This window comes from Sardina pilchardus, chromosome 6 (assembly GCF_963854185.1).
Source record: "Sardina pilchardus chromosome 6, fSarPil1.1, whole genome shotgun sequence".
Classification (NCBI taxonomy): Eukaryota; Metazoa; Chordata; class Actinopteri; order Clupeiformes; family Clupeidae; genus Sardina; species Sardina pilchardus.
Window position 1 is genome coordinate 34,317,265 of NC_084999.1, and position 288,358 is coordinate 34,605,622.

Consider the following 288,358-nt stretch of genomic DNA (forward strand, 5'->3'; position numbering starts at 1 on the left):
TAAAGCAACACAGTGGAAAAAATAATGTTATTGTCTCGCAGAAATGTTCTCAAACACTGTCTACTTAATCAACAGTATGCTAATGAAGAAATAGATTAGATTGACAGATATGGAAGGTTTGCAAAAATAAAATTTTTAGTACTTTCAAAATACAAAAATACAGTTTATCATTTTGATCAATTTGGCTCATTTTGTAGTTTATTTTGTATGCACATAAGTAGGTTATTTGATATTTGATTTTAACATACATTTTGATGTATTTTTGCCCATTCTTACCAGCAGCTATAGCGCACCCTAGAGGCCATGCAGAGATTGAGTGCAACTAAGTTACCCAGCTGATTACCATTTGGTCGAGGCCAAGGTGAACTTTATTATCCTGCAAGGGGATATTCACGTGATCATTGCACGTCTTTTCTCAATGTCATCTTTAAAGAATGCACCACAGACAAAACAGTAAACACATAAACATAACATAGGGAAAAGAAAGAAAATGATCTTACAGAATCTGCATTGACAGAGTCTAACATTATTAATAAGCTAGATAAAAAAATAAAGTAAAAAAAACAAGATTATTAAGGAATTAAAACCAGCTGTGCAGTAAAGAGCCAGTGTTTGGGTAAGGCTAAAGTCCCTGAATATATAATTTTGATTGTTGTACAGTCTGAATGCTGTGGACACAAACTATAGGCTACCTTGTTCTCCTAATTTTTCCATTGTAATATTCTCATGAATTTATAGTGGAGAAGGTGCAGTTAATTTAGGATTTGGTCTGTCTTTTTAAAAAATAAGCTTGTTGATAGATGAGCTGCCGAGACCTGGCCAACTCCAATGATCTTACTGGCCTGCATGTCTGTTCTTTGCATATCTCTTGAAATGTTCAGTTGACAAACTTCACATCAGCAGGTATTAGTAAGGACAAAAGTGTGTGCAGTGTCAAGTGAAATGCAAAAGTTATTGTTAAAAAGAAACATATCTGTCCTCAGCAATGTTGCGACCACCTCTGGACAGGATGTGCCTCTCTGCAGGTCTTGCCCTTCAACATGCTACTCTATCCTATCTGTGAGGGAGATTAGGAAGACCACCTTTAGCACCACATCTGGGCACTATGTGTGTTGATTGTGTATGGGTTGACCAATGTCCCTTCAGTCTTACAATCATTGTTTTTGACCAGGTGTTTCTGGACATGTTAGGTCATCAAGTGACAACATGGCAATCATTACACCACCACAGCAGTCAGCCCTAATCTTGATGAAGTATCCACTTTCACCTTAGTGCTTTTCACCTGTAGTGCCTTGAGACCATTTCAATTGTTATTGTTGCTATAAAGAATACAATTGAATGTGGAATGAAAATGAACATGTATTAAAGTAATTGGCCTATAGCCATGTTTCCATCCATTTTAAGTAATTAACTCAACATACATGCAATCTAATACAAATAATGAATGAATGAATGAATAAATAGATAAATAAACAGAGCCCACACTGCGATCAGAATAGTAAGGTGATAGAATAGCCTTGAAGAGATCAGAATTAGACAAAGCATTATGGGATGTGAAAGATGAATCTATTTAAAGATTGCAAGCTTTCGATGCAAATAGAAATGAGGAAGTGGCGGGAAAGGCAAGGTCAGTTTAAAGGTCCCTAAAGTTAAGATTGTGAGAGTTCTCTGTCACATTATAGAAGAGAGAAGAGAAGTAGAATTTAGAATTAGCATACAGATTAAGACAACACAACATAATTATGCAGAAAATGATTAGATGTCAATGCACTTTAATAGGCTATTGGACTTTTACCTCATAAATGGGAAGTAGCTTATATCCTCCAATCAAAGTTGTGTCTTCATGGGAAGCAGTGTCAAAACAAAACTATTTCAACACACTTTCAGTTAGACCCTGACACGCTCTAGTTATAGACTAAACATACGCTGGACTTCTGAAGATAAGCTTATAATTCACAGCACATTGTTTGTATGACAAGCAAATATGACAAACATACTGCATAAATGTGTTAATTGTCCATTTATGTATCCATTCCTGCTCTGTGCAACTGTGGCAGTGACAGCTGGATATAAGCCAGTCATACTTGTTCATGGACTTTTTGATGGGCCTGGGCAGTTCAGCAGTTTGATTAAGTTCATCTCAAAGGTAAGACAAGTAGGCTCTAACATTTGTCTTTCACATGACAACAGAAAATGTCATTTCAAGCCTTTGTGACTGAAATCCTTTCTCATTGTCACAATTCAGTCTATATCACTTTAAAATTGCAATAACAATCCAATTGGCATCGATAATCTTCATAGCATTTTTCTGTGTCTTTTTTGTAATGTAGGGGGAGAAAATGTGTGTGTGGTTTTTTTTTGCTTTTGTCAGTCTTAATGGACTTAAATGAACTGCATCTGAACTGAATGTTTTGTAAAATAGGCAAATCATTGCAATCACAGCATTGTCAACACCCTACATGCAGCATTGTGTTTCTGAAATTTGAAATAGCTTACTAATGTGATTCCATCAGTTCACTAATTTGTAATTCTTCTCTAACTTGGAGATCAGAAACACATCAGTGGCTAAAGCTTATACATTTAGGGATGTGTCCAGTCCACATTCTTCATGGTTTTGTTATCAAACGTCAGGCGCATTATTAAAAAAGGTTGTTCTGTTTCTTCATCGGTCATTGATGTGTTTTGGGTGTAACATCAGCGGTGCATTTGACTTTACTGAAACCTGTTTGACTGAGTATGCATTCTGCACTTGCCTGTTATTTGAACTCAAGGCAAAGTGAAACTATCATCACCATGCTCATAGGCAAAACAGTTCTACACAGTTATTTACTGTACTTTCACTAGCCTATTGATTGACAAGGGGTTACAATCGAAAACCTCTGGAAAAAGCAACTCTTACCCCAATAATATTCGAATGACTGAATAAAAATCCTACGGATATTTATCCTGCAGAAAGGTTGTTTGGGATTGTTTGCTAAGGGCTGATTACATTTCGCGTCTTCAGCTGTGCTTTACATGCTCCTTAGACCCAGTGGGATAATAATTTTTAGAGGGTGCAAGATAGCGATTTTTGGATCATGCGCCAGACCACACCTTCTGCCACACCCCTGGGCACAAGGTTTAATAGAAGTGAAGCGTATGGCGCACCCACTGACTGGGTATAATATAAGAATAAGCTTTGCAGCGCTCATTGAGTCACGCTTTGCACCATATGCGCCATGTTTCTGATTGGCAAAATAGAGCCCTTTAAGTTCATTTAAAGCATGAATGGACACAACACTATAGGGACTAATAGGGACTTCATGACTCCATTCTATTCCTGATCAGACAAGTGGAACTACAAGCACGACAAGGTTGTGGCCCAGAATCACGGACAGAAAATACTCCCGATTTAGAATTATGGTCTGCAATTGAATTTGCCTAAATGAGTATTCATTCATACCATTTATTCTTCTTACATGTTTCAGTCCCACCCAGGTACAACAGCCATAGCCATTGACCTATACAATGAAGAGGACAGTATTCAGCCTCTATGGAAACAGGTGGAGGGCTTCAAGAAAGCAATCCATCCCATCATGCAAAATTCTTCAGATGGGGTCCATCTCATCTGCTACTCTCAAGGTTATTTCTTCTCTCCAGTCAATGATATTGTTTAAGTGATCTGATCAGATAATCTGAGATTTTTTTCTCTCTCACCATAGGTGGTATGATATGTAGAGGGCTTCTCGCAACACTTAATGACCACAATATACACTCAGCAATTTTTCTGTCTGCTCCTTTGGCAGGGCAGTATGGAGGTCAGTGTGGCCTCGGAATGTTCCTGAGATATTTGTACACTAATCAGATGTGCATTACCATCTACAGTATTTTACCTCTGTCCTGCCTAGGTCTTGATTCCAAATATTGGTGGTCCGCCATGCCAAAGAAAATGCTTTATCTATTCTGCTACACTGCGATAGGACAGATGGTATCCATATGTAATTACTGGAATGGTAAGTTCGATTTCTAACCAATGAAGCAAACTAAGACTGCATTGTTTATAATTTGATATGAAATGTAATAATCAGGAACATTTGATGAAAACTAGTTGTCATCTTTGTACAACTTCCTGGTATTTCATGAATTCCATGATGCAATGTACCATGCACCACTTTATATATGACAGTGGCCATCTTTTCACCTTCCCTCATTTTTATGCTAATCCCATCTTGAGTGTTTGTTGGGTCATTCCATGCCAGATCATCCTGGGGTTCACACCCTCCCAGAAATTTCTGGCAGAAAATGTACCTTATACCAAACCTAGAAAGAAATTTCCAGAATATGTCTCAAATAGTTTTGACAGTTTCTCATTCAAACAGTACTAGATGAGGACCTCATGCCGTAACCATTATTATTATACCTGCAAAGATTATCTTTATTTGCCAAAATAACTACAACATGTTTTTGAATATGCACCATTCAGATAAGTCACAGTTGACCTACATTAAGGAGAATAGAGTCTCTGACATTGCCAATGCATGCCTAGTATTGCACTATAACGTGGTCACAGGAGCATGGCCATTTTTGTTGGTTTTAGATTAATTGGTTATCCCTCATCCCCTTTGCGTTAAATAGGTACCCAGTACATTGAAAATGTACAAGAATAGGCATTTGGGTATAAAGCCATCCACTGACTCAGCTAAATGTGCTGTTCACTTATTTGAATTGTGTATTCTCTTCTTCATGTTGAAAATTCACAAAAGGCATTTGGCCTCCGCATTAGCTTTTTATACCTCAGTGATGAAGTTGAAGTTATGGATGCTTGAAAGTTCCTAAAAACTTTGAAACTGAATTAAAACATTTTCAACCCAAAAAAAAAAAAAATCTGATTGTGATTTCATATGATGAGATGCATTTTTTAACGCCAGTGAAATAAAATAAATAAATAAATAAATAAATAAAGAATTAAGATAGCCTGACATAGAATTAATTTCCTGAGATTTTGTAGGTGAGGCTGGTTGGCTAATTGCTTGGGTTTAGCAATAAGCTATACACCACAATATGAATCTATTATAAACCTTTGTTATTTAACTTCACCAGGATTGTGAATAATTGTGGATGGCAATGTAATTCATTATTTTAGAATGTCATGTCCATCATTTTTATCTTCAGACCCATACCATCAGAGGCTGTTCCTGAGTGGAAATACATATTTGGCCTTACTGAATGGAGACAGAACACATACCAATATCACAGGTAGCCTACCAATTTTCTTCAGTTCTTAGACTTGAGTTTTTTGTTTCAATCATAATGTATGTGTGTTCAGTGTAAGTTGTTGTCAATACCTGCTTACATTAGATCGGATCAGCTAGCTCCATAATTAGTTATAGTCCGATAGACAGTGTAGCTTACTTTCAGATAGGTGAAGGTCTACACAATCTCAATAGCACTGGTGGTCATTAGATTAGATTAGATTCAACTGTATTGTCATTGTGCAGAGTACAAGGGGGCTGGGGGCTTGGGGGCTGAGTTGGTTGGTTGTCACCGGGATGCAGGGGCTGGTGATGACCTCCTTGTTGTCCCTATCAAAGCGGCCATAGAAGTGCAGTCAGTTTCTGCCCTTGCCCTTTCACTAATCTTTGCTGGACGGTATTATATTTCACCTTCTTTGATCCACATAAAACTTGCTGTGGTTGTGGCCCCTGAATTGGGGCTGGTTCAAAGTACTCTTTTGGCAATGGCTCAAAAGCACTTTTCCAAAATAAGGACATTTATGGAAACTTGACCTGTATGAAGTCATTACTGAAGAGCTCATCATAATTCATGTATGTATAGTAGTACCATCCGATAATACTGACAACAATGATCTAGTAGCTTACTGCATGGTGTAAAATGTAATAAATTACTGGTGGGGCTACTGAATTGTAGATTAGAATCTTTATTGTCCACTCATGGGAAAATTCATCATCAGCCCCACAGACACCTGACACACACAATTTTTCACAACAAATATCAATAACCACACAGCCGCTTCATATGCTGATATGGCAAATGACACATTGGACATATTTCCAGATTTACATTTCAAAATGTTTTTTAAATGTTGATTGATCAACTCTATCTGGGTTGCTGAAAATATATGTGTCACCAGTGTTGTTTTGTGCCTATGTTTGTCTCTGTTTCCAATAGCTTGGAAGAACAACTTCCTCAAAATAAAAAAGTTTGTTATGATTGGCGGTCGCGATGATGGACTAATCTCTCCTTGGCAATCCAGGTCTCACGAATGTTGTCTTTGTTGTAATGCAGACTATATATCTCAAAATGTTAAAGTTTAAAAGTTTAAAACTGATGTTCTGAGAATGTGTACATTTACTGGAGGTCTATGTTCTCTTTTTATATTCCAGTCTTTTCAGCTTTTATGATGACAAAGGAGAGGTTGTCGACATGAGGAATACAAATGTGAGTTGTGTTTTGAATCACTGGGATTTTATGTAAATTACAGTCATCAAAGATATTGAAGCAGACACCAGCAAAACTATTAGCTTGGTTGACACCAGACCACTTCTCAAATTTTGGTTGAGATTGAGAATGGGCCTGGAAAGTCCTCACTGACTTACTTCCAGGCACGTACTGTAGACAGCAGTGAAAGGTTTTTAAATGCAATTGCTTACTCAATTCCAAAGAAAATACATCTGTTTAACCCTGTCGCCAGTGCAGCTATTGGTTATGCTGAACACACTATCTGTCATATAAAGCCCCACCCCACGCCGAATAAGGAATTGTGATTGGTGTCTGGGTTTTAGAAACACTGGAATGGTTGTCAATGGCCTTCTTGACTGAGCTGCAGAGTAAATTCAACTAGCATCGAAATTTCTTGTCATCTTTCTTGTAAACAAAAATTTAAATGGTTTATTCAATTCCGAAGAAACTACAGTACACGTCCATACCCTGTCACCCTGGTTGTGCTGAATGCACTGCTCTATCTGTCATCTTTTTTTTAATGCACACCCCCTTTGGGGCTCAAAAGGTTTCACCCAGACTAGCAAATCTATGACATTTTTATGAGACCACATACAATGTTAAAGTGTAGAAGTGGGTGCGCACATCTGAATATTTTAAAAGTAGGTGCTGGACTCAAAAGAGCAACAGTAAAAAGGACAAAAAAAGTCCGCACACTAAGGCTCCAATATTATTTCTTTTATTCACCACATGTGACGTTTCGGGCCACACTGCCCTTCCACATACAATGTTGACAGCAGACAGAAACATGTATTCATCATAAATAACATACTTTATTTCTCCACCTAAAATGGGAAATGATTTTCTGATGCTAGTTGTTGCTGTAGTTGCTCAATAACTACAACCATAATTGTACTGTTCATATTTTTTTCAGTGGTATCTGAAAGATGTGTTTGGATTGAGGACCCTTGACCTGCGGAAAGATCTGGTGCAGTGTGAATTTGATGGTATTGAGCATGTGAAATGGCCTCATGTTCAAGAAGTGTACACTGGTTGCATCGAGGAATGGCTACGGACTTAAACTCTGCATTATTGCAAAAGTGCATTATTTTTCTAATAACGAACGCCACGTCGTCCATTATCCCTTACTTACATAGCTTCGTCATGATGATCTCTAAGAGGAAGTAAGGTGGAGGTTGAGGTAACAGAATCAACTGTACCTATAATTTACTTTGCCATAAACTCTTTGTTTTGCCTTTCGTTTTAGAGAGATGTATGCCTGCAGCTCTCTGTCTTTGTGACTTCTAACAAAGTCTAGTTTATCCACAGTTTATTTTCATCAGCATATTATGTACAGTACATTAAAGGATGTTCTCAACAATTGATGACTAACGTCATGTCATAAGTCTGCATGCACTTTATGCCACAACATACTTAAGGGTTCCATGTATAAGTCGACAACTTGTTTCCCATCTACATCTACTGCTGCTGTGCTGTCAAACTGGGCTATCCAGATTAAATATACATACATTTATTGTGCTCTTCATAGTATCCTTTTTTGGACAGACCAGTTAAATTGAATTTAAGCACTTTTGAAATAGTTTAAAGCAGATTTTAACCGTGGTTCTGTATTATGATCAAGAGGTCAATACGTAGGATCATGCAACACTTTGGCTCTGTGCAGGTCTTCATCTGTGTGCAGAAATTGCTGGTTGCAAGCATTCTTTTATTTATGCTACACTGCTTTCCATGCAATAGGCTAGGTCTTTGTCCCAGTGCAGCACTAAAATGTCCAATTGCATGACTCATGGCTGCATCTTGAACATTTGTGATGCGCAAAAAAATTAGCTGTAGGCTGAGAGTCCAACCTGTACCAGGTTGTGAAGATTTGGTGAGTTTTATTTCTACTGACGCTACTGAATAACTGTAGGTTTTGGTCTTTTCTTGTTGGTTTTGCCGCTGGGATCCAGTCATCGCTGAGATGTGTGTCAGTGTGCCTGCTCTTCTAGCTTCTGACATTTTCTGGACTTGATACAAGTGAACTGGCAGGGTAAAGTCTGGACCAGATCATTCTGACAAATGCGTTCTCACATAGCCTAAGCTACAGCCCATCCAGGTAAATAGAAAGCAGTCATTTCAGGGCCATACACTAGCATAGTCCATGGGGTTTAGCCTCCTTGCAAGCACCTACTTCCTGGTCTCCCTTGTTCAGTCACAAGTTAGAGGGCAGAAGATGTTGTCTGGACATGAGTGTAAAACTGCTAAAACATGAGTAAAGAAATGTCTAATCTGCAAATAAATGTGGTAGGCCTAGGCTATTGTTCAGAAAAGGCTGTTTTAATATAGACCATTCATGCCAGTTTTTCACAATTTTCAGCCAAACCAGGAAAAGCTCATGGCGTGTGTGATTTTGAATAAAATCCAATATCCTATCCAATACAAAATCTAAAAGACCAGACTAGCCTATATTCTGGGAATGGGAGTCAGGCTAGGCTACAAGTGATTTCCAAGTCTAATCTATCTGGCCTTTTTAAATCCCAAAACTGCTTGAACCTTTCATTTTCTATAATATTAACTATATTTGGCCTGCAGTCACAATAAAACAATAAAATTGACCGTTTTGAAATAATGTTTTTGAACGAATAGTCAGCATGCGCCCTCCAGATCAGCTGGTGGGCATCAACAACTCAGACAGGTATTACTATGACGTAAACAAGGTAGGGTGCAAGGTTCTCTCCAGGTTTCAACGACGGAATTCAAGTCCTGCTCGACAGTGTAGGTGTTCTTATCTCAAAATGTTGTCGACGATAGTCATTGTATAAATGTGTATCCTATCTTTTGTTGAAGCTGTTTTATGAGTCTAAGTATGAATAATATAGCTATATTTATTTATCTATAGACTACTTCTAGACAGCCAGCATTACATGCATGATATACCACGTAGGCTAGTGTGATTTCCTTGTTCGAAGGATAGCCTACCTCACGATACTTTACCGACTTCAAAGCGTCTCACAGTATCAATGCAAGATTTCAGAATAAATAGGGTGCAGGTAAGTTGAAAATACCCTTCTTCTTCATGTTAGACATTCATTTTCACGTGGCATAGCCGACTCAAATATTCTTTTGATTTCCTAGGCTATTTCTTGACAGCCCAAATGCCTCACCGAGATTGGTTCATTAGTCGAACTGCAGGTCAGCCCTCGTGTGTCACTAAGCGTCATTGCCGCCACAAATAGCCACCAATGGGGTAGTTTACAACAAGTTTTTGCCCTGTTTCGTGTACGAAAGTTGCCTAAACTTCGCCGATAAATGAAGGTTATCATGCTCTAAACATAGCCTATTGACGTAGCCTAGGTGTGTCACGCCCGCGCTACGACACATCAAAACGAGTTCGGCGGGTAGGCTACCTACTGTAGGGAATAATCTGGTGCTGTTGCAAAAGTCTCTCCTGCTCTGATTTCGGCAACTGTAATAAGAAACGTTTGGACTTGTGTCTTGTCGCATACACTGCAACGTTTCTGAATATGTCCAAAAATACTTTATTGAGCCTAAATGCTTGAAAAATGGCTGTATGGTTAGTGCCAGTTTGTTCAAGACCTAAATTGAAGCTAAAAGTCTGCACTCTAGCACTCTCACAATTGCTTCTATTCAGATCAGATGGTGTAGGCCAGTGTAGGCTAGAGGCATAATTACAAAAATGGTCACCGTCCAGCTGAAGTCAAAGTAGGACTAGTGCATGTCACATCTCAGTAGGCTCAAAGACTGTATAGAGCATTTTGGAGAAACATAGGCCTACATCCTCTGGAATAATTTAGAATGGGGTACAAGTTTTTTCAGCAAAGGAAGCTAGTTTTCCACCTTGTTGGTTAAATTCTCAATGATTCAGGCCAGGCTTCAGTTGTTTCTGCTATGCCTTACTGTAGGTTTTGCAGTTGCATTTGGGGTTTTGTGTTCTCAAGGGCCTGGGAAAAAAAGCTTGTTGCCCTATAACCCCAGTTAGCCTACTCCAAAATCACTGTGACAGGATGTTTTGTCAAATGTCTATTCCAGTGTGACTGACTTGTGATGAGCAGCAAATCCAAAAAACACGGCTGTCGTATATGCAGTGGAGATTTGCAGGGCAACCAGAGGCGATGGCTCTATGCCAGTCAAAAGCAGAGGGGAGGTCCTCACACGCCGACCGATCGGTCCACCAAGGGAAGTTGGTCAGGGTCTGCGCTTAGCAGTCCATGGGGTAAGAAGATTGATTTTCACAACAATAAATGAATGTCATGAATTTGTATCAATTAAGGCACTATACCTACAGCATAATTCCAGATTACATGGTTGTACCAATTGTTACCTCTGTTTGGGTATTAATTTGTCTATTAATTATCTTGAGACTATCTGTTAACACAGCTCTATAGCTCTAGTGATATGTTAAGTGATCATAGGTCATTTATCTTTATGTGACAGTATACATAACTCCCAAATTAAATTGTTTATTTCAGTTTCTAAAAACACCCTTTATTCAGTTAGGCAAAACATATAGCAGCTGTGAAGAAGGTGCTGCTACTATGCAGGTGGGTTCAAGCCAGGGGCTGACCACGCAGTTAACATAATACAGTATAAGTTACAAGGGGATTTTTGATAGGGTGCCTCAATTAGAACTGCTAATGGACCATATGCATGGAAGCATTTTTTTATATATATATATTATATATATATATGTTTTCTGTCACTGCATTCCCTCTATATTATATTGGAGTTATGTTCATACTTTATCGCAAAAGACGCATAGGTAGTTACTTTATTATTGCTCTTCTCAACCTTAGGGGGACCCCAAGAGCAAATCTTGTTAAAGGGGCACTTCACCGATTAGCATTAAGCTTTGTATCTTTAGAAAACCAGTCATGTTTTTGAATGGTCGTGCATCATTCCCTTAGTTTGCCTTGAGATGGGAGAAATACAGATTTCAATGTTGGACTTCCTGCTTTCAATGATGTAAAAATCATCATTTTACATCATTGAAAGCAGGAAGTCCTATTCATGGGTGTCATTGAAATCCGTATTTCTCCCATCTCAAGACAAACTGAGGGAATGATGCATGACCATTCAAAAACATGACTGGTTTTCTAAAGATACAAAGCTTAATGCTAATCGGTGAAGTGTCCCTTTAAGGGTACCTTTAAAAGTAGACTAATTAGCCTATAGGTTTGAAATGGAGTAGATGTAACCAGTATTTTGTTGACTGTGGCCCCTTCTCAACCTCTTTCCTCTCTCCTCAATCCTCCGGCTCGTTCCCACTGATCTATAAAGAACACTGGATAGACTATCCCATAGTTGCTGCCCCATCCTTCTTTGTCTAGATCAGAATGAGGACCTAGGAAGGAAGGGAGGATAGATAAAAAGACGAATGAGAAGAGCCCTATGCGGTTCAGCCCTATGCGGTTCAGCCCTTGGCTGAAACCTGCAAACTTGCAGCACCTTACAGCAGGTCCGGACACAGGTGTGCCAGCAAGTCTTCTAAACCTTGGGTGCCAGCATTTACATACTACTATCTCTACATATTACGTCTCTCAAGGTGTCTGGAGGAAGATTTACTCTGTGCATAGCTATTGGTGGCCTCTAGCTGGCTACTGTTAAACAGAGTGGAGAGCCACTTCACAAATGTCTTGCTTCCTGAGCTGAAGTAGCGATCATACAGTTTTCAGTATTTGTTTCATGCCATTTGTTTTATATTCTTCTCTGGTCTCCCTTATACAGGCAGTACTTTGTCTCTGGGCTCCTATTCTTCTCCTCATACATTACCATCCCCCTCAAAGGGAGCGGATCATCTCTCCATCCTAACTCATATACTAGGGCAGCCTGTACCAAGGGGCGGTGGGCAAAGGGAGTTTCTGTGTGGAAAGTGTGCGTCCCTTCTTGAACGAGTCTTTAAGTTTGACACAGTAATCAGCAGAGTCAAACTACTGTCCTCTGAAAGGTTGCAGAAGCTTAAACAAGAGAGGGATAAGATCAGGCAGTGGGTACGTAACACTTACCTACAGGACCAGCCCTCTGAATTTCAATCGAAGGAAAACTTAAGTGAAGTAGAAGATGAAAAGGAGGGATACAGGTCAATGATGAGAGATAATCTGGCCTTGTCAGAGTATGAGTGCTGGTCAGAGAGGTCAAGCTGTTGTCCCTATTTCCAGAGAACAGGTAAATGGTGCCAAAAGGGGAAAAACTGTCAAGGCTGTAACTCTCTGAGAGTATCTGACTCTGACTATGAGTCTGTCTGTGGGATTCCCCGCAATCTCCCCTTTCAGCCCTTTTCCCCACTGGCCCTTTCTCGTGACAAGTCTCAGAGCATGCCTCTCAATTGGTCTAGAGTACCATCTGTCAGTTTTAGTCCCACATCCTTAGCAGGTTCATGCAGATCCTTGCGGTATCAATCTCAAGCTAACTCCTTACAGTCACTGGATTCTATTGATGCATGTGATCCGTTTGATCAGCCAGAAACATCCAACTTGGAGGGGATTCTTAAGGAGGTCAAATGTATACCTTGGAAACCACTGATTTCTCCAGTAGGGAGTCGCATTCCTGTATTAGAAAGAGGCAGTGGGGGCAAAAAAAGAGAGTTGAGACATCATGGCATGGTTCTGGCAAGGGAGCTGGATTTTAGAGAGCAGAATGAGGAGGAAATGGAAGTGGACGGCGAAAGCATGGATATGCTGCTTGAAATTCAGGATGAGTTTCTACCTCTACGCAAGGAGGTAAGATCATTCACAAATGTTTGCTAATGAAATGCATAATAAGCACATCTTTATTGAAATGTCAACCATAAGTTACATGTGGTAATATAGAGGTTTTCACCACTGTATATTAAGTTTGTACTTTGTGATATTTTATTGTTTACATTTTTCATGTAAATCAATATAACTTGTGTGTGAGAAGTGTGGAAAATACAGTCCCAGAATTCACAATTATGGATAAGGAAGGATGAAGCCTTTGGAGAGAACGGTGCTTTCAATCGAGTTGCTGTCTGGCCACGGTTATACAGAAGACAGGCAGCTATGAACTATAGTTTTGAACCATGTTCAGTGTTCTGAAAGAACGGACATTCAGAACCTTACAGAAACATTCTGTCTGTATGTTTAAAGAAACACATCCAAACCAATTGTAACCAAAGAGGAAAACCTCTTAAGAATGTGTAACCTTGGTAAACTTGGGTTCATCTATTTCCATACTTCTCACCTATGAATGTTGAACATTTCATCTCTTGTCTCTTATTCTTACTCAAGTGTTATGAGTATAAGACAATGTGGTCTCATCGTCCCTATTTTGCAGGGAACTGTTGAAGTTGAAAAAGTAAAATTCTTTTTCTTTTAGGGTGTATTCACACCAGGAAGGTCCGTCAGTTCACTTGTTTTGGTCCGGACCAATTTTTTTTCTTCTTTTTTTTTGTTGGTGCGGTTCGCTTTCACACTGTGATTAATTGCAACCGGACCAGAATTTATAAACAAAAGCACATGTGCTAAGGTCGTTCAACCATTGGCTGGTAAACGTGTAGGCGGGGTGAAGAATATAAGCCAAAATCAAAGTTGGCCCACGTAAATACTATGGAGACTTTGCGTACTGTACCCGTTATTATCCTAGCAATATAGTTTATACAGTTTCAGTTTTGCATAAGTGCTTGAGCGTCAAGACCGTTTGATGCAACATGAGTTTAACAATAACGTAATTTTGCAACGACGAAGACGTGCAGCAAAAACAGCTGAGAAGAGCTCTCGTGTGTGTCCAACATGCTAACAGCAGGCCTACGGAAGACGGAACAGGTAGGAGATGCAAAATCAAATTATTGTTGCCAAAAAAGCGTTAGCTCACTGCTGCTTACAGCTGTTGTGCGTCACGGAGCTATCCTACATTTCCCATAATGCGCAAAAACTACGGGAGCTCGTCAAATCCAAAAAAGGTAGATTTCTGCAATTGGGTCGGATCGAGGTCGGGCTGCTTTCACACCATAAATGAACCGCACCAGGGTTCGATAGGAACCGCTCCGAGACCACCTCCTCAGCTGGGTCTCGGTCCGCTTGTTTGGTCCGCTCCAGAGTTCGAGTGATTGTATTCACACCAGTCAAAAAGGTCCGAACCAAGCAAGAAACGAACTTGAGTTCGTTTTAATCAAACTAAACAAGGCAGGTGTGAATACGCCTTTACACTTTGTCACATGCATGGTTGTTATCCATTTTGTTTTAGATCAGAACAGGACAAATGCATACTGTTGTCAAGCAGTTGCAAGAACAGCTGGATCAGGCTCAGACCCACATCAAGACCATAGATGGACAGCTCCATAATGAGAAAAAAGAGTCAAAGAAAAGTAGAGCTGTGTCAAATATTCCTACAGTGGTAAGTTATGAACATACCGATGATTGTATCATGATTTCCCAACTGTTAGCCATGGCGTATATTGATTTTGCAAAATGTCTTCAGCTATGAGGTTTATTTATACTTGTAAAGCCATGTGACATCTTGGGTTCTTGAATTTGAACCTGTTGAAGGTCTAATTTAGCCTGATTACCATCGACTTTCAAAGGCTCTGCGAGACTTTAGTCTGACCAACAGCCTGTGCTAACACGGTTTCTTGCCAGCGCTGGTTGACCCGCCTCCTTTAAGTGCCTCGATTTGCTACTGGTAGATGTCAGAAAGCGGATTGCCGAGTTTAAACCAATAACAACACTCTTTCCGCTGCCTTGAACACGCCTCTACCCAGAGACGTTGGAGCTGCTCAAAGTTGATTGGTTCTCGACCAAAGGGGGCAGTTCCGCAGATTTCGGGAACTCAGAAATCCTTCTCAATGAGCAGTTGACCAGACCAGCAGCAAAAGCCTGAAGGCGTTGCGTCACTGGGAGGGCGTGCCAGGCTAGGTCTAATTAGCTATTCTAATCCCATACACTTTCTGTCAAATTCAATAAATTACTGGTCATGGTCCTATAACGTCTATTCAGTTAGTGCACTTCCAGTGCCTCCAGTGTTTGCACAAGCCAACAAGTGGCTCAGACCAAGCCATACAAACTGTGACACTGTGCCTCAGGAGCACAGAACTGAGGTGTGTAATTTTATTGACACATGTCCAAATATTAACAACTAGTGCTACGTAAACACTGCCTTGTGGTGCTGAAGGAAAAGTCCACAATCAGGTATTTGTTGTTAATAATAGTTGGATTTGCTGAAATTGTAGGCGATTTAAAGTGCATGTCATGGAATTATTTGTTTTGTAAACCTAACTGACTATTTTGATAAATAACAGAATAAATAATAATATCCTTATTAGTGGGCAGCTGACAGCAAAATTATTCAGTTGGCGATACACACATGACATTTTGCTCTTGCATGCAACTAATATCCACACCCACTCACAGTTCGCACACAGCACTACAAGGGAACTGCATTCAGAAATGGGAAATAGCCTATAGCTGTCCCTTTGATAGTGATTGTATAGCTTAAAGGCATACACAGAACAATGGACAATTACTTGAGAAGGATGCCTGATCTGGTCTTGCTGAACATAAAATGAATGTGGTAAGCAACAGACAATGCATTGATTGGTATTTGAGTTAAATATCATGCATACAGTATAAACATGCCTGCCAACATGCAAGTGGAGGAACAGGAACAATATTGTTGTTTTAGTATTTCTGTATTATGTATGTTTGTCATGGTGGTGTGCTGTGAGATGTTGATACATATGTATTTGCCATGTAGCCTGCTTATTAACTTACATGTTTAATGTTTGCTTGTTGATGCTTTAAACTTTGCTGGGCTGTCTGAGGGTTTAGATTGTAAAATAATTTACTTGGCTTGCTCCACAGACTTACGTTGACTCCACAGTTGAGAATGCCCCTGTGCAGAATTTGAGCCATTCATTGCATGACACTGTGAAACTAATTCAGGTGAGTGATTCTCTGCCTCAGGTGAAAAAACTCAGTGCTTTGCAGGTTGAAGCTGCAATTGAAGCTGCAATTATTTTCATAAACCATTTTCTCAATTAGTCGATTAGCTGGTCTATAAAAAGTCAGAAATAATGTTGATTCATTCTCAAATGTCTTGCTTTGTCTACTTTCCAAATATATTCACTTCACTGTCATAGAGCAGTACTGTAGGTAAATCAGAAAATATTTAAGTTTAAGACGGAATTAGACATTTGTTTGTATTAGTTCCACTTAAAAATGACTAACCATTTAAAGGGATATTCCGCCATTTTTGGAAATACGCTCATTTTCCACCTCCCCTCGAGCAAAACAATCGATATTTACCTTGTTCCCGTTCATCCAGCCATTCTGTGAGTCTGGCGATACAACTTTTAGCTTCAGCCTAGCATAGATCATTGAATCGGATTAGACCATTAGCTTCTCGCCTGCTAGCTTCATGTTTAAAAGTGACTAAGATTTCTGGTAATTTTCCCATTTAAAACGTGTCTCCTCTCAAGTTAGAAAGTGCAATAAGACCAACTGAAAATGAAACCTGGCGTTTTTCTAGGCTGATTTGACATGGAACTACACTCTCATCTGGCGTAATAATCAAGGCAACTTGCAAACGTACCATAGGCGCAGTGATATCGTACGTAGCATCTGAAAATAGTCCCCATAGACAACAAGCAGTAGTAGTGCCAGTAGTTTGCAAGTTGCCTTGATTATTACGCCAGATGAGAGTGTAGTTCCATGTCAAATCAGTCTAGAAAAACGGCAGGTTTCATTTTCAGTTGGTCTTATTGCACTTTCTAACTTGAGAGGAGACAAGTTTTAAATGGGAAAATTACCAGAAATCTTAGTCACTTTTAAACATGAAGCTAGCAGGCGAGAAGCTAATGGTCTAATCCGATTCAATGATCTATGCTAGGCTGAAGCTAAAAGTTGTATCGCCAGACCCACAGAATGGCTGGATGAACGGGAACAAGGTAAATATTGATTGTTTTGCTCGAGGGGAGGTGGAAAATGAGCGTGTTTCCAAAAATGGCGGAATATCCCTTTAACTGATTACCAAAATAGTAGCTGATTAATTTAATAGCTGACAACTGTTCAATTATTCAGTTAATTACTGCAGCCCTACTGACTGTTCCTTGTTCTTCAGGAATGTATTGCTTCAATGACAAAATTATGTGTGGAGATGGGACATAAATTTGAAAATGCAGATTTACTGTCAAACAAAATGAATATAGCAATGAAGAACATTGAGGTCAGTGGATTGAACTCTCATATTGTGTGACAGTCTTTGAAAATATTATTAAACCTTGTTATTTCTCATTATTCACTCATATGATTCATAAATTGACTGATATGGTTTGATGTGAATCATCCAACTTCAGAGAGTCTGAACAATAAATTCATCATAAAACAAAAACATAAAAGTAGTTGAAGTAGATTTGATTTAGACAATTTGCACCATTTGCACAAAAGATAAACAAACACAAACAGTGGCAGCAATAGCAATGATTTGGGCAGCAATAGTTGTGCAGTTGTTATTTATTTATTTATTTAAATGGCCTGATTCTCCAACTACCAGTGTTACTGTTGCTGCCATAGCATAGTGTGTCCACGAGATGGCGAGCTATACTTTTTGGAATGCGTCTTATGGCATATACACTAGGGGCCGGTTGCATCAACTGGTCTTTGCTACACCTGGTCCTAACTACTAAGTAGTTAAGACCAGTCTTTAAAATTCAACTGAACTTACGCTTAGGCATAACCTACGCCCAGTCTTAGCGATGTGCTTTCATGTGTGAAAACTATACTAACTATAACTATAACTATAGTTACAGTTAAATATACTGTATATGAGATCATTCATTATTTACATTTCTTTAATTCAGATCTCGCAGGGTGATAATTCTGGAAGGCATTGTTTTTGTACTCTAACTGAAATGATCCTTCTTTCAGGACATGATTGCGTATCTCTCTGAATTAAGAGAGAAGGAGCAGGATATGGAGAAAGAAATTTCCATTCTTAGGCAGGCAGAGAGAGAGAGGGAAGCAGACCTTGCCACACTCTCTGCTATACTGCAGAGCAACCGGGACATCATGAATGTGAGATTGTAATACTTAAGGACTTCATGACAAGCTCAATTAGCCCTTTTCACGGTGATGTCAGACGAAGCGTTGCTGGGTGTCCTCCGGCATGTCCAGCCGCCCAATACTACAGAAGAAGAAGAAGTATTCATGGGTTTCATCAGGTCCCTTTCCACAGGTGTATACAATCAAGCACCATGCAGTCTGCATTGATAATCAAGGTGCTTGATTGTATACACCTGTGGAAAGGGACCTGATGAAACCCATGAATACTTCTTCTTCTTCTTCTGTAGTATTGGGCGGCTGGACATGCCGGAGGACACCCAGCAACGCTTCGTCTGACATCACGTGAAAAGGGCTAATTGCAAGCTCAATTGTCAGCTCAATTGTCATGGCTTTCTCCCTTCAATTCTCTCCTAGGATATGCATGTGGAGCTGGGATTGGAGAGGGATGTGCAGCAGGAGCTCCACATGGAGCAGGCCATGAGGAGACTGCGGGACCAGATTCTTTGGGCTGCTCTCCAGCAGAAGGAGGCACTGACACTGTGCCAAAGGGAGACATTCAGAAGCTCCCAGGAGGATGTACAGGTGAGAGACATGGGTTCCTATATCTTTTTATCCCTATCATACATCGAAAACTGTTCTTCCCTATCTCCATCACTTCCATCTAACAACTGCTAATTTTATATTAAACCACAAAAATCACAGAGCTCATTTCAGTTATACACAGAAAAAATACTTTTGCTGTAGGTAGGGTATTTCCCACAGTGGCCAATCAACAACCCAGCCTATTTATCATTACACAACATGTCACCGTTTTTCATCTGCAAGCCCTTGATGCGGGCATCAAAACATACCAAAACAAATTCTTGAGTCAATCTCCTTTGTTGCTGTGGCCGTTTATGATCCGATCAGCAACATAACCAGACAAACGCTTGATGCGGGCACCCACAAATACCAAAAAATACCCTAAAGTCTTCAATCAATCCTCTTCGTTGCTGTGGATGTTTATGATGCGATCAGCAATATAGCCAAAAAATGCAAGCCCTTCATATGGGAACCCACAAGTTCTTCAGTCAGTCCTCTCCATTGCTTTGGCCATTCATGATCCATTCAGCAACATAACCAGACAACGCGCAATACCAAACAGAACCATACTAAACTAAAGAGAATTCGTGGAGACTCCATTTCCAAGTTTATCATTCCATCCAGCCAGCTAAAAGGTTGACATAGATATATTGACAGGTTTATACCAGAACCAATTGAAATAACTTTGGAAACTGAGCGGGTAATGCGAATCTGGCAGGACGGTCATTGTTTAGTATGGACAGCTCTAATCTCATGCTGCTCAACATATATCTCATAAACCATGTTTACACGGACAGTTTTTTTCGTCATTCTGATTAGATTTGTGCCGTCTGTTTATATGGGGTGCATTCTATTTCGATCAGGTACTCTCAAGCGCTTTAGAATGTTTGATCGGAATAGCTGTTATTGTCCACTTTTCCTCGAGAAGATACAGCCGTCAATCCGAATGACCACATACATGGGTGTTCACTCTGAGCAGGAGTGGACTAAACCACCTCTTTCATTCCGATCAAAATTCTGATCGGATCAGGAATTTTCATTCCGATTGAGGTGTTTATATGACAATTTTTATTCCAATTTAGCTGCTATTCTGTTTCTAATTGGAATAGAAGTGTCCATGTAAATGTAGCTCTAGTTAATTTGGTATAGTCTAGGCTGCTGAAGCTGTAGGTCAGGGGTTGCCAACTTATGGCTCTTAAGCCGCATGCATCTCTTTCTCCTGTCATTGCTGGCTGTTTAAAGCCATTGTTATGTTATCAGCTTGTGAACATTTTTAATGCATGCATACAGCAAATAATTCTTTTTTCACTTTGTCACTGAAATATCTAAATATGTTCAACACTTTCTCAACTACAAAATCAAAAAAGGTCACACTTCAAGAACTTTTGTTTTTCTTTTTAATATTTCCTTTTGTAGCGACAGGGGTAACAAACTTGTATTGCAATTGGAGATCATACCAGTGTTTTGTGTCAACACGTTCTCAACTAAAATGAGTGTCAAACTGCTGTATTTAAGAAACATTACAGCTTGACACATTTTAACCAAATTCTCCCCACTAAAGAGCAGTCACCAAAGTAAACAGATCAATCTATTAGTTTGGACAAATGTGTTTGCTTTCTCTGAATCCCTAAAAAAACCTCTGACAACCAATAAGACTGTGCTGCACTTGCGCTGGGCAGCAGTTGTAGCTTTCTATTCTACTGCATTTAGACCTTGTTTGTCAAGTGTTTGTGATTCACAATGTGATGGGCCTTTCAGTGTAGCCTCTCCAGCTATATTAATTGCTTTTTCATTGAATGTACAGAATATTTGCTATGTTGTGATGTTTATTGTTATTGGGATATCAGAGGATGTATATCAGGATATTATAGTTTTTCTCAAATGCTAAAACACATTTCACAAACGTTTCCTCCATGTTCCCCAATGTCTAAACACAATACCCTTTTCTAAAGCTACATAAGCACAACCACACCTTCTCACTTCAAAACTCAAACTTTCACACCAAAAGGGCAGCTCGAAGCTTTCAAAAATGTAAACACTATAAACATCATTACACACTAAAGCAAACCAATTGAAAACACAATGCTCAATTTGTGAGAAGGTTCTTTGTTTCACAACTGCCAATGTATATTTTTAAAAACTTTAGAGTAACGGATCTTCTTAGATCTCTGCAGAGGATTAGGCATTTGAAGAGTTCTTTTCCAAAACGCTATATCCATTAGCTATAGCCACCATTTTACTAATGAATTTTCATAAATAATTTTTTTAAATTTAGTTTTTCAAGTAATCTCAGTGAAACTGTATTGGGTTATGTTTAGTTACAGTAATTTATCTTTACTCAATAAAAACAAAACAACTGCATTTTTATTACTTGAAACACACAATTACTGTAAATACAGTAACATGATTTGTTACAGTACAGTAATGTCTATAAAATGGATTTATAGCGTTTTGGAGAAGAGCTCTTCATTTAGAGTTGTGAGCTTCATATGAAGAGTACAGAAAATTCTCCAAGTAGCCTACACTACTGTAACACAACTCAATGCAAAAAACAGAATCTATTGCACACAACAGTACACAACAGAAAACGTGATCAGGGTGTGAAGTTCTTTTATTTTCTTCATTCACACCACACACACACACACACACACACCACAGTCACTGTGCGCATTAGCAACAAGTGTCTTCATTTTTGAATCGTTGTGTGTAATGAATGACGCCAGGTGTGTTCATTGTGTTCAGTTATTGCTGACTGTGGCAAGCATTTTGCATCACATGAGCTTTCATTTGAGAATATGTTTTGCAACATGTGTTTTAGCAAGGAAAACTGTGCTTAGATTTATGAGAACAGTGGAATGTGTCACCATGTAAAATGTGTTTATGGTATTGAAAAATTGAGGCTAAATTTAGTAAATGTGTTTAGACAACTGGTCATTTGGTTTAGAGGATTGGCTTTTGTGTTTTAGCATTTGAGAAAAAAAATATATTTTGGGAAATTATATTTGTTATAAAAAGATGATCTAGATTACATAAAAAATGGCAGTTGTTATTTCTCCCTTAAAGGATCAGAGTACACGGACAAAACGTCCAAATGAAGGTGAAAAGGGGGATGAGGAGACAGGATGTGAAATGTGACCAGATGAGAAGTGAAATAAAAGCATGCCAGCTCTGAGAGGTCTGAAGAGGAGCTAAGCCTACAAAGGTGTGTGTGCGCTGCAGCTCACTTCACACACGCCATCTGTCAAAGGACTTTCAAAGGCTTTGCTTTTCACCTTTTTGAAAGCACATTTTCTTTGAATTTGTTGAAGGCCAAGTGTTGCACTGTATTGGTGTTGATGAGCTTATTATGAGTATTAGATTCACAATCCACCAAGACTAAAACTGCAACTACATTAATAGAAATTCTGTGACAGCATGCCGTTTGGAGAAAGATATTCTGCTTTGAATATGCCAAATCATGGCCTTCACAACTTAAAAGCTGCTTGTCTACTCTGTGTACAGTATATGGGGCAAGTTATATACCAGCAAGTTACATGCTGCCAAAGATGTATAATGTGCATGAGGCGGACTGGTCTCTTTCATGGGTTTTATTTCATTCATTTTGTTTAATATCGGGAAACAATTCTCTAATTATTTTGATGGTAGTGGTGCATCATGGTAACTCAGGCCATCACAGTACTGTAGATTGTTTGCTATTGCATTTCTTTAACTGTAACAATGTAGTTACAGGACTGGTATGAGGGAAAGAAGAGCACATGGTGATATGAAGAGTGAATAACACTTGTTTTCACCAACTGTTGGCAGGCACTTGTATATGACCAACTAGTGATATCTTGAGATTGAAATTATCTCAAAAGTATTACAATTGCTTAAAAGCTCAAACTTTCCAGATCTTAGAATTGGTCCAGTTAGTTGGACCAGTGCTCTTCTAAATTCAACACCTACATCTTTTTAAATCTATGATTATTCTTTGATTGTCCTCAAATACAAAAGCTATACTATATTTGGTCTATTTTTCTGAAGGCCTTTGTTGTATTTGGTGTTTTAATAAAACGATACTCTGGTTCACAATGTTCCTCCACACTTTTTCATTATTCCTGGTGATGTGTGCATGTCTTATGTGCGATACATCGTGTGTGTGTGTGTGTGTGTGTGTGTGTGTGTGTGTGTGTGTGTGTGTGTGTGTGTGTGTGTGTGTGTGTGTGTGTGTGTGTGTGTGTGTGTGTGTGTGTGTGTGTGTGTGTGTGTGTGTGTGTGTGTGTGTGTGTGTGTGTGTGTGTGTGATCGTGCCAAAATCAGGCTGAAATCGTGTAGTCTGCACAGGCAATAAGCGAATAGCCAAATACTCTTCTGTATCAGCGGTCATAGGCAGTCATGTTTGTTTGTAGAAGGCGATGCCATCCTCTTCCCTTAACGTACATATTTATTTAACTCTTCATTCATGTGGTTGTGACTAGCACAGTGTTTGTATTGCGCTGTAGCTGCCTGGCTGTTTTTCTGCTGGCTAGCACATTTAATGGAGGGGTTGTCAGATAGATATGCAAAGGCAAATTTAAATGCACTCTGTTGGCCATTACAACCCAAAATAACAAGTCCTCTGCCCTCAACATAGTGTCTTTATTTTATACACAATTGTATAAGCTGCTGTGTATAAATGGTTTCATACAAGCCAAACTCAGCAGGTTGGGGGCAGTGTATCTAAGTTAATCATAGTGTCTATGAACTTTAAATGTTCATGCATGACCTACTGTTTCACTGATGTTAAAATAATAAACACTCACAGAAAGACCAAAAAGATGAAGTCTGTGATTTCAGTGGTTTATTTTAGCATAGGCCAGGCCTACAGCCTCACAAAGTCATAGTATACAAGTTAGGTATAACCATAATAAATCCAGTGGCAGATTAGCTATATTAGCAGAATCAGTAGTGTCATTTCTTGGATTGCAAACTTAACTTCAAACAACCCTCAGAGGTGCTTAACAAAGTCAGTAGGATCATTTACATAAGGGAAGTTTACATATAAAATGCCTACATTTTAGGGTTGCTGTGCAGTGCTTAACTGGCCTTGAATTGACAGACTTAAGTCAAGTCAAGGGCAGAATGTGCATAGTCAGAAGTGTGTAACTGCACAGATTTGAAGAATATGGCCAGTAGAAAACATTAAACCACAATTATAAACAGAACTATGAATAATCATGATCTTCACAATGAATCTCAATTGATTTAGGACATTCCAAACGTTTGACTGATAAATGGCATGACTATACTGGAAAAAGTCCTCACCCCCCCACCAAGACCCTCTCCACCTTCCAGCAGAAGGTGCATCGTGCAAGACCCAGGTTCTGAAACATACTGTAGATGTAATGTTACATGATTCTTTTATGTTATCTCAGACAACTGTATAACTGTACAAATGGGAGTACTACATTACATTTATTTTCTGTCTGAACACCCCTACAAATCAACACCGAGTTCCAAGAAATACAAGTAGACCATACAGCATTATCATATTTGTAACAGTGACTTGACCTTGAGGTGAACAGGGATCACTGTAGGAGCATGAGAAGAGAGAGCACTGTGCCTGCCCAGAGGGGCCCTCTGCTGGTGGCTGGGGCTGCATTACACAGGTGAGTATCACAGCATTCATTTGTGAAGGTGAAGTTCAGACCCATAGCATATTTCTCTCCCGTAAGACCACATAATGCTGAGAGGATGCAGCTCTTCTCATACAGTACAACCTTGATGTCTCCTGTTTTGCAAAGAAAAAGTGCAATACAAACAAACATGTTTCTTGCGGATCTTCAATACACACAGCACATTTCACAGTAAATACTGCATATTGCCTAATGTTATGAGGCCCAGTAAATCTGATTCTTTTGAGGATCTGAAGGACTGCATCTCCAGTAACCTCAACTAACTTATTTCATACTAACAACACTGTCTATATGTTTATATTTCTGTGAAACCTGTAATATTCAGTCTATCTCCATGGGCTTTATCATAGAATACAATCACTGCCAATGATGTGTTTGCCAAGTTTTAGTCTGTTGATGCTACGTACTGTGAGTATGGCTGCACAATTTGGGGAATATCTTATTGTAATTTTTTTTTTTTTGCAGATATTGTGATTTGTGATTAATGTCAATAATGTCAATTAGTTGATTCAGTTCAATATTCTAAATGTTTCTAAGTTGTGCCGCTTCTCATTGGTGAGCATGCCTATGAGAAGCACAGCACTCCTGATTATCTGTGAAACTCAACAATCAGAGGTTCTGTGCTTCTTGCACTATGCACACTCACCAATTACAAGTGGCACAGGCAAGGAGGATAACATGAATATAGTATTTTGCAGCCCTAACTGTGAGGACAATATACAGTATGTCCACAGCAATGACAAATTCAGAAGTCCTCCTCGATAATTCTGCATATTTCTTTTTTTTTTTTAATTAGAACTGACATTGCAAAATTGTCATGATGTCAATTTGTGTGATTGTTCCGAGTGGATTTTCAATGCATTAATTAGGACAACTTTTTTCTCCAGTTGTCAGTTTAAGTGGTCTTGTGTTCCAAACCAGTAGGCCTATACTGATGGAGGATGCATGCATGTGGGCAAAGTGTGTTTACCTCGCTGTCCTACAGCTCTGCTTGACAGACACTGGTGGGCTGGGGGACACTTCTGAGGGTACCGGATGCAGTTGAGCGGGGAAATGGCAGGAAACACACATGTGTAGCAAAACAGAGGTACTGCAAAAGTGATAGGCAATACAAAAAAAAATCTGTGCTTTTCATCACAATACAACACTTGAGGTATTAAAAGATAGTTACACAACAAAAGTACACACACTGACTCCTGTTTCTGTTACTCCATTTATCTATCTGACCTCACTTACCCACAACTGGAAGCAGAGAAAGTAGAATGAGGAGGTACAGAGGGCGAGACATAATCTCTTCTTTCTCTCGTCTCTCTGTGGTTACTTTGTTGTAGAATGTTAACAATAGAAAAGCTAAACACAAATCCTTGTAATGTAGATGTTTTCCAGTTCCAGTTATTTGAAATCCCAAAGCTTGGCTAGAGCCAAAGACAGTGATGTTCAGCTGTGCTGTTATTAGTCTGTTTGCTCTTCTTGTATCAAAGTCCTGATGTGTGCTTTCTTAGTCCAATCGGTGATGATCCTCATGTCCCCACCCTAAGATGTGTAACTTAATTTTCATTCCAGCAGTAGGAAAATGAATTTCAATGGGTATACTGTATGAGAAACTTACATACTCCTTCACCCAGCCCTGCTCTCCTGAAGCTTGAGCCTTTTCTTGTTATTTGATGCAATTTATTAAAACAGTTTCACATAGAGCTGAACTGTCCATACATGTTTGTGCACACTAAAAAAGACCAGAGAACTGACTTTTGACACTTCTCCAAAAGCAGCAGAGTGAAGAGGCCTGTGATTGAATTTGTTAATAGAAGACGTGAGGAGGCTGAGAGTACTGTCAGGTGATGTGGTATCTTGTGATCTGGACTATCCTCTGGGCTGTCACAGTCCCAGAGAAAAGTAAGGGTGTGATGCCAATGATACTTTGTGTTTTTCTCCAAAGTAAATATTTTACTGTATAGTCTATTTCACGTTTCATTGTTTTCAGTGGTGCAGACAGAATAAAACACCCATATGAACCATTCTACTCCAAATGGCTCCAACATGGTGCATACCTGCCCCTCCCCTTTGATAGCCTACTTTATAAACCTTCACAGCATCAAGCCTAACAACAGACTGTTTCCATTCAGCCATAATAACATTAGTGATGTTCCTTTGTGTTACTAGGAAGAGAGGCTGAAGTGTTTAATGGGGTTGTGTAAATTATGGCCACACATTCCTTTATGCACCTTTGCACAAGGCCGTTTTTTAATGTTTGATGTGAGATTAATTACACCCGAGTTGCCAAAAATACTTGGATGGGCAAACCACAAAAACAAAACACAAATTATAGAACCTGTTATGTTGACTGAGACATTAGCCCCGCACAGTTTCTAGCTTGTAGGTTATCAGCGTACTTGCAGCACTAGCAGCTAAAATCCATGGGTAGTCTGTGGCATTTCATTAAAGGTATGGGTAGAATATCCTGGAAAACGATTCCAGCAAAGCTGCATTTTGAAAATACACAGGTCAAAAGTCCCAACCCCTTTCTTCAGACTTCCCCCGAAGTCACGCCTCCAGAGTACAGGAACGTGCCATGCTTGTTCACGAGTGAGAAGGAGGAGCAGATTGCAGTTTGATAGATGCATCAGAAGCCAATCATTAACAGTCCGTTCAGTATGATTGGATAGTGTTTTTCCTGGATCGTTTGTTCTAGAGGCCACTAAAACTTTTCATTTTTGTGTAAAAACTTTGAATTAATTGGTTGCAATGGGGCTGTGAAGAGTATTTCAAGCAATACGTTAAAAAATGCTCCAGAGAGCATGCTCCAAACATCTCCTACCCCACCTTTAAGCGCCGGGAGGGAAGCTTACAACTGCACAGTTACTATACTGCTGGCAACAGCTTTCACATGGAACATGTATGCTGCACTCAAGACTGGAGTAGCTGTGCACCGCATTGTCAAAGTTGTGATCAAAGACTACTTTTTTTTTTTTTTTTTCCTTTACACATCTTCATTCATTTTAATTTTATACTAATTTCTATATCAAGTTAAACTATGATGGTGGTTCAACAGTGATCAGTGTGACAGGATCATAGGCTATGCCACAAATGGGTGGCGAGGGATGGGCATATCGATAGGCTTGGACAAAAAAGTATTGCCTTAATGTAAATAATCATCTGAGATTTTTTTTGTGGGAATATCTATTTGTTAACATTTTTACCCTATAATATATTCGTCCATAGACTTATAATGGGGCATAAAGAGGGTGATAACACACAAAGAGCAGCTTATTGACCGGGTTGGCCACCCAGGTTGTGATCCTGGGACACCCTAGATTTTATTTTTGTATGACAACCTTACAGCAGCCCATGTCTGATTTCCCTAAAAAAGGGGGGGTTTGCCCCCTGGGTATTTTGTTGAGCACACTGTTAAAAATGGCTGTAGGTTTTACAGTACAGTAGCCTACAATAAAATTCAACAGTATGATACCACTTCATATCATTACAGTACAGTGCTGTAGTTAATATTGCATTTTGGGTAATATTTGTGCTTACTGTAACCGAGCCTGATCAACATTTCTTTGCTGTAACTTTATTGTAACTTTGTTGCCACCTTGCTGTATTTAACAGCCACTACTGCCACCTCGCTCGCTAAAGTTTTGCCAACCGACGTTACGTCTCTGTTGTGTTGAAGACTGGACTGGCGAAGTTATGAATTTACTCCGAGTTATTGCAGTTTGGTGAGTTTGGTTTTCACATACATCAAGCTTTACCACGTATTGTGCAAGTTTACGTTCTAGTTCATGCAAATCTTTTCTTAAGTAGAAGATAAGTTTAATGGGTGCTTATGTGTTCTAGATAGCTAGTGCTAGCATGTAACCACAGCTATATAGGCGGGAGCTTACTACATATTAAATAACTACAGGGTGTTCGTTTAACTTGAGCGTATCTTGTATTCTGTAAGCATTCATTTTAACGTGTATTCATTTGGAAATAGAAAATGTCGACATCTGTGTGAATGAACGATACGCTCGTCATAGGGAACGACGATTCATCTACTCGGTTAGACTAGCAGCTAGCCTCCCCAAAAGTCTGCTTGGCTAGACAGATTACCAGTGTGTGTGTGTGTGTGTGTGTGTGTATGAATTAAATTTTAGAGGTATAAAAATATCGGTATCTGGTGTTATTTACACTTAGAATACAGTAATTACGTGGTCTAGAATAACGATTGAAAACGACGATACTCAGGCTAACATTATTTTAGCACGTCAAATCTGTTCATGTTTGACCCTGTAGCTTAGTTGTCAGGCATAATTCGCCGTTTTTATATCATAGCGATACATGTGATTTTGTTTGAAGTAGCCCAACATTTATTTGCTAGCTGGAAATAATTAAGGAAAGTCTTCAAGAGTTGCTAATAGTATGGTTTTGTCTTTTTTTTTTTTTTTTACAGTGAGCGGAGCGGACAACTGATCCGAGGAGCACAGGCATACAAGTATGTCCATCCTAAACTACTGTTAACATCCTTCGACGGATTCTCTGTTCATTCTGGCTGATGTAAGTATTGTTGTTACAAACACATCTATCATCTTATCAAGCATTCTGCTTATCACACATCTATTCATTTTGGTTTAGTAATAGTATTTCATTACAAACTCATATTACTGATGAATTGTACTGCTCTGCTGAGTAACATGCTTGGTAATGTTTTATTTGAAGGTGTCTACATAAGATTGACATGAGCCTGTCATAGACATGACATGATATTTATCATCAAAATGAATGACTGTTGTCAATGGGTGTTTTTTTTGTAATGTAAAGTTGACACTGTTTGAGGTGCATACATTACAAAAATTGAATGGCACTTAATGACAGTAGCCATAAATGTTCATGATACTTGTTATGTCCTGATGACAGGCTCATATCACACTTATGTTGACACTTTCAAATGGAGTGTTACCAAAGTTTTCACTGAAATGTACACCACTGAAAGTGTTTTTTGTTTGTTTGTTTGTTTTACATAGGTCACTGGCAGACATCGAGGGGGAAGAGAGTCTTCCAGACACACCCAGAATCATTATGCTTGGTATGTATATTTTTCTTCTTGATTTGTATGTACAGTTAAATCCATTTAATTCCTTTGAAATACACCTGTCTTGACTCACATATGAACTTCAGTCACATCCCATCCTTAATCCATAGGGTTTATGATGACATTGGTTCACTCTTTGCAGCAATAACAGCTTCAACTGTTTTGGGAAGACTTATCACAAGATTTAAGTATGTTCATGGGATTTTTTGACCATTCTTTCAGAAGCGCATTTTGGAGGTCACACACTGATGTTGGACGAGGCGACTGGCTCTCAGGATCCGCTCTAATTCATCCCAAAGGTGTTCTATTGAGTTGAGGTTAGGACCCTGTGCAGGCCAGTCAAGTTCATCCAGACCAAACTCTGTTATCCATGCCTTTATGGACCTTGCTTTGTGCACTGGTGCACTGTCATGTTGGAACAGGAAGGGGCCATCCCCGAGCTGGGCTTGGTCCCTTAGTTCCAGTGAAAGGAACTTTGAATGCTTTAGCATTAACCAAGAGATTTTGGACAATTCCAAGCTCCCAACTTTGTGAGAAGTGTGTGTGTGTGTGTGTGTGTGTGGCAGCCAGAGCCATAGAGGGATGGTGTTCTCTACCTCTTGTGACAGCAGTGATGTTTTTTTAATTACATGTTAAATGCAATAATATGAGTTGCTGAAGAATTAATAAATATATTTTATGTAAGATTGTGATGTGTTTCTTGATTCATGCATGTTGTAATCACTTACATGCTTAAGTCTAAATTAAAAAAATATATATATAATAAATTAATTAATGAAATAAATATTAAATGCAACTGAGGAATAGGTCAAATTTGAAAATAAAATAATAACAGTAAAGTACTGTATTGTCTTATAATTACTGTACACTACTGTAAACTACATTACAGTACAGTATTGCTCATTTAATATACAGTAAAGTTCTGGCAACCGTGCTGCCTGTACTGTACTGTAATTTTACAGGATTTTTTTTAACAGTGCAGTAACACCAGTGACATGAATCCTTGGGACAGATGCATTTTAATAAAAATAATTATATTAATTTGATATTTTGTATTTACATATTTGCCTATGTAGCCTACTTAATGTGCTAATTTAACTGCAATAATGCATACATAACTATTTCAAAAACATGTTTTTAGCCTCAGAATTTGGCCCTCAATCTGTATACTTGAGGGTTGGGATGGGCACTTTTGTGGTGCCTGGAATCCTATAAAATCAATTTACAAATAAATACTCTCACTGTGATGGCTCAAACACATGTGGTTGTATAATTAACATATTGTTTTACTTATACAAAAAATTGCAACAAATAGGCCTAGGTGTTTTTCAAAGTGTAACAGATCTGCAAAGTGTCGGGACAGAAAAGTGTGCGTTTCTTTCAAGCTATGTGTGCAAATATCTTGTTCAGTTATTGCAACGTTCGACAGGAACATGATGGCTATTCGCCGGAAGTTCAGGCAGGGTTCACTCAAAGCCATCGATGACATTATCAGGGCACTATGATGGCAGCATTCAAAGCATTTGAATAGGTCAAAGAGGGAAGAAGGAGGTTAGACTGGTAAGTGGGCATGATCTGGTGACTTCACTGAAAAAAATGACACTGACACCTTTTGAAAATAAGGTATCTTTCATCAACAAGGCATCGCATTCGCTCAACACCAAGTTAATGCTAACGTTATCGTAATAGGGTGGGATGGGAGCTAGCATAACATTAGGCGGGAGATCACAAAGTTGACAGTTCAGAATTGTTTTTATCTGTAATGTTGCTCGAGCAATATTAAAATTACTTGCTGGAGCAACGTGTGTAATGTTAGATTAATTCGAGGTAGTAGCTAACGTTAATATTTGCTTAATATTTGCTTCGAGGGAATGTTAATATTTACTTCAACTTTACTTACATTAACTTTGTTAATGTAGCTGATTTGAGACAGTTATGCTAAATTGTGCCTAATTATGGATAACAAATGTGTTTGTGTGTGTGTGTGTGTGTGTGTTAATTGGAGTAGTGTTAATGTGTAAACGATGTATAATTTCTACTGAGTTGGTCAGCTGCGTTTGCTAACGCTAGCTTGTAACAGAGCCGTCTCTACGAGCTATCCTCAGGTTCATTCCTGAGTTAATTCGGGAATGAGGTAACATTTAATTTTCAGTGCTGGGAGACTACTTCTTCACACTAACTAAATACTCGAGAATATCTCTCATTTTACTCAAAAGGACTAACGTTACTTCTATTATGTTAAGGTGTACAATTCCTACACTTCACAGAACTGTTGAAAAACTACACAACATTCAACTAGTTACTCGTCACTGGCTCTCTTTGCAGTTTATGGGTGATTTCTGTTTTGGCCCAATGATTTCCTTACTCTTTTTTAATAGAATTAGACAAATTTGGACAGTTTGGTGACTTTACCTGGTATTGGGCATCAGGTGATTAGTCCGACATAGTGCCAATCCAACAAAACCCCGCTTTTTTCACTGACAGGTGGTACTCTTTCCAAACATTTGCCTACCAGAGACTCTGATAGATATAATACAGCTTGAAATCAGTCTCCATTGTGACATCCAGGTGTTTTAACCCTAAAGGTCAAAGTCACCAACCCGTCCATGAGGCTTTGCTCTAGAAACAGTGCCCAGGAGGTAACTGGTTCAAATTCACTTCACCTCTCTTTCCTATAGAGTGGCTCTGGCCATTTAATTTACTGTTTGTGGTTCCAATCCGCATACTTTTGCCAGAAAATATCTATCTCTGACAATATCTGCCATTGAACACCCTTCTCCCCAAATATTGGCATAGGCCATACTGGTAGATCACTGATGTCATTGTTAATATGTCAATCTTTGGCTGTAAGACAGGGCAATATGGCCGGAGCAACTGGAGCTGAAGAAAGAGTCATAACTCCTCAAGCAACAAGTCTTCAGGGAGATGAGGATGAAGAAGAATCTTCTGGTGTAAGATACATTGTTCCTCTAAATATATTCACTTCTCCTTCCTCATTTTTGTCCTCTTACCTTTTGTCTATTCTTGATGACAGGTCTATCTTAGTGTTCTCTCACAGAAAGAACAAGTAGGGCTGAGTTTTTATGACAGCAGAGACTACGTTCTGCACTACATGCCTGATGCTGCTGATAACAACCTGCAGATATTGAGTAAAGGTATGAGATCCAGGTGTTGAATTTGCTATTGTTGTAGAGTGCAATCATACTGGAATTTACAGAAAATCCACTATGTCATGTTTTAATCCAGTGATTCAAGAAGTCAGTCCCAAGGTAATCATCACAAGTGCCAAACAAGAATATAGTATGGCTCAGTTCATCAAAAATCTAGGTAAGTCTGCTTCATTGGGGTTTTTTTTGTGGGAGATTTTTGCACCAGGAGTAATGTTTGTTCATAAAGAATTGTTATTCCTAATATTCCCCAAATATTTTCCATTCTATTCTGGAACATGAACACTCTTCACATGGGGCATGTCACAACGAAATGAGTCCTATGTCACAAATGTTCACTCCAAGATATAGTAATTTGAGAGTGTTGGTCAGAAAAAAATGATTTGCATATCATTTTTTGGCCTAAATACATTTCTTAAAGGTACAGTACACTGTGTAACATTTTCAGTTGTTTGTTAAGAAAATCAACATTTCCCACTCATAAATATGGCCTCATTCATGTTTAATTACCACCACCACCAATTCAAAGCATACCTATTGGCTTAGAAATCCTCATTTGAATATACATGAGTGTGGGTCAACTTTATGTGTGCCATTTTAAAACAATGGTGGCCAGAAAGGGACATTTGTGAAATACAGCTCAGGCTAGCTTTACATGAAACTATCTGAACCAAAAACGCAAAAGTGGCGTTTCGTTCGCACTTTTAATTCCGCATTTAGACAAGCATTTTTGGGTGAAATCTGCATGCAAATGGAAACGCAAAAGTGGGTGACATTCCATTTTTATTGATGCAGTAGACATGCCAGATGGCTAGGTGGCATCACTACCAAGACCAAGTGCCTGCGTATAATCTTTCTGCTTCTTTTCTACCTGTTCACTAAATACAGTAAACAAAACAACTAATTAATGAAAAGACTCTTGAATGTAAATGACAGCGCCTAGGGAAAGTTGACGCTCCGCAGGGATTGATATGTCGATGTTCTCCGGTGTTGTCGCATGCTTGTCACGTAATTTCTGTGTGACGAGAAACACAGTTTTGCGTTTTTCATCCTTTACACGGTGACGCGAGAGTAGAGTGTTTTTAAGATTCCCACTCTGGAGGGTGGTCTCACTTTTTTTTGTATTTTCAACCCCCCAAAATGCTGTTACCATATAAATGGGCACCCGGTAAAATGTTTTGCGTTTTTCACCCTTGAGCGTTTTTGTGTAAAGTGCCCCTCAGTCTTTGGTTGCTTCATGCAAAGGAAAACAGTACTTTGATAACATTAGTTTGGATTCATCTGCAGAATTGACCTACATTCAGCAATGTAAGTTATGAATCCATTTCCTACAAGCCACATGTCCTCCTAATATTCCAACATTAAGAGAAAAAAGAGAAATAAAGAGAAAAAGAACTTTGTGATCTGTCACTGTTTCAGCAAAGCTATTGTGCACAGCCACTTGTTGACAGTTGATAAACTAACCTGCGATTGCATTGCTAGAACTACCGTAGTAGATTAACACAAAGTTACTGCCTCATTTGTTTTGTGTTTGTGACGGACTGTGCCTTGGTTGATGATGGTTGTTAGGGTTATGGTTCAGTCCGCATCAACGGGACGGACCAACCTAACCAACCTAGACCATGCCAAGTTTGGTTAAGAGTATCTTGGATATTGGATATTTCAATGTGGTATTATGGTGGCAGCATGGAGGGGAGTGTCTCCAGGATGCTGGTTTCACTGTTAAGCCTTCATGAGGTGTCGTGGGCCTAACTTAACGAAACATCGATGAATGAGGGTGCCCTCTTGATAACTCCAATGACATGCTGCATACTGTATTCTGCTGTTAGATCGGCCATTTGTCTTGTGTAAATCAGGGGCGCCGCCAGGGGGGGAAAGGTTAGGACGATTCTAAGGGCCCAGCACTGACAGGGGGCCCTTTGAGGGCTATCAATAATATTTTAATAGTTCAAGTTCAAGTTAAGTTTATTGTTGCATCTCAGGTATATATATATCAAAGAGCAAACATCTTAGGTCCCCCCCAGCCAACTACTATTTTCACTGTAAGAACATAATCTAAAGCGATTTCAAACACCCCTATTGTGGACTGTACCATTTTCAACCACCGTGGCGCTAGAACGGAGATAGAAAATGACTTCAGCAGTGTCAACATTGAGTGACAAAACGCTAGGTAAATTCCTCCAGTAGGCTAAATAAGTTTTGCTGCTGCTGGGTAAATGTATCTTGCTAGCAGACGTCTAGCTTGTTGAAAATCATGTCATGTCGTTTTTACCCCCCACCCCCATGTAATTCGAACTATGAGCAGCAGGCTATCCTACCCCCCAATTTGCAGTCTGCATAGGTGCGTGCATTTTAGAAGTTGCCAAGTAAATTATGAAGTCTGGATATCACAAACGCAAGCAGAAGCAGAGAGCTAAGAGGGAGAAAAAATGTCACTCGTTTTTTCCAAAAGAAAGGTAATTCACTGACACTGGATGCCATGACACAACACACTAGCTAGCTAGCTAGCTGATAAAAGAGATGATTTCGTTTAGGCTAAACCTATCAAAACAACAATTTGAAAGAACTGCAAAGTGGCCTAACAATATTTGCTCATAGAAGAAAATCGATATATTCCATAATATGTACCATGGCATTTTCATTTTAAGGCAACAGTCTATTCAGTGTGATTCAGACAGTTGTGCATTTTTTTATTAATAAAAATAATAATTATATATAATATATATATATATATATATATATATATATATACAATGGGGAGAACACGTATTTGATAGGCTACCATACTAAAGTTGCCTAAAAAGAGGGATATAAAATCATCATTTGACAATTGATCTTAATGCCTTAATAAAAAAAAAGAGTAAACCGCTAAGGACACCAGTTTTCTTTGTGATTGAAGAATGTAAATAAATAATAAATAAATGTTCTTCCTTAAATGCTAGGGGGAAGGAAGTATTTGACCCCTATGTTAAATTCCCATAGGAGCAGGAGGATTTTTAATATGTTTTTATTTTTAAAGGCCAGCTATTTCATGGATCTAGGATATTACTAACTGTATGCATCCATGATAAAGTTCCCTTGGCCTTTGGAATTAAAATAGCCCTACATCATCACATACCCTTCACCATAGCTATAGATTGACATGGTGCTTTTTCCAGTAGGCCTATTAGCCTGTTTGATTTGCATTGAGCTCAATGAGCATCAAACAGGCTAATGATTGATTTTTACTCCTTTTTTTAATTAAGGCATTAAGATCAATTGTCAAATGATGATTTTATATTCCTCTTTTTAGGCAACTTTAGCATGGTATCAAATACATGTTCTCCCCATTATATATATATATATATATATATATATATACATATTACTTTATTAATTATACATTTTTTTTTTGAGGGGAAGGGGGGCCCTAAATCGAAATCTTTCATGGGGCCCAGAATTTCTGGCGGCGCCCCTACTTGTGTTTGTGACCATTGGTTGGCAGATTGGTGGTTAGCATACTTCGTTAAGTTAATTTGAGCAGGGGCTTCTAAATATGTTTTTTATAGAAAAGGAGGTGATGCCCACAGTTCTGGAGAAACCAGTGAAGAGTTTGGGAAGGTGGTATGATGCAAGCCTTAGTGATAAGATACAGGTTGAAGACTTGAGACAGGACACTAGGCAAGGTATCGCAAAAATTAAGTCAGGGCTGCCAGGTAAGCTTAAGTTGTCTTCAGTTTGGTTTATTGCCTCAGTTAATGTGGCCATTGACAGTTTATGAAGTTCCTCTGTCAAAGGTGTCAGAAAATAGGTCAGAGTCCCACGCTGCTTAAAGAGGACATAGAATGGGTGAATCAAGTATTGTACTGTGTTCTCTGGTGTTAAAATAGTATACAGTATATTCAAATAAACTCAACTGCAATTTTACAAGCCCAATTAACCCTATGAGCCCGACTGACGCAAAGTGCGTCATAAAACACACCCATTCTTCTCTGTTACGTTGCTCCGCGATTATTAGTCACAGCGAGATGAGACCTATATTGCAGGAAAGAGCAGAACTGGGGCTTTCCAACGAGACTAGACACTTGTCTGTACGATCAAGTATGAAAATAAAATAAAATCATGAAGTTAAATCAAAGTATATCATATTTACAGTCTATATTGCTCTGCGTTCACCAGTGCATCCAGTACTCTCGCTTGAATTACTCGCAAACCCGGCATCGCACAGACATGACACGCATATCAAATGAAAGAGGGGAAACGGAGCTTTCCATTGATACCAAATACATCGATCCATTTGTGTTATAAAAACAGACGAAGTGACAAACAAATAATAATGTCATACAGGGCTGTACACTGGGAGCAGGTTGTCACAAAAACGAGTAAAAATATATTAGTGCGAGTTTAAAAAAATGAATACTCGCACACGTGCGAGTACTGATTTCAACCCTTTCATTCGCATTTTGCTCCTAAAATGAATCCACACCAAGTGGATCAAAGTATAGTACAATTTTCAATTATCTGTATACAAATTTCAGAGTTGACAACTCTTATGCACCTGGCTAGACACTCACGCTTTCAGCATCAACCTCGCGCTCTCACACATGCAAGAAATGTTACTCCAAATCCATTCTTCTTTTTCTTCAATCTGTTCATTATCAGTTGGTGACTAGTAGCAATTACCGGTGAAACGGTAAACCATGATAAAACTGTTGACTATAACAATTACCGTGTTAATTTCAAATATTATTATTATCAATATCACGGTTGATATAACACGGTGTAGACACCGTGCGTTAATTCCTCCCAGCTTAACCCGAGCCTGCATTTGACATAGGCCTGGTAGACTTCTCTCGCTCTCGCTCTCCCTCTCCCTCTCATGCGCACCCGCCCCTCGACATGCACATCCACAATCGTGAAAGCAATGACGCATAGAAGACGACTACGTTAGCTAAATTAAAATAAAATCCGGTTAGCATCATAGCATACTGCACAAAATGTATTAAAACTCTTGCATTCAAGTTTACTGATCATCTCAATGTTTTCCAACTCCAAGACTGAAAAGGGCCTGTCCCAAGGAGGAAAAGTATTAGCCTACCTTGAAACTTAAACACACGTGGGGAAACTGAACAGTCCAACCACTATAAGCTAGCCAACTATACTTTGTTTACAATATTTTGAGGCTTCAAGACGGCAGCTGAATTAAAGAGGCGGAGTTGTAATATGAATAGTCATGATGAATGATGAATGTCATGAATATCAGAAATTTCAGTATATAGAATATATAAAGAATTATATTATATACTATACAGATATTTAATATTTTTTTATAAATAATATGTATATTCCTTATATATTGTGTTTCAAATAAAGACAAGCTCTTTCTACGCCTTATTGTTAAAAAATCATTCACATTATATGAAAAGAGAGCGATAAAAGGTGACCTTTTGGCGTAAAAGGCGATGCAATGAAAAATGTGGGTGCACCTAAATTTTGTGCTGGTGCACCTACAAAAAAAATCTAGGGGCACCAGTGCAACCACCACAAAAAGTTAGTCTGGAGCCTGTTGCTGGACACTCATCTTTTCTATTACACCGGAAATATTTGTTTTTACCGTTGTTACTTCTTAAAGTGACAGGCACTCAATTAGACCTACACACCACCCCTGTAATATCATTAAAGACAAGTGTAATCAATATGAAGTATTCAAATTACATTGAATTTTAAGCTTTAAGTAATTCTGCAGATCTTATAATGCTATGAATTGTTAACAAAATGTATACAAATTCTGAATTCAAAATATGAAATAGAAACCAGACAAGCCATTTTAGAGACTAAGATTGCCACTGCTGTGAATGATCTGTATCCTGCTTAAGGCAATAAGGTTTTCAATGAAATTTCATAGTGCTCCTAATTTTTTTTCTGTGCTCCTAAATTTTTTCATTTAGGAGCACCTATGCTCCTAGTGAAAAAGCTAAGCGTACAGCCCTGATGTCATATAGCTTCGGCTACCATTACTCTCGTTTGATTTACTCTTGAAACCGCGATCAAAAAGTTATAGCACGCATGTCAGATAAAAGAGGAGAGCTAGAGCTATCCAGAGATACCAAATACAACCTTCTAGGCATAAAACAGACGAAGTGACAGCAAAATAATAACTTCATATAGCTCCACTTACCCCATGTTTTTGTGTGGCATAATAGCCTATGTTTATAATCCAATGTTATCATGTGTTTCTCTATGGCAAGGCACGTTCATAATACGGTTTTGAGATCCTAGCAAACTCCTGTATGGTATCCAATTCAAGACTCATATTGCATCCAAATTTGTTTGACAAATAAACACTTTTTTACCTTTACTTTGTTCATTGCAATGCAGTAAAAAGATATTATAGAGAATCATCATCTGTGCACGTCATGTGTGCTACCACGCAAGCAAGTCAGGTCAGATCAGCTAGTGTCACAAATATGGAGCGCAAAAAGTGTCAAAAAGTAATTTCTCATCACTAAATGAAAATTGCCATTTATTTCTGGATGGCACACACCACATATTTCTGTAAATTGCTCAGCCCCAAAGTATACCTCCACCATGGTTCTTATATTGCCATTTTCAGGGCAGTCAGGCCTACACAACCATGAAAGTCATGTCGAGCTGTCAGCTTGCTGTGGTGAGATATATGTCAAAATGTAAGAATTTGTATAGTATGCTTTTTCAATTTTTATTATTTAAAAATCTAGACAATCGAGACAAGAAGATTTCCATCTTCTCTGCTACCTTTCTCTATCGCCTTGTAAAAAAATAGTAGCCAGTCACGTTTAATTGATTTGGCCAATCACAATCAAGATAGATGATATCCGTCTCCAACACAGATGAACTAGTAACGGCAGTTTGTCCTGTGCGTTGGATAATAGAAATGTGTGGCGGAAAGAAGTAGTTCTATGTAACAAGACAGTTTTAGCGCAGGGCTCTACAGTGCGCCCATTTCACTCGTATTTGCTAGCAAATATTTCGGCATGCGAACGAGGAAAACAAAACAGACGCACTTGTGCGAGTGCTTCTTGCAGCCCACAATTATGCATAGATTCGGCTCGAAAGACCTGTGGTTAACTTCACTGCACAATACTCTTCTTAGATAACGTTTACAATGTCAATGTCAAAACAGCATGTTACATAGAGATGATACTCTTTGTAATCTCCATGGCAGCGGATCTAATTTAGCCTACGTTATGCTACTCCATTTAATTGGGAACGTGTTTCTGCGTGCACGAAAGGGAGAGAGCTGGATGCAGGATGGCTTGTCATTGTTGATAACTGATTTCTTCTTTTTGTGAGAAACTTCTAAAAGAAAATCGCGAAGGCAATAGTAGTTCCACTACTGAGCATTTATGATAGGCCTATAAACTGTTGGCAAAAGAGCCTTAAAGTGACAGTGCATCATTAGTATTAATTACAGTTTTTGCCCGTTGCTTGAACACTATAGACCCATGCTTAGACTAAAGTAACACAACTTGAAGTTTTGTTGCCATATCTCAAACACATGTACCTATACCTTAAACAAAAGTGCTGCTTTGCACTCTAGTTGCAATTCTGCAACACACTTACTCCTTTATGCAACACACTTCTCCTGCATACTACTCTATGTCATACATAAGACACTTCGTTCAAAAATGAAATATCAGAGTACCATTTGTTGCACACATATATCCAAAATACAAAACACATCAGGTAATTGCAACCTCTCAAATACACACCTGAACGCACGCACTTGCAAAACTGAACACCAATCAGCCATCTACAAAAAGCCCTCAGTTTTGCCATTGGAAATGGTGATGTGAATGGTATATTTCCCAGTGTTGTGTCATGTTTATGTGTGTTTAGAGTTTTGGCACAATGAGCGATTTTTTGCAAAAGGTATTCAAGCAAATATGTTTTGCATAAAGTAGACTAGTGTGTACCTCCTGATCTGAAAGTGTATGCATATGATGCAAGTGTGTTTCATTTTGTCACCAGAGTTATATTTTGACATGGGATTGTTAGGTTTTGATAGCAGAGTTTAGGTACTGATAGTAGAGTTTCAATTTGACATAGATGTGAAAGGTATATTTCCTAGTGTTGTGTTATGTTTTTGTGTGTAGAGTTTTGGCACAGTGAGCGAAGTTTTGCTAAATGTGTTCAAGCAACGGGCAAAAACTGTAAACAGCATCGTAGCCATATTTATAAGAAATGTATTTTATACAACAAAATTGCTTTGTCATTATTATCTAAATGACACGATACGTTTTATATATATGCACACTGCATTGTGTGTGGCACGGGCCAATTTTCAAGTCCCAATGAGCCAAAATGTGTTGCCACCTCTGGTCTAACTTAACTAGCGGTCATGCAGGAAAAGTACAATCAGTCATAATTCTTTTGCTTTTTGTATAAATTCAGTAAGTTGGTGTTGGTGTGTGTAAGTCGGCCTCCAGCCTCGTGGCTATGGCTGAACAACACCCATGGGAATATCTATTACCTACCCCACTCTTACTTGCGATATTGCTTAAGTGTATAATTTTTAACCTGTTGTAGCCTGCTTTTACAGAGGTCGTGGGGGGGGGGGGCGGTTATCATAGACCTCATATAATTGTTGTGCACAACAACACAAGACAGCTCAAAGTTTGTATTTGGGGATCGAGGGTATCCATGCCTCCCGATGCTCATCACCCCGTACCCTAATCCCGCTCCTGCACCACAGACAACATTTAACCTGGCACAAAGCAGAACCCGCGTTATTAATTTGGACTTCAATATCCCGAATGTGTTTTCAATCTACACATTCGGGATATTGAAGTCCAAATTCCAATACCTACGTAGTTTTTTTGACTGACTCATTTTGTGGTGACATTTTGTATGCTCCATATAGTTTTAAATATTCTAACATATGGTTCTGTGGTAGTTTCACAATCAGGGTGAACAGTATATTTTAGGCTAAAAATTAAACTCTTATAACAGAGGTCAACTGTTGCTGTTTTTTAAAGTGCTATATACAATTAAATTGACATGGACATTGATGAAATGTCATTGTTAAAATATACGTTGACATGTCTGCTGCACACAACTTTAAACTCTAAATGTGTACCACTAGAAATGTGTTGAGGTGGACATCTGAAACCGATGAATTGTACTGTCTTGGTATCCGTGGTATTGTGAATTTATTCACGTCACAGGGCACAGTCAAGCAAAAATCGACTGACATTTAGCGGAACATAAGGTTTTCTTTCAATGATCATTAGTCAATATTTTTAAAGAAGCTTTATGGTATGAGTTAAAATGAACTAAATGTGGAGAACTTCTTTGTCTGTGGGCCAACCCACCCACGCTGTTGTGTAAATGATGAGTATGGTATTAATTGGCAAAATTATTTTGCCTGTCATTAAATTAGCATTTGTTTGTATGCAAAGGCTTCAATGCATTGTGTGTCATATGAATTGATTGATGGAATTTCACCCTTTTTTTACTTGCATGGGAGAATATGGCCCTAGATTATGTAATTATGCTATGTTGACTTGGTGGCCATTGACGTGGCATTACAGCACTTTATTCAGTTTTCCAGACACTATTCATTGTAATCAATACATTACCAAACAGAATCCTATATTTATTGCTTCCGCCAAGAAGGTTGTCTTTTCATGGGGGGTTGTTTGTCTGTTTGCTTGTCTGTCTGTTTGTTAGCAAGATATATTAAAAACGTATGGATAGATTTCGATGACATTTTCAGAAAAGGAAGCTGGGTTTGGGTGTAAACCATAAAGGGGGAAAACAGGCATTTGGCAGAGGTTTGCGAGTGCGACTGCGAGTGCTTCTCTAGTTTACTAAAGTTTGCTTGCCCTATTTGTGAAACTACCCACAGGTAAAATTTGCAAATGGAAAATGATGTTAAAACAAATGAATAGGAACAAGATAACACTAACACCGCGTTCACACTGTTCATTGACTTTGCATGGGGCGGACTCAAAATGCATTGTGGGTCCGTCTGTTACTTCAGCTCCGTTGCCTCCGTCAAAAAAGTTGAGAAATGTTCAACTTTTCAGGCAGCGACGGATCCGTCAGCCAATCAGATCGCGTGTATGCAAATACACATACGGCAGACACGCCCTCCAAGATCCGTAGACGGATGTGGACAGTGTGAACGCGGTGTAATGGAGATTCATATCATGTTGATATATCTGATGTCCATGATGTCTGTCCAACAGGATGTAATCCCGATTATAAACCTGAGGTGGTGGTTTACCTGAATTCTGACTTTGGTGAGTTGGGACAATGGTGGGAAGGCACATTCCCCATTTATCTTTGAGTTATGTTGAAAATAAGGATATTGAGAAATATTGAGAAATGTGCACAAGTGCATCTGTAAAATGTAGCCTAGGCCTACTAGCCTGCATGCCAGCCGAACTTAGCCCCACCCAACTACATTTGAGGTCGGGAAATTCAGTCTGGCATAGATCTCTGAAGTTCGCCTACAAAGAAAGCTACCATCTTTGCCCAAATAAGGAGATCCGGGATCTTGAGATTTGTTTCTATAGGAAAATAACATGAGGATCTTGAATTATCACACCTGTTAAACTCTCGCGGGGACGAAGAAATTGAAATGCATACGTTTTGCTCTAAACAGTTTTGTTCTCTGCTTTCGAGTGGATACTGTGATCTTCGGTAGGTGAAGACGGCACACTTTGATCTTTGCTACCCCAGAGCTAACTCACAATGCAACTTGCTATAGGCAGTTAGCTTCAATTAACACACAGATCTCCTTACAGTATATGGGCAAAGATGGCAGTTTTGGTTCCTTTGTGTAAACCAAATGACCAGTTGTCTAAACACATTTACTAAATCTAGCCATAATTTTTCAATATCATAAACACATTTCACATGAAGACACGATTCACAAAACACAAATCTCCGTTCTCATAAATCTAAGCACATTTTTCCTTGCTAAAACACATGTTGCAAAACATATTCTCAAATGAAAGCTCATGTGATGCAAAATGCTTGCCACAGTCAGCTATAACTGAACACAATGAACACACCTGGCGTCATTTATTACACCCAACGACTCAAAATTGAAGACACTTGTTGCTAATGCGCACAGTGACTGTGGTGTGTGTGTGTGTGTGGTGTGAATGAAAAAAAAAGAACTTCACACCCTGATCATGTTTTCAAGAGTACTGTTGTGTGCAATAGATTCTGGTTTTTGCATTGAGTTGTGTTACAGTAGTGTACTTGCAGAATTTTCTGTACTCTTCAAACTCACAACTCTAAATGAAGAGCTCTTTTCCAAAACGCTATAAATCCATTTATGAAAACATTACTGTAACAAATCATGTTACTGTATTTACAGTAATTGTGTGTTTCAGGTAATATCAATAAAAATGCAGTTGTTTTGTTTTTATTGAGTAAATACAAATTACTGTAACTAAACATAACCCAATACAGTTTCACTGAGATTACTTGAAAAACAAAATTTAAAAAATATATTTATGAAAATTCATTAAAATGGTGGCTATAGCTTTTTGGAAAGGAACTCTTCAAATGCCTAATCCTCTGCAGAGATCTAAGAAGATCCGTTACTCTAAAGTTTTTCAAAAATATGCATTGGCAGTTATGAAACAAAGAACCTTCTCACAAATTGAGCATTGTGTTTTAAATTGTTTTGCTGTAGTGTGTAATGATGTGTATAGTGTTTACATTTTTGAAAGCTGCTCTTTTGGTGTGAAAGTTTGAGTTTTGAAGTGAGAAGGTGTGGTTGTGCTTATGTAGCTTTAGGAAAGGGTATTGTGTTTAGACATTGGGGAACATGGAGGAAACGTTTGTGAAATGTGTTTTAGCATTTGAGAAAAACTGTAACCTGACTTTCTCTGGGAGTATTCCAAGTTATGTGGAATTTCATCCATGGGGGGCTATAAAATAAATACATTTGTGTACATTTAGTGACTACACCCATCGGCCTGTAGATGGTGCTATTCAGCGAGGGGTTGCTGGTTAAGGATGTTACTGTCACACTCACACGCACACATACAGTGTACCTACACAGGCACACACACATACAGACACTCACACTCGCGCACACATACAGACACTCACACTCGCGCGCGCACACACACACGCACACATACATCCACAAACACAGACACGCGCACACACACACACACGTACGCACGCACACAAATACACTATATATACACAGACACACACACTCTTATACACAAACGCTCACAAAAACTCACACATGCACACACTAATTTGTACACATGAGCTGCAAGAGTAGGGGATATATGCATAGAAATGGCACAAATAGGAGGTACAGACAAGTTGACAAGCATAATTTATTTTTGAGGAGAGAATGTGCAGAACTGAGCTGCGGTCATAATTTGTACTGCTATGTGGTACATCTAATTTCCAAGCACTTTAGCCTTTAATTTAGAAGGAAGCAGAGGTTTTTATCACTGATAATAATAATAATGATAATAATAATAGTATTAATAATAATAACTAGAAAATATAATTCCATGGAAGGAATTACCATTGCATGTAAATGCAAAAAGGTTACTGACATCATTGTATTAGGCCTATAGTTAAAAAGACAACTAGGCTACACAGACGAATAGATAAATAACAATAACCCAATTACAATTCCACTGAAATTACTTGGAAAGTCACATTTAAAAAGTGATTTATGAAAATGCATCAAAATTGTGGATATAGGCTATTTTGGAAAATAACTTCATTTATTAGAATTTAAAAGACTGAAATGAAGTTGCCAACTTCAAACGAGTTGCAAGAGCTGACAAAATTTAGTAGTGAAACGACTGGTAGGATAGCTTACTAATGCAGGTTAAAAGTAGGCATGGAATACGGAATACAATCTCATTCTCAAACAACGCCAATCAACGATGATGCAGCAACAGGTAGGATATCTAGCAAATGTAACGTTAGCTTACAGTAGGATATTTTATGTAGGCTACACATTTTACAGGATGAGCTAGTATGTTCTTCGAAGTGTGTTCAGGTGCTTGTCCTAATAGGAATGTACAATAAGCTTCGGTTTTTAATTTGTGAATGATACTGAAAGCTTTAAATGATTGCCTGGCTGGCAAGTCCCTATAGCTGAAACGACTAGCTTGCTAAACCCTGTTTGCCTTGCAGCCTACCCCGACGTTAAACGTTAGCCTGGAGCAAGTTAGCTAAATCCAGTGTTTACATTGACGTTAGGTTAGATTGTCTTTAGGTTAGATTGTCTTTAGCTGTTGATAACGTTACCGAGAGCAAACCGGTTAGGCTACTGTAACGATATAAACAAATCAAGTAAGGAGTAGCCTAACAGGAGACAAGACGACACAGCTGTAGACGTAACGTAACATTCACGTTTAGCCTATTTTAGCGCAGCGGTGATGCCATGGCTTTGGATCAGACTCAGAGATCCTTGATTACTGACAGCTGAGCACTGACGTAACAATTAGTCTTTGCCGCCAAAGGGTCTCAATGTAAACTCTATGGGAATTTTAAACTCTTTTATCGTAAATTTCTCAAAAAGTATAAAGTTCACAAATGTGAAAAATAATAGAACAAATCTCCGTTTCAAGACCTTTGTAAGAGTGCTTGAATGACGTCAAACGGTTCAGTGGTTTTAGAGCCTTTGATCGTTGATTTTGGTCGGAAGAAGAATAAAGATAACGATAATAAGAAGAACAGTGATAACAGTACATTGCATTTACATGCAATGTAATAACCAGAAAATCGAATTTCTAAGAAATTACCAGTGCATGAAAATGCAAAACATATTAACGTAGAATGCAAAACAAACCTTTATTTAGAAACAGTTGGGGGCCGAGGAAACAGTTGATGGCAGCCATAGTTGATGACAACTGACAGTCGGAATGGTTGAACAGTTAAATAGTTGACTAGTTTAAAACTTTTAACCATGTTTTACAACTTTAACAGCCCAAAACAGATACCATTTTTGAATTGTCAGATTGTCATATTGGAATCCTGCAATCAGATGGCAGGATTCTTGGAGTCAATCAGATTGCAGGATTCCAACAGCCTATCAGATTGAAGGATTCTGGGAGCCAGTCAGATTACAGGATTCAAACAGCCAATCAAATTGCAGGATTCCAACAGCCAATCAAATTGCAGGATTCTAGGAGCCAATCAGATTGCAGAATTCTGGGAGCCAATCAGATTTCAGGATTCCAACAGCCAATCAGATTAAAGGATTCTGGGAGCCAATCAGATTGCAGGATTCCAACAGCCAATCAGATTGCTGGATTCCAACAGCCAATTAAATTGAAGGATTCTGGGAGCCAATCAGATTGCAGGATTCCAACAGCCAATCAGATTGCCGGATTCTGGGAGCAACAACTTTGCGCTAACTCCATTGGAAAGCTTATTTCACTCGTTCATGTGATATGCGGTGTGACATTTCTGCAACCAGTAGGCTACTCCGCGAGAAATTTAGGCTGGTTGAACCTGTACTAAATATTTTCCTGTGGCACAGGATTAGTAAGCCGAATTGTTTGGCTGTTCTTCTTGCGACAGCTGGATACATGCAGGCTGCCCAGGTCAATACAAATCCGGTTCTACACTACAATCATCGAATCCATCATCACACAGTCCATCATCACATGGTTCCCCGCCATGGTAGCCAAGGACAAGGCCAAACTGCAGCGGGTGATCCGCACAGCTGAGAGGTTGATTGGCACCACCCAGCCTGTAGTCACTCCACAACACCAGGGTATTGAAGAGGGCAAGGAAGATCATGGAGGACCCTTCACATCCAGGCTCCGCCCTCTTCCAAATGCTCCCCTCTGGGAGAAGGCTACGGCTCCCGAGAGCTGTGAAGTCCTGGCATCGCCTAAGCTTCCTCCCTACAGCTGCCGGGCTATTCAATCACAGCTCGAACTCTCTCCAGTACTGAATGCACTGATGCACTGTCTGTACTTTACTGTTCATCCACTGCACTTTACTGCTTACAGTATTACTACCTCAGCATATACAGTATGTTCTCTTTACACTATTGTCCTGTCCTATATCCATTTTAATGTCTGTTTTGTCAACCATACTCATACGTGAATGGCTGAAAAGAATTCCTATTTTGTATCTTACACTATATGGCAATAAATCTAACCTTGAACCTTGAACCTCTAGTATGGTTATGCTGATGTTGTGAAAAGAGAGAAGGGAAGTCAATAAGAGAGAGTGAAAGGAGAGTTCTTACAGAAGTCAATGCTGTTTATTTCGAGTAACCTTATACCTCTCCTTTTAGGAACTGAAGTAGGAAAGCAGAGGCTACTGGCAGCAAATGTAGCATTCCTTTCCCCTGCTATCACAGAGAAGGAGAAAATCTCCTTTCTCTCCTCCTGTCTCAGCTTTGACTCTGTCCTTATGGTAAGACACTGTGTATTATCAATGCCACGCCCTCCCTCACTGAGTGGGGCTCAGTGCCATTTGTGAGCTTGGCCTGAGATCATCTCCCACTCCCCATCTCTCCCTCATCTATTCCTATCAGCTCTTCTCTGTCTTGTCAAATATATAAGGGGTAATGGACGACATGCCATTCGACTATACAAACACTGTTCTAGATGGTAAAATATCTCGACGCGAAGGGGGGGGTCAAGGTGAATTGAATTTAGGACTGAGTTTAAAAATCACGCGCAGACGCTAACGCATCTTGAGGTGTTTCCAGAGCCGCATTTAAAACGTGTCTAATCAGCAACGAATGTGTGAATGTAGCCCCTATGCCTTTAATAAACATCTGTGGACGCTAATTGTTGCCAAAGACGCAACGTGAACAGAACGCGCACGCCGAGTAGCCTGTTGTGAGCGCAGATAGTGTCTGAGATGTCAGGTGGAATAGTGATCCAAATAGGCAGACTTTATCAGTAACCTATATCAAAGGATACAGTATGTGACCGTTGAATTAAATGCTCATAAACTGGGCTGTTCATTTTGTCCAGTTCATAGACAAGATATTGATTGACATGATAACGCTGTCTTTAAGAAAAGTTGGGCCCTGTAACTCGAAGCACAATCCCCAAAGACCTAACGCATATCGTAAGCCTATCGTGAACAGATATGTAACTCAAATGATTCGCTTGTAGGCCTAACGTAACTTAACAAAAAAGTTGCGACTGCTTCAGACCACACGTAACGCACGTAACCGTTTTGAGTTCCGTGAGTGACTTGTGACAAGTTTTACTTACACCCATTATGATTTACGAGTTTGTAAGCTATGCATAACGTAAAATTATATTTGATTTTCGAGTTACAGGACCCTGATCAGTAGCCTAGTCTGTGCCTACAGGTACAGTTTAACCTAACATAAAGACAGTTCACATAACTTGTTGGTTAGTTAAACACACTAGCACAATATACAATCTGTATCTGTATATACAGTGCCCTCCAAAAGTATTGGAAAACATGCTTAAAGTTAAATATAAAATCATATTTTGGAAATTGATCTTAATGCCTTAAATGAAACAATGAGGAAATATTCAACCTTTAATGACATCAATTTTCTTTGTGAATGAATAATGTATTGTAAATAAATGAATGTTTTCCTTAAAATATAGGGGGTCATAAGTATAATTAGCTAACAGCTAATAACTGACATTAAGCATGCCAAACTCTTAGTATGTGAAGGGTATGGTGTTGATATGGGGTTATTTTAATTCCAAAGGCCAAGGGGATTTTATCAGGGTGCATAGTGTCCTGGATCCATGAAATAACTGGCCTTTAAAAATAAAAATAAAAATCCTCTATGGGAATTTAACATGGGTGTTCCAATACTTATGACCCCCTATATTTTAAGGAAAACACTTATTTATTTACAATACATTATTCATTCACAAAGATTGAAAAATTGATGTCATTAAAGGTTGAATATTTCCTCATTGTTTCATTTAAGGCATTAAGATCAATTTTTAAAAGATGATTTTATATTTAACTTTAAGCATGTTTTCCAATACTTTTGGAGGGCACTGTATCCCGCTCACACACTGTTCTAACTTTTTTCACCCCTGACCAGTTTGCATGCCTGATTTACAGTATATTTATTCCGGTTATAATTTAATTCCGGTTTAATTTAATGTTTTAATCGCTAGAAGTGTATCGTTTGCAGAACTAGTCTTTCCCGGCACATTTCAACTCATTTATCAACTTCCAAGTTTCACGTTTCACGTTTCAAGTTTTTATTGTCACATATACTTTGCAATAGTATAGTAAAATTCTTGTGCCACAGTTGCAATAGTTTAAAGAGGGGTAATTAAACAGTATTTAGTGGAGGGGGGGCCTTCATAAGGGGAGTTGAAATAGGATTGTAAAGTATCACACATCTTGTGGAACACACAGCTTGTGGAAAGAAACTCTCTGAATGGTGTGGTGTGGGTGGTAAATGCTCTAGTAGCGCTTGCCAGAGGGAAGTAGAGAGAATGAGTAGATCAGCTGAAGCTGAGGGCAGCCAGACCCAATGATCTTGGATGCAGTCCTGACAGTCCTTGACAACAATTTGAGGACAGGTTCCCCAGCCACGCTGATGCATTCAGTCAGGACACTCAATGATGCAGCGGTAAAAGTTCACTACGGGTTTTTGTTCCCACTCCAAAGCTCTTTAGCCTCCTCAAAAAGAACAGTCTCTGCTTTGCCTTCTTGAGGATGCAGGTGGAGTGTACAGTGGGTACGGGTTGAGAATGCACCTTCTCCCGCGGGACTCCCGAAGAGATCCCGCAGGCCGTCAAGCCGATTTTTTTCGAGGCTAAGGCAATGTACCCAAACAACCACCAGGTGGCAGAAAGTTTCATCCCGCATTTCAAAATGATGAAGACCGCATATCCGTCAATAGTCGACTCCTTAATCTCATTTAATCATTACAATGAAGGTGATGACTGGCGAAATTATTCAAACGACGTTTCAATGAACCATTGTTGAAATGAATGAAAATGGTTATAGAAAATCGCCTACAGCCTAACGCCGACACAGCTGATTCTTTGATTGATTCTAAGCTGTTTTGATGTAGGGGATGGGTAAACTGGCGCGCTACAAACATGCTACCAATCAAATGTAATATTAGTAGGACTAGCCTACTTAGACACTTTAGTCATAGGCAACGTTGCCATGTTAATTTGGGCTAGAAGTGCTTGCTTGTGGTGGCGCTCCTGTCCGCTGCTTCTCCCGAATTGTGTGGCAAATTTGTCAGCAATCAGCTTAAATGTCAAATCATATTTATTTCTCTTTGTCGCCATGGTATTGGGGGAAACGCGGAGAAACGAGATGGTCAGTCCTCGTATTTTTTCTTCGCGTTTCGTTATAAGAAATATATAGGAGTAATATAATGGTCAATTTGCTGTGCAATTGACCAAGCAACCGCGGACCGACAGAAAAAGAAAGCAAACGTTGCTGCGGAAATGCTTGCTAATTTGATGTGTTTAAACGTAGAGCCATACAATTAGGTGTGTCTGTTATTATTCGATAATTTTCGAGCATAACTGGTTGTCCATAGCTCAGTGACAGGTGTTAATAGCCTTGCCATACTGCTGCAGGTGCTTCTTTTATTATGCGGTTAGAGCATAAGCGCTTACTCATATAGACTATACTATAACTCAGGGACAGGTGCAAAACCACCAACTGGGATGGATCGAAGGGCAAGCAAGCACTGCCACACAACGTGAAGGCCTTTGTGTTGTCAACACTAAGCAGAAAGTTTCCTACGATGGGGAGAAGTGGCCGCAAGGACTGCATCGATAAGATCAACGAATAACCTACAGTAATGTTTTACAACCCAGCTGGTATCCGCTGTTCATTCCGACATATCCCCACTCGGCGGTAGGCCTAGGCCTATTTAACTTTTTTTTTTTTTTCAAACAACGTGCCATTCCGACATGAGGTCATTAATAGGCTATTAATGTCATAACTATTAGGCTATCATTAGGCTTACTATGCATGGCTGTAGGCAGCTATGAGGACACTGAGATCTGGACCTCATCGGTTTTGAGAGCTGGAAATACATGTGTTTGCTAAATATCGGTTGTTGTGCATGTTGCGTTCGCAACTCGGGGAAGTGAAAGCAGTTCTGTAAAGACATTGCAAGTTTTCATGGCGATCATCTGCACCGCGCCGCGCAGCTGTAGCTGATTGTGAAAGCCGATTGGAAATACATAAGTTTAGAGCGAACGTTTCAACTATGTTTGCCATAGTAGACAAAAACACTCAAATAAAACAATAGCCTAACAAATAACTGCATGCGTAATGGACAAGGCTCTATATCCTAAATAATTTTCGAGGTTCGCCATTTGGTATATGACCTATCCTTACTGACAATATTTGGATTGGACAATTTAGATTGAGCACAACTAAAGTTGCACGAAGGCAAAATACAGTCCTAAAAGCCTATTCTATATAGCCTGGCCAATATTGTAGATGTGCAAAAGCAGCATTTGCGTGCGTGCTTGCCGGTGAGGTGTAGCCTACAAAAATGAGCATAACATCTGATTATTAAAGTATGGCTATAGGATATAGGCTAGAGAAGAGTTGGTTTAAAATTCAAGTGTAGTAAAAAAGTTTGTGCACATCCCCGGTCAAGGTGCAGAACAAGAGTAGGCTAAATCATAAAAAATGGAAAAAGGTTCGCACACTTGAAATCCTTCTTTTTTGATTTGATTTTATTTTCTTTATCACAAAGGAATGACGTTTCGACCGTGTGGTCTTCTTCAGATTAAAATTCAAGTACGTGCGCTATTTAACCCCTCGAGACCGACTGCAGTCTGCTGACACAGCCAGACGACTCTCCCAACCCATTCATTCGTTTTGGCCGATATAACCCATTCATTCGTTTTGTGCGTAGATTCCTGCATGCTGCATTACCGTGATCCTTAGCCTACCTTGTGGATGATTTTTTCTCATTGGAATACAGCAGGACAGAATGCCTTTTATCTAACAAACGCAAAAGCTGAGATTGTTGGAAGGACTAGGCTACTCAACAAACTTGTTTTTCGTTTCTGGGAGATCTCGTTATCGTTTTGGATTGTCGGATTTTTATACTTATTGTTTGGACTTATGGACAATGAACTTTGAGGGGTGGTTGTTAGTGCTTTACAAAGCTTTGTGTTAATAAGTGTCGGTCCTCCTATCCTTCAGCTCACTGCGCGATGCAGTTGCGCATAGTGGCCAGCCACGAAGTCATTAACTGTTTACGACACAATACATGATATTTGTGTTTTTCGTTTCTTAGATTTAATGCATGTTTGACATGTAAACAGGCCTTCAGTCCGTTAACTTAAGGCCTTCTTTTGCATGGGGTAATAACCTAGGCTATTATGTGCGTAGTGGCTGCATACTCTTGATTATAATAAGAGGCAAATTGTTACAGGACAACTTAAACTGACTTCCCCAATGCTTCCCCGCAGCACATTACATTTTAATATAGGCTAATATAGGATGAACAAAGTCTATGGACTTGCTATATTAAATCCAGTAGCCTAATAATTCTATGTGCCACGTCTTTTCACGATTTCGCAAGTGATGTAGTAGGCTACGTTTAAACATCGACAAACGTCTGTGAGACTACCCATTTCATGAAGAGCAATTGTCTTGTGCGATCATTCCCCCTCCCCCACACTTGTCTAACCAGTTCACTAGACATTATAGCCTACCTATATGCGGCATTGAGGACGATTGCCTCCCTTCCCCCTCTCTCTCGACAGACACTTCCTGACACTAGGGCTCGGGATCAAGACATCAAAACTTCGCGGGCACAGCCACATTGGCAGCTTCACTCCTTAGTTTACTATGGATTACTATGGATTTACTCCCGCCTTTTAGTGTGTTCCTGTTACTTAGTTTTTGCCTTCTTGGTAGTAGGCTATGTTGCTGTGTAGTGGGGTGTAACAGTGCAACCCACGATCGCAAGAGGAAAAGAATAAATCGCTACTATATTTCTGCGTCTTGTCTTGTGCATCTGAATGAATGGATATTACGTTCAGTGCGCTACCGAATGGCGGCGATATTCCTAGAATGCAAGGCGTGTGCCCGAGCCCTATTATGTAAATGTAAAAAATGTGTGTGTGTGTGTGTGTGTGTGTGTGTGTGTGTGTGCGCGCTGAACCACGAATTCACACATTAACTTTTCTTTTCAGCAGACATCGCAATCATAAAAAAATCGCAAAACTTTTTAATAAAATAATGCCTCTTGTCTTAATGGGTTCGTAGAGTAAGTTTTGAACCCCGGTCGCTGACGTATGATTAAGATGCCTCAACCAGTTACGCCACAGTTTGAGTGTCAATCTCTTCACACTTAGCCAAGAAATATAAAGGATTCAGTCAGTCGAGTTCATTTATTCGCGGCATGCACTTGAAACGCTGATCAAAAGTTCTGACATGTTAAACTGACGTTAGTCATTAATTCACCACATGATAAAATGCTGTTATATTGACGCACAGTAGCCCACGGTAGTCTATGTCTATCTCTGAATCAACATGAACATGCATAACGAGATCCATATATTCTAAGTTGCTAGAAACTTCTTTTGCGGAGCTAGGCCTACTAGTCGATGGTTACAATGAATCACCCTCACTGCCCTATCGCATATCTGACCATTCATTGTTACAATGTTACAAAATGCGCGATCTTCTCCATGCATGTAGCATATGGTTATAAGTAAAGTGACATGATAGGCATGTAGGCCTATTAAAGATATTTCTGTTAAATACATTTTATTTTCAGTTGTCAAAAGTGGTGGGGACAAAATCTGTGATAAAGTGCTGGGTAAGCTACCCCGCGTCGCCGGTTAAAATGAACATGCCTCCGTTTTAAAATAGCCTATAGGCCTACACATTTCTAAGTATTCCTAGCATAAATGTAGCCTAAATGTCCATCTTGTCCATCTCTTTCGTCTTCGCCTTGACAATAATAGCCTATTCACGGAAATGCGGTCTTGTAACCGTAATGAATTAATGAATTAATCTAAGGTTGCCTATCAAGTCTTTCAGGTTGAATTGAAGGCTTCTAAAACCATTTTCATTAATTTCAACTATGGTTTATTGAAACGTCGTTTGATTATAATTTCGCCAGTCGTCACCTTCATTTTAATGATTAAATGAGACGGATTAAATGAGACGGATATGCGGAGCATTTCTCTCCCTCTCCATTGACCAAAACGTTGCTCTGGCATCTCTGCTGGACTGACTGAGTTATAGGCTACGTCGAGTGAGAGAGCCAGCTGTGAGGTACGCTGTAAAACATTCGAAAACTCTGAAACTGCAATCTGACATGCCGAGCGTGATGTCTCTTTTCTCTGCTTGTCACCAGCGCGGTGTCTTCGGGTTTTTCCGTGTTTTCCGGTATGAGCCGAACCTTCATTTTATTAGGGCGGTCTTATGTTGCCCCCTTGCGGTTGCACTTTTAATTAAAGTCCCGATGCTTCGGGAGTCCCGATGTGCGGGAAAGAAAGGAGCATTCTCAACCCGTACCATCTGTAGAGATCATGAGAGGGAGCTGGTGATCTGTACGCCAGAACTGCTGACTATTTCAACAGGTGAATCATTTATGCAGAGAGGTCCGTGATTGCCACCTTTCTTCCTGAAGTCAATGACTATTTGTTTAGTTTTGTTAATGTTCAGGTTGTTGTTGTGGCACCATACAGTCAGATCTCTCACTTCCTTCCTGTAGGAGGCCTCATTGTTGCTGCTAATGAGGCTAATCACTGTAGTATCCATAGACCGAAAAGAAATGGACAAACAGACTCCGTTGTTCTCAATGGGAGGGGACTGTAACTTGCTGTAACTGGTCTGATAGATGGGTCACATGGAAATTTGACTTTTGTGTTAACAAGTTTTTTTTTTTTTTTTAATTTTAATCAGGTTTACTTGCCTGTAATGCTTTACCCTATAATACAGTAGGCTACCATAGGCAAGATTTTTTAACTGATCTTGCTAATAAATTTACGTCATTGTTTTCGTGCAGGCTGGACTGAGCTTCTTATCCAAACATTGTGGTTAATCTCCCTACTGTGCGACGTCGAGGTTAGCTTTCCTCCAACCGACATGCTAACTATACTTCTTTACGGGAAACCAACGTTGTATACGAGGAAGACATGAATTAGTTGTGCCTTCGATACCCTATTTAGAATACAGTATAGACGCTATAAGGGCGACACAGGGCACATGTTACATGACGTTATGGGATCGCAAAAATATCTGCAATCCATGGCCGTCCTATGGAGGTTAGCAGAGCGTTGATCACCAGCTCAATCCGTGTTTCTACTTCCGGGAATATTCCTGCCCCTTAGTACTATCATCTGCAAACTTGCCATGACAGTCATGAGTGAACAGACTGTATAGCAGAAGACTGAGGCAACAGCCTTGTGGGTCTCTGATGTTTGGTCAGGAAGTCCAGCACCCAACTGCATATGGGGCTGCTCAGACCCAGGTCTCTGAGCTTTAGCACCAGTTTTGATGGTACAACAGCGTTGAAGGCAGAGCTTTAATTAACCACATCCTGACATAGGTGTTATTATTATCCAGGTGAGCTAGAGCAGTGTGCAAGGCGATGGAGATGGCATCATCCATGGACCTGTTATGCTTGTGCAAACTGGAGTTGATCCAGGAAAGCAGGGAGGTGTGTGTTGATGTAGGCTGCAACCAGTCTCTCCAGGCACTTCACCACTACAGATGTTAGGGCGATGGGCCGGTAGTCATTCAGACAAGTCATAGAGCTTTTCTTGGGCACTTGCACTATTGTTGTTTTTTTAAAACACAAAGGCACTGTGCACCAGGGGGGTATTCCATCAACCTCGCTAACCGTAAATCCTGGCTAACTTTGATAAGCCTCGCTAATTTTAGAGAGAGTTCTCTTGCTCTCTTGTTCTCTTCTCTCTTGAGATTACTCCTGCTAACAGGAATCTCAGCTGAGTTGCTGGGGTAACATGTTTCTGAACTAACCTGGTCGGTAGCAGGCTAACTGCCGAGCTAAATTAATCTGTGTTGCAAAAAAAAGTCAGTCGGAAAACTCTTCTCAAGTTAGAAAGTGCAATAAGACCAACTGAAATGAAACCTGCCATTTTTCTAGGCTGATTTGACATGGAACTACACTCTCCTCTGGTGTAATAATCAAGGCAAGTTGCAAACGTACCATGAGCGCAGTGATATCGCGCACTACTTTCTGCTTGTTGCCTATGGGGACTATTTTCAGATATCACTGCGCCCATGGTACGTTTGCAACTTGCCTTGACTTTCTAACTTTCTGAGAAGAGACACGTTTTAAATGGGAAAATTACCAGAAATCTTATTCACTTGTAAGCATGATGCTAGTAGAGATGCACCGATTGCAATTTTTTGGCCGATTCCGATTTCCGATTTTTCATAGAATTTGACCTGCCGATACCGATTTTAGCCGATTCCGATTTGCATCTTCTAACCACTTTACAGCACACAAAATTATTTAGAGTTATTTTCTATCCTTTCTTTAATACAACATGTTAATATAGAAATGTAATCAACTTATCAATGGCTGGTAAAAAAAATGTGAATAGACAGATTCTTCTTCAAGTCTTCTTCAGCTGCAGTAGGCTATTCCCAGTGTGGGACATTCATTTCACACACTAGGCCTACTAATAGAAATGCACTGTAGGACTACTATTTTTTTCTTCTCACATACAATATCCAACTGTAAATATCTTCAGACTACTGTGTATAACTGGAAAGTTTGGTGTATAGGTGCTACATAGGCTGAGATGTTGGAAAATTACAAAAAACTGATTTTGAGATAACAGCCTTGAAACACAGCCAATGGCATGCATACTCAGTCTACTACACTCTTCTTTGAACTTTCGCGATTGCTTGCGGATACAAAGGAAGTGTCCATATTTGGATGGCATAACGTCATGCAGGAGAAACACAGCTTTCCAACGACACCACACATGATATGTTTTGTATCACGGTCGCGATAGTGTATGACATGTTAGAATGCTTACTTTTGGCGAATTTAGAAGAAACATACAGGCGTGAGTTAGCCTGGGTTTTCCCATACTGCCTTGCTCGGTGATTTCAATCCCGCTGCTAAGCCAGTCTGGAAACTAACGCCCTAATGTTCGCCTGATGTTGGCGAACCAATCACAGAACATCCGAGAAGTTTCCGTTGCCCTCTTGCGTCTACATTCGACGCCAAAGGATTTACGGCAGCCCTTAGCGTTGCATACGAACGAGTTGGGTGAGCTATGCGCATTTGATAGACATCCGTGGCGCCCAATGAACGGATCTGGGCATTTTTTCAAATACGAGAAAATGAACGTCTGGTTGCCAGACCACGTCTCATTTGAGAAGTGGGAGGCGTTAGCCAGGCTAGGCGTGAGTAGACAAAAGGTAATGAAATAAACCTCTAAATGTGTAAATCGGACTTTGTTGTTGTGTTAGTGTGAAAGAATACATGCTAAGGTGGCAAACTGAAGCAAAACGATGTTTATTCCTGCCGTGGCTATGTTGCTGCTTGTTGACAGCGCTTGTGGTTCAGCTGTGAGCACGCAATTAGCGTAAAATCGTAAAATATAGTAAATTCCACGCAATATGGCAAAGCACAGCGTTCGCTGCATAGAAAAACTCAGCATTAGCGCTTTATCCAGCCCTGAGTGTTAGCCTTTGCTAGCTTCATCAAACTTTGCTAACTCAGCTATGTGATGTTGTTACAAGTAGGTGCGAGTGCATTTGACCGGCATAAAATCGGCATGTCTCAGACTGACCGGCCGGTCGCCGGTCGTGGCCGATCACGTGAAAATCGGCCGATTCTGATCGGCGGCCGAGCGATCGGTGCATCTCTAGATGCTAGCAGGCGAGAAGCTAATGGTCTAATCCGATTCAATGATCTATGCTAGGCTGAAGCTAAAAGTTGTATCGCCAGACTCACAGAATGGCTGGATGAATGGGAAAAAGGTAAATATCGATTGTTTTGCTCGAGGGGAGGTGGAATATGAGCTTATTTCCAAAAATGGCGGAATATCCCTTTTAGATTGAACATAAGTATGGGCTAGGGGTGCAACGGATCATCATTGATCCGTGATCCGTTCGGATCAGTATCTTCGGTTCGGCACACACATGATCCGCGGATAGATTTATAATAATTATTAATAATAATGTCCGTGTGTTCTTCTGAAGTAACATGCGTGTCCACAAGGCATGCTTCTAGTCCCTCCCTGCTCTGCTCCCCTAGCCTGCCTGCGCGTCTTTTCTGCTCTCACACACACGTTATTAGCGGTCATGCCATAACCAGCAATACATGGCTGCTAGTTTAAGTGCTGATGTGGCTGCATAGCAGCAGCACAATAATAGCCTAATATCAAGTTCGTTTGTGCTCACTTACATCTCAAGTTTGTTGCGCACCTACCTATGCTATGATATTTAGGTAATTTAGGCTTAGCCTACTGTTGGGTTCAATGTCAGCAATAAGCTACGCAACATTGGCTAACTTGTACATCTGGAGATAGCTTGTGCTCACTAAAATCATAAAGGAGCATTGCAAGACACTCATCTCTTTTACGATCCCAGAAAGATTTTCTTCGACTTGTTAGTTTTATTAACATGTATTTTATCTAATGAAATACCCTTGTCATCATGCACTATATCCAACTTATCAAGAATAAAACCGTGAGACTGAAGCCTAATTACCCTCACGTATTTCTTAAAGCGACAGGGACTCAATTACACACACCTCCTATGCGCACTCCTCCACACCACATTAAAGATAACTAAATCAGTAGGCCTACACAAATGACTAAACATTTGTAGCTACTAGTAATTATGCAGATTGTGTGTGGAGGGTCAAGCAGAATCTTGGATGGCCACTGGTGTGAATGATCACACAATATTCAATATAAGGTGATTAAACACCAAATCAACTAAAATGGTAAAAAAAAGCATCGAAAAAGTCATTCTTGACTTAGTATCGGTATCGAAACAATAATTTTGGTATCGTGACAACACTAATGAACACATGCTGTATGAACACATGCTGAAAGTGCTTGAGCCACGTTTCAACATCCCGTCAAAGACAAAACTATGTTTATTTGTCTTGTCTTGTCTTTTTTTTTTTTTTTTGCTGATCCGAAAAATGATCCGATCCGTGACTCTTGATCCGAGGAACGATCCGAACCGTGACTTTTTCGATCCGTTGCACCCCTAGTATGGGCAGTCTGCGCTTTATTTCTACTGCACAAGAGGCGTGATCAATGGGCATAGTTCAAATGACTCCGTACGCTTGGATAGTCCTTCAACCAATCAGACCAGTGATCCGGGTGCGTCTTTTGAATAAGCTAGATAATGATTGGACCCAAAGGTTGTGGACAAGAAGCAGGGGAAATAGATGTGCAGGTTTCCAGCCTGAGCTGCCAGGCAAAATCCAAATTTGCCAGCAGGTCAGGAAGAGTTCACCCAGCCTAGGCAAATAAGCTGATTTCCTAAAATGTTGCCATGTTCCTTTAAAAACTGATGCCTTGATTGTGTCTGTCTTTCTTATCCCCTCTTTTCAATAGATGCGGACAGTAGGTGGTCTCTTGAAGTGTCTGGACAGACGTAGAGTGGGAGTTGAGCTTGAAGATAGCAGTGTGGGTGTGCCCATTCTGCAGTTCCGCATGTACACACTGTAAGTAAGAATAATTGTTAATCAATGTATCTAGGGTGCAATTTGTAAAAAATTAGAGGAGGGGTGCTTTTGAAATACATTTTATTTAAAGGTGCCTCTCTTGGCACTCAAGGTCACCATACATACATACATACATACATACATACATACATACATAAAACATTTAAAACACAACAATAAAATATGATATATAAAAAGCAGCAGGAAAGGGTGGAGGAATAGTATCAAATGGAATAAGCAGTTTTAAACATGTGTTTTGACTTGTGATTTGAATGGGGGAATCAATCAATGTTTCTGAGTTGGGGTGGTAGTGAATTCCAGAGACGGAGCAGAGCGGCTGAATGCTCTGCTCCCCATGGTGGTGAGACGGGCAGTGGGGACACATAGGTGTATGGAGGAAGAGGAAATGTTTTGTATTCATCACTACTTGGATTACATCACACTTCCAGTCCATGACTAAGGGCACTTTAACACCTGGCAGTGTTGTAGTCATGTCCCTATGGCTGGAGTCCGAGTCCACGTTCGAGTCTCCAGTGTCCGAGTCTGAGTCAAGTCCATGTCATTACAAAAAAAATCTGAGTCCAAGTTGAGTCCTCTACTCATCCGAGTCAAGTCCGAGTCGAGTCACTATTGATTCAAGTTGAGTCCGAGTTCTGCACTAAAGTAAGCATAGCCTGTGAGGTTTTAAACTAAAAAAAAACCACGCAGCTCTTAGGCGCGTCCTAATGGCGGCCGCCGGTGTTACGGATCTCGATGGGATACATGTTAACTGGGGATAGACAATAAGCACATCATCACGAGCAGGCGTTTTAGGCTGCGTTTAGACTGCAGATCGGATATGCTCAATTCCGATTTTGTGCTCATGTCTGATTTTTTTTGATTGCATGTTTACATCTACTTTCGCCAGTGACCCAAATCCGATCGTGTGTGTTTACATTTGACACTTTAAATGGCCCGCATGTGCATGGGCTAAAAGTTTCATGGTAAACATTATAGCCTAGGCTACGGGCACTGCACCAGTTAACACAGAAAACACATTCACACATTTTATATCAACTGGTTAACAATTTCAGTCACACAAGACCTATAATGCATGTCTACGTCGACTAATGAACTAATTGACCCTTCCAGAGCCACGCCCTAAAACCGCCACAGGCCAATCGTGGCTTAGCAACCCATAACTAGGCAAGCAAGGCCTGGCAAGCTTTCGAGTTTTTGCCATGTTAACCTATGGAGACTGCATAGCCTGTGGGCCATTAAGGGCATTTATTTGGATGTGTGGTGCCCCCAAACACGTGAAATCACGGTGAAATAACATGTTGAACTATAAAGACATGATATAGTTTGAAATACGTATTTTTCTAACTTTAAATTTTGCATATTGCGTGATATTTCCATAACCGCGAGATACGTTTCACGATGGCGGCAAAAAGTTCTTAACAGACATTCAACGAGACGTATGTATAGCCCGTCAGCAATTCTGTCTAAAATAATACCTATTTGAAGTACCAATCATGTTATGTTGTCAAATATTGACGTTATGGAAGTATAGCTTAAAACGTTATGCTAGTTTTGTCCCCCGCCCGTTTCATTCGTACTAGCCTGGAGGAACCATCGAAAACAACGCGTACCTTCGACTTTTGCTTAAATAACTCATGAACGGTTTTGTTCAGAGCTGAAAATGCAACTGTAGTTGACAGAGGACAGATGTAGCTCGCTAGTGACCAAATATGAGCTTTCAGTGTGGTGCGATGTCTTTGTAAATTACATTTGTTTAAAAAATCCCGTGTCTCCTCCATTGTAATAGACGGGCAAGGTGCGAAAGTTTGACAGGCGTAGCAACAGTAACTATGGAGGGCGGGACTTCTGGAAGGGTCAATTGGCTGCGTCTGAAAACAAACACTTCGCGACCGAATTAAGACTGCTCTTCGCATTCAAAACCCTGCGACGTCCTCTTGATATTACCAAAATTCTAAAACAGAGAAGGAAGAAACGGGCAATCATATCAGCATACGCTTACGCTGCAATTATTGCTGCCACCACAATTGAAAGGGAGATGGGTCCGTGAAAGGACGAAGGACTGGTGGGAGCTAGTTGCTGCCGGCTAACGTCATTAACAGGCGCAAAATTGATCTTTCGCCAGGAACGTTCTAATTACGCCCCCCTGAATTCTGCTGTCAAGTCCGACATTCTGTCCGACATCAGCTGGCTTGTAACCATAGACGCCAAGTAACGCAACGATGGAATTGAGAAAGTTAAGCGATATACCAGATGACATTAACTTATCATATCTTGAATCAAACATATCCTTAAAGAAAAAGCAAAAGGCATATGGATTCATATCTGGATCATATATACATAGCGTAAAAATTTACAAAAATAGAACAGGTAAAATCTTTGTCGATAGTAGAGATGCACCGATTCCGATTTCCGATTTTTCATCGAGTTTGACCAGCCGATACCGATTTTAGCCGATTTCGATTTCATTTCTTCTAACCACAAACAAAGAGTTATTTTCTAGCCTATATTTTCTTTAATACAACATGTTAGAAATGTAATCAACTTATCAATGGCTGGTAGAAAAATGTGAATAGACAGATTCTTCTTCAAGTCTTCTTCAGCTGCAGTAATCCCAGTGTGGGACATTCATTTCACACATGTAGAAATGCACTAGGAACACTATTTCTTTTCTTCTCACATCCATATGCAATATCCAACTGTAAATATCTTCAGAATACTGATAACTGAAGTTAGTGCTACATAGGCTGAGATGTTGGAAAATGACAACAACAAAAAATAATTTTGAGAAGCCTTGAAACATACATTCTCAGTCCACACTCTTCTTTGAACTTTTGCGATTGCTTGCGGATACTAAGGAAGTGTCCATATTTGGATGGCATAACGTCATGCAGGAGAAACACAGCTTTCCAACGACACCACGCATGATATGTTTTGTATCACGGTCGCCGTAGTTTATGACACGTTAGAATGCTAACTTTTGGCGAATTTAGAAGAAACTAGTGCAGTGCCCGTGCAAACAATTTTTTCCAAGAAACATGTTGCCCAATGACGTTGATGCAGGTAGATCATGTTAGATTGGTGATGATGTAGAATCAGGCCCGTGCAGTTAGAGCTTTTTACTCTCTTTGCAAAGTAAAAAAAGTGAAGGGGAAAGGCGTTTGAGTTGCAGAGCTGGCTATTAGACACATTACATACCCGTGCGTTTTTGCTGTTGTTGGGAAATGATAGCCTAAAGTTAACCGCATGCATGGCCCGTCTATATGCCATGGCCATGCCAGTGCTATGAAGCGCTAGGCAACCGCGGTTGTTGATGAGTAGCCTATGCAACGTTACGTGACTTTGACAGCCTGCTTACAGTACCAATTGCACATGGGTGCATGTGTGTTGGACTCAGCATCCAACATGAACAATCTTGAAACGGTCCGTTGTTTACGTGAGACATCGTAATTTCCATGAATGGCAACACGTGAGTTTGTCAGCGAAATGGGCTTTTTTTGTTTCTATGCTGTAGTAAGTGAGAGTGAGGGGGAGTGGCTAGTGCGGCGAGCGGTAGAATTGTGGAATTGCGGTAGAGTTGTATTTCGCTTAATTTAACGATATCTTTGCCATTTGTTGTCCAACAACGACCAAACTTCGCACTGCACTCACGCATGTCATTAGCAATACCTGTGTCAAATTTTAGGTCAGTCGGATGAGCGGTTCGAGAGTTATGCGTGGAACACACAGACAGAATGACACACAGACAGACGTTCCTTGCATTAATAGATAGATATACAGGCGTGATCAGACAAAAAGGTAATGAAATAAACTTCTAAATGTGTAAATCGGACTTAGTTGTTGTAGTAGTGTGAAAGAATACATGATAAGTTGGCAAACCAAAGCAAAACTATGTTTATTCCTGCTGTGTCTCGCCTTAAGTGGAGTATAAAGGCTATGTCGCTATTGATAGCGCTTGTGGTTCAGCTGTGGGCACGCAATTAGCGGCAAGGACGGGCTTTGATGAGCGCTGTAACCTGAAGTGACAGTTAGTATAGTAAATTCCACGCAATATGGCAAAGCACAGCGTTCGCTGCATAGAAAAACTCAGTATTAGCGCTTTATCCAGCCCTGACTGTTGGCCTAGCTTCATCAAACTTTGCAAACTCAGCTGTGTGAGTGTGATGTTGTTACAAGTAGGCCTACGTGCGAGTGCATTTGACCGGCATAAAATCGGCATGTCTCAGACTGACCGGCCGGTCGCCGGTCATGGCCGATCACGTGAAAATCGGCCGATTCCGATCGGCGGCCGATCGATCGGGGCATCTTTAGTCGATAGTCTTGTTATCTGTTATTAGCGGCTAGCTTAACTCTGAACGTAGGCCTAGCAGCATATTTGTTTACATTGTCAGATAATGTATTTCTATTGAAATATAAAAAATCTAAAGTGTCAGAATAAATGTGTGTATCATGATTGTATCAGAACCTCTCTGACAATGTATGTGGACACATAACATTACAGGCACGATCAGCGTTAGGGGAGAAGTTTACCCCAGCCAACGAAAATCCGACGCTCGTCATATTATTAATTTTGAAATTGACTCTAAAGAGAGGAAACTGGTGGATTCGCACTGCAAGTGTCAACAAGGGTAACTAGGACATACGTTGATATTAGCTTAAACTAACTGTTGGCGTGTGCTTACTACCCGGTCATAAGTAGGCCTAGCCTATCGGCTGTCACGCATAATGACCGTCAATGCATGATTTTGTTTCAGTGGTGATGGCAGCTGTTCTCATGTCATTGCTGTGTTATACCTACTTGAACAGTGGAAAATGAGTGGCATGAAAGATGTCCCTACCCTACTGTCTTCGACAAGTATGCCTCAGCAATGGGACAAACCACGTGGAGAAAAGATAATACCAGAACCCGTCTCACAAATGGTTATTTCAAAACCGTTCAATCTAAAGAGGAAAAGGCGCCCTGTAATGGCCAAGTTTGTAGACAATAGGTATTATCAATGAACACAATAAGCACAACATTAATGCAGAGGTGGCATCCCATGTTTAAATTAGGTTTGCAATATGACATTACTGTAAAGAAAACAGAGCCACATGTTGTTGAAGACTATCATTTTTAATGTAAGACCAAGGGCCATTCAAAACACACAGGCATGACCAACAATATATATATACATAAATAAATATAAAGGTGTTTAAGTCAATATATACAAAATGTTTAATTGAAATAGCACAATTCTTATCTATTTTCAGAAAAAATACTGTTGACAGCGAAGACATAAATCTATTGAAAAGACTAAAGACTAGCTCAATATCTTATCTGGTGGAAGACAACACAGCCACAACAAAGTTTATTATGACACCATTTGGACCAGCACCTGCTGGGTCACCTTTATCGTACCATGTAAGTAAAGTCCATGAGGCACTGGACCACAGCATGTACTGTATGCACTTTTATTTAATCAAAAAGTTGAGGAAGTTCGTTAAAAAGCAACATACAAACCAGATTTGGTTTACGCACCCGAACAATGAAAGGCCAATTCTGTTGCTTAAAATTTTGAAAGATTTAATTCACGCTATAGCTCTCTCCACGTGAACACGATGGCGAGCAATTTTCTCTGTGACTTTAATTTCTGCATTGGTCATCTGACCAGTACTGCATGCAAAGGGAGGGATATTGAGGTGAAGTCCAAGTTTCCCCACTTCCTCCTCTATCCTAAACCCTTTGTCAGCCATGAGACCATCCCCTACATTAATCTTCCCCTCTGCAATCAAATCTTTTAATGTTTCTAGAAGGCCACTTTGACGAGTGAGATCCTTGTCTGATATTCCCCCTGTAAAAAGCATCGAAGCAAAGATGACTCCACCCCTTGGTTCTACCCCAACCAGTCCTTTTAGTGTGTTGCAAGACTTGTAATCACTGTAACACTGACTCTGACGAGTCATGGAGCTGGGGCGTTCAAGATTGAGTAAAGTGTTTGGGAATTCTTTTTTTAAATTTTCTGGCATCATTTCAATAATTGTATCGCGATGTGGCCACATGTTGATAGAGGAGCATCTAAAAAACATGTAGTTTATCCAATTGTTAAAAAGAGAACTTGCGTCTTGGTGTGAAATTTTAAATAAGTTGCCTATGTGCATGAAATCAAAACTCTGTCTTAATTTGATCAAAACCAAAAGAAGCTGATCTTCCATTGACATTCTATTCTGTGAACCTACATTTTTTGTCATAGTAAATGGTAACACCCCGAGCCCTGACAGGGATTAAGAAGTCACAAAGAACTTCAAATTGTTTGCCTGTAAATCCAGTGTAATACACAAAACTGCCCTTGTTATGTTGTAGGAATGACACACCAAAATCTTCTCTTCTGTCTTCTTCCGCGTTCGTTTGTGTTGCTCGTTCACGCAGAAGTGCCTCATTTTCAATGATCAATTTGGCCACCTTCATCTTAAGTGTATCAAGTGAATCCACTCTGCCCATTCCTAGGAGCATCTCCAGATGGAGTTGTGTGCAAGGATGGGCAGAGTGGACTCATTGAAATTAAATGCCCCTATGCTGCAAGAGATTTCACTGTCAGAGAAGCAATAGAAAAAGTTAAACTTTTCTGTTTGGAAATTGATGAGAATGAAGACCAGATTTCACTAAAGAGGTCACACAATTACTTTTACCAAGTGCAAGGACAGATTATGATAACCGGTACCCCCTACTGTGACTTCATAGTTTACACCAGGAATGATTTCTTTGTTGAGCGCATATATCCAGACAGACAGACTATGCTACACCTAATTACACACTTAGGAAAGTTCTATGTGGAGCATTTCAAGGCCTTCTGCTGTAGAGAGATAGCCTAAAACAAGATGGCATACCATCATCATCCTGGGTGTGTGGAGTAGGGTCCAGGGTGTGTGGAGTAGGGTGTGGAGTAGGGTCCAGGGTGTGTGGAGTAGGGTCCAGGGTGTGTGGAGTAGGGTGTGAAGTAGGGTCCAGGGTGTGTGGAGTAGGGACCTGATTCTCCATGATGACGCTATGCAGATGGATAATACAGTATATAAATGTTAGCCTACTATTAACAGTAGGCCTATGCGATTGAGATTTGTACCACAGTATCTTTAATAAAGAAATCATCTGTCATTGCATGTCTGTTCTTAATTTCATTTAAATTGAAAGACATCCATAGCCTACCTTATGGTTTCAGTAGTGGCACTCTCCCTGGGGGGCTGTGGCTCTCTTTGCAGTGGTGGGCGCCTTACAGTTGATGGGCGATCATAAGGTGAGGCTGGTAGAGGATCAGGGTGGTCTTCGGTTGGTTTGCCTTCAACAAAGTGCTGGTGAATGATGATAGAAATGCTGAGTTCACATGGTAAAGAACCACACATATAAAATATCCCACACAAACTTGCTTTGCAACTCACAAAGCTTTAACATCAGTGGTTATAAATACTGTTTTACTGCTATGGTAGCCTATGCTAGAGCTGGGAGATTAACTGCTGACAGACACCTACGTTTACCAGACGCCTACGTTTAGATTAGAAGTCGCTAACCTGTTTTGGTGAAATACGCAGTCATTTGAATTAGCTAATATCCAATATCTGATGGTTATCGTTCAAACAAAATACAACTTTACAATCCTGACGAAGCGATAGGTTTAAAATGAACGCTAGCGTTGTTAGGACAACGTTACAGCAACCGTCTAGCTTCTAGTTAGCTACAACTAGTGCTAACAAGTAACAACTATTATAATGTTTAAGTTTACCTAAATGCCCCACCATGATGAACAAGAACAATATTCTGTCCTACATCGATTTAAAATGTAAACAACTTACCTTTGAGCAAACGTAGAAATGTTTAGCTGTGCCGTGATTTCTTAGTTTGTTGACGTTGTTCATGTGGTCTTCCGCAGAACTTAATCCAACGTAAACATTTTTCAATATTTTTAGTTGGCTTCGGAAAAGGGACAAATTTGACATTTTCAACCCGGTCCTTGTATCTGCTGTCAGTGTTGCAAGTACCATAACAACATCGTTTTGAAGGGGGGAAACGGAATCAGCTGAGACAGGTTAACAGCTGTGTTGATGCTGTGATGTCGGACAGAACGCCGGACATTCATGAGCTCGGTACTAGAAGTGTTCTGATTGGCCAGATTGTCTGTCAATCAAACGCTGGCGAAAGGTCAATTGTCACAGATTAATGATGTGTGGGACGCATTGCTCTGGAATATCCAATTTGTCTGTTGCGACTGGACACATGAACAAATATCTGATTCATATCTGATTGAAAACCACATAGGAAAGGTGTTTTTTTACTGTTTACACTGTCGTGGCACAGATCGGATACGTGCCACATGAGAGCAAAAAATCGGATTTTGGTCACTTCAAACTGGCAGTGTAAACGCAGCCTTTGACTACCTTATTTACTACAGATGTGACTCTGATTCTACAAATAGTCAATCATAAAACCAAGCCTAGCCGCAATACAGAACATATGGTATTGATATGTCCATAATACATAAAGATGCGTGCATGTGTGCATTCTCTCTCCTGCTCATCAAATGGTGCGTGCATAGTTCTGCATTACGCTGACTTGTTCACTAACTTTCCTTTGAAAATTGTAAATAGCCCACTGTCATGCAGAATGGGATTCTGTGCAGAGTTGGGAAGTTATGGTAGGCCAATTTGGAGTGAATACACACACGCACACACAAGGGACTTTTTTCCTCGTCGTTGAGAAGCCTGATGCAGTGCGTAGCCTAGGCATGGGCGGCGCCAGGATAATTCTGTTGGTGTAGCTAAGCTGTTGCTGTGATACAGACAGGTGTTGCTATTTTGTTTTAAGGCACAGAGGTCCGGGGCTATCTCCAAGACATCCGCGACATTCACCCGCATTAAAAAACTCGAGCCAACTTGATGTTGCTTTGGTGTTGCTTATCAAAATCTTGGTGTTGCTTTAGCTATAGCAAGCAACACCCTGGCGCCGCCCATGAGCCTAGGCCTACTACTGCATAGGCGCTGCCATATTTTACCTTCTGAACTCAGTCTAGCGGTGACCATGACCAGTAGCTTAACTAGAAATTTTCAAATGGGATGCAGGGATTAAAGTTTTCCGGCACCGTGCCGGAATTCCGGCGTGCGGCCAGACTGCGTTCATTTTTTAAAATATTATTTATTTGTTAACGCTATTGAAAAACACGCAGCATTCGTTAAGCTGAATTTCCTTTCCCTGCTCTCCCTCTCTGTCACTCACGCGTCACGCACCATTTAATACACACTCAAACACACACATTCAGACACAGACTCCCCTTCGTGCACACCGCGTCTGTCTCCATAACGAGATCCCTGGAAGGGCGGTCGCACTAATGCACCTGACGCTGCGGGTGGAAGCATAAAAGTTCTTCCGCAAATTTTGTAGACTATGCATGCAACTTTACCAAACCGAATAGAAGTAAACGAATTCTCCTTGGCCTGCTCTCGTGAGCACTCAATGGACACCCGCCCCTCGACATGCACATTTAATCCAAAACATTCACAATCGTGAACGCAATGACGCACAGAAGACGACTAGCGGAATTATTGTTAAATACGGTTAGCATCATTAGTAGGCTATGCTGCACACATCTGATTAAAACTCTGCATTCAAGTTGACTGACCATCTCAATACCAATGTTTTTCAACTCCAAGATTTAAAGGGCCTGTCCCAAGGAGAAAAAGTATGAGCTTACCTTGAAACTTAAACACACGTGGGGACACTGAACAGTCCAACCAGCTAGTATGATAAACTAGCCAACTATGCTACTTTGTTTACAATATTCTGAGGCTTCAATCAAACAGCTGAATTTAAGAGGTGGAGTTGTAATATGAATAGCAGGCTATAAGCTGCATAAAGTTTGCTGTTATGAATATCAGAAATGTCAGTATACAGAATGTATAAATAATTACATGTGTGTGTGTGTGTGTGTGTGTGTGTGCTTTACATCTTGTTAAAAAATCATTAAATAAATAAATTCACATTATATGAAAGCAAAGTGATAAAAAGTCAGAGACATGAGGCGACCACCACACATTGCCTTCTAATCTGTGGGAAACACTGTTATTACTCTTTAGAAAGAGAATCATTGTCTTTTTTTGAATACCTTAACTTAAATGGTTGCAAATCTTATTCTTCAAATGCCTGCCTTCCAATTTCACATATCCTGACAACATGACACCTTATGATTGTAGGTCAATTTGTAACCTGTCAAAGACAAAGATTAGCAGCTAAACTTGATATAAAAAGAAATCGGGTCATGCCACCTCAATTCAACAAATGCCTTCTGCTTGACCATCTCAGATTTCCTTCAAAATTTTACCACCTAAAGAGTAACCATTTAAACAGTTATTTAAATTTTATTTTTTAAATATTGGTCTATTACAACAATTAGCGTTGTTTTTTGTGCTATCATTTCATGATTTCATAATCCTTGTCTTATTCCTAAGTATCAGATGTAAATGTCTTATTCTGTTTAACATTTTTTTTTTTCATTTACTTGCTGGGTGATGAACTAATGAAATATTTCCTGTATTTCCTAAATAAATTGCTGCTGCCACTATTTAATGCCACTAGATGTCACTATTTAGTGATATCAGCAATGTGTTGTTATAGTAGACCAATATTTCAAAAATGACATTTCAATAACCATAGTCATAATACCATCTTGAAATTTCACAGTCTGAAAGCCCATTCCATACTCTTTCTGGAGATGTGTTCAATTCATTGGTATAGCTTGTCATACCTCTGTAATGGGGAGATACAATATCATCCACATTGATTATTTGTCAGTTTTGTGTTACAATACTTCCAACAAAAAAGCTATATAGACACCTCTTAATTACTTTTTCAAAGATGCTTAAACACTTCTGTAGAGAGACATAACCATTTGCCAAACATTTTGTTTATAAATTGTGCAATGGGGCACCCAATGTGGGGATGTGAAAAAAATCTGCAATTTTTCTTCTGATTTCACAAGATTGAAACACAGTCAGTGTCAACACATACGGCTTACGAATGAATATGTGGAATCTATACGAAGCAATCATCATTCACAGAAAATTTGAAGTCTTTAGCGTGAAAACTTTTTGAGATAATGACATCTGAACTTTGCTGCAGATTTAGATGAGGGCGCCAATGTGCCAAAAATCAGAGGGGGGGTACCATGTTCAAAAATAATTTTCTCTGGATGTATTAGGTATACCAATCTAATATTTTGGCTAAGTTAGTTTAAATGGTTACTCTTTAGATGGTAAAAGTTTGAAGCAAATCTGAGATGGTCAAGCAGAAATGTTCTCTAAAATCCGTTGAATTGAGGTGGAATGACCCAATCCTAAATGCTACATGTAGCATATTGTAGTGTGTTGGACTACTATTGCCACCTATTGGCCTTTCTTGGGGTCCAACATCACAAACAAGGCCTGTGTCGTGTGCAAACACTCCAAAAAGTAAACCGGTTTCCAATCGATCGACCAACATAGTGTCGTATAGAGTCGCATACACGAGTTTAAAAAAGTTCAGGCTCAGGATTTTTTTTTGCTTTAATCCCTGGGGATGGCAAACCCCATTTGATTGAACATAAGAAAGGCTTATAGTGGGTCCTATTTAGAAGTGGTCACTTCATTTGCGCTTTCCGTGATTCAAGAAGCTGGGTGAAATGTGTTACAACTTATCGCCACAAGGTGGCAGTTTAACACTAGAAGCGCCATGCAGTTCTGACCCACTTATACCTAGAAGCGCCGCGCCCCGGTCATTTGACCGCTTTGACGACCTACTAGAAGCGCCGTGCTGGTGTGAACTACTTAAAGCGCGGCTGAGGCGGTCAAAAGACCGCTGAGTTCTTAGACTGGGAGGCTGTTACTTACACATAATGATAGCTAGATAGCGCTTCGTGCACGAATCAAATCGTTTGGTCATAAATTCAGTTTGCACCAAGCCATGTGTCATTCGTGTCCGTGTTGTTGATAGTCTGTGGTTGTTTCATTATGACATACAGCACATTTGAGTTATCTGTTCATTTATTTGTGTTGATTTGTGTTGTTTGAGGTAAAAACTCTGGAAGAGTTTTTGAACAAACCCTAAGCAAACTTGACTTTCAACTTTTTCATAGTATTTAATATTTTATATTTCGTTTTTACATTTTATATGCTACTTAGAAATGTTATGTATAGGCTATTTTAAAACGGAGGCATGCGCTCTGTGATTAGGAGCCTGACCCGACGGGAGGGGAAGGATGAAAAATGACGACCCAACACCGGTGTTGTTGGATCTCGAGATCACCGGCCCGCAGTTTGGGTTTGGGCAGATAATCTAAGCTCTAAAATGAGTGGGTGGCTAGTTCTAATTCACTCCCCAAATTCACGTCTATTCATTTAATAGGTAATATGTTCGCGCCACCGAAAATGATTGGACCTGGAACAAAGAGCCTAACCTAGTCTGGTTTCAATTACACAGTAGCCAGGATTTCATGCCGCATTTTACAGGCTACCGCGGCTACTTTCTTAAACAATTTTCATTAATTTAGGGAGAAGCATCTTGTAGGGTCTAGCTACCTCGGAGGGAGGGAGATAGAGAGAGCAGCTATGCTGAGCAGGCATAGGAGGCGTGAAGTAGCCTAATTAAAAATGATGAGTGAAAGATGTTCTCCGTTTCGCGAATGTGTAGGCTATGTTTGCGATTTCTGCTGAAAAAAAGCTATAGGCCTATTGTTTCTACAATTCAAGCTAACTTCTATGTGAATAGAACCCAATGGTTGCTGGTTCGATCCCCGACCTGTTCATGGCTGAAGTTCTTTTGAGCAAGGCATCAATAAAGTATATTCTATTCTATTCTTTTCTATTCACACAACTACACGCACGCTGGCGAATTCGAACATTCTGAAACGTGCATATGCGATGAAACATGATTGCGCATTCTTCCACGAGTTGCCTAAACAGCCAGCCTACAGCCTATGCAGGGGGCAGAGAGAGGGGGTGGGGGTGAGGAGGCAGTTGTCCTCAATGCCGCAGTGATGTCTGTAGCCTGAACTGTGAACTGGTTAGACGAGTGTATGGGGGAGGGGGAATGATCGGTTTCAAATAGGCTATGTTTGCAATGGATAGTGTGTTATGTATAGACCCCGAAGCCATTTGCTTTGAGAATAACGGCTGGCTGATGAAGTGAACCTAAATGCTGCTGCAGCCGCCAAAGTTTTCATGGCTGATAATGGCTTTAGTTGCCACTTCATGTCTACAGATGTCTATATTGTACTAGATTTCAACACACAATGTTATAGAGAGCCGAAGTCCCGCCCCTTCCGTTTGCCTCCATGGGACCTATCTTTGGATTTTTTTTTAATGGCAGTCAATGGAGAAATATCAATTATTTTCTGGTCCCGATTGTCCTGTGCCTTGAAGTACCCATATGATGTTTGTCAATTTTAATGCCAATTTTTCATGTAAAGACATTTGAAAAGTATGTCGTAACTAGTGAATTACAACATTGTGAAAGATTGTGTTTCCAACGACTACAAACACATGAGTCGCGTCAGTGACGTTAGACCAATTCACAGTCACGGGCGCCAGCAACAGGTCTTATTTGAGCTTCCCCCTTGCCGATGAAAATATCATGAGTCAGGATTAAACACATCAGATGAGTTGTATTTCATTCATAGACTGTACAAACACTACTGTTAAGTGACTTAGCTGGCAGCATGATGTACAGATGGTACGGGTTGAGAATGCTCCTTTCTTTCCCGCACATCGGGACTCCCGAAGCATCGGGAAAACTGCAACCGCAAGGGGGCAACATAGACCGCCCTAATAATATGAAGGTTCGGCTCATGGAAAAACCCGAGGACACCGCGTGACAAGCGGAGAAAAGAGACATGACGCTCGGCATGTTAGATTGCAGTTGCAGAGTTTTCGAATGTTTACAGCCTACTTCACAGCTCTCTCACTCGACGTAGCCTATAACTCAGTCCAGCAGAGATGCCAGAGCAACGTTTTGGTCAATGGAGAGGGAGAGAAATGCTCCGCATATCTGTCTCATTTAATCATTAAAATTAAAGTGATGACTGGCGAAATTAATCAAACGACGTTTCAATAAACCATTGTTGAAATGAATGAAAATGGTTTTAGAAACCTATAGGCCTATCAGAAGGAAATAGCCTTCAATTCAACCTGAAATAGGCTACTCGAAAGGCAACCTTAGATTAATTCATGAATTCATTAGGCTACGGTTACAAGACCGCATTTCCGTGAATAGGCTATTATTGTCAATGTCAAGGCGAAGACGAAAGAGATGGACAAGATGGACATTTTGGCTACATTTACATGCTAGGAATACTTAGAAATGTGTATGGGCTATTTTAAAACGGAGGCATGTTCATTTTAACCGGCGACGCTGGGTAGCCTACATGTACCCAGCACTTGTTATCACAGATTTTGTCCCCACCACTTTTGACGACTGAAAATAAAATGTATTTAACAGAAATCTCTTTAATACATGCCTATGCTTGTCACTTTACTTATAACCGTAGGCTACATGCATGGAGAAGATCGCGCATTTTGTAACATTGTAACAATGGATGGTCAGATATGCGATAGGGCAGTGAGGGTGATTCATTGTAACCATCGACTAGGAGGCCTAGCTCCGCAATATAAGTTTCTAGCAACGTATGTATCGTATGCATGTTCATGTTGATTCAGAGATAGGCATAGACTACCATAGGCTGCTGGGCGTCAAGCTATATGACAGCATTTTATCATGTGGTGAATTAATAACTAACGTCAGTTTAACATGTCAGAACTTTTGATCGGCGTTTCAAGTCCATGGCGCGAATAAAGCGTAGCGGTGTTGACAATCGAGCTGTGGCGCAACTGGTAGGAGCATGAGCAAGGTACGCCAGCGATCGGGGTTCGAAACCCACTCGAAGAACCTCTCCGGAACTCAGCACGAGAAAAGCTGTCGTTTTATTAAAAAATGAAAGATTTTCTGTTTTGCGATTTTTTTTATGTTTGCGATGTCTGCTGAAAAGAAAAGTTAATAGCCTATGTGAATTCGTGGTTCAGCGCACACTCACGCACATTTTTACATTGACATAGTGTCGGGCTCAGGTGTCTGTCGAGAGAGAAGAGGGAGAGGCAGTCGTCCTCAGTGCCACATAGGCTATAGGTAGGCTATAATGTAGTGAACTGGTTAGACGAGTGTGGGGGAGGGGGCATGATCGCACAAGACAATTGCTCTTCATGAAATGGATCTCACATAGCCTACGGCTGTCGATTTTTAAATGTAGCCTAGGCCTACTACACCACTTGCGAAATCGGACGTGGCACATAGCCTAATTATTAGACTACTGGATTTAATATAGCAAATCCATGGACTTTGTTCATCCTATAGGCCTATATACAATAACTATAAAATCCGACAATCCAAAACGATAACGAGATGTCCCAGAAACGAAAAACAAGTTTGTTGAGTAGCCTAGTCCTTCCAACAATCTCAGCTTTTGCGTTTGATAGATAAAATGCATCCTGTCCTGCTGTATTCCAATGAGAAAAAAAACATCCAAGGTATAGGGTCACGGTAATGCAGAATGCATGAATCTCTCTCTCTCTCTCTCTTTCTCTCTCTCTCTCTCTCTCTCTCTCTCTCTCTCTCTCTATATATATATATATATATATATATATATATATATATATATATATATATATATATATAGACCTGGCTTAACAAACTTTTGTGCGTTATAACGCACAAAACTTTGTTATGCCAGCTCCATACAACAATAGCTGCCGCGCGCTCTCCCCGGCCTCCATTTAAACTAAGGGCGAACCCATTCATTCATGCCCCAAAAATTATTGTCAGTAAGGATAGGTCATATTATTAATGGCGAACCTCGAAAATTATTTAGGATATAGACCCGTGTCCATTACGCACTACAGTTATTTTTTAGGCTATTGTTTTATTTGAGTGTTTTTGTCTACCATGGCAAACATAGTTCCTTGGCGGAGATAATAATTAGGCCTATCAAATTAAAAGCACACTACGACAGGTATGTGTGATCACGCAACACAAGAGAGCATTTAGCGATGGGACAGTTGTGAATGAGTGCTTAACACCCTGGAGTCTAAATACCCCCCGGGGGATTTGAAAAACACATCTCAATCTCTGCTTTTATCATATTATAGAAACACCATTAGAAACCTTTAATCAACTCGTTTTCAAATATAGCCTATGTTTTAAGAGAATATGGCAATGATAATGGCACTTTGTAAAAACAAAAAATTCTTAGGATTTGTCCTCTCACCTGCAGCAGGCCCATTCAAAAGCCCATCCACCTCATTTGCATTTGAAAGAGCCAATCACTAAAGTGACACATTTAGTCTGGAAAAAGTAGCAGGCTAGCCTACTTTATGAGTTTTTTTGACCCCTCTAATAAATTGCCTATAGGCCTACTACCAGGGCATGAAGTTAACTTTTTTGGCCACCAGCCATTGTGGCGGGTGGATTTTGAAATCCACCAGCCACTGTGTTCTTTTACCAGCCAAATTTTGTGTCCAAAATAAAAATGAACAAAACTCAGAAAATTGAATGTTTTTTGCACTTGTGCAGAATATACGTAGCCTAAGCACAGCTCTTACCTGGAGTAACGTGCAAAACTTCGGGTGATAAAACTAAATGAGGCTATATATAGGCTATATGTCTCAAATCTCGTTTAGGCTACTTCTGCACTTACCCGATCATTAATCACTAAACCCATGTAGAAACTAGAAGACTAGGCTAAAGCGTTCGGCGTATGATTATTATAAAGTGTGCGTGTGTTCCTGCATAATATTTGCAGCTAATCTTTGCATTAGCGATACAAATCCGTTGACACTGTTCAATTGGAGTGTCATGAGTGTAGCCCATCAACACGAGCAGGCAGCGCTATGCAACGCAACGTTTTGAGAACTGTCGGACGGCCTTTTCTATTTTCTTTGTGCCGCTCGCGTTTCTCTGCTATTTTCAATGGCATCAGTGTAGACAGACACATCAGTCAAGACAATCACCCGATCTTACATGGTGTTACAGTGTGTCTCTGTAAACATTGTTGTAAGTCTCGTTTTAACGGTGTTTTTCAATGTTTCGTTGTTTTATTGGCTACCCGCCAATGTGGCAGGTAGGTTGAAAGTTTCACCCGCCAATCACAAAAGTTACCCGCATTTGGCTAGTTGGCGGGTGCCAATTTCATGCCCTGCCTACTACGATATGGAGGAAGGGCTGCCTAACTGTTCTAAGAGTTTTTTCATAAGATAAAATGTTTACGCTATTTAAGTTTAGGATTTGGTAGACAAGACAACCTCGGAAAAGTTCTTTAGATACATTTTTTTTTTATTGAATTAAAGGAAAGAAAATGTATCACCGGGGTTTCGGGGCTTGCGAAGGCATTCGTTGATCTTATCGATGCAGTCCTTGCGGCCACTTCTCCCCATCGTAGGAAACTTTCTGTTTAGTGTTGACAACACAAAGGCCTTCACGTTGTGTGGCAGTGCTTGCTTGCCCTTCGATCCATCCCAGTTGGTGGTTTTGCGCCTGTCCCTGAGTTATAGTCTATATGAGTAAGCGCTTATGCTCTAACCGCATAATAAAAGAAGCACCTGCATTCCACAGCAGTGCTTATGGCAAGGCTATTAACACCTGTCACTGAGCTATGGACAAGCAGTTATGCTCGAAAATTATCATAATAACAGACACACCTAATTGTATGGCTCTATGTTTAAACACATACAATTAGCAAGCATTTCCTCCCGATAGCAGCAATGTTTGCTTTCTTTTTCTGTCGGTCCGCGGTTGCTTGGTCAATTGCGCAGCAAATTATCAGATCACCGGACCTAATTTCACCCCATGTCTCGCGGACCAGCAGCAGTCTCCACGTTTCGCGGCCCATAGTTTGAGAAACGCTGCATTAAAGTGTCATTTGGTTGTAGGCTATATGTTTAGCGATTTCTTTGTGTGTTTTTCATTGTAGTGTGTGTGCATTGAGTAGTTCCTTAAAATACGGAACAAAGAGCGTCCCGTATCTGTTCAATACGGAAGAAGACTAACTATTACCTATATATTTCTTATAACGAAACGCGAAGAAAAAATACGAGGACTGACCGTCTCGTTTCTCCGCGTTTCCCCCAATACCATGGCGACAAAGAGAAATAAATATGATTTGACATTTAAGCTGATTGCTGATAAATTTGCCACACAATTCGGGAGAAGCAGCGGACAGGAGCGCCACCACAAACAAGCACTTCTAGCCCAAATTAACATGGCAACGTTGCCTATGACTAAAGTGTCTAAGTAGGCTATAGTCCTACTAATATTACATTTGATTGGTAACATGTTTGTAGCGCGCCAGTTTACCCATCCCCTACATCAAAACAGCTTAGAATCAATCAAAGAATCAGCTGTGTCGGCGTTAGGCTGTAGGCGATTTTCTAGAACCATTTTCATTCATTTCAACAATGGTTCATTGAAACGTTTGAATAATTTGAATAAAATTCGTTTGAATAATTTCGCCAGTCATCACCTTCATTGTAATGATTAAATGAGATTAAGGAGTCGACTATTGACGGATATGCGGTCTTCATCATTTTGAAATGCGGGATGAAACTTTCTGCCACCTGGTGGTTGTTTGGGTACATTGCCTTAGCCTCGAAAAAAATCGGCTTGACGGCCTGCGGGATCTCTTCGGGAGTCCCGCGGGAGAAGGTGCATTCTCAACCCGTACCCACTGTAACTGTTAACTAGCATAATAGCTAGCTAACTTGCTAGTTGGTGACGTGCATCGTTTGAGACGAGAGATGTAGTCCACTGAACGGATTCGCACAAAACTTACATAACTTTTAAAGTCTAACGAAAAACAGAACTTTATTAATGTGAAAATGTATCTTTTAAATTCCCACACATCATATGTGAAATGCACGGTCCAACTCGAACGGGACCAAAAAATAATTGTTATCTCTCCATTGACTCCTGTGCATAAAAAATCGTGAAATAGGTCCCATAGACCGGAAGTAGAAGGGCGGGACTTCGGCTCTCTATTGTATTGTTTTGGACAAAGTTCTGCACTTTTAATTGGTCGTCAACTCACTGTGAGTCCTGTGTATCGTAGCAACGAGCACAATACTGATGTGGTCTATCCAGTGGGAAAATCTCATGTAGGCCTAGTTTCTAGGCTATCGTTTATTTTTCGCGTGTGTCTCTAGATATAATTATTTTTAGATGCAGAAAGTCTAACTGGCTTAGCCAAAGTTTGTCAGTTGGTGGCTCAATTTGGCTTAGAAAATTATTGGCTGGCGAAATTATTTTTCGTTAATGGTAAACAGTATTGTGATTAGGGTTGTTAATGAATAATCGAATATCGAATAATGTTTGTTAAGAATTTATTAGAATAAAATAAATGCCTAATGAATAATCGTTTTAGTCTCAGGCAATATGAGAACAGCAACATTTTCCGGTATTTTGCGCGCATGACAAAAACAAGCAGAGATGAAGCGAGCGAGGAAAAGTGCTGGACCTCTTCTTTATTTAGGGGCTCATGGGAACGGGGTACCTAGTAAAACGTAAGCAGGAAGTGTTGTGGTTAGAACAACGTGAAGTACGAGAGTTAGAGACGTGTGTGTTATGTTAATGAATACGGGAGAACTGTTTTGTGAAGCATCTCCATGTTAAACGAAAAGAAGCCTATTAAACTGGTATTCCGAGACATCAAGCCTCTTAATTGTTTCATCACCAATATACCACTAGGATAACCCGTGTTTGAACGATTACCTCGCAAGCTGCCGGCAAGTGAAGTTAAAAGTGATAAGATAACGGGCCGACCGGCAAGGTAACAAAATGTCCATCCGACCATAAACGAAACCAGCACCGGAGATGACCAGTGAGCGGTGCAATCGCTAGCCTACATGTTCAAATAGGACCTACGTCGGATGGCATAATGCCCTGTAAAATAAAGTTTACAACTTGTTGTAAACAATTTATTTCTTGATAAAGGTTTTTTTTTTTTTAATATCATCGTTAATATCAATTGTGTGCGTGTTGGACATGTGGGAGTGATGGGTGGGGGTAAATGTTTATACAGCTCTGAATGCCATGTGACGTCATGATTTAGCAAATAATCGATTAATTGTTCAATAACGTTATGATTAGTCGAACATGAAAATTCATCTAAAGTCCCAACCCTAATTGTGATGCATCTGTTTATTTCAGATAGTTTGTTATTAAAAACCATTAACAAAAAATAATTGTTCGTCGATGTTGAAAAACGGACAGTGAATTCAGTCAATATAAGCTACAACATTTCGCTCGTGCCGATATGTGAACCCGGGTCTACTGCGTATTAGTCGAGGGAGTTAACGTTGCGCTACTTAACGTTTCCTACTTTATATAATTGGAAATGGGTGTTTGACGCGACGTAACTCAGTCAGTCCAGCAAATATGTAAGAAAATGCTTATACATTAGTCTGAGCTTTAAAAGATAGCCTACAAATAGAAGATAAGATATACAACTATGAATGTACGTAGGCATACGCGTCCTACGTACATGAATAGGCTACGACGAATTTCAGCTGAAAATATTTTTTACACACGTAGGCCTGTCGCAACGTTTTCAAAATAAACTTGCATATTACCACTGTAAATCGCCTCCATAGACTATGCCATGTAAATGAAAAACAGTTATTAAAATAAATCACATACAGTGAGGAGCATATGTATTTGATACCATGCTAAAACAGGAATATAAAATCATCATTTGACAGTTGATCTTGATGCCTTAATTCAAAAAATGACTAAAAATAAAACCGCCAAGGACACCAATTTTCTTTGTGATTGAAGAATGTATCTTAAATAAATAAATGTTTTCCTTAAATGCTAAGGGAAGGAAGTATTTGACCCCCTATGTAACCCTATGGGAATTTAGCACATAGGGTTAACATAGGGTCAGGCAGATTTTTATTTTTTAAAGGCCAGCTATTTCATGGATCCAGGATATTATGCATCCTGTTAAAGTTCCCTTGGCCTTTGGAATTAAAATAGCCCCACATCATCACATACCCTTCACCATAGCTAGAGATTGGCATGGTCCTTTTTCCAAAAGGCCTATTAGCCTATTTGATTTGCATTGAGCTCAATGAGCATCAAACAGGCTAATAGGCCTACTGGAAAAAGACCCATGCCAATCTCTGGATATGGTGAAGGGTATGTGATGATGTGGGGCTATTTTAATTCCAACGGCCAAGGGAACTTTATCAGGATGCATAATATCCTGGATCCATGAAATAGCTGGCCTTTAAAAATAAAAATCTGCCTGCCCCTATGTTAACCCTATGTGCTAAATTCCCATAGGGTTACATAGGGGGTCAAATACTTCCTTCCCCCTAGCATTTAGGAAGAACATTTATTTATTTACGATACGTTCTTCAATCGCAAAGAAAATTGGTGTCCTTAGCGGTTTTATTTTTACTCATTTTTTGAATTAAGGCAATAAGATCAATTGTCAAATGATGATTTTATAATCCTCTTTTTAGGCAACTTTAGCATGGTATCAAATACATTTTCTCCTCACTGTATATAATACATAATGCACATATATAAACTATATGTTTTATGGTAAAATATTATTCTCATGCCCGACTGACAGAAAACCCTTGCGACATCTGCTGTGAGAAAAGAGAATAGCAGCCTGGACAAATATGGCCGAACGTGAGACAACATAGGCTCAATCCCAATGTCCGGACTCACAGACTCACGGACTTTGGTGCGCGTTCTCGCGAAATTCGTTAGGGTTTAGGGCTGTCCCAATGTCAAATTACAACGGGTGTGAGGGTTTGAGTACACACTTACCGAGCACTTTCCGTGAGTCTGCATCGGTGCAGACTTAACCTAAGGGAATTACCCACAGTTCAAAGTGTTGTAACGTTTATCGCGGAGATCATAGAAAAATCCGGAAATGAAGGTAAACAACAGCACGCACGACACACACGTGCATGGTGCAAATGTTAGCAACGTCTTTGTTAGTAAACATCGGCAAGGTACATGTGATCTCGTGAAGTGCTGTCCCAATCCCAAAATGCCTATCTGAGCCCATGTGGCCTCACAAACTCACTCACTTAGCACCTGAAATCAATTAAGTCTGTGAGTCCTTAGTTCTAGTCTTTAGGGCTGACATTGGGATTGGGCCAACGTGTTGTCACATAAGTGAGTGCAAAATAGCTCTAAACTAGCTTGTACCGGTGTACTTTTGATCATGTAAAAATTCTGGGTGATAAAACACGCATATTTAGGAAAAGTCGTGAACGTAGGGTCCTGGAATTTAATCGAGTGAAAAGATTTTTTTTTTTGCAATCACGGCAGTTCTAGGTATATCTAGGTCACACGGCGCTTCTAGTAAAATGCGTCAGCGGTCAAATGACCGGCGCTTGGCGCTTCTAGTGTTAAGTCCAAAACACATTTTTTTAAACTCTACTGTTTTCTCAACACTGTAAACACAAAACTTGTTTGTAAACATCAAACTACATTCATTATGTGTTGACAACTCGTTGCTATAACTTGTTGTTATTATTTTATTTTGAACCATGTGTTATACCTAGGTTAGATAGATACACACATACGAACATAAATCATAGGTGTAACTTGCGTTGTGTATTGCTGGAAATAACTCCGAGATGGTGGTTGTAGATGAAATGGCTTTGTTTCCTGTATGGGTCAGAACAACAAATTATGGGCGGGCAATGGTCAGCCTGCAGCAGTTAATTTCCGTGTCTGCTACACAATACTAAAATGCAAAATATCTAAACATATTTCAATTTACAATCCAGTATGAAGTAAAGGGAATAATGTGGCATAAAAACATGAGTATGAATGTGTAAATGTGTACATAAGTAAATTACTCTAATTTATCTGCTAAAACTTGTTATATTTCTAATTTAATCTACCTATGCTCTACAATGGATGATCATACAGTGTGAGAAACACATTTAAACAGCTAATATACTGTATATCCCTGATGTAACCCCTTCTTACCGGATGTGCGTTACCAGGCAATATAAAACAGGCTAAATGAAACCATGGCGCAAACAGGATCCTGAGGCTCTCAGCGGTGGTGTGGTGAACTGGCTGAAAATTCCTGAATCCTGTTAATAAATAATTAAATAGTGCGGTGCCTCCACTGTAAAAATACTACACTCACCTAAAAGCTCGTGTATAGTGTTATGTTACAGAATAAAATATAAAATGGGGAAAACGTGTTCATAAAACTAATGGTGGGTGGATAAATAAATGAATAATCACATACACCCAAAAGTGTGATTATTGTATTGTGGGTGATTCTATAATTTAGGGTACACTGCATGTCCACTGATGTTAAATATACTTATACAATCAAATTTCTTCAAACAAATAACATTTTGTTTGTATACTTGCTTCATGAAATAACATCACATAGACAATATGTGAGATATATTCTTCATTTTGCTTAAAATGTGTCATTATAGCCCTAAATGTACAGTTTTGTCCATGTCCGATTTCAATGTGAGAACGTTGAGGGTCCAAAAACATCCATTAAAACCATTGAAATAAATACATTATTTGTGCAATCTTTTTCAAAAGTCTTAATATTAAAGGAAAATAATAGTTTAAAATGTAAATTATGTATTTAAATACTTAAAATAATATAATTTATTCATGTCCACAAAATGTTGGTCAACTATGTTACAAACAAAACCTCCCCCGGTAACTCAAAAATGGTTTGTCCCAAGACCATGTGACCAGCACCATGTGATGTCATTTTCCTCTGCGGTGGTCATTTCAAACACACCATGGCGTGTCTCCTCTCAGTTTTTTGAATATTTGATGTAGAAAAGCATATTGTCAACGCCCGTATTATTAACCATCAACTATGTTATGTACATTATCATGACTAAAAAAGTTTTATTCATTATAATTCCATTTTGTGTTGAATTCTTCCATTAACCTGCTCTAAAAAATGACATGTGGTTAGCTTGGCTAGGTCCACCATTTCTGTTATGGGGAAGAAATATGGAAATTGTCAACTAAGTTACGGTCAACTAAGTTACGGTCAGCTCTATTTTTCAACTAAGTTACACCGGAGCTCAACTATCTGTCAACTAAGTTACATCAGTGATCTATGGAATATTGTGATAATTAATTGTTTCTATGTCATTTATATCGACTGGACCTTTAGATATACACACATTTTATATAGATATATTATTTTACTTAACTCATTTCAGATTTTTGAATACAAAAAGGATGATTTTATGTCACAAGTCTTTGTGAAATTAAAGTTTTGTTAGTGTGCATTTCAATGTATTCTCTGTGGAATTATGTATATTGTTTAATAATTTAGCATTTAAAATAAGAGGTTTTCACCAAAAGGAACTTTGGTAATTAAATTCTGTCTCATGAATAAAATGTTGTCCATGGTTAAGAATACTGTATGTCCAGTCAACTAAGTTATAATGTCAACTGTGTGATTTTCATTGTCACCTAGGTTACACTTTGATTTTTAAAGTTAAAACAGCCAATATTGATGTTTCTTACATTTTTAAGCATTCTACTTATTTGAATAGGTTGGACTTTACTATAACATATTTTTGAATGATGAAAGATAGCTTAAATGGAGATTTATAATGAAAAATATCCTCGTCCATAAGGACGGTTATACATGCATTGCATATTCATCTTTAAAAAAAGGTTGGTTCTAAAAATAATTTAAAATAACTATTGTATGTGTAGCAGAAATAGACTCAAGAGCCTTCTAAATTGCATTTCATTTCAAGTGCAAGACTGAATTTAATGTTTTTTGTAACACCCTGTTTGTCCGTAACATAGTTGACCAACTCTCAAGTAAAAACCTGTTTTTTATTTAAAAAACTCAAAAACAGTTAATGTTTAAGCTCTGCAGATAACAGATATGTAACACTGAATTAATATACTATATTGAGACATTTAATGTTCCACTGAGAAAGGACAGCGCTATTTTGCTTTTTTGCTGACATGGAATGTACCCTGAATTAGAGAATGACCCTTGTATTGTTATGAAAAATAACAATACCATATTTATTTAATAAATGAGCTTCGGTCAGAAGTGAAGAGGACCCGCCCGCCCGCCCTGTCCGCCAGTGGGCTCAGCACCGGAGGCTACGATAGAGTCCCTCTCCACAAGGTTGGTCCGCCGGTGGGCTCAGCACCGGAGGAAACAATAGCGAGTCCCTCTCCACAGCAGGAGAACACACAAAGAGAGACGTGGTTCAATGGTGAATGCTAAGCACAGATGTTAAAGTTATAAAATCATTGTAAGAAGAAAGATAAGCACAAACAACAATCATGGTGCTGGGTCAAGGAACAGGCCTAACAACATAAGAGGAAAAAAATAATCTTTTACTTATTTTGTTAACTTCAAAGATGTATAACTAATTAGTTATCCAATTATCTTTGACATATTTTGTTAACTTCAGAAATGCATAACTCATGCATAATCATGTTACACAGATATGTTGCATTTCAAGTACATCAGGTCTGACACCATGGCACTACCCAACCTTCCCCGATGAGGCCTCATTAAAATGCCACCTTGACTGAATACTCTTTCAATGGGTGCACTGGAGGCAGGGATGGAGAACACCTTTGTTGCAATCAGAAAGAGGGCAGGGAATTTGGATTTGTTTTTTTGCCAAAACCTGACTGCTTTTCAGGAGGCTCTGTCGCTGTCGCATCACTTTCCTCTAATCCAGTGTCCGCATCTGCTGTTGGTGGCATTTGCTCATCACCCTCTGCCTTTATGTACTCTGAAATGAATAGGGCAGAGCACTATTTACTATTTTACACACTATTTTAGTATGTTACTGAGTAGACCTATTTATTGTAACACCTTAAGTTATAACAACGTTCCATTACTGAAATTGTTGCACTTGGCTGTAATAAAACAAATTATCACCTTTGATCTCATTCTTCAAACGTTCTTTGCTGAGACAAATGATAAATGAACAGATAACTCAAACGTGCTGTAGCCTATGTCATAATGAAACAACCACAGACTATCAACACGGTCTGACACGAATGACAAATGGCTTAGTGCAAACTGAATTTATGACCAAACGATTTGATTCGTGCACGAAGCGCCATCTAGCTATCATTATGTGTAAGTAACAGCGTCCAAGTCTGAGGACTCAGCGGCCTTTTGACCGCCTCAGCGGCGCTTTAAGTAGTTCACACCAGCACGGCGCTTCTAGTAGGACGTCAAAGCGGTCTAATGACCGGGGTGCGGCGCTTCTAGGTATAAGTGGGTCAGAACGGCACGGCGCTTCTAGTGTTAAAAGCAGAATGCCTCAGAACATCAACTGGTTTGCCCACAGATTTCACCTGTTCTAATTTCCCGAGGAATTCCTGAGCACAGCTGTGGTGATATTTTGCCTCTGCAGCGACCAAGTCAATGGTTGCTTCTATTCTCTTTGTAACTGCCTCACCCCACTCATCACCCCTCTCTTTTGCATGTTTCAACACATTGTCCTTGAACTCTATTGTTTCAATATTGCTAATCACTTTTCTACGTTTGATGGCTTGTTTAGTGCCAGTATCCAGAAATTCACCACAGAACAGGCAGTGAATTTTGATGTCAAAATAGGGATTTCTGGACCGCAGAGTGGGTGGTTCAACTTCATCTGCCACCAATTCCTCAGGCTTCCTTTTCCCTGATGTGATGGATAATTCCCTCGTGTAGGCTTTCCTACAGGCAATATGAAGTGTCAGACGCTCCTGTGTTTGCAAAACTTCATCAAGACCATCTTTTCGCTTTAGGCTGGCAACTACCAGAGATGTCCTTCCTTTGCGCCCAACTTGCACATAATCTGTGCATAACTCCTTACAGATAATGTATGACTCCATCGCTGTCTCTGAATGTCTATGATGTCAAAAATCTACTGGGACCGTACTACTGTGACCGTGACAATTTACATTTAAGAATGTTCACAGTACTGTAAATTCTCTTAACTAAATTTTTGTTAGATAATTTAAGATAACCTCATATTTTATATAGCTTATTATTATTATTATTATTTTATATTATTTTTAATAATAATAAAAATAATAATAATAACTAGAAAATGTAATTCCATGGAAGGAATTACCATTGCATGTAAATGTAAAAAGGTTGCTGTGTAAAACATTGTATTAGTTAAAAAGACACAGGCTGTATGACAATAAGAATAGATGAATAACAACTCACTTTACAGTTCCACTGAAATTACTTGGAAACCCACATTTAAAAAGTGATTCATGAAAATGCATTAAAATTGTGGATAGTATTTTGGAAAATAAATCTTCATTTATTAAAATAATAGACTGAAACAAAGTTGCCAACTTCAAACGAGTTGCAAGCGCTGACACTTTGTTTAGTAGGCCTACTGAAGTTCACCAACGTATGATGTATGCAGCAACAGGTAGGCTGAGGAAATGATATAGCAAATATAACGTTAGCTAGCTTGCTAACAACAAACATGATGGCAATGATGAGAATGATAACAATGTAGCTTGTAGCCTACTGTACAAACGACTGAGAAGGCTTAAACCTAAATGGTAGCCTACAACTGGCATGTCTATCAGGTTGGACGCTGAGTTAAGACTGGCGTGGCTAGAAGCTAACGTTAAATTTGACTGTCGTTAGCTAAATATAGCCTAGTGCTTACGTTAGGGTTTGACTATGGTCCCAACGTCACTAAGAGCTAACCGGTTAGCCTACTGCAACGAAGCAAGATATGAGTGGGCTACTGCAGGAGACAAGACGAAGACGTTCCGTGGCATGGTATCAACGTTAGATTGCTTCTTCTAGTCACTAGTGTTTACAGCCAGAGAGGGTTAAAGCAGAGCAGATGGCTAAGGATTCTTTGCTACAGCTGTAGCTTAAGGCGAGACACCCCAGGTGAATAGGGGAAAATTTTAAACTTAAAGATATCTTCATGAAACTTTACCAGTTGAATACTCAAATAAATAGGAGAATAAAATGTATTGCAAGTTTTCTTTAATTTAATGTTTAAATATGCTAATTAGGCTATATCTCATTAAATATGCGCTAATTTTCATATATTTTGATGCGAAGGATCTGACCATTGGAAAAAGCCAGGTTGAAAATTATTTTTTTGTTGTGTTAATATATCAAATAAAAAAACATTTACAGAGGGGATTATGAATATCTTCTTTTGTTTTCCAGTAAATCAGAAAATACTGCCAATTGGCTTAAAAAGTGGATTTTCGCCCTATTTTTAGGCATAAAAAGTCATGTAAATCATGCCAAGAATGCTATATCAACAAATCCCTCTGTAAATATCTTCCTAATATAGTTAGGAATAAGACTGGAAAGTTTGGTGTATGTAGGTGCTGCAGAAGTGGAGATCCTTTGCATGGCGTGTGGGGGAAAACTCGATTTGAGAAAACAGCCTTGAAACACAGCCAATGAAATGCGTTCTCAGCTTAGACTCGTCTTTGAACTTTCGCGATTGGTTGCTAATACAAAGGAAATGCCCATATTTGGATAGCATAGCGTCTTGGAGGAGAAGCAGGGCTTTCAAACGGTATCAAACACAATATGATTTGGATCACGATCACGGCAGTACATGACACTTTAGAATGAGAACTTTTGGTAAAATTAGGAGAAATATACAGGCGCGAGTAGACAAAAGTTCGTGAAATAAACACTTAAATGTGCAAATCGGACTTTGTTGTTGTAGTAGGGTGGTAGAATACATGCTAAAGTAGCAAACTAGCTCAAAATCTCGAAATTGACCGGAGGTCACAAAAACAGTATTTTCACCTGCCGTGTCTCGCCTTAATGAGCAATACGTAACAATCAATTTCTGCCGCCAAAGTGTCTTAACGTTAAGTCTATGGGATTTTTGAACTCTTTTATCGTAAATATCTCAAAAAGTATAAAGTTCACAAATACACACACTTGGCTCAAAGTATGGATAACATAGGGGAGGTCCACACGTAGGTTTTCAATAATAAAGAATGTTTATTTAAATAGAAGATAATTATCAGTGTAATGGCGAGAAAGCAAAATGTCGTGCAATGTATGTCTAGGGTGTGAGTAACTGAACAAAACGTTGACGGGGAGCGGAGAGGGAGCTCGTCTGCCCCTTGGAGCAGAGCCGTCTTTTAGGCAGGTCATCAGGCCTAAGTTCCAACACCTGCTTCAACTCCAGCCACCCAGCTGCAATGAACAGACAGACAGAGTGGGAAAAGGGGCGGGGCTGGCGCAGAGCGCACAGACCCGACAGGGTCCCGACATCCCCCCTCTTAAGACAGACGACCCACCCAAGTGGGACGTCTGAAATGGTAAACAAGCAATTCTCAATTCAATTTTTAAAACCAACACTCCAATTCTAATAAGGGTTTAGACAAACAACAGTTACCAACCACCACTATATCCCAAATAAACCCTCATCCCACCACCCTGTATCCCCCAAACCTCCATGTCCCGGTACAGTCAGCAATTCCTGGCGCCTGGGAAAGCACATTTAAGAACAGACTAGACAAGAGACAGAGGAGACACAAGATATGAGACAAGACACAACACAATCACTCATCCTCATCAAGGGCACGTGACAAGGCATCCGCTAGGACATTGTCTGCACCCCGGATGTGGCGAATGTCCAAACCATAAGGCTGCAAGAACAAAGCCCAGCGCATTAAACGCTGGTTGGGATTTTGTAGTGAGTGTAGAAAGGTGAGGGGATTATGATCAGAATAAACAATCAATGGTTGAACCCCACCCCCCACATAAACATCAAAATGTTGTAAGGCCCACACCAAAGCAAGGGCCTCTTTCTCAATGGTGGAATAATTGTACTGATGCTTGTTAAATTTCCGAGAAAAGTAACACACTGGTCTATCTATGCCATTGTCATCACACTGCAAGAGCACAGCCCCTGCCCCTACCTGGCTCGCATCCAGCTGGATGTGAAATGGTTGGTCCAACCTAGGAGCAGCCAGGACAGGTTCTGAGCTCAGCAGTTGCTTAACATTGTCAAAAGCACGTTGACATGCAGAAGACCACTCAAACTTTGCACCTCCCTTCAGGAGATCTGTCAATGGAGAAACAACGGTAGAAAAGTTAGAACAGAAGCTCCTGTAATATCCTACCATGCCCAGAAAACGCATGAGTTCCCGTTTCGTTACAGGAGGAGGGAAGCGGTCAATAGCAAGGACCTTTGCCCTGACAGGACAGACCTGCCCCTGTCCCACAACCTTCCCCAAATAAACGACTGTCGCATGGGCACATTTACATTTGGCCAGGTTTACGGTTAGCTTAGCCTGAACGAGACGCTGGAATAGTGCACGTATACGAGAAAGGTGTTCGTCCCACGTGTCACTAAAGGTCACCACATCGTCCAGGTATACCGCACACCCTTCCAACCCTGAAATGACCTTATTCATAAGGCGTTGAAAAGTGGATGGCGCATTGCGTAAACCAAAACTCATTACTGTATAAGAGTACAAACCAGAAGGTGTTACAAAGGTTGATATTTCCTGTGCTCTTGGGGTCAAGGCGACTTGATAATACCCTTTTAGCAAGTCAAAGGTGCTAACGAACCGTGCAGACCCTACGCGGTCCACACAATCATCAATCCTGGGGAGTGGGAATGAATCAGGCTTAGTTACTCTATTTACCTTACGGTAATCAGTGCAAAATCTGTATGTGCTATCTGGCTTCCCAACCAATAAACAAGGTGATGCCCAACTAGAGTAGGATGGCTGAGCAAAACCATGATCTAACAAATACTGAACCTCAGTCTCTAAAAACGTTTGTTTCTGTGGTGCTACACGATAAAAGCGCTGGCGAATAGGTTGTGCATCACCAACATCGATATCGTGCTGAATAACATCAGTGCACCCGGGAGTATCTGAAAACAGAACATCAAAAGACGTAATTAAAGACGTGAGTTCCTCTCTACAGTGTGGGGAAAGGTGACTCAAAATGCTATCCAAGTTTACCAAAGTCTCAAGAGTTTTTAAGCCTCGGCTGCAACACCACATCATCTGGACCCATTACCTCCTCATCTGCTGCCACCATCTGAGCAGCAATGGGCCCACCTGCAACTGTAGCAAACGCAGCAGACTTAACCTGCTCAGCAGACACGCCAGCACTAAAAGATGGAGCATAGTACGGCTTAAGTAAATTAATATGGCACAACTGTGTGGATCTTTTACGATCTGGAGTGGACAACAAAAAATCACGCTCAGTCACCTGACGCACAATGGAGTACGGACCAGCAAATTTCGCACAAAATGGTGACCCAGGTAAAGGCAGCAAAGCCAACACCTTGTCACCTGCACTGAAAGTTCTCTCAACTGCCCTGCGATCAAAATTCTTCTTCATTTTTCCCTGGGCATTTAACAGATTTGCACTAGCCATTTTCCAGGAAAGAAACAGCCTGCGCCGAAAACCCTGCACATAATCAATAACATTTGTCGGAGGCAAAGATGAATCTACGTTGTCTTTTAAAACAGATAAAGTGCCACGAACATTGTGTGCAAACACCAGGGGCCGGTTTCCCGATAACGTTCACTCTTAGCGAGCTACGAAGACTCCAAAGGTATAACTTACCAAAGTTGTTTACCTTTCTAGTCGTGGTTCCCGAACTATCACTTAGGAGTCTTCTTACGAAAAGCTCCTTACGTCCGACGTATAAGGCACTGTCCACCATGAAGGTGCTGAATTAGGTGACATCGATTGCTCAGAAATCGATTTTTTATTTCACGCGGAGGCTTGACAGACTTATGAAAGCGTTCTTTGCACCAAAACCATTGCTTATAATAGCCTATCGCCCCCACAACATTCACGCAACTTCAACGTGGATGAACTTATTAGCACACAATGATAAAAAACGTAGTCTAGAAATTAAATGATCTACGTAGGTAAGTAGGTTATGTTTTCATCTGGGTTTGTTTGTTGGTGTGTTAGTTTGTTTCCCGCATGGATAAAAAGATTCGAACGCTTCATGTTTGAAAGCAGAGGTCTGCGCTCTCTGAGTGCTTTTCTAGTTTGTTTGTTTGTTTGTTTGTCCGTTTGTTTGCAAGATAGGCTAACTCTAAAAGTTAAAGATGGATTTCGATTAAATTTCCAGGGAAGATCTGAAATGACCCAAGGAAGAAACTATTTAATTTTGTGAGTGATTCGTATCACCGTCTGGATGCAGGAGGCGTAGGCTACATGTGTTTGCTTGGGGGAGGTTTGTGCTTTTCTAGTTGAAATAGGCTATGTAGACTTTTTTTTAATCACAGCTGATTGACCAACATCCTCATTCAGTATTGTGTGCCTTTGGTTAACATTAAACATGACAGCAAGCCCGCACATTAGGCCTAAACATTGTAGGACGGTGGGGGGAAGCAAAGAATAAAGCCCTTTTAACTATTTTCAAATGCGTGCACGTTTCATATTTGCATGAAAACATTTCCAGAAACTATTTTCTAAATTAGCATACTTACATAAAATCATTGGCGAACCAAAATAGTGATTTTGTATCATATGAGTTGCATGCGTAACGGAAATTGCTGTAGGGTACAGTGGCGGCGACTAGCGTCGCGAGTCGAAACATTGCTAAGGTGCAGCTAAGAGAGGTCTGAGAGTGCTCCAGACCACTCTTACCAACGAACGACGTGCGAAAGACATTCGTAGCAAAGAAGGTTTCGGGAAATGCGTGAGGTACTTAAGGTAGAGCTTAAGATAGAGGTTACGAACTACGTAGCGTTAAGAAGGCTTCGGGAAACCGGCCCCAGATCATTAGGACTAAAACCTGTGCTATCCTGTACCACCTCCCGTGCTGCCAAAAGCAACCACGGGAGCCCATCTTCCCAGTCTCTCTTTAATTCGACACAATAAGCACGCAGAAGAGATTTTAAAGTCGCGTGAAAACGCTCAAGCGCCCCTTGACTTTGTGGATGATATGCACTACTCAACTGTTGCTTAACATGCAAATGTTTCAACACTCCTTTGAACATTTTAGAAGTAAAATTACTTCTGGATCACCTTGGGGATGCCGAAGATCGAGATGAATTTAGAGAGCGCTTTTACCACTGACTTCGCATGAATCGTACGTAATGGATAAGCCGCTGGATATCGCGTTGCCTGACACATGACAGTCAATAAATATGCACATCCCGATTTAGATGGTGGCAGTGGCCCAACACAATCAATGATTAGGTGTTCAAACGGTTGACCTACTGCTGGAATGGGATATAAGGGTGCAGGTTTTATGGACTGATTTGGCTTTCCAGCGATCTGACACACATGACAGGTTTTGACGAATGCAGCTACGTCGCGCTTTACCTTTGGCCAGTAAAAATGCTGCAACAGCCGGCGGTACGTTTTCCGGACACCAAAATGCCCAGCGACGTCACCATGGCCTGTCTTCAAAACCAAGTCACGATATTTTTTCGGCATTACAATCTGCAATACGTGATCTTCCTTATCACCATCATAAGGCAACCATTTACGCACCAACAATCCATCAATAATAAAATAACCAGTTGCTGCGCTTTTTTCATCACCCCCAGTTAACGCTGCAGTCAGTAACCCCTCTAACTCTTTGTCGGTTTTCTGTGCCGCAATTAAATCCTCACGGGACAGAGACGATGGCAAAACAGGTACACTTGGACAAGCACGGTCGTGATTTTCTATTTTGTTCTCTTCCTCTTGACTCATAGCCCGAGTCACAGCACAAGACGTGAAAACATCTGGAAATTCGTTTGCACATTTATCGAACTCACTTGAAAAAACTGGCTCAACATTTACCACCGGAGGCGGCGGCACACTAGGCCAGACCCGACCTCCTGCTAAATTGTTTCCTAAAATTACATCCACTCCCTGCACAGGCAATGAGGGACGAACGGCTACAACGACCTCTCCCTGCACCAGATCAGATGTCAGATCTATTTTATGGAGTGGGACGGAAATGGTCTGCATCCCAATCCCACGGATTAACACGCAGCTCCCCGTGTCAGACTCAGTGGAAAAAGGCAAGATAAACTGAACAACAAATGTTTCACTTGCTGTATCACGTAATATTTTTACTGGCACTTTCTCTAAGCTACCCACCAAAGACACATAACCATCAGTAATGAATGGGCCATAGCTCTCACTAACGCACTCATTCGAAAAGTCACGCTTTTGCTGCTGCCCCTCTTCGGAAGGATCGGAACTCTCACTAATCAATCCCTCCGAAGAATGGCCGCAACCTGAAGTCGGAGCCGCACAAGCCATAGGTTTAGCCGAATTAGACTTGCCTCGATTTTTATCTCGCAACACAGGACACTCCTTTTTCCAGTGGCCTTTCTCCATACAATAATGGCAACTACCATCATCTACTTTATTTCGACTGTGATCATACTTTGGAGCAGTGAAATATTTGGGGCGAAATTTCTCACGGTTAAAAGTGGGCCTTGGCGACACATAAGGTGCTGGATCTCTCATTTTACTTTTGTGAGTTAAAACAAATTCCGCGATATATTTGATATTTATGATATATTTGCACCACAAAAACATTGTCCAGGAAAAATTCAAACCTCGTTATCACTTGGCACTATTTTTCTCGATTCCTATCACTGCACGCTACTGACAGCTGGACAACGTTTTTGTGGTGCAAATATATCACTCTTTTGAACGCATATGGTTTTGAGAAGAAAAACACTTTACTTTCGTGACCCCAGCAACTTGCCGGACTACTTTCTTCAGCATCAAAAACGATCAAAAACCGGCTGGATCTCGGCTCACAGGACGCTGTCGGGGGGTAAGTCAGTGCTGATGCACAACGTTGCTGACAGGGAACCCATATAACTTCGTGTCTTAAAACCCGAACTATCCCTTTAAGGCCTTTTTTCACCGACAGAGAACCGGCTCCGTTCCCGTTCGCGAACCAACATTTGAACCGTTCGTCGCGTTTTCACCAAACAAAAGCCGGTTCGGAACGTGGCACCTTGGTTCGGAAGTTGAACCAAAAAATAGTTGTTTTTTCCTGCGAACCGGAGTGGGCGTGTCATTGCGTCTTTCAGAGGGAAGAAGGCTAAAAGCCTGAGTTTTCCGTCCATATCAACTGTTGCCATGAGTAAACAAAACGATTCAACTAGCATTACACTGCAGACGTTGACTAGCATTTTAAACAGCTAGTTTCTGCCGTTTTTATGGGACAACTGGTCATATCATTCTCCCGTTTATGCATCTCATTAACTTTTGATTTTGCATGCACCACCCATTGTTGATGACACATCCTTGGTTCTGTTCAGAACTGGTGTAAATGCGGGCTGGTTCACTAGATAGCACCACGGTTCAAAGAATTCTGAACGGCACCAGTTCAACACCAGGTTCGTTCTTGGTGAAAAAAACACCTTTATAGGCAGGTCATCAGGCCTAAGTTCCAACACCTGCTTCAACTCCAGCCACCCAGCTGCAATGAACAGACAGACAGAGTGGGAAAAGGGGCGGGGCTGGCGCAGAGCGCACAGACCCGACAGGGTCCTGACATAACTGACATAAAATTGTATCGTATCGTGACCTTAATATTGTGAATCGTATCGTATCGTGGATTGAGTGTATCGTTACGTCCCTACTTTTAACTTTTTTTTGTCACTCTAGCTGCCCAAGTTTGAAATATATTTATATATGTATATTTATATGATTGTCATTGCTTGTGTGTGATGCCAATGATACACTCTCTCGGGCATGGAATAAATAATTTTTTCGCCCGTTAACCTAGCTAGCTAACGTTAGCACAGTAAACGAAAAGTGAATGGTCATGGCTAGTCATGTTCGCTAGTTAGGAAGGACTTTGGGGAAACTTGTATATTGTTGCAAACTAACCTGAAATAACATACGTTCAGCAACGGCGTGGTAGTCTACTAGTTCTAGCAAAAATATATTAGGATAGTTTATCAAAATGGGTTCGTAACTTAGCCTACATTGCTGAATTTAAGGCTAATGGTTAGTTGAATGACCTTGTAATCTTGGTTAACTTAATTTTAGCAGTGTGCCAATGGTGAATTTGGATTCCTTGGATGAGAAAACATATATTGTAAAATTTTTATTGCATTTGTATTATGTTTTAAGCCTGAGATATGGAAAAATCTCCATCGCCATCTTGAATATCTCAGAGAGCACAAGGGGGATTCACAGGGACTTTTAGGGTATTTCTCAAAGTCAAGAGCTCGTCCTTGATAGAATGCTTTCTTTCAAGTCGAGTGCTAGAGAGACAAGGCTACACACCTTCCCAGTACCCCCTCCAGCCGTCAAGATCGCATGCAATGGAACAGCCTAGCGAGTGTGGAAGTGCATGTCAATTGTGCACGGTTCCGGCTGTGCGCTTAATTAGAACCGTGGAAATTGTGCTGCTTTTACAGGAGTTCAGACAACTGCAGCTGCACTTTCCTCTAAATAAACTTTTTGGAGTAGCCTACAGTATTTCCACATTCGACTTGGTCTTCACATATCACAATCCGTAGTTTATAATTATGTTAGTGTCAATGGAAAGTTATACCGATAATTGGCAACAGCAACGGTAATGTTAAACTTCGTATTAAAGTTCGTATTGGGCGAAATTCTGAGATAAATTAATAACAAGTCTATCACAACTTGTTCATGCACATTGACATATGCATTTATGATGAATATGCACAATAACTTGATAAATGCCTGAGCAAATATACGATGGCATTAACAGAACACTTGATAAATCATATTTAGCCTACATTAACACGCACTGCTTCTTTGCATCTACTTTCCATCTCCCTCTCTCTCTTTTTTTTGAAACCGCACAGTCAGAAAATTTCTAATTGTTCATACGCAAAGGATTGTGGGTTATTTCTTCACTCCAAGGATCCATCGATGCATCCTCCAAAATTCTCTGAAATTCTCAGAACGAAGGACTCAGTACTTGCTAGAATTTGAAAGCATCCTTGACTTTGGAACAGTGCTTGACGAGATTTGATGACGTAACGTCCTTGAAAAAGTGGCTTGGAAGGAGCAATCCTTGACTTTGAGAAGCACCCTTAGTATGTTATTCCTAAAGGTATTCTGAACACATCCTGAAATATTCAGCTTGTTACTAATTTGTTCCGGGTTTGACTCTTTTGAGCTAATGCTCTTGGACTATTTAAGTTGTTGCCTAGATAATGACCCCATATAGCCCAAACTGCAAACGGCTTTACATGTAGGCTACATAACTTACATATAATACATTTAACCACAGATAGGCCTACAGGTCTAGTTTTTCAGTCAAATTATTCATGTTCTCGCAAACTTTCTCACTGGTGTGTGAAACGTTCGTTTGAAAAACAGATAACATGAATTAATAAAATGCATATTAAACAATTTAAACAATAATTTGTTAGTTGTTAGATGACTGAAAAAATACTGTGATAAATGAGTGCACAGCGAGTTTCATGTCCACTTGTGCTTTCTGGAGCTCACGTTGCCTTAGCCAACTGTGCGAAAACGCAGTGCCCGGCAAACCCCGAAAGCTTGGTCTATGCTGGCCCTCTGTTGCGCAAGAGTTGTTTATAGCCAAGTTCAAGTTGTGCCCGAAGCAACTTAACCATGGCCATTTCAACTGCCGGATGGCTGCAACTGTATTCGCCCCATTGTCGTGGTTAGACAATCTGCTTCTCCTGTAGCTTCCAGTCATTAATTGACCCACGCAGTGCTTCTTCCAAATTATCAGCAGTATGGTTTTCTGGCATGAAGCTAGTCTGTAGACATTTTGACTGCAGTGCCCACTCTTTATTAACATAATGCACTGTTACTGACATGTAGGGCATCATATTGTAGCTGGACCACATGTCCGTTGTCAGGGACAAATATTCTACATCACCCAGCTCTTTAGCGATGTCACTTCTGGTTTTGGGATGGCCGTCAAAGAAATATTTCCGACCTGGCAGCTCCCACTGCTTGTCAAAAGCATGCCACATGGCCTTTAACGATGGCTTCTCCACAGTATTATACGACACCATTTCTTTAGCCAGGAAGCGCGTTACTGCATCGGTCAACAGCCTCCATCTCTCACTGTCGGTTTTGTATTTCGTGCTTTTTACAAAAGCTCCAGTTATTGTCTGCTGACCCTGGCTAGCTTTTTGCTAGGCCCCGCACGTGCAGGCAAGGTGGCATATTCTGCTGAATGGTGCACACGCAAGTGGTCATGTAGATTGGTTGGTTGTCTGCAGTGTGCGAAATACCCGTCGATATTCGGGGGGGTCCCCATCGAATTGTTGCGCAATACAGATCTAAATTTTCTCGACATGTAGTAGCCAATGCACAGTTGTTAATTAGCCTACTGCAGACGCAACAACAATTTGCTACAATCTGACGCATTTAAAATAGCAAACGTCTGAATGAATGTCATATATCGGCACACAATCGTGAGACATTATTTAACCATCCATCTAGTGAATACGATCCAAAAGATACATCATTGAGCAAATAGACACTCAAGGTGGAAAAAGACACCACGGTGACACCACAGAAGGCCTACCACAACAAGCCACACAGCACCATGGTAGGTGCGCGCTCTCTCTCTCACTCACTCACTCACACACGCACACACGCGCAGGCCTACAATATGCACAATCACCCCAGGTTCTCCAACTTCAAGGCAGACTAGGCTGCTTCATAACCACGCATCTGAAAAGTACACGTACAGTCGTGCAAATATTTGTATATGTACATTTATTATACATTTTGTGCACAATCAGTTCTGATCACAGTTCAGCCACAAAGATTGAAAATAGCCTCTTATAGGGTGACCAGACGTCCCGGTTTTCCTGGGACAGTCCCGATTTTGAGTGGCGTGTCCCGAGTCCCGACAAAAGCTTGTCGGGACGCTAATATGTCCCGGTTTTCACCAACCACTATTGAAGTGTGGTTTAGCCCGATCACTACCTAAACCCATGTAGAAACTAGCATAAAGCGTCCGACGTATGATTTGTGTGTGTGTGTGTGTGATCGTGTGCCAGTCAATCTCAATAGTCTGCACAATCTTTGCAGTCAACGTTACATTGTTTCAATGCCTCGTTTTAATGGCTAGCAGGTTATACTACGACAATGCTGTAGAGAAAGTCATCATTCTCAATAACCTATTAGTCCGTGAGCCAGAGGGGTTGGTCGTTACCAAAAAGGTGGTAAACCATACCTTTTCTGAAAGCCTGGAATCTCAGCTTTTCAATGATGTATAATGGCCATCTGACAAGAGTAGCTGTTTAGAGTTATCACGCATAATGTAATCTAAGGGTGAGAAAATAATATGGATGAGTTTCGTTTTCAAATAGTTTTTTCATGCATAGGCTATCTGGAAAATAGGTGAGGAATGTTTAGGAGTCAGACAGTGCAGGCCCTAATCTCTGACAGAAAGTGCACAGAATTTGTGCATTTGCACAGCAATATGTAAGAAATTTTCCAGAAGTGGTGGATGGTCTTGAATGGTGCTTTCGTCAATTGTGATTGACAGGCGTGAATCAATTTCTTTCACGTAGCAGGTGAATTTGCGGCGCATTTCTTTAGCAATGTGACTAATAATACCAACTTCGGCTCCATTAAGTTCCTGCATTGTCATCAGTGGACTGAGCTTTTTGTAAGATAGCCTTTCCTTTGCCACATTATAAGCAGTTCTGAATGAAACTGCCGTTTTTCTCAGTAACTCGGACTGTAAATCCACGAAGGTGTTGGGGAGGATTTCTTTCTCCCTCAACTGGGATATTTCAACTGACCTTTGGTGGGCCTGACTGTCCCTGTGTTTGTAGATTTTCTTTCGTAGCTTCTTTGTGTCAGAACTAGTAACGTCACCATTGATCCATTCTTCTGCGAGGTGAAAGCCCGGTCCCTTCTTTGAGATTGATAACGTTTTTGCTTGTTTGCACACTAAACACCCCATTTTCCCTGCCTTAAAGTCAAGCCAAGAGTTGCGGTCTTTCCATTCGTCCATCTGTTTCATTGTCCAACCAGCAGGCAAGTGATCACTTGAGCTGGCAGCACTGACTGACATTACCTCAGGACCTGCTAATTCTCCGGAACTCTCAGCTAGAGACACGTTCACAGACTCGGCCTTAGGCCTGCACGATAAATCGTTATAAAATCGCGATCTCGATTCACCCCTGTGTGCGATTTAATTTTTCATTGTGATATCAATTCTAAGCTAAAAAATCGTGATTCATATTTTTCCCTGAATCGTGCAGGCCTACTCGGCCTCATCTTCTTGACAGGGTCGGAGATTAGGCTCTTCTGTTCTGGCTGGGAGTGGACCCACTGTACTAGCAGCTTCGTCTCTCAGTGCCACCTTTTGGACGTGACAAACCCAAAGTGTGCTAGTGATGCATTCTGTAGGCCTAGCTTTGAGCAGATCTTGCACACAACTTCAGTCGTGTCCCTTGGCTGTCCACTCGCATCAGGTCTAAATCCAAAGAATTGGCATATAGGTGAAGTAGTACCCTTTTTAGCAACCAACGCCATTGTCGCAACTCTTCTTGTTCTTCAACCCTGAGGGCACAATTGCACTGACAGTCACTATTTTTTCACCCTGAGTGAGGTTTGTGGGCTCTAAAAACGGCTCAAGAATTTCGATCAGTTCTTTAAGCTGACCACACTCCCGTGGTGACAAAATCAGGTTTTGGTGGCCCTCTGAATGCAACACATTAGACAGCATTTGGCTATCTAACTGTACATAACCTTTGACCTGTTTCAGAGTAGAGTTCCAACAAGTGGCATTTGCTGAGGGGATGGTGATGACATCGCCAAACCATGCCTCAAAGCGGTCTTTGAAAGTGGTGCTTATGTGGAGGAGGGTGGCTGAGCGGGACACCTTTCCCAGGGCGCTTGAAAGCCCACATGCCTCTTTCAGGCCGTCCTTTATCACAAGCTGCAGTGAATGAGTGAAGCAAGATAGCCTTTGCATTTTACAGTGATCGTCCAATACATCATTCACTTGCTGCTGGTCCTCTGGAGTCAGGTCTTCCCAGATGTCATCATCCTCCTCACATGTGACTGGATATTCATCAACATGGGGAGCCGCTGGTCTGGAAGGCTTTCTTCATGTTGGATGCATTGTCGGTTATGACAAACATTATCTTGCTTTTAATCTGGTACTCTTCAATACAGGATTCAAACAACATGGAGATGTTTTCACCGCAATGTTTCCCGTGCACTCGCTCACAGACGAGAAGATAGGACTGAAGGCTAATTTCATGGGTTGTTTCATCTGTTGTTACTGTGTGTCACCCCAAGAAATTACCTCATCTTTCTGTCACTCCATATGTCTGTAGTTACACACTACACTGACACACTGGAGACCCCTGAAGCCGGCTCTTCATCAGCTCCTTTATCGCCTTTGCCATGCCTGGAATGGTGACAGATGTTATAGTGGACCTTGCTACTGGCACATACAAAGGGTCAATGACTTGTAGAAAGTGCCTGAAATCCTGATTGTCAATGATAGAGAGGGGCAATCCGCATTTAATTAATAGATCCTTGACAAGGGCATCACTTATTGCTTTTTGACGTGGATGTTTCGAGTCGTATGTCCTACTGTCTGCTGTCCACCAAAGAATGATTTAATGGTGGTTGAGGTAGCAGATTGTGACACAGTGGAGGAATCCTGATACTCTTGGAACCTATATGGGGAGATAGGTTTAAACTAGTGCTGTCAAAAATATCGCGTTATTAACGCGTTAACGCAAAACAATTTTAACAGCGTTATCTTTTTTTATCGCGAGATTAACGCATTTCCTGACCTGTGAGAAGTTTTTTCATAAACTGCTGTGGCCACGTTAGAAAAACTACAGGACCCGGCTGTAAACCAGAAGCAAAACAGTAAAGCGCCCCACAATGCCATTGTTTAGATGTCCAGCTGAAGATGTTAAAATGGGCTGCTAACAAACTAATAAATGGAAAGTTTAGTTTTAAAACATTGCCAGGGTCAGTTGATATGAGCAAAGTTATCTGCATGTACTGTTGATATGAACTTAGTTACCATCGTAGCACGACTAGTTATTATTAGCCACATTGAGAATTTGCACGAAACGTAGAAGACTATAGAGCAGGCGTTGAGGCAGACGCAGTTGCGCTAACGGGAGATTAGCCTACTGGACTCGGTAATGAGAACTATCTCGAGGTAACGTTAATGTGAGTGTATGTGTGTGTCTGTGTGCAACATCCCATACACAAAATAAATATATTTTAATATAATTTTGGGTGTATGAAATATATGTTGAATATATTACAATATATTTGTCTTTCAGACAGCTTATAACAACATATTCTGAAATATATTTGAAATATATTGTTGTAAGACGTCACTTTTCTGGACCAATGAGGGAACAGAGAGTGGTCGAAGGAAATTCGTGAAGCATCCGCGCACTGTTGAAAATACCAATGGATTATAGAACCCCTGTTAACCTAATAATTTCTGACCTCGCTAAATATGGAAAAGTTTCTGTTACAAAGTACTATTACTACACATGGTGGGCAGACGCCCAAAATATTGCAATATGAACGTCAATTCATACTATGAGTGCGAAAGCCATGCGGGTCAGAGTTTAACAATTTATTGGACAGGTTCAAGCTAGTCATCCGACACATTACAGAAGTACATCTAAATGCATAGTGTGGAAGTTACTTCAACAGGTTAAAGGAATTACTTAGGCTATCGTGCAAAACAGTCAGAGAATGAAAATACATTACCAGCTCAGAGGATTGAAGACTACACACCTACTGTGTGGGAGCATCTGGGTGCAGAATAACTCCATGAATAATGTTTTGTCTACGCTTTTATAGGCTACAAGGTTTGTGATTGGTTCCAGGGCTGGACTGGGACCAAAAAACGGCCCGGGCATTTTTGGCCATAGTGGCCCACCATGATAAATTACACGATAAAACATATGTGCACACTGTTTTGTTTGTAAAAAATATTTAAGTAAACCGCAGTAGCCTGCATGGAAGCGAGTAGGCTAGCCTACCCTTGCTAAACAAATATTAATTATTATTGTACTCTCTCTCACACACACACACACACACACACACACACACACACACACACACACACTAGAGTGACCTTTAAACCAGCAAGGATGAGGTTGTGCACAAAACTCATGCTATTAAATGCTTCACTAAATAAAACCTGCTATAATTTATGCTGAGCATTTGCACAATTTTAGCCAACAATTCACCTTGATACTATTTAGTGAAGATGTATAGGCTACACATCCCAAAACATTTTCATTGTTAATTCCATGGGCTATCACCATTCCTGTTTCATTCCATGCGTCTGACTGCATGTCTGTGTGTATGGGTGTCTGCTTGACGCAAAGAAATGTGATAGTTTGCTTGTTGTACTGCGTCAAGATTGACAACAATTTCGACCAATCGTGACTGTCTAAAGATTTCAGAAGGTTGATGGCGAGCCGACAACTCGTTAATTTAATGGGTATCGCAATTCAAATGCGGGGGGTAGGCCTACACAGAAACCACACAAAAAGACGCGCTCACACTATAAAACTTTGTTTTGCTTAACTGGGTGCTGAATCCTACATAGTGGGCAGGTTAATACATCTAAAAGAAGCAAGGGGAAGAAGCAGTCGCAGATTTCAAACTTTTAATTGTTCGTTGTGCGCCCAAAAAGTTCAGCCAACATTTCGGCTCCTTCTTACCTGCCTCACAGTAGCTATTCTGACCTCTTCCTCAATCTGTCCCTGCTGGGTCACGTCTCTCACCTCTTCCTCCTCCTCCGAATCAATTTGAATAGCTACTCCTTCCTCTGTGTAACTCTGTTGCACACTCGCATGTGCCTCTCTGAAGCCTGCACTCGGTGCTGCTTCTGCACTGCTGCTATATGTCGACGGCCCTGTTTGAACTTGTGGTGGCAAACATTTCTGTAATTTTAGCACATTTTTGCTGCATCCACTTGTAGGCTTTAGCCTTTTATCTCGCAACTTCTCTGCGCCCTCCTTGCGCTTTTGTGGTTTGTCTTCGTACATTTTCATATACGGACGGTCTCAAACTCCGGTCGAACTCCAGTCAAGAGGGAGATGAGGCCGGGAGGGAGATAGGGAGGGCCCTGAGATTTCATTGGACTAGCCCAATGTCCATTAAGGCAGTCAACCAATGGGCCGCGATTCGCTACCGTTGTGGCCGTACGTTATAGAAATGAGCCTAATATTTTTTTATTATTATTAAATAGACAGCCTCGGCCCAAATATGCGTCGGCCCACCGGGCATTGCCCGGTATGCCCTATGGCCAGTCCATGCCTGATTGGTTCACACAGTGACAGGGGTTACATGAATGGAGATCACATGATGAGTACTGTAGGTGAAACTGAGACCATTGTTGTAGTGAAACCACTTGAGTAAATCAATCAAGACATGACAATACATTTGGTTACATTTCCTGGTCCAAGTTGACTTCTGAGGACTTTGGACAAACATGTGACAGGAGGTCCACAATAGGCCCACACTCAGTAGCTAATCAAGAGTCCATATATGATTGAAAGGAATGTCATCAGCTTGGGAATTTAGATCCTTACATTGTGATATAAATTCACTTATATTTGACATATATTTGCGATTTTTGACAGGTGAAATATATGTTTAATTGCATACCGCTGTACCCATACACAAAATAAATATATTGGGCATATATTGTCAAGATTGTATGTTAATATATGTCAGAATATATTTTTAAAATATATTTCTAAATACATTTATAATATAAGTTGAAAACACATTCAAATATAGGGTGAAATATATTTTGAAATACATTTTTGAAATACATTTTTGAAATATAATTTGAAATACATTTTTGAAATATATTTTGAAATACATTTTTGAAATATATTTTTGAAATACATTTTGAAATATATTTCTACATACATGTAAATATAGGGTGAAAATGTATTAAAATAAAGGGTGACATATATTTTAAAATACATTTAAATATAGGGTTAAAATACATTTGAATATAGGGTGAAAATACATTTGAATATAGGGTGAAATATATTTCTAAATACATTTAAATATAGGGTGAAATATATTAGCCTGAATGCCAGACCGAAGTTTATCCCCACTACAGTACATCCTTTTTCTGCAGGGAACTTCGGTCTGGCACTTCTCCGTTCGGCTGCTACTATTCGAAATAGAGGTCTGTTCGGACCAATCAAATTGTCAGGGCGGGCTTTACGTGATGATTGACAGATGATCACCAGTGACGTTCACGGCTGCATGCGTCCTCGTTCGACGATTTGGGTGTGAGACCGTGTTGGCTTAGGTTGATTTTGATTGCAATAGAAACGCTATGGCTATGAATGCATATTTTTTTCATGCAGTTTGGCCTTTCGTTTAGCTTAGCTATGGAAACTGATGTTTTATCACGGATTCACACAACTATTTCTGAACACTTGGACCAACGTGGATATGTGGGAAAACTTCAGTTTCACTTTCACCAAGTTAAAACAGCATGTTTGCGTGATGTTGTTCCCGTTTGTTTGAAATGTGTTTGCTCGTTGGGTTAACGACACACTTCCCCAGCTGTTCATTGCATATTTGTACAGTTGAAGGAATTATTTTAGATTAATTATTAATTATTTTAGAATTAAAACGAAGGAGGGGAAATGTTTTCCATATAGCCTACCCTGCTACATATTTCGTTGTCTTACATTTCGCTATCAGGTGTACAAGATAGATACTGACAGCGCAATAACTTGTTCTGTTTGGTTTGGTCTATCCAATGAGTGCAGAGCAGGTCTCTGCATGAATTAGTGAGATGTACTGTAGCACACATTAACCCACAGCAGTGAGTTACCTTGCCTGGGGTTACAAGTCTGAATCCCTAACCAGTAGGCCACAGCAGTCTTACTGAATGTGTTGTGATGTGTGTACTGTATTGGGCCAGGCATACTGTCATCATTTACTGTATTGGGACTCTTTGTCTTCCTCTTCCTCCCCTACCTGCCCCCCTCCTCTTCCTTGTATACCACCTCTAACACACACTTGCCCCATGCGTCTCTGGTTTCTGTTCATTGAAACTCCTGTTTACTGTAAATACTGACTTATATTGGTTGTCACATCATTAGACACAAGTGTTATAAATTTTGAGTGGTAGTGTTCAAATGGGGACAACTGTGCTCTAATTGTGTTCACTTTCTGAGTTGTTTGGTTATCAATAATTAAGAAGTGCATTATAATGAACATGTGTTTAGAGTTTTGCAAAACAGGTTAATGAGTTTTGTAAAATGCACCTACTTAGGTGAAAGCAGTCTATGGTTTTACAAAAACGGAGATTAATTCAATAAATGTACTCAGGCATTTGAGAATTTGATTCAGAGAATGAGGTTGTAATATAAAAAATATATAAAATATATGGTAACATACAGTATATTTTGAAATATATATATTTACAATGTAGGGTGAAATATGTTTTAAAATGATTAATATTCAAACATACGGCATATTTAAAAAAAAAAAAAACGGCCAAGTAGAGTTGTGTATACAAGGAATGTGGTTGAGGGTTGGGTTGGGTTGGGTTGAGGTCAGGACTCAGGTCAGGCAAGTCCCACATGTATTTGTGAGATTGAAATACAATGAATGATGCAAAATAGATTGCTGTCAGACAACATATACACTATATTGCCAAAAGTATTTGGTCACCTGCCTTGACTCATATATTAATTTAAGTGACATCCCATTCTTAATCTATAGGGTTTAATATGATGTCGGTTCCACAAATATACAAGAGAAAAAAGAACAACAATATAGGAACTTAAGTAAGTCAGTTTCCATACATACAGTAGGTGTCACAAAAATCACAGATTTTTAAGTGGATTAGCAGAACTACTAGGCATTGTCTGTATGTTGCTGCTAATTGACATATACTTGACATATATTTGACAAATATATGTCAAATATATCTTATATATCACAACACATTCAGCAAGACTGCTGTGGCCTACTGGTTAGGGATTCAGACTTGTAACCAAAAGGTTGCCGGTTCAATCCCTGATCAAGCAAGGTAGCTCACTCTGTGGGTTAATGTGTGCTACTGTGTGCTACATCTCACTAATTCATGCAGAGACCAAATCCATTGCATGTGCAAGTATACGTGGCCATACACACTTATATTTAAAAAATAGAACATTTCACCATATTTTTTAAACACATTTCAACATATATTGTAATATATTTGGAAACATATTTCGCCATATATTTCAGCATATATTTAAATGTATTTCAAAACATATTTCAGACATATATTAAATGTATTTTCACCCTATATTTAAATGTATTTCAAATTATATTTCAGAAATATATTGAATGTATTTCAAAATATATTTCAGAAATGTATTTACATGTATTTTCACCCTATATTCAAATGTATTTCAAAATATATTTCAGAAATGTATTTACATGTATTTCACCCTATATTTAAATGTATTTCAAAATATATTTCAGAAATATATAAAATGTATTTCAAAATATATTTCAGAAATATATAAAATTTTCACCCTATATTTAAATGTATTTCAAAATATATTTCAGAAATATATAAAATGTATTTCAAAATATATTTCAGAAATATATAAAATATATTTTCACCCTATATTTAAATGTATTTCAAAATATATTTCAGAAATATATAAAATGTATTTCAAAATATATTTCAGAAATATATAAAATGTATTTTCACCCTATATTTAAATGTATTTCAAAATATATTTCAGAAATATATTTCAAAATATATTCTGACATATATTAACATACAATCTTGAAAATATATGGCCAATATATTTCTTTTGTGTATGGGATCCCTCTGGCTCTTCTCTCCCCTTCCTACTGCTGCGTTATTTGTCTTGTGCCTGTGTGCTTGTGTGTGCGCGCACGCATTCATGCACATTCGGTGTGTGTGTGTGTGTGTGTGAGAGAGAGAGAGAAGAACTATGTTTGAATTAGGCTTGAATTAGACTACAACAATTCAGAGCCTTTTTAACTATCTTGGGGTAACGTTAATGTGAGTGTATGTGTTTGTCTGTGTGCAACATCCCTCTGGCGCTTCTCTCCCCTACTGCCTGCGTGCGTGCGTCTGTGTGTGCGCGCACGCGTTCATGCACATTTGGTGTTTGTGTGTGTGCATTCGTGCACATTCGGTGTGTGTGTGTGTGTGTGTGTGTGTGTGTGAGAGAGAGAGAGAGAGAGAGAGAGAAGAACTATGTTTGAATTAGGCTTGAATTAGGCTACAACAATTAAGAGCTTTTTTATGTTATTGCAGTATCTGAACTTCTAGGAGGAGAGATACAGATGGTACGGGTTGAGAATGCTCCTTTCTTTCCCGCACATCGGGACTCCCGAAGCATCGGGAAAACTGCAACCGCAAGGGGGCAACATAGACCGCCCTAATAATATGAAGGTTCGGCTCATGGAAAAACCCGAGGACACCGCGCTGGTGACAAGCGGAGAAAAGAGACATGACGCTCGGCATGTTAGATTGCAGTTGCAGAGTTTTCGAATGTTTACAGCCTAGCCTACCTCACAGCTCTCTCACTCGACGTACCCTATAACTCAGTCAGTCCAGCAGAGATGCCAGAGCAACGTTTTGGTCAATGGAGAGGGAGAGAAATGCTCCGCATATCCGTCTCATTTAATCATTAAAATGAAAGTGATGACTGGCGAAATTAATCAAACGACGTTTCAATAAACCATTGTTGAAATGAATGAAAATGGTTTTAGAAACCTATAGGCCTATCAGAAGGAAATAGCCTTCAATTCAACCTGAAATAGGCTACTCGAAAGGCAGATTAATTCATGAATTCATTAGGCTACGGTCACAAGACCGCATTTCCGTGAATAGGCTATTATTGTCAATGTCAAGGCGAAGACGAAAGAGATGGACATGATGGACATTTTGGCTACATTTACATGCTAGGAATAGCCTACTTAGAAATGTGTATAGGCTATTTTAAAATGGAGGCATGTTCATTTTAACCGGCGACGCTGGGTAGCCTACATGTACCCAGCACTTGTTATCACAGATTTTGTCCCCACCACTTTTGACGACTGAAAATAAAATGTATTTAACAGAAATCTCTTTAATACATGCCTATGCTTGTCACTTTACTTATAACCGTAGGCTACATGCATGGAGAAGATCGCGCATTTTGTAACATTGTAACAATGGATGGTCAGATATGCGATAGGGCAGTGAGGGTGATTCATTGTAACCATCGACTAGGAGGCCTAGCTCCGCAATATAAGTTTCTAGCAACGTATGTATCGTATGCATGTTCATGTTGATTCAGAGATAGGCATAGACTACCATAGGCTGCTGGGCGTCAAGCTATATGACAGCATTTTATCATGTGGTGAATTAATAACTAACGTCAGTTTAACATGTCAGAACTTTTGATCGGCGTTTCAAGTCCATGGCGCGAATAAAGCATAACGTTGTTAACAATCGAGCTGTGGCGCAACTAGTTGGAGCATGTGCAAGGTACGCCAGCGATCGGGGTTCGAAACCCACTCGAAGAACCTCTCCGGAACTCATCAAGAGAGAAGTTGTCGTTTTATTAAAAAATGAAAGATTTTCTGTTTTGCGATTTTTTTTATGTTTGCGATGTCTGCTGAAAAGAAAAGTTAATAGCCTATGTGAATTTGTGGTTCAGCGCACACTCACGCACATTTTTACATTGACATAGTGTCGGGCTCAGGTGTCTGTCGAGAGAGAAGAGGGAGAGGCAGTCGTCCTCAGTGCCACATATAGGTAGGCTATAATGTAGTGAACTGGTTAGACGAGTGTGGGGGAGGGGGCATGATCGCACAAGACAATTGCTCTTCATGAAATGGATCTCACATACGGCTGTCGATTTTTAAATGTAGCCTAGGCCTACTACACCACTTGCGAAATCGGACGTGGCACATAGCCTAATTATTAGGCTACTGGATTTAATATAGCAAATCCATGGACTTTGTTCATCCTATATATACAATAAGTATAAAATCTGACAATCCAAAACGATAACGAGATCTCCCAGAAACGAAAAACAAGTTTGTTTGTGCGTTTGATAGATAAAAGGCATCCTGTCCTGCTGTATTCCAATGAGAAGAAAAAAACATCCAAGGTATAGGGTCACGGTAGGCCTAATGCAGAATGCATGAATCTCTCTCTCTCTCTTTCTCTCTCTCTCTCTCTCTCTCTCTCTATATATATATAGACCTGGCTTTTTACCAAATGGCGAACCTCGAAAATTATTTAGGATATAGAGCCGTGTCCATTACGCACTACAGTTATTTTTTAGGCTATTGTTTTATTTGAGTGTTTTTGTCTACCATGGCAAACATAGTTGAAACGTTCGCTCTAAACTTATGTATTGTTTTAAGAGAATATGCCAATGATAATGGCACTTTGTAAAAACAACAAATTCTTAGGATTTGTCCTCTCACCTGCAGCAGGCCCATTCAAAAGCCCATCCACCTCATTTGCATTTGAAAGAGCCAATCACTAAAGTGACACATTTAGTCTGGAAAAAGTAGCAGGCTAGCCTACTTCATGAGTTTTTTTGACCCCTCTAATAAATTGCCTACTACGATATGGAGAAAGGGCTGCCTAACTGTTCCCCCTAAGAGTTTTTTCATAAGATAAAATGTTTACGCTATTTAAGTTTAGGATTTGGTAGACAAGACAACCTCGGAAAAGTTCTTCAGATAAACATTTTTTTATTGAATTAAAGGAAAGAAAATGTATCACCGGGGTTTCGGGGCTTGCGAAGGCATTCGTTGATCTTATCGATGCAGTCCTTGCGGCCACTTCTCCCCATCGTAGGAAACTTTCTGTTTAGTGTTGACAACACAAAGGCCTTCACGTTGTGTGGCAGTGCTTGCTTGCCCTTCGATCCATCACAGTTGGTGGTTTTGCACCTGTCCCTGAGTTATAGTCTATATGAGTAAACGCTTATGCTCTAACCGCATAATAAAAGAAGCACCTGCATTCCACAGCAGTGCTTATGGCAAGGCTATAAACACCTGTCACTGAGCTATGGACAAGCAGTTATGCTCGAAAATTATCATAATAACAGACACACCTAATTGTATGGCTCTATGTTTAAACACATAAAATTAGCAAGCATTTCCTCCCGATAGCAGCAACGTTTGCTTTCTTTTTCTGTCGGTCCGCGGTTGCTTGGTCAATTGCGCAGCAAATTATCAGATCACCGGACCTAATTTCACTCCATGTCTCGCGGACCAGCAGCAGTCTCCACGTTTCGCGGCCCATAGTTTGAGAAACGCTGCATTAAAGTGTCATTTGGTTGTAGGCTATATGTTTAGCGATTTCTTTGTGTGTTTTTCATTGTAGTGTGTGTGCATTGAGTAGTTCCTTAAAATACGGAACAAAGAGCGTCCCGTAGCCTATCTGTTCAATACGGAAGAAGACTAACTATTACCTATATATTTCTTATAACGAAACGCGAAGAAAAAATACGAGGACTGACCGTCTCGTTTCTCCGCGTTTGATTATTAATGAGATTAAGGAGTCGACTATTGACGGATATGCGGTCTTCATCATTTTGAAATGCGGGATGAAACTTTCTGCCACCTGGTGGTTGTTTGGGTACATTGCCTTAACCTCGAAAAAAATCGGCTTGACGGCCTGCGGGATCTCTTCGGGAGTCCCGCGGGAGAAGGTGCATTCTCAACCCGTACCCACTGTATTTGTTTCTTGCTCAGTGGTGCTGCCAGCATTGTGTCATCTGTCCCAATAGCCTACTTATTGACAGTATTACTACTAGGGTTGGGCACCGAAACACGGTTCTAGTATGGAACCGGTGCCGACGCAAAAACCATACCGAATAACAACGTGAATTTCGGTGCCTCATTTCGGTGCTTCATTTAAATGGTGTTTTTATTTATTTTTATTTTTTTTAAATACCATGCATCACTGCACGTCATGCGCCATATCTAACTTCTTGCTCTGATAGCATCACATCCAGATACAGCTAGCCAACATAAACACTAGATGCTTAAAGCAGAGGGATGCAGCACATACGTAGATTAGTGGACAGCTAGTGTTTGAGAGCTCACGTGAGCCCATGTCAAGTAGCTCTTGTCAAAATCTCGCAGTACACAAAAGGCTATGAAACAACATAAACAGTATTGACCTAACTTTCGCCAGATCCTGTAGTTCGCTGTCTGCTTCACACAAGGATCTGGGACTTCTCGATAGGAGATGTATTTATGAAGGCGGGTCCTTGTAAAACATCCTCGCATGTGATTTGATAAACCACTTGCCTGTTATCTTGAATGACGTGCTAGGCTTCTTCAAGCTCTTGCCAAACCCGGTCGGAAGAAGAGTAAAAACATCCTTGCCACCAATAAATGTCTTCAAAACTATTCTCTGTTAATCTTTTAAAGAATGAATACTCGATAGATTCGACAAAACAGTTAAAATAGCAGAATCAATGTCAGCACAAGACTCCTCGCTGCGTGCCGCCATTGTTATTTGAATCAAACACTCGCTTCGGCGCTCCTGATTGGTTGCTCATTTTTTGATCACTGGCAGGGGTTTGGATTGCCCTCGCGTCCAGACCCTTGTGTGGAGCTCAGCGAAACGCCTCTGGTGGAGCATGGCGGAACTACAAGGGTCTGGCGAGAGTCAGGCTAAAACAGTATAGCCTACTTTACTCAATAACCTTGCTAATGAGCTAACTGGGATCTATTTGAAATGTTATCAGCGAACTGTAATGTGAAAACGTTAATTGTTTCACGTGTGTCCTTACAACATAATTACATTACATTATTTTTTCATATGCATGAGGCCAATATAGGCCTAGTTTAAAATATGAAGATCGCTAAATGTTAGCTTGCAAAACCATAAATATGCAGGTTGCAAACATACCTCTGCGTTGATATCCCTGAGCTGTCAAACAGGCTAACCATCTCCGGCGTAGGCATCGCTAATTAAGCTGCTGTATGTTAGCGCATTGGCTAGGCCTACTAAGTTGCTTTTTTTTTTTTTTTTTTTAATGCCTGCGCTGGGAATCAAAACACTTCAACATCAGCACGTGTAACATGTTTAAAACTATTCCGTGTTATGAGGGAGGACATATTTCTTGAAGCATTTGGGAACACACTGAACTAACTTGAAAGTCCCACTCCCTCAACGTTACTTTAGAAATGCGGTTGACCTGGCAGTTCTATGGTAAGCCATTTTAACTTAGCCTATCTTATAGCAAGCCACCTACGCCTATATTGGATGAACATGAAAGCAGAGCTTACCATTGTGTGTGCACCCATGGCAGGCTGTTTTAACATTTAAATATTATACGGAGTGATTATTTGCACCCGGGTGTAAATAGTGGAATGGAGGCATTTTCTTATTTGCACCCAAACCGGAAATGCGTGCTATCCAACATAGCGGGACCATCTTGGCAGGAGATGGCCTACCTAAATCTAACAAGTTAGGATTATTAAAACTATATTTGAGATGGGAAAGTGGTGCTAAATTTCCACAAACTTTATTCAGTGAACGGGTAAAGCCGTCCGTTTGCAAGCAGAATCAAGAAACACGATCTTTTAGTTTTGTTTACCGTTACCTAGCAACCCAAACAAGTGAGCCAATAATTAGTATTCTCCATTTCTTCTTCAACGGGGCGCAGTACAGCGGTAAAGAGAACGAGTTGCCATACTCGAGGTATTGGGTTCGAATCTCAGATAAAACTTTTTTTTTTTTTGCCTGCCAAAGTACGCACCATGACTTCTTTTTTCTTAGATGATGTTACCTCGCGGCAAATAAGAGTTTGTGCTTTTTGAACCTGTCAAAGATTGACTGGTTTTATTTCAGTTATGAGTACAGTTAAGTAGAAGTAGGCTTCAGTAGTTGTTAGAAAGGTTGTGTTTTGACTTTGAGCCCCCAACGCTGCCTGGAAGGCGCTTAGGCGTGGGTTAAGGTTGAGGTTAGGGTTAAGGTTAGGTTAAGGTTAGGGTTAAGGTTAGGAGTAGGATTAAGTGTTTATAAGTCAACAGTGGCAGCGCTGCCTGGAAGACAACTCAGAAAACAACTCTTTAAAGTAGCTTGTCTTTGATGAAGCTACCACATGACCACTCATTACCCTAATATTTGTATAATCACTTCCAAGTAACCCAGACATGGCAAAACAGCTAAAAACTGTTCAAAACTAAATTAGGCCTAGCCTACTGTAGAGCTGGTAAATACACAGGCCTATTGACAGAGAACATGGATGTTAGACATCGGGTGTAAATAGTATTGTTGATTATTACACTATTTACACCCGGGTGTAAATAGTAATGTTGATTATTACACTATTTACACCCGGGTGTAAATAGTAATGTTGATTATTTGCACCCGGGTGTAAATAGTAATGCTCATTATTTACACCCGGGTGCAAATAGTCTCTGCCTTAAATATATTATGCATAGAAGCAATGAGATATTGATAGTAAATTGAGTATGACAGTTCAATTTCATATTTTGTGTGTGTAAAAATTGTTATTATTGGGGTAACCATATCTTGTTGGAGTGAACATATAAGGAGCTAAATATAAGATAAGATGCAGATACAACACAGCTAATGGTGGAAACAAATGAGGTACTTGAACAGCCTTCCGTGCATATAGCCTATTCATGCTAGACCATTTCATTGTAAAAAAAAAAAAAAGTACCGGTTCAGGCACCGTTTTGGCACCGGCACCGTTTTAAAAGTATCGATTTGGCACCGGTATCGGATAAAACCCAAACGATACCCAACCCTAATTACTACAGACATGAATGGCTGTAACATACTGTGGTTTGCAATAAAAATAAAAAAAGTATTAAAATGATAAATCAAGGGACATTTTGAACAGATACAAATTTGCGATTAATAGGTGATTAATTGCGAGTTAACTAGGACATTCATGAGATTAATGGCGATCAATTTTTTAAATCGATTGACAGCACTAGTTTAAACATTTAGCTCCTGATGCCAAACAGCTTTAAACTTTCATATCAACAAGAATATTATAGGCCTATTATTATTAATGTATTTATTTGCCCATATTAGGAATTTGTAGCTCAGCTGGACAATGGGGGAAATGTGCCAAAACAGACCAATTTAGGATTAAGGCTTTGACCAACAGGGCATAACCAGAGTATTTTACCTACAAATTAAAACGTAAAGCTCAGTTCATACAGATTAAATTGAATAAATTCAAAATCATAGTTTGTCATTTCGAATTTAAACTACCGGTAGTTCACGACGTACAGTTCATTTAACATTGATCTTAACACTCAGAAGTCCGGGGGCCTTTCAGCAGAGGTGGAAAAAGTACTAAAATATTGTACTCAAGTAAAAGTACCAATACTTCGCTGAAATATTACTCAAGTGGAAGTTACAATACCCATCTGAAAATATACTAAGGTAAAAGTAAAAAGTAGTTAATTAAAAAATGTACTTTAAGTAAAAGTTACTTAGTTTCTTTTTTTGTTTAGGGAGGCAGCTAAGGCAGCTAAATTGCTCGGTAATACCGATTGTCTAGGGTTTTTTTTCCATACTGACAGTAGGCTACTCCATAACCTTGAGAAATGGAGATCTATATGAAAAATCACCCTAAAGTTCTCCTTCTTAAAACTAGAACGGTCAGGCACATGAGGGTTAATACTAATTTGTAGTGTAGGTGCTATTTCTGCTTATGTATGCTTTCCACTGTATATTTATTTTATGTCCAAATTAAATTTGTAGCTCAGCTGGACAATGGGGGAAATGTGCCAAAACAGACCAATTTAGGATTAAGGCTTTAACCAATAGGGCATAACCAGAGTTAGTTTATTTTATCTAAAAATTCAAACGTAAAACTCAGTTCATACAGATTAAATTGAATAAATTCACAATCATAGTTTGTAATTTGAATGTCAGACAAAATGTAAAATTCACAATCATAGTTTGTAATTTGAATGTCAGACAAAATGTAAAAGTTAGCTTTTTTGTATATAAATAGGCTAATAAAGATTATCTAAGGTCACTCTCACTCTCCCTTGCAAAAGTGCAAAATGGTAGGCCCATACAGTAGTCCACCTGCACAATAATGTACATTATATTGTTTGTTATCTGTTTATTGAAACATTTCTCTCTCAGAAATGACATGGTCTACATGGATAGAGATACATATAGGTAAGTCCTTTTATGATTGCTACTTTTCCTATAACACCATTCTACTTTTCAGCTCTTAAACTAGCCACTCTTACAGATCATTTGTGTATTTGTGTCAGTGTTCTTCAGATCTTCAAATCAGAGTTACATCCATCCGTGTATAAACTCCAGTCCGGTGAGAAAGAAGGACTCAGTCTCTTTGGTAAATCTCTCAGTATTAGATAATATTTCCATTGTGTTTGAAGATGTGATTAAGGATATGCAACCCTTGTTTGGCAAAAAAAAAAAGTCTTGTGCACCCACATGCATGTTGGTGAAAAAAAAAAAACAGGTGTGGTCAGGCACATGATCACATGATTGACGCCTCTCAAAATGATAGTGCCATATTGTCAACTCATGGTGTCCTCCTTTGCGTCTACAGTCATGGCTGAAAGTGTTGGCACCCATACTAAAGTTGACTAAAAAGAGGAATATAAAATCATCTTCTGGAAATTGACCTTACTGCCTTAAATAATAAAATGAGGAAAAATCCAACCTTTAAGGACATGAATTTTCTTTGTGAGTGGATAATGTATCGTAAATGAATAAATGTTTTCTTTAAAATACTGGGGTCCTAAGTATTGGCACCCCTATGTAACCTATGGGAATTAAACACATAAGGTTAACATAGGGGCAGGCAGATTTGTATTATTTCATGGATCCAAGATACTATGCATCCTGATCAAGTTCCTAAAATTGCCCCACATCATCACACACCCTTCACCATATTTAGAGATTGGCGTTGTTTTGTTCAGTTAGCCTGTTTGATGCTCATTGAGCTCAATGCAAATCAAACCAGAATTATAAAATATCTAGGCTAAAAAACATAAAACACTGCAGAGTTAATTGCATATCATTGACTCATATCATATATTGCATATCAAGACTTGATTGACTTGATTGACTGGATTGACTGGACAAACATTTTGATATTAAGAATTTTGCCAAATGGCTCTTAATGAAACCACTAGGTCAAGTAATATAAATCTATACTTTCATGTCAACCTATACTTAGCTGCTAAGACAATCACAGCAGTTTAACTCTGGTGTAGCTGTAGCTCTCGCTAAATTTAGTGTCTGGATTACTTTTCATAAATAAGGAGGCGTTGTAGTTTGACCATGAGACAACCTCTTACAGGATGTTCTCTGTAGATTCAACAATGCACCTGATTCTGGTTCAGACAGATTTTAAATACCCCACCTGGAACGGACAACAGTTGTCATATTTCTGATGGAACGGTGGCAGAGACGTTGGTAGTTTTTTTTAAGTGAACCCATTTCTGGGGGTCTGGGGAGACGTGAACATGGCTACCTGCATAAACTTGATACTACCCTGCATGGAGATGTATTTCACGTTAACAATGGAGAGAGAAAAGTAGGGCTGAACGATTATGGAAAATAATCTAATTGCGATTTTTCTTGCCAATATTGCGATTGCGATGCGATATGCCATTATTTTTTAAGGTGTTTGTCTTGCGAATTTTTCAACAAAAACAAGCAGTAAATCATATAGTATGGGCAATAGGCTATATTAGATTAAAAATAAACTCTTATTTCCTGGAAGTCATACCTCTGTTATGATGACAGGTGATGCATGAATTGATGGATGACATTTTTTTTTAACTAGCTACTTCAATCACAATAGTAGGCCTATATTTTGAACTTTCAACCTTGTAGGCCTACATATCAGAACATAAAGCCTACTAGTACAAGGAAGCCTGGTGTAAAGATTAAAATGAAAGTCAGTAACAAGTAACACTAACAAAAGTGCAGATTGCAAACATATGAAAATATTAATAGCCTTTCTTATTAGGGCCTACGCAGTTTTTCAGATAGGCTAATTCACTTTCATGAACGTGATATGTTCTGCATACAGAAATTCCTGATATTCATGGCTGCACAGCACACTGCACTGACTATTCCAACTCCGTCTCTTTAATTCAGCTGTCCGGTTGAAGCCTCAAAATATTGTAAACAAAGTAGCATAGTTGGCTATCTTATCATAGTCTACTGGTTGGACGGGTCAGTTTCCCCACGTCTGTTTCAAGGTAGATAAATGCTTTTTTCTCCTTGGGATAAGCCATTTTGAGTCTTGAAGTTGGAAAACATCTGTATTGAGATGATCAGTCAATTTGAACGCAAGAGTTTTAGATGTCTGCAGCATGCTAATAATGATGCTAACCGGATTTTATATATAATTTAGCTAATCGTCTTCTATGCGTCATTGTTTTCACGATTGTGAATGTTTTATTTGGATTGAATGTGCATGTCGAGGGGCGGGTGTCCATTGAGCGCGCACGACAGAGAGAGAGATAGAGAGAGAGGGGGGGAGAGAAAGCGGGCCAAGGAGAGGGGTTTGAATCTAAACTGTTTGGTGAATTTGCACGCATAGTCTACAATGAAAACTTGCGAAAGACATTCATGCTTTCACCCGAGCAGCGCAGGTGCACCAGTGCAACCTAGAATTATTTGTTTCAGTCGCACTCTTAAAAATGTTGGTTCAATGCTATCTAGCAGCTTGCCGAGTTCACTCTCTGATAGACTGTTTCAAATATTTGCTACTTTACCCTCTCATGTCACGTGAGCAGAGGGTAATCGCAGCCTTTGCGGTTAGAAAATTGCACTTCATCATATCGCGATATTATCGCAAATGCAATATATCGTTCAGCCCTAGAGAAAAGTATAGCTTTTGGTTAATGGAGAGCATCTCCCTAATTAATGTCTTTGCGCAACATCAACTTGTGTTTACTCCAGCAGTTTTGTTATTACAGCTGGTGTTGTTTTAGCGTTAGTATAGAAAATTAATCAGAAGGGTCGCTGCAGCTCTTTAAAGGCTGGCGTGGCCAAAAAAAAGTAAGTGAGTAAATAAAAATATCAGTATGGAAAATTAACCAGTGGACCGCTGTCAACCCTTTGAGGGCCAGCACTGTCCGAAAAATCAAATACAAATATATGTAGGCCTAGTCCAAATTATAATTACATCGGCAATTCGGCCCAAAAGCGTGTTGGCCCACCGAGAAAAAGCCTGGTATGCCAGATGGCCACTCCAGTCCTGTTACCAGGTGAAAGAAGCACGTTGGTGCCTCCTTGTGGGTGAGGTGTGCTTGTGAAAGTAACTGAGTGCAAGTCACAGGCAGCACATTGTAACACTGCTCATCAGCATAACCATGACTTGATTGCCCTTCAACTTTTCAAGCCAATCAAGCCAATAGCAGGTCTGTTCTGCAATGCATGATGTCAGCCTATGGAGAGTGAACGAGAAGCGCCACAGTTGACAGTCTGTAACAGATTCCTCAAGGCGACAAGGCTTACCTTGTCTCACTGAAAGGATCTTCTCAGAGAGCTACCATCAAGTGTCTCACTGGAAGATCTCACATATTTTCCATCCCTTAGGGTTCGTTCAATTTGTGGCCCAAGTTTGGTTTATCATAAATTGATAAATATCCCAGTAGGGCGGAAAATGCCATTTCTGGCCAGGAGATATTGTCAAACTAGTGCTCATTGTCGGAAAAATCTAATACGCAAAATGCTGTAAATTGTGTTACTGTCATTCTGTTTTTTTTTTTTTTCTTTTTGTGAAGTTCTTCAACTTATGGTTACATTCTTATTTCAGGAATTCTGAATCGCTGCAAATCTAAGTTTGGTTCAAAATTGCTACGGTAACTATCACTTCGTCAGACATTTCTGGTTTAATTGATGAAGTCCTCATGAACACCCTTTGTGTTGGTTTTTGTGATGTTTGTGTTGGTATTTCGCAAGCACTGCATTTTGTCATATTATCTGATCTTTAAAATAATAACTTGGTACAAGGATGACATTTTTGTCTGTGAAGACTTTTGTAGCAGTGTATGTCAATTTGAAGTGAATGACATGGTGAAGGGTTCTATTTTTGGCTCTAAATAGTATAATAATATTAAATATTATTAATATAAATAATATTTTTTAATGGACATTTCAACCAGACATATAGGGCAGACAACTTAAAATACTAATTTTATTCAGTCTCTTTGCTGTATCTTTTATCTCACACTTCAGTCTTAGTCAGTCTTTTTCTTTTGCCTCTTAGAAAATGGTTCTTGCAGCCCACACGCAATATTGCTGTTTTACATCGAAGACAAGAGGTTGTGCAGTTCTTCACATCTCCACGTAACTCAGACACTTTCAAGATTCTGCAGGGCTGTCTGCGCAACATTCGGAGCATTCCAGTAGGACATCACACAGCCCCTGAATATATATATAATGTCATGTATACTCATAAACACTAAGCAAGCATGAAAATTCATACAACCCAATACAACATATTTACATAGAGAAATGCCTTATTATTCCCTATTTGTAGCTGGTAAAGTGGTCATCCTTTATGTTTCTATTCAGACACTACTGCATAGAATGGCTCTTTCACATACAAAAGTTAATGACTGGCAGTCACTCTACAAGGTATGTTTCAGCCTTATGAATTACACACCTCGGATTAGCATTCATATGCATTGCGTTTGTAATTTGGCTTTGATATGTTTCAGTGCAGTGGCATATCTAGCATAACATGTATGTATTCTCCTCTACAGACGGTGTACAGTGCTGTTTGCATCAGAGACACTGTACGCTCATTACCTCAGTCCATCAAACTGTTTCAGGAGATTAGTGCTGACTTCACAGATGATCTCTTCTACATTGCCTCACTCATCAGCAAAGTGGTTAGGCCATGCTGGGTTTTGCTTGCCTTTATTTTCGTAACTAGTGGCCAGTTAAGTCTTCCCACCCCCTTTTATTACGAGTGATTACTAACACTCCTTATTCAAACAGTTCAGTAGATGAATCATTAAGACATTACAAAATATTTTAAATAGGAAATGCACTTGTAGGGTGCAGACCTCCACCACAACAAAATGCAGTAACTTGCGATGTTGGTGAAAGTGAAACTAAGTAGTTCTTCAAGCTGGCCTGTGAGTCAACGCTTTTAATGGATTTGTCCTTGCTTTCACCGTTCGTATGAGAATTGGACTGGCAGGTTTTGCATAATCTGCTTAATTTGCAGGTCGACTTTGAGAGCAGCGTGGCTGAGAACCGCTTTACGATCAAGCCAAATGTCGACCCCGCTGTTGATGAAAGTAAGTAAAAAGACAAATATAAGACTGTGAGTAGCGAAGTAACAAAAGTAATGTGTGTTCACTTTACTGACCGGGGGCCTCATTTATAAACGATGCGTACGCACAAAAGAATGCATACGCCTCATTCTACGCAAGCTTTGGTATTTATAAAAAGTGAACTTGACGGGAAAATGTGCGCACCTCCACCCAAGCTCTGACAAAAAAGGGAAAAGCAGAAACTGCGACCTCAGGAGGAAACAGGTACAACGACCCGAAATTGGTTCAATAATTGAAGTTTAACACAAGCATAACATCGCGCAATGACGCGCATCAATGACATAACTGCCTTAACCTAATCCTGTTTAAAATCTAAAACGTGGTTGATTGTTTCGTGCGCCCGTCAAAAATTCCATCTTATTTGATGCGAGAAAGATATGCAGGCTATGCCTGTATGTTTTGTTAATTATCCACTTATGGCTTTCATGCATGTTTTGTTATTTGTCAATAATACATCAAGGCAACATGTTGCTTGTTAGCTTGCAAATGGTAGGCTATATACAGTAAGTGCTGACTTGCATCGGCTTTCTTGCCACTGGCTGAATCGAGAACTGGCTGACTGGACTGGGATAGCCAACCTTCAGCCGAATTTTGCCAGACGTGTTAGGAGGTGTAACTGCTTCATCACCAAACTACATCAACTTTCCTTACACGGTGAACAGGCAAATAAAAACGCAGCAAAGTCTAATTTCCCAAATGTGATCCGTGCTATTGACTGCAATCATATTGCTAAGAGTACCGAGTGAAAATAAATGTGCCTTTGTTAACAGGAAGCATTTTCATTCCCTCAATGTCCATATGTGAATGTGACACGGACATGTTGCTCACAAATGTTGGCCTGAATATTGAGACATACTGTAGCAGTGTTGGGTGCAGACTGAATGCTGGAGCTGTGTGCGATGGTGGCTTCTACTGTAGGTGCGGGCGAATCGTGTTTAAATCCTGTGTGTAAATCCTAAAAGAATTTGTAACAATTTTTCGACCATTTCTAAACATTCACCCTTTACTCATTCAAGTTATGTTGTAGGTGACAGTGGATATCCGCTGAAACGGTGGCTGCTCACGCCATTTATGAACCCACAAACAGTCAATGAAGTTGCGTTTTTTGTCTTTCCCGCTGTTTTTGGCATGTTGTCCACAGACATCAATATTCATTGAGGGCGTTTCGCTGAATATTTATAAGCAATTATGGGTGTGTCTTGAGGTACACACAGGTGCCGCAAATGTAGAGTAGAGCTTGATTTATAAAGGGAAATTGGCGTGGAACGTGTGTGCGCACGGTTTTATAAATCAGAATATTTCTGTGCGCACGCACTTTCTGAGTTTTGAGCGCACGCCATCTTCTGGCGTACATCCTGCGCAAAGTTTTATAAATGAGGCCCCAGTTCTTTCTTTGGGGAAACACAAATTATTGTTGTTACCACAGCATTGGGCCATTAATACGTATAAGTATGCTGCACTAGAGCTCAGTTGAAAGTGGTATTACTAAGGGTTTGAATACTTGTTTGAATTAAATATTTCAGTTTGTATTTGTTTTTTGTTGTTTGTTGTTGTTTTTAATAAATTGTGATTGTGGAGTAAAGTGTACAGATTGATGATAGTGTAGGAGTTGCTAGGTTACGAGTGCGCTGGTGAGTATGCCAGTCCATCTAGCCTCTTGTTTTTGTTTTTCATAATTTGTAATGTTTATGTAATGTTTTGTTGATTTTTTGTATTGTCTTGTGTAGTTAAAGGGATATTCCACCATTTGGGGAATTACACTCATTTCCCACCTCCCCTCAAGTTAAATAATTTATCTTTACCTTTCTCCTGTTCATCCAGCTGTTCTCTGAGTCTGGCGATACCACTTTTAGCTCCAGCCTAGCATAGATCATTGAATCAGATTAGACCGTTAGCATCTCACTTGCTAGCATCACGTTTAAAAATGACTACCGTAATTTCCTGACTATAAACCACGGTTTATGCATTGATTTTGCAAAATTCAGTCAGCTATGTGGCTTATGTATGGTGAGGCCTTTACACGGGAAAACATTTCCTAAAAATCCATGAACCAACGAATATCCTACTTATAAAAAAATAAGATAAAATCTCGTTCTTATCTAAGCACTACAGACCTTGGCCGCGTTTCCCAAATTCATTAAGAAGCTCCTAAGTGCTAAGAACTTCTTCGGAGTGTTCTTAGAACGTTCTTAGAGTGCTCCTAAGAAGTTCTTAGCAGAGCTTCTTAACGAATCTGGGAAACCCGGCCCTTATCAGGTTTTAAAACTATGTTTGTGTTTATGTTATGATGCACGCTTTGTTTAGTCTTAACTGGTTTGAAATCATACGTTAGAATTATTGCCAATTTGGGCTGGGATAAACTATTATTTTTTTTAAACGATTAATCTAGTGATTATTTTTTCGATGCATCGATTAATCTAACAATTAATTGTTTCAGTCCGATTCGATTTTGATTCGATTCGATTATCGATTATCTCCCCACTAATTGACTAATAGCTATATGTACATGTTGATTTACATATCTGAATGAAAAAAACATGAATTTCTTAACATGGCAACATATATTTATAACCTTGAAGCCTTGAAAACACTAGGAGTGTTGTCAAATTGAAGGAGACAAGATCCCAGCGGTCATCAATAAAATGACAAGTTATGTAGGCTTCTTTGAGATCTTTTGGGGCCCACCTACCCCCATCCCACGCCCATTGTTGTTTGGAAACATTTTTTTTTTATTAAATAACATTTAAATAGCCTACCTTGGAACACCAGATTATTATATTATATCTATATAATATAATGGGTTTATAAAAAGATATACAAAAAGAGAAAATCCTTAATTTCTGATATTCATAACTGCACACTTTATGCAGATTAGCCTACTGTTCATATACAGCTCCACCTCTTTTATTCAGCTGTCTGTCAGCTGCAGCTGTCAAAATATTGTACAAAATAAGTGGCTAGCTTAGTCTACTGGTTGGACTGTTCAGTTTCCCCTCGTGTGTTTAAGTTTCAAGGTAGGCTAATACTTTTTCTCCTTGGGACAGGCCCTTTTGAGTTTTGGATTTGGAAAACATTGGTATATTGAGATGCAAGAGTTTTAATCAAATCTGTGCAGCATGCTAATGATTTATGCCAACCAGATTTAATAATAATTTAGCTAGTCTTCTATGCGTCATTGCTTTCACGATTGTGAATGTTTTATTTGGATTAAATGTACATGTCGAGGAGCGTGTGTGCATTGAGTGCGCATGAGAGGGAGAGCGAGAGAAAGTGGGCCAAGGCGAAGGGATTACTTTTATAGGCCTACTGTTTGGTAAAGTTGCATGCATAGTCTACAATGAAAACTTGCGAAAGATATGTATGCTTTCACCCGAGCATCGTCAGCTGCACCACTGTGACATGGATTTTTTTTTTCAGTCGCACTCTTAAAAAGTTGGTCCCTGAGTAGGCAACGCTTCCACGTTTCCAGTGATGATTAAATTTAATTCGTTTAAATGGAGACAGACGCGGTGAGCACGGAGTGGAGTGTGTGCTGTGGGCTGTGTGTGTGTGTGAGAGAGAGAAAGGAGGGAAAGGAAATGCAGCGAATACGATGCGTGTTTTTAATAGCGTTAAAAAATAAATTAATAACGAAACGCAATATGTGGCGGCCGGTGTTGAATCTGTGGCGCACCACCACGAATTAGTCTATGTGTAGGGAACACTGACGTTGTTCTATTAAATGTGATTAAATAATTAAATAGCCTCCCAGGTTGAAGCGGAGCTTGCCACCAACGTTATCAATTAGTTTCAGTTTCAGAACGCCTGCATGCATTCATTCAATGAACGCTCATACCACCACTTAATTGTGTGGCTCTATGTTTAATCACATCAAATTACCAAGTAGGCTATCTATCTATCTAGCTATCTATTTATTTTTCTGTCGGTCCGCGGTTGCTTGATCAATTGTGCAGAAAGTTATCAGGTGAAGCACGTCCTAATTTCACTCCACGCCTCGCGGACTAGCAGTCTCACTCTCCACATTGCAGACCGGTGCAGCTCTGCGGTAGCCTGACCAGCCAGGGGCGTCTATTTCTAGGCTGCTATAGAGGAAAGAGTGCGTGCTGCCTTGCACTCAGTCATTCGCGTTGCCGCCAACTTTGTTTTGAATTTGATGACGAATCGATTCACATACAGTGCCCTCCATAATTATTGCCCCCCCTGGTTAAGATGTGTTCTTTAGCTTCTAATAAATTCATTTTTTTTCCAAATAATATAGGACCACAATGAAAAAAAGCGTAAAATCCAACCTTTAATACAAGTGCATTTATTTAGAAGGAAAAAAATCCCACATTAAGAAATAATTATTTCACATCAAATCATGTGTGCCACAATTATTGGCACCCCTGATGTTAATGCTTTGTACAACCCCCTTTTGCTAATAAAACAGGACCTAATCTTGTCTTATAATGTTTCACAAGATTAGAGAAAACAGAAAGAGGGATCTTCGACCATTCCTCTTTGCACAAAATCTCCAAATCATCCAACGACCTGGGTTCTCTCCTCTGCACTCTCCTCTTCAACTCACCCCACAGGTTTTCAATGGGGTTGAAGTCTGGGAACTGAGATGGCCATGGTAGGAGCTTGATACGGTGTCTGGTGAACCATTTCTGTGTAGACTTGGCCATATGTTTAGGGTCATTATCTTGCTGAAAGACCCAGTGACGACCCATCTTCAGCTTTCGGGCAGAGGCCACCAGATTTTGATTGAAAATGTCCTGGTATTTCAAAGCATTCATGATGCCATGCACCCTAACAAGGTTCCCAGGCCCTTTGGAAGAGAAACAGGCCCACAGCATCACCGATCCTCCCCCATACTTCACAGTGGGCATGAGGTGCTGTTCTGCATACTCATCTTTTTGTTACGCCAGACCCACTTAAAGTGTTTGTTGCCAAAAAGCTCTAACTTTGTCTCATCTGACCAAAGCACACGGTCCCAGTTGAAGGCCCAGTACCGCTCCAGACGTTTGTGCTTATGATTTTGAGTGAGAAAGGTTCTTTTCCCTGCATGCCTCCCAAACAACTTGTTGGCATGTAGATAGCGCCTGATGGTTGTTTTGGAGACTTTGTGACCCCAAGATGCAACCATTTGATGCAATTCTGTAACAGTGATTGTTTTATTTCTCTTACCATCCTCCTCACTGTGCGTGGTGGCAAAATAAACTTGCGTCCTCTTCCAGGCTTGTTTACCACTGTTCCAGTTGTTTTAAACTTCTTAACGATTCCTCTGACCATAGATATGGGCAGGTGTGCGAGTGGCTATTTTCTTGTAGCCATTGCCTTACTTGTGAAGGTCGACACACATCTGCTTTACTTGAACAGTGTGTTCCTTTGTCTTTCCCATGTTGAAGAGAAATGGCCTCTGTGTCACGTCATATTGATAGCCCAGGGAAACAGGATGTTAAGAATTACTAATTAAATGTTCCTACATACTCTGATTGACTTTGTAAACTACTGTAGAAATGACAGAAATGACAGAAATACTTTAATTAGATTTATTTCCTAGGAATTGTTAGGGGTGCCAATAATTGTGGAACAGGTGATTTTATGAAGAATAATTATTTCTCAGTCAAGGATTTTTTTTCCCCACCTTAAAATTGAAGGTTACATTTTTCTACAATTTTCAGTGTGAGAGTATACTTCTACAATAAAAAATGTGTTTATTTTAAGGCTTTTTAAAGATTATTTTTTTGGGCTTTTTATGCCTTTAATTGGACAGGACAGTAGAGAGAATGACAGGAAACGAGTAGGAGAGAGAGTAGGGGTGGGATCCGGAAAGGACCACGGGGCGGGAATCGAACCCGGGTCGCCGGCGTGCTGTGCAGGTGCCCCAGCCAGTCGCGCCACAGCTGGGGCCTATTTTAAGGCTTTTAACGCATCTTAACCAGGGGTGCCAATAATTGTGGAGGGCGCTGTATTTTGAACCGACGTATTTTTTGCGTCCAACTAATCGATGAAGTCGATGCGTCGTCCCAGCCCTATTGCCAATGCATTGCTAAACGAACCGTCATGGACACTTTTAATAAGAATAGACGTCGGTCATACACTGCTGGATTTAAACTAAAAGTAATAAAGGTGACAAAAGTAAAGGGAAATAGAGCGGCAGGATGAGACTATGGTGTTGATGAAAGCCTTGTTCGACGATGGCATACCAAAGAGGACACAGCTGGAAAGTTTTCCAAAGACAAAAAAGCTAATCGTGGAAAGCCAGGCTGCTACCCACAGCTGGAGGGGGATCTCATGTCGTGGGTGAAATCCATCAGAGACTCAGGTAAAGCCGTCTCAACAGTTCAGATTAGATTGAAAGCGCTTGATCTAGCGAAGATGCGAGGAATCGTCGACTTTTGCACATCCCCCATTGGTGCTGGAGGTTTATATGACGACACAAGTTATCTGACCGCCAGCATACAACTGTTGGCCAAAAGCTGCCCGACGACTGGGAGGAGAAGGTCAGGAGCTTCCGAACATATGTTGAAAAGATGATTGCAGACAACAGCCTATCCATGTCCAAAATCGGGAATATGGATGGGGTCCCTCTCACTTTTGACGCTCCCCCGAACCGTACAGTGAGTGAAGCGGGAGAAAGGACAGTCAAAATCATAACCACCAGGCATGAAAAAACATAGTTCTTGCTTGCCTTGCTGACGAGACAAAGCTGGCTCCTATGGTGATTTTTAAACCATTTTAGACCATGCCCCATGAGAAATTCCCCCGGGGATTGTTGTCCAATGCAACAAGGAGGGTTGGATGGGTTAATGATGGAGTGGGTAGACAAGGTGTGGCGTGCCCGACCTGAAGCCTTTTTTAGCCCCAGTGCAGGCCTTGTGATAGACAGTATGTCTGCCCACCTTACACCCAAAGTGAAAAGCAACTTCAAAGACCTCAAAACTGATCTGCCAATCATTCCGGGAGGTTTGACATGCAAGCTGCAAGCCCTAGATGACGGTGTCGACCACGTCTTCAAAATCCACATCCGGAGTGAATGGGAGAAGTGGATGCTGGAGGGTATTCACACGTACATGCAATCTGGAAAGATGATGAAGGCGACATTTGCAGAAGTGTGCTCCTGGGTCCTGACTGCTTGGAGCAAAGTCACCACAGAAACCATCGTCAACAGTTTGAAGAACACTTTTTGCCCCAGAAAACGACGAGGCTGAGGACGATTTTTCGGAGGGATCTGGGGCCTCATTTATAAAGGCTGCTACGCACAAAAAAGTTGCGTGAGCGGGGCTGAAATGTGCGTACGCATCTTTCACCATCAACGTCGGGATTTATAAAGAAAATCTATGCGGGAAAAGATGCGCATTTCTACGCATCCTTTCGACCGTCCGTAAATCATGCCTCTCCCGACAGTGCGATGCTACTTGCACTGCTTGTCTAAACTAAAAAAGTACTCCGAGAGCGCAGATCTCCACCAAGCGAAAACATAACCGCCTTCTGGATCAGACGGTGATTCGGATCACTCCCAAAATATAATAGTTTCTTCCTAGGGTCATTTCAGACCTTTCCTGAAAATTACATCCATAACTTTTTGAGTTACCTTGCTAATAAACAGGCAAACATAACAAACCCCGATGAAAACATAACCTCCTTGACGGAGGTATAAAGTTCATGATCATAGTGTACCTTAATGCGAAATTCATTCGAATTAATGCAAATTATTTTCTGTTGATTTCGGCTGACATTGACACCCACGGATGTGTACGAAGATATTGCTTTCGTGAACCAAATAGGCGCCTATAATAATAAGAGGCCATAAAACATTTCCCCTAAGTTTCTTACAATTTGTATTCTGTTAACACATACCGTGCAAGCATCGCTACACTAACCTTACGTCTTTTCTCTCATTTGGGCCACAGGTTATTAGACTGCAAGGTATTCCGAGACAACCAGAAACCCTACAAATATGAATACTTTGCACCTTGGTGCGCTGGTGCACTGTATATGATGAGCCCAAATACATGACAAAACGTAGGTTACGGTTATTAAGTTATTTTTTTTTTTTTTTTTTTTTTTTTTTTTTTAAATGTATTTTTTGGCCTTTTTGCCTTTATTTTTACAGGACAGTGAAGAGTAGACAGGAAGCAAGCGGGAGAGAGAGATGGGGTGGGATCGGGACATGACCGCAGGTCGGATTCGAACCTGGGTCCCCGTGGGCACTCGGACCCGTACATGGTACGGGCGCTGTAGCCTGCTGCGCCACAGCGCCCCCCTTATTAAGTTATTTTAATACAGAATTATATCACTCGGTAGCCATACTTCTTTCACATAGGTAGGCTACACTTGTCAAATATGATATCGCTGTCGGCAAACTTTCACTTCCTTCTTCAGATTGTTGTGACGTCTATCATTTCAACGATAGCCAATAAAATGATCGGTATAAATGTCAGAATATTCATGAATCGTTTTGCAGGAACCTTTTATGGGATATTGTGGGACGACAATGGGAGGAGTATGGTGCTCGTGCACGCACGCACAATTAAACTCAGGTTGGTATTTATAAACAGCCGCCTGCGTAAACGTGTGCGCTGCACAGTTTTATAAATCAGAATATTTTTGTGCGTACGCAAATTTCAAGGTTTGGGCGTACGCAATGTTTTAGGGTGGAATCTACGCAGACCTTTATAAATGAGGCCCCAGGTGATGATGAAGAGGAGGTGGGAGAAACCAGGCTGCCAAGCGCAATTGCTCCACCCTTTCCACTCTGATTCCGAGACATCAGAATTCGAAGGCTTTTCAGAGAGCAAAATGTCAAGTTCAAGGTCAAGGTTAGATTTATAACTCTAACCTTGACCTTGACCTTAAGAATTCGAAGGCTTTTCAGAGAGCGAAATGTAGGCCCAGTTTACCATAAAATGTTTTTTAAAAAAACGTGTCTTGTTCAATATAAGATTTAGGTAGCCTACTTATGTCAACTTTTTTTTAGTTTTAATGCATTTAATTTCATTTCATTCATGTACGCGTCCATTAGGTTGATTTGTTAAAGGAATAGTTCGGAATTTTGGACATAGGACCTCATTTCCAACTTTGCCGAGGTGATAAAGGTCGGTGGAGACAGTCTTTATCGCGTTTAACCCCTTCCTTCAGTTGCAGCGTTCCCCTTTGCTAACGCTGGTCAACAGTAACATCCAAAACAGTTACTCACTCCACAGCACACACAAGACAAGTAAATTAAAACGTCAGACTATCGATATACTTGTCCGTGTTGATAGAATAATTTAGAAATAAAACTAACCTTGCCACTCAATGATTTATTACATTTTGAGGGACTAGTTTCTCAATATCAATCCGCCACTGCCATACAGGGAACAAAGTAGGCTATTGCAATGCGATGCAAGGTTAGTTTTATTTCTAACATTGTTCTATCAACACAGGCATGTGCATCGATAGTCTGACGTTATAATTTATTTGTTTCGGGTGTTCTGTGGAGTGTTTTCAGTGGCAGGCTGGATGTTATCGTTGACTTGCGTTATCTCGGCACCAGATTAGCACGAGATGAACGCTGCAACTCAAGGAAGGGCAGAAATTCACAACCTCTCCACCGACCTATATCACCCCAAATAAGTTGGAAATGAGGTCCTTTGTCCAAAATTCCGAACTATTCCTATTCCGAACTATTAATGTATCGCGCCCATCATAACTTCATTCATATGTTCATTTATCAGATGTGGGGAATGGAATTGATGCTATATTTGCATTGTTTGTTGAGGACATTGCACGATGCTCTGATCCCCATTCTTTCGGGATCCTGTGAAAGCACGGTTGGCCTAAAATCACTCCCGTATCCTAGGCTATTGTAGCCTGACTCTCGCCAGACCCTTGTAGTTCCGCCATGCTCCACCAGAGGCGTTTCGCTAAGCTCCACACAAGGGTCTGGGCTCGAGGGCAATCCAAACTCCTTCCAGGGAGCAAAAAAATGATGAACCAATCAGGAGCGCCGAAGCGAGTGTTTGATTCAAACAACAATGGCGGCACGCAGCGAGGAGTCTTGTGCTGACATTGATTCTGCTATTTCAACCGTTTTGTTGAATGCATATTTATGCATGCATGCATATTTGTTTACAACGTTTCGGTCATCGACCTTCCTCAGGTGAAATTCACTAGGCGTTTTTACTAGGCAGTAGGCTATAGGCATCTGGAGATGCCGGTTTCATTAATAGAAGGGTGTTTTCCTAAATAAATCGCAAAGCCGCACAGACTCTTACATTTGTCAAGAAGCTATCAAAGTGTAATGTTGACTGCAAGAAGCCTATTGCGTTTACAAAAGGTGACAACCAGTTGTCCAAGATCGCGTGAATCTAAGCCATCAGCGTCTCAACAAGCTGGATTGGCGTTGAACTGTAGTATTAATTTACTAGAATGTAGGTTTGATGAAGTGTTGGATCAACGCAAAACATTTGCTTACCATGATGTTTGCGTTGTTTTACAAGTGTCAGGATATTCTTTTGTGCATTTCCCTGTGCCTTTACAGCTGTCCCAGCTAATATGATTCACGTTAAAACCTAACGAAGAGAGCTTTTTGCCTGTTGGTTTATTTGTTTTTAAACAGAAGCCTTTTAAAGCTAGACTGATTGATGCTGAATTCGGTGCCGCATGATGTTGTGATAAGGTGAAAAAGTTATATTTGCAGTGGCCACTTGGCTGAAGGGGTTAATATGCCCATTTCATGACATGCAGACGCTTTTAACATGTGCGGCATATACATGGGAGCGGCTAATACACCGTTCTGTTTTCTTTATATACTAGTGCAGTGCCCGTGCAAACAATGTTTTCCAAGAAACGTGTTGCCCAATGACGTTGATGCAGGTAGATCATGTTAGATTGGTGATGAGAATCAGGCCCGTGCTGTTAGAGCTTTTTACTCTTTGCAAGGTAATAAAATAGTGAAGGGGAAAGGTGTTTGAGTTGCAGCTAATGGCTATTAGACACATTACATACCCGTGCGTTTTTGCTGTTGTTGGGAAATGATAGCCTAAAGCTAACCGCATGCATGGCCTGTCTATGCCATGGCCATGCCAGTGCTATGAAGCGCAAGGCAACCGCGGTTGTTGATGAGTAGCCTATGCAACGTTACGTGACTTTAACAGCCTGCTTACCAACATGGGTGCATGTGTGTCGGACTCAGCATGTTTATCCAACATGAACAATCTTGAAACGGTCCGTTGTTTACGTGAGACATCATAATTTCCATGAACACGGAGTTTTTTCAGCGAAATGGGCTTTTTTGTTTCTATGCTAGAGTAAGTGAGAGTGAGGGGGAGTGGCTAGTGCAGAGAGCGGTAGAATTGTGGGATTGCGGCAGAGTTGTATTTTGTTTAATTTAACGATATCTTTGTCATTTTTTGTCCGAACATGACCAAACTTTGCACTGCACTCACGCATGTCATTAGCAATACATGTGTCAAATTTTAGGTCAGTTGGATGAGTGGTTTGAGAGTTATGCGTGGAACAGACAGACAGACAGACAGAGTGACACACAGACAGACGTTCCTTGCATTAATAGATAAATAGATTATCCAGGGCTGTATGCTTAGCTTTTACACTAAGAGCGTAGGTGCTCCTAAATTAAAAAATTTAGGAGCACAGAAAAAAATTTAGGAGCACTATGAAATTTCATTGAAAACCTTATTGCCTTAAGCAGGATACAGATCATTCACAGCAGTGGCAATCCTAGTCTCTGCTCAAACCCTCCATACACACAGAAAATGGCTTGTCTGGTTTCTATTTCATATTTTGAATTCAGAATTTGTATACATTTTGTTAACAATTCATAGCATTATAGAATCTGCAGAATTACTTATAGCTTAAAATTCAAAGTAATTTGAATACTTCATATTGATTACACTTGTCTTTAATGATATTACAGGGGTGGTGTGTAGGTCTAATTGAGTGCCTGTCACTTTAAGAAGTACTAACAACGGTAAAGACAAATATTTCCGGTGTAATAGAAAAGATGAGTGTCCAGCAATGTTAACTTCTATGATTTAGGTAGCCTACCGTGGCATGGCATTGTGAGTTGTCCTTTCACTTTTTCCTTGGTCATGTTTAATTGGCTGGGTGCTTAACTTACTCTGCCATGACTTGTCTTGGAGTTTGGTAGCCCATATCTGTTATATTCAATGAGTGACAACCAGTGCTCAAAATAAAACGTTACGGTAGCCTATTCTCCTGATAACGTTAGTGGAATGGATTTAATGTGAACGTAGCCATAAAAAGACGCAGAGTGGCTAAACAGCGCACATTTGCGATGAAAATGTTCCGCCTTAAAAGCAGATGTATGTAGCCTACACCGAATCGTGGTTAAATACATCATTTAGACAACAGAATCAGTATACCATTTTTGTTTCATAGAAGTCTACCAGGCCTATGTCAAATGCAGGCTCGGGTGAAGCTGGGAGGAATTAACGCACAGTTTCTACACCGTGTTAAGCCTATCAACCGTGATAATAATAATATTTGAAATGAACATGGTAATTGTTATAGTCAACAGTAGGGATGCACCGATCCGACTTTTTCAGTCCCGATACCGATACCGATGCCTGAGCTCTGCGTATCGGTCGATATCCGATACCGATCCGATACCATTGTTAATTAATAAACTGTATACCTCACCATGTGGAAAAGACTAAAGGCAACATGCTTAACTTCATTCTTCATTCTTTCCCTAACTAAACATTACTTTCCTTAAAAAATCTAACAAAATAACACTTAGATATATAGGTAATGTATTATTATTATTATTAGTAGTAGTAGTAGTATTATCATCATCATTATTGATTATATTACTAGTATTAAAAATAAACAGTTGTACACCAGCAGCAACTTGGAACAGCATTCAAATTCAAGTTCTCAGTTATTACTAAATAATAAATCTAACAAAAAACAATTTTGCAGATAAAAATCCATTATTAGTGACATACATTGAAACACCCCTGCCAAAATGGTGTCACCCGCGAAACCCCTCTATTTACTTATAGTGGTACGGTCCTGCAGTTTCCCCACAATAAACTAATTAGTTCACACGGAGTTTGAATGGTGGTAAACGGTAGAAGTTTTATCTAATAAATGATAAGTTTTTAACAGCCAATTTGAACATTTGCATGTCTTTATACCAAGAACAGTTTATACAGATGAGATGAAAATGACAATGTGTTTAGTTTGAGTAGCCTATTTTGTGTTGACTGTTACACATTAAACGTGTTGCCTAAATGCAACAAAACGCATGAAGATCGTAATTAATCTATGACAAATGGTGGTTAGTATAGATATTCTTTTGATCCTATGACATAAATTTGGTATAGCCTATTTATCCCATCCATGAATTTAGACACTCAGAGCACACAGTGAGGTGAGGCACACTCTAACCCGCAGCAGTGAGCTGTCTGCTACAGTGGCGCTAATGGCTGGTTGCGCGTCATGGCTCAGCCTTTTTTTTGAGACTATATTAAATTCGGATCGGTCCATGGATCGGCTCATTTTTTCCGATCCCCGATCCAGCTATTTTGTTCATATCGGGGCCGATATCCGATCCAAATATCGGATCGGTGCATCCCTAGTCAACAGTTTTATCATGGTTTACCGTTTCACCGGTAATTGCTACTAGTCACCAACTGATAACGAACAGATTGAAGAAAAAGAAGAATGGATTTGGAGTGACATTTCTTGCATGTGTGTGAGAGCGCGAGGTTGATGCTGAAAGCGTGAATGTCTAGCCAGGTGCGTAAGAGTTGTCAACTCTGAAATTTGTAACAGATGTGCGAAAATTGTACTATACTTTGATCCACTTGGTGTGGATTCATTTTAGGAGCAAAATGCGAATGAAAGGGTTGAAATCAGTACTCGCACGTGTGCGAGTATTTATTTTTTCAAACTAGCACTAATATATTTTTATTCGTTTTTGCGACGACCTGCTCGCAGTGTTCAGCCCTGCATAGATTAATGTGTTGTGGCATATGCACGATGCGCCCTATATGCGGGAAATTACAGTAACATTTGTGGTCATTTTCCTATTTAATACTTGTCTCCTCTCAAGTTAGAAAGTGTAATAAGACCAACAGAAAATGAAACATGGCGATTTTCTAGGCTGATATGACATGGAACTATGCTCTCATTCAGGCGTTATAATCAAGGAACACCATGGCCACAGCGGCACAATGATATCATGCAGCACCTGAAAATAGTCCCTGTAGGCTAAGTCCCAGCAACAAGGTTGAGCTGCAGCAGAAGTGACTGGATTATTACGGGCTGCACCGCTAAGGTATGGGCTGGTGCTTTGTGGCTTCGTCCTGTGCCTTCGCCTACCCAGTGAGAGATCCGCCCGCAGCTGCCATGGGTTCATCAGGAGCCGACTTTCCGTGCTAGCGTTGGCTGCCTGAAGTGGAGGATTGCCAGTCAGAGCTGACCGGGCGGCCAGCCGCGCTGCTGGAGCTACTGTATGTGCGGCCTTGTCTGGTGTCTGGCTGGAGAAGTTTGCGGAAGACTGATCTGTGCATCCGACACGACCTGCCAGTTTCGTGAGCACAGCATTTTTCTTGCCAGGGGAATCGGTCGCCCACTGCCCATTGCCCATGGACTTAGTGTTGAACTGTTTTGAGTGCATCGAGCTGCAGCCCAGTGGGCAACTGGCTGACTGTTGGACTTTTCAGGATCTGCGCGACATGTCTTTCTATTAACCAGCTTTGTTTGTAGTTCTTAGTGTTTTTGTTATGTTTTTAGTTCTTGATTGTATGACCAGTGTTCTCTTTTTGCCTCAGAGAAGAGAAGGATGATGGGACTGCCAGATTTTCTGACAGAAGTTGCCCGCACTGAGCTGGAACACCTGGATTCACATATTCCCTCCTGTTGTGTTATCTACATCCCTTTGGTAGAATAGTTTTCCTTGGTCCCTCTAAACATCTTTTACATTTTTCCATTCTTTCATTTTGAAGTTGGTTTGTGCAACTGCATTGAATGTGTGTTTCTTTTCTCTCCCTAATTTCTTTATTTTTATAGATTGGGTTCTTACTCTCCATCCCCCGACTGCCCAGCATGGTGCAGAAAGAGGACTTTGAGATTGATGGGCTTGACTTTATGGTTAGCTGACTTTTCTTGTCCTGGACTGTGCAAAAAAACTGTAATTGCATTATTATTAGTGGTCCAAGCAGAGCAGCTGTGGGAATCCTATTGTTTTTGTTCCTATTATCATGACCGCCACTAGCGTAGCAGTCAAAAGTGTTGCTGTGAAGTTGCCTAAAAAGACCAATATAAAATCATCTTTTGGAAATTGATCTTAATCACTTAAGTAAAATGAGGAAATATCCAACCTTTAAGGACACCAATTTGTGAATGATTAATGTATCATAAATAAATAAATGTTCCTCCTTAACATACATGGGGAATAAGTGAGTACATCCCTATGTTAAATTCCCATAGATGCAGGCAGATGTTTATTTTTAAAGGCCAGTAATTTCATGGATCTATGCATCCTGATGAAGTTACCGTGGCCTTTGGAATTAAAATAGCCCCATATCATCACATACCCTTCACCATATCTAGAGATGGCAGGGCGTTATTTCAGTTAGCCTATTAGCTGGTTTGATGTTCACTGAGCTCAATGCAAGCCCATGTACAGTACATTGTTTCCTGACTGTTGATGCTTTTTATTGTCATTTAGGCAAAATAGGAAGTGACGTTAGGAATCTGTGATTGATGTGATTGGTAAGGCTAGACAAATGATGAAGTTAATGCCCATTGCGATGCAAGTGTTACAAATGTTTCCCAATAGAGAGTCACCAGACTCTATTCACTTTGTGAATGAGTTGTATTCTAAACGAGTTTCCTCTCCCACTCGGAACGAAGCGAAACTAAATCTTCACTTCAGAAGCACAACATACACCAAACAGTCTTATATCCAACTATATATGCAGTATATATGTTGATATATTATTCCTAGCCTGATTTACAGTATATGACATGTTCTTCCTCAATATGGCGCAGATTTTGTTAAGGCTATTGACAATATATTCCGATTTACAGGATAACAAAAATAGATAGCCATAATAGCCATGTCATTTCCATCTAATATGTTAACACAGTAAAAAAAAAATATTTTGAACCTGGCTTTATCCAGTGCGCAGATTTATTATTTTTTTATTTTTATTATTTTTTTTAACATGTATCCAAATTAAAGCACATTTATTTAGAAAATCTGCAATTTGAATATTTAGGCAACATTATGGGTATGGTGGCACAGTGGTCAAAATCACATAACTTTAACACGGAAAACCATAGTTTGATTCTCAAACTCACACTCAATCATTTATTGAAATGTTTTCTTATTCAATACTGTAGGCCAATCTGATTTCCACAATTTTCTAAACTTCAATCAATTAAAATGTTTAATGGAATATGTCAGTTGCAAACACACAGTTGAAAACATCCTGTGAACATTATCCTTGTGAGCATGTCACTGCCTTTGAAGCTGGATACCCAAGTTTGATCCTCAGGCGTTGCAGTGCCCAAAGGAGTAAGGCTGAGACATGCCGGTGACACTGTGGCTTACAGCAACAATTGCTGTAAAATACGCAACAATTTACAAATAATTCAACAAGCAACAAGGATCCCAAGGGTTGCTTGGAGCCGATCGTTGTCACTTGCGCCTTTTATTATTATTATTATTATTATTATTATATTGGGGTTTCGTGTCCTGCCTGATAGCACCCCTTAGCTGTTCTAAAGTAAACTACAGTCTCTTGGAGTTTATTGTTTTTATTGTGAATTTGAGTGAGTAAATGCAGCCACTCGACGACTGTCTATGCAGACCCAAGCTTTTGGCTTGTGTGATGTTGATTTGTTTGAGTTTGCATTCCTTTTTCTGTGTCTAAGTAAATGCTTATTTGTACGTGTTTATGCTTAACATGTGTGAATAGTTCCTGTCAGGAGAGCGTTTACATTATCGTAGTGAAAAAACCAAAGGTCTTGATGATCTGCTGGGGGACTTGCACTGTGATATCAGAGGTAAGATACACTGTATTATTTTGACTGCAATAAGTTTTCAGATCCCATATTTTTCCACATTATGTAATATTTCGGTTTCATCTTAAAACGGGTTGAATTCATTTAAAGGGGAAATTGGCAACTATTTCAACTTAATAAACCTGTTTAGAAATCATTTGGATGATTAAATGATCTGTTCCGGTGAAAATGGTGACTTTGCACGCTCCCCCTGGTGTCCCCAGGCTGAAAACCTACCAACATTGAGACTTGTGAGAGAAAAGTGAGAAACAGGAAACTCGTTTTAAATTGTGTTTCTTACGTTTTTACATCCACTTTGTTCTGCTGAACTTATGCTAACCTTTTTGCTACCTTGTAAACAAATCCATGTGCTTTATCGTTTCTTCATTTTATCTTTTGTTTTTTCCAGTTAATAAGAAATACCATGCACACTTTCTCCAGCAGAGGGTTAAATATGGCTAATCCTACTAAGGGGGGCTTTAATTCTCATCAATCTACACACTACTCCACAGTCACAATAATGGATTATTATCAAATAATAAAGGCACAATTTGGGTACCTTTGATCATCTGGAAGTTGGTACCAAACTAAGCAGCATAGCAACTAAAAGCTTTGTCACCATGTTTAGTTCTGCGATAGGTATTATCAAGAGGTTTTTCTTCAGTGATCTGATCAAGGGTTCAAGGTTGTCTTTATAGTCTGGCTCGGGGGGAAATGGATTTGCAAGTGCTTAGTTAAGATTTTCTGAAGTCAGTGATATTGTCTTTTGGTTTTGACACATTTAGAGGAGGAAAGACATCCCACCTAGCCAGTTTATCATCCTCCACTAGCCCATGATCCTGTTCCTCATTTGACAGTCCCCCATCCATCTCTCCTTCTGTCTCACCCACTTGCTGTTACTCTCAACTGTCCTGTCCACTTAATGGCAAAATGCCCCAAAAATATACAAATAAGCCCAGTCAAAAAGCACTGACTGAAGTCTGAAACATAAACATGTGAAGAACTTGATAGGGTCTGCAAACTACCTGGGTGCACTATGTTTCTCTCATTAGATGCTCAACTGTTGGATTCTCTGTTTGTAATTGTAATATGTGACTCTCCACGGCGAAACCAGTCGCTTGTCCCAACAGGCGTTTCCAAGAAAAATGACCATTTATGTTACTGGTGCTAAAATTAAAATTAAAATTTGTTTTAATGTGTTTTGAAACAGTGGGAGGTCTACACTGTACGGCCATGAATATATTTAGCTGAAAAACGTACCTTTTCTAGTCTAAAAACGTGAGTTTCTTGAGGTGAGAAATTCAACTCCAGCAGAATGTCGTTTTCACCACTCTACTCTATTATTTACGGTAAATGCACTCATTGATGACCTACAAGCTATCCATGTCGCGTCACGCTTGCCGTGTCGTTGTTAATACAACGTAGGCTACCGTAAATTGTAAAGTAGCTGCGACCTTAAACAGCGTTTATGAGCGTTGAGTCGACAGTCGACTTCAGAGGCAGATTTCTCCGTTTCTCTCTTGGCATGACAGGATGAACTCAACTCCTTTGAATGTTTATATATTTCAGTAATATGGCGTTCAATTCATGTGATATACTGTAGTTATCGTTTTGAAGGTTGATTATGCCCTTTTGTGAAAACTTAATAACTATAATTTTGAAAATTTGAACAATGCGACTGGTTTCGCCGTGGAGAGTCACATATTTGGTGGCTTTGGAGAGTTAGCTACAGTTCTGTGTTGACAGATCTAGAAACATCAGTGATGACTCAACTCCAGAATGTGGTGCTGCAGCGCAGTAGCTGCCTTTTTAAGGTGCTGTCTCTGTGTGCTGAGTTGGATTGCCTGATAGCTATGGCCCTGGCTTCTCAGGAGTACAGTTATAGCTGCCCCACAGTTATGCCGCACAGCTCTATCAAACTCAGCCAGTCCAGGTCAGCATATACATGGACAAATCAAATCAATATCACTATCAAATATAGTAAAAAAATATAACTCCTGACTCTAGCACTTATAAATGGGGCAAACATAATATTTCTTCGTTTTTTTTAATTTTTGTTTTCTCAGACACCCTTTGTTGGAATTGTGCTGCCCAGTGTTTGTGTCTAATCCGCTAGTGAGCTCTGACACTGAGGGAAAGGTGAAAGTACTGACTGGGCCCAATTCATCTGGCAAGAGTATCTACCTCAAACAGGCATATACACACCTTGGTTCTCACGTATACTCATTTAATCATTTTAAATAAACAGTTTGTACTGATTCTATAATTATTATTATTATTTTTTAAATATCGATCCAAACCTGCATGATTGCACTATGGGTTTTAGTTGTGCTCCTGCCCACTAGTAGGTAAAACAACTCCCAAGTGAAACCCTGTTGTGTGATGTAGGTGGGCCTCATTGTATTCATGGCTCTGATTGGATCAGATGTGCCAGCTAAAGAGGCAGAGATTGGTCTGGTGGATGGCATTTTCACACGAATGCAAAGCCGTGAATCTGTATCTGTAGGCCTCAGCACTTTCATGATTGATCTCAATCAGGTAAGCAAATTTCTTTGGTATTTTAACCATTTCTGTTTTACTGCTGCTTCCCTGCTGCACGCAAACAAAAGCAAGCATCATTGATATGTGAAAAGAGTGTATTGTAAGATTTGCTATTTCAAAAAAGCAATGAAATGGGTTCTTTCTTTTCATTTTTCAGATGGCATACGCCTTGAAAGGAAGTACAGGAAACTCTCTGGTCCTCATTGATGAATTTGGCAAAGGGACGAATACGGTGAGTATGTAACTGAAATGCTTCCATGGCTTCACGGTTGACAGATGATGCTATGGCGTGTGAGATTGATCCTCATTATGTGGCTGTGTATCATGATGTTAAGCCCGCCGCAGTTTGCTGTCCAAGGGTCATATGGCAACATAAACAATACACTGACAAAATGGTCAAACGACCCAACGTTTATTGAGACCTTGAACATAAAAGTCCCAGCAAAACAATGAGCAACAAACAAGCAATCACAGTCCACCCAACGATTTAACAGAAGCACCAAAAGCACCATGACCAAATGTCCACCGAACAGTTGCACGGCCCAAGAGGTGCCATACCAGGATCTGAGGGCCTTTTTTAAAGGCTGTCCAATTAGTCAAGCCCTCCCCTCCAGGTAATCAAGTAGGTGGAACCTGGACACAAGAAAAAACACAGCAGATCATCCAAACTTCTGTAGCACATAGCCTGTCTGAAAGTGCTAGTCCTAAATATATTCGGTTATTAAGTGATGATGTAATAATGGGATAATAAATAGTTTTCCGGGTCCAACGGCTTTCAAACTCACATGTTATTCTCCATAGACAGTCAAATAAACTATTATTTTCCGCTATTCTGACTAGCCTTTAAGAAAATGTTCATCTTATACGGACTTGTTGCCTCAACCTAATCAAATCTATATTTTTCGCGGAAGCCTGGACGTTACCCATTCATATATCATCTGGCTGCATAGCTACAGTGATTACTTTGTTAAAGTTTAGCGATTTTGTTTTAAAACCGCTAAAACGAAGGTGGTGATGACAAAGTTTACAAGTAGCAAAACCCGTCTGGCTGCGCTAATAAACGTCTTTTCACAAAATAGCTGCTGGGTCCGTGATGTCGGACTTAACAACCGAATTGACAGTGTGTTTAGGGTGGGCCTGGCATTGTGACGTCTGTGGCTGCTTTGGATTTTCTAAAAATTGTTGACAAATCCTATATGATGTCATAATTAGAAAGGAGCACAAAGAGCATTTTCATTAGTTGTCGGACTTTTGAACCCCCTGTTCTCAGATCCTTTCACAGTAATTAGCAGTAGTGGCCCCCCAGCAATTTCACTTAGGAGGCAGACAGGAGTGCAACATACAGTACATGCATGCGCTACCACACATACATGGCATCAGATCTAGAGACGCACATTAATGAAAAAAGATATATTGTGGCAAATTGAGGCTGTAGGGAATGGGTTATAAAACTCCAACAGCAAGCATGGATGTAGCCGTAAGCCTGTCTATAATAATAATGATAAAGTATTTTTTAAGAATATAAGGCAGGGCAGTTTATTTACAGCGCCCTCCATAATTTATTGGCACCCCTGGTTAAGATGTGTTAAAAGCCTTCAAATGAATTCAGTTTTTATTGTAGAAGCATACTCTCACACTGAAAATTGTAGACAAATGTAACCTTCAACTGAAGTGAATTGTAAGGGGAAAAAAGAAATCCCTGACTGAGAAATAATTATTCTTCATAAAATGACCTGTTCCACAATTATTGGCACCCCTAATAATTCCTAGGAAATAAATGTAATTAAAGTATTTCTGTAATTTCCACAGTAGTTTACAAAGTTGATCAGAGTATGTACATGAACATTTCATTAGATGAACATTTAACCCTTTCATGCACGCATTATGAAAAAAAGTGTCTAGATTTTTTTAGTATTGATTTTAGTACTCTATATGAGCCCAATATTGAAAATCAGTTGGAATTTTTAAAAAATATGCTTTTATATAGAAGTTATGTTATTGTCCACGTATGTGGACAGTGCGCAACAAAGGGGTAAAAAAGGATAAAATGTAATGACAGAAAATGTGGAAACTATGGCCCTCTACTTCCTCCATACTACCCACCCAGCCCTCTACTACCCCCATACTACCCACCCACCTCTCTACTACCTCCATACTACCCGCCCAACCCCTCTACTACCCCCATTATTGCTCACCGGCCCTCACCCACCCCTCTACTACCCCCATATTACCCACCTCTACTACCACCACTACCCAACCACCCCTCTACTACATCCATACTATCCACCCCTCTACTACTAATCCACCCACACCTCTAGTACTCTCATACCCACCCCTCTACTACCCACCCAACCCTCTACTACCCCCATATTACCATACCACCTTGGCATTACCACATGTAATTAGGTCATTATTTATAAATATGTTTACCAAATGTTTGTTTCTTTGTAATTTAAAGCAATTAAAATCATATTTGAAAAAAAAAAAAAAAAAAAAGTCCTAGTTACAAAATCTAATTTTTGGCCATTTAACTCCTCTGTTGCGCAACGTCCACATACGTGGACAGTTGCTTTTTAGGGTCTACAGACTCCATTTTACATCCGATTTAATTTCTGAAAACATAGAGTTGTTCAACACACTCTCCTGTACAGCATAATATTTTTTTTTACATGATTTTGCCTTCTTGAGTACTAGCTTTTTACAGATATGCCTGGAGCATTCAGCATATGGCCATTACTGTCACTCATGTTGAATTGATGATGTCATCAAGCAGTCAATATTCCAAATATAAGATGATACATATTGTTAATATATTGCCAAGGACCTACTAAAACTGCCCTGAAGTGGATTGGTGTATATCAACATGATAAATAAGTAGAAAACAGAGTTAAAGTTACTGTCCACGTATGTGGACGTTGCGCATGAAAGGGTTAATTAGTAATTCTTAACATCCTGTTTCCCTGGGGTATAAATATGATGTGACACAGAGGCCATTTCTCTTCAACATGGGAAAGACAAAGGAACCGTTTAAGTAAGGCAGATGTGTGTCGACCTTCACAAGTAAGGCAATGGCTACAAGAAAATAGCCACTCGCCTACACCTGCTCAAATCTACGGTCAGAAGAATCGTTTAAAACAACTGGAACAGTGGTACTGTGATGGGAGAGAAGGGATATCTTATGTATGGGTTCACGAGCTAGAGTTCGGTAGAGACGATAGAAGAGAAGGTGTGAATTAGTTAGAATATGTAGGAAGAATTTGGATATTAATGAATGTGTAAATATTATGTATATAGGTCTCCGGTTTTCTATTAAAGGTAGGGTATGGAATTAGCTTTTTTGGCCATTTTTGCTAAATCACTTGAAATCCTATTCCTAACCCACTTACAGCCACTGAGTTAGAAGTACTGAAATGGAAATTAAACACGTCAATCATCTGCGGAACGGGCAGGGCTCGAAAAACTCCAGCCAATAGGATTCTAAACCCCATACCATCATTTCACAGCTCATTCGTCAATCTAACGGTCTTCCTCTTCCTCCTCCCCCTCCCCCCCACGCGCACGACCCTTTCGTGCACACAGCACGAAGCTGTTGACCGCGAGTCAGTTCTGAAACGAAACTAACCAGGCCTGCTGCACGTCCCATAATATTCCCCTTTAGTTGTATGTGTCACTTCATTTCTATACAAACTAAAGCAGCCTAGGATACCTACGGAAACTCAATCACCCACGCAATAAATAAGCTATGTAGCAAAAATTACATTTTACCATGACTCGAAGAGTGTTGTAGGCATGAAATCGAAACTTAACCACTTGGAGCTACAGTGGAATAGGCGAACCAACGGGCCAGCACTAAACTCGGATATTTCAGAAGATAAACGCCCTGGTAAGAACCAAACCAGATTCTGTTCAAATATACACCTATGGCTACTGAAAGATGTAAGGTATATCAAATGTTATTTTGGTGTATTAAAATGCATCGTTGTTTTAGAATTTCCGAACGAAAGGGCTGGTAGACTAAGGTGCTTGTACCATAATGTAGGCTATAAAATCATCTACCTTGTCTGATTTGTGGAACTATTACCTACAACCCTTTGGAGGTGAATAAAGAATGTAATTGGGGAAGTTGATGTGAGCGATTGTATGGAGACTAGAGTTCATAGTGCTGTAGACGCCAGGCTGGCATTTCATTTAGCCTGGGCATCTGAATTCTCGTTCGTGCATGAATGTGCGTGCATGGAGGGCGGGACTTATGGTTGTATATGTTCAAAATCTGCCGGCCGTTTTGCGAATTCCGTACCCAACCTTTAAGTGTCCATTAGGCCTATGGAATCATCAGAAATGTGTAATAACTTCAAGCACAGAGAGAGAGAGAAAGAAAGAAAGCAAGCAGGTCCCTCACACTTTGGAAGATTTTCGTACTTTTTTTTTTTTTTTTTTTTCAGAGGTGGGCGAGGGGGGGGGGGGGGGGGGGTCGGAGAAGAGTCTTCTCACCTTTTCACCCCAGACCCGTTTTCATGCCTGACAGTTTTTCTCAAATGCTAAAACACAAAAGCCAATCCTCTAAACCAAATGACCAGTTGTCTAAACACATTTACTAAATCTAGCCTCAATTTTTCAATACCATAAACACATTTCACATGAAGACACAATTCACAAAACACAATCCTCCGTTCTCATAAATCTAAGCACATTTTTCCTTGCTAAAACACATGTTGCAAAACATATTCTCAAATGAAAGCTCATGTGATGCAAAATGCTTGCCACAGTCAGCAATAACTGAACACAATGAACACACCTAGCGTCATTCATTACACACAACGACTCAAAAATGAAGACACTTGTTGCTAATGCGCACAGTGACAGTGGTGTGTGTGTGTGTGGTGTGAATGAAGAAAATAACAGAACTTCACACCCTGATCACGTTTTCTGTTGTGTACTGTTGTGTGCAATAGGTTCTGTTTTTTAGCATTGAGTTGTGTTACAGTAGTGTACTTGGAGAATTTTCTGTACTCTTCATATGAAACTCACAACTCTAAATGAAGAGCTCTTCTCCAAAACGCTATAAATCCACTTTATAGACATTACTGTACTGTAACAACTCATGTTACTGTATTTACAGTAATTGTGTGTTTCAAGTAATAAAAATGCAGTTGTTTTGTTTTTATTGAGTAAAGATAAATTACTGTAACTAAACATAACCCAATACAGTTTCACTGAGATTACTCGAAAAACAAAATTTAAAAAATATATTTATGAAAATTCATTTGTAAAATGGTGGATATAGCGTTTTGGAAAATAACTCTTCAAATGCCTAATCCTCCGCAGAGATCTACAGTTTTTTTCCAATCGTTTACACACAATTTTGAAAACGGGGCTCTTTTTGTCTAAACATATCACACAATTAACCAAACACAACACCCAATCAGCAGAACATAACAGATTGTTAGCAAAATGAAATATTTCTGTCAAAACAATAAACACATTGATAAAACCTTATACTGTTCTCATATCACTAACACATTCTTTGAAAGATTCCACACTGTCGCTATCTTATACACACCAACACAATAAATTCAAAACACATCTGTAAAAACCCTCTTCCAATATATGGATCTTATTCAGACATATTGTTTGAGAGCATTAGGATAATTTAGATGACAAAAATATTTTGATGAACCCTCATCAAGCAATGCACAAAACTGATGCTGCAGACAATATTTCTTTCTTTCACTGTACCATATGTTCAGTTACAGTGAACAAGTCAATCAACAGAAAATGGCAAAATTATAGTTCTTACTACTGTAAAGTGTAGAAAAATCAAAATTTGTACACAAATAAAAAGTACTGTACACTTACAGTCACTGAAGAACAACTAAAGCAACAATATAAACAAGTAACAACAATACGTAATACTCTAATCATCTCTCCGTCTAGCTGGATCAAGCCATAAGAGTTCATCCACATCACAGGCTATGGGTGCCTCTCATTTGGGCTTTTATCCTCCCTCGCTCCTCGGGCCTCGATCCTCACTAATCGACATAAAGAATAATGGGGCGAAAACAATGGGATAGTCTATCCAGTGTTAGTTATAGATCAGTGGGAACGCCCCTCGAGGATCGAGCATAACACACCTGAGTGCTGCATTTTCAATTTTGCACATGCGTGCTTAAACACCTGGTGGATGTGATTATTCAATTTGTTCATTAGTGTGGTCATTGGCAAGCCAGGGCTTTGTAATGAGAAGGAAGTACCTAACAATCTTTATCTGTGTCTAAGGTGTTAAAATGTGTTTTAAGTTTTGACATTCACTGTGTGTAATGTTTTGCAAAAAGTGTGAAGCTGAATTTGTGCTTAATGTTGTACTGCTCTGCGCAGGTGTTTTGCTTCTTAAGTGTTAAGTATTGTTAACTGTCTGATAACCTTAATTTTAGTGTGTATACGATTGGAAAAAACTGTAAGAAGATCCGCTACTCTGAAGTTTTTAAAATTGCCATGCATTGGCAGTTATGAAACAAAGAACCTGCTCACAAATTGAGCATTGTGTTTTCAATTGTTTTGCTGTAGTGTGTAATGATGTTTTTAGTGTTTACATTTTTGAAAGCTTCGAGCTGCTCTTTTGGTGTGAAAGTTTGAGTTTTGAAGTGAGAAGGTGTGGTTGTGCTTATTTAGCTTTAGAAAAGGGTACTGTGTTTAGACATTGGGGAACATGGAGGAAACGTTTGTGAAATGTGTTTTAACATTTGAGAAAAACTGTAATTGTGTACTGTATCACTCAATTCGGGCAAATTAGATGTTTTTAACTGCTTTATAAAAAGAGTCCCCCGCTTCCCTGATATGGTACAGCCTTCAAAGTTCTCGTGTTTTCAAATCTTCTGCCTGAAGTTTACCATACTAACCTTTATTCAAGCTGATTTCGTATGGTGATTTATAATAGGAAGTACGAGGCAATATGGATCTGGCACTGAAAAACGAAAGAAAAGAAAAGAAAACTGAGAGATGACGCTTATGCAGCCCTTGCTGGTAGATTCGTGTTTTTTCTATATACTCGTGTTTTAATTATTTTGCTAAGCTAGCTAACGTCAGCAACCTAGGCTAAGTCACCTAGCAATTGGATTTGATGTAGCCCTAAACCCTACATTATATAAAATCTAGATTTCACAGTCCATTTATGCTTAGGGCCTCCAGAAGCTCAGCAGCGGTCCTGGTGATATCGCTGAAACATGTCCCTATCCCATTAAGTGATTTAAAAAACAGCCGTAATGCTTTAAAATCAATCCTATAACTCACTGGGAGCCAGTGGAGTGATTTTAGAATAGGGGTTATGTGCTCTGTTCGTTTTGTTTTCGTGACTATTCTTTCTGCTGCATTTTGTATCATTTGGAGCTGTTTGAGGGCCTTTTTTGGGAGACCCGTGAACAGCCCATTACAGTAGTCAACCCTACATTAATTAATTTGTCAAGGTCGTCTTTGGACATAAAGCCCCTAAGCCTGGCAATGTTTTTGAGATGGTAAAATGCAGACTTAGTAATTACGTTCGTGTGACTATTAAAATTTAAATCATTGTCTATGAGGACACCAAGATTCCTAACCATATCCTTTGTATGAAGTTTTTTTCTTTTCTAGGATAGTGGCAAACCTATACCTCTCCTCCTTTTTACCAAAAAAATATTATTTCAGTCTTGTCTTTGTTTATTTGGAGGAAGTTGTGTGACATCCATTGATTAATTTGCTCAGTGCAGGTACAAAAAGATTCAAGGGGTTCATAGTCATTAGGTGACAAGGCTGGGTAGATTTGCATGTCATCATCAGCATCAGTGCCGGTTCAGCCCTTCATGGGGCCCTAAGCAAAATCCTGCTAAGGGGCCCTCCTAACTAAACTCTATGGGCCAAAATGTAACCATTTTTTTTACAGTGGTACCTGATACCTCAGTGTTCCCAATACAATCATGACACCCCATTTTGTCTACAAAAGTAACCAAATATAGGCCTATAGTGTTTTTCCCATAAAGGACTAGGAGAAAGAAAAATAATTGTAGAAGTAATTACTAACTAACTGTAAATAACTGTATTTGAATCACCTTCACAGCTATAAAAGCAGTTTTTGGGTCTGATCTGCTTGCAAGTGCTGGTAGCCTACTCCCTGAGGCTGACCTGTGTCTGTGTACTTGCCAAAGACATGATACTGGACTAGATTCCCCTGATTCCCTTCCATATTTTTTTAAAACGTAGACTATAAACAGTCATGTTAATACTTTATATAGGCCTAATTCACGATGTGCATCTATTGTCCAGTATGCAGCACAAAGTTAGCCAAAGTTATTCCATAACTATATACTTTCCTTTTTGCATGTTCAGTTGTATCTAAACCAAATAAAGCTGGACTGATATTGTAAAACCATGTACTTGTTTTAAAAATGTAGCCTATGGGAAGAGTGAAATTACCAATTAGGGTAACCTACTTTCATCTCGAGCACACGCCACACTGGGGGGGTTTGTTGGCCCTCAGCCTCACTGGCTATATACAGCGCCCTCCACAATCATTGCCACCCCTGGTTAAGATGTGTTCTTTAGCTTCTAATAAATTCATTTTTTTTCCAAATAATATAGGACCACAATGAAAAAAAGCGTAAAATCCAACCTTTAATACAAGTGCATTTATTTAGAAGGAAAAAAATCCCACATTAAGAAATAATTATTCTTCATAAAATCACCTGTTCCACAATTATTGGCACCCCTAACAATTCCTTGGAAATAAATGTAATTAAAGTATTTCTGTCATTTCTGTCATTTCTACAGTAGTTTACAAAGTCAATCAGAGTATGTAGGAACATTTAATTAGTAATTCTTAACATCCTGTTTCCCTGGGCTATCAATATGACGTCACACAGAGGCCATTTCTCTTCAACATGGGAAAGACAAAGGAACACACTGTTCAAGTAAGGCAGATGTGTGTCAACCTTCACAAGTAAGGCAATGGCTATAAGAAAATAGCCACTCGCACACCTGCCCATATCTATGGTCAGAGGAATCGTTAAGAAGTTTAAAACAACTGGAACAGTGGTAAACAAGCCTGGAAGAGGACGCAAGTTTATTTTGCCACCACGCACAGTGAGGAGGATGGTAAGAGAAATAAAAAAAATCTCCAAAACTCACTGTTACAGAATTGCATCAAATGGTTGCATCGTGGGGTCACAAAGTCTCCAAAACAACCATCAGGCACAATCTACATGCCAACAAGTTGTTTGGGAGGCATGCAGGGAAAAAAACCTTTCTCACTCAAAATCATAAGCACAAACGTCTGGAGCGGTACTGGGCCTTCAACTGGGACCGTGTGCTTTGGTCAGATGAGACAAAGTTAGAGCTTTTTGGCAACAAACACTCTAAGTGGGTCTGGCGTAACAAAAAGATGAGTATGCAGAACAGCACCTCATGCCCCCTGTGAAGTATGGGGGAGGATTGGTGATGCTGTTGGCCTGTTTCTCTTCCAAAGGGCCTGGGAACCTTGTTAGGGTGCATGGCATCATGAATGCTTTGAAATACCAGGACATTTTAAATCAAAATCTGGTGGCCTCTGCCCGAAAGCTGAAGATGGATCGTCACTGGGTCTTTCAGCAAGATAATGACCCTAAACATACGGCCAAGTCTACACAGAAATGGTTCACCAGACACCGTATCAAGCTCCTACCATGGCCATCTCAGTTCCCAGACCTCAACCCCATTGAAAACCTGTGGGTTGAGTTGAAGAGGAGAGTGCAGAGGAGAGAACCCAGGTCGTTGGATGATTTGGAGATTTTGTGCAAAGAGGAATGGTCGAAGATCCCTCTTTCTGTTTTCTCTATTTATATATATTTTCATAATCGAGTAACTCGAAGAATCGTTGCAGCCCTACTAGAGGTGGATTAAGGAGAGTTAAATCGATATAAATGTGATGGAAAAGGTTTGGAGCGATACAAGTTACTGTGACGCCTACTAAGAATGTTAGCGCTAAAATTAGATTTTTGTCTCGCGCATACAAAGACGTTCACAATAGTGTACCATTCGCTACCTTAAATACGCTAGAAGTGTTCCATTCGCTACAACTGTTGATGGAAAACCATCTAGCGCAGTAGAAATATGCCCATTAACAGGGCTCTGATGACATGATTTTGATTTGCTAGAATCGTTATATTCTTGAATTTCCCCTTGGGGATCAATAAAGTATCTATCTATCTATCTATCTATCTATTGAATGGAAAACCGTTTTGGTGCTTCTTATATCGCTCAAAATTACATCGACTTATGAGTTAATTCGCTTGAAATTCTTATGGAAAAAGGGCTTCTGATGCTGAAATTCTTTTCAAACTTTTACTGTAAAACTAAGCAGAACAACAGAGTACATTTCAGTTATTTCCTTCAATGTTTTGTTAGAGTGCAGTCATGTAGGCTATCATTTCAAGTTACAGAATAGAAACTAATGCGTTAGCTTATGGCTAATGTCTATGAGAGATCCCATAGAAATGCTAACGGTTAGCATAATCGATAAAATTATATATTTAGAGCGAACTTCAGTCCATTTACAGCTTGGGCTACATAGGAAGATGTCTTTGTTTACAACTGAATATTAAAATACTCAAGGCTTATGTTTTCTTTCCATACAACGTTACCGTGCAGGAAAAAATGACTGTTTAACTTATCAATGCCACTTGAACAAAGTAGCCGCAAAACCAGCACAAAACATAAACATTAGGCGTGCGTGTGACAACGTGCACCGTGAACATGTGATTTGCTCTTGCACTGCTGCAGCCAGTGGCTTCTCTCACTTCTGTTGCACATCTCCTGATTTCGTGAATGTAGGCTATGGAATTTCAATGCGTGATGAGACGCCTGTGACCAGCCTGTGAGACACAGACTTTTACAGTATAAAATAAATAATAAAAACTGCGTTAATGCGTGATAAAATAATTATCGGCGTTAATTGACTGATGAGTTAACGTGATATTAACGCGTTAACGTGCCCAGCCCTATATTTTAGTAAACTTTGTTTGGGTGTTTTCTATCAAAACCTTTTAGGTCAGATGTAAAAATGTTTTTTTTTTTTTTTTTTCCTGAAAAACATAGCCTACAGGGAAAATCTTCCAGTTCTCAAGTTAAAATGGAGGCATGCGTTCTGTGATTATGAGCCGGGCCATGGTTTTTCAAAGTTCTTGTCAGGGCCCTCAGAAGTCTACCAATAAAGTGTGGAGCTACTTTGAGCCTCATAAATGGTGTAAAACAGTGATTTATTTGCATGGCTAACCCGATGCCGAGGCATTTCCATTGAAAACCTGTTGCTAGCATCGGCTAACGAGCGGCAGATTTCTGAGTGCAGGGGGCAGGTCGAGATCAGCTCTGAGACAAACGCTCACACTCGGTATCATGTTTCAAGACACTTTAAGTCAATATCACACCGGAATTCTTCTTTAACAACCAGATAAACTACAGTACCAAACTGGCTAGTTAGCAAACAAAGGCACCCCCGTTTAGCTAATGGCAAACTGTCCAAAACATTACGTTCGTTTTTGTGACTTATGAAGCACATCCGTGATAACTGAAGTTGAGCAGACACTGCTGTTTCATTGAAAGAAGGTAATAAGCATTTCTCTCCCTCTCCATTGACTAAAACTCTGCCCTGGCAGTCTCTGCTGGACTGACTGAGTTACCAAGCTGAGTTGCTGAGCGTTATGTCTCTTTTCTCCGCTTGTCACCAGTGCGGTGTCTTTTTTTCCTGTTTTTCCGCCATAAGCCGAATCCGCATGTTATTGGGGCGGTCTTATGTTGCCCCCTTGCGGTTGCAGTTGTAATTACAAATCCCACACATGTGAATTTCTCGCAGTGCGGGAGGGAAATGTCCATTCTCAACCCTTACCCTCTGTATGGTGGCAGCATGGAGGGGAGTGTCTTCAGGACGCTGGTTTCACTGTTAAGCCCTCATGAGGTGTCATGGGCCTAACTTAACGAAACATCGGTGAATGAGGGTGCCCACTTGATAACCCCAATGCTGTATACTGTATACTGCTGCTAGATTGGCCATTTGTCTTGTGTTTGTGACCATTGGTTGACAGATTGGTGGTTAGCTTGCTTCTTTAAGTTCATTTTGGACAGGGTCTTCTTAATATGTTTTTACCTTGGATTTTGGCACAAGGGATTTTAGCACCTAATCCTGTGTATTAATGTAATGTGAGATATACTGTGTGTGTGTGTGTGTTTGTGTTTGTTATGGTTATATAAGATACTGGTTGCCTTTTCTCGGGATTAATGAAATATCTATCTAACAATCTGTCTATCTATCTTATTTATAATAAATATATATTTTTACAACATCATAGATTATCTATTTATTTTAAAACTTGTATTCTTCTAGCTGCTGATGGTGTTCTATGGCTGTTTTTATGGTGGTCCTATGCAACGCAATTTCGTTCCACACTGCACTTCTTGAAGTGGCTGTTTGGAATGACAATAAAAACTCTTGAATCTTGAATCTTGAAATGGTGATAACAGAACAAAATTACAACCTTTTCTTTGAATGAATACATGGAGAAACAAATACAGAACTATGTTTTTAATATCAGTAAATGTACGAATTACGAGGAAGCGTTACCTCCCTTGCCTCCTCTAAGTGGCCACCCCTGGTAATTACAGCATTGCTCCATAATGCAATACAGAAAATGAACTGTTTTGTGTGCAGGTGGATGGCTTGTCTTTGCTTGCAGCATGTATTAGTCACTGGCTCGATAGATCAGCAGATCAGTGCCCACATGTGCTCCTAGCCACCAACTTTCACAGCCTGCTGCAGCTTGACCTGCTGCCGCCCTCCTCTCTGCTCTCCCTACTGGTTAGTATGGTTTATGTGTATGTTCATGTTTGCAATTGCCAAGCAATTGATTTATTTATTTATTTATTTATTTTTATTTTTTTAAAGCATATTAATTATAAGCTACATGTATGATTAAAGGTGCTTAGTATAGTGTAATTCTTTAGGATTTGAGTTGTCTGGATTGTAGCCACACCATTTCTTCCATTGATCCTGAAGATTGTTGATTAAGTGTGACCCTTATGTATCATATATGAATGTGTCTGTATACTGTAGTGGGGAGAACATGTATTAGATATAGGGCCGGGACTTTAGCGCGTTAATTACGATTAATTAATTACACAAACATTAATGCGTTAAAAAAATTGACGCATTTTAATCGTATGCCTATTTATTTTTGCACCGCGGAACGTTTCTCACTGGATGAGTTTCAGACGGACCGATTATACTGGAGCACCAAGTAACGCGCATGAGTTCGGTTCAGACAAAACAAACCACAGTGGCACAGTGAACATGAACAAAGAAGCTGATGTGACCGCGTTGGTTGGCCCCGTGGTTGGGAAATGTTGTTACAAAAAACGAACGGATGGAAGCGTAGATAAGAGCATGGTTGTGAGCAACCTATGCAACAAGGACGTATCACCGCAGGTATCACCTCAGTGCAAAACATAAAGCAGCTAGCTGCTAGCGTGGACAAAGTATTGTGATACTCCAGTCCAGACACTTGAGGGAAACCTCTGAGCTTTATTTATTAAACAAATAGCAACCGAGTTGCTGTTACAGCCACAACTCACGCTTATAACAGTAATCCACCGCACCTAATTCCATGTCCAACTTTCATAGACCTAAAAGAAACTTCACACTCAGAACCGCATACAAGCACACACGCACACACGCACACACGTAAACTCCGCCCCCCAGTTCCCCTTAAAGGGACACAACAATTTCATGAACTCAACTCAAGGTAACAGGTGACACAATTAACAGGATACCACAGTATTATAGTTTACAGAAGGTCTACCTATCTATAGGCTACATGGATTTCTGAAAATGTACTATTTCTAAATATGGTATTGCTACACTTTATGGCAAAAATTGCACTGGTCTGTTGGACTTATTAATAAACAATATTTTTGTTGCTTAAGCTTAGGCCTATGTATTCAGTCATTATCCAATAGTAGGCTATACTAAAAATCCATGTGAAAAAAAAATTCTTCTCACTGTTCTCAGGTCATATATTTATATACAATTAAAATGCGATTAATTTCGATTAATTAATTACAAAGCCTCTAATTAATTAGATTATTTTTTTTAATCGAGTCCCAGCCCTAATTAGATACCATCATGGCCTCACAGGCAGCCGTGGCCTACTGGTTAGGGTTTCGGGCTTGTGACCGGAGGGTTGCCGGTTCGATCTCCGACCAGTCCACGGCTGAAGTGCCCTTGAGCAAGGCACCTAACCCCTCACTGCTCCCCGAGCGCCGCTGGTTGGGCAGGCAGCTCACTGCCCCGGGTTACTGTGGGTTTGTTTTTTGATGCACTCAGTCGGGCTCTAAGGGTTTTGTTTTTGGTTTTTGGTTTTTGTTTTAGTCCATTTATGAAGATGTTAATAAACAGTCTTAATAAATATGCCTGCATTTAATGCGTGGGAGAGCTTCAATTAGGCATAATCCTTGATTATTTTTAATGTTGAGTCGCATAGCCTAATTTTTGGATCAGTGCTGACGCGGAACAAAAAAAGAGGTTGACTAAATGCATGTGTCCCAACTGCTGAGCATTCACTAGGCTATAATTAGGCCTAGTTTGTTTTAAATGCACATAACTTCTGGACACCAGTGTTAGCTCAATAACATAACGATTAAGTTAATCAGTTAATCAAGAGCATACTTTTTACAATAAGCGGGTCGGTACTGTATTTTAACAATTATTTTTTGCGGGTTTCGGATTAGTGGAAAATGGCGGGGCGGGGTGTTACCTGCGAACCACTGATCCGTTGATAACACTGCCCCATGTGGTACAAAGTGATATTACAAGAGCATACCTGTCAAGTATCCCGTTGTGACCGGGAAACCCCCGTATTTTACCCCTTTCCCGCCGCCCCCCTGTATTAGTATTTTCTAATCTCCCGCAAATCTCCCGTATTTTAATCTGCGTTATTGAAAGATATTGAGCTCATTCGAGAGGAGCTGAGCCTTACTTTGGCTGACTTCATACATCAACGTGAACTTCTAAGGCTATCCAGGAGGGGCTTTTAGAGGTGGCAGCAGATTGCCGGGAACAGTTCAGCTTTAATTTGCCGGATGTCACTCGCGGGAGATATCGCAGAATTTTGTGTGCAATAAATACAGTACCCTATATAGCAGAATTATTTTTTATTCAGAATTAGGTTTGTTTATTCGGAATTAAAGCTCTCATGTAAACTCAGCAAATGATGGATATTGTGATGCTCATCACATGTAAATGGCAAATACATTTTCTTTATTCCTGATTAAACCATAGTTTTTCTACTCTTAATCTAGAAAGCAAAGTAGTTTAGGTACTACACCAATAACTGGCTCTCATTATCATTATGAGCATCATATCTTGCAAGCTGGTGCATATGTCTCTGTCACACTGATTGGTATGAACTTAAGAAAGGAGATAAAATAGAGGAGTGTCTGGACTGTTAAGGAGTAGTCAGAAGTGTCAGATCTTCATTTGATACACCATCATACTTAAGTCATTAACATCATCAGCTACATCACCAGGTTGCACTTTATACTTATTTTTTTGTGTGTGTTGTATACTGTACATGCAGACTTTTGAGACTGCCATCGATGGAGAGGACTTGGTATTTCTCTACCAGTTGAAAGAGGGAATCTGCCAGTCCAGCTATGCAGCGAACATTGCAAAGCTTGCTGGTGTTCCTACAGAGCTTGTGCACAGAGGCATTGAGGTACAGTACAGGTGCATTCTGTCTGAATCTTCTGATCATCTGATCTTGATACACAATCCATGTGTCCTTCGATTTATTCTCTCCATATATAAAAAAAACTATAGTCAGAATCCTAGAGTTTATACCACACTTATGGCTTACCAATCGGTTTTGTCCTGTTTCTGTCAGCTTTGGTGAATCACTGTAGCCTCTCAGTTTCCATTAGTGCAATGAATATACAAATTCATTTTTTTTTTTTTGCATTAACCTTATGAATAAGGATACAACAAAAGTACATTCAACAATTCTTCCTTTATATTTTTGCTTCCCACTGAGCAAGCAACGTCTATGGACGTCCAAAAAACAGTGGTCTGTCCAGGCTGTGATCTGGACGTCTATTTTACAGTCAAAATGAGTTGATAAATGACACTGGGACAATAGTCCAGCCTGACCCGGTTCAGGACGTCTATAGACAACCAACATTAGTTGCAAATAATCGTTCTGCGAGGTCATAATCTGGACGTCTATTTGACAGCCAGAATCAGTTAATAAATGACGTTGGGGCAATAGTCCAGCCTGACCCCATTCGGGACGTCTATAGACAGCCAAAATTAGTTGCAAATAGACGTTCTGCCATTCTGGCTACTCTGAGGACGTCTTCTGGATGTCTAATTAAGTCTTTCAGACGTCTTCAAGCGACGCCTATATTACACCCAGAACAACACATCTATTCAACATCCAGGAAATACGTCTTAAAAACTTTCATTCTGGCTACTCGGAAGACGTCTTCTGGAGTTCGGCGACCACGTCTTCTGGACATATTTTGGACCAGTTTTTGCACAGTGGCTTGCGTCTAAGTAAACACAATCACTATATGAAGTCCATTGTAAAATACTAAACTATTCCAAGTAAAGGTGCGTTCGTAAATTGCCACTCTGAGCGCTCCGAGCACACTCTGAAACTTTTTAACCATTCGAAAATTCGGAGCGTGGATGGAATTATCGTTAATTTATTCAGAGCGGCACACTCTCAGAGCCTCCAGAGCGTAATCTAGGCACTCCAGCTGAAAGGACAGTGTAGCACAGCGTAACGTCACATCAGTCAACTACTAACGAGAATAACGCTAGATTGTAACGTTAATAGGTTAGGATTTTAGTGCTAGTCCTAGAAGGTTTTCAAGTTGACATTACAAACGTTGCTTAATAAGATTATTTGGAAGCCAAGGTTGAAACAACTGCTCTCACAGTGTTCATCATCTGTGTTCAACTTCATCACTGTCAAGAAGCTCTTGTATCAGTGGAATTGAGTTCTGAATAATACGCAAACCCTGTTTCAAAAGTGCTGTTGTGGCGTACATATAGTAAACGTAAATACAAATAATCATTAGTAAATTCACTGGGAGTTAGAAAGCTCGTGCTTTTTCGAACTTCAGATCATTATTCTATTGAATTTTCGTCAGATTGAATTTATGAATGCACCCTAAGTAGGCTAAAGATATATTCCCACATCTTCTTAAAGTGTAACTGCACCCTAAAATATGTTTTTTGATTGATTGAAATTACTCATAAGTGGTGAACTACACTATTACAAGGGTTAATATTGACTAAAATCGTGTTTCCCGAGGCATGGCATTTTGGTCCAAAATTCTTACGTAGTCCTGCACTTCTCTGGCGACTCTACGTCACCGGGTCGGTACAAATTAGGAATGAAACGCCCCTTCTGCCCTGGGGTGCGTTTCTAGAAGAGCTAACAACGGCGTTGCTAAACCACCGTGGTACAACGCAACTTGTGATAAAACAACGACTGTGTTACACCTGTTTCCAGAAAGCATCGTACCTGTGTCGCAATTCACTACCTCCGGTGTTCGAACACCATTGTTCCAACAACGTTGTTGAGGACGCAGTGGCACATTTCATTGGTGGGAAAAGTGGCAACGTATAATACCCCACCCACTAGAAAGTCTCTGTCACTGGGTGCCTATCATTTGTTTTTTATACATCCTCCCTTCCTTCCTCGATCCTCGTCCTCACAGAATGATGGGCGGCAACAATGGGATAGTCTATCTGTTCATTATAGATCAGTGGGAACGAGTCTGGAGGACCGAGCATCGAGGATCGAGGAGGGATGTTGACAGGCGCCCACTATGTGTCGACGTGTCTAATCTAAACCTAAAGTGATTGATGCTGGCATTATCATTGCTATCAGGAAAAAACGTAACCTATGCAAGCACATAAATAGTTTGCTTAAGATGTCCAATATATGTAATTATTTGTGTGAAATATCTGAAAAGAATCTGTAAAAAGTATATATGGCCAAGACTAATTACAAATTATCACAATAACAAGTCTGTGTCTAGTGGTTCAGCCGTTGTGCGTCAGTACATTGCGCGAGCAGCCAGAGTTCGCATCTTACCTCTCCATGTCACTTTTGAGTAGCCTACCACACACAACAATATGTTAGAATATATTATGAATATATTTAATTGCTTTACATTGAGTGGCCAGGAACACAACATCAGTTTATATAATAGTTCCACGGTATTACTTATTAGGGTTATTTCCACGTTTCACTGCTCAGATACAAAAGCATGTGCGACTCCCACAGGATTAGAACCTGCAACGTTTAGTTTACAAGTCATCTGCGTTAACCACTGTACTAATGGTCGATATATCTACAATGTTGGTTTATAAACACCATCATAGTAGCCTACCAAAACGCAAACCAACACGCAAATTAACGCAAAGTAACACAAGTAGCAAGAATGGGCCCAACAGGGGAGTCAGTCTTTTAATTTATATTTGCCTACAGCATAGCGCAATCTTTGAGCCACAAGAAAAACAACAACTTTGTGAATTTTGGTTGGGCGCTTGTGATTTTTGGTCAGGCGATCCTGACACTGACGACATCACCAACTGGAACTCCCAGGGTACGCCACAGGTGCGACAGCCCAGGGGCAGTCGTTCAAACGACCAAACTTTGCGTCCTTGTTTGCGATTGAGAGTTTGAACTGCCTTTTCTAGAAACACCAAATCCAAGAACGACGGAGCGAACTCCCAAGGTTGCGACGCAAGTTAGCATACGACGCCTACCTGTGATAAGCCATGTCTGCAGCACTCATTCCCAGATTTACACAAAATCACCATGGTTCGCATGTGCCCCTCCCTTCCAAATTGAAAACCTTTTTCAGAAATGTGAAGTGGGTGGAGTTTTGGGGGGCAGTTACACTTTAAACATTCAAATCAGTGACTTTTCAAGTTTGTTTTTGGCTCTTTTTTTTTTTCTTTTCTTTTTTTGTCCAAGCATTGCCCCATGCCCTCTGATGATCATATGACCATTTTTAACTTGCTATCTTATTTGGTTCCTGAGATATGTTGCTTCGTTTATGGATCGACATGCCCTAGAAAATGGCTGAAAATGCCACTTAAAAAAATAAAACAATTGTATACTTGTAACACTATTTTTGTAACTTCTTTCCCCATCTTACATGAGTGAAAATCCATGCCCCAACTGGGCTTCATCAGATTTGCTGTCCCATTTAAAGATATTTATATTCAACCTTCATTTATTCTCGGAGAGTCATTGAGGGTACCCCTCATTTTCAATGAAGCCGAGATTACAGAAACAATGGAGGAACAAGAGATGTTAAAATAAGATAATAATAAGATAATATACATTACATTGTAGAGGAGGAAGGGGAAAAAATACATGAAATAATAATAATAAAATAATAACAATAATAATAATAATAATAATAATAATAATAATAATAATGACATTTACTCAAAGCAGGTACAAATTGGCATAGGAAGGACTGTGATTACAGATTTGAATTGATTATAGGAAATTGTAGTGTTCATTTTTATATTACACTGAAGATTATTCCAGGAAGTGGAGGCACCATAACAAAAGGCAGACTTGCCCAACTCAGACTGGATACGAGGAACTTTAAGCATCAAAGAGTCATTTGATCTAGTCTGATAGGCACCAGAATTCCACATAAGCATGTCTGAAATATAACCTGGTAATTTCTCAACAATACCTTTGTAAATAAACAAATACCAATGACGTTGTCTCCTCTCTGTCAAAGATGACCACCCCACCCTATCATATAGAACACAATGATGAGTGCTATAGCCATCACCAGTAATGAATCTCAGGGCAGAATGGTAGACTGAGTCCAGGGCTTTAAGTGAAGAAGCAGTAGCATTTTTATATACAGTGAGGAGAAAATGTATTTGATACCATGCTAAAGTTGCCTAAAAAGAGGGATATAAAATCATCATTTGACAATTGATCTTAATGTCTTAATTCAAATAAATAGTAAAAATAAAAACGCGAAGTACACCAATTTTCTTTGTGATTGAAGAATGCATCGTAAATAATGCATAATGCTCATTGAGCTCAATGCAAATCAAACAGGCTAATAGGCCTACTGGAAAAAGCACCATGCCAGTCTCTAGCTAATTGTGAAGGGTATGTGATGATATGGGGTTATTTTAATTCCAAAGGCCAAGGGAACTTTATCGTGATGCATAATATCCTGGATCCATGAAATAGCTGGCCTTTAAAAATAAAACATCTGCCTGCCCCTATGTTAACCCTATGTGTTAAATTCCCATAGGGTTACATAGGGGGTCAAATACTTCCTTCCCCTAGCATTTAAGGAAAACATTTATTTATTTACGATACATTCTTCAATCACAAAGAAAATTGGTGTCCTTGGCAGGTTTGATTTTTACTCATTTTTTTAATTAAGGCATTAAGATCAATTGTCAAATGATGATTTTGTATTCCTGTTTTAGCATGGTGTCAAATACATGTGTTCCACACTGTATTACATCACCATAGAACTGACCTGAAAACTGCTTCAACAACTTTCAACTTCAACAAGCTTTGTTTCTGTAGAAGAAACCATTTTTTTTCTCAGTGTTTTTACTAGGATGGTTATATGGTAATTAAATGTGAGTTTGTCATCCAGCCAGATACCAAGATATTTGTATTCAGAGACTATCAATACTTGAACCATTTACAGTGGTTATTTGCATGCCATTAACCTCAATGTTCCTTGCTCGAGTAAATAACATAAATTGATTAACTGTATCAAATGCTTTTGATAAATCAACAAAAAGGGCAGCACAGTGCTTTTTAATGTCTAAAGCAGATATTATACTATTTGTCACTAATGTGGTAGCTGTCACAGTGCTGTAATTTGTTCTAAACCCAGATTGTTGTGGATTTAATATGTCATGGCATGAAAGAAATGACTTGAGTTGGATATTAAACAATGATTAAAAAATCTTTGACAAACAGGGTAGTTTGGAGATTGGATGGTAATTATTTAAATCATCTCGATCACCCCCTTTGTGCAAAGGTGTCACATGGGCTGGTTTCCATGCACTGGGAAATATGCTCGTCACAATGTAAAGATTAAATACACTATATTGCCAAAAGTATTGGGTCACCTGTCTTGACCCCCATATGAACTTCAGTCACATCCTATTCTTCATCCATAGGGTTTAATATGATGCTGGTCCACTCTTTGTAGCTAGAACAGCTTCTACTCTTCTGGGAAGGCCTTCCACAAGGTTTAGGAGTGTATTTATGGGCATTGTTGACCATTCTTCCAGAAGCGCATTTGTGAGGTCACACACTGATGTTGGACGAGGAGACTGGCTCTCAGTCTGTGCTCTCATTCATCTCAAAGGGGTTCTGTTGGGTTGAGGTCAGAACTCTGTGCAGGCCAGTCAGGTTCATCCACACCAAACTCTGGCATCCTTGCCTTTATGGGCCTTGCTTTATGCACTGGTGCACAGTCATGTTGGAACATGAAAGGGCCATCTCTGAGCTGGGCTTGGCGCTTTAGTTCCAGCGAAGGGAACTTTGAATGCTATCATTAACCAATAGATTTCGGACAATTCCATGCTCCCAACTTTGTGGGAACAGTTTGGATAGCCACTTCCTGTTTCAACATGACAGGAAGGTACATACAGATGGTACGGGTTGAGAATGCTCCTTTCTTTCCCGCACATCGGGACTCCCGAAGCATCGGGAAAACTGCAACCGCAAGGGGGCAACATAGACCGCCCTAATAATATGAAGGTTCGGCTCATGGAAAAACCCGAGGACACCGCGCTGGTGACAAGCGGAGAAAAGAGACATGACGCTCGGCATGTTAGATTGCAGTTGCAGAGTTTTCGAATGTTTACAGCCTACCTCACAGCTCTCTCACTCGACGTAGCTTATAACTCAGTCAGTCCAGCAGAGATGCCAGAGCAACGTTTTGGTCAATGGAGAGGGAGAGAAATGCTTCGCATATCCGTCTCATTTAATCATTAAAATTAAAGTGATGACTGGCGAAATTAATCAAACGACGTTTCAATAAACCATTGTTGAAATGAATGAAAATGGTTTTAGAAACATATAGGCCTATCAGAAGGAAATAGCCTTCAATTCAACCTGAAATACTCGAAAGGCAACCTTAGATTAATTCATGAATTCATTACGGTTACAAGACCGCATTTCCGTGAATAGGCTATTATTGTCAACGTCAAGGCGAAGACGAAAGAGATGGACAAGATGGACATTTTGGCAACATTTACATGCTAGGAATACTTAGAAATGTGTAGGCTATTTTAAAACGGAGGCATGTTCATTTTAACGGCGACGCTGGGTAGCCAGCACTTGTTATCACAGATTTTGTCCCCACCACTTTTGACGACTGAAAATAAAATGTATTTAACAGAAATCTCTTTAATACATGCCTATGCTTGTCACTTTACTTATAACCGTAGGCTACATGCATTGTAACAATGGATGGTCAGATATGCGATAGGGCAGTGAGGGTAATTCATTGTAACCATCGACTAGCAGGCCTAGCTCCGCAAAATAAGTTTAGCAACGTATGTATCGTATGCATGTTCATGTTGATTCAGAGATAGGCATAGACTACCATAGGCTGCTGGGCGTCAAGCTATATGACAGCATGTTATCATGTGGTGAATTAATAACTAACGTCAGTTTAACATGTCAGAACTTTTGATCGGCGTTTCAAGTACATATGCCGAATAAAGCCTGTTAATGTTCACATCCAGCTGTGGCGCAAGTGGTTGAAGCATAGGAGTCGTACGCCAGCGACCGGGGTTCAAAACCCAGTTGAGGCACCTCTCGGAAATCATCAAAACAAAATGCGTCGATTTATTAAAAAAAATTGAAAGACTTTCTGGTTTGAGATTCATTTTATGTTTGCGATGTCTGCTGAAAAGAAAAGTTAATATGTTAATTCGTGGTTCAGCGCGCACTCACACACATTTTTACATTGACATAGTGTCGGGCTCAAGTGTCGTCCTCAGTGCCGCATATAGGCTATAATGTAGTGAACTGGTTAGACGAGTGTGGGGGAGGGGGAATGATCGCACAAGACAATTGCTCTTCATGAAATGAATCTCACAGGCGGCTGTCGATTTTTAAATGTAGCCTACTACACCACTTGCGAAATCGGACGTGGCACATAGCCTAATTATTAGGCTACTGGATAGCAAATCCATAGACTTTGTTATATCCTTGGCGGAGATAATAATTAGGCCTATCAAATTAAAAGCACACTACGACAGGTATACTATCACGCAACACAAGAGAGCATTTAGCGATGGGGCAGTTGTGAATGAGTGCTTAACACCCTGGAGTCTAAATATCCCCGGGGGATTTGAAAAACTGTTCCAAACACACATCTCAATCTCTGCTTTTATCATATTATAGAAACACCATTAGAAGCCTTTAATCAACTCGTTTTCAAATATATAACCTATGTTTTAAGAGAATATGGCAATGATAATGGCACTTTCTAAAAACAATAAATTCTTAGGATTTGTCCTCTCACCTGCAGCAGGCCCATTCAAAAGCCCATCCACCTAATTTGCATTTGAAAGAGCCAATCACTAAAGTGACACATTTAGTCTAGCCTACTTTATGAGTTTTTTTTGACCCCTCTAATAAATTGCCTATAGTCCTACTACGATAATGGAGGAAGGGCTGCCTAACTGTTCCCCCTAAGAGTTTTTTCATAAGATAAAATGTTTACTCTATTTAAGTTTAGGATTTGGTAGACAAGACAACCTCGGAAAAGTTCTTCAGATAAACAATGTTTTATTGAATTAAAGGAAAGAAAATGTATCGCCAGGGTTTCGGGGCTTGCGAAGGCATTCGTTGATCTTATCGATGCAGTCCTTGCGGCCACTTCTCCCCATCGTAGGAAACTTTCTGCTTAGTGTTGACAACACAAAGGTCTTGACGTTGTGTGGCAGTGCTTGCTTGCCCTTCGATCCATCCCAGTTGGTGGTTTTGCACCAGGCTCTGTAGTGCTCCTTTGTGGTGATGGCTCTGAAGAGCAGGCATCCCTATCTACCAACGTTGCCGCGACTCTGTTGGTGAATTCGAGCATGTTGTTCTGGGCCAACAGCAAGCAAAGTCACGTCATCGTGCTGAGAAGGAACTTGAATGCTGTTGTCGAATGTGGCAGAGAATAGGCCTACAGAAGAAGACTTTAACTATTACTTATATATTCTTATGACGAAACGCGAAGAAAAAATACGAGGACTGACCATCTCGCCTCTCCGCGTTTCCCCCAATATCATGGCGACAAAGAGAAATAAATATGATTTGACATTTTAATGTTTGTAGCGCGCCAGTTTACCCAGTGTGTGTGAATTGAGTAGTTCCTTAAAATACGGAACAAGGAGCGTCCCGTAGGCTATCTGTTTAATACAGAAGAAGACTTTAACTATTACTTATATATTTCTTATAACGAAACGCGAAGAACAAATACGAGGACTGACCATCTCGCCTCTCCGCGTTTCCCCCAATATCATGGCGACAAAGAGAAATAAATATGATTTGACATTTTAATGTTTGTAGCGCGCCAGTTTACCCAGTGTGTGTGCATTGAGTAGTTCCTTAAAATAGCCTACGGAACAAAGAGCGTCCCGTAGGCTATCTGTTTAATACGGAAGAAGACTTTAACTATTACTTATATATTTCTTATAACGCTGGCTGTAGGCGATTTCTATAACCATTTTCATTCATTTCAACAATGGTTCATTGAAGTGTCGTTTGAATAATTTCGCCAGTCATCACCTTCATTTTAATGATTCAATGAGATTAAGGAGTCGACTATTGACGGATATGCGGTCTTCATCATTAAATGCAGTTGAAACTTTCTGCCACCTGGTGGTTGTTTGGGTGCATTGCCTTAGCCTCGAAAAAAATCGGCTTGACGCACTGCGGGATCTCTTCGGGAGTCCCGCGGGAGAAGGTGCATTCTCAACCCGTACCCACTGTACAAGACATGGATCTCAGAGTTTGGTGTGGATGAACTTGACTGGCCTGCACAAGAGTGCTGACCTCAACCCGATAGAACACCTTTGGGATGAATTAGAGCAGAAACTGAGAGCCAGTCTCCTTGCCCAACATCAGTGTGTGACTCACAAATGTGCTTCTAGAAGCATGGGCAAAAATTCCCATAAACACACTCCTAAACCTTATGGAAAGCCTTCCCAGAAAAGTCGAAGCTGTTATAAATGCAAAGGGTGGACCAACCTCATATTAAGCTCTATGGATTAAGAATGGGATGTCACTTAAGTCATTAGGGGGGGTCAAGGCAAGTGACTCAATACTTTTGGCAATATAGTGTATATGCGTTATATGCTTTGTGATGATAGGAGCAGACAATTTAAGAAAAAAAGGATCTAAATGATCTTCTCCAGTAGCACTCTTAGTGTCAATAGTGTGTAATACCTTAGACACTTCATTTTCAGAGAGAGGTTGAGAAGTAAACTTAGAAACATGGTTTATGTGCTGCACACAATTGTCAACTATCTGAGGAGATCCTTTGAACTCTTTATCAAATAAATGCCCAGCTTCAACAAAATGTTTATTGAAAGCCAGGGTCATTTCATTTTGTTCAGATATGAGACAGTCATCATATTCGATATGGGTGGGCAAATAATTAGTCATTGTGTTTTTGTGTTATATACAGCACCCTCAGCATGTATGGCATGTTATGAACAGCTTACAAATTGCTAAGCTACTTTTCTATTTCTTTCTACAGTAATTGTTTTGATTATTTCACTTTTGACTATGTACAGCACTTTGTGCCCACTAGTTCAAACTTTGTGTAGAAATAAAATAGATTTACTTGAATAGAAATTGGTTATTTTAATAGAATATAAATAATTCTATACACAGGTATCAGAGCTCTATAGAACAGGGAAGACCATCAAACGCATTGACCGGCCTACCAATGACCAGCACAATATCAAGTAAGAAACAGGATAAGAACCTTGAAATATCCCGCATTGTTCTCATTTAGGCTTACCATTGTTCAGGGATGCAAACTTTAGCTAAATGAAAATGCTGTAGGTGGGGGGGGGGGGGACGTGGGAGGAATCAATTAAAGAACCATGCCTTCCTGAATTTGACACACGCTACAGTAGGGTAGGCCAGACAGTTTTCTGTGAATTTCTCGAGAACCGAAGGGCCTAGGATGACCAAATTATAGTCTCAAGGGGCCATGACTACACATGCCATATCCACTCATGTGAGGTATAGCGCTTCATAGACATTGTAATCGCACACACACACATGCTGGCAAGCAGGCCGGCACACACACACTCACAAATGAACCCACACACACACATGTACACAAACACACACTACTGTATAAGTATGCACACACTCATTTACCCCTCATTCAACCCCCCCCCCCCCCCCCCCCCCCTCAGGTGATGAATTTGCATCCCTGATGTTTTTATGCACTAATCATAAAGTAGGATAGTTTGTGCCGATATGTGTTTTGAAATGCTATTCTGCTTTGAAGATGTAACAGCATGGTGGAAAAGTTCCTCAGCCTGGACCTGGAAGATCCTTCGCTTGACTTACAGCTCTACATGAAGGAAGTGGTGTTACCCTTCTCTGAATATGAAGGCTGATATTTATACTCGTAATGCAATTTAAATTCTTCAATTCTTTCAATGTTCACATGCAGTGCACGTTTTTTTCCCTCTAAATTGTCCTATGAATATTCACACAGTAGCATTGCAAGTTGATTATTTCTTATCATTCATCTAAAATATGTAGCTTTTTTGTTGTCATCCCAAGGCTGCAGGTAATTTACTGTAATTTGGTTAAAGAAATGAAAATAAAATAATACTTGATGATGGTGTTTTTCACATCTAACTTACTTACTGTACATCTTCCTTACAGTATAACTTTGGGAGGCTAGACTTAATTTTCCTTTTCCTTGTATACAGTGTTTGCTCCTGAATCTGTGATGTTTGTGTAACATAATGTCATAATTGCCAAATTGAATTAAACAAAATGTGGTTTTTTTTTATTATTATTATTTATTCCATTTATTACCTTGTAGTTTCAGTGTGATTATACTAGATTTAGTTGACTGTATTGAGAGCCACAGGATGTGGATCAGGGCAAATCTTTTATACTGAAGAACAGTAGGCCTACAGAGGCTTCCAAGTCGTGCCTGTTAATTCAATCTGCATAATTGACCTTCACTGTCTGAAAACTCTTAGTCATTGCCACAGACTTAACAGTTAGCGCTATAGAAATTGCCAATGCTGTGGTTGGTTTGTTTGTCTGTCAGAAAGAAGGATTATATTTCTGTGGTCTTGTTACACATGATATTAGAATCCTGGACCAGGCCTGAGATGACCAAATTGCTTGTTGCAATATTCAGTGTATCTACTCTGTCCTTCCCTCTAATCCCTGCGCTAAAATACAAACAAGAGGTGAGGTGACAATAAGGTGAGATTACATGACATGAAGAAGTGAGGTGACAATGGCACAAGGCCCAGCCTTCTCAATGTGGCTTTTCTCAATATTGTGTGAGAGCTTGCCCTATGTGTCAATAGGATTAACTTGTCTCCACAGATTGTACCTAGTTACCTTCCTCCAGTAAATTGATAGTTGATTGGTGTCTATATTTAACCTGTGGAATTAGTGTGGTTCTGCGAAATAGTTGGTAACGACGTGATAACTTCGTTATCTTAAGGAGAATGACACCACTAACTGTTTAACAGTTTAAATCTTATTTACAGATAATGTTGGGTGTAAAGTTGGTGACAAAAGCTTGTAATTGCTCAATGGGATTGACCAATTATTGGTAAAAAGCCCATCAGTGGAATGAACTGCTGCGGGAGAGGAAAAGGAAGTGGCAAAGATGAGCATTTCAACCAAACAAGTGGCATTGCCATCTGCAAGTATTACTAATGTAAAAAACGCCAAAATGAATAGTTTACAGGTATATAATGTTAATGAGGTTTACAATTTTTTTCTGTTGATACAATCAGCCAGTGATTTATGGTAAACCACTTGAAATTTAGGAAATGTCCTCAGCGTTGTGTGCAATAGACAGATATGCTAAAGAATATCTTGAAATTGACTTAAAAACTAAATAAAAAGCAGCCAACAAACCCTTCTTAAGTGATAAAAATGTGAGCCTGATTTACTTTTAAAAAAATGTTAGGTAACTTTCTGCATCAGATTATTATATAGTCAATATTAGTCAAGTTACTAAATTAAATTGACTTTACTTATTGAATTAAGTAGTACTTCCAAAACTAATTTCTTACATTCAAGAAATTAAGTATCTTATACTAGTGGTTCCCAACCTGGGGCCCGGGAACCCTACCACGGGCCGCCAGGGATTGCAGGGGGTCCGCACAGTGTTGCCTGGGCTGATGTTGTGAGGTTACTAAAATTATGTTTGTGCACATTAAATGTATAAAATCCTAATAACAGACCCAATTGGATAATCAAAACTATGTATAATCCATATGTAAAACATATTTTTGTTCCACATTTAAATTCATTTGTAGCTATTTATTACCTCTGACCTCTAAAGTTGCAAGCAACCTTCAGGTCGGCTAGGCCAGGCATTGGTAACAATAATAATACATTTTGTTTATAATGCACTTTACATTAAGTCAATGATCTCAAAGTGCTAGTTGAGATCATTGACTCAATTGATAATTAGAGCACTCTATTATCCGGTTTCTTGTAATTATAATTTTTCATAGGTGATATTATTCTTCTAACGCTTTTTGTGCGTCCAATTCAGCTTCAACCGTTTAACGTAGAAACTTCATTCAAACTGCGCTGCGTAGGTCTTACTTAACTGACTTCAGCCAGAGACACTTATATATGAGGAGACACTACACTGGAAAAATCGCCCATTGAAATGCATGGGCTAACTTCGTAACGCAAAGATGGCAGGTGTTTACACCGGTTACACCCGCCTCTTCCAGTGCCGTTGCTCCAATCATTTTGCCGATCCTTGGCGGTCACGCATGCGCAGTCCAATATTACCAGTAAGAAAGGGATTAATTAATTTGATACAAAACCATCAAACCTTTTCAGCGATTTTAGTTTGATTTTTGTCGTGATACAATCTCATTAAGACTACAGATCCTGTTTCACTACTTCCTCTGTCCACAACTGTTTCAAAATAAAAGTCCTCACTGCAATAATGCACTATTAAATCATTTAACCATTGAAACTGCTCAACTATTTAACTGTTCAACCATTCCAACTGTCAGTTATCATCAACTATGCCTCCAGTCAACTATATGAAACCTCCACGTACCTAGCAACCAACATAGCAACCAGTAAAATTAAACATTTATGACAGTTTCCATAGCAACTAACATGATTATACTACCGTAACTTTTTTATTTCTGATAGTGGCCATCATGGATACCCTAGCAACAAATGTTTCCAAATAAAAGTCCTCACTAGCAAGTTAGCTAGTTAGCATTGTTAGCATAGTTAACATTTTTTGCATAACTGCTAAAAATCATTAGCCAAGTTAGCTTATCATCTTGGTTAGCATTATTAGCATGGTTAGTATTGTTAGCAAAACTGCTAGCAAACATGAGCTAAGTTAGCTAAGCAATCTGATTAGCATATTAGCATTATTAACATAACTGCTACCAAACATTAAACATCCATTAAACTCTATCGCCATCCATTTAAAATGATTTAGGCCTACCTATCAACATCAATTAAACTATCGGTCTGTCAACATTCATTAAATTATCTTTTTATCAACAGCTTTTAAGCTATCCATATTCAATTTAAAACTGTCTAACTTCGCACTGTCAACTTTCATAAACTATGAAACCACCATGTATACCCTAGCAACACCTTAGTAACCATATCTACATGATTTATCTGTACATTTTTGCATTTTCATGCACTCCTAATTTCCTTGGAATTACATTCTCTAGTTCATCCCTGGACCCCGACTGTTGAATAAAACAATGTCCTGTGTGCGTATGCGGGTAGGAGTTCGGGGCCCTCAAGGAAAAAAGGTTGGGAAACACTGGCCTATACAAAGACTAGCCTTGCATATACGTAGTAATCTGGTGCAAAAAGTTGCTACCTTTTTTAAGTAGATCAGACACACTATTTTGTATAACTGAAATGCTTCCATGCTCACGGGTGATAGATGATGCTAAGGCCTTGTGAGATTGATCCTCGTTATGAGGCTGTGTATCATGGCCTGTCTGAAAGTCCTAGTCCTAAATATATTGACAGTGTGTTTGGGGTGGTCTGTTTCTGTATGAAAGAGCCTGGCACAATGAAGTCTGTGGCGGCTTTGGATTTTTTTAAGTTGGATACACAAATCAACTACACCCTGTACACTGTATGTGAAAATCCATGCCCCCACCTGGGCTTCATCGGTTCCATTTAAAAACATTTATACAGCACCCTCCACATTTATTGCACACACACACATGCATGCAGGCAAGCAAGCACACAAACACACAAAATTAAATGAAAATGATACTTCATAATGGTATTTTTCACATCTAACTTGTATACAGCGTTTGCACCTCAATCGGTGATATAGTTTCAGTCAGTGTTTCTTAATGTTTGTGTTACACTTGTGTAAGATAAGTGTCATAATTGCAACATTTAAACAAACAAAATGTGGGTTTTTTTTAATTATTCATTTATTTATTGCCATGTTTTACAATAATTAAGGTCTAGCTGTATTGAGAGCCACAGGATGTGGGTCAGGGCACATTGTTTATACAGAAGAACAGTACAGAGACTTCCAGGTCATGTCTGTTCATTTAATCCACATAATTGACCTTCACTGTCTGAAGACTCTTAGTCATTGACACAAAATTCACAGCTAACCCTATGAAAATTACCAATGCTGTGGTTTGTTTGTCTGTCAGAAAGAAGGATTATATTTCTGTGGTCTTGTTAAACATGATATTAGAATCCTGGACCAGGCCTGAGATGTTGCAATATTCAGTGTATCTACTCTGTCCTTCCCTCTAATCCCTGTGCTAAAATACAAACAAGAGGTGAGGTGACAATAAGGTGAGCTTACATGACATGAAGAGGTGAGGTGACAATGGCACAAGTCCCAGCCTTCTCAATGTGGCTTTTCTCAATATTGTGTGAGAGCTTGCCCTTTGTGTCAATGGGATTAACTTGTCTCCACAGACTGTTACCTTCCTCCAGTAAATTTGAATCCCATAAATAACACTCATGGCACAGTAGTAAATGTAGTGTTTGTACAATGTAAGTTTTGTAAATTGTCAACAGGTATTGATAGTGATGGTTATAGAGATGGTGTCTACATTCAACCCATGGAATTAGTGTGATTCTGCTAAATAGTTTGTTAACAACAGAATTTTGAACGTGAACTGTGTTATCTCAAGAGGAATGACGCCACTAACTGCCTTTAACAGTGTAAATCTTATTTACAGATAATGTTGGGTGCAAACTTGGTGACGCAAGTTTAATTCTAATTGCTCAATGGGATTTACCAATAATTGGTAAAAGGCATTAGTGGAATGAACTCCTGGTGATACAATCAAGCTTAAAACACCATTCTAGCTTTACATTTAAACAGTGTGGGAGAGAAAAAGGAAGTGGCAAAGATGAGCATTTCAACAAAACAAAAATCCTCTCGTGCTATTCCACCATACATTATAGTTTTACATGCTTAGAAAAGTGCCATGTTTTACTTTGTGTCACCACTTGATCGTGTAACTACTTGTGTAGTGGAAAATGTGGAGGTGTTTGGTAGCTTCTAACTTCATCTCTGTTTGGATCATAATGAATGAATTAGGCAAAGCAAGTGCTAGCAAAGTGGTGCTGCACACATTAAGACGCTAGAGGTATGTGTTAACTCCTAGTTAAGCGAATAACATAGTTTAATATGACAAAACGGTGGAGTGTTGCTTCAAAGGGATATTCCACCATTTGGGGAATTAAGCTCATGTTCCACCTCCCCTCGAGCAGTTGAAACATTAGATCATCAGTGATATCAAGCACTAACTGCTTGTTGCCTACGTGGACTATTTGCAGGTGCTGCGTGATATCACTGCGCCCATGGCACGTTTGCAACATTCCTTGATTATTACACTAGAATGAGAGTGTAGTTCAATGGCAAATCATCCTAGAAAATGGCCACGTTTCATTTTCCGTGTGCCTTGATGCACTTTCTAACTTGAGAAGAGACAAGTTACTGGAAAATTACCAGAAATCTTAGTCACTTTAACAATAAGCGTAATGCTAGCAGTGATATGCTAATGGTCTAAACCGATTCAATGATCTATGCTAGGCTGGAGCTAAAAGTTGTATCGCCAGACTCAGAACGGCTGGATGAACGGGAAAAGGGTAAATATCAATTGTTTTGCTCGAGGGGAGGTGGAAAATTAGCTTAATTCCCCAAATGGTTGAATATCCCTTTAAGCTCATTCCATTGGTTTTCTATGGAGTTCAGATCAGATCAGGGAAGTCAAATAATGATGACAGAAAAAATATTTTATGTTCAGCAAACCGATTTGTTTTGATCTGGACAGATGTTTTGGATTGTTTACCTGCTGGATGATCCAATCATGACAGGCATCCCGATTTTGATTCATGATGCCATGAAACCTAATGATTTTGCAAGGACCTTTGGATAAAAAAAAACCCCAGAGCATCATCGACCCTCCACCATACTTATACTCGGGCATGAGGTTCCTTACAGTTTAGTCATTCTTTTACGTTCTGTAGGCCTACACCTAACCCACCTTGAATGTTTGTTGGAAAAAAGCTCTATTACCTTTTCATTTCACCGTAGAGCCTGATTCCAGTTACGTTTAGCTCCAGAGGTTAAAATATGTAGTTGAATGGCAAAAAATATGTGTTTTGTCTTTTCCCCCTTATATCCGCGTTTCTTTAACAGTGATTCTTATGGATTTTTTGCCTCTCTTTCCATCCTCCTCTAAACAGGGTAGTTGGGGCAACTTGGGCTGGACCTCCCAAAGATCTGTGTCATTTACAACACCTGGCTGCTCAAAACTGGTCTGAAAATACTCAATGATTCATTACATTCTGTTCATTCCTTTTTCAGGCGGAAGGCTAGAAAGTATCAGATCCAGATCCACCTGTTTTTCAAATAGCACTTTTCCCCACCAACAGTCCTTATCTACTCTGCTTATAAAGCTATGTCCTCCTCATCAGGGTCACTAAATTCACTAGCAATGGTCTGATTTATTTAATTATATAAATGTGTTCTTTCATTCATTTATTCATTCTATACACATTGGGAGCAACACATGTCTCTCTTAATTTGCTGTTTTTTGTATATGGCCAGTGTCTCTCTCTCTTGAATCTGCTGTCTTGTCCTGTGTGAGCCAGTCACCAAAATGAATTCATGGCAATTTGCGTCATTTTGGCCTGGACTGAGTGTGCATTCAGTGTTCACTCAGGGGCAAGATAGCCATGGGTCTTGCAAGTACAAGTACCTGTTATCCTGACGTACTGTACCAAGGTACTTTGTTCTTATTTGAACTGTGTTAGATCCAGTGCTAATGACCCAGTTATCCTTCAACACCCATGTTGAAGAATGACTGGGGAGTTTGACCTCCGTGTAACTTTATTTTTTATACCTTAATGAAACAAAAAACACTGGCTGTCATTAACAGTGCCATTTTACAGATTTCACACTTTAATGAAAATCTGCCCAGGATTGGGTTTAGCCTTTAATCTGTCACATCTCTGTCGCCTTCCTGATCACATTTGGGTTCCACCTCTGCTGTAGTAATCCTGCCTAAACCCCATTAGAGTACACTATATAACTACTGCCCAGGACCTTGAGACAAAGAAGCAGCATATGCAAGAGCTGTTTTGTTCATCCTTACCAGTTGTACACAAAGTAACAAAACTAGCAACAGCAAAATGAATGGATTTGAGGGTGACAACTACTACATACCTATGTCCAACCGGACAGGGTTGGTGAGGAATCCTTTTGAATACGAGCAGTACTACCTCGGGGATCCTTGGCAATACAAGTTTCTTGCTTTCTACATGTTCTGCCTCATCTGCACTGGCTTCCCCATCAATGGCATGACTCTTCTGGTCACAGCGCTGCACAAGAAACTTCGACAACCTCTTAACTATATTCTGGTTAACCTCGCTGTGGCTGGTATGATCATGGTACTCTTTGGTTTCACGATTACCATCACTTCTGCAGTAAATGGCTATTTCTATTTTGGACCCATGGGCTGTGCTGTGGAGGGCTTCATGGCAACCCTAGGAGGTAGGTGATCATGCACTTGTTTTGCTTTCATGGTCCTCATTATGTTTTTGTAATGTGTTTATAGAAGTAAATTAGGAAAACACTTCCTTGACAGACTGAGTACAACAGTTTTAAAACGCTCACCGTGTCAGTCGTACATTATCCATTTTAAGTGGACTTATCTCAGCAACTTTTGTTTACTTTCAGGTGAAGTAGCTCTTTGGTCACTGGTGGTTCTTGCTGTCGAAAGATACATTGTTGTGTGCAAGCCTATGGGAAGCTTCAAATTCTCTGACACTCATGCCCTGGCGGGAATAGCATTCACCTGGGTCATGGCTATGTCCTGTGCGGCCCCCCCACTGGTTGGCTGGTCAAGGTACAGTACTAATGACAATAAGTACAGTGACAAAATGCATGTGCACCAAGGTTACTTAAAGAATTCTGGGGGGAATAATCCAATGTTCCAAACATTTCAATGTTTATTTTGCGTATAGACTACTGCAGCATGCAGTATGGTACTACGAACATCTTTACACTTTGTGATCACCCTCACATTTCAAATGGCTCCTATACTTTCTTTACCATGCTCAGGTACATCCCTGAGGGCCTGCAGTGCTCCTGTGGACCAGACTACTACACCTTGAACGAAAAGTACAACAATGAGTCATATGTCATCTACATGTTTGTTGTTCACTTCTTCCTCCCTGTCATTGTCATCGTCTTCACTTATGGCAGCCTCGTGTGCACAGTCAAGGCGGTATGGAATTTTATTTTCTGTACTATCACACAATTATATATACACATTATAGACCAATACAAACACACAGATGGACACTGAGAAAGCAAAAAATGTAATGTAGGGTGTTGCTCATCTTTGCCTGACACTGTCCTTTACATGATCAGGCTGCAGCAGCGCAACAGGAATCAGCTTCCACACAGAAGGCTGAGAGGGAGGTGACACGGATGTGCGTCCTGATGGTGGTTGGCTTCCTGGTAGCTTGGACACCTTATGCCACTGTGGCAGCCTGGATCTTTTTCAATAAGGGAGCTCCTTTCACTGCCCAGTTCATGGCCATCCCTGCCTTCTTCTCCAAGAGCTCATCAATATTCAACCCTTGCATCTATGTACTTTTGAACAAGCAGGTCAGTATTTCACCCCACATTTGCGGAGGACAGGAACTGTTTTATTGGGCGTTCCTCTAGATTGATAATTTTGCATTGTTTCCATTAGAATATCAGATCAAGCTTAATCTAATATCTCTCGTTCTCTCTCTCTGTCCAGTTCCGAAGCTGCATGCTCTCTACCGTCTTTGGGAAAGCTATGGAGGATGAGACCTCTGTTTCGACCAGCAAGACAGAAGTATCCAGTGTGGGCCCAGCATAAATCTCAACGCCTACTACTGGGCCATACGCTTACTTCTTCTCTCAGAATGTGCATGGGTGATTCAGTGGAAATTGAGGGGAGGGTTTTTTTTATGTCTTCCTGTACACCTCTGTTATTTTATTCACATTCCCACTGCACACTATCATTATTGTTTGGGGGCCATTTTGTCAACCAGGCAATGATTTGGTTGTTTTGTAAATATGTTGTATATAAGCATGCATTTCAGAAAAGACAAAAAAAAGTAGTGTATATGATTAATTAAAACACGCATTCAAAAAAACCCTTCTCTTTTATCTTTTCATTTCAGTGTCAAACCTAAAACTTCTAACATGACTATATAATGCTTTTTGTACAAAAGCACAGATATGCTACTAATTTTGGGATTCCATCTGTGTTTCCAAATGTAAAAGAGTGTCACAATTCCACATCTGCCTCACTGAGCAGAACATGGCTGAACTTAACCTATCAAATGAGTGCATTAACACCATGGCTTTGCCTTGACTTGCAACAGCTTTGCTGGCCCTCAAAGTTAACTAAACCTATAATCAACACATAAACCTTGAAGACTGTTAATCTAACTCAGTCAGCATCAGGCCTGGAACATCAAAAAGGTCACACATTTGATCTTGTATGCTCATTCAGCTTTTCTGTCTCCAACTGTGTATTCAATCTGGCTCCCTAATAACACCCCAGTGTAATTGGCTCCTTCACTCCTTCCCTCACTCTCCACCTCAGGCTGGTGTGTGATGAGCGTTCTGGCGCATAAATGCTGTCGTGCATCACCCAGGTGGTTGCTAGACATTGGTGGTGATGAGGGTCCCCCTTCACTGTGAAACGCTTTGGGTGTCTTGAAACGCTGCATATAAAATGCAATGTATTGTTGTATAAGAACTACCATCACCTCGAGATTCTAATCTTCCAGTGATACATCATCCAGTCTAACAAGCTGTTCAAACCAGTGTCATCCTCCCAGTTGCCTGAGGTGGTTTCACATATGAAGCCCAGCCTCAGATGTTACTCCCTCACAACTTTTTTTTAGCTAAAGTCAATAGCTCTTTAAGAAATTAAGTCGTCCTCTCCAGTTTTGAGCACGCAATTGTACAAGCAAAGAGACCTATAGACCATAAAAATAACAGGCCAATCTCCAAACTAACATTAATCTTTATTGTTACTTGAACACTTCATAAGATGACATAGAATGAAAAAAAAAACCCTGGCTTAGTTAACGGAGAAATCCAGAGAGTTTCCACATAGCATCACATAGAGTTTCCACATCACTAATGCTGCCAGACAGCTATGGCACTACACTCTGGGGGCATGTCCGCCCCCATGTATAGGCCCACAGAGTGTAGCGCTGTGGCTGCCTGGCTGCGTTAGCTGCTGATTGTAGCAACTCGAGTTGGGTAAAAACAATTTTTCAATTTGTTCCATACGGACAGTACTAGGTGACCTCGAGAAATGGAGATTTATGTGAGAACTTGCCGGATTCCTCTTTTAAATAAGGAGAGTTTGCAGGGCCACCAAGCTACCAAGAACTGGAAACACGGTAGTTTCTTCTTCTTCCCTCCTATGGTAAATCACAGGCTTTGGAATTACCACGAAAACACAGGCGAATCTTAGTAAAGACAGACTGTGCCATGAACCATCCCTCTGATCACGACCACCTCCACATTTCCCTTTCTAGTTGGACATTCAAGTAGAAGTTGCTGGAACCTATTAGGAGATGACTATTGAATTGAATTAGATTTTTAAAAAGAAGACTGCATGTAATTTCATATTACTGGTTCTTAGTGCATTGGTGGCCTGAAATGGCCACAGGTGGGGGTAGCAGGTGTCAAAAGAACAAATCCCTGCACACACAAACACTATTGCGTAGACCATTAACTTGATGTGGCATTATAGTTCATTATCCCTAAATCCTGTCACACCGTCAAGTTAACTCTAATTGGCTTTAGGGATCAGAAATTCTTCTGGACTGGAGAGAGGGGAGTCCTGTCTGCAAAGAAGTCACAGTCTGGTGCAAGTGGGGACACAGGTAAAAATAAATACAGATTTCAATACAATGAGTTAAAGCATGCGGTTAAAAGGGCATTTTCACTTCAGAATTGTACTCATGTAGCTAACAAAAGTGGACCTCTGCCAGGAATGCTGTTCTAGCATAAATTAAAGCAGATATATACCAAAGAAAAGCTCTTATAGGCAGTGCAGAGCAAATCAGCTTATCTAAGTGGAAAATAATGCTCTTGTCTTGTTGATAATTTTGCATGGCAAAACATAACTCCATAGGCCAAAACTCTAGGCTTGGTAGCATAGACTGTGTCAGAGAGTTCCATTTTGACAGTTTTGCTAGTCATATATTTCTTATGATAATGAGTTTATACATTTCAGACTTAGTTGCCCATTGCACCTTGAGGAATGGCAAGCAGTTGTAAAAAAGCTGTAGCTTCTAAATTTCTGAATTTAGGATGCATGGTCATGGCTTGAAAATTAATTGATATCTCTCTGCGAGGTTCATTTTATTACACTATGGCTCATGACATGTGGCAACTGAATCAAAGTGAGAGAGCAAACACCTGACCCAGTCAAATCTGAGTCTCTGGGTTATTATTATCTGCAGCTTCACCACAGTGTCAAAGGGCCAGGCCCGTATGGCAGTCATAACTCAACCGTTTTGACAGCACTCTGTCACACCAACATTTTCTAAGCTACAGAAAACCTTAAAAAGGGGGCAAAAGTGTGGGTTGGTAGCTGGCCATGGAGCAAGCATTTTGATTTCTATTGCTGAGGATATGTTTGCTGCTCATGACTAGATGTGAGGGCTAAATGATGCGTATCATACCGAACCTAGCCTGAGCCTAACTGGGACCAAGTCCTGGTTGGGTGGGTGAAGGGGGTAGGAAGGAGGGAGAGAAGAGAGTAGTGACAAGGTCGCTACAGAAGTAGGCTGGAATTCAGGGACATCTGAGATTGGCTGTTGGTCGTGGGTGAAGGCAAGCTTAGATGAGGGGGGCATTGCAGTTCCAGAAATGAGAGGGGGAGGGAGAGAGGGAGCAATCAATACGAAGACCCTGGAGGGAGGCAGCCTGAGACCATGTCCCGACTGGGGGTGAAAAGGAAAAGGAAAGAGGCGGAGGCAGGAGTAGCAATGCGGTCGCTATCAGAACTGCCACAACCCTTGATTGAGGGCTGACAATACTGCGCACACGTTTTTGGGCAGGCTTTGGCCTTTGCACTTGCAGCCATGGAAGTTGCTGGAGAGCTTTACGCGTGGAGCTTAAACCGGGCGCGTGACCTGCTGCTGTTGGCCAGCTAGCATGTCAGAAGCCTGTGTGCTTCAGTCTTGGGCAGGACTGGGTGTGGAGAAGTCTGTGTCTGGGCTTTGTTGAGCCAGTAGTGCAGAGAAAGCAGGTCCTGTATACTTATGACTGAGGAATCGACGGAAGTGTAGAGCGTATCACATGGAAGTAGGCCTACTATTACTTGCTGATTACTTCAGTCGGGCTGCATGATTTGCGGAGGTTATTTTGACGGTTTGACAGGATTTCCCCAAAGTCTTGTCCCAAAGACCCCAGGGTATTTTTCCGCATTAAAACACATCAAGTATGCCAAGCTGTGGCTCAGCTGGCTGGGGCAGCTGCACCGTACACCGGCGACCCAGGTCCGATTCCCGACTCTCGTGGTCCTTTCCGGATCCCACCCCTACTCTCTCTCCTGTTCACTTCCTGTCATTCTTCACTGTCCTGTCGCATTAAAGGCAAAAAAATAAAATGTGCAAAACACATCAAGTAAGGTGTGCAGACTGTATTTTTTGTTGATCAACCGCTGCAGAGCTCGCCCTGGTATACGCTATAGCCCCAAATGGCAAACTGTGTATTAGGTAAGGGCAGTGAGCTAGAGCCATTTTATTAACCTCCTAATTCTCGCAACTGTACTTTACTGTACTTACTAACAGCGCACTTTACTTGCTGTGTCATGCTTGCTGTGTCATGCAAAGTGCGCTGTGTCATGCTGCCATCTAGTGGTTAAGGAATATTTAACACCCACTGTTATGATTGTAAAAGCTGCGCTATTGAAAATCAACATAAAGTCCTTTGGGTGATCCATGTAATAAATTGTGTTTTTCTTTTCATACTTCGTTCCTTTATGAATGGTGGTGTATTATTAAGGTACCCTTTTGAATGTCATTACTCTGACATTTAAGAAATAACGTCTGCCGTTCGTGACGCCAGGTCAATGGGACATTCAATTGATATGGGATCACAGAGGTAATGTTTTTGTGCTCCCTTAAAGGGATATTCCGCCATTTTTGGAAATAAGCTAATTTTCCACCTCCCCTTGAGCAAAACAATTGATATTTACCTTTTCCCCATTCATCCAGCCATTCTGTGAGTCTGGCGATACAACTTTTAGCTTCAGCCTAGCATAGATCATTGAAACGTATTAGACCATTAGCATCTCGCCTGCTAGCATCATGATTAAAAGTGACTAAGATTTCCAGTAATTTTCCCATTTAAAACGTGTCTCTTCTCAAGTTAGAAAGTGCAATAAGACCAACTGAAAATGAAACCTGCCGTTATTCTAGGCTGATTTGACATGGAACTACACTCTCATCTGGCGTAATAATCTCATCACTGCACCCATGGTAGGCTACGTTTGCAATTCCCTTGATTATTACGCCAGATGAGAGTGTAGTTCCATGTCAAATCAGCCTAGAAAAACGCCAGGTTTCATTTTCAGTTGGTCTTATTGCACTTTCTAACTTGAGAAGAGACACGTATGTGGGAGCAGTGCCCTCCTGAGTAGATGATGTGCAATGCGCGCAAAAACACCTGATACAGTATGGTTTCTCCACTTAAAGGAACACTTAAGCGTTTTTTCATATTAAACTATGTTATTCCATTAATTAAGACGAGTTGATACATACCTCTCACGTTTCAATGCGTGCACTCACTGGCTCTGGCGCGTGGCGCAACTTTGATAGCACTTAGCTAGCCCAGTTCATTCATTAGGACCCAAACAGAGATGAAGTTAGAAGCGAACAAACATCTCCATGTTTTTCCTATTAAAATACAGTTACATGAGTAGTCACACGACTAAGTATGATGAGACAAAATAAAACGTGGTGCATTTCTAAGCAGGTAAAAGGGATAATTATGTGGCAGAATAACATTGGGAGCACTTAGACTCTGCGCAGTAATATCCTCACTCAAAAGTGAAACTGAAAGTGCAAGGGTGAGGATATTACTGCGCCACACAAGGAGACATACTTAAAGGGACACTTCAACGATTAGCATTAAGCTTAGTTCGTATCTTTAAAAAATCAGTCATGTTTTTGAATGGCCGTGCATCATTCCCTCAGTTTGCCTTGAGATGGGAGAAATACAGATTTCAATGTTGGACTTCCTGCTTTCAATGATGTAAAAATCATCATTTTACATCATTGAGAGCAGGAAGTCCGGGTTTCATTGAAATCCGTATTTCTCCCATCTCAATGCAAACTGAGGGAATGATGCATGACCATTCAAAAACATGACTGGTTTTCTAAAGATACAAAGCTTAATGCTAATTGGGGAAGTGTCCCTTTAACATAGGTGATCTCACTAAATTGGCTACTACCTAGCTGAATAGTTGTGCTAATTAGAATCAGTAAGTTTAAATGAATGGTTATGTGGTAGAAATTTTACTTTCTGACGCTGGACTTTTCCACCTCTGCCACAGGGATGTTTCCAGCAACAGGCTTTGTATGTTGTGTTGTTTCAGTTGTCCCATATTGGTAACTGGATAGGCCTATGGTTTAAATTGCAGTAAGGCCTGCCACAACCTGTGGATAATGTAGTTCTTTGCAAATTCAGTAATTGTTTGGTGCTGCTATCAATTGTGCATTGTATCTAGTTTAAATGTATTGAATAGATAAAAAAATGATACTTTCAGAATTGCTTGTAGGCCTATTTATACTTGAATATGGAGATCATGCATCATGTCTACCTTAGTTCAAAAGATACGCACACTGTATTTAAGGGTAATGCAAAGATTTTGTATTCAATTAGGTGTGGCAAGCTGATTTGATGGCTGCTGATTTTCCACCCTATCTTACACCAGGTGCATCATGGCACAAAGCGCAAAATCGTGCTCCTATAGCCTACACCCAATGCAGTGATCATTATGCTGCCAAGCACATGAGTTGACAAGTTGTCAAATGAACTTTGTGCAAAGTCGTATTGGGGTAAGTGTTGCTTTTTTGCTATGTACTTGACACAGAGACAATTTTTAAGGCTGTTGAAATAGCGAAAGTGAACTCAGACATGCCCTAAATGTGTATAAGCATTGTGCTTCAGACTTAGATTACTAAAATAGAGCCCTACGTTTCTGTTGCACACCAGAGCGCAGCTCACGCCCAACCTCTGTCTACTATCAGTGTAGCTTTCACACAAGCAGCAGCATCCCACTCTTGGGGACCCGGATTTAGATTTAGACCGATAGTCATTTCCCTAATGCATCTTTCTCTCACTGTTTTCCTTTCACTCTTAACTGTCCTATTATGGCAAAAGGACCCAAAAGGTAGTCTTAAAAATCTACAATATAAAGCCTACTAAACACGCATGGAAGTGTAGGGCAGGTGTGGGCAGGGCAAATGCATAAACACAGCAATGCACCTGGATTATATGGAAACGTCTATAGGTTGAGTTTGAGATTAATAAATGGTGTGTATCTTCTGACCATAAAAGCAAGGCTCCACTAACATAGGTCACCACCCAGTTCTGTTTCAGAGTACAATTTCACTTTGAGTGCAAGGGGAAATCAGCTGACCACAAGCTAACATTAACCTCCACACTTCCCCTCTGTCAACTCTCATGTAAAAGAACTAGAAGTGTTCTCTTCATTTCACTTTTATCAGGCACCACATCTGCCAGGACTTATATCTTTTAGTGGGACAAACAGACATGGACAAACAAGGTATTGTTTTAAAAAAACAATCTTGATTTATCTTAATTCTGTATGAAGATTGTGAGTTCTGAGAAACATGTGTTTATTTCTATCCTTAAGTTCCCTGTATTCAAGCAAATAATGCTACTCATGCAACAAATAACATGTACATATTGTATTTACAGATTTAGCATTATAACCTATTATTAGTTATGACAGGTAATTTTGTAACACACTATGTAGCTCACACAAACTAATTTCTCACGTTCGCTGATGTGACTTTTTTTGTACTTCCTTAAATTGTTTCACTTAGAGTTGTCCACATTTCAAAGATTGATTGCCCAAATATGGTTATAAATGGTCTTTCGGCTTTTATTCTTCAGAAATATATGTCTAAGTATGATATATTCCTGAGTATATCTCAAACTTTTACAGGTGGGAAAGCATATGGAATGCTCAAATCTCAACAAGAGGACAAACTGAACTCCATCAATGAGGTTTGGGTACACTTAATAGTGACATTGTGCAGTCTGATATCATTAATCTGATTGTATGCAAATATTGATCTTTCCATCAATATATTCTTAACATTATACAAAATATAAGGTATGTTTTCTAATAGGCAATTGTTTTTAAACATGTCTGGAGAAACGTATAATGATATGAATGATACTTAGGCGACTTATGTAAGAACTTCTTCCACATATCGTATAAACTATCGTAACATGTTTGATGAATCCATCCATTTAGCATTATAAACACTTTCATAAAGGGTTAGAAAGTATTCATGAAACCTCATGATAATTGCCCTATTTTAGCAATCTAAATAACACATAGGGCCCAATTGTACACCTGGCGTAAAGCGCGACACAAGAATTATTCTTATCTTATATCCAAATCAGTGATTTTTTTGCCCAGGGGTGTGTGTGTCAGTTAATAAAACAGGTGTGGTCTGGTGCATGATCCAAAAATCGCTATCTTGCACCTTCAAAAAATCATTATGCCACTGACCAAAAAGCACATAAAACACAGCTGAAGACACACTGTCACGAGATGTAAGCAGCCCAACAACAAGTCCCAAACAACTCATCTGGATAAATACAGTACCTATATAAAAGTATTTTAATTTAATTTTACCTTTTTTATTTTATATTTTTTACAAAAATCCCCTCTGAGCAAATTTCTACAAAGAAATGTTAATTAAATAGAAAATAGAAAGTGATTGCATACATATTCACCCCTTCCATACTAGTCAGCATTAAGTAGATTAGATGCATGGAACTTAAGCATGGAACCTGCGTTGATAGGTCTCAATTAGGCTTGCACATCTGTCTGGATACTGTAGTGTTACTCCTTTTTTCTTTGCAAAACTGCTCAAGAACTGCCAGGTTGGAAGGGGATTGGGTGTGAAAAACCCATTTCATGTCCAACTACAGATTGTCTATAGGACCGAGGTCTAGGCTTTCACTTGGCCTCTTCAATATTCATGGCCCCGCTCAACTCTTTCATGACATGAACAGTCTGGGAAGTCTCGAATGAGAAACCTTTGCAACACTTGCATCGCGAGTCGCGACAGGCAGTAACTTTGAAATCGCTGATCCAGCCTTACCAATTACATTGATCAGAGATTCCTACTTCCTACTTCGCCTAAACTTTACAAACTGACAATAAACAGTATAAACAGTCAGGAGACAATGTATGTGGGTGACCTTACTTCTGCATTTTTCCAACAGCATTCGTGACAGTTGCAGGTGTTGCTGATTTTGTTTATTACAAGTTTTGGTTTTCCCCTCCCATGGCAGGCCAATTCCCCTCTCATCGCTGATTGGCCTGCCATTTTTCAACACTGTCCAAAGTGCTGTACATATTGTTATAAAAAGGTAAATAAAATAAAATAAAATAAAATAAAGTAAAATAAAGTAATAATAAGTAAAAATAACAATACTGAATAAAATATACATAAAACACAAAAACATAAAATTAAGGGAGAGAGAAAGCAAGGGTATAAAGGTGGGTTTTGTGCCTTGATTTAAAAGCAGAAATGGAGGGGTCATCACATGTGTGTGGTGGCAATTGGTTCCACAAACGTGGAGCTGCAACAGCAAATGCCCGGTCTCCTTTTTGTTTTAATCGGGAGTGGTGGATGTGTAGAAGACCCTGATTGCAAGATCTCAAGGACCTAGTGGCTGAGTGGAGGATTAGGAGGTCTGAAATGTAAGATGGGGCCTGGCCATTAAAGCAACACCTCACCGCTTTTTCATATTAAACTATGTTCCCTTAACTAAGACGAGTTGATACATACCTCTCACGTTTCAATGCGTGCACTCACTGGCTCTGTTGCGCGGCACTACGGTGACAGCACTTAGCTAGCCAAATGCATTCATTAGGATCCAAACAGAGATGAAGTTAGAAGCAACCAAACACTTCCATGTTTTCCCTATTAAAATACAGTTACACGAGTAGTCACACGACCAAGTATGGTGAGACAAAATAAAATGTGGTGCATTTCTAAGCAGGTAAGAGGGATAACTATATTGTGTGGCGCAGTAATATCCTCACTCTTGCACTTTCAGTTTCACTTTGGAGTGAAGATATTACTGCGCTGAGTCTAAGTGCTCCCAATGTTATTCCGCCACACAATATAGCTACGGTGATAGCTAAGTGCTATCACCGTAGCGCCGCGCAACAGAGCCAGTGAGTGCACGCATTGAAACGTGAGAGGTATGTATCAACTCGTCTTAGTAAAGGGAATGACAGTTTAATATGAAAAAAAAAACGGTGAAGTGTTCCTTTAAGGGCTTTGAAATCCATCAGTACGATTTTAAAGTGGATCCTTTGATGCACTGGCAGTCAGTGCAAGGACTGGTGTGATATGATCCCACTTTTTTTGACCCAGTCAACAGTCTTGCTGCTGCATTCTGGACCCCCCCCCCAAAAAAAACCTCCTTGGCGGAGGTAATTCTATTTCATAATGGGAGCATATAAACAAAATAGGACTGGACCCAGAATGGATGGTGCGGGGTTGTCTCAATCAAGTTTGTATGCTAGCCTAAGTTACGCGGTTCGATCTGAATAAAGCACGCAAGAATAATTAGAAGAAGCCTATGAATTTCAATAGAGGTGCATCACCTCTAATAATTGGACTGGACTGGACAATTTATTCCCTACACTGGACTATTTGAACTTTCATTGTCATTGTAACTTTCAAACTACAAATGACTTTACTGTAACTGACCCCAGGCAGATGGGTTGGGCCCTTGAGTCGTGGATCTGTCTGAGGTTTCTTCCTATATGTATCTCCAATTCTAGGGAGTTTTTCCTTGCCCCTGTTACTCATGGGCTCTCTTTGAATGTTTAAAGGGATAGTTCGGATTTTAAGACACGAAGTTATATGGGTTCCCTGTCAGCAACGTTGTGCATCAGCACTGACTTACCCCGCAACAGCGTCCTGTGAGCCGAGATCCAGCCGGTTTTTGATGCTGAAGAAAGTAGTCCGGCAAGTTTCTGGGTCACGAAAGTAAAGTGTTTTTCTTCTCAAAACCATATGCGTTCAAAAGAGTGATATATTTGCACCACAAAAACGTTGTCCAGGAAAAATTCAAACCTCGTTATCACTTACTTTTTTTTCGCGATTCCTATCACTGCGCGCTACTGACAGCTGGACAACGTTTTTGTGGTGCAAATATATCACTCTGTTGAACGCATATGGTTTTGAGAAGAAAAACACTTTACTTTCGTGACCCCAGAAACTTGCCAGACTACTTTCTTCAGCATCAAAAATGATCAAAAACCGGCTGGATCTCGGCTCACAGGACGCTGTCGGGGGGTAAGTCAGTGCTGATGCACAACGTTGCTGACAGGGAACCCATATAACTTCGGGTCTTAAAATCCGAACTATCCCTTTAACACTCTGTAAAGCGCCATGAGACGTGCAATGTTTTGGCGCTCTATAAGCGAAATTAAATTAAATTAAATTAAATTAAATTAATAATTATAGCCCTAGGTCAAAAAGGACAAGTAAGAGCACAAACAATAGGCTTCGTGCAAAGGTATCAAGGTAGGCTACAAGGTATCCTTTCCAAAAAATAATAATTCACCGCTCTTATATGACTTCCACGGGGCAAACGTGCGTTTCTTAACAGGTAGCCTCTTGAAACTTTCTTCTGTCAACTTAAAGTCCGATCAATCTTCATTCAAAGGCAGTCCATAATTCAAATTAAATTGTTTTCTAATGAAAAAGTCCAAACTTTGGCTTCTAGAGCTCCATTGAAGCGCTTCTTATTTTTTAAAAAAGATTTAGGCCTACGACAGGTCGGCAGGTCGGCAGGTCGACGCATCGGAGAATGCCTATGGCCTATGCCATTTAACTTTTTTTTTTTAAGTTGCAGTAATGAAAACAATGTATTAAAAAACATACTAGATAGGCCTATATGTTAGCAAATTTGACCAGATAGAGTTTGCTGTTTCGCTGGTTTGACTTTGCTGGTCATAACGTCATCACACAATCAAGACACAAGGTAAAATACATGATGGGCTTTGAGGGCAAGCGACTGTCTGCATAATAGTGCAAAGAGGCTACTGTAATGTATGAGTATGGGTATCTGCTGTGGATATCAATTGTTGAAATTGATAGGATTAGCCTATTGATAGCGGGTGCAGATGTCATTAGTCTACAGCTCATCCGCGTTTCTCAGGATGTTGGAATTTGATGCAGGAACCGCAAAGATATATTGAATTGAAAAAAATAGACTGTTTGAATGGCGGTAGGCCTACTATAATGTGTGGGGATGGCAGCATGCTGGAATAGGGGCATGTCTGACAAAAAAAAGCATGCCGGAGTGGCAGCAACATGACAGACTGGCGGCATCTAGAAGATTAGGCTACTGGCCGAACAAACAAATGAACAAACCGTCACATTTAGTATTTTGGACAATGGATTAGTGGGTATTGAAGTGTAGCCTGTGAGCTGAGTTGAGTTCTTTAAATAGTTCAGCCTACACAGACACAGTCCGTGAGTCGACTTTCGTTTTGACATGTCAGAGGCATAGCGGCCATAACGCATGGATAATTGTCTCGTCGGATATTCATACAACGACCTCACCACTAGTGGAGTTGAATTCGCCTACTCTTAGGCTACTGCAAAATATCCACAGAGCACTCTGTTTGGGGGGGCACAGTGACCTGTTTGGACGGGCCTGGACTCTTGTGGGGCAGCCGTGGTGTACTGGTTAGCGCATCGGGCTTGTAACCGGAGGGTTGCCGGTTCGATCCCCGACCAGTCCACCACGGCTGAAGTGCCCTTGAGCAAGGCACCTAACCCCTCACTGCTCCCCGAGCGCCGCTGGTTGGGCAGGCAGCTCACTGCTCTGGGTTGTGTGATTCACCTCACTGTGTGTTCACTGTGTGCTGTGTGTTCACGCCGACGCTGCAGGCCGGTCTGAATGAGAAATGGCAGGCAATGAGAGAATTAATATAACTAGAAAAGCAACTGGGGGATTTAGCTACAGACAGAGGGTTAGGTAGGTTTAGATTAAACAGAATGGGTTTATGGTCAGAGAAGAACGCCTCCTCAGTATGCACATTATCAATGGAAAACCCATGTTTGTCCATTTCTTTTACTGTCTATGCGCGGGACTCCACTCGGACTCATGTGTGCTTTCCCAAGCAACTTTTCTTCTTCTTACGCGGCAAGCAAGCTATGTGCCTTATCGCCACCTTCTGAACTGGAGGACGACTCTCTTTTTAAAGATTAGCCTACTAGCCTGTTTGATTTCCATTGAGCTCAATGAGCATTAAACATGCTAATAGGCTAACTGGAGGGTATGTGATGATGTGGGGCTATTTTAATTCCAAAGGCCAAGGGAACTTTATCAGGATTTATAGTATCCTGGATCCATGAAATAGCTGGCCTTGAAAAATAAAAACATATAAAAAAAATCCTCCTGCTCATATGGGAATTTAACATAGGGGTCAAATACTTATGCCCCCTGTATTTAAGGAAGAACATTTATTTATTTACGATACATTCTTCAATCACAAAGAAAATTGGTGTCCTTCGCGGTTGGGTTTTTACTCATTTTTTTTAAATTAAGGCATTAAGATCAATTGTAAAAAGATGATTTATTCCTCTTTTTAGTCAACTTTAGCATGGGGTCAAATACTTAGTCCCCCCACTGTACATATAAAAATCCGGAAGAAAAACTCTGACTAAACCTATATGACCACCGCACAGCGGTTAAAATAAACAGTCAATAGATCCATTAACCTAATTTAAGGCCTGAATGATATGTACTTTAATAAATACATAGTCCATTCCATTCTGCAGATGTACCTTACTGACTCTAAGTATGCTGATGAGGAAGACCTGCAGTCCAAACTGGAGTCTTTCAAACGTAAGCTATAGTGATAAACCCCACTGCATGTAATAGTTGAATAGCTGTGAATGATACATGCTACATATAATAAACAAATATTATTATCTCCCTCTCCTTTTTCAGACAAATACATGGAGTTTGACCTTAATGACCAAGGAGAAATAGGTAAGCAGACAGCACTGCAATTGTGCTATGTTAGCTTATTGCAACTCACTATCAACAGTTTTTAACATATCCCCTCAGACATTATGGGTCTAAAACGAATGCTGGAGAAGTTGGGTGTTGCCAAGACTCATCTTGAACTAAAGAAGATGATGTCTGAAGTGGTGGGAAATAAAGAGTCTGGGGACACCATCAATTACACAGATTTCCTCAACATGATGCTTGGGAAGAGGAATGCGATATTAAGGCTGTAAGTCTACAATATATAGAGATGAACTAATGATCACTGAAAAGTGGTTCTACCAGTTGAGTTCAACATGAGCAGCCAGAACACAAATAGAACGTAAGGACATTGTATGCATTTTCATTATTCTTTTTTTTTGTCTCCAAAAGGATTCTAATGTATGAAGGAAAGGCAAAGGAACAAGAGTCCAAGGACACTCGCCCACCACCTCCCAAAACGTTTGCTGATCTGCCATAAATTCAAAACGCAATATCAATATAGGATATGGCCTTTTTCAGTATTATCTGAGACATCATGTCGCTCATGGGCGCTTTGGACAAAAGCGTCTGCCAAATCCCATAACCGTCCATAACCATTCAATTATTGACAATGAATCAAATTATTAAACGTGTTAGGCTACAGGTAAGCTAAGGATGACACACCACTCGGGACAAATGGAGTGGTCATTACACCTCGAGGTGCATTAACTTTCTGAAACTGTTAAGTCCATTATCCTAATTATACCACTGTTATGTTATGTTATGTTATGTGGTACTTACAGTAGCTGATATAATTTCCACATTTTCATCACTAAAACAGAGTTGTTCGTGGAACTACTTCATCACACCCCACCATATATTCTCTATTTTCTTAACTTACAGGACAAATGTAATTACTAGTTAAAATGTCTGGTTGCTTTGGCCAGTGTGCGAGCTATGGGGGAGTACAGCCCCCGCCCCCCACTGATATGACTGATATGGGCTCCCCCAAAAGCATATTTTGTGAAATTTTGGGGGTCTCTAAAATCTGGTGGATATGCTATTTTGTCATGCTATTTTGCAGCTTTCTGAATCAAACGTAGTCATGATATCCTCATGTATAAATGGTTGATCACTAATTTACAAAATAAAGATACTGACATGCATGATAGCATGCCATTGTTGTAATAACCATCTATGAGTGGCGCCGCTAACACAAATGAAACTTTAAAACAAACTTTAACACAAATCAACACTTTACTAATACTACAAGAAAAAAGAACAAAAAAACCAGCAAAGCAGCCTAAACAATTCTAAAGAGCAACGAGACCCAGTTCCAGGTTTGGCTACAAACCTTGGCTGGGCTGTTATACAGGATAACAATTGACTGCCACGGTAGCAAAGCGTTTGTCAAATAGGTTAGTCAGAGTTTTTCTTCTTCCGGATAGTTAAAAAGTTTCCATTTAGTTAAAAAAGAAAAGGTAAAAACAATGCGTTATAATCGCAGGTATCTTTGGCTGACAGGTTCAAAACTGTTCGAAATTTGAAGTGTAGGATCATCATCCTCTGAACGCATGCCAAGTTTTGTGGAATTCTGTTCATGGAGGCCATACACGCACACACACAGTACATAATGCACATGCACACACAAAGGCATGTACACATGCACACCTAATTACACCCCCCCCCCTCCACACACATCCTCCATACAAACACACAGAAGCACACATATACACAAAACCAAACACACATTGTGCACACACTCATTTACATATACACAAAAGTTGCAAGTGTAAGGATGGAGACAAATTGACAAGCGTTATTTATGTTTATTGAGTGTGCAGGAATAGGCAGTAGTCAGATTTTGTACCGATTTGCGGTACATCTATTTGCAATATATTGTTGGCTTTGCAATTGGCGTTGATGAGGACTAGTCAATTATTTTCTTGGAAGTCGCAGTACTTGCCATTGAGGATTGTGGCTTGTTTGTTGACAGGCCTTTAGACCGGAGTTTCCCTAAATACAGATTCTAGAATGGGATGCAGTTACAGTCTTTCCACCATCGACTAGCCAAAACACTTTGTTTCCACCTGGAAATCTGTATCTTCTGTGCTGTTCAGCCCACTCCCACTAGAATGTGCATCTGCATCCCTACTTTTAAGATGCCATTTCCACCAGACATGCATCTGCATCTTTGCAACTACTTTCTTGCCCATTTGTGCCAGTCTGCAATGCAGTGTATTTCGTACTTTTGAATGAATGCATGCATGCATGCATGCATACAAAGTTTTTCTGCATTATTTTACAAAAATAATAGGGATTTTGAATTTTTCTAAAAAATATCACTTAAGGCCAGTAACTAAAATTAAGATTGCAAGAACAAAAGGGACGAACAGAGGTATGTGAAAATGAACTTACTTTTTAATAGAAAGTCAAAACAAAGCACTTAAGAAAATGACACTTTTACCAGAAAACCCTACCTGTGCCATGTCTGACTATACAAACATGAAAAGTATACAGATTTGTTTCCCCACTACATTAATACATAAAACATGAAGAACAGAGGGAGAGAAGCTAAATAAACAAGTGCTGGTTTACCCAATATAATGATAAATATCTTCTGAAATCGGTTAGTGGTTCTGAGTGCCCATAGTAGTAGTCAAGTCATCAAGCAGGCTACAGAAACTTCCTCAAAGGGCTTGCATGAAACAGTTGCACAAGGCATTTTGGAGTCAGAAATGTGACCACACACACAAAAAAAATTATATATATATGGTGCCCACCCAAAAGAAAAACATGTTTTCAAAAATCAACATACATTTCTAATATTCTAACATTAATCAGTTATGATGAAATTCTTCAGTAGGCTAACATACATGAAATGACTTGAACGAACCCCTGTTTTCTTGGCAAACTGAGACAATGTGGTCATGTACTATGTCAACTTGCCAGATGAAAGGGGAGTACCCTAAGCAAATTCAATGATTTGCCACCAGGATTTTCTGAATGAAGGCATAGTATAACCCTGCCATTCCAAATTGCAGCAGGAGTCTGACCACCCACCTTTGACTTTAGGGCTAACAAGTGAACCAGAAATAAAAGAATTTCTAAGGGTTACCCAACTCCTTCTCAAACAGTCCATGGTTTGTGTCTCTTTGGAAGCATACAAATCTAAAAGGATAGGCATCAGTAAACCAAGGCATTTATTTACGCAATTTCCATCTCCAGGCCATCCTCAGAGTGACCAGAGCATGGTCCCTTAAAGCTAATGAGGCTCATTTACCTATTCCTATTTCACAAGAAATATTACACTATATGAAAAATACTTTTGTCTATTTAAGGCATTACAGCAGTGGTTTCCACCCCCCCATCCCATCCCATCCCATCCCATCCCATCCCATCCCATCCCATCCCCAGCATCACAATGGAAAGACTGAGAAGCTCATATAGCAAACATGTCCATCGGCTGTTGCATAGCTTTTCTTAAACGTTATTTCTTCATCCAAACTATTCAAATGAATACAGTTCTTGGTTGAACTTTTTTTTGTCTTTTATCCTGCAAAACATTAGGCTAACCAACATTATATAAGTACAAAGTTAGCTACAGTATGAACTCATCACCAAATAAATTGGTCAGGCTAGTAGACTGCTCTGCTGCCATCAACAATTACTGGAACCCTTGGTAAAAATGAGTAATAAGTTATTATTTATTATTATTTACTGTATATGAACCTTCAAGCAGGAAATCATGGCTTTCTGTTTCACTGAAATATAAAAAAATAAGGTGACACACAAAATCACACAGGTAATTAAATACATTTGTTCTTATTAGTCTTTACAAAGTGAAATTAATTCCGTCCAAACAAATTTAGTCCTCAATATGTGAGGAAATGAGAACACATGTATTTAATTATCAGCATGATTTTGTTCCAATATTTTATCCAACAATGTAGACTAAAACATCAGACATGACTTCCATGCTAATAGATTTTTTATAAAGCATTCCAGAAAAATGCCTTTCCTGACTCTAAATGACAAATGTGGCTGGAGTAACCTCTAACGCCGCTGAGACTTTGCCTGAATTGTTTTCTATGGTCAGGTTATATGAAAATGAACAAAAAAAAGCTTTTTGGTAATAAACACCCCTGGCAGGTTTTGCATACACTGAAAGATGACTGATGATCTGCATACAAATAAACTCAATGGGTGCCTCCCATTTGGTCTTTTATACATCCTCCCTTCCTCCTCGGGCCTCGATCCTCACTGATCTACATAAAGAATGATGGGGCGGCAACAATGGGATAGTCTATCCAGTGTTAGTTATAGATCAGTAGGAACGCCCCTCGAGGATTGAGCATCGAGGAGAGTGTATGAGAGCCACCCAATATAACCCTGCCTACAGTACTGATGGGACTCCACAGAAAACCAGTGGGGTGAGCTAGAGTACATCTGGAGCTAGTCTGTAAGGAGGAATGGTGCTTGCTTTTGTACCTTTTCAAGGTTGGTCATTGGATTGGTCAAGGTAAATCACTAGAGGATGATTGATTTATAACGTAAAATAAGGGATTTAGCACACGTATGTCAATGCTAGTACTTCTCCATCAATTCCTGGACCAGTAGTTGTTTAAGAGTTCTCTTTAAATTTTTTCACCCCGATCACACGGCCCTCTATCAGTCATCACCATCACCACCCCAACACACTTGGGGGCCTGCCCCATATATCAGGAACCACTACATTACAGGAATTCCATAGCCTTGTAAATGGTCAGCAGGAAGAAAACTGCTATATCACACCTTTGACTACAACTATAATTATCACGATAGAAGTCCCATTGTTCTGAAGGCTAGTGCTGGATTTTGGTACTAAGACAAGTAATGCTCCAATATATCAGTAATTATTTCCAGTTCCCGCAGTTGACATTTCATGGAGCTGCAGTTTTGGAGAGGCTCTCACAAATACACGTAGAGTTGAGGTTTGCAGGTTCCGGAGATTGAAGGTTTGAAGGTCAGGTTCAGGTCTGCATTTTGGGAAGAGTAGAGCAGCTGCTCCTTTGATCCTGACTTCTTGGCAAAGGGCTCTCACTACTACTGTGAAGAATCCCATGGGGAGGTTGCATATCTTCTGGAAACTCTACTCTCGGCTTCATACTAAAGTGAACACAAATAAGAATGTATTTCATACAATGATTAATAGATGTAATGTTATTGACGTAACTGCCTGTGAAATTGAATGAACACTATCAATCAAAATTTAGAACATGGGTGGCCAAAATTTTTGGCTGAAGGGCAAAAAGAGGGGATATCAATTATCAACAATGACACGTTCCCAATTAAATGGAGTAACATAACATTCAAGCTAGATCTGCTGCAATGCAGATTCCAAAGAGTATCATCTCTTTGTAACATGCTGTTTTGACATTGACATTGTAAACATCCTCTAACAAAAGGAGTGTAAAGTAGTTTGTGGCAGTCAACCACAATGTTGTCTACCGATGGAATAAAATAGTGAGCAGCCTATGATAATTTAATTAAATGCTCAGGAAGGCCAGATTAAAAGTGCATGGCGGGCCGGATTTATGATAAACTAATTAAATGCTCAGCGGGCCTGATTAAAGCGTGTGGTGGGCCGGATCTGGCCTGCGGGCAGTAGTTTGGCCACCCCTGATTTAGAATCACCTAGAAAACTTGCCCTGACACTGACGAGTTAATGAAGTCTGCTTGTCTGAGGTTACACTTGTCTGCTTGTTGTGACCTCTACAGAAGCAATGTGCAGAGTCTTTGCAGTTGTATTTAAAATGTTTCACTATGAAACGCGTCTGTGGAATAAATGGTGATTATTTATGCATAGTGCAGCCTTTTTTACTGTTTTTCAATTGTTCCCAAGTACACAATGAAAATGCTTTTGTTGTGGAGGCTCTACTGACAAAGTAAAGTTTCACAGTTCTGGGAGTGGGAGTGATCCGTATCACCGTCTGGATTCAGGAGGCGATTATGTTTTTAGCTTGATGGTGTATGGCCACGGGGTGGCGATCTGAATAGTTTAGGCTCAAATGTATGACAACCAAGAAAGAATTAATAATAAAAGTTCTAGGCTACTTGCATCCTGACCGTTGTGTCCGTAATGTGTAAAATATGTATTTTGAGCTGTTGATTGAAATTTAACATTTTGTATTATTTTGTATTGGAGATATAGCTCTCCACGCCTTCTACAGGTTGAAAGATGCCATGGCATTTTGGTCCAAAATGCTCATGTAGTCCTGCACTTCTCTGGCGACTGTACGTCACCGGGTGGTCACAAATTAGGAATGAAACGCCCCAACACCTGCTGTCCTGATTACCTTTGATAAGCCATGTCTGCAACACTCATTCCCAGATTGACACAAAATCACTATGGTTGATTGGCTGCAGCAGTGCCCAGTCGATATCAATGTCCCTTTCATCTCCGCCCCTCTTCCACCCCTCCCTTCCAATTCCCATTTTGCAAGACTTTTTCAGAAATGTGAAGTGGGTGGAGATATGGGGTGCAGTTACACTTTAAATATATAGTTAGAGGAACAATACAAGGGGCTCTATTCTCAGGATCAAATGGGCATTGTCGCAAGTCAATTGCGCAAGTTTCTTTGGGGGCGGTCCTAGCGCAAAAGGCTATAATGACTGCGTGAAAAGTGAACATTGCGCTCGGCACAAAGTCGAAAGGGGTTGTCTATATTTAGTTAATTAGTCGTGGGTGTCTTTTGGGCGTAGCATGCAATAAACCAATTAGACTTCACACTCTCATTCCCTTTAAAAGCCTGGCGCATTGTTCCATGACCTGTTGGTATTATCATGGCGGATTTACCTACTCCAGAAGGGACCGATTTGCTCTACGTGAGGCATGGGCGGCGCATAATGGAGGATTTTATTCTGGAAAATTGTGAAAATAATGCACATGATGTGTGAATATCATTTTCTAACACGGATAGTTCCGGTCCTTGATGATGATTGGCTGAATCGCGTTCGATGCTGTTATAAAATCCAACACACACCTTGTCCGCATTTCGTTAATGCACTACCACAACTTGCACAAATGTTAAAGTGGCTGCATCTCGATGTTGCATGGCAACCATTCATATGGAGGAAATATTTCTTGGCGGAAGAATGATTATCTATGAATACATCGTTACATTTGTCGTTGCTGTGCCTTTGTTTCATGAAATCAAATCGACCTATAGTTACCGTTTTAGAAAAGCAAGCTAAGGGGGTTTTAGGCATTAGTCTAGGGTCTCTCGGGGCTTATGACTTAAATAGATGATTTCAGAATGAACGAAGCAGCCGCAGCAGTGGCCAGAAGCCAGTTCTCACTATTGATCATAATCATTATTAAATTTCCCTTGTGTGTGTGTGTATTCACACCAAATTGGCATGCCATACTGTACCCTCCCAATATTAACAGTAGCTACCTGGCATCAGGCTATTTACAATTTTCTATTTTAAGAAAAAGTCAGTCAACACATTATCAAAATCAACTTAAAGGGACACTTCATCGATTAGCATTAAGCTTTGTATCTTTAGAAAACCAGTCATGTTTTTGAATGGTCATGCATCATTCCCTCAGTTTGCCTTGAGATGGGAGAAATACGGATTTCAATGAAGCCCATGAATAGAACTTCCTGCTTTCGATGATGTAAAATGATGATTTTTACATCATTGAAAGCAGGAAGTCCAACATTGAAATCCATATTTCTCCCATCTCAAGGCAAACTGAGGGAATGATGCACGACCATTCAAAAACTCTAAAGACTGGTCTTCTAAAGATAAAAAGGTTAATGCTAATCGGTGAAGTGTCCCTTTAATGCAGCGCTATATCCACGCGCACACATTTCGTTTGAAGTCGAAGGCGCGCAACTAGGCTACTTGTTGTTTTCTTTTACTCGGCTACCAGCACAAAATGTGAAGCTAATTCACTAACTCAATAGCCTACTCATCATGGATATCGCAAGTTCTTTTAAACAAACAAAACAGAAAGGATGGAGGATGGAGACAGCTAGAGGAGTTATTCCAGATGAGCAATAAGAAGGTAGACAATTGTCAGAACGCTACAGCTGTTTAATGCCAGACGTTAAAGGAATGCTAGAACAAAACTAAAGATAACTTAGCCATAGGGCTGTGTAATGTTGCCTAAATGAGCAGGTCACTGTTAGACGTTGTTGTATTATTGCATGTGGATGTTGCTATGCTATGTAGGGTGTACAGTAGGCTACTTTTTGTTGACCAATACACGAACCTAAAACCGAGAAACGGACAAATATTATTTAATGATAATTATATTCGGGCTGCGCGCTCCTTCTGATGAAAGATGTAGGGTGTGTGCACGCACTGTGCACTCCTCCATATCCCCAAGCCTCATGCGCTCATAAAATAGCCTTTCAGCTATGCGCAAATGATTCCCGACTAGGTTTTTCTTGGTCAGTGGCGCACTTACTTTCTGCATCCATATATTAGCGACTGGCGAACTTTGCGCCGGACCACACCTCTTCTCTTCACTGACACGCCCGTTAGGGCGCAATATAATCTCCAATCTAGAGAACGTACATTTGCGCTGGAAAAATGAAGGATGCGCTTGCAGAGAATAGTTATTATAGGTTGCGCAAGTCGCGAAAGCTCATTGCGCGGTCTGCATAATCGGGCCCATAGTGTCAGAAGCTCATAACTCACGACAGAAGGAGTCTAGAGGCACAGATAAAGCACGCAGTATGGACAACGTATTCACCATCACACCACCAGAACTGTTTCTTCCAACCAAGCTCGTGGCCCGCATGGATAAGAAGATTTGAACGCTTCAGAATGGCTTCAGGTTTGATAGAATTCACATGGCATTCACCTTAGTTTTCTCTCGTTTACACAATGGGTGATAAAGCTGACGATATCCTGAGTTCATTGTAGTTGACAGAAGCCAAACTAAAGGACTATAAACAGGCTTTTCATGGACATTTTATCAGAGTGCATAACGTTATTTATGACTTGCATCCTGATCGTTGTGTCCTTCAATATAGTATACAGTATTTAATCATTTCCCAATGGTGCAGTATCAGACTCAAATTGCAAACAGAATTTAGTATGGCTACGTCAGGCTAGAGATATCTGAGGGAATCAACGGTAGTTAAGGTGTTCAATCGCAACCCAGATTCAATCTAACATACTTGATGTTACTTTAACCGGTCCATTGTATGGTCATCATGTTTGCAATTATGACATAAAACAGCCAACAGCTCAATCACTGTTAGCGCTCATAACTAACTAAATCATACCACTCTTTGTCTGTAGGTTTGGTCTATTCAAACACGTTCTTACTGGGTGAGACTGAAAAATTCTGGAGGTCTGTTCCTAGCTTAAAGGTGAACTATGCAAGTATTTTAGCTTAATTTACCTTAACTGGTCAGCTTCAGAGTCATTGCAATGGTTATTTGACTTATTCCGCATTGAATGATAGCGGTCTTACTTCCTCCTAGCGCCTGTTAGTGGAAAAAATACCCTTGCAAGTTTGTGACAAACAGAACGTTTCGCAGCCTCGGGATCATTCTCATGAAAAGCCAGACTAACCGATTGAGGAGTGTTGTAAAATATACACACTAAAGCTGTAAGGGAAGCTCTGCAGAGAAACCTGCAAGCGTAAAACGAGAAAACAGCGAAGAAATCGCCAAACCTGCATAGTTCCTCTTTAAGACATGTAGTCACATTGACATATTGTATATCAAAACCAACAAGAAAAAGGTTTTCCTGCATCATTACTCCTTAAATGTCTAATGTGTATGTGTATGTGTATGTAAACAATAGAAGCAGTGATATGTGCATTGAATTACTGCAGTTGCTGTTTGTTGTGAACAATGTATTAGAACCAAATTATCGATGTATAAAATAATTGTGTATTGAGGCACCAGGCTGGTAACGAAACTATACAACTATATAAACTATTATACATGTTATATTTACCTTCCTGCTGAAATCTTTCGGAAGTTCTCAGACTGACTGCTGAACTTGCTTGAGCTTCCAGTGTTGTTATGCTTCTCTGAGCTTAAGTGAGCAGCCTGTCCAACGGGGCCGCTCCTCCTAGACGTAGGCCTCTCCACCTGGTCTTTTCCTGACATCTCAGAGGAACTCTGTGTCCTTGAAAATGCAGCCTGACTCCTGCCTTGGTGGTTTCCAACAGTTTGGGCAACGAGGAGCTCATCACCTTGGTTATCAGTGGGTGCAGGGATTGGCTCACCGGTGCTGGTGCCCATGGATTTTGATATGACCTTAAGTTTGTGGGAGTTGGGCATGTAGTGCTGCTTCTTGTGCTGCACACGGCTGTTGTGCTTCAAAAAGAATTCACAAGATTCTTGCAATACTCGCCGACTCTCGCTGATGGCACTGTTATTAAGAGCAGAAAGAAAATTCATTTTTAAAGGGGTACCCCAGCATAAATCATATCTTCAAAAGAAAAAAAAACATTCTAGATTGTAAAAGAATTTTGCATAAACACTGCAAAAAACATATTTGTTATTAGGGCCTGAGTACCGAGGTGCGGCCGCTGAAGCAGCGGCTGCACCGTAGGTGCAAGGCCCTATTGTCTTTGTACAGATTAATATCATAGTAATTTTCTTCTTACCCGGGCCACGTTTGACCTTTTTTCACCAACTTGACATAGACTAAAAATTTGGCAGCTACATGTGGAATTGCTATCGCTACTCAGAGACAGAGCTTTGGCCTAGGGTGTGGCTCAGGGACTCTAACGCCACCTAGCATGTTGTCTGTTGTGGTTGACACACACATTCACGAAAATGGACCAGATTTGGTGGACATGTGTGTTACATTAATCTGAACAACTTTTACATTTAAAGAAGTGAGAAGTGAAAACTGAGCGGAAGTACGTAGGAAGGCGGAGCCAGGCTAGTGAGCAAGTGCTTCCAATGTAGAAAACATGCAAAAACAAGTAGCACACTATTAGCAAGTAGCACACATTAGATTTTTGCTCATACACTAGCTTAGAAATCTAGACGCCCCTAGCGGCGGCAAATCTAGTTTGCTGCCTGGGTCAGTCTAGCAACTCTCCATAGTGCTTGGGAGCTGGGCTTTGGCAGAATCACTGGACCAATCACATTGTGTATAGTCGGTGGGCGGGCTTAACATAATGGTGACTGACATGCGACCAGAAGTTGCGACGGTTACGCATCCTGCTACTTGAAAACAAGAAGACGATTCGTTTAGCGTTATCCTATTGCGTGGAGAGGGAATTTGAAAGACAAATCTCACCCCTCTGATTAAGTCCTGCCGACGGTGAGTTCCCAGACCCTACATCCTGATGTGGGTCTGGCTGGTCAGGCTACTCATACACTATGTTGCCAATTGGGTCACCTGCCTTGACCCCCATATCAGGGCTGTACGCTGCGAGCAGCTCGTCGCAAAAACGAGTAAAAATATATGAGTGCGAGTTTCAAATAATAAATACTCGCACACGTGCGAGTACTGATTTCAACCCTTTCATTCGCATTTTGCTCCTAAAATGAATCCACACCAAGTGGATCAAAGTATAGTACAATTTTCGCGCATCTGTATACAAACAGAGTTTACAGAGTTGACAACTCTTACGCACCTGGCTAGACACTCACGCTTTCAGCATCAACTTCGCGCTCTCTCACACACGCAAGAAATGTCACTCCAAATCCATTCTTCTTTCAATCTGTTCGTTATCAGTTGGTGACTATATATTACCGGTGAAACGGTAAACCATGATAAAACTAAGCAGGTAAAAGGGATAACTATATTGTGGGGCGGAATAACATTGGGAGCACTTAGACTCTGCGCAGTAATATCCTCACTCCAAAGTGAAACTGAAAGTGCAAGAGTGAGGATATTACTACGCCACACAATATAGTTATCCCTCTTACCTGCTTAGAAATGCACCACGTTTTATTTTGTCTCACCATACTTGGTCGTGTGACTACTCGTGTAACTGTATTGTAACAGGGAAAACATGGAGGTGTTTGGTCACTTCTAACTTCATCTCTGTTTGGATCCTAATGAATGCATTGGGCTAGCTAAGTGCTATCAAAGTTGCGTCGCGCGCCAGAGCCAGTGAGTGCACGCATTGAAACGTGAGAGGTATGTATGAACTCGTCTTAGTAAAGGGAATAACGTAGTTTAAATAAGTAATGTTAAATGAACATACCATAATTAAGATCTACCTATACATATGTATATTAGATTGAGGAACTTGTGGAAATGCACATAATGTTTGGTAAGAGTGGATTCAATTAAATTACAGATTAAACAATTATTATCATTTAGCATTATTATCAATGAAGGATTTATATACAATTTCATAGCATCATGATATATAGACATTTACTTACTCTTTCTTGTGTGACCGCTTAAAGAAAATGGCCCATTCTGAGCAAGTCTTCTTACTGCTGACCCAGAAAACAGCAGATATGCCCACTACCAGAGTCATCAGGTATTTTATCAGAAATAAGGACATGTCAGGCCAATCAAACTCTGTTCTCTACAGAACACAAAGAATGGCGTTAGGCTGATTGTGATCCAGGTATATACGCACACACACACACACACACAAATTCACTTTAAATCACTGAATAACATCAATGACTATTTAAAGCAAAAATATGGTTACTTTGTTATAAAAATGTTCACTCAATGTCTCACAGCTTACCTTGTGGGAACAGGGAATGCTGAAGTCACGGCAGCGGTCATTAATCCAGCTATGCTCCCAGGCTTCTCGCCGGCCTTGCTCATAAAGATAACAGCCTAGGAGTGTGAGCAACGGCAGTAGGTAGAGGCCACTAAAGATTCCAATGCGTATCATGAATTTCTTCAGCTTCTCTTGGTTCTGCTCGTCATGCTGGATCACCTGCCGCACATTATTGAGAGAGACAATGCCAGCCAGCAGCAGAGCTAGGCCAGTGAGTACACCCACACACAACGGTGCAAGTACAAACCAGCGCAGCGTGACAAGGTCATAGAGTCCCACAAAGCACACACCACTGATGCTGTCCCCCTCCACCTTATCTAGAGCCAAAAGGATGATGGTGAGTGCTCCAGGTAGGCCCCATGCCACGGAGTGGAACCACACAGCCTTCTTCTCAATGGCCTCACAGCTCCACTTGGGCCCTGCTGCCAGAAACCAGGTGATTGTGAGAATGACCCACCACACAATCCCTGCTGTGGAGAAGAAGTACAGCAACATGAAGAGCAGCGTGCATGCCTTATTGCCTTGAGCGCCAAGGACAACTGTTCCCACACCTCCTGGGTGGAGAGACTGATTACAAGCAGCTCTGTTGCCCAGCAAAAAACCAATGAAGTAGATGAGCGACACAAAGCTGTAACACACTGCGTAAAAGATGATTGGTCGCTCTGGGTAGCGAAAACGTTTAACATCAATGAGGAAAGTGAGGAATGTGAAAAGCGTGGCACACAAGCAAACAATGGAGCACACGCCGATGAATGTCTTTGCAAACTTAATTTCATGTGGCTTTAAGTACATGTTTTCACACGGAGGGGCACAATCTTGGGCTCCCAGGAATGAAGAGCCTTGTCCATGTTGAGTCTTAAGCTGCAATGGGCACCAAAAACCTAAGTCCCGCTTTGATGAGGGTGAGCTCGTGGTCACATGCTTTGTGGGGGACACTATAGACCCATCAAGTGAATTCTGACAGTAATTCAACCTGAGGTAAGAGAGAGAAAGACATGATTTCAGACCACTTATAGATTATTCATATTGAGATTACTATTGTGAATGCAGTCCTACTGAGCATGACATGGATACCTGGATTCAATCCAGTGTAAGACAGTGTGGTTTGTGGTATGAAAAGGTAGTACATTGCTATTCACTATTCAGCCAGTAATTTATTTCTCGTCTGGTTCACATAAAGGCAATTTAGTATAACATTTGACAAACAAGTAAGAAATGTAATTTCTGTTACAGTATGAGATACGCTGGATGAAACCACTAAGAATACATCAAGTCAGGTAAAGTAATTATCGGACAATAAGTCCCGACAGGATGAACAGATCCTCGACGCGCAGCGGATGAATGGGCCTTCCCAACGTTCGGAGGTGGCTAAATCTGTATAATGACAGCGGTCATTATATACTTTGCAGCGGTCAATGGCAACGGGTTTTATGCTTTTAATTCACGTCTTTCATATCAATCCGTTTGCTGGTTGCAATGGAATTTCATTGAAGGTGAAACCAAAGATGGTAGAAAAAGCATTTAGCTTAGCCAGACTACGTTTAGCCCACTCGGTGACACGTGACACAACTGCAGTAAAAACCATGTGTGTATGTGTATGCTGTTTAGATGTGTTCATATCTCCTAACTTATATTGTATGTTCATGAATCAATGTTAGCTTGAAATCTGGTAAAGTTTAGCCAAGGGAATAACACTTAGTAGTGAGTGCTGATGTTACCTCTCCAAGCTGTGAGTCCTCCAAGTGCAATACTTAGACAAAAGAGTTATGGTTGGTGGTGATTACGAGTATGTGGAAGTAATGTATAATAAAGCTAAACAACCCATTCACTCTCAGACTTGTTTTTTGCTCTTTTTTCACAAGTACGTGCAACTGGGGTGGAAAAAACAGACCGGTGAGCTCCAGTCATTCGCATACATCAAGTTATTTGAGACATTTCTAAAATAAATTAAATGTTTTCCTTTTGCAAACCTAACAACTGTGCCAGTGCCTCTTTGTTCTTGTTTTCATAGTAGAATGTAGCACACGGAAAAGCAGTCACCATCAGCTATTCTGTACATCAGCTTTTGCCTTTCCTGCACACATTTGATTTAGCCCCCATATTTTGCTTTATATCTTGCTTAGATGGCAAAACATCTTAATTTTGACCATGACCATTAAATCTGTATTTTTGGGGGCAAATGCCAAATCAGGGAATGAAAGCATTCTACCCTTTAAAAATTCTAGTCGTTACTGCAACTTACAGTTATGAGTAAATTGATCATAACTTCTGAAACAAAGGTGATGAAATTATGATTAATCTTGATAAATTGTTTTGTTTTTTTTTTAGCTTTTAGGGGTTACATTTTTTAAAAATGTGTGTTCTCCTCAACCTTATCAATTATATTTTATACCATGTCAAAGGGCTTTTTCTCCAGAATACAATGGTGGGTATAATGTATCTCTCTTACGTATGTTCTGTCAAAGCATTATGACACGCCTTTTTAGGAGACAGGAACTGTGTACATCACATTGTAGAAGCCGGAGCTGCTTTATCTTGGGTATTTAAGGATCTTTGGTGAAACTCAGCTAGTAAGTACGTTGCCAGGCAACACCTACAACTGTCAACTTCTATTTGTGTGGCGACCTATTTATTTTGTTAGTGGAAGCCATGAAACGGTAGCCAAGTCATTTTGCTATGGTTTTGGCAAATAGCCGTATAATAAGCGGGATAATGTACTGTCCGCCGGTAATTATCCGAAAATAAGCCCCTTCAGGACGAAGCAAAAACCCCTCTGCTGTGCGTTGGGGATCTGTTCATCCTGTCGGGACTTATTTTCCGATAATTATTGGCGGACAATACATTATCACTTATAGAGCTCTACAGTCCCGCCCCTCCTCCAGGAGAGCTTACGTTCCGGATGTAAGTTTCTCATTCATTTCTCCCATTGACGTCTGGAAAAATCTGTATGTAAAGAGTTTTAGACCATGCCTTAGGCTAACCAGCTACGGCGTGACTCATACGTATACAACACATCATATCGAGCAAAAAAACTATCAGAAAAATGAAAAAAAGGCAAAGGTACAAGACTGTGTACATATTTTAAATTCCCAGCTAAAGACTACTATCCCAGGATCCTTTGCAAACGTACACACATTTCGAACATTTGCAGTCTAACTATGGTTTAACATGGTTCATATTAATGTGAGAAAAGAAGATGATTACTTCCTACTGTTTCCATAGAGTAAATTCAACCTTCAGACATCTTGATTTTTTAAATTACAGCAAGACGACAGCGGACGACAGGCGCGGGAAAAGTTGACAGGATTTGTTTGGGATTGCCATGGCAACGGCGATCTCTACCAATCAAAGGCTCTGCTTTCACCAGTTTTACACGTTAGGATGTGGGTAGTGTAGTACTCTCTTGTTAAATCGCAAATACATTTTATTTTCTCAAAACAAGATTGATGCCCCATTAACTTTTGGCATCTATATGAGCAGGTACAATCGCTTTGTCACGCCGTAGCTGGTTTTAAGTCTACCATGGACGGTTACGATTTATGGCTTATTCTCCAGTTGTCAATGGAGAAATTGTATTGGAATCTTACTTCCGGAACGGGAGCTGGGCGGGACTGTCGAGCTCTATTCTAAAACAGATAGTTCCGGTCCTTGATTGTGATTGGCTGAATCGCGTTCGATGCCGTTGTAAATATCACGATAACCTCACACCTTGACCGCATTTCGTTCTATAGTAATGTGCTACCAGAAAACTAGCACAAAAGTTATTGCTTAACTAAACAACCTCCGAACTTTAGGAAGGCCCATTCATGTGAAGGGAACTTCTTGCAGCACTCTGAAGAGCTGTGTAATAATTAAGCATTATCGCACGAGAGGGAGAGGTGTTGTTGGCCTATATCGCCACGGCTGTGGCTTGCCGTAGGCACGAAGCCGAAGGATTTTGAGTCTTATAGCAATATTATAGCAATGTGTCAATGTATCCATTCTGAAAAGTAAATAAGTACATACATACCGGTCACACTGTAGTTCAGAGGGCCAGCTCAATCCGAAGATCTCCATGTTCTTTTTGCAGTCTGAGTGGACTCTCTCACACAGCTCCCGACATGGTGACAACACCAATGTGGGCTCATTGCATTCTGGGACAAATGCCTGACACAGGAAGAGATGAGCATCTGGGGAGCACTCGAGGGTAGCAAGGGGCATGAATTGCTGTAGGAATACATTAAGTCCTTAAACCGCCATTCAGACATATAAAACAATAAGATATGTTTTAGGTGCACGATTAAAAAAAAAAAAGTTCAATTCGAATCGATTCAACATTGATGCTTAGGCTTATTATTCATTAGGATCCAAACAGAGATGAAGTTAGAAGTGACCAAACACCTCCATGTTTTCCCTATTAAAACACAGTTACACAAGTAGTCACACGACCAAGTATGGTGAGACAAAATAAAATGTGGTGCATTTCGGTAAAAGGGACAACTATATTGTGCAATATCTCAGCAATGCTTTCACGTATCAAAACTAAACTTGGTATATGGACTTGGGACCCCACCCTGAGGACGCACAATACATTTGGTGTACTCTGACCACTAGGGGCGCTATAATTAGCAACACTTTCTCGTATCAACACCAAACTTGGTACGTGGACTTGTGAGCACATCCTGAGGACCTACACTAAATTTTGTGACGTTTGATCACTAGGGGCGCTATAATAAACAACACTTTCACCTATCGAAACCAAACTTGGTAAGTGGACTTAGGAACACATCCCAAGGACACACACACACAAAAAAATAGAAATTAATTTTGGCTATTTACTTCACATCCACACTCTGTCTGTCTCAAACCCAGACACAAGCACACACACCCTCCTTTTCCACAAGCTTTCCACATTTCCAAAGCTTGGCCCCCCCATCGCTGTTTTAATTATTATTATTATTATTACTACTACTAGGCTACTACTACTATTTTACTTTTTCTTTTTATTGTGTCAAGTTCTCCAAATGTATTGAGCTGCATTCTGTGTATGAAAGGTGCAAAACAAATAAAGCTCATTATTATTATTATTATTATTATTATTAATAATAATAATAATAATAATAATAATAATAATAATATCATTATTCTAAACAACATAGCAAACTTGTTATATTTTAAATCACAGCCTTTGATGGTCACATTGCTTCAATTTGAATTTGAAATGGCTTAATCCATCAGCCTTTCCAGAAACTGCCCAATTTAGAAGATTTCAGGCAAACTGTCATCTTACCTTCATTGCCAATGCAGCAATGTCTTGGTCATAGTGTCCCAACATGTTGGGGAAGAAAGTCATGTTGTAGGGCATGCCATGGCACCACTGCACCCTACTAGGTTCACAGGTAAAAAGGCTGTGGGCATAACAGGACCCAACAGCCCCCTGTAGTACCACATAGATATGAAGCAGCCTCCAGACCAACATGGTAGAGTCTATAGGTTCCTCTGTAATTATTATGTATCTCGCTTGGTCCCCTACAAAGGATAGTTCCTCTTCATCTATAGTCCACACCACTGGAGATCATCATCTGAAAGAATTGACATTTGGCATGAATTGTTTATTCGTATCAAATGGATAACTTATGTTTCAATCCACAGAGTCCGACAGTTAAGCATTTGAGAGCATTTGCATGTGCCAATCACAAACTACCACTGTCCATGTCTGATTTATTCACATGGCAAAGACAATATCACGTCAGGGTAGAGTTTGGTACACCAGACAATAGCTTCCATCTCCATGATGTTCAAAATTGATAGCTTCTCAGTTGCCTAAAAAACGGCATGAAAATGGCATTATCAGGAGCTCAGTTAATGTAGGCCTGCTAGTCCCCCTAGTGTTGCAAAATATTTATATTTTACCATGCCATTGTAAATTATCACAGCTTGCAATTGTTTTGGAGCCGAAAAACTAGCAACAGGCGAAGACAATCTGGAAAGAGCTATAACTACTGACCAGATAATGTTTCACGATTCTCGTGGGATGTCTACGGGTCGACGAGGATCAAATTGCAAGGCTGGGTCTATGCTAGGTGAACGATTCCCCTATTACAAAGTCTCTTACCATCAAAATGGCTTTGAAACTGTTACATTAAAGGGGTGGTTTGGAATTTTTGGACATAGAACCTTATTTCCAAGTTATATTCATCAGTGGAGACTGTTTTCAACAAATTTCATCCAGTCCTTCTAGATCGCTGGTGCAAGTCAACAGTATGTGCTAGCCTGGCATTTAAAACAGATTCAATAGTCTGGCATTATAATCTATTTGCCTCAAGTGTACTGTGGAGTGGGTAAGATTATTTCTAGTGACAGGCTAGCACATACCGTTGGGGGTCATCCCTATGTTCCCCGGGTCCTATGTTCCCCGGTTTTCCCAAAAAGGGTCCTATGTTCCCCAGTCGCCATACATACTGGGGAACATAGGACCCTTTTTTGGAAAAGCGGGGAACATAGGACCCTTTCTAAAATGTAAGAAAAAAAGGGTCCTATGTTCCCCAGTCCCATACAAAGTACGCTCCCTACCGTTGACTTGCACCAGCATCAGCGAACTCTGCAACTAGAAGGACTGGATGAAACGTGTTGAAAAAAACAGTCCCCAGTAATGAATATCACACTGGCTAACTTGGAAATTAGGTCCTATGTCCAAAATTCCAAACCACATATTTAAGGTAAAAAAAAAATGTGCATAGTGCAAATGGACCGAGTTTGAGAAGTGATCACTGGTGGGCTCTTGTGTACAGTAGGTTCCATTGAGTCACCAATTACAATCTTGAGCTATACCTATTATTTTGTCTAGGCTTTCAATTAAACAAGTCTTGCTTTCACAACCAAGTACCGTTTAGCTCTCTGATTATCTGAACATCATCTCTTTTGTTTGTGCATGTCAGACAGTTGTACAATGGGCAGGGGTGTTACTGTTACAAACCCCTATGCAAACCTGGGTTATCTGAGATGAACATATTATGCAGTTGGAAGTAGCCTAAGGGCATATGATCAGTCTTTCACGTCACCACACAGTGCTATTAAAAACAGTAAAATAAGCTATTTTTTATGCGCGTTAACATCTATTTACCTTTTCCTGGACCATGCTTCACTTAGGCTACTCGAATGATAATAAATAGGCAAAAACATTTGGTTTAGGAGCTTTGTGATTTTCTTTATTTTGACCTCTGATGTTATAACTTTCCACTCTCCAGGATAAAGATCTGTCTGACGAAGCCCAAAAGTTAAAAACTATGCCAATTTTCCAGAATATTTCTCCCTTCGATCAGATCTGAGGTCTCATCCATTTTTTGTTTCACAAAATTTGGACCAAGTTTTTAGTCACGAACCGGAAAATCATCATAGAAACCTATTGCAAAGTTCCAGTTAGTTCCATTCACTCCAGCTAGTAAAAACAACAACAACAGCTACATGAAGCTTTTCTTGGTGAAACTAGTTTTAACTAATGTTTTTAATTTCTTTAGAAGATTATGGTGCAGTAACCTGCATGCCAAATGGCATGCAGGCATTTGAGGCCTAACTTAAAAGCTAAATTAGCCTAAGCTAGTCGTCACTTGTTAAACTGATAGTTCACGTCCTTATCCAAATCCTATAAATTAGGCGATTAAACATAAACTTGTACAAAACACCAGCAACATTATAGCATTTAGGCTATACCATTTTATAAACGATGATGCAAAGAGGGTCGTGTGAGAAGCCCAATTCGGGAAATAGTTAGCAGGTAAACAAATAAACACTGTCTCGTGAGCGACAGGTAAACTGCTACCAGCCCTACCCTTTAATTTAAAAAAAAAGAAAGATAGGCGAGACTGCAACCTACCTCCATGGCCTTTCAAAAACAGGTCCGTTACTGGTTAAATACTTTAGTACTTTATAATCAACACAAATAGTTTTGATGGCGGAGCTTTCCTGTTTCAGAAGTCTCCGCCCTCCCTTCTTTCCTTCACTGTGATTCCAACATCCTGTTGCCAAACAGATGGGATATCGATGCTTTCTGCGAGAGCAAGTGGCTGGAACGGAGAGAGAAAACACTGAGAATTTCTATAGACGGCTTCTTCGAAACAAAGTAAATAGAGAAAAAGACGAAGTTCGTTGGATTGCTTTCATCTTCTGGAACAATACATATCTGACTCCCTCCATCCTGTTGGAATCAATATCAAAATATTGTCCGAGTTGTCTTGAACGCTACTTAATGTCCATGTGTATCCATCCATTGGCCATTGACTCAAAGAGGCCCCGCCTCCATAGTGTGAGGTTTTAGGCGGGCGCATTTACTTAGTTTAGGCAGCCTAATCATCTCATGTCGCAAGCAAAAAATAAACATACATCTTGGTATTTTCAAGAACATGGTAAGTTTCTGGGAGAGATGGACGGGGTTGATTCAGATTATTCTCGTAATATAATTTCCTAATGCAAACATTTAGTAGTTAAACGTTGTAGTAAAAGGGAAGTCCTTGTTAAACGTTAACGTATAACTTCATCCTGGAGGCCTATCCATTACCAGCTAGCGCTGTGGCATGATAGAAACTAACGTTAGTGATATGTACACATCAAGTCATGAAATCTAACCTCTCGAAAGTGTTCTTCAATCAATCTTATCAATCAATCAATCAATGGATCTAAATGAGGGGGACTCGGGATTGCAGCTTCTTAGTTTACTTGAGGTGACTGAAGTTTACAGTCTCTTAGCTGTTGAATGTGTTTGTTGTTTGTTTGTTTGTTTGTTTGTTTGTTTGTTTTAAACACTTTTGCAAGCAGAGGGGTGTCTTATGTTAACGTAGGACGCTAGTGCTATCTGTGTATGGACAAAGACGGGCATCCTGAAGTTTGTTGTTTCGAATTAAGAACGTTTACGTGGCTAAAATTAGCCACACTCAGGGTAACGTTGTTTGAGTTCTGTTCATAGACTGTTTCAGTATTTAGGACGATAATTGCTACCGTGACATTGTGGGGGTACTTTGGTAAACGTTAAGAGTTCGCTTGCTCATGAATAACGTACATTTTTGATGACATGGGAACTTTAATTCCATCGTTAGTTGTCGATATGGCTAACTTCAACTAAAGGACGCAAACACATGTTTTGCGTAATTTAAAGTAACATACATCTAAGTGGTAACTTGAAGTGATTATTTCTGTAATCTGTAAACTTACGTTAACATATATTACCGATATTTTTTGTAATGTTAGGCTAGATAATATAGATGTATGTCAAAGCATTATGGTGGGGTTCTATGCCGCGTTCCGTTTACCTCGGAGCCGCTAATCACTTCAGCTCACTTCAGCTTCAAGTTCCAGTAGGCAACAAAATGGTCTGAATGAAAACCAGTTGTTGTTCATTCAGTGCTGGCTGATAGTGACGCAGTATGTGGTATTTTGTTGCGCATGTGACCACTTTGAAACATGTCCTCAAAATAGAAGTCGGGCTGTAGCCTACTGTACAACAAACTTATCATATCTCGCACATTGCTACCTGATCTTCACCATCCTGTTTAATGGGTTAGGCTATGATATTTGGCAGACACTTTTAAAGCGACTCAGTTTATGATCATTACATTAGTTAAATGTAACAATGGATATTATACTATGATAAATGTTGATGTCTGCATGGTGAGAATAGCTGCATGTGAATTTTTTTTTTTTTTTACAGATCTAAATGACGTATTGCCTGACAGCATTTTTGAGTTAAGGCATTTTGTTTAGCCTGTTGAATAAGTTGATAGAGAAGAATCAGAAGATAAACCATCATTTTGTGAAATGATGCATCATCATATGAAATTTGCAATGATGTGACTCAAAAACAGTCTCTGGTAGCCTATAAGCGATATCACGCTGTCTGCCACTCCTTCTCTGTAGCTGGCCATGCTTTGCATGTATGGCATTCTGAAACCTTTAAATTAAAGGCCGTTATGGGATGTTTCAATTGAGACTTTACCATCAAAATGTTTTTTTTTGTCAGGAATGCAGTCAATTCTGATGTGAATTGGTCCTTAGGCTATCAGTATAGAAGGACAGGGAGGACCAAGAACAGAGCCACACCTACATATAAATAAAACCTATTGGATGTTGAAATGAAATATGAACTACATATTTTGAAATACGAAATTAGTTTTTATTCTTTTGGTTCTGACTGAACTTTAAAAATGAAACCAGTTAACCTTTTTTTTTTAGCCGTGCTTTATCAGCACCAGTATTGTAATGTCTAAGTGATATGAATGTCTTTCCCCTTCCTTATATCTTTGCAGTTCTTCTTCTGACTGTTAAACTGAGGCTGACCTGATGGAGAATGTCAGAAATATTGTGGATGAGTCTTTTCCCAGCCTTCTCTCAAATGAGTCCTCCTTGGAGAACTTGACACTTGGCTCTACATTAGGGATACCTGTTGCTGCCTCCACTGTGTCTAAAATAAGAGTGAACAGGTAGACTATAATAACGTATTAATGTGTGATTTGACTCTAAATAATGATTTTATTCATGATTAGATTTTCACAGACAGGAGTCACAAATTGCTTTAAAGAATAAATAAACCAGAATGCAATGCCCAATGCATAGTTTAAGCGTTAACACAAACACACTGATACAAAACACAAAGCAAACACTTAGGCTACACAACATTAGAAGAGGGGTGACAATGATTTATAAGATATTTATTCATTTAGCAGACATTTTTATCCAAAGTGACTTACAGAGGAGCTGTACGTTACAGGGGAGACCTTAGCCTGAAATGACTACTGCATTTGTCAATACTATTACTAGAGGATACGAGTGCAGACATTATAACTACTAGTCAAAGTGTGGTAGGAGGATAAAGTGGTAGAAAAAGTAGGTAGAGGAGATCAAATGATACTAATTACATCACACATTATGCGAGGACACAGTCAGTCTATAATATCTGAATATATATATATGAATAGTAAAGTAAAAAAAAAGCCTCAGTTTCAAGATTGCATCACATTTTATATGATTTCACAGCACTAGGACATGTGTGATACGCATTTAATGCTAGTTAGATACGTGTTTCTAGTTAAACATTTCCATCTCCATCATTGTTTTTTCCAGAATAACAGATACTCAAGCATCTTACCTAGAAGATAAATTCTCTCTTGAACAGACTCTGAAATCTGAGGAGAAGCAAAGATTTGCTCTAAGCTTCAAGGATGACTTGTGAGTATTCACCCGCTGAAGAATTTCACTTCTTGCTCAAAATTAGGCTAACGGTATCAATCAGTCAATCTCAATGACCATAATATGATAGGAAACATTAGGAAATATGAGACAAAGTACTGGCTTAGACATAAATGCTACAGCCATATTCCCGTTAGACATTTCTCAGTCAGAACTTTGTGGTTTGCCCATGTTTTTTTCCCCTCACCACCTGTATTCTGTCAGCTCCTGACCCTGCTCTGTTTCTGATTGGATCTAACCCCAACAACCCCAAAACAGCAGCCTGCTGGGTTGGCAAACTTGTAAGAGCTGAGCTTTAGCTGCTTAGCTGAGATTATCTTAATTTATCAGTTACTTTGTAGTACACAGCAGGCTTGTGCAAAATTCTGAATTTTAGAATTGGCCTCTATTCAATTCATGAATTGAAATTGGAATTGAATTGACTGCCCCATAAGAAGTTGAATTGGAACAGAAAAAATGCTGAATCCCACATACATTCAGTTTTGGGAAGGTTACCTTGGAAATGTAAATGGTTATTGTTTTAAAGGAGACATAGAATGGAAATGTTTTTTGTCTTGGTTTTCATAAATTAGGAGAGGTTGTGCATAACCAAAAAGCTATCATGATCATGAGGCATGGATGTGCCCTCCTTCATATGAAAATCTTGAACTTAGAAATAGCCACTAAGAAATGGGCAAAATAGAATAAAGCCTGCTTGTGATGTCAGATATCGCAAAGCCATTGAAGTTCAATTGTGGTTGCGAAAGAGGGCGCCATTTCAATACCCAGCCTAGATATAAGGTTTTATTGGGCTTATAAAATTGAAATGTAGTTTTTTCTTTTTTTTTTTCAAATCAAAGTTGAATGCACTATTTTAACATCAGAGAACACAGTGCAATACTCAATTCATCCATTCGATGCCCTCTAAGTTATAAATGTGTTTGATGCAATCATATCTGACATACTGAGAAACTTTGTTGTTAAACACTACCCTTAAATTAAAATTGTGTATGAATTTATTCGAGTTTAATTGAATTTCAATTCTACTTCTTTTAATTCAAATCTGAATTGTAATTCTGCGTCCTGTTTTTGACCTCAATTCAAATTCAATTCAAATTCAAGAACTGAATTGATTCAATAAATTCTGAATTTTGCACAAGCCTGATACACAGGTATTTGCAAATAATAAGTGCGTACTCAAAGGTATACATTCGCTGATCATCTTGCAGTGTAAGCTCAGCTGCAGTGTTTTATTTACTGCAAAGATTATTTTTGTTTGCTTCACTTGTTCAGTGTAGTTTAATGTCGTTGGCAACCAACCTGCTGCTACAATTCTGTGGATTTTAGGTGGGGCAGACAATGCTGTGCAAAGCAGTGTGTCTTGTCTTTGTGTGTCCTTGAATGTTCATATTACAGTATTAACATTAGAAGTTTACATTCTGCTTAGTATTCCATAGCTTTAGTTTACTTGGGCAACAAGACTGTACCCTTTAACCTTTACACTCAATTCTCAGATTTACCTATATACACTATATTGCCAAAAGTATTCGCTCGCCTACCTTGACTCACATATGAACTTCAGTCACATCTCATCCTTAATCCATAGGGTTTATTATGACGTCGATCCACCTTTTGCAGCTATAACAGCTTCAACTCTTCTGGGTAGACTTTCCACAAGGTTTAGGAGAATGTTTGACCATTCTTTCAGAAGCGCATTTGTGAGGTAACACACTGATGTTGGACGAGGCGACTGGCTCTCACGATCCATTCTAATTCATCCGAATGGTGTTCTATTGGGTTATGGTCAGGACTCAGCGCAGGCCAGTGAAGTTCATCCACACCAAAGTCTGTCATCCATTCCTTTAGGGTCCTTGCTTTGTGCACTGGTCCACAGTCATGTTGGAACAGGAACGGGTCATCCCTGAGCTGGGCTTGGTCCCTTAGTTCCAATGAAAGTAACTCTGAATGCTTCAGCATTAACCCAGAGATTTTGGACGATTCCATGCTCCCAACTTTGTGGGAAGTTTGGGGATGGCCACTTCCTGTTCCAACGTGACTCTGCACCAGTGAACAAAGCAAGGTCCATAAAGGCATGGATGACAGATATTGGTGTGGATGAACTTGACTAGTCCTGACCTCAACCCAGTAGAACACCTTTGGGATGAATTAGAGCTGGTCCTGAGAGCCAGTCGCCTCTTCAAACATCAGTGTGTGACCTCACAAATGCACTTCTGAAAGAGTGGTAAAAAAATCCCATAAACACACTCCTAAACCTTGTGGAAAGTCTTCCCAGAAGAGTTGAAGCTGTTATAGCTGCAAAGAGTGGACCGACGTCAAAATAAACCCTATGGATTAAGGATGGGATGTGACTGAAGTTCATATGTGTGCCAAGGTAGGTGAGCGAATACTTTTGGCATTATCTCCCTCAACAATGGAATTCTCTTCTCTGATTGGCTGATGGGGTGGCCATTAACTTCGTATAACCTGCTACCTCTGAAGTAGTTCCCGTATCACACTTGAATATTAATTCGCCAAACTCGTTGCGAAGTTTTAAAGAACTGTCACGTTGCATCCAAGCTGAAATATAGACGTGCAGAACCATAGTAACATTGTAGCATATGACGGAGGTGGATTGTAGCTAGTTGGATGCCATGTAAGCTATAAAAGTAGCGATCTTTCAAAGTTAAAGTTAATCAGAATCCTGGGATATGCCCGCTTGACAACGGGAGAGATAGAACTAACGACTGGCTTTTGGCCGTAGCAACCAGCCATTTAGAACTAACGACTGGCTTTTGGCCATAGCAACCATCCATTTAGAACTAGTAACGGCAGTTTTGTCCTGCAAGTAGAAAATTGATATGTGGCGGAAAGTAGTCCCACAGTCAAGACAGTTTTAGCGATGTTAACGGACGCAACGGTGGAATAAAACTATGTTCTAAATATACAGGTCATGAATACAAACGGGAGATAAGCGGGATAACGGCCTTCGAGGTCGACCGGTTCGATGGAAATAATGGCACGGCGGAGGTAACTCCGTCTCCGTGCTTCGCACGTCGCCGGAGTTCTAGACCTCCACCTAGCCATTATTTCCATCGAACCGGTCACCTCGTCGGCCGTTATCCCTTACATATAGTGTAATTTGCTGTGTAAATATGTGATTTGTTATCAAATGTCAGAATGTATTTATTTTCACTTACCACCCAAAACATTCATGCCTCATTCTGTAATTCGGCTAGATATTTGTAATTCTATCTTCATATTCTTTTAATCTTCTTACCTATTTTATCCCTTCTGTTTCGCAGAGGTGATGCAGAGAACTTCTTTGCTGATAAATGTTTCTCAGATATGCTGGTAAAAGTCAATCTTGAAGAATCAGAATCAAAATCAAAATCTGGAATCTCCACCACAGGACTGTCAGGTCTGCTATCTTGCTTCTTGCCTTCATTAATATAAACATGGTAATATGTGACCCTGCAAAGCCAAACCAGTCGCTTTGGTAAAATCTACAAAATTAAGTTATTGTGCTGTGCTCACATGAACGACCATAAACTAAGCTTTGCAACGATATGTATATCGAAGGTATTACAGAAACGATCGCTAAGATAACCGCATCCAAAGTTGACATGGTTGTCCCGTCACAATATGCCAGAAGAGGAGAAATCAACGTTTGAAGCGGCGTGGACAACGGGAATGACTGCTAATGTTTTGAATCTTCACCGGGTTGAACAGTCAAAACATATGTTTTTCTGTGAAATGAGTTCACGATGTGAAACTGTAGACTGTGTACTGTCGAATTATGCCAAAACGTGAAATTCAACATTTTAACCCAGAAGTTTGTTTATTGTGGATTTTCTCAAAATAGTATTGTGCGACAAGCTACTGATTTTGCTTTGCAGGGTCACATATGGGGTTTTCCCCTTATTTACACTTTTATTACTTTTTTCCCCTGGTGCTTCAATCCAAAGTGACTTACAACTGAGTACTGACATTCAAGTTAGTGAAAACGGAGACCTTAGCATAACAATACATAGGCCTACTACTACCATCTCATGCAATATTAGATTACCAGGGAATGATGGTACACGGACGTTCAATTGGCAATCAACAGAAGTAATCAAAATAGGTAGTAGTGGGTAATTTGAATTAAAGGAAATAGAATACCACAAAATCTATTATCGTCTGTACATTAACATTTTATTTAGATGAGGATATTGATGCTGAAAACCTTCAAGATGAGCTGCAACTGTACTTTGACACGATCGTGCCCTCAGCTATGCAGAGAGGACAAGTAGAGGGCCTGGGCATCTCAGCAGTGAGTCTGTCTGTCTGTCTGTCTGTCTGTCTGTGTCTCTTTTCACATCTTTTGCTCTAAACCTCTATTTGAATATTAAGGAGAAAATTAAGTAATAATTATGCATCCAATTCATTACTTGTAACTGGGCTTGTGAGGTAACATCTGAGCATTTCTTGGACTGACCTAAGTTGCATATCTTCTGTGTACATCACAGAACAAGATAAAATGCTCTGTTCATCCATTCTATCACCCCTTTAACTTGTACTTCTGTAGGTTGTTAGCTTAGCTGATTATTGCCCTCCTGTGACTGATATCTACACACACCACCACTGTCTGTTTGAAGGATAAAAGGAGGAGTTTCAGGAAAATTGACAGTTTGATTGGTTTTTAGATTCATCTGATTGACAGACTGGAAAGGTCCATTAGAGACCCATGTGTTTCGTTTGTAAAGTGTTGCTGAAATGTTGCAGATTTTTGCATTTTACAGTCAAGCATTGCTTGTAGTGTTAGCACCAGAATGGATGTCTAGTCAACAATTAGTATGGAAATCTTCTTGTCAACCGGTAAAAATCAGTGGTTGTGAAACTCACAAAGTGGTTGTGAAACTTTTGTTTTTTTAATTTAAATGGTAGGCCTAAATGATTTGTCTGTAGCAAAAGAGAGTATTTTCCTCAAAGATAGAGTTGTAAGCATCTCATGGGGGAGAGAAGAAAAATATATTATTACATAATACATGATATAATTATTATGAAATGTTGTCATTCTTCATTAACCCTAAGATGGCAGTATCATCTGATGTAATTATTCATATCATCGCTATTCGTATTATCACCTCCACATTTATTAGGTTGATTTATAAGGTGAAACAAATGACTGGTGAATTGACATAACTTTAAGGTTAAGTTGACATTTCCGGCTGGACTTTTGTGTCTCTTAAGGAAGGGGAGTGCAAGCGATTCAACTTCAGGCCTGGATTAGAAGGCGGAGGGAGTAACGTGCCACTGCTTAAGAGCTTGGAAAGTGAACACAGATACTTTGAGGAGGACCAGACCATCACACCACCAGTGACGGGTGAATGCAGATGATTTCCAGATGTTCTCCAAAGTTGAATTCTCTTCTCTTCTCTTCTCTTCTCTTCTCTTCTCTTCTCTTCTCTTCTCTTCTCTTCTCTTCTCTTCTCTTCTCTTCTCTTCTCTTCTCTTCTCTTCTCTTCTCTTCTCTTCTCTTCTCTTCTCTTCTCCCCTCCCTCCACAATCCATAATTATTGCCACCCCTACAAAATGACACCGATGTAAAATGTGCTAGTCACTGTCCAACATGGGGAAGACAAGAGAATACACAATTCAAGCTAGAATGGCACTCTGTAGGACACATACCTCTGCTAAGAGCCCAGTGTTTAACAGATCCTCTGCCACCTAGAGTGTATTCATCGTATCAGGTATTTAGGGTATGGTATATATAACATTCTGATAACATAAATGATAACATTCTGCCACTAACATTTTGCCAATCCTTGCAGGTGCAGTTGGAAGAGAAGGTAGTAATGAGAATGAGGAAAATATTAATGAAGGCATCACCACCCATCCTCAATCTCCTTCTGACAGACCTACCAACAATGAGAGGGTTATAGACATTGTGGATGGCATGGGCGCAGACAGCAATGAACACCATCTATTCTCCTCTGCTTTTTTGCCCACAGCCAGTATACCTGAGGATGGTGCAAGAACTCACTTAAATACCTTTAAGGTGATTTGCATGTAATAGTACACTATTGTTAAACGTCTTACTCACATGAACCATGTCTAGCAACTAGGCTACGCTCCATTAATAAGCGTAAAAATAGTTTTCTATAGATTGCAACCAAAGATTCTAGTGTAGCGCCCTATGTCCTTTGATTGCAACTAATAGATTTTTTTCATTAATGTATGCACCGCTATCAAGTCTGTTGTAACCTGTTCCGTTGATGATTATGAGTAAAGCTAATTGTTGCAGCACCTAAAGGTGACGTAGAATGGAAATATTTTTTGTCTTAGTTTTGATGAATTAGGAGAGGTTGTGCATAACCAAAGAGCTATCATTAACATGAGGCATGGTTGTGCCCTCCTTCATATGAAAATCTTGAACTTAGGTGAATTAGAAAAAAGCCTACTTGTGATGTCAAATATCGCAAAGTCATTGAAATTCAATTGGGGTTGCCAAAGAGGGTGCCATTTAGTCAAAAGGACCATTTCAATACCCAGCCTAAATATAAGGTTTTAATGGGGCTTGTACAATTGCAATTGAGTTTATTTTTCAAGTTGAACATATACTATTCTAACATCAGAGAGCACAGTATAATACTCAATTAATCCATTCAATATCCTCTTTAAGGAACACAACACTACAGTTATATCCTGCTGTAGCCTAATTGTTTTCATTTTGTTTTCATTTCATGGTGACATTTTGATAGCATTATAATTGTAATACCACTACAAGTGCTTTGGGAGAAACCAGATATGTATTCCACTGTCTTCAATATATGCTGGTCTGGTAACTGTGCTGTATTTTTGAGATTTTTTTGTTAAGAAGGAAGAAACTTCACTGAATTCACCAACAAACCGTAGCTTCACTATTTGCGTGTTTTACAGGTGGAGTTGACCACAGAGTTGATATTATAATTGGCTTTAGTGTCCATGTGTGAAGGACTGTAAAGAGAAACTTGATGAACAAATGTAAAGTAATGTAAACAAATGTAAAGATTAAAATCATGGATTGCATATTTGGCAAAAAGTGTTAGTGAGAATCTTCTACAGCAAACAATGCTGTTTGCTGTAGAAGCAACACACACACACATTAACTAGTTTTTTTTTGTTATTGTTGGAATGCAGGATACAAGGGACAGCACAGCCTTCATGTCAAACGGCAACCTCAGTAGTTTCCACCTCTCTAAGGTGCTCCAGAACACGCATGTGGTGGATGAACTATCGGTCAGAGAGGGGAATCCCAGAAGTGCCTCTGGGGTGTCCTGTGTATTCCTTGAACCTCTGCAAGGAAGTAGGGAGGATTCTGAAGATCCCTCATTGGATCCCAAATATCTCTCTCAAAGTTTTCATGATGAGGAGGCTGGAAGTTGGAGCAACTTCCCTGAGGATATGGACTTCCACCAAGGTTAAATCTCAATAAGATTAGAAGCAACAATGTATGATCTTCTTAAAGAGTATGACGTATTTCTCAGATGACCCTAATAATCAAGAAGAATGCTTGCATAAAGGTCTCATTTGTAATTTCCTTTTTGTGTTTTAGATGAAGATGAAAAACCGAGTGTTGTGTACCAGAATGAAGAGGGGAAATGGGTGACAGATTTGGCCTACTACTCCTCATTTGAAAAGGAGTTAGAAAGCAATCCATCTAAGGAACTAAGCAGCCAGTTTCAAAAAGAAGACTTTGTCTCTGGCAGTAAGTAAAGACATTTTAACTAAAATGTAAAAAGGGCCCGAGTTTCGCACAGTGTTTCCATTTCATGAAGACTTTTCTCTCGCTCAGGCGTTTTAAAGGTCTCCTGTGATATGGGAAGTTCAGGAAAAGCTATGTCAAGCTATGTCTATCGGCAAATGCTGTGTTGGCCGGAATATAAGACAAGTGTTTTTTTAATTATTATTATTTTTTTAATCAAAAAATGTGGGGTTGTTTTATATTAAGGGCCAAGACACAAAAAAGGAAAAACCTTTAGATTGTGCCATATTGGAATTTTGTAACAAGTGTGTGATATTAACTGAACAGCCACAATACTACAGTGGTACAAGCCTGAATGATGGAGAGACAAAAAAAAAGCATCTCAAACAAAGTGGTTCAAAAGTAGGTCAAGCTAACCAACAATTGAGAAGGAGTGATGATACCAATTGTAAAATATTATCATTAATGTGATGGCGAGCCCAGAAAGGCCATATTAAAACCATCACCAAGTTCCGTGATCCTAAAAGCGTCCGTTTCCAACAGATTGATGAGATTTGGATTGGAGTGGATTTCTGACTGAAAAATGTAATGACTGAAAGCCCCTTACCAGAGCCATCATACAGCTAATGGCTTTGGAGATCGCTAAAGAGCTTAACATACCCACATCTTAAAAATTGAGAAGCTACTGTCTTTTCAGCGGTATGGAAAACTCAATCACCCTTATTTAGTTGTTCGGCTCTTGACACAATGACAAAGTGTGCAAATAACACTAGAAAGCCTGACGAGCCTGACCAAGCCTGACGAGCCAGACCCACATCAAGATGTAGGGTCTGGACACTCACCGTAGACAGGGCTCAATCGGAGGGGTGGGATAAACAGTTGTCTTTCAAATTCCCTCCCCGCAATAGGATAACGCTAAACGAATCATCTTCTTGTTTTCAAGTAGCAGGATGCGTAACCTTCCCTCTCCACGCAATAGGATAACGCCAAACGAATCATCTTCTTGTTTTCAAATAACAGGATGCGTTTCTGTCGCAACTTCTGGTCGCATGTCAGTCACCATTATGTTAAGCCCACCCACCGACTCTATACACGCTGTGATTGGCCCGCTGATTTTTTCGAGTTCTCAGCTCCCTGGCTCTATGGATCGTGCCTAGACTGCCCCGCCAGCCAAATTACATTTGCTGCCGCTAGGGGCGTCTAGATTTCTAGGCTACTAGAAAGGTGAAAAAGGAGTAAAATTGAGGCAGTGAGCGATAGCAGCCATTATCTCCAGCACTAACGTCACAGCCAACATTTTTGCCAGTATCATAGAGTAGCCTAGGCTATCCCATCGGGAAATCCATTGGAGATCAAATGTGATTCAGCGCGACTCAAGTCTGCAAAGCAAAAATCAAAACAGGCCTGAAAAACTACAGCCATGTTTTTAGGTTTTCATGAATTTAATTGTTTGGAAGATCAGAAGAAATACAAGGCTACTATAATCTCGCCTGACATGTTCCATTTAAAGGTATAGCTCAACACAGCTATTGGCCGGCTTTAAAGAGAAACTATGCAGGATTGGCGATTTCATCTTAAGTTTCGGTTTCGTTTTTCATTTTCGCTCGTTTTTTGCTTGCATATTTCTCTGCAGAGCTTCCCCGACAGCTTTAGCGTGTATATTTACACATATATAGGCTATATATAAATATATAAATTGCAAGCGTGGTTCTTCTTGTTCTTTATGCGTCTCAGCCTTCCAGATGTAAACAGGGAACGATCGTCTCCTGAACAAACTGCGAAGTTGCAATAGCGTATAGGGACACTGGGGGCGGGAGGAAATATTACCGTAATTTCCCGACTATTAGCCGTGGCTTATACATTGATTTTGCTAAATTTCTTCCACTATGAGGTTAATACAGGGGGGCAGTTAATATGGTGTTAATATGGTTTTGTTTCTTTTCACTTGCATAAAACACTGTCCTGCGGCTTATACATAATGCGGCTTATATGTGGGAAATTACTGTACTGTTTTCGATAAAACTGGTCAGTCAAGCAAAACAACGATTTCTAAGCGATTTTATGACTATGAAAAAGTTGCATAGGGTCTCTTTAACCAGATCTTTATTAATCAACGTCAGCCTGGTTCAACCTGCTTAAATATTGTGTTTGATTACACCTTCCCGTTGGCAATTTCTACTTGCTGGTGATACGTTATCGCCAAACTCGGGGCCCAAATGTTACTTTATATTTATTTTATTTTTATTGTTGATATTGACCAATGTGATCTTTGCACTTAGGTAATGCCATTGAAAAAATCACAGAGGACCAAGAAGTGTTTGATAAAGAACACCAATTCATTCAGGTCTGCATCTCCTTAATTTTGACACTCAATTAGAGTGTTGTTTTTTACAGGTAGATTTATTAATATTGTTGCAAGTATTATTACAGAAATACTGTAAAACTTACAGTAATGGCAGAGACTTCAACAAATTGAAGTCCCTTTATAATTGCCAATATGTAAGACCCTTACAGTGAAATAAACTCCTGCCCCATATAAATGCTGTGGAAATGTTATGTATTTTTGTGAGTATTATAACAATACTTTCATTATTGTTAGTTAAGATTAGTTGTGTTTTTGCCCTGCTTTATGTTTTCAATGATCTACTGTAACATGGATTTTTTTTACAACAATGTGAAATGTGGTGTAGGACAATTATTTAGTTGAAATGTGTGTGTGTCTCTAGGTATGTCTTGTACTGTACATTTGGGAAACGCAATGCTTTATTCCCCTAGGAGGAGCAAATGGAGGCTAATGGTAGCTTGGGTATGGGAGATTCTTCCTGGAAGCTGCCAACAAGTAGTCATATTCTCATGAGGGCTTCCCAAATCTCTTCTGACTTTGAGAAAGGAAATCATAGTTATCAGCGGCTGTCTTTGGGAGAATTCTTCCAGCAGAGATCAGAAGCCTTAGGATGCCTTGGGAATGAAGAGGACACTGTTAAACGGGTGTGTTTTTCCTGTTGTCTGTTACAACCAATATTTGTATGATTGTGGCTCTACTCATGTTTTAAATGCAAGAGTATTGCAAAAACCTTACACTAACATGATGATCTACTTTAAAACGAATATGCCTGACTTACATTTCAGACGCATTCATTAAAAGGGGCCACTTTTGTTTCATATGAAGTTGTCTATTTTTTGTGATGGCTGGTTTAGACACACATCACCATTCTGTGTAGGTATTACTAAAAAGTGATATCTCCACCAGAACTTTTTGCCACATCTTGTTGGTATTTTCATGTGGTTGTTTTTCATGCTGGTCGGTTGGGATGAAGTGCTTGATTATTTCTTTTCTCCTGCATTTCTAGCCCTCATTTGGTTACATCATAACATCTCCAGAGAAGAGGGAGCCCTTTGCTCTAATACGACCTTCAGATTTTTCCTCCAGGGGCAGCTCTTTCCACAGTGAAACTATTCTTCTTAGTGATGAGCCAATGAATGCAGGTGGGATATTAGGTGATCTGTTGTAAATCTATAATCCATCAAGCAATGTTTTGCCCCCCAAGTTCTTCTTGTTCGTGACTAAACAATACAATAGTCCCTCAGTTGTTAAGATGTCTATGCTGAAGGTATACAGGTTAAGGTATTCCGTGCCAGTTCACAAAATTATATTGTCCAATCAGTCCTACTTGTCTCATCATTGTCATACAAAACCTTTTGCCTGGTATGTTGTTTTATTGCTGAGCCTTTTCAACTTTGTATAAACATGCACCAGAAAATTGCAAGGAATATTAGTATTTTTTTAAATGCTCCTCTCTCCTCAACAAAACAATATTTTTGCTGAAAGATAAATGGATAGGTACATTTGGTTGTCTGTCCCAAGCCACTTAAATTTTTGTCCAGTTTCTTTTTTTTCCCGCTTGCCCTGACAAATTTCTTCTCTCTTTGCACACTTGCATATGATTCAGCATTAGGTAAAGGAGTTGTATAACAGAAAGGTAATTTTATCATAATTTTATCATTATTTACTCATAAACTTTACCTCATGTAAGCATAGAAGACTTGGAGAAAACCCTGGAGGACAATGTTGACAGAACCATAACCGAAATTGATGTCCAATCTGCACTAACGGACAAGGGCAGTTTAAAGGTAGGCTTATGAAGACCACGTCATCTGCTTGTGAAGTTAATAAAGAATAGATGTTCACACTGCAAGTCCAAGTACAGAAATCCAATTTCCCAGTTTTATTTGTTATGTGTAGTAATATTGTAATTTGCTAAATCCCAGCAGACTGTACCTTTGAATGATAATTTTAGTTTACAAGTGTTTTCTGTTAGACTGGTACAAATCCTAAACTGAAGTGCTAGTGTAATTGGAGTCTATTCTGTGTTGATATGTGGAGCACATTTTAGGGATTGCCTCTCACCGATGACTTGACCTTCATTCTGAATGTCTCCAAGTTCAAAAGCAGGCATTAAAGTTACAAACAACATTGTTTTTAACCTCTAGGGTTTCAATGACACGGTAATGCTGGGAAAGGATTGCAATTCTAAGGAGACCACAGTTTTAAGAACAGACTTGCCGGAGAGCCCTAATGATGTACAGCTAAGCATTAGCACAATTGCTTCTGCAATTGCAAATGCCTCCGTCAGTTCTGATCCAGCCCAGCTTGCTGCTATGATTATTGAGCTGTCTCAGAAGAGTCACTTCAAGGTTAAACAGACAACAAAGGATGACCAAGATGCCAGCATTTTGCCTGATCCTAGCAGCAGGACTGCGGCAGCCAAGACAAATATTGTAGGTAATATTAGTGCATTTGATATGGAGAAATATTTGAAGAGAGTTGAACTTTCAGCCAGTGACGGCGATGTATATAGTTCCCCGTCCTGTGTCGACTTTCTTGGTTTGACTAATGGCCGGGATATCTCCCATGGGATAGTTGAACCTCCTTTTGAAAATGATCTCGAAGCTGCGACTAGGAATTCTACTGAGGCTGAAAACCCATTCAATGAGCGGACTAGAACATTTTCTTCGAGGATTTTATCTATATCATCTGATGGGACAGAAGAAAGCCTATATAATCTGACAACTTCTCAGTCGGATGGAAGGAATGTTGTTATTTCTCAACCTAAGGAATTACCAACTGCATTGAAAATGTCAAGTTCCTTGAATTGTGACTTGCCAAACACTGGAGGGTCCACTGTCAAATCTAAACTTTTGGCAGAATGCAAACCCGGATCAGCCAAATCAGAGGTAGCTACAGACCCTGCTACAGATAGGAGCAAGAATGATGCTACTGTGAAACTCCGAGAAGTTTCCTCTCACGTCTGCAGCACTCCAGCTTTGGACAGTCGGGGATCTGCAGAAGGTAATGACCAGCTGTTGTACTAAAAATAAATCTAGAAACCTTGTCAACCAGCTATAATGTAACACCGAAATCCTGTCATGTCTTTTAGTTGTCGTGACTACATTGACACACCATACTTTAATAATGGTAAAATAAGAAAGTGGTGCTTCAGTAGCATATAGTATATGAAAACTGTTATTTTACATCTGAGCATAACATTTTGATCTTTGTCTAATGCCATTATGTAATTTTGTGTCTCTAGCAGATGCATTGAAGTCCTCTCCTGAGCTCAACGCTCCAATGCATGCACAGTCTTCCTTTAGGCCCTCCACTTCTCCTCTGACCCACTCAAGCCCTAGCCAGACCTCTATCCACACCAAAGAGGGGTAAGTCTTACAGGTGTATAGACGATACATTCTTTCTCTCCTGTGAAAATCAAGTGATGGCCCTTTTCAACATATCCACACTATAACATGATCCACACTACTATGATATAAGACAGATTATGAACAACATAAGCAGTCGACATTATGGCAGGATTTCTGCTTCAGAAAGTTGGGGTTCTGAAAGGCAAATACTACATAGGCCATGATGATTATTGTAAAATGATGCAAAGATGTTGTGGCAGAAATGTTAAGTATACATTCAAGCCTCTCTGTCATTGTTGTCTCTGAGCTTCTGTAAAGTCTTGTAACTCTCATTTTAAAAGTTGTAACAGTATAACAGCTGTAACAGCAATTAACCTTGTTCTGTATTTAAGAACAAGGTATCTTGAATTTAAGAGAAATGGGTCTAGAAGTCCTTGAAATTGATATTGAAAGATTTGGGAACTCTGCAGTGCACCGATGACATCTCAGAAAAATGAATTTCAAACAGCTCGTGTTGAAGGGATTTTTACACAGGCAAACCAGATATACTGTAGCAAATAATTGAGGGCCTAAGCAGCACACTATGGTTCTTCTTAAATTCCCTATCTTATTGGGGACCAAGCAGAGAAGCTTTGTAGGCACCCATTGTGTTTGTACGCTTTCCCATCCCATTATGGCCTATGGCAGCCCATAGAACCATCTGGTAAAAGGTTGTGCAATTTGGCACACTGATTGGGGACATTATCATGATTAAATTCACCTAGCTCATGTTGGCACCTCGAGCGCTCTAACGCCACTGACAGGCCAAAGTTGGAAACAGGATGTAAATCATATCTCAGGAATGCTTTCACGTATCAAAACTACTCGGTACATGTACTCGACACTCCATTGTAAGACTGTCACAGTAGACAAATCAGTATATTATTATTGCTTGTTTTATGATGTTTGTGTCCTTTTAACATTTACGATTTACTATCATAAATCATGATATGCATTTTCTGTTCGGTGTATCTGACATTTTATCACTGGCCCATGGACAACAGCTGTAAAATAGCAATTTTGGCTAATTCTGGCATATTCATATTACATATATTAACGTGCAATGTCCATGTCAAGTAAACTTTAAGTAATCAAGCAAACAAACATATAGATACATATTCTTACATGTGTTTTAGAGTTTCATCATATGAGTCATCAGAGGACCTCCTGAAGACCTGCCCCAGAAATACTCCCTTTCCAGAGCCACAAATGTCCAACCTCAGCATGAGCCGACTTACTTACCTCTCCATCAATGATGGTCATGGTACTCCAGATCAAAAGGTAGATTTGTTGTTCTTTGAACAACTTGCTGTGTCTTGGGCAAAACAATAGAATTAAAAAGCTTGTCCCAGTCCCCTCCTTTTTTTTCTTTCTTGATATGCTCATAGAGCTCGAGGCTTTTGATGGTGTCTTGACTGATTTCAAGCAGTTAGATTTTTATAATAAGGTTTTCGGGAATTGTAATACAATTTTCACCTTATTGTATAAGTATATGATTCATTATTCCACAGTATTTTCATTATTTATTAGAGGCTAAGGGGGATAAAATATTTTGTTTGCTGAGAAAGTGGGTTTACATGCTCACATTTAATCCGATTAGAATTGGAATTGGAATAAAAAAAAAAATACTCATAAAAGCACCATGATCAGAATGAAACTGATCCGAAGATTAGAATCTAACTGAATAGCCATTCAAAATTGATTAGATAAACTGTCTGAACACGGGTAATCATTTCTGCTTCATTCCTTTGAAGGCTGAAATGTAGGCCCATATACTAGTAATTTTGATGGTTCGTTTTGACAATTTCTGAACTGTTACATTCCTGGAACTTACTTTGCGAATGTGACCTTCGCAGTGACATTACAGTATCAGTTATACCACCAGTGTGTTAATTATTACATTTATTTAACACATTCTTTGAAGACTAATGTTTCCATCAATGTAGATATACTGTAAGTAAACAAATATACCTGTGCTTAATGCAAGTATATCATGTACTGTTTACTTGCAACCTGTATACAGAGGGTCAGAGTGAGGTCTACTCACCATAATGAGTAAAGAAATGTACAGAAACTCATGTATATTGATATTTAATGGTTACTTCTAACAATGTCTTGTTTTAAAAGATAAAGCATTGCATAGTTGGTAGTTTAGCTGGTTAACCTTAACTGCTTTTTCTTTTTTTTTACTTTAGAAAAACACCAGTATGGAACTCAGCACCACCATCATTAGGGCCAGCCCAACCCCTGAGGAAGAGGGAGTGAAATTGAGAAAAGACTGGGCAGGCGTTTTCCAAGATTCTTCTGGAAACTGTCTTGAGCCATCCATGAGCCCAAATCACACTCAGTTCAAAACTTCGGATCCTACGCAACAGATCTATGGTCAGGGAGCATACAGTCAGAATGGCTGTAATTTCCATCAAGGGACTAAAGACTTTCCACCAGACAGTAGGCCAACCAAGAACTGCTCTGAGATTCGCCACTGTGCATATGTTGGTGATTCAGGCTACACTAGTAACCTCAACATCCAACACCAGCAAGGAGGCATCACTGGCACAGATCCGAGATCCATTGTCTCTCCGCATTGGCTTGGTATTTCTGGCCTTGGTATGCAGTCTGCCCCTACATCCTCTGCCTACATGACATCTGATCTGCGGTATGCTCCTCCCGTTGCTAACTATACCTCCCATGTTGCGTTGATGGATGCCCCACGAACAGCAGCAGTTCCTCTTTCAAGAGGTGCCGTCTTCAGTACTCACTCAGCGCAGCAATATTTGGATGGAGAGGTGCCCCCACACATGTCTAATCATTTAAGTGGAGGGCATGGTGCTATCTATCCCATGTTACCTGGCCTACCTGGGGGGTATCTCAACTGTGCCCAAATTCAGAACCCCCGCCAGTGTTTCAGCAAAACTTGCAGTCAGCAAGGTATTACACAGTGGGGACCCATAGACTTCACAGATCTTGAAGGTGAGACATTTTGCATTTTGCTGTTTGCATGACTTGTTTCTGGAGAACTTCACAAAATGTGTAGTTTATGGATAATTAATATTATCGGGCCTCAATCTAAGACGGTCCCACAAAAACTCATTAGCAGATTCACTAAGGTGTTGTTAAATGTCATCATTCGCGGCTGTTCTTCTTATGCTGTTTTTTTTGTGGAGTATTGGTGTGCACAATGATGAGAGAAAAATGACTAACTTTTCAGTTGTATTGTACGGACAGACATACATGTTATAGGTTACACATATGGACAGACAGATTTTGTATACAGACAGGTGAAATGTGGTGTTTTACTGTTGTTGTTTTCTGACAAATTGTCTGATCCATCTGTTATCCAGCCTCTGTGGTTGTGCCCGATGAACTTAAATTCCCCAGTCCTTGCTGTGTGGGAATTGCCTCACAGATACCCCTTAGCATATTCAACCCTACGGATCGTTGGCTGCAGGTCAGCATCTCCATTTCCAGTCTGTCTATTGATGGGGAACAGGTAAGGCACAGAAGTTCTAGATTTGATATATTGATTGATTGATGATGATGATGATGATGATGATGATGGATGATGATGACTTTCTTTTACAGGTGGATTTGATCCCTTACCAATGGATAGTTGTGAAGAATAAGACTGTTGTCTGCCCAAAGAGTACTGAAGAACAGAAGGTCTTGTTCATTGCACCGCGACCTGGTGTGTACCAGTGCACACTTAATGTGCAGTCGTGGCCAGCCTCAGCTGAGCCAGAGACTGTGACTAGAGCCAAGTTGTTTTCCAAGCGCATATTATTTGGTGGTGTGGCAGAGAATCCTGCTGTGGAGGTAAGTGTACATACTGATTGTATGTTTGTTTACAGTAAAATGTAGTACTGTAATTTCCCTATGCGGTTATTAAGTAATGACGACGTAATAATAATAAATCTCTTTCCGGGTCCAATGGCTTTCAGACTCACTTGTTTTTCTCCATAGACAGTAAAATAAAAAATAACATTTTTTTTTCGCTACTCTGAGTAGCCTTTAAGAAAATTGTCATCTTATACTGAATTGTTGCCTCAACTTAATCAAATCCTATTCTTCGTGGAAGCTTGGGCGTTACCCTGGACATTACCCTTGAATATATCATCTGGTTGCACAGCTACAGTGATTACTGTATATATGAATATACCATCTGGCTGCGCTAGTAAACGTCTTTTCACGAAAAAAGCTGCTGGGCCCCGAATTGGATGAGGTTTATGCATTGATTTTGCAAAATGTCTTAATCTATGAGGTTAATACATGGGGGCAGATAATATGGTATCAATATGGTTTGTTTTTTTTAACTTGCATAAAACACTGCCCTGCGGTTTATACACAATGCGGCTAATACACTGGAAATTATTGTGTACATGATGACGCTTGATTGCAGGCATGCATGATTTTTCTTATTTTATTTATTTATTTTTACTCTTGGCAGGTAGAAATAGGTAAATCAGGTTGTCTGGACTTTGGAGACCTCCCAGCTGGCAGCTCCAAAGCCCTTCCTCTGAGACTCCTCAACAGGACCCATGCTATAGTTCCCATTCGTCTGTTCATGAGTGCTGTGAGTCGAGCTTTGATTTATTTTGAATTAGCTACCTCTTAATATGACCAAAAAAATATTGGGAATTATTTAAGACCATAAAAATGTATTTTCCTTCGTACTGGTCCTAACCTATCATTTATTTCAAATGAAATTTCTGCTGTATCCTGTCATCTTCTTTCCAGAATGCTACTTCTTGGCGCTGCTTCACTTTCTCCAAGAGTTCAGTTGTTGAGGAAGCAGCTAATAGGACTACTCCATCTGTTGTCAATTATGTGCTACATGCTAGCAATGGAGATGTAAGTATCATGTGTGCACATTTACATGAAGTCTTTATAATCTCCCACCTACCATGTTGTTTAGTTACAAACACCAATGTAAAATGAGACAGTGATTTTTTTTTAAGCATATACAAATCTGGAATGATGACGTGATCTGAAAACTGCTACCCTGTCTGATTAAGAAAAAAAACAACAACAACGCAACTGATCTCAGCTCGTATTCTAGTACATGTAGTGATTTGTATAGTTACAAAGTACCAAGTATACAAATAACAATGTTACATGAGACAGCCATTTTCTAAGGATATACAGTTAGGCTCATACGTTATTGAACCCATGCTAAAGTTGACTAAAAAGAGGTATACAGATAAATATATGCGCTTCCTTAAAATACAGGGGTATGTTTTCCGTTAGCCTATTAGCTCGTTTGATTTGCGTTGAGCTCAATGAGCATCAAACCAGCTAATAGGCTAACCGGAAAAGAAAAAAAAACACCATGCTAATCTCTAGGTATAGTGAGGGGTATGTGTTGTGATTGTAATTCCAAAGACCAAGGGAATATCAGGATGTACAGTATCCTGGATCCATGAAACGTCTGGCCAAAGATCCTTTTTCATCCGTCTCTGGTCTGGCCTTTAAAACATATCTGTCTGCCTCTATTGGAATTTAACATAGGGATGTGAATACTTATGACACCTGTATTTTAAGGAAGAACATTTATTTATTTATGGTACATTATTCATTCACAAAGAAAATTGGTAGACAGTACTTCTCCATTATCAAAGTTCTCTAATCATCGCTGTTTCAGTTGGTGCAGTTTACAACACTAAAACCCCTTTTCGTGCTGCTCTGTGCTGTTCTATGGTGCTTCCTGCCCCATAGTTGCGCACACACGTTTTTTCCTTGCCATTGCATAGAAACCCTTGTATAGTAAACAACGGTAGAAGGAAGCAGGCTTCGCAACAATGGAGTCAACTACAAGTAACCTATCCATGGTCAGGACCAAAGAAAGTAGAACAACAAACTGAACAAGTTGGCTTCTTTTAAACTGTTTACTTTATGTGCTATAAAGACATGGCCATTCCCTACATAGTTGCAACAGGAACAAGATAACAGCCTTTGAGGTGTCCTGATGTATGTAATAGACTTGGTGGGGGAAATTCCGCTGCATGTTTTTTGCCTCTCTGCATCACTGACTGCACCTTTACAGGTTTAGAAATTACACTCATTTCATACATAGCAACCAATTGAAGTCATGATTAGGAACCCTAGTCGATGATTCATTTTAAATTTCTCATTATGTCTTTGAATGTCTTTGTGTGACTTTAGAATCCTGGGGTTTTCATGATATGGGTCCATTTTCATGCACCACAGAAGTACATGTCCACCACAGGTACAGCAATACTCTTTTACTTTAGTGCATCTTTATTTCTGTCCTTTGAGAGAGATTTTATACAGCTACTTATTTCTGGTAAGATGTCATGTCATTTTGCATTATTGTGTGCACGCCTTTTCTCTTGCAAAATGAACTAGATGTACCGCAAAGCGATACACAATATGACCGCCGCTCAGTCTTGGACATTCTCTGAGCAAATATCAATCACGCTTTTGTTTCCATCGCCTACTCCATCCCCTACTGCTTTTATGTATGTAAATGAGTGTGTGTATGTGTGCGCTTGCTTTTGTGTACGAGTGCTTCTCTGTGTGTGTGTGTGTGTGTGTGTGTGTGTGTGTGTGTGTGTGTGTGTGTGTGTGTGTGTGTGTGTGTGTGTGTGTGTGTGTGTGTGTGTGTGTGTGTGTGCTTGTCTGCTTTTGTGTGTGTTTTATGTGTATATGTTCACTATGTTCTCTGCCGTCACTGTCACTCCAATATCAGATCACACACACGCACATACACACATGCGTGCGCGTGCACACACACACACACACAGATACACCCACAAAGAGAGAGAGAGAAAGAGAGAACACACACAGAATACACACAGAACATGTACAAACACACATACACACATGCAAACACACACACGGGCACACAGAAACGCACCCACACACACACACAGGCTATAGTACATCACACATACACTTCTCAGCTCCGGTAGTCTCACACAGTGCTGCATCTCACAAAATGTACTCAAAGGTGTGTGTGTGGGCGTGTTTGTGCATGTGTTTGTGTAATTTTTTGTGTGTGTGTGCGGGTGAGTGTGTGTGTAGGTATGTGTCTGTGTGTGTATTTATGTGTGTGTGTATGTGCCTGTGCTTGTCTGTGTGTGTGTGTGTGTGTGTGTGTGTGTGTGTGTGTGTGTGTGTGTGTTTGTGTGTGTGTGTGTGTGTGTTCCTGCATGTTTGTTTGTGTGTGTGTGTGTGTGTGTGTGTGTGTGTGACCGTAGCAACCAGCACCCAGAGCAACCCTTCGCTTAATACTACCATCTACAGGCCGATGGGTATACAGTCCTGAATGTACACATAAATCCATTTATTTTATAGCCCCCCATGGATGAAATTCCACAAAACTTGGCATACTCCCAGAGGGTGTCTGGTTAATCATACATGTGAAATGTGGTGCAGTTCATAACATCTCATTTGAAGATAGGGGCAATTAAAGCAATATTACATTGCATTTTCAATTTTTACCATGGGGGTGCAAATATCAATGACTGGTTATAAGCTAAGTTGATGCAGGCTTTCGAGACCAACTTACCATAAACATTTCGTCATCCTCGGTGCCACGGTTCAGGTAGTTATGTAGGAAAAATTGTTTTTGGGCTTCCGGCGGGGGCAGCGCGGGGGTGGAGTGACCCCCGGGGACAAAACGAAATTTTTCTAAATAAGTCTACTGGGGCTACATGCCCACCAAGTTTCATGTGCCTTGGTGTTACGGTGTCCTGGGAATCGTTGACCAAAAATTGATGGGGGAAAAAAGAAGAAGAAAAAAAAAACTTTGACAACAACTATATGACCGCTTTGCTAGCTATGCTAGCGGCGGTCATAATAAATGCAGTCATTGTCACGACTAGGCACACTTACATGGACTTTTTTGGGGGGGTGGGTCATTTCGATTAAACTATTTCAGTTGAAAAATGTGTGCCTTCTGTTTACATCTATTCCGATCAGGTGCTCTCAAGTGCTTTAGATTCTTTGATCGAATAGCCAGCCCGTTGTTGCCTACTTTTCCTTGAGAAGATACAGCAGGCAATCCGATTAACCGTATACATGGCTGTACAATTGGAATACAAACTGACTACACCACACCTTTCATTCCCATTACAATTCTGATCGAATCAGGTATATTTGGTCCGAGGTGATTGTTTATATGAGAATTTATTCCGATCGAGCCGTTGTTCAGTTTCTAAGTGGATCAAAAGTGTCCATGTAAACGTGACTATCTACTTAAAAGCCCTGCTAATCTTTTTACTTCCGTAATCTCATAGTAACCCACTAATCTTACATATAGATACATATCGTCGCGTGCATACTATGTGTTAGCCTGACCAATGTATGAATTGATGTGCCTTCATTTATTTCTCTGTGATCCCCCTCTTTCCACTTGCTCCTCCCTCTTTTCTTTCTCTCTATCTCAGCTACTTGTTTTTCCTTGTTACTGTGACCATTACTGCTTTGTTTAGGAGGTTCAGGCTGTTGGCTCTTTAAAGCATCTTGAAGCTTATAAACAAATAACATTCAATCAACTTTCTCAGGAGAACTAGGGCCTGCTGATGAATTGACAGCACGTATTGATATTGAAGTGGACAGCCCTGGACCTAGTCGTGTGATCCAGAGTGTTGGGCTCAAGGCAAGATCTGGAACCGCTCGAGTGCATGCCCCAAGACATTTACAGGTACAGAGACATGATGGTGCTTTAGTAGCTGACTTCTTTAAGTTGTTATAACCGCCGCACTAGCAAAGTGGTGGTAATAGAGGATTAGCCAGAGACCCCCCCCCCCCCCCCCAGTAATTTTGTGTTGGTGCACAAAATATGACTTGTAGGATCGTTGACACCCTCCGAATATACATACACACACACACACACACACACACACACACACACACACACACACACACACACACACACACACACACACACACACACACACCCATTGACTTGTAGATAGTGGTGTTGTGAAGGGTTGCCGGTAGGGGATGTTGAAATGTACATTTACTTACTTGTTTTAGTGCAACGTCCCATTGCTAATTTAGGCCATTCATTTACCTCTTATATTTTCTCCATAGACTGTTAGTCTTCAGGCACCATTTGGTCAATCAACTCAACAGACTCTACCATTGAAAAATGCAGGCAACATCAATGTACAGCTCAGACTGAAGGTTTGTACTCGCTCAACTAGTAGCACGTCTATACTTCTACAACTTTCACTGTTCTGGCCTGTCAAGGGATTGATAAATCTAATCCCGTTTAATCGCAAGACTGACATGACAAGCTATATGAACTTAACTACCGTAACAGGTATCTAATTCAATTTGTTGCTGGTGCAGTTGATGGCATGTTGAGCAACATTTTTCCACAAATTTCATATATTAAGTAGGGCTGCAACTAGGGTAGCAAAGGGGTGTAACTTTCATTACATTTCCAGAAACTTTCCATGAGATGTTTTGCTGGCAAATTCTGATATATGAATTGGAATAATTTGTGAATTAAATGGTGTTCGATGGCTTACATTTAGCATATCTGATCTGATTAACCAGCTAGCTAGCCACTGTATAATACAATTTTGATTTAGCATCAGACAATTAAACTATAATAGCATTTGACAATGGCAGAGATTAGCGAGACTCTGTTAACAGCACTAATGTTTATAAATGCACTTTATATATTTTATTATTATTATTATTATTTATTATATTATTATTCTTAATATCTAACCTAAATAATAATAACCTCTTTGACGTCTTGCCTTTTTTGAAAATTGTAGAGCAGTGACGGCAGTGAGTGCTTTTCTATTAAGCCAAGTGAGTTTATGTTGCATGCCGGAGAGGAGCAAGGAATTGTGATTTCTTTCACGCCTAAGGATAAACAAAAATGCATTGAGAGGTAAGGCTACTCTTTTTACTTAATTTCTCCAAGGTCTTTAGTAGATTACATGCCCATTTTTGTAACCAGTAGTGTAATCAATAGGATTGCTGGAAGCATGTGACACAATCTGATTGCAAGTTGTGTAAAAAGTACACATACACATTCTTATTTTCCAATGTCTTTAATTCAAAGTTGTGGCGATATTGCCAAGTACTGAACGCATTTTATCCAACTGGAACAGGTCTATCGGTTGACGTTGACGGCTCCTCCATCCTTGGTTTTGATTTGAACTTTTTCTTGTCAAGAAACTACATAGGCAATTGAATGATGGTGATCTAGTGGACAAACGATTGGGCTGCTAGTCAAATTAAAACATAAGTAAAGCTATCATGAAAAGAGGTTATACTATATTTTATGTAACTATCTGATTGCACATTTTTTTTATTGTAATCTAGACTGATTATATTGAAGTAATTTTTGTAATGTGATTGCATAATCCAAATTACATGTCAAGGGCTGAGAATCAAAGGGGCGTAAGTGACATTTCACCAACTTTACAGGAGAGCCAAAACAAATCTAACTGCTTCTATATGTTCACAGTTAAAGACATTTGGTTTTTGTTCAATGACTATATATTTATAAATATTTTACTTGTATAATTTTGTCAGCTAAGAGAGCTCAATAGCTTTCAGGTGATATATATAACTCAATTTTGACCAAAATGTCACTTATGCCCCTTTGGTTCTCAGCCCTCGATGTAATCCTTTACTACCCAAACCTAGTAGTAGGAAATAACACTTCCAACCAAGCGTTGCATCAGTCTGAACTATCAAACTCAACGCATCAGTGTCTTAATTACACTTTTCTTATGAAAGCTGTAATTTCTCTCAGATTCCAGTGAGGATCTAACATGCTAGAAGTCTCACACAGATTCCTTGACTTCCACAAGTCAGATCTTATCCTACACATTACCTCTCATTTTGCCTGACTTATTTTAAGAATCCTTACTGATCTAACAATTCCACTGTGTCTTCAGTGTGCTCACCATTCTGGTGCTGCCTTCTGGGCCCCAATATGAAGTTATCCTGAAGGGAGAGGTGCAACCACAGGGCAATGGGAAAGCTGTCCATAACTCCACCACTGTCCCACAATGTCAGGTGCCACCAATTCTCTCCAACAAGCAGTTTATGGTCTGGGGAGGAGTCACACTTGGCAGGACCATGTAAGTTTATCATAGTTCACTTTCTCTAATACAAACCTGAATACAACCCCGCACACCAGCGCAGGTGGCGGCAGAGCTCGATGGGGTTGTACTGAGAATAATATTGTAAAAGTAACCGAATGTCAAAAGCGCAGTGCGCTGTAGCTCTTAGCAACAGGCATAACTAGTTATTCAGCCATTATAGCAATGCTTAGATATATAGCTTTCTGGTTGTCATGTTTTCTCTCTTCACAATGTTTTCCGCACCTTTGTATGCCTTCTTTGTGTTTTAAGGCAGCAGAAGTTGGTACTCCGCAATAACTCCACCAGTGTGGCTCAACAGCTGCGGTTGCTGGTCAGGGGCCAGGACCAGGATTGCTTTCAGGTAGGACCATTTTCAATTTCAATAACTTTAGAATCTGAAAATACATCTCCAGTCCATTTGGGTTTAAATTAGAAATACGGACAGGGTGTGGTAGATCATTTCTAGGGGGTGGGGTTTATACGTTGCCACTTTTTCCACCAATGAAATGTAGCACTGCATCATAATCATCAAAAACTACGGTTTTGGAATGCCAGAGGTAGCGAATTGCGACACAGGTATGATGCTTTCTGGAAACAGGTGTAACACTGTCGTTGTTTGATCGTAAGTTGCGTCGCACCACGGTGGTTTAGCAACGCCGTTGCTAACTCTTCTAGAAACGCACCCCAGGATAGCGCACAGGGAAGGGGGAGGAGAGGACACTATGAACTGCATATGCATGAGCAGTGATCATGGAGGTATTATAAGAACTGGAGAGAGGGACTAAGTCCCGCCCCCATTCATTTCAATGGCCGATGCTAGGCTAGCTACTTCAGCCAAAAAAGTTTGAAATTGGCCGCAGCCATCTTTGAGAAAATGGCGTTCCATGGGTGTCCATTTCCGTCACCAGCTAGAATGAGCCAATTAGGTTCCACGTTACAACGAGACAACATAGGTACATCGTTGATGAAGATTGGAGAGTGAGAGGAGGTGTTCGTGGACGCGCTCCTATCGTTACAGGCGCAAATGTATTTAATTATTTGAGTTGGGATGGTGGTGGAGAAGTTTGCCCCTTGTCTCGAAATCCTATAATGTGATATTCATGGCATGATACAATAAACATGGCGAGTCAATATTGAGCAAGAATTCACTTAGCATACACATAAATATGATCCCCACAGTAAATGCTTTGAACTGACTGTAGCCTAGGATGTTATGTGCGCAATAGGCTGTCTACCCGACGAAAATGACTCTTAATAAGTAGACATGGGATGTAAGAAACGTGTGGATCCCAGATATGCTATTTGTGCTGCACCCAGTGTGAATTTGCAGTTTAAACCTACATTTGTAGACAGACGAAATGAAGCCAACGCATATTATAGGCTTACCGGTAGAAGCGCGCATCCATGTGTTATGTTTCGAGCAGCATGCATTTTATGTCTGCTGTCACTGTCGGACACTTTTGCCGTTATCTACTGTAGGCTGTGACCCCCAACGCTGCGTTGTTATGAACTAGGCTACAGGTCTGCAGCTGAGCGTTTTAAAATAGTTTTCATAGCCTAGCCTACACGACAGCGAGTAGGTTAATAATTGGGTTTAGTTAGAGAATTTCTTCGCATTTCCTAGAATGTCTTATCATACCTTGCCAACTCATACATAGTCTAATGCAAATAATAGTAACCTATTAGAACGACATTTGCTTTTTTCTTTTATTCACAAAGCCTGGTATAATAATAATGCACAGGCATCAAGTATCGGTAACTTAATCCTAGTCGTCAGTCATTTTATTTATGTCTTCTAGAATGCGTTATCCACATGGACGCGCGAGGACGCTCGTGCCGAAATCGAAACTCGTGCATGAGCTGAGACAGCTCGTGCATGAGCTGTCTCGTGCATGCGCTGGTGCCGGATATGGTACAACCATGGAACGCCATTTTTTCAAAGATGTCGGCGGCCAAATGACATGCTAACTGGCTGAAGATAACCCTCCAAATCCTGACCCCCTGGCAGTGATCGATACGCCCGATTCGATTGGTGCATCTGAAAGGGGAGCATTAGATGTCTTGCAAATAACGCTACAGGCTCTAGGTGGGGCCATTTTTTTTTTTAAATGACCTGCTTCATGCTTCTAATCAAACATAGGGTCAGTGTCCGCACATATAACAGAAAGTTAGTTGTGTAAGACTTACCCACCTTTAAAGGGTCACTTCACCGATTAGCATTAAGCTTTGTAGCTTTGGAAAACCAGTCATGTTTTTGAATGGTCGTGCATCATTCCCCCAGTTTGCCTTGAGATGGGAGAAATACGGATTTCAATGTTGGACTTCCTGATTTCAATGATGTAAAAATCATCATTTTACATCATTGAAAGCAGGAAGTCCTATTCATGGGTTTCATTGAAATCCGTATTTCTCCCATCTCAAGGCAAACTGAGGGAATGATGCATGACCATTCAAAAACATGACTGGTTTTCTAAAGATACAAAGCTTAATGCTAATCGGTGAAGTGTCCCTTTAATACACAGGGGCCGTTCATATGGTATTAATATGGTTTCTTTTAACTTGTATTCACTGTCCTGCAACTTATACTCAATGCTGCTATTACAATATATAAGCAAATACGAACAATTGACCTAGGAACCGTAAAGAACTGTAAATGACCGACTAAATGGGTTACTCGTACCAGTTTATTGCCAAATATCTTTTTAAATGGGTAACCTCTACTCTTGTCTTCTCACAGCTTCAGAGCTCATTTGGGCAAGAGGAAAGGCTGAGTCAGCATAGAGAACTGACCATTCGACCCAAGGAGGACATGGCAGTGCGTCTGCTTTACACTCCCACACGTGTGTCATGCATGATGGCAAAACTGGAGATCAAGCAGTCTTCAGTCAGACCCTCTCAACCTGGCATTAAGTTTACTGTGAGTTTTCATATTCATAAAACAGTAGTAAGTGTCATTTTCAAGAGAACCAATTAATTATTATCATAGTTATAGTAGCGTTATAGATCCTTTTGGAGTCAGCACCATGGGAATTTGTTGGTTCCCAATTCTTCATATAAATTCTACTGAGAATAACTGCGGGTGAAAACGGCAGATCACCAGCAAAACTTGGACCATTTAAACGTTTGCTCTGGAAATGTCACTGTGGATACTTATGAATTATAAGCCTTATTTTTTAAAATGGAATCTTAAAAAAACTGTATCTGAAAATGCTCTTTGTTCACCTGTGTGATTATTGTGAAGATACCATGTGTAGTTGGTTAAAAGTTCCTCCTTTTGCCATCCTGTCCCCTCAGATCCCATTGTCAGGTTATGGCGGCACCAGTAATGTTATTCTGGAAGACCTGGAGAAATATTCCGAAGGCTACAGAGCCACACTGACCGGAGTTAGAGTCGGTAGTGTCAGCAAACTGTGTCTGTGTGTGCGCAACACTGGTTCCCGAGCTGCGTATGTCAAAGCTATGATCTACACTGACTTGCAGACATCAGAGCTGGCTGAGACTTCCGTCTTTAGCCTGGCACCTTCACAATTTGTTCTGAAGGAACGAACAAAAGAGGTAGGTAAACGGTGTTCTCTTTTCCCCTTAACTCTTCTCCCGCTGTTTCTGAATAGAGCCATCAAATCTGAACTGTTTCATTCCAGCAATTGTCTGCATCCAGATGCACTTTTTGTCTGCACACAGGCCCAAGCCCATGCGCTGTGCAGTACATTGCACTGTATTTAGTTTTCAAGCACCACACCTGCCTAAAAACAATGCACTAAATATGCAGAAGTATTCTCCTGGAGAGTGAGGAATGAGACGGCACTGAGTTTTTCAAATTGTTCCTTACAATCCAATTATTTTAGTGATTACTTTTATATTGTAGATTGACCAAACATCCTTTGAATGAATCATGCATGGGATTTACAATATAAACAGGACACTTTTGATGAACGCTTTTTTTTTTTCTGACAGATCTTTGTAGGAAATTTTATGAAAATGTAAGCCATTGTCAGTGTTAAATGTTCCGAGTCTTAATGAATGTCAGCAAATATTGGTAAGGTTAAGGTGATTAATCAGCTTGCAATGCATCTCTCACTACTTCATGGATGACTGAGCAGTTGTGCACTTTTGTTGATAGGTGATCACTGTGCTTCTGAAAACCTCTCCACGGGAACAGGCCCTTTGCCAATCAAGAGCTGCAGTCCTTGCCACCGTTTGCCTCTTCTGTGGAGATGAGATCTCACGGCAGCAATATAGAAGGTCAGGCACAGCACAGTTTCCAAACTGTAGGGGGAACCTGTGAGATGATTCACACCACCAATATCACATCAACCATGTGCTTCACATAATTTTGTATTTGGTTGTACGTAACAATATTGGAAATAAATTATTTTAAACATTTCTATTCAGGTCCAGAACAAGCAAGCCTCTTACTGGTCAGAGGGTTCTCTCTGATGATTCATTACTGAAGAATGTCCCGTTTGATGAGACTTTCCTCGGTGAAGATGAAGTCCATGAAGGTATTGGTTACATCAATCTCACAAACGCATTTGTACAGACAGATTTGCACAATTACAGATCGATTTTTTTTGTCTCTCTATTTTTTAAGGATTTATTTTATTTCTTAATTTATGGTTTATGTTTCTCTTGAAGGTATGGTAGTATTTTTATGACCGCCTCACAAGCGAAGCCGTGGTCATATAGGTTTAGTTAAGGGTTTTTTTTCTTCTAAGGTATCTCCCCCCTCCCCCTTCAGTTATATTGTGTCAACTATTTCCAGCCGGGACACTGAATGACCAGGCTGCACGAAACCTTGTGGGCATGTACTGTAGCCCCACAAGGAAGAAACGGAACCATTTTGATCTATCATGTCTTTGATTTCTAAAGATTACATGGCATGTAATGACTCAATGTGTATGTTTCTGTGGCAGTGTGTGACCTGCCCCAGAGGCCCAGTGATACACATATCTTCTTCAACAACATGAATAAGGTCTTGCTTTCCTTGTTGGGAACCACAAATGCTGCAGGCTTGGATGACCATCTGGAATTTCTGCATACATCACAACGTAATGGATCTGACATGGATGGGTACACCAGTTTCTTTCTTTAATTTCTCCCAGATTCAGGCATTTAGTTGGTAGACATTCTTTTTTACTCAAAATCTAAACATACTGTTACTACTGTGAGGCCTCAATGTCTATTGTGAGCATCAGACCTGCCAACCACTATCAAAAGCACATTTAGCTTTTCCTTACTAGTCACAAACAGTCCTCATCCTCAGATTGGAGGAAACTATATTATTTGTTGTTTGGATCAAAACATGCTTTTATTTTTGGATGCTTTTGTCCAACACAACTTACAGTATATAAGCACTATATTAATTAAAGATTCACTAGTTCGCCCATCAGTTTGATTTGTTGTGCTTGGGTGTAACGTTAACAGCATATTTGGCTAGGTAGCTGGCCGTGGTCCTGGAATGCCTGAAGGGGAGATCGTGTTAAAGCGATGACCGCTTACACCCCCTGTGTAAGGAAAGAGGATGAATAACTGGGCTATCAGTAAAATGGAGGAGGAGGGATAACTTTTTTACAAAGAAGATTCACCTAAAAAGATGAAAAAGCTTTGTAGTTAGATTGTCATGACCGACTGACTGCTCTCAGTTGTTGGTAATAATGAAAACATTACTGGCACTTTGGAGTCAGTGATTGTTGAAATCTTCTGTGCAAAATATGAAATATTAGGACAATGGGCAATGTTGGACTACCGTAATTTCCCAGCTATTAGCCGTGGCTTATACATTGATTTTGCAAAATTTCTTCAGCTATGAGGTTAATACAGGGGGGCAGTTAATATGGTGTTAATAAGGTTTTGTTTCTTTTGACTTGCATAAAACAATGTCCTGCGGCTTATACACAATGCGGCTTATGTGCGGGAAATTACTGTACTAATGTTTGACAGGCCCTGGATTTAAAACGTTAATACCACTTTTTTTATCATCTCCATCTCCAGTGGTCTTGGACCCTCAGATCAAGCCAGTCACGTGTCGCTGGATGTCCTGCCTGTGAAGGGCCCACCCCTCGTAGCTAAGGAGGCCTTTCAAAACCCCACAGAGGAATATTGTGCTTCCTGGAGAGTGAAACCTGAGCTAGTGGTTTTGAGAGCCCCTACACTTGGTTAGTGCTTTTATTTTTGTCATTTTAGTGGGTGGTTTAAAATATAAAGAGTAAGTGTCCATTAGGCTACTATTGTTAGCAATGCATATTGTTATGAAAACTATTGCCCAAGTAGGCTTTATGGCATTAAAGGGATATTCCGCCATTTTTGGAAATACGCTCATTTTCCACCTCCCCTCGAGCAAAACAATCGATATTTACCTTGCTCCCGTTCATCCAGCCATTCTGTGAGTCTGGCGATACAACTTTTAGCTTCAGCCTAGCATAGATCATTGAATCGGATTAGACCGTTAGCTTCTCGCCTGCTAGCTTCATGTTTAAAAGTGACTAAGATTTCTGGTAATTTTCCCATTTAAAACGTGTCTCCTCTCAAGTTAGAAAGTGCAATAAGACCAACTGAAAATGAAACCTGGCGTTTTTCTAGGCTGATTTGACATGGAACTACACTCTCATCTGGCATAATAATCAAGGCAACTTGCAAACGTACCATAGGCGCAGTGATATCGTACGCAGCATCTGAAAATAGTCCCCATAGACAACAAGCAGTAGTAGTGCCAGTAGTTTGCAAGTTGCCTTGATTATTACGCCAGATGAGAGTGTAGTTCCATGTCAAATCAGCCTAGAAAAACGCCAGGTTTCATTTTCAGTTGGTCTTATTGCACTTTCTAACTTGAGAGGAGACACATTTTAAATGGGAAAATTACCAGAAATCTTAGTCACTGTTAAACATGAAGCTAGCAGGCGAGAAGCTAACGGTCTAATCCGATTCAATGAGCTATGCTAGGCTGAAGCTAAAAGTTGTATCGCCAGACTCACAGAATGGCTGGATGAACGGGAGCAAGGTAAATATCGATTGTTTTGCTCGAGGGGAGGTGGAAAATGAGCGTATTTCCAAAAATGGCGGAATATCCCTTTAAGATAGCCTAAATTCACCAATCACAGCTGTTGCTGGTATGGAGGCATTTTTAAAACATGTAATGTGTGTGCGCGCGCGCACGCACACACACACACACACACACACACACACACACACACACACACACACACACACACACACACACACACACACACACACACACACACACACACATACCTCTAGCCATCCATCTGTTAAGGAATGAATGGATGCATGAATGAAGGGATGGTGAGAGTAGAGATGTATGTGAGCTTTGTCATTGTTACAATTTGCATGTCTGCTTTATAATGTTCTAGGTGGTGTAGCTGACATTTGCCAAGTTCAAATTATGAATCACTCAGGATGCGAGCTGAGTTTTGAGTTGTCTTGGCCAGCACATTGCTTGACCATCACCCCTCAAAATGGAGTCATTGAACCAGAGTATGTACCTGCCTGATTACACTCTACTGACATTCCACACATATTACCATGTACTCTACAGAGGACTATGAAGAAGACCAATATGGTACACCTGTCCTCACTATCTTATCCACATCTTGGGGTGGTCGTAGTGTAGTGGTTAAGGAGCTGGGCTAGCGTTCAGTAGCCTGAAAATTGTTGGTTCAATTCCCAGCTTCTACCGTTGTGCCCTTAAGGCACTTAACCCCAAGTTACTCTGGGAACAGTGTAGTCCCTCGTAATATAGTTGACCTACTCTATGTAAGTCAACAAAAAAGTGGACAAAGGACAAACAAGTGTCTGTTAAATGTAATGTAATCTACCAAGTAGGGGTGCAATGGATCATCATTGATCCGTAGGGGTGCAACGGATTGAAAAAATCACGGTCCAGATTGTTTCTCGGATCAGAGTCTTCAGTTCGGATCATTTTTCGAATCAGCAAAAAAAAAGACAAGACAATACAACTTTGTTCTGAAGGAATGCGAATTCTGAAGGAATGCGATTGCATTCGTATGGCAGCTGTGGTGGCAACATTTCGGAAACATGACTAGGTCGGCAGCAGGGCAGCAGCATACGGACATATGCATTCAGACAGCACAACGGAAAAAAAAAAACAGAAAAAGTCTGAACATTGCGGAAATAGGCTACACGTCTGTCTGAAAGTGGCTACAGTGCATGCACACCATGCACCACGACTTTATCCACTAACCTCTTTCCTTCATCATTACATTTGCCAGGGAAGCCTATGCTCCCATACAGTGGGTTTAAATGACGCGGGGCGTTCAAGCTTCTCCATTTTTTTTTACTTTTTTTTTCACCATAAATCAATCTGCGGATCATGTGTGTGCCGAACCGATATTGATCCGAAACTTCTGCAAACTAATTAATGTCGTCACTAGGGATGCACCGATCCGATATTTGGATCGGATATCGGCCCCGATATGAACAAAATAGCTGGATCGGGGATCGGAAAAAATGAGCCGATCCATGGGCCGATCCGAATTTAATATAGTCTCAAAAAAAGGCTGAGCCATGACGCGCAACCAGCCATTTAGCGCCACTGTAGCAGCAGCTCACTGCTGCGGGGTAGAGTGTGCCTCACCTCACTGTGTGCTCTGAGTGTCTAAATTCATGGATGGGATAAATACAGATAGCCTACCAAATTTATGTCATAGGATCAAAGGAATATCTATACTAACCACCATTTGTCATAGATTAATACGATCTTCATGTGTTTTGTTGCATTTAGGCAACACGTTAATGTGTAACAGTCAACAAAATAGGCTAGGCTACTCAAACTAAACACATTGTCATTTTCATCTCATCTGTATAAACTGTTCTTGGTATAAAGACATGCAAATGTTCAAATTGGCTGTTAAAAACGTATCATTTATTAGATAAAACGTACAACTTCTACCGTTTACCACCATTCAAACTCCGTGTGAACTAATTAGTTTGTCGTGGGGAAACTGCGGGACCATACCACTATAAGTAAATAGAGGGGTTTCGCGGGTGACACCATTTTGGCAGGGGTGTTTCTATGTATGTCACTAATATGGGATTTTTATCTGCAAAATTGTTTTTTTGTTAGATGTATTATTTAGTAATAACTGTGAACTTGAATTTGAATGCTGTTCCAAGCTGCTGCTGGTGTACAACTTTTTATTTTTAATACTAGTAATATAATCAATAATGATGATGATAATAATAATAATTATAATAATAATAATACATTACCTTTATATCTAAGGTTAGATTTTTTTAGGAAAGTAATGTTTAGTTAGGGAAAGAATGAAGAATGAAGTCAAGCCTGATGCCTTTAGTCTTTTCCACATGGTGAGGTATACAGTTTATTAATTAACAATGGTATCGGATCGGTATCGGATATCGATCGATACGCAGAGGCCAGGCATCGGTATCGGTATCGGGACTGAAAAAGTCGGATCGGTGCATCCCTAGTCGTCACTATCTACCGTAGATAGTGAGGACATTAATTAGTTTGCAGAATTTTATTTGAGAAATTGAATTGTGGAGAAACATTGAAGATCACTAGAAATTGTATTGATTGTATTCATGGTTTTTGATGGTTAAGTTCTTGTTAAGCCTTCACACGGTCCGTCGTCTGCTGCCGTGTCTTGTCACCTGAACCTCCACCTGGAGATGGGGCCTTAGTGGTTCAGTGGCACTCCAGAAATGGGCTTCCCACTTCCCACTTAGTTTAGTTAGAGCTACATGAGGAGTGATGAAGACCCATTAATTTGGTAATGATATGGAATTCATTGTTGTTATAGGGCCATTGCCAGGTGAAAAAACATGACTTTGATAGAGGGGATTGATTTTTTTATTTATTTATTTTTTCTTGGCACTACACTATACAGTATCAGCTTTTATAACTCTAAAATAATACAGCTCTATAAATAATATGTGTTCTGCTTTGTAAATGATGATTTGGGATAATTTTGCAACAAAACTCCATAGACCTATCAGTAATGGAGATTGAACAATATGCTATATGGAATCAATCACATTTCATCAAGACCTGATTAGTTTCAATCTGCTCATCTTTTTGTGTCACTTTTCTAAAGGAGCCATATACAGATTCACATCAGCCCCAACCCATCCTTGATCTCAAAGCCACTGCAGCTGCCCTGGAATGGGCATGTGTATGTCTTGTGTGATGGTCAGCAAAAGGTTGGTTCTAATCCTGAATTCATTAATATTGTCCCATTTCATTTTCATTTTCATTTTAACTATTACTAACAAACCTATAACTTATATCTCTTCAAGTTTGTGAAGGTGCAACTCCAACAGAACATGGCCAAGGATGTGACTATGTCTGATGTGTCGGACAAGTCTGTCTTGACCGTAGCGCCACAGGCAGAAATTCCAGCTTTGCCCACAGCTAAAATCCAGCCAAGGAGCGACGAAATTTCTCAAATTGAGATTATAAACCGCATTTTGGTCTTCCCCATCACACCTTGTGGGGAGAGCACAGGTAGAGTAGTCCTGTGATTACACCACATAGTTGACGTTTAGAATTTATTCTTAATGTTTTAAGTTGTATGTGTTTTATGAATAGATTAATTTACTTCCTTGTGTATTTAAAGTCATGCAAATGAATGTTGTATCGGATTTCTAACAGCAGATGTTACCGGCACATACTCTTTGGGTGAAACTTTTCTCTTGAAATAGTTGTATACTGTATGCTTATCTATTTCTCATGTTCTCTCTCTCTCTCTCACTCTCTCACTCTCTCACTCACTCACTCACTCACTCGCTCAGAATGTTCTCTCAAGGTGGAGAACAAAGGAAAAGAAGTGAGATGGTATCTATCATCTCTTGCCCCACCATATGTCAAGGTATAGTGTTTTAAATGTTGCTACCATGAGGAGGATAATTATAGGTGTGTCATTACCTACTGTATAGCAGACTGTAGATCACCCATCTCAATTCAATTCAATGTATTGATATTTATAGTGTGATATCACCATTGCCTCCCATATTCAAAAGTTATGTTGCATGCTTCTTGTTTCTTTAAAACAAGTAAATTCATTGTTAAGCAAGTACATTATCCATATGTTTAAACTAATTCCAATGCAGTTTGAGTACTTATGCACTGGGAGGCCAAGAGCGGTCACTGAGATGTGCCTGACTTGAAAGGTGATATTATGGCTGGAATCAGCCACTAGGCCCCGCAGCATCTCAAGATTTTATACTGAATCCAGTGCTTTCCTAATGCCTAATTTCCTAAACAAGAATATGCAACATCACACATTTTAACGTTTACTTGGTTATTATCATTAAAAAGTCTGACACACTATAAGTCCTAATTTTTCTGTTGCTTTTTGGTTACAGATGCATTAATTCAGATAGTTAGACTAGCTCACTGCTTGCGGAGTAGGCCACCTGAACATGGGTCAATAGATTCCATCTTGCCATTTCTAGTCTTCTAGTGTATTGACGTGTGTGTGTGTGTGTGTGTGTATGTGTGTATGTGTGTGTGTGTGTGTGTGTGTGTGGAAATGAAGGGTGTACGACTGTACGTACGTGTTTTTGATTGCCAAATAAAATATTGCAATATTTGATGTTATCTATATATTCTTACGCCCTTAATTTCTAGAGGAAATTATGTACATATTATTGCATGAAAGCTATATGTTGTATATTGTAAACTTCTGATTACTGATTTATTTCCTCGAACCGAGGAACACTAGCCATGTACGTTTTTTGAAGAGGTTACAGTAGAGAATCAAGTGTACGATCTGTAAATACTGATGATCACTGTTGCTTGTGTCTCCATGTGCTGTAGGGTGTTGATGGCACCGGAGATGTTTACCGTGCCACCTACACAGCATTTCGATGCCCTACAGTATCTGGCAATCTGGGGACACTGGGGAACATACAGGTGACTACAACATGGTGGTGTTTTGTGTTCATATTCATAGAATGAGAATAATTAACATATTTGGTATGTTTGGCCTTGTAGCAAAGCGCTCTGTGATAACAGTGCTTAAAACTACTAAACTAAAACTGGAATATAGATAAGGAATAACTTTTCACTTCATTTGGTAATTACACTCACATTTTCTTGGAAGCTACCACAGTTTGTAAGATAATATATTCATTCAATCAAGCTGTGAGTGATGACTGTACTGGAAACGTATGAAATGTCGTGCCATGTGTCGTATGAAATGTCGTGCCATGTGGCGTTCAAAGGTGTCAAAAACACACTGGGATGGTATTTTGTAAGCCAAAAACACACTGGGATGGTATTTTGTAAGCCATTGAGCGCAATGCAAATCAAACAGGCTAATAGGCCAGCTGGAAAAAACACCATGCCGATCTCTAGCTATGGTGAAGGGTATGTGATGATGTGGGGCTATTTTAATTCCAAAGGCCAAAGGAACTTTATCACGATGCATAATATCCTGGATCCATGAAATAGCTGGCCTATAAAAAATCCTCCTGCTCCTATGGAAATTTAACATAGGGGTCAAATACTTATGCCCCCTAGCATTAAAGGAAGAACATTTATTTATTTATGATGCATTCTTCAGTCACAAAGAAAATTGGTGTCCTTAGCGATTTGATTATTACTCATTTGTTGAATTAAGGCATTAAGATCAATTGTCAAATGAGGATTTTATATTCCTCTTTTTAGGCAGCTTTAGCATGGTATCAAATGCATGTTCTCACCGCTGTATCCAGCGCCCCAGATTTATCGCATCCAGATTTAAAGTCTATCAAAGTAGCACCGCACACCAGAGCCAGTACAGTGAGTGCATGCATTGTAACACAAGAGGCATGTTGTCTTAGTTAAGGGAATAACGTGGTTTAATGTGAAAAAACTATGGAGTGTTCCGTTAATAGCTGAATTGTAGGAATAGTACAGAAGTAGAGGGATATTAGATATTTGCTCAGAGGGTCTGGCTTGACTTATCGCTACATTCAATTACTGTATAAACAGCTTTATGTGCTTGGATCTACTTTAACTCAGAAATATAACATATTTATAGATATTCATATCCATTTTGGTTGGATATCACATAATCCACTATGTTATTACATTTTCATCATAAATGTTTTACTCTAATGCAGTGTTATAACATAGTGCATTTTTACAGGCCCTTTTTTTGTTATAAAAGGCATATAAAGGCAATAAATGACAAGTGTTCTGAAATGTGGTTTTGGTACTGGCTGTTTCAGGTGCCCTTCACCTTTCTTCCACGGGATGAAGGGGATTATGCCCAGTTCTGGGATCTTGAGTGCCACCCAGTGGGTGAGCAAAAGCAAAAGAGCCGCTTGCGTTTCCAGCTCTGTGGCACGGTGAGTTCTGGCATCAACCCTAAAAAAGACATTGAAGAACATTTGAACTAGTGTAGTAGACTAGTGTAGAGTAAGTTAGTTAGGTACTAAGTTGTGTTTCATTATGGCTGTGCATAGTTTACAAACCAAGGTACAGTAAATGGTATAGAGGCCCTCAAAAAGGGCTTTACTCATCATTGCACTTTCCTGGATGTCATCATAAATTTCCTGATGGTTCTCAAGGACTTACTGCCAGGCATCTCCTATTTACCGGACTATAAGTTGCATTATGGTCCTGCGACTTATATTTGAGAGGGGGGAAAAAAATAACCAAGGAGTCAACATTACCGTCTACAGCCGCGAGAGGGAGCTCTAGGCTTGTGGAATGAGATCGGAAACTTGGTGAATTTGTCACTGGTCAGACATTTTCTCGTAGACCTACTGAAGCCCAAAAGTTAGAAGGGTTTCAAGGGTGTCACCCCAAGGAAATATTTGCTTGCATCTCATCCTGTTAGGACATAGTGTAAGGTTGGCTGCAAAGATTATGCAGACTGTTACGATTGACTGACACACACACGCACACATACACATTATCAAAATAATACGCTGCATACTTTAGGCTGCATGTTAATGGTCAGGCTATAATAAGACCACACTGTTCTGTGTGCTAGTTGAATAACTTGCCTTTCCAGATGAAATGGCCATACTAGTTAAGAAAGGCATGTGAACAGTCTCTAAAATAAGGGTAGCGTCCTTAGTATGACATCGTTGAAAGTTTGCATGTTCTTTTAAAACTTTTTCCCTTCTCACGCTCTCAGGGGGTAGCCTCATTTGCTCAGCTGCTGGCTTGTGCCTTTGCAATGAAATCAAGCATTTTGGGCAATGTATTCTCCACATTTTAGCCACATTTCATGCCACATCAGCATTTTCGTTCAGTGAAATTTAGTAAATTGCTTCACAATTAACATCCACTACTTAGTCTTCATTAGCATTCCTTGTAGAATGTTTAAATCTTTTTAACCTCTGTGTCCAGTTACTCTCTGCCTGTTCTTTGTCTTGAATTTTGTAAAATAAATGCCACTTCCAGTGCGACTTTTATATACATTCTTTCATTCTTTCTTTCTTCATGGGGCATTTTTTTGGCTGAACTACTCCTAGAGAAGAGCTGGGTTTAAAAAGTGGGTGAGGGGACTTTATCTTGTCACTGGTGAGGTTGGAAGGAAAAAGCAGCAGAGAATCATTAATGGTTATGCGAAGTACCGTAATTTCCTGACTATTAGCCGTGGCTTATACATTGATTTTGCAAAAAATCTTCAGCTTATATGCGGTAAAGTACTGTATGTGTTGCAAGGCTTGTGTTAAGTTTCTTGGATTCTTTCATTTTTCTAGGGTGTGAAAAGTAGAGCAAGTACTGGTTTAAATGAGGGTGATCCATCCCTGGCACAACCGGAGACCTCCACCAAGCCAAGGATGAGACCTGACTCTAAAGCCAAGACTGAGTAGGGACTTTGATATCACATCCATTTTAACTGATTTTATTAAGCCATCTTGGCACAGGTGTTGTAAACTTGTGGAAGTTCTTACGGGACACTTGCTCAAATGTTTCAGGTCAGAGGAGGCACCCAAGAGAGGAGGAGTATATGCTCCCCAGGATATCTACACGTTCCCAGTCACACGATTGGGCCTGGCTCATACACTGAAGGTGAACTTTCGCAACAACTCCTTTGACACTTATGAGGTGAGTTCACAATCCGACTCAACATTTTGTGTACACCTGTGTAGGAGAATGAGAAGATGCATGCACAAATGCACATTTTGTCACTCAAGCTCAGCTTCCTCAAGGTGTGATTAATTAATTTTTTATTGACTTACAGCTGACCTTCATTAGTCCCAGAGCACCATTCCACATCAAGCATTCCAAATATTCTTTAAGGTGAGTTGTGTCTCCAAAAAGGAGAAAGAAACCAACCTTCTTCGACTGTATGCTTTCCCTGTCATTTCTGATGCAGTAATTGAATGCATGAGCTCATATGAATGTTTTGTGTGAATATTGACATTCCCCTCACATTTTTAGAATTTTAGTCTGTTTATTTCTGAAATATGTGGTATGTACGATGTATATGCACAAACTTGGACATGGGTAAAATGGACAAATGGAAAAAGTCAGTATATGAGTATGTGTTCGTGACTCACTGGACTCTCATGTTTTCCTCTTTTCCATCAGATCCCAGCATTACATCAATCTTCCAGTCCAATTCAAACCCACCTCTGAAGGATCCCATGTTGGCTTTCTTGTTGTTCAAGTGGGCACATCTGGTGCAAAACTTAGCATTCAACTTGTGGGTGAAGCAATTCCTTGATTTATTTTGTAAGGATTACATCCTTGAGTGATGTTATTTAGGAGACTGCTGTAATCTCGAACACTAATTTGGTGTAGTAGCAATAACCGGTCACTGTGTATTGTCCTGTACAGTTCAGTGACGGCTGTTCCATATGTTTCTGGTGAATGATATCAGTAGAGAGCATACGAATGTGGATTTTGTGCATTTTAATGAACATTTGAGAATGTATATATTGAGCGGGCATGAAGGAGATTTTGGTCTTGTAATTTTGTTGCTTTATTTGGAACTGTGCTACTGTAATTTTTTGCATTATTGATTTCCCTCTATTTATTGTAAATCTGTTTCGCCAATAAAGTGAGTGTTTTTTTTTTAGTTGTATGGTCATAGTTGTGGGTTATTTTTTATTGTCAGTGTAGCAAAAAAACAAACATTTACAATAGGACCTTTAGGAGTTTATTATCTTGTCTAGGGCTGGGTGGTATTATGAACTAACTATCATATTCTAGTATGTTTTAGTCATTTTAAGTTGTGTAACAATATGTCTCCAGAGTTTGGTGTGGATGACCTGGCAAATTGTGCTTTGGAAAAAATGGTCAAAAAATCCCATAAACACACTCCTAAACCTTGTGGAAAGCCTTCCCAGAAGAGTTGAAGCTGTTATAACTGCAAAGGGTGGATTGACAGTCATATTAAATGGATAACAGTATGAATGGGATATGACTGAAGTTCATATGAAAGTCAAGGCAGATGAGCAAATACTTTTGGCAATATAGTGTACAGTATTTTAGGACCTATCAAGAAAACAAGCTAAATCTGCGTATAAAAAAAGCATTCTCTTAAAAACAAGCAAGGACATTTTAAAATCTTAAAAAAAAGAAAAACGATATCAAATAGACTCAGTTTAAGTGATGCCTGTGGTGATTTGTATGGCATGAGGGTTCAGTTATGATACTCTGAATAGACTATAATGTCTGGACTATCAGCTTACAGAGTTGTTGTGAGATGAAAACATGGTTTTATGCTCAGACTTCATAGAATTGGGTAGCGCAGCATCCTCCGAAATGAGCGTCTGAGTTCTTTACTGCGGAAGGCATAGATTGTGGGGTCAATGACTGCATGGCTGACTGACAGCAGAAGATGTAGGTGAAACAGGGAGCGGTAGCATTCACAGTAAGGGTTTTGTGGGCACAGCGTTAACAATAGCAGGTGCAGAAAAAAAGGGGTCCAGCACACCATAAACACACCAAATAGAATGGTGAGTGTCAAGGCTGCCTGCATGCTTCTCCAGCCAGGAAGGCGAGTTCTTCCTGCTTCCAAAACACCTGGTAAAGAAGCAATGTGTCCTGCATGCTTCCGTGCCAGAAGAAACATGAGAACATAGAGGGGTAGAATGAGGAGCAAAGCCAGAAGAAAAATGATGATGAAGGTCACCATAACAGTGGCGATTTCAAAGAACCATATCATAACTGCTCCACCAGTGCCACACAATGCCCAGGTTATCCCTAGGACTATGATTGCCCGTCGGCATGTTACAATGGCATGATACCGCAGGGCATGAAATATAGTAATGTAGCGATCCACAGCAATTGCCAAGAAACTGCAAAAAGAACCCAAAAAGGACATGCATAATAATGTGTCAATCACATCGTCCAGGTGAAGCTCCACTGTCCCTTGTAAGTCCAAGTGACCAGCAGCAGAGAAGGCCAGCATGGTGCTCTCCCAGGCCATGCACAGGCTAGAAAGGGTGTTGAAAGCAGCTAGATTGCAGATGAACAGGTACATTGGTGAGTGTAGTTTAGGGGTGAGTATCACTGCAAGCACTATCAGTAGATTTTCAGTCAGACTTGCTACGCCAACAACCAGGAAGACCTCATGAGGGATAAAGACCTCTTGGCAGTCAGTTCCCACAGATGCAGCAGTTGAAGAGATGCTGTACCTATTCATGTTGCTCGACTGACCTGTAAAAGATTAAGAGTGAAAAGAAAAATATTGTGCTATCAAGTACGGTGCAGTTTATTCAATGATGTCAAAGAAAACATGTTTTATGACAAATAGAGAATAATGAGTCCACTCATGAATATTGGGACAGGCCTATTTCCAAGCGACAAAATTAGCTGGGAATGGCCAGGGTAGGAAATTAACATTATGCTATAGGTTACCCAAATTACTGTGTAAATGTTTTTTATTAACAGAAATTACATTTTGTGTGGACACAAAGGTGCTCAAAGCGATGTTGGGTAATGTCATTTCTGTTGACATTCAAACAAAATAGAGAGGTGATGTTTTCTGTACGTGGCAAAGAAATGTTTTAGCTTAGAAACCGCGTATATATGCTTTGAGCACCTTAAAAAACATTGATCCAGAGCCTATCCAGATGTCCAGCTTGGTGCATTAGCCAATGCACGCATGGAGACAGTGGTTCTACAACTGCCATGATCACACACACTGGTGTGCTTGAGCGAGAGCCATGTGTGTTTGGTGTTAGTATTATATAGCAGTCATATTTTGTAAAGGTCTGCCAGGGAAATATTTGCCTTCTGGTGTACTTTCTCACTAAAGCACAGAATCACATGTAATGCCAACCATCAGATGAGTGAAGAGCTGTAAAGATAACACAATTCCCTTCACTCCTCAGAGCAGTGAAAAAAAATGCATATGGCATTCAATCACCTTGTGTTATACAGTATGTTAACTTCTTTCCCTTGTCTTGATAAATGGTGTGTGATCTTCAAGGATACACATTCAATATACAATTAAGTGTAGAATCTGGCTGTGTCTGTTTGAGATTTTTGTTTTGATTAACCTTTTAAATCTGAGAAGGGTTAGATAACTGTGCTGAAACCGTTATGTTGATGGTAGCAAGACATGTTGCGGAACACTTTTGGAGGATGTCAGAAATTAACATATTAAACCAACTTCCAAAACAAATACACATAATTCAAATAAGATATCCATGTCCATGAAATGGTAACCTTGTGGTAACAAACAAAATGTTCACACTTGGACTTAAAGGATCACTGATCAATTGTAGAATGAGAATTTCAAAGGACCATGTTGGCTTGTGATATATGACAGCATCTACAATTCAGACACCATGTAGTGTTATGTTCTCTGTGCAAAACTACCAGCAATGTAAAAAAACATGTTTACAGCCTGATGTTGCATAATATGTTGCTTATAAGTTAACATTATTTTTCATCAGATGTGCCACTGTTGGCATTTGCAAAGCAAATCTTTGGTTGGTTTAAACAAAGGCACAATCTCACTCGGTTCAAACAAAGGCACAAAACTTAAACTTATAGCCTCTTCAATATACAGTATATAAAAAAGCAAAATGGAAATTAATGTGCATTCTGCCAAGAACTAAATGTATACACAAAGTTTGCACATGCTCTTATGTAGTGATGCTTCATGTAAATCAATAAAAGCCCTATCTTATAACGGTAAGTAAAGTACCATCAGAAGGTACTTTCAGACACCTTAAATAGCTGGGTCTGAATTCACTAGTAGTAATAACAATCACTATAGACTATGTTGATATTATCTGTATCGATCCTTTACTGAACTAAAGACATTTCTGTTATTGTTACTTTACTAAATATCTTTTTATTTTCTTTCCGCTCATAATTCAGAATGAAGGTATCCATACCTACAAGCCTTGCTTTTTCATTGGTCTTCATGGGATCTGTTCTGTCAATTTTGATGGAACCCTGAAATGCTCCCAGAGACACTCGTGAACATTTGTGTGGTAATAGGTTGGTGGAACACTCACATCTGTTTAACTGTTATTCTGCCCTTGGGTGATAACAGGACCAAGGCTGTGGTGAATGTCATGTTTTTGTGACTGATGAAAGCAAGGCTTTTTCACCGTAAGTGTGCTTGTATTATACAAGCCCTTAGCTAATATACAGTCTAATTTGATGGTAGTACCTTTACAAAAAAAGAAAAATGCTACATTTTTCTCTGTAAATGTATAATGAAAAAACATTACATGTTTATTGTATATTTGCCTGTGCTTCTGATTCTTCATTCAACAGAATAATTTCAGAATAGAGGAAATGAAATGGTAATGGAAAAAAAGACAGTTCCCTTTAATAATAGTCTAATCAGGTGTCACACAACCTTTACAGTTGGGCTACACCGGCCACCAAACACTGGCATATTTCATCAACAGATAATTCTTTGAATAATACAGCCTTCTACTCTTTTTTTCATATGAAAGATCTCACAACAAGGTCAGATGTAGGTTGTGAAGAGAGAAAGTCATAATTTCATAAAGGATGCTTAATTATAACCTGAGCATGACAGGGATAGACAGGATAGAGAAGAAGGTAAAGTGATAAGTAGGTGTGTACTACAATGTCACAATATTTCTTGTTACGGTTAAAGTCTCTTTGAGTAATATTCAGTTAGAACTAGCCAGCATGACTGATGAGTCTGCAGTGGTGGTCCTTCCTTGTATAAAGACATGAGAAGAATCAATAATTAAGGAAGGCAATTGTACAAAAATGGATATTCCGATTTTAAAACCACTGATAGTGCAGATTTATTGCTCTATGGGAGGCTGTTCCAAACCTTGGGTACTCTAACTGCAAACGATTGGTCACCCCTAGCTGTCAGTTTACTTTCTGGAACAACTAAAAGTCCTAGGCTGGAGGATCTGAGAGGCCGAACCTGACAGTGGGGGGGTTAATAAATCTTTTAAATAGTCATGTGTAAAGAAACAAAGAAGCGTGCTCAACACCTTGCTTCGAACTGGGTGCTTAAACTTACTTGATATTAAATCATAAACATTGAAAATAAATAAAGCAAGCACACGGCAGTTTCCTTTTACTTTTTTCTTTTGGAGGCGATTAAAAAAGTAAAAGGAAACTGCCGTGTGCTTGCTTTATTTATTTTCAAATCTAGTCATGTGCCAAATCATATTAAGGTTTATGATATGCAGTTTCACATAAGATGTGGTCATCATACAGGTCTATCAGGAGAGGGTTTTTTTCTGATTTGCCTGGAAAGTCATCAATGCCCACAAATGAAAGTAGGCTTATACTAAATTAATCTAAACGGGTCCATGGCTGTGTTAGCATGGAGATGAATAAGGCCAAGCCAAACAGAAAGTTGGAATCATTTTGTATTGTACTATGGACCTTAAACATCAAAGTACACAGGGAGTCACCACATTAAGTGATTAAGGGAATGATGATGTTTTCACTGCATGGGAATTTTTTTCTCCCATGCGCATGAACGCACCGCAAGCCTGCTTACAGCTGTCCGGTTGTCCCTTTGTTATGGGACACTTTCTGGACTCGTTTCTTGTCTCTCAAAGACTTAACTCTTTCTCCAAGTGACACATCCTCGATGACACCGAGCTTTGAACGATTTTTCGGGGCACAAGCTGCCGAGGACCGAGGAGAGAGGACGTATAGCGTGATGACCTCCATATCTGGTGTCACTCTTGCCCCCATTAAATTTCCCTTCAAACTAATGTCATGTCCCATCCCCTACTGAATGCAGGTGTAGGCCTACAGTCAAATCATGTCTGACAAAGTTCACTTGGTTGTGGCTGACTCCTATAGAAAACCAACCATATTGGATAGAATACGATATTTTCATGCAGCGTTTTGAGGGGCTTTAGTTGGTGGAAAACTATGCAAATGAAAACAACTTTTCATTTGATGTAGCCTACAGTAGGCTACATTTCAGTAGGCTATAGGCACGCCTTATCATATCCATAGTGCCCCCTGGTTTTAAATGCTTATCACCTTTGGAATGCTCAGAATAATGTTACACTTCAAATGGTAGGTAGGCTAGGCTTAAATGTATTTATTTATTATTTAACAGGTAGGTAGGCTATAGGTGTTTCTTAATGTATTATGTATGTCTCTTTTCAAATGTAGATTTAGCGTATCTCTTAAGTATAGACATATCTGTTCTGTGGAAAAAGCCTGTTTCTTTAGGCCTGCTGAATAACGTTGGACTTTTATTTTGAAAGTTGATAGACAGTAGCCATATTGAAATTTTATTTGCCTCTCTGTTTGCTGGTTTACCGTCTATGTCTGTTTGTAGCATCGTTGAGGTGGCTATGCCTATGTTAAGGAAAAGACAAACCGAGGACTGATGATTGCCAGTGCAAACCATATGGAAGAAAAGATTACAAATTCACCCGTAAGTTGGCAAAAACCGGCCTACAACAACCTGAACTAGGTCTGTCATCTTATAGACAGCATAGGCTAGCCTAAAGGTTAGCAGCACAGTTAGTGTACATAACGTAGCTACATGTAGTGTGATCATAACGTTAACTTATTTAAAACTCTGCCTGAAAATGTAGTTGACCCCAAATGAATCGAGAGCGTAAACAGAAACACAGCGTTAGGGTAGCCCATAGACTAGAACTAGCCTAACGTAGAGCAGACGGTTGCAGCATGTTTGTTCGCTCCTTTCGAAAACCTTTCTGGAAATGATCGTTACATAGTAGGCTAATTCAGTGGATAACCACCAGGAATTAGGCTTTCCCCCATGTAATAGATCTAGCTGCTAGACAATAAAAGAAATAGACTAGGCTAGGCATTCTGTCCGAACGTATCGTCTGTGTGCGTAGTTCCACGGAAGTTCCACGGAACCTTTGTGTTATGCTCGTCTTCATTCCTCTTCTGTTGGTTCAGTTGGTTGGCTAGTTGGTGCAATACCGCCACCATTTGTTTTGGGAGTGAATAAATCAATTACTTTTAAAAAATCCCCTTAAAGGCCGTAGTGCAGGTTAATTTTCCAACAAATTTGCATTATTAGCTTGTTGGTACTAGGCTACTCATTACAGTGCATGCAAATGCACTGTTCTGTTCTCCCTAGGCTTCTTCTTATTATTATAGTGCATGAAAATGCACTATATTGTTCTTCCTAGGTTTCTTATTCCACTTCTTCTAACACTCGCAATTCAGCTTGAACCGTTTAACGTAGAAACTTGATTCAAACTTTGCTACGTAGGTCTTACTTAGGGACCTGTGGAATATATTTTTCAACTTTGTAACTTTTATACTTTTTAAACTATGAATTAAAAACTATTAAAAATTTCCCCATAGACTTAACATTGCTCATTATGACATCACGGCAGCAATTAGAATGTTACGCCAGGTGGCCAGTCCAGGTGCAGCAGCTCTCTCTCTCTCTCAGGCTTTAAACATACACTGGCTCTCTTGAGACTACATTTTCTGTTCCCCTGTATCAACATAAGTCTTCCTAATTCCATCCAACTTTCTATCCATTCATCTTCTTCAGACCATTCACTCATCCACCCATTCTAAACAGTCTGCCTATCAACATCAATTAGACAATCTACATTAAACTTTTAAACAATCTACTCTGTCTCAGGCTTTAAGCACACACTATGGCTCTCTTAAGACTAGCCAGTTAAATTGATTACACCTGTATCAACTACTCTCAGAGAGCTGTATCAGTGTCTCTCTTAACAAGAATATAAGGCACATTCCATCCAACCTTCTATTCATTTATCTTCTTCAGACCATTCACTCATCCACCCATTAAACTGTCAATCAATATCTATTAAACAATCTGCCAATCAACATCCATTAAACATTCTGTCTATCAACATTAATTAGACTATCTACATACAACTTTTAAAGTATTTACTGTGGGTGCCTCTCAAGCAGCGTTTATATGTCCTCCCTCGCTCCTCGATCCTCAATGATCTACATAAAGAAAGATAGAAGAAGGGCTAGATTATCCCATTGTTGCCGCTCCATCATTCTTTATGTAGATCAGTGAGGATCGAGGAGCGAGGGAGGACGCGTAAACGCTATATGAGAGGCACCTTCTGTCTCAGGCTTTAAGCATACAATCTCATTAAGACTACAGATCCTGTTTCACTACTTCCTCTGTCCACAACTGTTTCATAATAAAAGTCCTCACTGCAATAATACACTATTAAATCATTTAACCATAGTAACTACTCAACTATTTAACTGTTCAACCATTCCAACTGTCAGTTATCATCAACTATGCCTCCAGTCAACTACATGAAACCTCCATATAGGCTACCTAACAACCAACATAGCAACTATTAAAATTAAGCGTTTATGACCGTTTCCATATCAACCAACATGATTATACTGCAGTAACTTCTTTATTCCTGATAGTGGCCACCATGGATACCCTATCAACAAATATTTCAAAATAAAAGTCCTCATTAGCAAGTTAGCATAGTTAGCATTGTTAGCATAGTTAGCATTTTTAACATAGCTGTTAGAAATGGTTAGCTAAGTTAGCTAATCAACCTGGTTAGCAGTGTTAGCATATTTAGCATTGTTAGCATAGTTAGCATTTTTAGCATTACCTAACTTAACCGATGATTTCTAGCAGTAATCAACCGGGTTAGCATTGTTAGTAAAGTTAGCATTGCTAGCATAGTTAGCATTTTTAGCATAATTGCTAGAAATCATTGGCTAAGTTAGCTAATCAACATTTTAACATGAATAGACATCATTAGTTAAGTTAGAACTGGAATGTTTCAGCTTTAAACTGTCTACCTTCACACTATCAACTCTCTGTAAACTATGCAACCACCATGTTTACCCTAGCTACACCTTAGTAACCATATCTACATTATCTATCTATTTTTGCATTTTCATGCACTGGTAATTCCTTGGAATTGCATTTCTAGTTATTCTCCTAACCAGGTCAAATTCAGCTTCAACCGTTTAACGTAGAAACTTTATTACGTAGGTCTTGAACATAAGACTAAGTCTATGTATATTTCAGTTCTGTAAACTTGATACTTTTTGAGATATTAGCAAAATATTTTTCCCCATTGACTTTTCATAGACCTCTGAAGTTCGCCTAAAAAGGATCCAAACCCATATAAGGAGATCCGGGAGTTAATTGAAGCCAACTGCCTATGGCAAGCTTTTTTGTAGGCGAACTTCAGAGGTCTATCGCACTGCACTGCTGTGACATCACATGCTGATTAAGCTGATTTGCACCTGTGTCAAGAGCCAGTTGCTCAAGGCCCTATCAAGTTTAATTGACAGCCAGTTAAATTGAACCTGCATTATGCTCTCTGCTCAGTTCTCTCTGTCTACCCATTCACTCATCCACACACACACACACACACACACACCTGACTGCAGCACTTCATATATACCACACTTCTCCATGCACTCCACAACATTCTCACCTTAACCTAACTCCCCCATTTCACTGCATCATAGAAAGCCATGCTCCTTACATCCACTTACATCCACTCTCACACACACACACACACACACACACACACACACACACACACACGCACGCACACTCACACGCACTCACACTCATAGGTGGAAAAGTCAAGCTTCAGAGAGTAAAAGTCCAATCAAGTATTGGTTCTATCTGTACACTTAAACACAGGTGATATCACCAATTAGCTGCTCTGCCTGGCTGAAGAGTTGTACTAATTAGAATCAGCTTGTTGGTTGGACTTTTCCACCTCTGCCCCTAAACCACATACATACAACACACTGCCCCCCCCCCCCCCCCCCCCCCTCACCTTCCTCTGTCCACAACTGTTTGTAAATTAAAGTTTGTTTCACATTTTATCTTATGTCTTGCTTTTGCATGCACTGGTAATTTCCTCGAAATTACGTTTTCTAGTTCAAACTGTTATCCACTGTATTTGATGTTGTTGGGTGTCACAAAACAGAATATAATACGCAAAAGTATAGGCTACTATTTTACTGAGGTTTGCAATGATTCCTCTTCCCCCCTTAATGCACTCTATTACGTCACGTTGGGGACCACCATAACAAGCCCCGTTGAGCTGGATAGGAGAGAGGAGAAAGAGACACGGGCAAGACAGTGTTCAGCAGTAAAAAGTGCAGATGATAGATGAATAGATAAATTCATATAGATATCCTAGACATATAGATAGATAAAGCCCGGCGCCCACCAGAAGCGGCGTTCAGCGGTGTTCGGCGGTCTGGGCTTGCCGTGCAGGATTTTAGAATAGTTTTCTATCTCTGTGCGGCTGCTGCGCGGCAGACGTTTCCAGTGGGCGTTGCTCCATTGAAAACAATGGAATTCTAATTTTGTTTTGTGGCGCGTCGCGCCGCATACGCTTCTGGTGGGCGTTGGCCTTAAATCACGTCACATTTGCTGGTCGGGGTCGGCCTGACCAGCGATCTTAGGGTGGCTATGATATAAATGGTGTAACGAAATTTGAAGTGTAATATACAAACTTTATGAAAGTGTAAGACACAACCTTTTCCTATAATAGATGGAAAACATAGCCTCCATAACGAGACCTCCCCAAATTCAGGAAAATGTATTAAATTGAAATCGGACTACACCGTTATCTTTGGTAAACTCTTATAGCTGTGATATAGTATATCATGTGACGAAATTCGAAGTCTAAATATACAAACTTTATGTAGATTTCCATAGAATACATTCAAAATAACAAGCGCAGGCTCAACATGTCCCCAACCTGTCATCATCAACTGAATTGCGGTAAAATTCCATCAAATACCAAAAACGACAAAAACTTTTTTTAAATGGTGCATATATTTTGAGTGTTTTATGTACCCATTAATCAAAAGTAGTTGTTAACCTACACTACGGTCTTTAATTCATTTGCTCCCTTTCCTCAACAGGTTATACGGTTTTAAAATGGGATGGGATGTAATCATCAGCAGCTCCAAGTGTAGAAAATGTTAATTTCAAGGCTATGTGATATCCCCACTCATCGTGTCTGTCTAGAAAGTAGGCCTAATATGACCAGCTACGATTTTTTAAAAGAGCTGAAGGAAATGATAATGTCATGGAAAAGTTTATTTTTTTCCCCATAATTTATTTTATTTATTTATGAAACCCTCATGTATTCTAGATTCAATCATTACACATAACATTAAATATTTAAAGTCTTTTGTGTTTTAATCTTGATATTTACGGCTGCAGCTCATGGAAATCAAAAATCCAGTATATCAACATATTGGAACAGACTTTATAACACGGTTCCTTGAGTCTTTCTCTGGATAAGTAGCCTACATGTAACCATGTCATTGTTTGCTTTTGTTATTTTTGCAGAGGCCGTTGCAACAGTTGTAGTAACAGTCAGCAGCTGATATCTCCTCAACCCTGAATCCATGAGATGGATTCACTAGATGGCGATCCAGCAGCTGAACAAGATGGAGGAATGTGAGTGATGTGAAGTTGTCAGATGGGGCAGAGAGAACGTTTTTGTGGAATGTGCTTCATATAGGTGGCTGTCAAATACAGCATGTCATGTACATGTAACATATCATAGGCTACATCACCCCTAGACATACAGAAGCTTCGGCACAAAAGAGAGCACAAGGAGGGGCCTGTTTCTTACTAACTTTTGCAAAATGTAAGGCAAAAAAAAAATGCTACCCTCACATTACATGCTGTATGCTGAAACATGTGTCATGCTCTGATAATGGATTTCCTCACTAATAGACACCAACAGTACATGCAAATGGAAAGTAACACCACCTCAACAACACTGGTATTTTGCAGGGTAGTGTTGTGAGCTTGATGTACTAGTCAGACATAGGCACCAATATGCCATCATTAGGTTCGCTGATGATACCATACCACCATTGTGGGTGTGATCACCAACAGTAATGAGAAAGTCTACAGAGTGGCGTCAAAGATTGTTAAGGCGGAGTTCATGTCTATGGGCGCAAAATGCAGCAGACTGACCAATTGAGGAGTGTAAATCTATAGACACTAAAGCTGCAGAGGGAGCTGGCACGTGCGGCAAACTGACCAATCATTAAACCAGTTCTGCTCAGAACTGCCCAGGTTCACTTTTAGACGCGCTCGCTGTATTCCTGACCGCTTGGACCGCTCAAACATGATTCCGCCACCAACTAAGCCCACTTGGATCCCTGATCCACCCCAAGGTTTTTTTTTCAAATGCGGGAACTGTGCGCAATGTTCAAACTCAACTGACGAGATAGTGAACAAGTCTTTTGCTGTGCATTGCATTAAAAAATTAAGTCTTAAAAACTTCTGTGCTTCTCCGGTATTCTTCATCAGCCTGTTTTTCATTTATTCGGACTGGTAGGAGGGTTTAAGGAGTGATGTATAAGAAAGGCATGGATGTAAGTGTCGTCACTTGGGCACAAACATATGAACTCATGACTTGCCAATGGCTGAACTAGACATTTTAGGACAAAATGTTATCATAATCTGTCATGTTGTCTGGAAAATGAGTTGACCTCTAGCCTCATGGAAATTGAACGTTAACTAATGATCCTCTGGTGTGCTTTGCAGTCTTCGGAAGAGGCACAGAGAGCAAAGAAAAGCTGGAACAGTGCAGAAGATTCAAGAGATGAAACAGAGGATGATAGAGGCAGAGAAAAAGCAGGATCAGTGGCTCTATTGGAGGACCATCCTCCTTGGCATGGGTGCTGGTGCAGCCATCACTGCTGGACTCTTCACATTATGGACTCTCCTCTTACGCTGACAACCTACAATGATAGTAATTATAAGTATGAGACTGCCACATCACCATTACCATTATGAATGATGGTGAATACTATCATGAAGATCCCTGCTTGCGTTAATGAACAGTAAGACCTTGGGATTAATCTGTAAAACATGTCAATGCATTAAGCAACATTCGGCAGCACCACATTTTTGGTTTCATTGGTATTTTGAAGAAGACAAAAACATATTCCTATCTAATGGACTATACACTATACTGTGTGTTCTGTCTTGAAATTAATTGGTTGTAATTTAATGACTGTAATATAAGAAATATGATTTGATGTGGAATGTTCAGTATTTGAAAATAATTTTGAAACAAAAAAACATCCAGTTTCTCAGTCTGCTCTTTATAGTCCTCACTGAGTTCATAAGGCTACTAGAGCACATCCTTAAAAAAAATTCCGCTAGCTGCAAGAACAAGTTCCTCCTGTGTCTAGAGTGTGCACTGCAGTGTGTGATTAGTAGAGCCTGACCGATAGCTACATTGTGTAATTTCTTGAGTTGATTTTTTTCCTTCAAAAATATGTGCTCATTCATGTGTTTTTTTTTTCAAGTTTTGTAGTCATAAACATACAGTAGTAGAAGTAGAACATCTAAGGGTAACACTTTATAATAACTACACACAATTCATAATTTATTAAGCATTTGTTACTTATTAGTTAATGGTTTGTTCATCATTAGTAATTTATTGTTCATGCATAATTCATCATCAGTAAAGCATTTGTTCACAAAGTTATGAATGGTTTGTTCATAGTAAATAAAACAAATGTTTGTAAATACATGGTTTATACCTTATAAATAATGAAACAACCATTTATAAATGAAATCATCTCCCTATTATGAACCAGTAACAAACTATTAGTAAATGCTTTGATCATCATTTGTTAAGTATTACTCCTATGTTAATTCTCATGCTGTAATTCATGATTAACTAAGGAGTTACAAGTGGTTAGTTAATGATTTTTCTGAGCTCATCTAAAGTGAGGACTGTATATGCCTTGCTACATATTTACAAATGAGTTATAAAGGTTACAGTTGCATTTATTCATTTAGCAGACACTTTCATCCAAAGAGACTTACACTATCAATGAAATTAAAGAGCAAGGCCACAATGGTGGCACACAGGGATTGAACCCCCAATTCTTAGGCTTACAGCATGCTAGCCCAATGCCTTATCCACTACACTACCCCTACCCATGGCTATTGTGGCTATGAACAAATAAGAACACAGCATTTAATAACATGCTTAACAGTGTATAGTAGAAGACCCTCTTGCATAGTTTTATGTGTTTTTAACTGAGCAGATGTTATGTTCTTCACTTCACAACAAACAATCAATAAACACCAGAGTAAAGTGACAATGTTTTTATTTGGTTAACTTCACTTCAGTATACGTCAGTCAATTATTTACTTGTATGCTTTAACTCTCTAACTATTGTATCAATGCGCTGCTTAGTGCTCCATCAAATGTAGTCATACACATAACAGAAAAGTAGTCCTCTGAAAACAACTAAAAGTAGATCCCATCAATTTTCAGAATAGTAGCAGAGGTAGTGTAGTGGTTAAGGAGCAGAGCTATCATTCTGTCACCTGCTCAGTTGGGGGTTTGAATCCCAGCTTCTGCGGTTGTGTTTAATTTAATTGACATTATTGTGTATGTCGCTCTGGATAAAATTGTCAGCTTAATGAATGAATGTGAACGTAGTATTTACAACTTATTTGCAAATGTGTAGCAAGGCATAAAAAGTCCTCACTTTAGATGAGCTTACAAAAATCATTAACTAACCATTTATAACTCATGAGTTAATCATGCATTATAGTAAGTGGTTTATAAAACATGTATTCACATCCTTACTAATCATTAGTGCATATGTAACAACTGTTAAATAATGAATAGTATTTCATTAACAAAATGTTATTGCATGTTATATTAAGTATTAGCAACAATTTATACATATTTTAGAAATAGGCTTATTCACTATGAACAAACCAATCATAACTTCGTGAACAAATGCTTAAGTAATGATAAATTATGCATGAACAATTAATTACTAATGATGAACAAACCATTAACTAATAGTTAACAAATGCTTAATAGATGATGAATTGTGTGTAGTTATTATAAAGTGTTACCCATCTAAGGAACACTATTCTACTGATTGGACACTATTTCCTTTTGTGTTTCAAAATGTTTTCTCTCTCCCAAAATCTGTCACTACCGAAACACAACAACATTTGATATAAAAATTAGTTTTTAATAGCCTATTCTGATTTTCTTTACATTAACTTCTAAATATACAGTATTTATACATTTTTTTTAAAGACAGTGTCATGGTTATATTGATTAGAAATAGCATTTGAACAAAATCATAAGGGTGGTTGATCAAATTGAATGCATTTTGAAAGCAATATTTCTCTGTAAATGCCGTTCTGATACAAATTTCAAATTCAAGGGTTCATTATTTTTAAATGAAATTTTACAAAACATATTTTATTTTTCCAGAATATTATGTGTTTCGGTCGTGACTTCAAATGTTCGGTAGTGACAAACTTTTGTCTGTCCTTGTGTAAAAAAAAAAAAGTGATTTGTTAGTAAAAATCGGTTGGCTTTATGCAGCCAAAACATGCAGCACAAAGAGGACCTAAAGCAACAGCACATAAAATCACTTTGCATTGACATTCCATTAGACTGAGGAGCTGGCAGATAGTTCAGACCTTGAAGGGATGCAAGATTCTATGTTGATTTTCACATCAAAAGATGACATAATGTAGGCTGGGTAAATCCAGCCTGATCTGATTTCACTCTGCAGCTCGGGCTGGAAACCTGCATATTTATCTCTCCTGCTTCCTGTCCACGTTTGCTGGGTCCAATCACAAACTGGCTTATCCTCCAGGCACAGCCAGATTGTTGGTCTGATTGGTGGAGTGACTATCCAAGTGCACGGAGGCTACGTTCACACAAACGGGTATTTTGATAAACAAATATTTCCTTCCCTCTATTTTCAAAAATAACATTGTGCACACTTGTCAGTTTTCCGAAAAGTTTTCGTTGACACAAATGTATATGCCGTCAAGAGCATGCCAAACCTGTAGGTAGTGGTGTAACTAGAAGTTCGAGCCCACGTTAGCCAATCAGAATCCCGAAAATAGCAACAACATCAACAAATCACTTCCTTGTTTCATTTCAACTGTATTTGCAAATGCAAAAAAATGAAAAGGGTTGGCAGGCACCAACATTACACTACATTTTGCGATTGCCTCTCTGAATGCATCCATGATCACCACGGGCAAATGAAAATGTAAACATTGGTCGCACTTTTTGCGCTGATGCAAGTACTGCCACATACTGTGACGTTAGCTGCCTAGAAGGCGCGTTGCTTGCCTAAAACTGTTTTTCTTCCTTTTTCTCAGTTCACATTCATACGTGAAACGAAGGGAAGAGTCTCCTTTTTTTCAAGATACCCGTGTATGTGAGAATGGGGCCAGAGTCATTTGAACTATGCCCATTGATCACGCCTCTTGTGCAGTAGAAATAAAGCGCAGACTCCCCAGACTAATATTCAATCTTAAAAGATTGAGCTTAGTATGGTGATAACCAGACTAGACATAATGTGCTCTGTTTCAGAGACAGAAACTTTTATTTGTGTAATAATAAACATCAAAAGGATGTAGAAAAAAAGTCATATTTAACACAACTGATGTTGAACTGAGGAAGAAATGGCAACCGTCCGTACAATCTTGGATCCAAATCAATCTGGGTTTAAAAGCAGCCAAACAGCTCTGCTGTAACAGCCTGAAAGAAATACAGGGTGACCACTCGGTCATCAGTATCCATTCTGATCCATTCTGACTGATCAGCTGCCTTTGACACGGTTAATCACCACATCCTTCTCTATACTCTCAAACATGGGGCATCTCTGGCTCTGCTCTCTGGTTTGAATCCTACCTCACAGGATGCTCATTTAACGTATCTTGCCTTGGACTGTCTGCACCTCACTGTCTCACCAAAGGGGTCCCCCAGGGCTCAGTGCTGGGCCTGCTTCTCTTTGCTTTTTGGGACAGATCATCCGTTCGCATGGCTTCTCATACCACTGCTATGCAGATGACACACAGATCTATCTGTCCTTTCCAACTGATGACCCCTTGGTCCCGACACGGATCTCATTGCTGGTTCTCCATACATACCATACATCATGACATCAACATCAAAATGGACCACTTGTGCATTGGACCTACCAGGACTGCAAGAAATTTGCGGAAAACGACCAGGGCTTGACCCATCTTCCAGAGGTGGAGGACCACTAGCACTGCCTTCTAAGCCTTGTCGGGTTACGGCGGTCCAGGCAGCAAAGGCATACGCCGTCCTGCAGGTCCTGGAAGAACCGTGGCTTTGTAGCCTGTGTCAGGTCAGGGCGCTGAGAGCCTACACGGAGAGGACGAGCACGCTGCATGAGACTGAACAGCTGTTTGTCTGTTTTGGTGCACAAGCGAGAGGGAAGCCCCTCTCTAAACAGAGGCTCTCCCATTGGATGGTGGAGGCTATAGCAGCGGCTTATGAGGTGACAGGAGCCGGGCTCTAGAGAGGCCCCCGACCGGGACGTAACTACCCCGCTACGGCTATCGCGGCAGGTGATATCGAGCCAAGGGGGGCCCAAGGGAGCCCGCTGCAGCACTTACATGGTCAGGACCAAGAGATTTTTAATTATGTATATTATTTGAAGTGATTATTTTGTCCTCATGAAACAAAACATCTTGGAGACTCCGGCCAGAGTAGGCTACCACAACAGAGAGTCAGCGTACCACCGTTCCCGAACCACCGTTTCAGAACTGATTTAGATGATGGAACGTAGCATCCGTAATGCTGCACCAAAGATCATTAAGGGTGGAGCAAGATAGTTCATGAGAAGCCACTTCCTGGAACCCGAATCGCAAGAGGGGGGGGGGGGGGGGGGGTCAAAATCCCCCTTTATGCAAAGCAGAGGCAACCGGTGTTTCTAAAAGTCAAGAGCGCATCCTTGATAGAATGCTTTCTGGTAAGGAAGGCTGGCTCTATTGTGGGAGCTGATCTGGAGTGGAGACAAAAGGACCCTGAACAGGCTACACAGCATCCTGGACAATGACTGTCATCCACTCTACAGCATAGAGAGCCGAAGTCCCGCCCTTCTACTTCCGGTCTATGGGACCTATTTTACGATTTTTAATGCACGGGAGTCAATGGAGAGATAACAATTATTTTTTGGTCCCGTTCGAGTTGGACCGTGCATTTCACATATGATGTGTGGGAATTTAAAAGATAATTTTTCACATGAATAAAGTTCTGTTTTTCGTTAGACTTTAAAAGTTATGTAAGTTTTGTGCGAATCCCTTCAGTGGACTACATGTCTCGTCTCAAACGATGCACGTCACCAACTAGCAAACAAGAGGCTGGCTAGTTAGTTAGCTATTATGCTAGTTAACGTTTACATCTTGCTGCCAGCTAAGTCACTTAACAGTAGTGTTTGTACAGTCTATGAATGAAATACAACTTATCTGATGTGTTTAATCCTCTGACTCATGATATTTTCATCGGCAAGGGGGAAGCTCAAATAAGACCTGTTGCTGTCGCCCGTGGCTGTGAATTGGTCTAACGTCACTAACGCGACTGATGTGTTTGTAGTCGTTGGAAACACGATCTTTTACATTGTTGTAGGCTAATTCACTAGTTACGACATACTTTTCAAATGTCTTTACATGAAAAATTGTCATTAAAATTGACAAACATCATATGGGTAATTCAAGGCACAAGACGATCGGGACCAGAACATAATTTATTTTTCTCCATTGACTGCCATTAAAAAAAAATCCAAAGATAGGTCCCATGGAGGCAAACGGAAGGGGCGGGACTTCGGCTCTCTATTATCATACAGCAGAAGAGCTTGATCAGCTGGAGACTACGCTCCATGACATGCACAACAGACAGAGCGTGCGCTCTGGTTGATTTGACGTGGAATGACCCAATAAACTTAACATTAATGGGACTATTACCGATCGCCAGCTACAGCAGCAATTTTTTATAAAACTCTATACATCCGATTTTTGCCAAGAGTCAGCGGATACATTTGAACCCCCTAACAGATTATAGTATGTAGAGTTTAGAGAAGATTAAAACGGTGATCACTCTCCCGAAGAACAATAAATCACCAGGAACAGATGGGCTTGTTTCTGAATTCTACAAGGAATTTAGTGATGAACTGGCTCGCTAACATAAAAAAAAGTTTTATTAACAGTACTCACTACAAAACTTAAAAAGCCAAGTCAAAGCTTTTGTGCTGCCACTGCAGCTCTTGTTCACTGATGGAGAAAGTGTCACATGACCACAGGTGTTTCTAATTTATTAGACCCCCAAGGGCCTTGGTGGTCATGTGACAGAAGCCTGTTGTAGATCGGGAGGTAATGGCGTCCTTGGTCACGGTTCAGAGAGGGGGTGTGTGCCCTGATGTGAATGGCCTCCTTCACTCCTCGTTGGAACTGGCTCCCTTTTTGTATGAGGTTCTTGTAGAATGCATTAAAAAAGAACATCTCCCTATTAGTATGACTCAAGGTCTAATCACCTTAATTTTAAAGCCCAAAAGAGACTGTTTGTGCATTGAAAATTGGCGACCGATTTGTTTACTCAATAATGATTATAAAATATTTGCTCTAATATAGGAGGCTCAAAAATGTATTTAATTCAATTATTGAGGAAACACAATCTGGGTTCATGCCAAACAGACACATGCAACAACATTAGATTAGTCCTAAACATTATTACCCCAATCTGATTGAAGATAACGTATATTATCTTCCTAGACTTTCGGTTGCCAAAACCTTCAGAAATGTGGTTTTGGCAACTTTTTTACCTGCAATCAAAACCTTCTGCTCGATTAAGTTGGCGAGTGGCACCTCTCCCAGGTTTAATCTATCCAAAGGATAGGGTAGATCAGTTGTTAGCTAGGGAAGGTATCCTCTTTTCTTATGAAGACTTTTAGTCAGAATATGGTATCCCTGTAACACCTGGGGACTATGCCAAAGTTTTTGGTGCCATACCTTCTGGAGTCTGTATGCTTTTTAAAGCACAACAGAGAGCAGATCCTTTACAAATGTCCTTGTTATCTCCGTCATGTACATCCATAGTTAAAATATGTTTTTCTAAGACCCATGGTAACAGATAGCCTATAAGAGCTCTTCTTCAGAGAGATGTTACCTCGCTACCGTATGTAATTGCCTTCTGGTCTAATTTTGTAGTAATATTGTGTGGAAGAAAGTCTGGCTCCTTCCTAATCGCTACCTAATGACAAACAAGGTGAAAGAAGTGTCCAAGATAATTCAGAGAGTTTACCCAACTAAAGCATATACAAAAAAGATTCACGAAAGATATAGATGTGAATTGCAGCTTTTGTGGAAGATCTCATGAAACTGTGGTAGCTGTTCTGGGAATGCCCCATTGTAAAAGAGTTCTGGCGTAATCTATATGTCTTTTTATTGTGAATAACATTGAAGAAAATGTTTAACTATTCTGGAAAAATGTGCTATTTGGTCTTGTAGAAAATTAACGAAATTCGAATGCGCTATTCTTAAATGATCTACTTATTATTATAGGCAAAATTTTATATTCACTAAAGTTAAGTTTCTTGGGAAAATACCATGTTTTATTGCATTGAGTGCTAGAATGTGTGTGTGTGTGTGTGTGTGTGTGTGTGTGTGTGTGTGTGTCTCTCTCTCTCTCTCTCTGGACGGCCAGTGCCAACAGAAATGCACGTGTTGTAGCCGCTAATCAGGTTTTCTACTAAAACAAAAGCTTTTAAAACTATTACTGCTGCGATCTTTTTAATGTATTTTAATGTATGACTGTTCCCCTGGCAATGATGTACAGTACACTCTGTTTTGTGTGTATGGTTAATATGCTGTTGAATACGTAGCTACATGTTGAATGGTATATGGAATAATTGATTGATATAACATGTAACTTGTATTGTAGGCTAGTCTATGGGCACACCCCTTTATGGAGAGGAAGTGATCCGCGTTTTGCGACATGAACTAAGAAGTATCTTGCTCCGCCCTTAATGATCTTTGGCCGCACCCCCTTGTAAGCTTCATGACATGAGTTCTATTAATTAATACTCTCGGTTACCTTACCGTCATTGCACAAAGACAACTTAGAAGTTCTAGTTTATGTCAGTGTTTTCTGGAATACCCAGTGTGTCAGATGGAATTTACGAGCACACCCTAGAACAGACGGCAAGTCCAACATGCATCACGTGAAGGAAAGGAAGTATATCTGGTACCTCCCACTTATTTACAAGGGAGGGAGAGGTGCGGACCTGGTGCGGAGTACGGAGCCTACAGGAGTACGTTACCTGATTATCGATACGGCACGGGAGTTTACTACTAGTTCGTGTTGTGTGGACGATCCATGATCTGACGTTGAACGTACAGTATGCCTGCTGTTGTTTTGTAGCCCATGGAGCGAAAGTACATTCGCTAACTTTGCATAAGTTTCCCGCTATAAAGTCTAGCAGGTGAGCTAACTTGCATTATGTCTCTGCCGAGTCTGCCGACTGATAAAGGATCTGATCTAAAACGGATCATCCGCTGTCATTTAGTCCAGGTGGGTATTAGGGATGCATGTAGGCTAACTTAATGTTGTTTGCCATACAATAATGTAGTTGGTATGTCGTTAAATGTTAAGTGACGTTAGCTGAGAAGTTGTAAAGTTAACCTGATATTAGCGTTAGCCGCTTATATTTGTTGACCGTATAGCTAGAAAGCTACAATAAGCAACTCAATCTTTCCATCAGATGAACATCCATGACAAGATACGTGGTATACTGGCAGAAACAAGAGAGGACTCGGATCCTGGATTTGTGTCCGAAGGGGACATGTTGCGTGCCTTGCAGCAGAGAGGAATCGTTGAAGATGTTATGAAGGAACTGACGCTACACGTTGACAGCGTGGTAAAGCTGGTTGCCTAGATACGTCTTCCTAAAGCAAAGAGCGCTCTAGTTCTAGAACCTCATTGAGCGCAATGCAAATCAAACAAGGGGATGTGATGATGTGGGGCCGGGGCTATTTTATATCTGACTACCTCTACGGGAATTTAACATAGGGGTTCCAATACTTATGACCCTATTTTAAGGAAAAACATTTATTTATTCACAATAAGCTACAACGTTATTCATTCACAAAGAAAACTGGTGGATATTTCCTCATTTTTATTTTTAATTTAAGGCGTTAAGATCAATTTCCAAAAGATGATTTTATATTCCTCTTTTTAGTCAACTTTAGCATGTGTTCTTCAAATACGTTCTTCAAATAACGTAACCGTTGATTAAATTAGACTGGTCCTAAAAGTTTCTGGTTAGTGTATTGTTAGTGTTAGTGTATGTATATATATATATATATATATATATGCATTGCAGCCATTTTTTTTTTATCTAGAAAAGGTTACACAAGTTGTGATGTTGAGGATGTTCTGGAGGTAGTCAGCCAAGAAAATTGCAATCAGTGCATCTTCATTAGGTTTCATCAACTAGGCGTAGTCAACTAACGTGTGGAGCTCAGCGAAACGCCTCTGGTGGAGCATGGCGGACCTACAAGGGTCTGGCGAGAGTCAGGCTAGTAGTCAACTAGTTGACTATTAAAATTGCGCTGTAGCCACGATCTTTGACTGATTTGAAAAAAATCACTCAATCTTTGTTTAGCTAAAGGGGGGTACACACAAAGATAATCGGGCTGATTTGGGGGCAGCGGTGGCCTACTGGTTAGGTCTTCGGGCTTGTGACCGGAGGGTTGCCGGTTCGATCCCCGACCAGTCCACGGCTGAAGTGCCCTTGAGCAAGGCACCTAACCCCTCACTGCTCCCCGAGCGCTGCTGGTTGTGCAGGCTCTGGGTTAGTGTGTGATTCACCTCACTGTGTGCTGTGTGTGTTCACTAATTCGGTTAAATTGGGTTAAATTCAGAGAAACGAATATCCCTCACGGGATCAAAAAAGTATATATTCTATTCTATTCTATTCTATTTCCCCCCGATTTTCCCCCTTCCGACCAAAGACACATAACGGACGATTGTCTTAAACTCTTGGCTATGGCTATGGCTATGGCTATGGCTATGGCTATGGTTATTTAGCAGACGCCTTTGTCCAAAGCGACATACAAATAAATAACAATACAAATTAAATTAACAGTGAACAATTACAAACTAGGGAGAATAGTAATATTATCAGTAAAACAATAATTTTAAGCACTAACCTAATGAGAAATAAAACAGTGAAATGAGAATAGCAATCAAATAAGTCACTCAGTTAATTATATATAATAATAATAATAACTAAAGCATGGTATGGCTAAATTTAAGGACAATAGCAAAATAAATTTCAAATTCTATCAATAGACAAATTATAACAAAACAATACTATTATACAAACCATAACACATCACAAACTCAAAGGACTAAGTGCATATTAAATAAATATGCCTTAAGACCCCTCTTAAAAGATCCAAAGCTGTTGCTGGAACGGAGAGCACTGGGCAACTCATTCCACCAACACGGAACCACTGAAGAATAGGATCTACAATTTGACCTAGCATGTATGGTTGGTCGACATAACAGACGCTCCTCAGAAGATCGCAATGGGCGGTTGGGAATGTACATCGTGATTAAAGATCGTGATTAAACTCTTAACTCATTAACTGCCATTGACGTCTTTAAACGTCAATTTAGACACATACGTTCACTGCCATTGACGTCTTTAGACGTCAATTGCATTTTTCAATGGGGAGGGCTCATGGGTGAGCTTGGGAACGATCTGGCAGAGTTTCAAGCTTGTAAACAGACTGTACTAGCGATCCGAACCGCTAGATGACAGCAGTGCCATTTGGATGATTATCTGCCTGCAGAGTATCTGCCTGTAGAGTGCACATGTAGACATACAACAAAGCTAGCACTGAAGATCGACCACAGTGGATCTAGTTTGCACGCGGTGCAGGGAATAAATATGCTTACTTCTTACATCAAGGATGGAAAACATGTGAACGGTATGATCCATTTACATTGGATATTGCTGTTTAGACTAACAACAACTTTGCTAGTGCTAGCTTGCTAAGTCTACCGTCCTGTTCAGAGTCTATAGCGACCATCAGAGTCCCTAGCAACCTTGACAAGACTGACGAGATAACAGTGCAATCGTGGTTGACACACTACTGAAACGCTATCGTTAAAAAGTTGATTTTCACAAAAAGATCGTTTTCTCCATTTTTTGGTCAGAAACAGGTGTTTTTAGCCAAACTAACCCATGTTCTACTGACGATTACTAAAGAACGAAAAACGATAGAAACAAACAGTTTTTTCCTGGTGAAAGAAGAGGGTCTACTCTTTCATTTGGTACCTTCAGTGTTTACGTAGTCATAAATCTCACCGTTCGGTGGATCTTGAAAAAACAGTCAAAATGCTGTAAAACGTCTGGCAGTATGGAGCGCTCTGCACTGAAAATGGCTGGCAGCCAATGAGTTAAGATTATTTTATGAGATTGTCTTGTAGTGTGTGGTGTGCGCCGATAATCGTAAATTTAAAGGAGTCCTAGAATTCAAAACCACATTCACCTTGTTCCTGTTGAATTTAGGCTGCGAGCAGTGTCCAAAGGACAACACCAAAGACTTTACCGCGTCCCCCGCCTGCTTTCGTATGCAATTTGGGAAATAGAAACAGCCGTGTTGAAATGCTCCAATCTGAACAGAGCTCAGATAACACGTAATAGGCGCCCATCCCCCTTTAGATACACCCCCTCTCATTTGCATACCTTCGATTAATAATTCTTGTTAAACTGCTCTTACGATGCTAGTATCTAGATATGTGGTCTATGGCAGAGACGTTGTAATGCTAGCGTTATTACAGCTAACTTTGGAGAGTTACTATACTAAGAAATGTACTGATAAAATTTACCAATCTAACACATTCATTCTGTTGGGGAATCTGCTGCACTTCATCTTCGTCAGAACCTTCTTCGGACTCGGTTTATACATGTACGGCTGTATTCCTTATTTAAATCCATTGTTGATAGCTTTATCAAAGACTTTGGCTTTATTTACCAGCAGTAAACGTAGTTTCACTTTGCTCTAGCTTCAGACCGGTGGATTGAGCCAATCAACTTTCAGGACAGATCGGCCAATAGACCAATCAGCGCGCATCTCATTTGAATATTCATGAACTTGCTGAGTGGGCGGGAAAAACAAACTGTTTCATTGCAAGGCTTATTTATGACCTTGTATTAGGCGATCTAGCAGTGCTCCTGGGGCGTTTTCAGCCCCACAAATTTACATATGACATTACTTAGGCTCAAAGATCAATTTGTAATGGTCAAAATATGCGTTCTATGACTCCTTTAAAAGATGTTCAATATTTGCGACTGGAAATCCTGTGTGTTGGGGTGTTCCGAGGGCAGGCGAGAAAGATTTTGTGGCTTCTTTCACAGATAAAAAATCGGTTGAGATTTAGGCCAAGTCCACACGTAGCAAAACGATCTTCCCCCCCCTCCGTTTTCCCTGGCAGCGTTTCAAGAGTATATGCGTCCAAACGGATCCATCTCAACACGCTACTTCATATTCCAGGCCTATACGTGGCGCTGTTTCATTTCACCAAATCACCAAAAACGGAGAGGAAGAGGTGTTAATGAGACGTCGAGGTGAAAACTATTTTTACAGGTTATGAGTGGAAGGCTAGAGCATACCTGCCAAAACTCCCGTTTCCCCCTTGTTTCTCTCCTATCTTAAGGTCATCTCCTGCCGCCCTCCCGTTTTGTTGTTTCTCCCGGAAAACTCTCGTAATTTGCATGGCCATCATACTTCATTCGAAAATCACTGATCAATTCATTTTCTGACACCAGGTTGCCATACACCCGACACATAGCCTGCGCAATCACCTACTTTCAATTTATTTCAACCGTTCTATCATAGGCTAACACCTGGCAACGTAAACCCAAATAAGGAAACCGGTGCAGTTCACAGCCGAGTCTCGCAAGCAAGCGGGAAATGGTTGGAAATTGAATTGATTAACACATCACAAACTGTTCTTGAGTGTTGGTAGCCTAACTTGTGTCCTCGGAACAAAATCTGACAGCAGCTTTGGAGTTTTGGAAGTAGGCTGCAGGCAGCAGTTGGATAGGCTGCATATAGGCTCAAGGTAAGATAAAAACAACGACCGAAATGCAGTAACGTTATCCCGTTATTTTGAAAGCTAAATGTTGACAGGTATGGGCTAGAGGTCGAGGAGTGTGGCGATGACATCATCAAAACGCAGGTATGCGTCTTCCCCCGTCCAAACGCTACCTAATGACAAACAAGGTGAATGAAGTGTCCTTCAAGATAATTCAGAGAGTTTACCCAACTAAAGCATATACAAAAAAGATTCACGAAAGAGAGGGCTTCACGACGCTAGAGGGCTTCGTTTTCGAACGTATGCACTCTGGGACCCGGTTTCAGATCGATTCGTTTTAGGGCTTTGCGTTTGCAGTATTCGTTTGGATGATCGGCCAAAACGATGCAAAACAGCTGCGTTTAACCCAAAACCCGTCTCCGTGTGCACATGGCCTTATAAAATCCTTATGTGTGTATCCCCCTTTACCAAGGACTTGTGTTTTAGCTCAGCTAAAGGCCTGAACACACCAACCCGATAATCGGCCGGCGGGCAGTCGGGGACGGTCGGGGACTCGAGTCTGTTTCGTGTGTCCCGTGCCGTCGCCAGTCGTCGTCGGCATCGGGGCTAATTTTGGCCAGTTTTGGCCGACTTCACATGTAGAGTCGGCCAGTGGCCGTCGGCCTCAATTACCAATCTGATTGGTTGATATTTCCCATTCACTTTTCGTTTACTGTGCTAATATTAGCTAGCAAGCTAGCTAGCTAGGTTAACAGGCGAAAAGTAATTTATTTCGTGCCCAAGAGAGTATTTCATTGGCATCACACACAAGCAATGGCAATAAAATAATACACACTGTATAATTATATTTATATTTTCTTATTGCTTAATCAGAGAAAAACTGTGGCAATTAGTTCCGCGAATCCTGCATGATATCTACTCATCTACTCGGCTGACTGAAGCCTGCAGTTATGGGTAATGTATCAAACTTCACGCACGCGCAGAATGTACAATCGGCGTCAGCGTCGCTTCGGTGAGTTCTGTGGCACTTTTTTGACCGACCAGGGGAGACGAGAGCCTGACTGATAGTCCGACAGCTTTTCTGCCGACGGTCGGCCGGTCAAATTGGTGTGTTCAGGCCTTAAGATGATGTGTAAATACAGGCTCTAAACAACTGCTCTGCCCTCAAGGTCAGCATTAGATTGGCTTAATCCTACTCCTCTGGTAATATCAGAAGCTTTATTTTTGTTTCTAGACAGAAGCAGAGACTTCAGACAACCCCCCAAACAAGTCTGGAAAAAGCAGTGCAACTCATGCAGAGAAAAGTAAGTAGACTAGCCTACTGCGCTATAACCTGCAAAATAATTTCTTTGCATTTCTTCATACTACCCAGAGTCAATCATTTGTGGAGTGGAGTTGATGATTTTATTCAAATTATGTATTTTATCCTATCAGTTAATATTGATCTCAAAAGAAGATACCTGTATGTTCAAATCCTGGGAGGAAAGGCATTTCTTGAACATTTACAAGAGCCTGACAAAACACTTGGTGGGATCTGCTCTACCATGACACTCTGTCTTGGCTTCCGTAACCAACGTTTCCGTTCCAAACCTGTGCCTTGTGCTTGTGAACCAGATCTACAAGAGAGCTTCTTATTAGAGGTCCATCAAGATGCAACAGGTACAATAAATGTCAGTTTTCTAAAGCAGTGTTTTCCAACCTTTATTCCTTGAAGCTAGGGGCCCCTACCCAAACTCCTATCCACATACACACACAAGACAGTGACTACGGTTACATGCACAGCAAATTCCGAATGAAGTCAATATTCCGGTTAAAACAAGATCAGGAATAATCCGTTATATGTGTGGAAGAGTATTGTATTCCCGGAATATTCTCATATACTGTACATAGTGATGGCTTTATTCCGGTTAGATGACCAACGTAGCTGATTGGTTGCGTCATCATGATGTCATTTTATGAATGAAGTTGCCTCGTAACAAGTAGGAGGCCTAGTTGTTGATTTCTAAAAAACTAAGCCTACACATGGGAAAATGAATTGTGAATTTATTAATTATATTCTGTTGTGCAGTCTTGGGGGAATCCGGGATGCTTAAATAGCCAAAACACCTGCCAATTGGACATGCGCACATGCGAAAACCCATTCCGGTAATGAGCACTTTCCGATTACGGTGTATACAGTACATGACCATGAATTCCGTTTAATTCAGGAATAAACCAAGGAGTTCATTCGTTTTTTAATAAACCGGAATACGGCCAAATTCGGAATGAATAAAGAGTTTACATGACTCGTGTGCAAACCGAATATTGCTAATTTTCCGTTTAAAACAGGAATATTCCCTGCATGTAAACGCAGTCACTGTTTCATTCAATAATGGGTCCGGGGATGAATTACCCATGCCTAGCCTATCCTGACCTGAAGGTTGGTTATGCAAGTTCAGAGGTCAGAGGTAATAAATAGCTACATGAATTTAATTGTGGAATAGAAATATGTTTTAATTTGGATTATACAGATTTTGTATTATCCAATTGGGTGTGTTATTCGGATTTTATACATTTAATGTGCACAAATATCATTTTGGTAGCCTCTTGGGGTGTCACGATTGTCCAAATCTTAAAATTAAATTCGGTTTCATTTTCAATCTTTTTAAAATTCATTGATTAATTTTAATATATATATGTATATAATATAATAACCAGACAACTTGTCTGAATTCAATGTTTGTTTAAGAGTATGTACAGTATTTTAAAAATAGTTAATGTTTCAACAGTTGATGGTTCATTGTGTGCATAGTTGACTGTGAACAAATGTTTATGGACATTATATAATCCCAAATTTTGCAGTATTTCCAGTTTTACAGAGGATGCAAAAACCATTCATGTACTACTTTTGCAGTAAAATATTTTATACAAATGTATTCATTTCAATGAAAGACTACGGTTCTGCTTTTTTACATGGGGAGGTGGTTCAAAAACTAAAGGCTTTTTGCAAGATTTGCTTAATGTTGTTTCCCCCCTAGGGAATGGAAGCAAAATGGCAGACAGTTCCGCAATGCTCTCCATGTGTGATCCCATCCATATGGTGCTCATCAAAACAGACACATCAGGGGATACAGTGCTCACGTCTTCACACTTCTTGGACTGGCGAACTGTTCTTTGTGCTCCTAATGGAAGGACTAGCATCGCAATTGAGCTTCTTGGAGTTGGTTAGATTTTTTGACAATAATATAATCACCGCCAGAGTAAATTGTGTCAGTCAGGGCTAGTCTTCATATATCCGCAGCCTTTGCATAGGCCTAGTTAGCAGTTAGCATCTAGGGTTAGAGAAACAGTTCTCAATGATTTTGTGTGTATGTGAGAGAGAGAGATTGTGGTGATTTCAGATATGTCAACTAGCTTCTGTACGCTGCTAAATTACTACTTTTGTGTATTTGTTTGTGTGGGCTACAGGGAGTGAGTGCAAAGTGCCCATTGGAGTTCTTAATGTGAAGCTGGAGCTCTATCCTCCCCTGGTAGACCACCTCACTGTTGATGTCATTACTACTCAGGTGAGACAAAGATGTGCCAAGGTAATGGTATCTGAAAGACCCTTTTTTCAGAATAAAAGTAATGTTTCACATTAATTGTCTAGAGACTATGGTGGCTTGCCCAGTTTGATCTAAGCTGCTAGACTTTCATAACGATCTGAAAACATCTTAACATTTCTCAATGATTTGCATGCAGCACATCATGAAAAGCCCCATTTTTACTTAATAAAAACAATGTGACTAGCGAACATGACTGGTAATCACGGCCAACTTTGTGAGAAAGGAATCCTCTTTAGAACCAGGACTCACAGAAGTGGAATATGTTTTTGAAGCTGATAGGCCTGGGGTCAGAGAGAGAATCAGAACCAACATGGACTGGTGGTGTAAAAGTGGAGCATTGCCTTTCTTTAGAAGTTCATTGCCAAAATATTACTTTTATGCTATACATAAAGCTATACAGCAGCATAGGACCAATTTACCCCTTGTAGTACCTCCTTTGTAACACTACTTGAATAAGACAGAGCTCACTTTCCAGAGAGCACAGTTATTGATGAAAGTAGACTGAATTGAAATGACTAAATGTGAATGTACTGTATGTTGTAGGATTAATTCACTATACCGTCTATCAACATTGAGCCGGCAGGATAGCTATTGTTCGTATTCCATAAATACTTGGTGGAACTCTTTTTCTACAGCAATCCCTGGAGAGGCAGAAGACTTCAGAAAAAGAACGCTTATTTTTAGTGTATGCTAAGCAATGGTGGAGGGAATTTTTAGAGATTCGCCCATCCAATAAGAATAAGCTTGTGAAGATCTTTGCTCAGGTGAGTGTGAATACATTCTTGCTGGTATGAACTTTATCACTCTGTGAAAGCAGTGAAGATGCACTATCCTATAGTACTGCCAGAAATGGTTTTGTTTTGATATATATATATATATATATATATATATATATATATATATATACATATAAATATTAGGGCTGTCAATCGATTAAAATGTTTAATCTAATTAATTACATTCTCTGTGATTAATTAATCTAAATTAATCGCATATAAAATGTAATCGTAAAATCGCATTGTCAACACTATTTCTTTGCAGTGTTGTGGTACTTAAGAGTTGACGAACTCCGGTGATATGCAAATTCTGTGCTGCAGACATTGCAGAGGACTTTGTTTTTATCAACACTTTCTTTTTAACACCGTCAGGCTGTTTTTTTTTTAAAGTAAATGTTCCAATCAATGATCCAGGCAGCAAATTCTCATCTCCCCATTTTACGGTCTAATGGTTAATGACTAGAATGGCTCCGGGTCAAAGGTCATCGATTAATCTGCGTTAATTTTTTTAATTAGTTATTTTATCTCAAATTAATTAATCTAAATTAATCAGTTATTTTGACAGCCCTAATAAATATATATATATATATATATATATATATATATATATAATTAGTTTTTATTATTATTATTTTTTTTTACAAATCTGTTTATTGATGGAAATTGCAGGAAATACACAGAATAAAATGATGAAGAAGTTTTTCTCATCATTCCTGCGTTATATAATCATCAGCCAATCAAGGTGGTCATTTTAATCAAGCTTGTGCATAAGTAATGACGTCAACCATAGCAACGGAGCTTCTATCTTACCTAAGGAGTTGTCCTTTCTCCTTACTAAAAGCATGTCTGAGAGGCTTTGTGAATAGCTTTTAAGAGAAAACTCTGGCTAAAATCTTTTAGTGCGATTTTGGAGTACTCTTTGTGGTAAGATAAAATGCTTTGTGAATACGGGCCCAGGTCAAGTACAGTACCCTCCAGAATTATTGGCACCCTTGGTAAAAGTTGACTAAAAATAGGTATAAAAAATAATCTGTTGGTGATTTATTGTACTCCCACAATGAAAACAATGAGGAAAAATATACCCTGCAAGGCAAGCAAATTTATTCTGAGAAAAAGGAAAATCTCATAAAGAAAAAAATATTTTTAACAAAAACAGCTTGCTCACAATTATTGGCACCCCTGAAACATATTATGTACAACATTTAACAGGAGCATTTTCCTATGTAAATGCAACGTTTTAAAGTAAATCAGAGTGTCTGTGAACTTTCAGAAGTAGTTCATGACGTTCTTTTTCACTAGTATGGTATGAAAATGAAGTCACTCAGAGGCTAAATCCTCTAGTCATTTTTCAACATTGGAGAGACAAGAGAATACACTAAATTGAAATAAAAAGAAATTGTGTTGACATTTGTAAGTAACAGAATGTCTATGGAAACTAGGTATTTTGTTGAAAATGCCTATATTTCCAATTAAAATGATGACTAAAAGGTTCTAATCATCTGGAAATGTGGCAAACATGCTTGGACAAAGACCCATGGCTATTTTGCTCCCACGCACAGTATGGAGGATGGTATGATAGGCAAAAAAATCCATAAGAACCACTGTTGAGAGTTACAGACAAAGCTATCATCTTGGGGTCACCAAGTCCCCCCAAAAAATCTTCAAAAGTGACCTCACTGCTAATAGATTATTTAGACAGCATGTCAGGTTAAAGCCAGTAGAGTCATTTAATGAACAATGTAAATTGCAGGAGTTACTGAATGGTACCATGACATGTCTGGGAGTGTGGTCTATTGTCAGATGAAAATAAAATGATGCTCTTTTGCTAAAAACACTTCAAGTGTCTTTGGCGTACATAGAAGAATGACTATACTAAAAAGAACCCCATGCCTAATCAGAATTATGGTGGAGGGGCTGTGCTATTGTGGGGCTGTTTTAATTCCCAAAGGCCTTGGGAACCTAATTAAGGTGCATGGCATCATGAACACCAAGAAAAACCTGAACATTTTCAAAGGAAATCAAACAATCTCTGCCAAGGCCCTAAAAGTTGGTCATGATTGGATCATTCATCAGGTCAATGAACCAAAACAAATGCACAGATCAAAACAAATATGGTTTACTGAACACAAAATCAAGCTTCAGACATTGCCATAGCAGTCCCCTGATCTAAACTCCATAGAAAAACAGTGGGATGAGTCAACGAGAAGAATGCACAAGTGTGGACCTAGCAATCTGGACGATCTGGGGAGATTTTGTAAAGATGAATGGTCTTAAATCCCTTACTTTGTATTCTCAATCTTTATGGGGTGTCAGAGACGAATATTACATGCAGTTTTATTGACAAAAGGAGGTTTAAGAAGGTATTACAAGTAGGGGTGCCAATAATTGTGAGTGACGTGTTTTTATTAAAAACATTTATTTCTTTATGAGATTTTCCTTTTTCTCAGAATAAATTTGCTTCCCTTGCAGGGTGTATTTTTCCTCATTGTTTTCATTGTGGGAGTACAATAAATTACCTAAAGATTATTTTTTAGACCTATTTTTAGTCAACTTTTACCAAGGGTGCCAATAATTCTGGAGGGTACTGTATTTGTGTCCTCTGGTCCTTCTGTGGGTCCATTGTTTTGAAGTGGCCCAAGACTTGCTATGGATGCAGACTCTATATTTAAAGGGGAACTATGCAATTGTTTAGCTTAATTTACCTTAAAGCAACACCATGGAGTTTTTCAACCTTTTGGGGTTCGGGTACGAACCGGTACGAGCCAAAGAACTACAAAATTCGACTGCTTTACGGCAGGGCACACTTCCCCCACCACTTCCTCAAATTCTGTGCGGGCGTTGAATAGACAGTTGATGCCTTATAAACATGAGCTACGTGATCTTTTGGCGTTTGAAAAAAATAAAACCCATGAAATTATATTAATATGATGATATGCTGAAATGCATGCTATTGGCTAGGCTACCTGGAATAGCTAGGCCTATACATTTCACACGCAACGCAGGCAGTCCGAGTTTGCCCAAGACGTAGAACTCCTCCTGCAGAAATCTGCTTATCAACAAAAGCACGTGTATCCTAGCTCTGTCATCTAGTCACTAGATTCTATGTCATCATGCTGCCAACCAAACTGCACGGGAGCTGGTTATGTGTGCTAGTTAGCTCAACGTGTAAATCTACCGCCTATAGGCTACTGGCCAAACAATTATCTTGAAAAACAAAGTTATCACGTGTAAGATTCTGTCATCATATTATAAGAGCTCTGCCTCTCCAAACATTTTGGGCGTGCAAATATATGCCACTATGGACGTGAATACCATAGAATACAATATCTGGTGACCATCGATTTTTTTTTTATGTTATAAAGACACTAAAAATGACCACCCTAGGCTACGCTATTGCTCATAAATATCGTAGGCCTAATCGTTTTTTTTTTTTAAATAAGTAATTGACCAACAATGACCAACATCCCAATACCGAGAACGTGCACAGACCGTGCACAGA

The 288,358-nt window shown here is 39.9% G+C and overlaps 10 protein-coding genes and 2 long non-coding RNA genes across 23 annotated transcripts in view; 9 read left to right on the plus strand and 3 right to left on the minus strand.

The window, feature by feature from the left end:
• Positions 1–1,876: 1,876 nt before the first annotated feature.
• On the plus strand, positions 1,877–7,819 carry LOC134083344 (lysosomal thioesterase PPT2-like). The gene is made up of 8 exons (XM_062539647.1): positions 1,877–2,146; positions 3,468–3,621; positions 3,702–3,797; positions 3,888–3,992; positions 5,152–5,235; positions 6,169–6,253; positions 6,384–6,438; positions 7,373–7,819. Exons 1-8 carry the CDS (start codon positions 1,985–1,987, stop codon positions 7,517–7,519), a joined length of 888 nt encoding a protein of 295 aa, XP_062395631.1. The 5' UTR covers positions 1,877–1,984; the 3' UTR covers positions 7,520–7,819.
• A 547-nt stretch (positions 7,820–8,366) lies between these two features.
• On the plus strand, positions 8,367–23,117 carry si:ch73-95l15.5 (uncharacterized). Of its 4 annotated transcripts, XM_062539645.1 has the most exons (10): positions 9,151–9,213; positions 9,338–9,488; positions 10,489–10,672; positions 12,184–13,175; positions 14,659–14,808; positions 16,272–16,352; positions 17,530–17,634; positions 18,336–18,482; positions 18,885–19,052; positions 22,116–23,117. In XM_062539645.1, exons 3-10 carry the CDS (start codon positions 10,504–10,506, stop codon positions 22,185–22,187), a joined length of 1,884 nt encoding a protein of 627 aa, XP_062395629.1. In that variant the 5' UTR covers positions 9,151–9,213; positions 9,338–9,488; positions 10,489–10,503; the 3' UTR covers positions 22,188–23,117. The 4 variants fall into 4 exon arrangements, with proteins under 4 accessions (XP_062395630.1, XP_062395627.1, XP_062395629.1 ...); XM_062539646.1 differs by lacking the exons at positions 9,151–9,213; positions 9,338–9,488 and adding an exon at positions 8,367–8,554; XM_062539643.1 differs by lacking the exon at positions 9,338–9,488 and having other exon boundaries at positions 9,127–9,213.
• A 1,479-nt stretch (positions 23,118–24,596) lies between these two features.
• Positions 24,597–26,084, minus strand: LOC134082233 (protein Bouncer-like). Its single transcript, XM_062537882.1, has 3 exons — positions 25,943–26,084; positions 25,677–25,796; positions 24,597–24,801 (listed from the first exon to the last, which is right to left on the minus strand). The coding sequence occupies exons 1-3, from the start codon at positions 25,992–25,994 to the stop codon at positions 24,599–24,601; spliced, it is 375 nt and encodes a 124-aa protein (XP_062393866.1). The 5' UTR covers positions 25,995–26,084; the 3' UTR covers positions 24,597–24,598.
• Positions 26,085–29,134: 3,050 nt separating this feature from the next.
• LOC134082212 (uncharacterized) lies at positions 29,135–30,252 on the plus strand. Its single transcript, XR_009939600.1, has 3 exons — positions 29,135–29,239; positions 29,707–29,768; positions 29,997–30,252. It is a non-coding gene; the product is annotated as an uncharacterized LOC134082212 (long non-coding RNA).
• A 969-nt stretch (positions 30,253–31,221) lies between these two features.
• Positions 31,222–168,670, plus strand: msh5 (mutS homolog 5). 4 transcript variants are annotated; one of them, XM_062539648.1, is made up of 25 exons: positions 31,222–31,334; positions 32,626–32,725; positions 32,809–32,929; positions 33,021–33,101; positions 43,153–43,206; positions 48,219–48,340; positions 60,463–60,572; positions 116,772–116,807; positions 116,906–116,988; positions 120,439–120,484; positions 120,892–121,030; positions 121,200–121,262; positions 121,391–121,519; positions 121,861–121,933; positions 136,762–136,871; positions 137,000–137,080; positions 138,916–139,003; positions 140,747–140,933; positions 141,067–141,193; positions 141,389–141,538; positions 141,699–141,773; positions 154,245–154,391; positions 157,168–157,305; positions 167,524–167,597; positions 168,155–168,670. In XM_062539648.1, exons 2-25 carry the CDS (start codon positions 32,636–32,638, stop codon positions 168,264–168,266), a joined length of 2,436 nt encoding a protein of 811 aa, XP_062395632.1. In that variant the 5' UTR covers positions 31,222–31,334; positions 32,626–32,635; the 3' UTR covers positions 168,267–168,670. The 4 variants fall into 4 exon arrangements, with proteins under 4 accessions (XP_062395632.1, XP_062395633.1, XP_062395634.1 ...); XM_062539649.1 differs by having other exon boundaries at positions 31,241–31,325; XM_062539650.1 differs by lacking the exon at positions 167,524–167,597 and having other exon boundaries at positions 31,241–31,334; positions 168,155–168,261.
• Positions 168,671–175,533: 6,863 nt separating this feature from the next.
• On the plus strand, positions 175,534–177,269 carry LOC134083346 (green-sensitive opsin-3-like). The gene is made up of 5 exons (XM_062539653.1): positions 175,534–175,906; positions 176,093–176,261; positions 176,477–176,642; positions 176,789–177,028; positions 177,168–177,269. Exons 1-5 carry the CDS (start codon positions 175,546–175,548, stop codon positions 177,267–177,269), a joined length of 1,038 nt encoding a protein of 345 aa, XP_062395637.1. The 5' UTR covers positions 175,534–175,545.
• Positions 177,270–183,455: 6,186 nt separating this feature from the next.
• Positions 183,456–191,903, plus strand: LOC134082213 (allograft inflammatory factor 1-like). The gene is made up of 7 exons (XM_062537864.1): positions 183,456–183,492; positions 184,165–184,223; positions 184,629–184,690; positions 190,519–190,585; positions 190,691–190,732; positions 190,811–190,979; positions 191,123–191,903. The coding sequence occupies exons 2-7, from the start codon at positions 184,211–184,213 to the stop codon at positions 191,208–191,210; spliced, it is 441 nt and encodes a 146-aa protein (XP_062393848.1). The 5' UTR covers positions 183,456–183,492; positions 184,165–184,210; the 3' UTR covers positions 191,211–191,903.
• Positions 191,904–194,103: 2,200 nt separating this feature from the next.
• On the minus strand, positions 194,104–211,593 carry fzd6 (frizzled class receptor 6). The gene is made up of 7 exons (XM_062539654.1): positions 211,291–211,593; positions 208,708–208,999; positions 207,448–207,644; positions 203,400–204,411; positions 203,083–203,231; positions 200,681–201,100; positions 194,104–195,859 (listed from the first exon to the last, which is right to left on the minus strand). Exons 2-7 carry the CDS (start codon positions 208,894–208,896, stop codon positions 195,724–195,726), a joined length of 2,103 nt encoding a protein of 700 aa, XP_062395638.1. The 5' UTR covers positions 208,897–208,999; positions 211,291–211,593; the 3' UTR covers positions 194,104–195,723.
• A 145-nt stretch (positions 211,594–211,738) lies between these two features.
• Positions 211,739–255,202, plus strand: cep192 (centrosomal protein 192). Of its 4 annotated transcripts, none has more exons than XM_062539655.1 (43): positions 211,739–211,819; positions 213,713–213,886; positions 214,527–214,631; positions 217,934–218,049; positions 218,834–218,943; positions 219,864–219,996; positions 220,445–220,671; positions 221,793–222,072; positions 222,208–222,360; positions 224,637–224,701; positions 225,133–225,345; positions 225,708–225,843; positions 226,397–226,488; positions 226,849–227,707; positions 227,949–228,072; positions 229,230–229,374; positions 230,289–231,063; positions 231,435–231,583; positions 231,676–231,906; positions 232,538–232,663; positions 232,828–232,941; positions 234,253–234,316; positions 236,619–236,758; positions 237,151–237,243; positions 237,849–237,967; positions 238,986–239,171; positions 239,445–239,535; positions 241,912–242,091; positions 242,469–242,729; positions 243,295–243,416; positions 243,567–243,676; positions 244,088–244,244; positions 245,166–245,329; positions 246,542–246,665; positions 249,269–249,374; positions 249,471–249,678; positions 249,966–250,042; positions 250,993–251,088; positions 252,390–252,509; positions 253,878–253,987; positions 254,097–254,226; positions 254,363–254,421; positions 254,713–255,202. In XM_062539655.1, exons 2-43 carry the CDS (start codon positions 213,747–213,749, stop codon positions 254,846–254,848), a joined length of 7,146 nt encoding a protein of 2,381 aa, XP_062395639.1. In that variant the 5' UTR covers positions 211,739–211,819; positions 213,713–213,746; the 3' UTR covers positions 254,849–255,202. The 4 variants fall into 4 exon arrangements, with proteins under 4 accessions (XP_062395639.1, XP_062395641.1, XP_062395642.1 ...); XM_062539657.1 differs by having other exon boundaries at positions 227,952–228,072; XM_062539658.1 differs by having other exon boundaries at positions 220,625–220,671.
• A 53-nt stretch (positions 255,203–255,255) lies between these two features.
• Positions 255,256–258,567, minus strand: mc2r (melanocortin 2 receptor). 2 transcript variants are annotated; one of them, XM_062539661.1, is made up of 2 exons: positions 258,484–258,567; positions 255,256–256,788 (listed from the first exon to the last, which is right to left on the minus strand). In XM_062539661.1, exon 2 carries the CDS (start codon positions 256,772–256,774, stop codon positions 255,860–255,862), a length of 915 nt encoding a protein of 304 aa, XP_062395645.1. In that variant the 5' UTR covers positions 256,775–256,788; positions 258,484–258,567; the 3' UTR covers positions 255,256–255,859. The 2 variants fall into 2 exon arrangements, with proteins under 2 accessions (XP_062395645.1, XP_062395643.1); XM_062539659.1 differs by having other exon boundaries at positions 258,480–258,552.
• A 2,286-nt stretch (positions 258,568–260,853) lies between these two features.
• On the plus strand, positions 260,854–267,515 carry LOC134082214 (uncharacterized). The gene is made up of 3 exons (XR_009939601.1): positions 260,854–260,992; positions 265,904–266,014; positions 267,119–267,515. It is a non-coding gene; the product is annotated as an uncharacterized LOC134082214 (long non-coding RNA).
• An 8,165-nt stretch (positions 267,516–275,680) lies between these two features.
• The window catches only part of cep76 (centrosomal protein 76), a 21,001-nt gene continuing 8,323 nt past the window's right edge, over positions 275,681–288,358 (plus strand). Inside the window, exons 1-7 of one of the 2 annotated variants that reach the window (XM_062539662.1) lie at positions 275,681–275,960; positions 276,151–276,306; positions 281,734–281,803; positions 281,934–282,158; positions 283,517–283,702; positions 283,947–284,044; positions 284,719–284,847. In XM_062539662.1, coding sequence (XP_062395646.1) covers positions 275,889–275,960; positions 276,151–276,306; positions 281,734–281,803; positions 281,934–282,158; positions 283,517–283,702; positions 283,947–284,044; positions 284,719–284,847 — 936 coding nt within the window. In that variant the 5' untranslated portion in view covers positions 275,681–275,888. The remainder of the gene's footprint in view (positions 275,961–276,150; positions 276,307–281,733; positions 281,804–281,933; positions 282,159–283,516; positions 283,703–283,946; positions 284,045–284,718; positions 284,848–288,358) is intronic. The other variant, XM_062539663.1, reaches the window with a different exon arrangement.

Excerpts from the sequence above, each read along its gene's own strand:
- LOC134083344 (XM_062539647.1), top strand. The coding sequence starts at position 1,985 with ATGACAAACATACTGCATAAATGTGTTAATTGTCCATTTATGTATCCA. Across the intron at positions 6,254-6,383 it reads ATCTCTCCTTGGCAATCCAG|TCTTTTCAGCTTTTATGATG; the intron begins GTCTCACGAATG and ends TTTATATTCCAG. Across the intron at positions 6,439-7,372 it reads TCGACATGAGGAATACAAAT|TGGTATCTGAAAGATGTGTT; the intron begins GTGAGTTGTGTT and ends TATTTTTTTCAG.
- si:ch73-95l15.5 (XM_062539646.1), top strand. The coding sequence starts at position 10,504 with ATGAGCAGCAAATCCAAAAAACACGGCTGTCGTATATGCAGTGGAGAT. Across the intron at positions 13,176-14,658 it reads TTCTACCTCTACGCAAGGAG|ATCAGAACAGGACAAATGCA; the intron begins GTAAGATCATTC and ends ATTTTGTTTTAG. Across the intron at positions 18,483-18,884 it reads GCAACCGGGACATCATGAAT|GATATGCATGTGGAGCTGGG; the intron begins GTGAGATTGTAA and ends ATTCTCTCCTAG.
- LOC134082233 (XM_062537882.1), bottom strand. The coding sequence starts at position 25,994 with ATGTCTCGCCCTCTGTACCTCCTCATTCTACTTTCTCTGCTTCCAGTT. Across the intron at positions 25,797-25,942 it reads TTCTCTGCTTCCAGTTGTGG|TACCTCTGTTTTGCTACACA; the intron begins GTAAGTGAGGTC and ends TCACTTTTGCAG. Across the intron at positions 24,802-25,676 it reads CAGAGCTGTAGGACAGCGAG|GAGACATCAAGGTTGTACTG; the intron begins GTAAACACACTT and ends TTTGCAAAACAG.
- msh5 (XM_062539648.1), top strand. The coding sequence starts at position 32,636 with ATGGCCGGAGCAACTGGAGCTGAAGAAAGAGTCATAACTCCTCAAGCA. Across the intron at positions 116,808-116,905 it reads ATGGATAGAGATACATATAG|TGTTCTTCAGATCTTCAAAT; the intron begins GTAAGTCCTTTT and ends TATTTGTGTCAG. Across the intron at positions 140,934-141,066 it reads ATCAAACTCAGCCAGTCCAG|ACACCCTTTGTTGGAATTGT; the intron begins GTCAGCATATAC and ends TTGTTTTCTCAG.
- LOC134083346 (XM_062539653.1), top strand. The coding sequence starts at position 175,546 with ATGAATGGATTTGAGGGTGACAACTACTACATACCTATGTCCAACCGG. Across the intron at positions 175,907-176,092 it reads CTTCATGGCAACCCTAGGAG|GTGAAGTAGCTCTTTGGTCA; the intron begins GTAGGTGATCAT and ends GTTTACTTTCAG. Across the intron at positions 177,029-177,167 it reads ATGTACTTTTGAACAAGCAG|TTCCGAAGCTGCATGCTCTC; the intron begins GTCAGTATTTCA and ends CTCTCTGTCCAG.
- LOC134082213 (XM_062537864.1), top strand. Across the intron at positions 184,691-190,518 it reads AACTGAACTCCATCAATGAG|ATGTACCTTACTGACTCTAA; the intron begins GTTTGGGTACAC and ends TCCATTCTGCAG. Across the intron at positions 190,586-190,690 it reads CAAACTGGAGTCTTTCAAAC|ACAAATACATGGAGTTTGAC; the intron begins GTAAGCTATAGT and ends CTCCTTTTTCAG.
- fzd6 (XM_062539654.1), bottom strand. The coding sequence starts at position 208,896 with ATGTTGGTCTGGAGGCTGCTTCATATCTATGTGGTACTACAGGGGGCT. Across the intron at positions 207,645-208,707 it reads TTGCTGCATTGGCAATGAAG|CAATTCATGCCCCTTGCTAC; the intron begins GTAAGATGACAG and ends GTATTCCTACAG. Across the intron at positions 204,412-207,447 it reads TCTGAACTACAGTGTGACCG|GTTGAATTACTGTCAGAATT; the intron begins GTATGTATGTAC and ends CTCTTACCTCAG.
- cep192 (XM_062539655.1), top strand. The coding sequence starts at position 213,747 with ATGGAGAATGTCAGAAATATTGTGGATGAGTCTTTTCCCAGCCTTCTC. Across the intron at positions 218,050-218,833 it reads CTCCACCACAGGACTGTCAG|ATGAGGATATTGATGCTGAA; the intron begins GTCTGCTATCTT and ends CATTTTATTTAG. Across the intron at positions 250,043-250,992 it reads TTGCCCCACCATATGTCAAG|GGTGTTGATGGCACCGGAGA; the intron begins GTATAGTGTTTT and ends CATGTGCTGTAG.
- mc2r (XM_062539659.1), bottom strand. The coding sequence starts at position 258,510 with ATGAAGACCAATGAAAAAGCAAGGCTTGTAG. Across the intron at positions 256,789-258,479 it reads TGAAAAAGCAAGGCTTGTAG|GTCAGTCGAGCAACATGAAT; the intron begins GTATGGATACCT and ends AATCTTTTACAG.